The following is a 288,358-nucleotide window of genomic DNA, read 5'->3' as shown; positions in this document are numbered from 1 at the left end:
AATATAATAAAATAAATTAAAGGCTAAAATAAAATATAATAAAATAAATTAAAGGCTAAAATAAAACATAAAAAATAAATTAAAGGCTAAAATAAAATATAATAAAATAAATTAAAGGCTAAAATAAAACATAAAAAATAAATTAAAGGCTAAAATAAAATATAATAAAATAAATTAAAGGCTAAAATAAAACATAAAAAATAAATTAAAGGCTAAAATAAAATATAATAAAATAAATAAAAATAAATATAAATTTGAGTTTACATAATTGGTGGTCTGCTTGCCCAATGACTAATGACTAAGTTCTATCGATTGTTCAAATTGAGATGCCCTATTATTTATTTTTGGAATCTTGCATCATGGAGGAGTTCATATTTAAGGTGAATAGCAGAGTGGAACTGTCACGATTTGACACTTTATATGGTTCTAAAGGGCATAACATGAGTAATTGTCTCAGCCAGGTTACTTACTGAACTCTTCTGAGTCTCGTGCTTGTCGACTGGGCTCACGATGGAGTCAGAGTTACAGAAGTCCAGCAGGAATATCTTGTTCAGCTGTCTGCGTTCATCAGGCAACAGGGTACCGTCCTGCACAAAATCACAAAGGGAGAGAGAGATTCTTTTAGCCACGAGGGTTGTGTGAAGAGGACACTGTCTACAAGAAGAAGAACAATCATTGATACACTATTTGATATGTCCAAAGAAGATTCAAAAGCTGTCTTACAAAGTCATTGAACATTTTCTGAGCCAATAGGTGGAGATGTTGCACCCGACTGACCGCGATGTTGAAGAGCCGTTGGTTTTCTATCGCTGCCCCTTGACTCAGGAAACAACTGACCAGTAAGACTGGCATCAGCAGAAACACTAAAAGAGAGATTCAAATAAGAAATGTAGAAAACGAGTAAGTCGAATTATGGTGAGATACATTAGTAAGATTTTCTCAGCCATCGTACACCAATAGCCTAGCGGGTTAAGAGCGCTGGGTCAGTAACTGAAAGGTTACTGGTTTCAACCCCAGAGCTGACTAGGTGAGAAATCTGATGTGACCTTGAGCAAGGCACGTAACCCCAATTGCTCATGTAAGTCGCTCTGGATAAGAGTGCTGGCTAAATGACTAAAATGTAAATGTTATGGATCACATAGTTAGGTTGTTAAAGCAGGTGGTTCTGTGTCAATAGATTATAACCTCATAGCAGTAGTTAAATTGTACTAAATGGTACACTGACTTCCCACTGAAAAAAGAAATAGACAGAAAAAGCAGGCTTACCTTGTCCCATTTTTACTCTTAATTGCCAAGGATGGTTACTTAACTTGAAAGTGCGGTGGTCGGTTGAGTATGTTGTCGTTTGTTTGGGGCCACTGTTTTTATAGATGGGGAATCCATGTTTTAATGTATCAATGGGAGGGCACATGAGATTTTCATCCATTTACCACCTTTCATTGATAGGACCTGTTATGTGATTGTGGAACAATTACCATATTACGTCAAATCAATCATACATTTTTCCATGAGTTTGGGAAGAGGGGAGGTGTCCTAAAAAAACAACTTACTTGACTGAACGAATTAGGGTCAAAACACATACAACACAAACCTCTGTTGTCTAGGATGTAATGAATGGACACACACACACACACACACACACACACACACACACACACACACACACACACACACACACACACACACACACACACACACACACACACACACACACACACACACACACACACACACACAGGTTATTCTGCCATTCCGCTGTGGTACTGTAGATAACAGGCAGTATGACAAGACATTTATTATATTGCTTCTTTATTAACCCCAATATGTCATTGTTTAATGTCAAATTGAATGTCCTATGGCATTAACACTTAGTCAAAGTCCTCAAAGTAGACACACAGAGAAGGACTCGAGACGGCACATGTTAGAATGTATCGTTTTTTGTTTAAATTCAGACAGGGTCTTGTTATCATCAACACACACAACATAAAGAGTCACTTGATCAATACCAGTCTGTGAAATACCAGATTCTTTTTCTTTTTGTGTGAAAGCCTTTGTCATACCTGACGAAGATCCTTTCAGTAATCTCAACATTGTCAAGAAAGCCTAATAACGGTATCTATTGGAGCAAGTGTGTAGGCCCTACTTCATCCGTTGATTGATTGATTGATTTTGGGGGGAAAATGTATATGCTGTTAAAAAAAAAGTACACATCTCAGAGAATGCTTTCAGCCTAGCAGCATGTGTGCTTGACTACACAATGTTACCAGCCCAAAGCCTACACTCTGTTTGTGCTGCACCACCTTACTGTATTGTTTTTTACGATACACATGTAGGTGTCGGTGTAAGGTGTCATGGCACCTATAAAGGTTATCTGGTCAATAGTCATGACAGTAATGAGATCATGTCAGCGTGGCATACGGGGGAGTAGACTGTTCCGGTCTGAACCTGTTCAACCTAAGTTGTGTGAACATATTCAACCTAGATCCATATTCAGTGTTCAGGACACGGAGACGTGGTGAATGTCAGGCCCAGCGCTGTCCTAATCCTTTCCTGGCGAAAACAGAAATCGATCTGTTAACCCACATCACTTTGGAAGGGCGGCAGCAAGTGCATTTACTGACCTCATTACCTCGTTGAATATGTGGTAGCTGGCTTTCAAAAGAGCACTATACAATGGTTAGTTTCGGCCACACTATCTGATTGGATGTAGGGATGACTTGTTTTGAGAGTACAGCAAATCAAAAATACTGTATGTACAGCATATATCGATAAAGATTTTATTCCATCAACCAACCTCTCATCATCTTGCCCCATTGTAGGATATGTATTGTCTGTAGCAAAATGTCAGAAATCACTCAAAAAGTTCAGTTGTTGTTTATGTTTAGTCACATACTGCATCAGTGGTTCCTAAACTTCTCTTTCCTTTTGACCCTTATTGACCCTTGTGGAAAATCCACATGAATTTCACTTGTGAAGTGTTTCAAAAACACATTATTTCATGTGGTCACGTGATCTTATGTGAAGTTAATTTGATAACATGTGACAACATGTAAAGAAACCTGTGATAATGGCAGGGTAGCCTAGTGGTTAGAGTGGTGGACTAGTAACCAGAAGGTTGCAAGTTCAAACCCCCGAGCTGACAAGGTACAAGTCTGTTGTTCTGCCCCTGAACAGGCAGTTAACCCACTGTTCCTAGGCTGTCTTTGAAAATAAGAATTTGTTCTTAATTGACTTGCCTAGTTAAAAAAAAAAAAACATGAAACTGCACATGTTATCATATGTCAAGTGTTCCAAAAACATGTTATTTATTTTCCACATGTGAAATCAAGTGTTCTTTCTGTATGGGGAGTCTCACCAACACTCTCCGTATGTTATCTTACTCAATGTATGGCCTCATAACCTTTTTTATTTTAGCATGTTTCAACTGAACTGGATTAGCCAATTTACAAATTAACAGAAAATTATTCTTGAACATTATTATCACGCTACAGAACAAAGATCCTCTACATTACAGAACATTTCCTGCATGGGTGACACTGTTTTGAGCAATACACACATTAATATATGTAAGTCTATAACATAACATATATGGGGGTATTACACTCTACAGCTGCATCGGGCCTCCCTTGGCTTAACCTGCCAAATCCTTTGAACACGTGTATCATGACTGAGTGTGTGAGGTTCATGTTAAATGAGTGTGTGCCCCTTTAAGAGCCCACACGATTTATGGGAGAGGTAACTGGAGGAAGAAAGAGAACATCACATGTAAGAGTATAGGACAGAATGTAAATAAACGAGCCCAGAACAGCTACACAGAGTGGAGTATGTCTACGTACAGCTGCATGTGCTTATGGGGTTGCCACATATAACTGTTGTGATGTGGTTGTAACTCACTCCAACTCTGCCTGGACCTCTGTGCCACATCACACTGACCTTATAGGTAGGAGGTGAAATGGCGAACTATAATACCTCTCCGTGAAATGAAATTACGTTGAACCAACGTGGACAAGACATTGTTTTGGCTTCTGTGCTCAGTGGGTTGTCTTGTTACACTTACCTAGATATAGTGCTTGGATTTACATCAAGGGGATAGACGTGAGCTACCTCTACACTGTTATAAGGAATGAAACTGCAGCTAGGTGCCAGTGGGTGATTATATCACTCAGTTCAGCCTCAGCTGCTCAATTCCAGTGAAATGGCAAATGGCATCTCCCCAGGCGAGGTACACGACCCTCCACCACTCTGTGTCAAACAAGCCTGTGAGACCCTGACGCAATCGAAGATGATATGCACATCCAAAACTTGAACCTGAAACCCTGACAATGACTTGGAGCGGAAAAGTCCATGGCCCCCGTAGCAAACACCAACGCTCCCCCACTCTCCCATGCCCTGGCAAAGAGTGACCGTCCCTGGCCCCTGGAGTCTCGCAGTGTTTTTGTCTGTGCAGGCCAGTCAAGTTCTTCCACAACGATCTCGACAAACCATTTCTGTATGGACCTCGCTTTGCGCACAGGGGCATTGTCATGCTGAAACAGGAAAGGGCCTTCCACAAACTGTTGTCACACAGTTGGAAGCACAGAATCATCTAGAATGTCATTGTAGTGTTGATTTCCCTTCATTGGAACTAAGGGGCCTAGTTCGAACCATGAAAAACAGCCCCAGACCATTATTCCTCCTCCACCAAACGTTACAGATGGCACTAGGCATTGGGGCAGGTAGTATTCTCCAAACCCAGATTAGTCCGTTGGACTGCCAGATGGTGAAGCATGATTCATCATTCCATAGAACGTGTTTCCACCGTTCCAGAGGTCCAATGGCGGCTAGCTTTATACCACTCCAGCTAACACTTGGCATTGCTCATGGTGATTTCAGGCTTGTGTGTGGCTGCCCGGCCATGGAAATCCATTTCATGAAGCTCCCGACGAACAGTTATTGTGCTGACGTTGCTTTCAGAGGCAGTTTGGAACTGGGTAGTGAGTGTTACAATCGAGGACAGACGATATTTATGTGCTACGCGCCTCAGCACTCGGCGGTCCCGTTCTGTGAACTTGAGTGGCCAACCACTTCGCGGCTGATCTGTTGTTGCTCCTAGAGGTTTCCACTTCACAATAACAGCATGTAGAGTTGACTGGGGCAGCTCTAGCAGGGAAGAAATTTGACAAACTGACTTGTTGGAAAGGTGTCATCCTATGACCTAGTGCCACGTTGAAAGTCTGAACTCTTCAGTACATTCTACTGCCAATGTTTGTCTATGGAGATTGTATGGCTTTGTGCTCAATTTTATACACCTGCAACGGGTGGGGCTGTACTAGCCAAATCCACTCATTTGAAGGGGTATCCATATACTTTTGGCCATGTAGTGTATTAGCCTATCTCATGAGATTTGTTTTCCATCCTGATCAAACGCAGCCTACTGAACATTCTACTCTAAAGAGTGAATGTTAAAGACAATGTCCAACCCGAATTTTGATTCTTCACAACCACCAGGACATCCATCACCACTGTCCGTCTTGAACTTTGATTAAGATCTTTCAGCAGAATAGAATATGAGGATGTGATACTACAGAATCCCCTATCGACATCCAGACACAGAGCTGAGGAGCAGCAAGACAAGCAGTGGGTCATTTAAAATGACAAGATCTATATAGACATTCAGAGAATGTGCTTACGCTGCTCTGTACTCACTATCACCCTCGGCATCTTAAGAGAGGATACCGTTTAGGGGCGTATTTAAGTGTGGGAAGACTACCAGGCTTCGGTATTTAATGGCACATGTCCAATGTCTTCCAGAGTGTTCTGCAGGGTCCTGAAAACGTGCTGTGACACCCAGCGAGGTCTCCTGTCCCCATACTCTGTTAACCGATCAATCAACATATTGTTTGTGATTGGTTGGTTGATGGACGGGGACGTCATCACGACCGGGCTTGCGGGGCTTTAGCCCTGAATGATTTTGGGCTGCTGCTGCTGAAAACAAATATATACGCTGATTGAGTCGCTTAGTTCATAGAACCATGGTTACATGAAACTCCCAAAGTCATCCAACCGTTGTAATAAATGTAAAGCAATTGCCATGTGTGGTCAACTAGATGGTCATTTGTTAGCTAAGTTTAGTTGCGAATGTTAGCTAAGTTTAGTTGAGTGCTCATGATCATTCATCTAGCGAATTCAAAGCAATGCATATCTCTACACACACAATTAGGCCTATATTGCCTACCCGATGAGCTTCCCTAATGTTTTCCTGAACTTTCCAATACTTTTCTGATGCATTTTAGTCACACAGCCTACTGAGCACAATCCATTGAATTAATACTAAGTGTTGATTATTTTGCCTTGGGTAGAGCACAGAGCATGGAAGAAAACAATATCAGTGGGAAGTGCTGCTGGAAGTGCTGCAGATACATTTAAATAAATGTGCCTAATTATATAATTACTCCTGTCTGTACAGAAATAAATTAAATCATTGAAAAAACCACACCAGAGAGCATAATTTAGCCACAGATGATCAATAGCTTCTTCAATAAAAAATTGCTGTTGATTGTGTTTTGTCACATCATCAGCACATGTAAACCTATTGTCGGGAAGCCGGCAACTGGGCAGCCCACGGGAAATATCAAACAGCTGATTGTTGAGTCCTGGCTGTCAATATGACTGTCAATGAACAAAAGGCAGTAATTAAAAAGGCCTTCCGCAATATTTCAAAACACAATTGCCTGGAAAAAACTGTGTGGATGAGTGAGTGCCACTGGAAAGTTGGTGGACCATAATTGTAAGATCTGTGTCTCTATTCTTTTCAGTGGCCTATATGCTAATGGTTGCATTTAAGACATGGTCGTTCATTTTGTTGATCTCAGTATGACAGTGACAGAGTGGCCTGTCAGTTTGATCATTTGTGTGGTATTTAAAACAATCTTGTAATGTCTCCAGTCATGTAGAATTATGTAGAATAATTTAGAATTGCATGAAATTATTTGAGAAAATGCCATTTTTCTCGAACCCGCAAATACAATGATATGGCATGCAAGGGCTGTGCCCCGAATGTTATGAAACTCTGGTGACGCCCCTGTTAGTGGAGCTGGGAGTGAGTCAGTCACGTGGTAGAGTAGGTAGCTAGCTAATCACTCATGCATTTCCTTAGCAGCTAATGGGGAAAGGGAAAGGACAAAGGGTGAACAGCAAAGCAGCTGGCGGAGTTCAGTGTCATTCCATGTTAATGAATGGTTATGTTTCCCTCACCATGGCAAGGGGCGCGTTTTTTTCGAATGCATTCTATGAATAGGAAAAGGGGGGCGTGAAGAGGGGGCAGAGTTGAATGATCCCGATTCCAGATGTCTCTATTACATGCACCCTCACCCACCCATCTGCCCACCTTCTCCTGAAAGTGCAACGTGAATGTAGAGGGCTGTTTCGTGCCCCTTTTTAGATGTGACTCGAATAACTATTTTAGTCAACTTTCAAGTATCTCTCCTATTAACATTTGAGACTGTTACTTACGCTCCTGCTGCTCCTGATGCCTAAAAAAATATATAACATGACAATTTGTGGTTGATGTTGGAACGAGGAAAATGGCGGCTGGTGTTGGTTGTCTATCAACAAACAATTATTTTTTTGCCACCCAATGTCACTTCTGGAAGGGTTTCATCTCCAGGACAAGCCCTGCCAGTGCATCTCACTACATTCTGCAAAATCCACGCCACTCCAAGGCCATGCTATTTCCCTCCAATCACATACAGGTACACACAAGCATGTAGCACACACACACACACACACATGCATACACTTACACATCAGCATATCGCTGTGTTCCTACCCATCCAGATCTACTTAAAACAGTAGCATCATCAAGGAACCCACACACCCCAACCACAAGCTGTTCACTCCCTTATCCTCGGGCAGACGGTATCAGAGCATGAGGTCTGATATCAACAGGCTCAGAGACAGTTTTATCTTCAAGCCATCAGACTGCTGAACACTTGAACTGGACTGACCACCTGTACTCACTCTCCACACCTTAGCACACATGCAATCCCTCACACACTCACACACACATCACAATGGCTGCTACCACCCTCTTCTAATGCACAGACTCTGATTTAATACTGCCCAATTTAAACATTTGCCCCTTCTTTCTCTCATACATGTGTAAATATTGTACTTTAAATTGTGCATTCCTGTATTAAACTCATGCTAAAACATGTATTATATACTACTGAGCCATTTACTTTATGTTCATATTCTTGTCTTTTGTAATTTCTTATTCATGTCACATGCCCTTTTTATTCTGTACATACCACTAATATTTCTTGAAACTAAACCTTGTCCTAAGTGAGCTTAAGGAAAAGCCTCACAGCTCAGTGACTATGAAGGTAAAACTTACAGGCTACACAAACAAAACAGTTACACTGAAATAGCTTTCTCTAACATGCCATGGACATAGCATGGCTTTTATGCAATAGCCACTGCTGTGATACAGGAGCCGACTGTGTGTCGAATAAGAGTTACAACCAGTATGTGTGTGTGAAAAGAATAATAGTTGGAGTGAGTGAATAACCAGGACGTTCCCTTTAACGTGATGTAGAGCAGGCAATGGTGGAAACGTTGTCTGGCCAGCCGTGCTTCATTTAGAGTGCATCTTAACTTGCACATAGTGAGCGTGCACCCTTTATTAGGTTTGAACTTTTTGTTTTACAGAGTACTGCATGGATGATGGATGAGTGCATGCCACTTTATGATTCGGAAACTTCCAGTATAGTATAGATCCCACAAACTCAACTCTGGACTTCGAAGCCAGTTCCACAGCATTTTTTTGTTGTTCCCCTCAGAGAGAATAAAGTAGACGGCACGGGTCAAAATTGAGATTTATGGCCCTGTGTCCAGATGACGTGTACATGTCCAAATATGGGCCTCCGGCCAGGACATCCTGTTCCTGTTGTCACGTGTTAGAGGGTGTGTTATTTTATATCTATATTGTATCTATTCCTTTGAAGTTGTCATGCTGATTGATGTCTAGAGACCTTGTTGAACTGGGGGGATGTGTTTGAACTTTTGAAAGAGTATGGCCCCACACCCCCAGTTTTATTGCCCTTATGGTTGCTATCTAATGAAGCAGGAATGTCCGGGGTATTGGCTGTGGCAGACGCATTATAAATAAAAGTCCAGAACAAGGCATGCGACCCCAGAACAGTAAACAAGATTTTTTAAATTAACATGGATTTTGTGATCAGTGGCAAAGCTGTGATGACTGTAACAACGGAAGCAGGACCGGGGCTGAAACATAGAGAAAGGGCCAAGTATAATGCCACAATATACAATGCCCCAAAAAAGCGGTTTCTAAGTGTGTATAGAACACAGATACCGCCCGCAACTGCGCTGAAAGATCAAGTGCTGATGTCTAATGGACAGCAATGGGGGTATCTGTTTGATTACGTGGCCTGTAGAGTGAACCTCTATATGGTAGCCGAAGGAGAAGAATATACCGACCAGACATTAGGAGTGGACTATGGGGTTGAAGACTGGACGGTTTTTCGCAAGGTTTTGTGTCCCGAACTGAGACTTATCACCAAGGGGTATAGCTTGTTCACAGGCTACGAGACCCGTTGGGAAGGTACCCCTGACTCCTCAGGAAGAGTATTTCACAGGGTGAAAATACAAAGAAAGAATGGACTTCCATGTGGCTGCGTGGAGTTCTACATCAGCAACGAGGAAACCCGCAACCAAAACATTCATGATGGAGGCCTGACTGGGGATTTTAGGTTGCGCATGCTTATTCCTTTTAAAAGTTGGGATTTAATGGAATTGAAAATGTTGGAGTTGTTGGACGCTCTGTTTGTACAGAGCCAACAGTGACAGAGCATTGTTCATGTAAGGAAGTGTATAATATATACGAATCCCGAGGATTATGATTCAAAGGAGCCCCAAGAAGGTACATCGTCAGAAGAAAACTAAGTACGCGGCTGCGTTAACCACGCCCTGATACCCAGAGGACTGGTTCAACAATAAAAGTAGGTCCTTAAAACCTACAGTTCTTCACTTACGCATATACCATGGATATTCCTACCACATACCAGGAATCCGAAACGTCATGGGGGCCCGACCCTAAGGATTCTATGCCTCGCAGCCCAACATTCTACTCCCCCTGGCAAGACCCACGACATCCCCTACATGTACACAGCCTGAGGACGTGTTTGATGGGGTGGTCAGTACTATTTTTGTGGACACCATCAAGGCCTCTGTAGCCACGCTTTTAGACGTGGTGATTTGAGAGTATATACGAGAAAAATGCATCGGTTGTGAGATCAATCACCCCAGCCAGCTCAGGCATCCTTGCCTATACGATCCCCAAGATACTACTTCTTCAACCATTTTGAGGCGCTGGTGAAAAGACTTTGGTCCTGCAGGTTTATACCATCGCTGTTCAGAGCCCTGGAGTCTATGGGCCTTGTGCGTCTATTCCCAGAGTTTATGGGGTAACCGAGGCTTTCCTACATGAACTGAAGGAGGCGATCTACGTCCACGAGAAACTCAAAGAAATCCGACACACCCTGGTGGACGATAACAAATACAGGGAAGCTGTGGTGGCTAATGTGATGACTTTCTGGTTCAATAAACCCCAAGAGACCGAGTGACAATTTGTTATTTAGATGTAAAGCAATGGGTAACTATGTGTATACGATGTTAGAGAGAATAAATACATTTTTTCTTTTGCGAGAACTTACAAATGTTATGCATCAAATTATTGAAAATAAAGTGAACAATGTATCGTTCTACACAACCAACAATTCCTGGACTAATGTAGAGCGTGTGCTGAAAATGGAGCAAATCATGAATCATGTACGACATGCGGGCGAGAGTCTACAATGGACACAATTGGTATCCCGTCTTGTGGATGATTCTGAAGAACTAGAAACAACTTTGTCTAAGATTTTACTTTATTTGTTTGAAACACCATTTAATTGTAACATGTATCATATTTGTTGTTTATATACTTATATAGCGGATGTGTGTGTTTTAAAAATTCAGCGACACAAGCCTGTTAATCTAAACCAAATATACAGGGTGTTGCATGCTGTGATCATTGAAAAAACGGGGACATGTATCCTGCAACGAATTCTGAATTGTCTGTATCCGTAATACATAATGTTTTATTGAAAAAATAATCCAAAAAATGAAAATGAAATGTTGTCGTTATTTGAAAGTGGCTCATTAACGTTATTGTACCTCACAGAGAGGCAAGAAGGATGGCGGAGCAGATGTTGAAAAACATTTATTATAATCCCTCTAACCCTGGGTCTTATGGGGGTAAGGAACGTTTACAGAGAGCTATAACCGAAGAAACAGGTAGCCGGTTACGCGATGCTAAAGTGAATGAGTGGCTATCAGAGCAGGATGCGCACACTCTACATAATCCCGTAAGAAAACTATTTCCAAGAAATATAGTTTTTTCTACACAACCCTTGTCCCAATTTCAGGCGGATCTATGTGACATGCAGGCCCTTGCAGATAAAAATGATGGAAAATGCTACATGTTAACGGTTATAGATATTTTCTCTAAAATAGCTTTTGTCAGGGTCTTAAAAAATAAGAGCGGGGCAGAGGTGAGCCGGGCCTTTGACTCTATCTTGAAGGAAGGAGGATAATAATAATACTTTTCAGAAACTGATAAAGAAGCACAAGATAGTACGTTTTGCTACAGGCTCGGATTTGAAAACTTCAGTTGTTGAACGCTTTAACAGAATTCTGAAGGAGCGGATGTGGCGCTATTTTACAGCTCACAACATGCATAGATATATCAATATAGTTCAAGATTTAGTAATGGGGTACAACAACAGCTACCATAAGAGTATACGTATGAAACCCTCCGAGGTCTCTTCTGAAAACTCTTTTCAAGTCTTTAAAACTCTGTATGGTTTGTTCCCCCTTCGCCGTAAGAAAAAAATACATTTTAAATTCATTGTGGGAAACTTGGTGCGTATATCCAAGTTGAGGGTTTTTTTCGACCAAAAATATGAGCAAGGCTACAGCGATGAGTTGTTCACGGTTACCGAATGTCTGCCGCGCATACCCCAGGTCTACAAACTCAAAATTATGACGGGGAATTTATAGAGGGATTTTTTTATGAGAAGGAATTACAGAACGTACAGTTGGGTAAAGATAAAGTGTTTCACGTGGAGGAGATTATTGATCAAAAGAGAGAAAAGGGTAAAAAATGGGTGCTGGTCCGCTGGAAAAACTGGCCCCAAAAGTTAAACAGTTGGGTATTAGAGCACAATGTGGTGGAAGCATCGGTGGTTAACTTAAACCCTCATGCATGATAAAATACAACATCATTCGCGTGTACACAGGAGTGCATCATGGAACACAGCGGCTTCTACCAGACTCTCCCCAGTAATGCGTCTGCACATATATATCGTAATAATCAGAGTTCGAATTATACAACCAATTTTCCAAAGCCTATAGAGTTATCAGAGGCCTGGGAAGTAGGTCTCAGCGAGATTACATACCCCCATAGCTGGTATAATATCAAAGATAAGGACCGTGATTTTTATTGCAAAAAGTTATCGCATCCTGCGAAACTTATTAAGGTTAAAAAAGGGTTCTATAGAACCGTCGACAGGATCGTCTCCGAGTTGAATGAACTCCTAACACTGAACAATATGGAAATATTCCTGATGTACAACCCTATACATAAACATGTACAAATCTCAGGAGATGCTGACGGGGGTAGAAAGACCTGCGGTAATTGTTGGGGATGGGTCCCAATAAATGGACGTATGTGAAAGATAAATTATTCCCATTCACTGCGGATATACATGCAGGATTTTACAACATATTTGTGTATGCCGACATCATATCCTATCAAAGGGTCGGAGACAGCTGTGTGCCACTCTTGAGAACAGTTCATATAGACGGAAAGGATGGGGACATAGTCACTGTCACCTACGACAAGCCACACTACGTACCTGTAAGCAAGAAATATATTGAAAACATTCTTGTTGAGCTTAAAACGGATCAGAAAGAAAACATCGAATTTACTTATGGTAAAACGATTGTAAAAATCCACTTTAGACCCACCAAAACCTCTCTACATATATAATATTAGTATTATATATTTTATATACATAATACAAATAAATGAAAAAGGGTTATGGAACACCGACATCTCGACCCTAACCGTTATGTCTCATACTATGTTGATCAAGTGGGTAATGGGTTACCCGGCTATTATGGATCCCCAACCATGTACGGTTCGGGGATAGGAGGTATATTTCGTAACCTCTTTAGGGTGGTTTTACCGTTTATGAAGAGAGGCCTCAGCATAGCCAAACCGCTTTTAAAATCAGCAGCAAAAAATATAGTAAGTGAGGTTGTAGCCAATGCTATGACCAGAAGGGCGTCACCAGATGTCGAGCGTCAAAGAAGGCTTGGGGCGGATGATGTTGTCTCGAAGACCAAAAAAGAGCCCTCCGGGTATAAGGCGCAGGCTTGCGCCTAAAAAACGGAGGTTAACAGTTAAAAGAAACTAAGTAAGTCAAAGACGGGGTAAAGTGAGGAGGTCTGGAACAAAAACGGTAAAAAGCATACTCTGAAGTATTTTCTAAAAGAACAAGCATCATGGCTCTTTTACACCGCATGTCCTCTGAAGCTATAAAGACAGAGATCGATCTTTTCACGGCCCCTTAAACCCAACATTCAGTAGAGAGGTCCAGTTATGTGGAGATAGCCCCACTCTCTGCCATTACAGACAACGGTCCCATAGAGTTTTTCATGCCAGGCCACGGTGACAACTATCTGGACCTCAACAACACCTTGGTGCATTTGCGTCTAAAAGTGACCAAAAGAGATGGTACTAATATTGCAAACGATGCCAAAGTGAGTATCATTAATTACCCAGTGGCCACCATCTTCTCCCAAGTGGATGTGACTTTGGGTGAACGTCTAATCAGTCAAAGCAGTGCCACATACCCATATAGGGCCATCATGTTGTGCTTACTCAACTACTCTGAAGACACTCTCAAGGCACAATTCAGCGCCGGGCTGTTTAGCAAGGATACTGCAGGAGTCTCTATGGAATCGACAGACCCATTCACCAGTGCAAACAAAGGACTGGAGGCACGGGCTCGCTACTGTGCCGAATCTCGAGAGTTTCATTTGCTAGGCCCTATACACTCTGACATTTTCTTTCAATAACGTTTACTCTTAAATGCGGTTGATTTAAGACTAAAATTAACCAGAGCCAAGGATGAGTTTTGCCTAATGTCTGCCCAGGACGGGGACTTTAGTTTAAAAGTGTTGGGGGCCACGCTTTATATTAAAAAGTGTCTGTATCTCTGGCAGTTCGTCTGGGTCACTCACAGGCTTTGATGAAAGGAAATGCCCTTTACCCTCTCCAAAGAATTACCATGAAAACCTTTAGCATACCTGTGGGCAGTAGAATCTGCAGTCAAGAAAACCTATTTCTATGCCCTTTACCACGATACATGGTTATAGGTTTGGTTGATCACGCCTCTAATATGGGCAGCTTTAATAAAAACCTATTTAATTTTCAACACTTCAATGCAGAGTATGTAGCTCTGTGTCAGGATGGACGTCGGGTCCCTGCTAAGGCTTTCCAACCGCAATTAAATAACAACATATCTGTGCGAGAAATTTACAATCTATTCCTGGCTAACGGGAGGCATCTAAAAGATCTCTCTTTACCTATTGACAGAAATGATTTTGCAGAGGGTTACATATTGTATGCTTTCAATTTATCACCTGATGATGACACCTCAGGAAATCTTTCGGTGGTGTCCCAAGGTAACCTCAGGCTGGAAATGTGTTTCCTCCGTACACCTTTAGCCTGCACCGTTGGCATGATTGTTTATGCATGCTCTGAGTCAATCTTGGAAGTGAATAGCCGAAGACAGGTTTTAGTAGATTATTATTAAGAATCATTGAGCAAAGACATGAATACCCAAGAGTTGGAAGGGCTCATGAGCCGACTGATTGGAAAACAATCTAATGGAGTGTTGGCTTGTGATGAATTATCTATTGAGAAATGGCCGGAGCGGCCTGCCATGTTTATTGTCAATACCCATCCTAAACACATGCCGGGTGAACATTGGCTAGCTGTGACATTAGAAGAAGAAGGAGGAAGAAAAATCTCAACCTTTTTTGATTCCTATGGCTTTCCCCCTGGTTTTTCACATTTCCCCAAATCTATTAAAGAATTTTTGACCAAAAACAGCTCAAAGGTATACTACAGCATCAAACAAGTGCAAGATAACCTTGCAATTTACTCACCTTAAAATGTGAAAAACGGGGGGGGGGGAGCCATAGGAATAAAAAAAAGTAGAGATTTTTCTTCATCCATCCTCTTCTAATGTCACAGCTGTTTTCCAATCAGTCGGCTCATGAGCCCTTCCAGCTCTTGGGTATTCATGTCTTTGCTCAACGATTCTTAATAATAATCTACTAAAACCTGTCTTCGGCTATTCACTTCCAAGATTGAATCAGAGCATGCATAAACAATCATGCCAACGGTGCAGGCTAAAGGTGTACGGAGGAAACACATTTCCAGCCTGAGGTTACCTTGGGACACCACCGAAAGATTTCCTGAGGTGTCATCATCAGGTGATAAATTGAAAGCATACAATATGTAACCCTCTGCAAAATCATTTCTGTCAATAGGTAAAGAGAGATCTTTTAGATGCCTCCCGGTAGCCAGGAATAGATTGTAAAATTCTCGCACAGATATGTTGTTATTAAATTGCGGTTGGAAAGCCTTAGCAGGGACCTGACGTCCGTCCTGACACAGAGCTACATACTCCAAGTGTTGAAAATTAAATTGGTTTTTATTAAAGCTGCCCATATTAGAGGCGTGATCAACCAAACCTATAACCATGTATTGTGGTAAAGGGCCTAGAAATAGGTTTTCTTGACTGCAGATTCTACTGCCCACAGGTATGCTAAAGGTTTTCATGGTAATTCTTTGGAGAGGGTAAAGGGCATTTCCTTTCATCAAAGCCTGTGAGTGACCCAGACGAACTGCCAGAGATACAGACACTTTTTAATATAAAGCGGTGCCCCCAACACTTTTAAACTAAAGTCCCCGTCCTGGGCAGACATTAGGCAAAACTCATCCTTGGCCCTGGTTAATTTTAGTCTTAAATCAACCGCATTTAAGAGTAAACGTTATTGAAAGAAAATGTCAGAGTGTATAGGGCCTAGCAGATGAAACTCACGAGATTCGGCACAGTAGCGAGCCCGTGCCTCCAGTCCTTTGTTTGCACTGGTGAATGGGTCTGTCGATTCCATAGAGACTCCTGCAGTATCCTTGCTAAACAGCCCGGCGCTAAATTGTGTCTTGAGAGTGTCTTCGGAGTAGTTGAGTAAGCACAACATGATGGCCCTATATGGGTATGTGGCACTGCTTTGACTGATTAGACGTTCACCCAAAGTCACATCCACTTGGGAGAAGATGGTGGCCACTGGGTAATTAATGATACTCACTTTGGCATCGTTTGCAATATTAGTACCATCTCTTTTGGTCACTTTTAGACGCAAATGCACCAAGGTGTTGTTGAGGTCCAGATAGTTGTCACCGTGGCCTGGTATGAACAACTTTATGGGACCGTTGTCTGTAATGGCAGAGAGTGGGGCTATCTCCACATAACTGGACCTCTCTACTGAATGTTGGGTTAAGGGGGCCGTGAAAAGATCGAGCTCTGTCTTTATAGCTTCAGAGGACATGCGGTGTAAAAGAGCCATGGTGCTTGTTCTTTTAGAAAATACTTCAGAGTATTCTTTTAAGTCTCTTTTTTGGTCTTCGAGACAACAGCATCCGCCCCAAGACTTCTTGACGCTCGACATCTGGTGACGCCCTGCTGGTCATAGCATTGGCTACAACCTCACTTACTATATTTTTTGCTGCTGATTTTAAATGCGGTTTGGCTATGCTGATGCCTCTCTTCATAAACGGTAAAACCACCCTAAAGAGGTTATGAAATATACCTCCTATCCCCGAACCGTACATGGTTGGGGATCCATAATAGCCGGGTAACCCATTACCCACTTGATCAACATAGTCTGAGACATAACGGTTAGGGTCGAGATGTCGGTGATCCATAACCCTTTTGAATTTATTTGTATTATGTATATAAAATATATAATACTAATATTATATATGTAGAGAGGTTTTGGTGGGTCTAAAGTGGATTTTTACAATCGTTTTACCATAAGTAAATTCAATGTTTTCGTTCTGATCCTTTTAAGCTCAACAAGAATGTTTTCAATATATTTCTTGCTTACAGGTACGTAGTGTGGCTTGTCGTAGGTAACAGTGACTATGTCCCCATCCTTTCCGTCTATATGAACTGTTCTCAGGAGTGGCACACAGCTGTCTTCGACCCTTTGATAGGATATGATGTCGGCATACACAAATATGTTGTAAAATCCTGCATGTATATCCACAGGGAATGGGAATAATTTATCTTTCACATACGTCCATTTATTGGGACCCATCCCCAACATGTAGGCTAAATTACCGCAGGTCTTTCTACCCCCGTCAGCATCTCCTGAGATTTGTACATGTTTATGTATAGGGTTGTACATCAGGAATATTTCCATATTGTTCAGTGTTAGGAGTTCATTCAACTCGGAGACGATCCTGTCGACGGTTCTATAGAACCCTTTTTTAACCTTAATAAGTTTCGCAGGTTGCGATAACTTTTTGCAATAAAAATCACGGTCCTTATCTTTGATATTATACCAGCTATGGGGGTATGTAATCTCGCTGAGACCTACTTCCCAGGCCTCTGATAACTCTATAGGCTTTGGAAAATTGGTTGTATAATTCGAACTCTGATTATTACGATATATATGTGCAGACGCATTTACTGGGGAGAGTCTGGTAGAAGCCGCTGTGTTCCATGAAGCACTCCTGTGTACACGCGAATGATGTTGTATTTTATCATGCATGAGGGTTTAAGTTAACCACCGATGCTTCCACCACATTGTGCTCTAATACCCAACTGTTTAACTTTTGGGGCCAGTTTTTCCAGCGGACCAGCACCCATTTTTTACCCTTTTCTCTCTTTTGATCAAGAATCTCCTTCACGTGAAACACTTTATCTTTACCCAACTGTACGTTCTTTAATTCCTTCCCATAAAAAGATCCCTCTATAAATTCCCCGTCATAATCTTTTAGTTTGTAGACCTGGGGTATGCGCGGCAGACATTCGGTAACCGTGAACAACTCATCGCTGTAGCCTTGCTCATATTTTTGGTCGAAAACACCCCTCAACTTGGATATACGCACCAAGTCACCCACAATGAATTTAAAACGTTTTTTTTTTCTTACGGCGAAGGGGGAACAAACCATACAGATTTTTAAAGACTTGAAAAGAGTTTTCAGAAGAGACCTCGGAGGGTTTCATACGTATACTCTTATGGTAGCTGTTGTTGTACCCCATTACTAAATCTTGAACTATATCGATATATCTATGCATGTTGTGAGCTGTAAAATAGCGCCACATCCGCTCCTTCAGAATTCTGTTAAAGCGTTCAACAACTGAAGTTTTCAAATCCGAGCCTGTAGCAAAACGTACTATCTTGTGCTTCTTTATCAGTTTCTGAAAAGTATTATTAAAAAATAATTTTCCGCCATCAGTCTGCACTTTCTTGGGGGCTCCTCCTTCCTTCAAGATAGAGTCAAAGGCCCGGATCACCTCTGCCCCCCTCTTATTTTTTAAGACCCTGAGAAAAGCTATTTTAGAGAAAATATCTATAACCGTTAACATGTAGCATTTTCCATCATTTTTATCTGCAAGGGCCTGCATGTCACATAGATCCACCTGAAATTGGGACAAGGGTTGTGTAGAAAAAACTATATTTCTTGGAAATAGTTTTCTTACGGGTTTATGTAGAGTGTGCCCATCCTGCTCTGATAGCCACTCATTCACTTTAGCATCGCGTAACCGGCTACCTGTTTCTTTGGTTATAGCTCTCTGTAAACGTTCCTTACCCCCATAAGACCCAGGGTTAGAGGGATTATAATAAATGTTTTTCAACATCTGCTCCGCCATCCTTCTTGCCTCTCTGTGAGGTACAATAACGTTAATGAGCCACTTTCAAATAACGACAACATTTCATTTTCATTTTTTGGAATTTTTTTTTCAAGAAAACATTATGTATTACGGATACAGACAATTCAGAATTCGTTGCAGGATACATGTCCCTGTTTTCTCAATGATCACAGCATGCAACACCCTGTATATTTGGTTTAGATTAACAGGCTTGTGTCGCAGAATTTTTAAAACACACACATCCGCTATATAAGTATATAAACAACAAATATGATACATGTTACAATTAAATGGTGTTTCAAACAAATAAAGTAAAATCTTAGACAAAGTTGTTTCTAGTTCTTCAGAATCATCCACAAGACGGGATACCAATTGTGTCCATTGTAGACTCTCGCCCGCATGTCGTACATGATTCATGATTTGCTCCATTTTCAGCACACGCTCTACATTAGTCCCGGAATTGTGGGTTGTGTAGAACGATACATTGTTCACTTTATTTTCAATAATTTGATGCATAACATTTGTAAGTTCTCGCAAAAGAAAAAATGTATTTATTCTCTCTAACATCGTATACACATAGTTACCCATTGCTTTACATCTAAATAACAAATTGTCACTCGGTCTCTTGGGGTTTATTGAACCAGAAAGTCATCACATTAGCCACCACAGCTTCCCTGTATTTGTTATCGTCCACCAGGGTGTGTCGGATTTCTTTGAGTATCTCGTGGATGTAGATCGCCTCCTTCAGTTCATGTAGGAAAGCCTCGATTACCCCGTAAACTCTGGGAATAGACGCACAAGACCCATAGACTCCAGGGCTCTGACCAGCGATGGTATAAACCTGCAGGACCAAAGTCTTTTCACCAGCGCCTCAAAATGGTTGAAGAAGTAGTGTCTTGGGGGGTCGTATAGGCAAGGATGCCTGAGCTGGCTGGGGTGATTGATCTCACAACCGATGCATTTTTCTCGTATACACTCTCCAATCACCATGTCTAAAAGCGTGGCTACAGAGGCCTTGATGGTGTCCACAAATATAGTACTGACCACCCCATCAAACACGTCCTCAGGCTGTGTACATGTAGGGGGTGTCGTGGGTCTTGCCAGGGGGAGTAGAATGTTGGGCTGCGAGGCATAGAATCCTTAGGGTCGGGCCCCCATTACGTTTCGGATTCCTGGTATGTGGTAGGAATATCCATGGTATATGCGTAAGTGAAGAACTGTAGGTTTTAAGGACCCTCCTTTTATTGTTGAACCAGTCCTCTGGGTATCAGGGCGTGGTTAACGTAGCCGCGTACTTAGTTTTCTTCTGACGATGTACCTTCTTGGGGCTCCTTTGAATCATAATCCTCGGGATTCGTATATACTATGCACTTCCTTACATGAACAATGCTCTGTCGCTGTTGGCTCTGTACAAACAGAGCGTCCAACAACTCCAACATTTTCAATTCCATTAAATCCAACCTAAAATCCCTAGTCAGGCCTCCATCACGAATGTTTTGGTTGCGGGTTTCCTCGTTGCTGATATAGAACTCCACGCAGTCACATGGAAGTCCATTCTTTCTTTGTATTTTCACCCTGTGAAATACTCTTCCTGAGGAGTCAGGGGTACCTTCCCAACGGGTCTCGTAGCCTGTGAACAAGCTATACCCCTTGGTGATAAGTCTCAGTTTGGGACACAAAACCTTGTAAAAAAATCGTCCAGTCTTCAACCCCATAGTCCACTCCTAATGTTTGGTTGGTATATTCTTCTCCTTCGGCTACCATATAGAGGTTCACTCTACAGGCCAGGTAATCAAACAGATACCCCCATTTCTGTCCATTAGACATCAGCACTTGATCTTTCAGCGCAGTTGCGGGCGGTATCTGGGTTCTATACACACTTAGAAACTGCTTTTTTTGCGCATCGTATATTGTGGCATTATACTTGGCCCTTTCTCGATGTTTGCACAAGCATTTCGCTACACTCGCATTAACATCTGCTAACCATGTGTATGTGACAAATACAATTTGATTTGATTTGATTTGATGTTTCAGCCGCGGTCCTGCTTCCGTTGTTACAGTCATCACAGCTTTGCCACTGATCACAAAATCCATGTTAATTTAAAAAATCTTGTTTACTGTTCTGGGGTCGCATGCCTTGTTCTGGACTTTTAGTTATAATGCGTCTGCCACAGCCAATACCCCAGACATTCCTGCTTCATTAGATAGCAACCATAAGGGCAATAAAACTGGGGGTGTGGGGCCATACTCTTTCAAAAGTTCAAACACATCCCCCCAGTTCAACCAGGTCCCTAGACATCAATCAGCATGACAACTTCAAAGGAATAGATGCAATATAGATAGACAATAACACACCCTCTAACACGTGACAACAGGAACAGGAGGTCCTGGCCGGAGGCCCATATTTGGGCATGTACACGTCATCTGGACACAGGGCCATAAATCAAAAAATTTGACCCGTGCCGTCTACTTTATTCTCTCTCCCCTGGAGTCAGGGACTGATTTAGACCTGGGACACCAGCTGTGCGCAAATAATTATCAGGTAGAATGGAAAAATAGCAGGCTCCAGACCTCATAGGATAAAATGTGTATACCCCTGGTATAGATCATTAAAATGTATTTAAAATGCCTCCTTCCTTTTCAAACTCCTTTACTTGACTTCAATGACACCTCCCAAGCCGGAAGCCTCTATCAAAACAATCAAGGGCTTATCAAACTCACAGGTCAGGAGTCAAAGGACACCACATAAACCCAATTTGTCACATGCCCGTTTCTTTCTGCAATGTAAAAGACGGAAGCAGAAGCTGAACATTAAAACACAGTGTCTGTCATTTGAAGTTTAAAGCCTCATCCTATTGCAGTAGGCAGCGAGCTGGGCTTTATTTGTGTTCAGAAAGTCCATCAGATTTGTTACAATTTCAGACTGGTGGAGGAGACGTGTCCGCCTCTATGTGTGTGTGTCTGTCCGTCTGTCTGTGTGTCTGTCAGTCTGTTTGTGTGTGTTCTCAGATTTAAAGGTAGAGGAGCGCACTAAAAGCCCAGTACTGTACACTCAACAATCAAGTGAAACAGGTTTGAAGAGTTACAGGTGAAAGCTAAGTGTTTGGGGCTAGAGTCTCTGTGTGTGGTGTGTGTGTGTGTGTGAGTGTGTGTGCGCGCAAGCGTGTGTGTGTCTGTCTGACAGTTATTCAAAGATGAAAATACACAAAATGTCTGCGTGCGGTATGAGTGAGTATGACAGTGTCAGTAGATGGTATGGGTGAGTAAGATCTTCTCAGAAGTCTCTGGTGATTCGCAGGATGCCCCCACAAACAGGTACATGCGATGGAGAGGAGGAGGTTTTGCTATTAACTGTCAGCACTATCCCCTCTGTTGAAGTCACATTGCTGGTGGAGAGGCCTTGGTCCTTGTCCTATGGCCTTGACTCCCATGTTGTGCCATCTGCCTGTTCATCTTCCCTCGGGGGGACGATGTTGGCAAAAACACGTTGTTTCGTAATTTGGCTGCTGTTGTATGGTGGTCACTGGCGGAGACAAGAGGATCCTTTGTGAATTTATGTAGTTTTTGGTCAATTTGTAAGGGAAAACTATTTGGCACTTGTAGAGTCGAGTAGAGCCATCACACAAATAGAAATGGACAATGTTCTCAGTGTTAGAAGGGGGACATTTTGATCTCTGGTGAACGTGGGCCATGTGTAACATAGTTTCTTTCATATCGTCCTTTCCAGCATGGTTCCAGCAATTATGGTAGATATGTGACCAGGCTGGTGCACTACTACAGCTCGGTTTGGCTTGGTCTAGCTCAGCTCAGTAGTGGGTACAGGATGTGTCCCCTGAGTGGAGGATGAGGGTCAGAGGGTGTCATGGGAGAGGCAGGCAGGTGCCATGCAGAGTTGCAGACACCCCATGTACACTTAGACCCAGAGGGTGTGAGAGTTTGTTAGGGAATCAGTTCTCTCTTCTGGTCAGCTCCACAAAGAAAAAGGGGAAACTGAGAATTGTTTTACCAACTGAAGACGAGGTCTAAACCTCACACCTCCTGTACTGTGTACCTGTTTATGAATGGCTCTTCCTTCAATATCATCTGCACTCCACACACATCATGGCGCTACTTTGCGTACTCAACCACGTGCTATTCTCATTATTCTTTTTGAAATGTGTATGTTCTGTTCATGACTGTGATACCTGTTTGAGGTTTATGTTATTACACATTTTTACAGGCTTTAGATTTGCTGGAACCAGGCTGGAAAGGCAAATGTGAAAATATAATATCTGAGCCAGCACAGAGCAGTTCAGGTCATACAATACAGTACAGTACAGTACAACATCGTTGAAGAGGCCAGACGGAACTTAAAATCCCTGTTGAGCAAGCGTTTGAGAACGGTAGGCAGCTTCCTTCGTGTCCTCTGGAGCTGGTTGTTCAGCTACAGCTAGTCTATATGAACACATTCTGTTGGGTGAGGAGGCTGAGTGGGGTTGACTCAGAGACGGGCATCCCTATACGCTCACTACGCAAGTTGCATAGGGCCACACAAATTACGCAAGGGCCCTGCCTCCCCCTCGTGTCAAAGTGTCAATGTTTTCATTTTCATTTTTTGGAATTTTTTTTTCAAGAAAACATTATGTATTACGGATACAGACAATTCAGAATTCGTTGCAGGATACATGTCCCTGTTTTCTCAATGATCACAGCATGCAACACCCTGTATATTTGGTTTAGATTAACAGGCTTGTGTCGCTGAATTTTTAAAACACACACATCCGCTATATAAGTATATAAACAACAAATATGATACATGTTACAATTAAATGGTGTTTCAAACAAATAAAGTAAAATCTTAGACAAAGTTGTTTCTAGTTCTTCAGAATCATCCACAAGACGGGATACCAATTGTGTCCATTGTAGACTCTCGCCCGCATGTCGTACATGATTCATGATTTGCTCCATTTTCAGCACACGCTCTACATTAGTCCCGGAATTGTGGGTTGTGTAGAACGATACATTGTTCACTTTATTTTCAATAATTTGATGCATAACATTTGTAAGTTCTCGCAAAAGAAAAAATGTATTTATTCTCTCTAACATCGTATACACATAGTTACCCATTGCTTTACATCTAAATAACAAATTGTCACTCGGTCTCTTGGGGTTTATTGAACCAGAAAGTCATCACATTAGCCACCACAGCTTCCCTGTATTTGTTATCGTCCACCAGGGTGTGTCGGATTTCTTTGAGTATCTCGTGGATGTAGATCGCCTCCTTCAGTTCATGTAGGAAAGCCTCGATTACCCCGTAAACTCTGGGAATAGACGCACAAGACCCATAGACTCCAGGGCTCTGACCAGCGATGGTATAAACCTGCAGGACCAAAGTCTTTTCACCAGCGCCTCAAAATGGTTGAAGAAGTAGTGTCTTGGGGGGTCGTATAGGCAAGGATGCCTGAGCTGGCTGGGGTGATTGATCTCACAACCGATGCATTTTTCTCGTATACACTCTCCAATCACCATGTCTAAAAGCGTGGCTACAGAGGCCTTGATGGTGTCCACAAATATAGTACTGACCACCCCATCAAACACGTCCTCAGGCTGTGTACATGTAGGGGGTGTCGTGGGTCTTGCCAGGGGGAGTAGAATGTTGGGCTGCGAGGCATAGAATCCTTAGGGTCGGGCCCCCATTACGTTTCGGATTCCTGGTATGTGGTAGGAATATCCATGGTATATGCGTAAGTGAAGAACTGTAGGTTTTAAGGACCCTCCTTTTATTGTTGAACCAGTCCTCTGGGTATCAGGGCGTGGTTAACGTAGCCGCGTACTTAGTTTTCTTCTGACGATGTACCTTCTTGGGGCTCCTTTGAATCATAATCCTCGGGATTCGTATATACTATGCACTTCCTTACATGAACAATGCTCTGTCGCTGTTGGCTCTGTACAAACAGAGCGTCCAACAACTCCAACATTTTCAATTCCATTAAATCCAACCTAAAATCCCTAGTCAGGCCTCCATCACGAATGTTTTGGTTGCGGGTTTCCTCGTTGCTGATATAGAACTCCACGCAGTCACATGGAAGTCCATTCTTTCTTTGTATTTTCACCCTGTGAAATACTCTTCCTGAGGAGTCAGGGGTACCTTCCCAACGGGTCTCGTAGCCTGTGAACAAGCTATACCCCTTGGTGATAAGTCTCAGTTTGGGACACAAAACCTTGTAAAAAAATCGTCCAGTCTTCAACCCCATAGTCCACTCCTAATGTTTGGTTGGTATATTCTTCTCCTTCGGCTACCATATAGAGGTTCACTCTACAGGCCAGGTAATCAAACAGATACCCCCATTTCTGTCCATTAGACATCAGCACTTGATCTTTCAGCGCAGTTGCGGGCGGTATCTGGGTTCTATACACACTTAGAAACTGCTTTTTTTGCGCATCGTATATTGTGGCATTATACTTGGCCCTTTCTCGATGTTTGCACAAGCATTTCGCTACACTCGCATTAACATCTGCTAACCATGTGTATGTGACAAATACAATTTGATTTGATTTGATTTGATGTTTCAGCCGCGGTCCTGCTTCCGTTGTTACAGTCATCACAGCTTTGCCACTGATCACAAAATCCATGTTAATTTAAAAAATCTTGTTTACTGTTCTGGGGTCGCATGCCTTGTTCTGGACTTTTAGTTATAATGCGTCTGCCACAGCCAATACCCCAGACATTCCTGCTTCATTAGATAGCAACCATAAGGGCAATAAAACTGGGGGTGTGGGGCCATACTCTTTCAAAAGTTCAAACACATCCCCCCAGTTCAACCAGGTCCCTAGACATCAATCAGCATGACAACTTCAAAGGAATAGATGCAATATAGATAGACAATAACACACCCTCTAACACGTGACAACAGGAACAGGAGGTCCTGGCCGGAGGCCCATATTTGGGCATGTACACGTCATCTGGACACAGGGCCATAAATCAAAAAATTTGACCCGTGCCGTCTACTTTATTCTCTCTCCCCTGGAGTCAGGGACTGATTTAGACCTGGGACACCAGCTGTGCGCAAATAATTATCAGGTAGAATGGAAAAATAGCAGGCTCCAGACCTCATAGGATAAAATGTGTATACCCCTGGTATAGATCATTAAAATGTATTTAAAATGCCTCCTTCCTTTTCAAACTCCTTTACTTGACTTCAATGACACCTCCCAAGCCGGAAGCCTCTATCAAAACAATCAAGGGCTTATCAAACTCACAGGTCAGGAGTCAAAGGACACCACATAAACCCAATTTGTCACATGCCCGTTTCTTTCTGCAATGTAAAAGACGGAAGCAGAAGCTGAACATTAAAACACAGTGTCTGTCATTTGAAGTTTAAAGCCTCATCCTATTGCAGTAGGCAGCGAGCTGGGCTTTATTTGTGTTCAGAAAGTCCATCAGATTTGTTACAATTTCAGACTGGTGGAGGAGACGTGTCCGCCTCTATGTGTGTGTGTCTGTCCGTCTGTCTGTGTGTCTGTCAGTCTGTTTGTGTGTGTTCTCAGATTTAAAGGTAGAGGAGCGCACTAAAAGCCCAGTACTGTACACTCAACAATCAAGTGAAACAGGTTTGAAGAGTTACAGGTGAAAGCTAAGTGTTTGGGGCTAGAGTCTCTGTGTGTGGTGTGTGTGTGTGTGTGAGTGTGTGTGCGCGCAAGCGTGTGTGTGTCTGTCTGACAGTTATTCAAAGATGAAAATACACAAAATGTCTGCGTGCGGTATGAGTGAGTATGACAGTGTCAGTAGATGGTATGGGTGAGTAAGATCTTCTCAGAAGTCTCTGGTGATTCGCAGGATGCCCCCACAAACAGGTACATGCGATGGAGAGGAGGAGGTTTTGCTATTAACTGTCAGCACTATCCCCTCTGTTGAAGTCACATTGCTGGTGGAGAGGCCTTGGTCCTTGTCCTATGGCCTTGACTCCCATGTTGTGCCATCTGCCTGTTCATCTTCCCTCGGGGGGACGATGTTGGCAAAAACACGTTGTTTCGTAATTTGGCTGCTGTTGTATGGTGGTCACTGGCGGAGACAAGAGGATCCTTTGTGAATTTATGTAGTTTTTGGTCAATTTGTAAGGGAAAACTATTTGGCACTTGTAGAGTCGAGTAGAGCCATCACACAAATAGAAATGGACAATGTTCTCAGTGTTAGAAGGGGGACATTTTGATCTCTGGTGAACGTGGGCCATGTGTAACATAGTTTCTTTCATATCGTCCTTTCCAGCATGGTTCCAGCAATTATGGTAGATATGTGACCAGGCTGGTGCACTACTACAGCTCGGTTTGGCTTGGTCTAGCTCAGCTCAGTAGTGGGTACAGGATGTGTCCCCTGAGTGGAGGATGAGGGTCAGAGGGTGTCATGGGAGAGGCAGGCAGGTGCCATGCAGAGTTGCAGACACCCCATGTACACTTAGACCCAGAGGGTGTGAGAGTTTGTTAGGGAATCAGTTCTCTCTTCTGGTCAGCTCCACAAAGAAAAAGGGGAAACTGAGAATTGTTTTACCAACTGAAGACGAGGTCTAAACCTCACACCTCCTGTACTGTGTACCTGTTTATGAATGGCTCTTCCTTCAATATCATCTGCACTCCACACACATCATGGCGCTACTTTGCGTACTCAACCACGTGCTATTCTCATTATTCTTTTTGAAATGTGTATGTTCTGTTCATGACTGTGATACCTGTTTGAGGTTTATGTTATTACACATTTTTACAGGCTTTAGATTTGCTGGAACCAGGCTGGAAAGGCAAATGTGAAAATATAATATCTGAGCCAGCACAGAGCAGTTCAGGTCATACAATACAGTACAGTACAGTACAACATCGTTGAAGAGGCCAGACGGAACTTAAAATCCCTGTTGAGCAAGCGTTTGAGAACGGTAGGCAGCTTCCTTCGTGTCCTCTGGAGCTGGTTGTTCAGCTACAGCTAGTCTATATGAACACATTCTGTTGGGTGAGGAGGCTGAGTGGGGTTGACTCAGAGACGGGCATCCCTATACGCTCACTACGCAAGTTGCATAGGGCCACACAAATTACGCAAGGGCCCTGCCTCCCCCTCGTGTCAAAGTGTCAATGTTTTCATTTTCATTTTCATTCACTTCGATGAGAGGATGAAGCGGAACTGTCCTTCTGGTCACAAAAACAGAAAGAAAAACACCATGAGTGTCAATTGCGGGAACAGCAATCAGATAAACTTTTGTTCTCTCCTCTACAAGTTTGATGTCAGCAAATAACAGGAACGTTAAGTTGATGTGCTAGCTTGCAGTGCATCTCTCTCTAGTCTGTCTGTCTTGCTAACCTAGCTTGCAGTGCATCTCTCTCTAGTCTGTCTGTCTTGCTAACCTAGCTTGCAGTGCATCTCTCTCTAGTCTGTCTGTCTTGCTAACCTAGCTTGCAGTGCATCTCTCTCTAGTCTGTCTGTCTTGCTAACCTAGCTTGCAGTGCATCTCTCTCTAGTCTGTCTGTCTTGCTAACCTAGCTTGCAGTGCATCTCTCTCTAGTCTGTCTGTCTTGCTAACCTAGCTTGCAGTGCATCTCTCTCTAGTCTGTCTGTCTTGCTAACCTAGCTTGCAGTGCATCTCTCTCTAGTCTGTCTGTCTTGCTAACCTAGCTTGCAGTGCATCTCTCTCTAGTCTGTCTGTCTTGCTAACCTAGCTTGCAGTGCATCTCTCTCTAGTCTGTCTGTCTTGCTAACCTAGCTTGTAGTGCATCTCTCTCTAGTCTGTCTGTCTTGCTAACCTAGCTTGCAGTGCATCTCTCTCTAGTCTGTCTGTCTTGCTAACCTAGCTTGCAGTGCATCTCTCTCTAGTCTGTCTGTCTTGCTAACCTAGCTTGCAGTGCATCTCTCTCTAGTCTGTCTGTCTTGCTAACCTAGCTTGCAGTGCATCTCTCTCTAGTCTGTCTGTCTTGCTAACCTAGCTTGCAGTGCATCTCTCTCTAGTCTGTCTGTCTTGCTAACCTAGCTTGCAGTGCATCTCTCTCTAGTCTGTCTGTCTTGCTAACCTAGCTTGCAGTGCATCTCTCTCTAGTCTGTCTGTCTTGCTAACCTAGCTTGCAGTGCATCTCTCTCTAGTCTGTCTGTCTTGCTAACCTAGCTTGCAGTGCATCTCTCTCTAGTCTGTCTGTCTTGCTAACCTAGCTTGCAGTGCATCTCTCTCTAGTCTGTCTGTCTTGCTAACCTAGCTTGCAGTGCATCTCTCTCTAGTCTGTCTGTCTTGCTAACCTAGCTTGTAGTGCATCTCTCTCTAGTCTGTCTGTCTTGCTAACCTAGCTTGCAGTGCATCTCTCTCTAGTCTGTCTGTCTTGCTAACCTAGCTTGCAGTGCATCTCTCTCTAGTCTGTCTGTCTTGCTAACCTAGCTTGCAGTGCATCTCTCTCTAGTCTGTCTGTCTTGCTAACCTAGCTTGCAGTGCATCTCTCTCTAGTCTGTCTGTCTTGCTAACCTAGCTTGCAGTGCATCTCTCTCTAGTCTGTCTGTCTTGCTAACCTAGCTTGCAGTGCATCTCTCTCTAGTCTGTCTGTCTTGCTAACCTAGCTTGCAGTGCATCTCTCTCTAGTCTGTCTGTCTTGCTAACCTAGCTTGCAGTGCATCTCTCTCTAGTCTGTCTGTCTTGCTAACCTAGCTTGCAGTGCATCTCTCTAGTCTGTCTGTCTTGCTAACCTAGCTTGCAGTGCATCTCTCTCTAGTCTGTCTGTCTTGCTAACCTAGCTTGCAGTGCATCTCTCTCTAGTCTGTCTGTCTTGCTAACCTAGCTTGCAGTGCATCTCTCTCTAGTCTGTCTGTCTTGCTAACCTAGCTGGGCAGTGCATCTCTTGGTCTGTCTTGCTTGCTTTTGATTTCTTGCCAGCCACTTCCAGGGCTGTGTTCTGTGACTTTGTGTCTGACAAATGTGAGATTGAAATTCAACTATTTATTACGTTTGATAAACTGCAGCTCGGAAAAGATAACCGCGTCTCGCGTGAACATACGTTCATATGCGCTTGCACGAAATGAAACTCGCGCTTTCCAGCAACAACCTCTTTGGGGACCAGTCCAGAGAATATATGGGCGTTTTTGGCACGCCTCATAGGCGTACATAATTTAAAACAAGACAATGATTATCTAGTCTCTCAGTCAAGGTTTAGTTACAACTCTGGACTAATAAAGATGGAAAGCAATGGATTGACATTGACTATTGTTTTATATATTGAATTTAAAACATTGATTAGCTGGGCATACTGGGCAACATGGATGCACATCTCTCAGTAAATAATAACCATCAAGTGTTCAGTCAAGCCATAGTATAAATAGTATTTTATATTTGGAAATGTATAAAAGGAAATCTGGGGGAGCCAGTTTGAATGGGCTTGATGCAGATGATAAAATTAATAATAGTATTGTTATCTATAATTTACAGGTGCTATGCATAAGTTTGTCAGTAGAGGAGATGCTGGATCATTAGCCAGTACAAGCACAGACTCAGCTGATCCACATCCAGCCTCATCCAGTACTAACACAGACCCAGTACTGGCAGCTTCAGCAAGTACTAACACAGACCCAGTTGAAGTACAGGCAGCCTCAGCACGTACTAGCTCAACAAGAGTGTACAGCCAGCATCAGATACAAGTAGCTCAGACCCCAATAAAACAGTTTCTGCTCCACCAAATGACCCAGCAGATTGGCCCCCAGTCTTAAAATACTTCATGAGGACTGAGTTAGTGTGCAGAGGTCCATTCAAACCAGGACTGGATTTTTCTTAGCCTAAAGACAAGTCTAGAAGAGGTTTCCATTCAGGTTTATTACAGAGACAGCTGTCAAATGGGGAAAAGATTACCAGGACCTGGCTTTCATACTCAATCAAAAACAACACAGTTTATTGTTTTAGCTGTAAGCTCTTTTCTACAAAAGACTACAAAATAATAAAGGAAGGTGTGAATGACTGGTGAAATATCAACGCCATTCTGAAACACCACGAGGGTAGTCCTGAACACACAAACAATATGAATAAGTGGAGCGAACTTGATCTGTGCCTAAGTAGGGGACAGACTCTTGACCAGATACAAAAGGCAATTTTGGAGGCTGAAAGAAAGAGATGGCGGGATGTCCTTTCACGTTTAATAAGTATCACCCAGTCTCTGGCTGAAAGAAACCTAGCATTCAGGGGTTGATCAGACAAACTCTTCCAACCAGATAATGGAAACTTCTTAAAAGAGGTTGAATTACGGGCAAAATTTGACCCTGTTATGGAAAAACATCTCAGCAAAATGAAAGACGGAAAGACACATACAGTGGGGCAAAAAAGTATTTAGTCAGCCACCAATTGTGCAAGTTCTCCCACTTAAAAACACAATACTTATTTTCCACCATAATTTGCAAATACATTCATTAAAAATCCTACAATGTGATTTTCTGGATTTTTTTTCCTCATTTTGTCGGTCATAGTTGAAGTATAGTTGAAAATTACAGGCCTCTCTCATCTTTTTAAGTGGGAGAACTTGCACAATTGGTGGCTGACTAAATACTTTTTTGCCCCACTGTATATCACTCTCCCAGGTTCACTCACAAGTTGGTGCTATTCTTGTGTATCTGTCTTCAGCCTTATGTTAGTGTCGTGTTCTGGGTTTTGTGTTTTATTAAAACATTTTACCTACACCAGGTTCCAACCCTAATCTAGCATACCTGATTAATTAGCTGGTTGCTGTAATATATCCTAATCAGGTTTTTTCTTTCCACATGTGTTATAGTTGACTGGGTTATCAATAACACAAAATCAGGTCCTCTATATGCCAAATGACAAAGTTCAGAGGTTAGGATTTAGCCAAGCATTTCCATCAATAGCCTGTAATTGCTGGTTATTGCATAAACGAACCATCTTTCTCTGTCAGTTCCGTAGGTAATCCGTTATTTGAGATTCTGTTGCAGTTTCTCGCATTATACCAGTAAGACAAAGCTCCTCTTGGATGTAAACATACAACAACAAACACACTCATGGGGACGTCTTAACTTGGATCAAAGTATAGATACCATAACACAAGTACTGTACTGGCTGCTGTGAGATGTGATCTGGAGAAATGGCATGTTCAGCAGGCTAACCCTTTATAGAGCAGTTATACATGACATTTATTGTAATAGCGATGCCTTACATTAAATGATAACATGATAATTGCAACCTTTTTTGTATTTTGAAACACATTTATGACACTATCAGATAGTAAGTTATATTAGCTGACAATTGTCATGTGATACCATTTGAGTGAGCCTCTATTTTGCTTATTATGGTCACCACACCCAAGTCCCTTCCCTCTGTTCATCACAAGCATGTAGCTAACATCTGTGGCTAATCTCCTTGACTTCCTGGTCGGTCATAGGGCCAAGCTTGGCATGTGTAACAGGGATCGGTCAGTCAGTGTGAGAAGTGAATGGGTGTAACATTATAGTCGTGGTCCCACTCCTGGTCCTGCAAACTAAAGAGAGACACGTAGAACACACAGATCCTCGCTGTCTTAAGGTCCTTACACACCGATGACCCCTGACTTGTGCCGTATGCATGGAACTTGGAGAGGAATAGTCCGGCAAACACTTCCAGCCAGAGCCCCCCCCCCCCCGCGCTCTCCTAAAGGAAGGGTCTGGTTAGAGAGAGAGAGACCAAAAGAGAGAGTGTGTGTTTGTGCGCTCGTGAAGAGGGGAGGGATTGTGCTTGGTTATTGGAGGGCAACTGCTCCAATAACTTACAGTATGGCTGCTGCGGCAGTCATATGCCTGCTGGGTGAGATGTCCTGAAGGCACAGCTTGTTTTTTGTGTGAAGTGAACACAAAAAAAAGTGCAGCACCTGTAACACAGCACTCAGTTTTTTTTTCTCAGAAACGTAGTGCTGCATTGATGGTGTTGGCAGGAAACAAACTATATGTTTTACCATTGTTTAATTACAAATCCTGTTTTCTCTTGAGTGTAATTATACATAAATCATTGAACAAAGAAATTGTTTAGCTATTTACCATACGGTATTCAGGTCTTACCGACAGCAGCATGAGGGAATTTTACGACATTTAGTGCATGATATCCTGTATACTGTAGTATTTTACATCACAGATAAAGCTATGGTATGGCTGTGAGAACTATCTAATCGGTATCTTTGAGGCACGGTAATAAGGTGAGAGAGTATTTATGGACTGGGAACTAAGTCCTAACACTATAGAAGGTTTAAATAGATATCTGACTGCTGGTTAAGCACCGCCCACAAGAAATAGAAAGATGAACTAAATCTAAATCTCCGAATTCAGAAATGCGAAAGATATTGCGTATACTCTTGTACTCCAGGGGAAAAATGTCACATCTGGAAATTGTTATTGATCATAACTGGGGAACAAAGGTGCCGTGACTGGTAAAAGTGAGATACTTGAAAGCTACTCATGTTTGGCAGGAAAGTTGTGGCTTGTATAGTTCTCCAGCAGATGGCATATACAGCATGCTTGTGAACAAATACATCATAAAGATCAAATACTTTTTGTGAAACAATACAACTGGCAGAGCATCCAAACATATCTATCTTTTTTTATTAGAAATGTATTAGAATTGTTAGAAAGTAAAATTGTAAAGCATAATATGTACTTCTGTGTATTTGCCTTTATAGTCTATCATTACATGAATTAAACACTATTCAGATCAATAATACCAAGTAATAATCTCCAAACTCCTCCACAGTTGAGCAGTGAACATACGATGTTTACAGGCCACGCTGACAGCACACATTCAGCCTCAATAAAAAAAATGCAATATAACCGTCCTTCTCTATCACCGTCCTTCTCTAACACAGTATTCGTTTTGTAAACAATGGTGCATGACATCTATGTTATTTCCATTTCACAATTCCAAGGTCCTCCGCTTGAATGTTCACACAGTGCGCAGAACATGATTTACAGGCAAACCAGTCTCCCTTTGGATGAACTGCTGTTGTAGGTAACACTTACAAATAGGCACACTTGGTTTAACAAACATGGAAGCTCTTGTACAAAAGTATGACGTTGCTAGCTTAGTATTTGTCCTTAATTCAAATTAAGTAAAATGTGCCTCTCCAGACAAAGATTGTGTAAGATACTGTACACACATTTAGGTGAGATTGATATTAAAGTATAATTAAAAAGTAGTTAACATCACACTTATTAATGAATAAACTGCATTCCTAACAAGGCTTCAAAGTGCTTTCCTACCATATTCCCATGATTAAGACATTTCTGTGTTAAGACTTGTATGGCCATTTTAGCTGAAGCTTTTATCCGAAGTGACTCAGTTAACACATGTGGTATGTGCCCCTTGTGAAAACCAAAAACAACAACTCTGGTGTTACAAGCCCCATGTTCCAATAAACTGACCAGTACATTTTCAGCACATGATTTCTATCATCATACTGCTTAATAGCACAAATAATTGCAGATTAAAAACCGAACACTGTTAGTAATACTTGTATTACTACAGTACTTGTGTTACTACAGTAGGTTAGTTGTGTTACTACAATGAGAAAAACTCAAAAGGAAAGTTATTTTCCTTAAAAATATAATCAAAGGAAAATATACAGAAAATTAAGAAATTCGACAATAAAAGAAAACTGACAGTGTAAAAATGAGTTGTTATTCAGCAGAATTAGTTAACCTCTACGGGATAGGTGTGTGTGTGTGTGTGTGTGTGTGTCGTGGAACGGTTGATTGAGCTAATGTAGGCTAATGTGATTAGCATGAGGGTGTAAGTAACAAAAACATTTTCAAAATCTAAAATGCGCCTGGGCTGGTAAAATAGATCATGGCATTTCAAAGATGATAGTACAAAAAAGACAAAAATACAAAAAATACAAAAAAAAACGCATATTTTTTTCTTTGTTACATCTTTTACCAGATCTAATGTGTTATATTCTCCTACATTACTTTCACATTTCCACAAACTTCAAAGTGTTTCCTTTCAAATGGTATCAAGAATATGCATATCCTTGCTTCAGGTCCTGAGCTAGAAGCAGTTAGATTTGGGTATGTAATTTTAGGCGAAAATTGAGAAAAAGGGTCCGATCCTAATTTGCAAACGCAAATCCTTTCTCAATCTGTTTTCTAAACCTGTTTTTTCATTAAAGTGTTCTCATTTTCAGATGTTAAAGGCACAGGTCATATTTGTTACTAAATATTTTTGGGGTAAAAAAATATATAAAATACTTTGTATATACTCTAAATCCAAGTGTTAGTATTTGCTTTAATACCTTAAAAAATGAACACACAAAAGTGTTGGCCGAATACGTCAAACCAAACTCCAAACAAATAATAACTTCAAAATAGAATTGTATTCAATAAAAAATATTTTAAAAATTTCTTTTTGACGTTCTTGTACTGGTATTTGGAAAATTATAGGGAAGTCATACAAGTTTAGATTAAAATGACAAGTCAGATTCCATATGAAAAATCTATAATATTCCTGAGAATCCTGTTTTTGAAGTCATATTTCAACTTTGAAGATACAGATGAGATTATTGCTTGCCTTTTTCATTGCAATTAATACTGCAAGTGCAGTAGAATATGTTATATTTATTTAACTAGGCAAGTCAGTTAAGAACAAATTAAGAACAAATTCTTAATTACAATGACAGACTAGGAACAGTGGTTTAACTGCCTTGTTCAGGGGCAGAACAACATATTTTTAGCTTGTCAGCTCAGGGATTCAATCTAGCAACCTTTCAGTTACTGGTCCAACGCTCGAACCACTAGGCTTCCTGCCAACCCAACAAACAGTTGAATAAAAAAGGTATACAAAATACAAAAAGGAACATATTTATTAAAATACTTTCATGGGTCTGAAAGTATGTTTTTGTGTTAAGAGTAAAACCATAGGAGTGTTCTGGGGTCGCATGCCTTGTTCTGGACTTTTAGTTATAATGCGTCTGCCACAGCCAATACCCCGGACATTCCTGCTTCATTAGATAGCAACCATAAGGGCAATAAAACTGGGGGTGTGGGGCCATACTCTTTCAAAAGTTCAAACACATCCCCCCAGTTCAACCAGGTCCCTAGACATCAATCAGCATGACAACTTCAAAGGAATAGATGCAATATAGATAGACAATAACACACCCTCTAACACGTGACAACAGGAACAGGAGGTCCTGGCCGGAGGCCCATATTTGGGCATGTACACGTCATCTGGACACAGGGCCATAAATCAAAAAATTTGACCCGTGCCGTCTACTTTATTCTCTCTCCCCTGGAGTCAGGGACTGATTTAGACCTGGGACACCAGCTGTGCGCAAATAATTATCAGGTAGAATGGAAAAATAGCAGGCTCCAGACCTCATAGGATAAAATGTGTATACCCCTGGTATAGATCATTAAAATGTATTTAAAATGCCTCCTTCCTTTTCAAACTCCTTTACTTGACTTCAATGACACCTCCCAAGCCGGAAGCCTCTATCAAAACAATCAAGGGCTTATCAAACTCACAGGTCAGGAGTCAAAGGACACCACATAAACCCAATTTGTCACATGCCCGTTTCTTTCTGCAATGTAAAAGACGGAAGCAGAAGCTGAACATTAAAACACAGTGTCTGTCATTTGAAGTTTAAAGCCTCATCCTATTGCAGTAGGCAGCGAGCTGGGCTTTATTTGTGTTCAGAAAGTCCATCAGATTTGTTACAATTTCAGACTGGTGGAGGAGACGTGTCCGCCTCTATGTGTGTGTGTCTGTCCGTCTGTCTGTGTGTCTGTCAGTCTGTTTGTGTGTGTTCTCAGATTTAAAGGTAGAGGAGCGCACTAAAAGCCCAGTACTGTACACTCAACAATCAAGTGAAACAGGTTTGAAGAGTTACAGGTGAAAGCTAAGTGTTTGGGGCTAGAGTCTCTGTGTGTGGTGTGTGTGTGTGTGTGAGTGTGTGTGCGCGCAAGCGTGTGTGTGTCTGTCTGACAGTTATTCAAAGATGAAAATACACAAAATGTCTGCGTGCGGTATGAGTGAGTATGACAGTGTCAGTAGATGGTATGGGTGAGTAAGATCTTCTCAGAAGTCTCTGGTGATTCGCAGGATGCCCCCACAAACAGGTACATGCGATGGAGAGGAGGAGGTTTTGCTATTAACTGTCAGCACTATCCCCTCTGTTGAAGTCACATTGCTGGTGGAGAGGCCTTGGTCCTTGTCCTATGGCCTTGACTCCCATGTTGTGCCATCTGCCTGTTCATCTTCCCTCGGGGGGACGATGTTGGCAAAAACACGTTGTTTCGTAATTTGGCTGCTGTTGTATGGTGGTCACTGGCGGAGACAAGAGGATCCTTTGTGAATTTATGTAGTTTTTGGTCAATTTGTAAGGGAAAACTATTTGGCACTTGTAGAGTCGAGTAGAGCCATCACACAAATAGAAATGGACAATGTTCTCAGTGTTAGAAGGGGGACATTTTGATCTCTGGTGAACGTGGGCCATGTGTAACATAGTTTCTTTCATATCGTCCTTTCCAGCATGGTTCCAGCAATTATGGTAGATATGTGACCAGGCTGGTGCACTACTACAGCTCGGTTTGGCTTGGTCTAGCTCAGCTCAGTAGTGGGTACAGGATGTGTCCCCTGAGTGGAGGATGAGGGTCAGAGGGTGTCATGGGAGAGGCAGGCAGGTGCCATGCAGAGTTGCAGACACCCCATGTACACTTAGACCCAGAGGGTGTGAGAGTTTGTTAGGGAATCAGTTCTCTCTTCTGGTCAGCTCCACAAAGAAAAAGGGGAAACTGAGAATTGTTTTACCAACTGAAGACGAGGTCTAAACCTCACACCTCCTGTACTGTGTACCTGTTTATGAATGGCTCTTCCTTCAATATCATCTGCACTCCACACACATCATGGCGCTACTTTGCGTACTCAACCACGTGCTATTCTCATTATTCTTTTTGAAATGTGTATGTTCTGTTCATGACTGTGATACCTGTTTGAGGTTTATGTTATTACACATTTTTACAGGCTTTAGATTTGCTGGAACCAGGCTGGAAAGGCAAATGTGAAAATATAATATCTGAGCCAGCACAGAGCAGTTCAGGTCATACAATACAGTACAGTACAGTACAACATCGTTGAAGAGGCCAGACGGAACTTAAAATCCCTGTTGAGCAAGCGTTTGAGAACGGTAGGCAGCTTCCTTCGTGTCCTCTGGAGCTGGTTGTTCAGCTACAGCTAGTCTATATGAACACATTCTGTTGGGTGAGGAGGCTGAGTGGGGTTGACTCAGAGACGGGCATCCCTATACGCTCACTACGCAAGTTGCATAGGGCCACACAAATTACGCAAGGGCCCTGCCTCCCCCTCGTGTCAAAGTGTCAATGTTTTCATTTTCATTTTCATTCACTTCGATGAGAGGATGAAGCGGAACTGTCCTTCTGGTCACAAAAACAGAAAGAAAAACACCATGAGTGTCAATTGCGGGAACAGCAATCAGATAAACTTTTGTTCTCTCCTCTACAAGTTTGATGTCAGCAAATAACAGGAACGTTAAGTTGATGTGCTAGCTTGCAGTGCATCTCTCTCTAGTCTGTCTGTCTTGCTAACCTAGCTTGCAGTGCATCTCTCTCTAGTCTGTCTGTCTTGCTAACCTAGCTTGCAGTGCATCTCTCTCTAGTCTGTCTGTCTTGCTAACCTAGCTTGCAGTGCATCTCTCTCTAGTCTGTCTGTCTTGCTAACCTAGCTTGCAGTGCATCTCTCTCTAGTCTGTCTGTCTTGCTAACCTAGCTTGCAGTGCATCTCTCTCTAGTCTGTCTGTCTTGCTAACCTAGCTTGCAGTGCATCTCTCTCTAGTCTGTCTGTCTTGCTAACCTAGCTTGCAGTGCATCTCTCTCTAGTCTGTCTGTCTTGCTAACCTAGCTTGCAGTGCATCTCTCTCTAGTCTGTCTGTCTTGCTAACCTAGCTTGCAGTGCATCTCTCTCTAGTCTGTCTGTCTTGCTAACCTAGCTTGTAGTGCATCTCTCTCTAGTCTGTCTGTCTTGCTAACCTAGCTTGCAGTGCATCTCTCTCTAGTCTGTCTGTCTTGCTAACCTAGCTTGCAGTGCATCTCTCTCTAGTCTGTCTGTCTTGCTAACCTAGCTTGCAGTGCATCTCTCTCTAGTCTGTCTGTCTTGCTAACCTAGCTTGCAGTGCATCTCTCTCTAGTCTGTCTGTCTTGCTAACCTAGCTTGCAGTGCATCTCTCTCTAGTCTGTCTGTCTTGCTAACCTAGCTTGCAGTGCATCTCTCTCTAGTCTGTCTGTCTTGCTAACCTAGCTTGCAGTGCATCTCTCTCTAGTCTGTCTGTCTTGCTAACCTAGCTTGCAGTGCATCTCTCTCTAGTCTGTCTGTCTTGCTAACCTAGCTTGCAGTGCATCTCTCTCTAGTCTGTCTGTCTTGCTAACCTAGCTTGCAGTGCATCTCTCTCTAGTCTGTCTGTCTTGCTAACCTAGCTTGCAGTGCATCTCTCTCTAGTCTGTCTGTCTTGCTAACCTAGCTTGTAGTGCATCTCTCTCTAGTCTGTCTGTCTTGCTAACCTAGCTTGCAGTGCATCTCTCTAGTCTGTCTGTCTTGCTAACCTAGCTTGCAGTGCATCTCTCTCTAGTCTGTCTGTCTTGCTAACCTAGCTTGCAGTGCATCTCTCTCTAGTCTGTCTGTCTTGCTAACCTAGCTTGCAGTGCATCTCTCTCTAGTCTGTCTGTCTTGCTAACCTAGCTTGCAGTGCATCTCTCTCTAGTCTGTCTGTCTTGCTAACCTAGCTTGCAGTGCATCTCTCTCTAGTCTGTCTGTCTTGCTAACCTAGCTTGCAGTGCATCTCTCTCTAGTCTGTCTGTCTTGCTAACCTAGCTTGCAGTGCATCTCTCTAGTCTGTCTGTCTTGCTAACCTAGCTTGCAGTGCATCTCTCTCTAGTCTGTCTGTCTTGCTAACCTAGCTTGCAGTGCATCTCTCTCTAGTCTGTCTGTCTTGCTAACCTAGCTTGCAGTGCATCTCTCTCTAGTCTGTCTGTCTTGCTAACCTAGCTGGGCAGTGCATCTCTTGGTCTGTCTTGCTTGCTTTTGATTTCTTGCCAGCCACTTCCAGGGCTGTGTTCTGTGACTTTGTGTCTGACAAATGTGAGATTGAAATTCAACTATTTATTACGTTTGATAAACTGCAGCTCGGAAAAGATAACCGCGTCTCGCGTGAACATACGTTCATATGCGCTTGCACGAAATGAAACTCGCGCTTTCCAGCAACAACCTCTTTGGGGACCAGTCCAGAGAATATATGGGCGTTTTTGGCACGCCTCATAGGCGTACATAATTTAAAACAAGACAATGATTATCTAGTCTCTCAGTCAAGGTTTAGTTACAACTCTGGACTAATAAAGATGGAAAGCAATGGATTGACATTGACTATTGTTTTATATATTGAATTTAAAACATTGATTAGCTGGGCATACTGGGCAACATGGATGCACATCTCTCAGTAAATAATAACCATCAAGTGTTCAGTCAAGCCATAGTATAAATAGTATTTTATATTTGGAAATGTATAAAAGGAAATCTGGGGGAGCCAGTTTGAATGGGCTTGATGCAGATGATAAAATTAATAATAGTATTGTTATCTATAATTTACAGGTGCTATGCATAAGTTTGTCAGTAGAGGAGATGCTGGATCATTAGCCAGTACAAGCACAGACTCAGCTGATCCACATCCAGCCTCATCCAGTACTAACACAGACCCAGTACTGGCAGCTTCAGCAAGTACTAACACAGACCCAGTTGAAGTACAGGCAGCCTCAGCACGTACTAGCTCAACAAGAGTGTACAGCCAGCATCAGATACAAGTAGCTCAGACCCCAATAAAACAGTTTCTGCTCCACCAAATGACCCAGCAGATTGGCCCCCAGTCTTAAAATACTTCATGAGGACTGAGTTAGTGTGCAGAGGTCCATTCAAACCAGGACTGGATTTTTCTTAGCCTAAAGACAAGTCTAGAAGAGGTTTCCATTCAGGTTTATTACAGAGACAGCTGTCAAATGGGGAAACGATTACCAGGACCTGGCTTTCATACTCAATCAAAAACAACACAGTTTATTGTTTTAGCTGTAAGCTCTTTTCTACAAAAGACTACAAAATAATAAAGGAAGGTGTGAATGACTGGTGAAATATCAACGCCATTCTGAAACACCACGAGGGTAGTCCTGAACACACAAACAATATGAATAAGTGGAGCGAACTTGATCTGTGCCTAAGTAGGGGACAGACTCTTGACCAGATACAAAAGGCAATTTTGGAGGCTGAAAGAAAGAGATGGCGGGATGTCCTTTCACGTTTAATAAGTATCACCCAGTCTCTGGCTGAAAGAAACCTAGCATTCAGGGGTTGATCAGACAAACTCTTCCAACCAGATAATGGAAACTTCTTAAAAGAGGTTGAATTACGGGCCAAATTTGACCCTGTTATGGAAAAACATCTCAGCAAAATGAAAGACGGAAAGACACATACAGTGGGGCAAAAAAGTATTTAGTCAGCCACCAATTGTGCAAGTTCTCCCACTTAAAAACACAATACTTATTTTCCACCATAATTTGCAAATACATTCATTAAAAATCCTACAATGTGATTTTCTGGATTTTTTTTCCTCATTTTGTCGGTCATAGTTGAAGTATAGTTGAAAATTACAGGCCTCTCTCATCTTTTTAAGTGGGAGAACTTGCACAATTGGTGGCTGACTAAATACTTTTTTGCCCCACTGTATATCACTCTCCCAGGTTCACTCACAAGTTGGTGCTATTCTTGTGTATCTGTCTTCAGCCTTATGTTAGTGTCGTGTTCTGGGTTTTGTGTTTTATTAAAACATTTTACCTACACCAGGTTCCAACCCTAATCTAGCATACCTGATTACTTAGCTGGTTGCTGTAATATATCCTAATCAGGTTTTTTCTTTCCACATGCGTTATAGTTGACTGGGTTATCAATAACACAAAATCAGGTCCTCTATATGCCAAATGACAAAGTTCAGAGGTTAGGATTTAGCCAAGCATTTCCATCAATAGCCTGTAATTGCTGGTTATTGCATAAACGAACCATCTTTCTCTGTCAGTTCCGTAGGTAATCCGTTATTTGAGATTCTGTTGCAGTTTCTCGCATTATACCAGTAAGACAAAGCTCCTCTTGGATGTAAACATACAACAACAAACACACTCATGGGGACGTCTTAACTTGGATCAAAGTATAGATACCATAACACAAGTACTGTACTGGCTGCTGTGAGATGTGATCTGGAGAAATGGCATGTTCAGCAGGCTAACCCTTTATAGAGCAGTTATACATGACATTTATTGTAATAGCGATGCCTTACATTAAATGATAACATGATAATTGCAACCTTTTTTGTATTTTGAAACACATTTATGACACTATCAGATAGTAAGTTATATTAGCTGACAATTGTCATGTGATACCATTTGAGTGAGCCTCTATTTTGCTTATTATGGTCACCACACCCAAGTCCCTTCCCTCTGTTCATCACAAGCATGTAGCTAACATCTGTGGCTAATCTCCTTGACTTCCTGGTCGGTCATAGGGCCAAGCTTGGCATGTGTAACAGGGATCGGTCAGTCAGTGTGAGAAGTGAATGGGTGTAACATTATAGTCGTGGTCCCACTCCTAGTCCTGCAAACTAAAGAGAGACACGTAGAACACACAGATCCTCGCTGTCTTAAGGTCCTTACACACCGATGACCCCTGACTTGTGCCGTATGCATGGAACTTGGAGAGGAATAGTCCGGCAAACACTTCCAGCCAGAGCCCCCCCCCCCCCGCGCTCTCCTAAAGGAAGGGTCTGGTTAGAGAGAGAGAGACCAAAAGAGAGAGTGTGTGTTTGTGCGCTCGTGAAGAGGGGAGGGATTGTGCTTGGTTATTGGAGGGCAACTGCTCCAATAACTTACAGTATGGCTGCTGCGGCAGTCATATGCCTGCTGGGTGAGATGTCCTGAAGGCACAGCTTGTTTTTTGTGTGAAGTGAACACAAAAAAAAGTGCAGCACCTGTAACACAGCACTCAGTTTTTTTTTCTCAGAAACGTAGTGCTGCATTGATGGTGTTGGCAGGAAACAAACTATATGTTTTACCATTGTTTAATTACAAATCCTGTTTTCTCTTGAGTGTAATTATACATAAATCATTGAACAAAGAAATTGTTTAGCTATTTACCATACGGTATTCAGGTCTTACCGACAGCAGCATGAGGGAATTTTACGACATTTAGTGCATGATATCCTGTATACTGTAGTATTTTACATCACAGATAAAGCTATGGTATGGCTGTGAGAACTATCTAATCGGTATCTTTGAGGCACGGTAATAAGGTGAGAGAGTATTTATGGACTGGGAACTAAGTCCTAACACTATAGAAGGTTTAAATAGATATCTGACTGCTGGTTAAGCACCGCCCACAAGAAATAGAAAGATGAACTAAATCTAAATCTCCGAATTCAGAAATGCGAAAGATATTGCGTATACTCTTGTACTCCAGGGGAAAAATGTCACATCTGGAAATTGTTATTGATCATAACTGGGGAACAAAGGTGCCGTGACTGGTAAAAGTGAGATACTTGAAAGCTACTCATGTTTGGCAGGAAAGTTGTGGCTTGTATAGTTCTCCAGCAGATGGCATATACAGCATGCTTGTGAACAAATACATCATAAAGATCAAATACTTTTTGTGAAACAATACAACTGGCAGAGCATCCAAACATATCTATCTTTTTTTATTAGAAATGTATTAGAATTGTTAGAAAGTAAAATTGTAAAGCATAATATGTACTTCTGTGTATTTGCCTTTATAGTCTATCATTACATGAATTAAACACTATTCAGATCAATAATACCAAGTAATAATCTCCAAACTCCTCCACAGTTGAGCAGTGAACATACGATGTTTACAGGCCACGCTGACAGCACACATTCAGCCTCAATAAAAAAAATGCAATATAACCGTCCTTCTCTATCACCGTCCTTCTCTAACACAGTATTCGTTTTGTAAACAATGGTGCATGACATCTATGTTATTTCCATTTCACAATTCCAAGGTCCTCCGCTTGAATGTTCACACAGTGCGCAGAACATGATTTACAGTCAAACCAGTCTCCCTTTGGATGAACTGCTGTTGTAGGTAGCACTTACAAATAGGCACACTTGGTTTAACAAACATGGAAGCTCTTGTACAAAAGTATGACGTTGCTAGCTTAGTATTTGTCCTTAATTCAAATTAAGTAAAATGTGCCTCTCCAGACAAAGATTGTGTAAGATACTGTACACACATTTAGGTGAGATTGATATTAAAGTATAATTAAAAAGTAGTTAACATCACACTTATTAATGAATAAACTGCGTTCCTAACAAGGCTTCAAAGTGCTTTCCTACCATATTCCCATGATTAAGACATTTCTGTGTTAAGACTTGTATGGCCATTTTAGCTGAAGCTTTTATCCGAAGTGACTCAGTTAACACATGTGGTATGTGCCCCTTGTGAAAACCAAAAACAACAACTCTGGTGTTACAAGCCCCATGTTCCAATAAACTGACCAGTATATTTTCAGCACATGATTTCTATCATCATACTGCTTAATAGCACAAATAATTGCAGATTAAAAACCGAACACTGTTAGTAATACTTGTATTACTACAGTACTTGTGTTACTACAGTAGGTTAGTTGTGTTACTACAATGAGAAAAACTCAAAAGGAAAGTTATTTTCCTTAAAAATATAATCAAAGGAAAATATACAGAAAATTAAGAAATTCGACAATAAAAGAAAACTGACAGTGTAAAAATTAGTTGTTATTCAGCAGAATTAGTTAACCTCTACGGGATAGGTGTGTGTGTGTGTGTGTGTGTGTGTCGTGGAACGGTTGATTGAGCTAATGTAGGCTAATGTGATTAGCATGAGGGTGTAAGTAACAAAAACATTTTCAAAATCTAAAATGCGCCTGGGCTGGTAAAATAGATCATGGCATTTCAAAGATGATAGTACAAAAAAGACAAAAATACAAAAAATACAAAAAAAACGCATATTTTTTTCTTTGTTACATCTTTTACCAGATCTAATGTGTTATATTCTCCTACATTACTTTCACATTTCCACAAACTTCAAAGTGTTTCCTTTCAAATGGTATCAAGAATATGCATATCCTTGCTTCAGGTCCTGAGCTAGAAGCAGTTAGATTTGGGTATGTAATTTTAGGCGAAAATTGAGAAAAAGGGTCCGATCCTAATTTGCAAACGCAAATCCTTTCTCAATCTGTTTTCTAAACCTGTTTTTTCATTAAAATGTTCTCATTTTCAGATGTTAAAGGCACAGGTCATATTTGTTACTAAATATTTTTGGGGTAAAAAAATATATAAAATACTTTGTATATACTCTAAATCCAAGTGTTAGTATTTGCTTTAATACCTTAAAAAATGAACACACAAAAGTGTTGGCCGAATACGTCAAACCAAACTCCAAACAAATAATAACTTCAAAATAGAATTGTATTCAATAAAAAATATTTTAAAAATTTATTTTTGACGTTCTTGTACTGGTATTTGGAAAATTATAGGGAAGTCATACAAGTTTAGATTAAAATGACAAGTCAGATTCCATATGAAAAATCTATAATATTCCTGAGAATCCTGTTTTTGAAGTCATATTTCAACTTTGAAGATACAGATGAGATTATTGCTTGCCTTTTTCGTTGCAATTAATACTGCAAGTGCAGTAGAATATGTTATATTTATTTAACTAGGCAAGTCAGTTAAGAACAAATTAAGAACAAATTCTTAATTACAATGACAGACTAGGAACAGTGGTTTAACTGCCTTGTTCAGGGGCAGAACAACATATTTTTAGCTTGTCAGCTCAGGGATTCAATCTAGCAACCTTTCAGTTACTGGTCCAACGCTCGAACCACTAGGCTTCCTGCCAACCCAACAAACAGTTGAATAAAAAAGGTATACAAAATACAAAAAGGAACATATTTATTAAAATACTTTCATGGGTCTGAAAGTATGTTTTTGTGTTAAGAGTAAAACCATAGGAGTCAGGTCCCTACTCACTTGTAAGATGGAGTTTAATTAACTTATTATCTTATACATGGCTAACTATCTCTTAGGTTATTTAATTCTCAAATGATCTCAACTATATATTACAAGGGGTCTGCTACCACAACTGGGCTTGCATCCATAAATGGGCCCAAACGTTCAACTCAGGCTTTGGTGATTGTCTTGCCAACAATATCTATGATTTCTCAGTCAATACATTCCAGGTTATCATCAACATCAATTAACATTGACTGCTATATTCGTTCTACCATCATCTCTATGCAATCGCTTAGATTCAGTGGGGTGGGCTCAATGTGTCCCTCAAAGACTTAGTTAGCAAGAAACTCAGACTCTAACCCAAGCCAAACATACCAAAGTTGGACTTTGGAGATGAAGAAGCGGTCTCATCGTCAAAGGCAGATGACCATGATGATGAAGTGTTTATCCATTGGTTGCACTAGCTATTCAAACATGGGACTCTTTCAGCTGTGAGTTATGGGTTGAGGCCGGGATGACAAAGGGGGCAGAGTGCGAGATGATCTCGTTCTGAAGCTCCACATGCGGCGGCGTTTCAGTAGTCACCACAGGAGGTTGTGTCGCTGTCAGTTCTTTTCTCTCCAGTTTTACATAAGAATCCATATCTACAACGGTTTCATCCACCCCGAGTGATTGTTGGCTTTCATACAGTTTGCTCATTCTGATGGCAATCATTCCTTCCTGCTCTGGCGGCGCTTCGTCCTCCTTGGTTAACTCTTTCTTCTCATGGTACTTGTGGGAAGCGAGTTTCATCGAACTTCTCAGCAGATGCTTACAATAGGCTCTCTGAATAACAACAGCTGCTACCTCCTCCTGCTTTCGCCTCAGGGTGGTGGTGATTGGCTTGAATGACACTTTAAAGGGTTTTTTGGCCATGAACTTCTCCTCCATGCTCTCCTTCATGGCATCCATCTCCCCTGATTCTCCCAGCACCTCTGTGGTCAGAGCCAGCAGGATGTCCAGACAGTGGATCTTATCCCCAGGGACAATGGGAAGGTCCATGGTGATCAGCTTGATTGCGTTGGGTTTGGGGATCCTGAGCGGGTCTTTAAGCGTGTCACAGAACTCCGACAAAATGTTGTAGGCGATGAATTGTGACGCGTCAGGGTCGAACTTCTCCCAGGTCTCATAGAACATCTCAAAGTCTTCCTCACACAGCGGGTTGCCGCTCTCCTCGATGACAACATTGAAGTTCTCGAGAATAACGGCAATGTACATGTTGACCACAAGAAAGAAACACATGATGATGTAGCTGCAGATAAAAAGAATTCCCCAACCAGGGCTGCTGCAGTTGCCTCTTACATTTGTGCCTGGATTTTCAATGTACGGGTCACAGTTCGGAGGTGTACTACTCATCATGGGTGAGAGGACACTGTCCCAACCGGCTAAGGTTGTGATCATGAACAGACAAATGATACTGTTGCCAAAAGTTTCAAAATTGATCATATCGTCTATTCCGGACTCCTTTTTGACATACGCAAAGTTGGACATTCCAAAAATGGAGAAGATAAACATGATGAGGAAGAACAGGAGCCCAATGTTGAAGATAGCTGGAAGTGACATCCTCAGGGAAAACAACAGTGTCCGGATGCCTTGAGCTCCTCGGATGAGTCTCAGAACTCGACCAATCCTGGCCAGTCTTACGACACGGAAAAGGGTAGGTGAGACAAAATACTTCTCTATGAGGTCCGCCAGCAGTAAACCTGGAATGGAAAAAATAATAATTCAGTTTTCATTCTTATTACTATGTTCTTCAATCATGTTTCATTTCAGCAAAAATAAAGAATTCTGTAGCTACACGACTAATGTATACAGTCTTTTCTTCATATTCACCAAGGATGGAGAGAATGACGACGACAAAATCTAAAATATTCCATCCGACGGTAAAATAATATTGCCGCAATCCGATCAACTTGAGGATACACTCTGCGATGAAGATGAAGATAAACACCAGGTTGATGAAGAAGAGGATGCTATCCTTCTCCTCGCTCTGGTCATCCGTGTCCACCATCATCGTTACCATGCTGAGGCAGATCAGCACAATAATGAAGACCTCGAAGAATTGTTGGGTGATCAGGTCATAAATAATGCCTGCGAATTTGTTCTTCAACCGCCAATCAACAGAGACCAAGAGAAAGATAGGACAAAACAGAGTGAATCAGAGATATGTTAGGTCAATGACATGCACATGAAAATAACAGTATGTCTCTATACTTTGGAGGGAAAGTTATCTTCATAGGGGAGGAACAGAAGCGGAAAAGAGCAGATAGTGATCAAGCCTGGCCAATACCTTCTCATTGAGTGGTCCGTATTTAACTTAAAATGTTCTTCTTAAACGTTGGTGATGATACACTTCTATTTGAACTAAGAACACTGTCACTTAACTGATGTGTAAGGGCTGGTATAGCATCTAGAGTAGATGGTATGGCATACACACTCTTTTGTTCTACATCTTTAGGCAATTTGCCAGTAACTCAAGCAGGTGCTTACCTTGGGTCTAGGAATGGGTTTCTGTAGCTTCTTGGAACCAAGCTTTTTCATGGCATTGTAGTATTTATTCTGTTCCTCTGTCATGAAAATATTTTTCCCTCCAAAGTACAGAGACATACAGTTATTTTCATGTGCATGTCATCTAAAATACTTGTAATTTACATGTGTATAGTATTGTTGTGATAATGTTTTAGAAAGGCTTGCATGCTGTGTTTGCTATTTCGTGATATTATGCTGTAGGAAGGCTACTTATCTTCTTTTTTTGCTGGTTGAAGTTGTCGATAATGACACCAATGAAGAGATTCAGCATGACGAAGGTCCCAAAGATGATGAACATGACAAAGTAGATGGACATGTAAACATTATCCTCATACATGGGTTGCTCTCCCACCTTGTTGACAGAGAGGATCAAATCATAAGAAATTAGGTTGTTTTCATACTCATTTCAAAGTGTATAATTATTATTACAGTATTAAGGAATTGTCTTACCATACGTGAATCCACAGCGCCATACAATATACCCAGCCATCCTTTAAATGTTGCCTGAGAGAAAAAAAAAATGAAAAAAAAAAATGCTGTAAGAAACAGTAGGCTGTTTCAGTAGGCATACATTACAGTAGGCATACATTACCACTTTAAACAACTTCAACTATACAACAAAGCTTCAACACCTGCATTGCTTGCTGTTTGGTGTTTTGGCTGGGTTTCTGTACAGCACTTTGTGACATCAGCTGATGTAAGAAGGCTTTATAAATACATTTGATTGATTTGATTGAGTAGTAGGCTATATGATTAGTAAGCAACCTGTTTTGAAACTCACTACTTGCAGGAGGGAAAGGTAGCCTATGGCCACGTTGTCAAAGTTGATCTTTGAGTTCATCCAGCGTACGTCGGCATTACCCTCTATTAGTTGGACGCATTCGGACCTGTTGTTCACAATGTCAGCAGAGAACATCTCCTCAGACGTGGTATTGAAGCAGTAGTAGTACTTCCCAGCAAACAGGTTGACTCCAATGATGCTGAAGATGAGCCAGAAGGTGACGCACACTAGAAGCACATTGACAAGGGAAGGAATGGCCCCCACCAGAGCGTTCACCACCACCTGTGGAAAGGAAATGATGTGCCCAAATTTGAGAGAACCTGCCAATCAAATCTCTAGTAAAAGCAGAGCTTGTACAGGATGTAAAAAGGGATTCATGTAGAACTGCTGAGACTAATTGGAGTGAAATACTCTTTGCATTGTTGATCAGATCTCGAAAATGTATCAACAAATGCATTTAATTTCTAAGGCCACAGATTTACATGTTCGGGACTCATCAAATACACCACTTCTCTTATTTCAGTATTCTCGACTTGTAAAATACTTACCTTCATTCCCTCAAATCTGGACAGGGCACGGAGGGGCCGCAAAGCCCGTAACTTTCGAAGAGATTTGATTGACCCAAGTTCAGCGTAGCCCAGGATGTTAGCCGTTAAACCAATCATAGACACCTAGGAGATTTGGGATGTGATGACAACATGTGAAGATTAGCTTTCTCAAAGGAACTGAAATTTTGATCATTTATATTGATGAAATATTACTTATAATTGTTGAAAATATAAAATATGACTAGGATGCACTACCCAGATGGGCACGGGCTATTACTTTGCCTTACATTCACAATGAGGAAGTCCAGCCAGCACCATGCATTTGTGAAGTAGGCCTGGAATCCGTAAGCCACCCACTTCAAGAGCATCTCAATAATGAACACGTAGGTGAAGACTTGATCAGCATATTCCAGGATGACTTTTATAGTCCTGCGCTGTTCAATGTGTATGTCTTCAAAAGCCTGTGAAGAATTGAACCAAATATCATGGACGGCTGTTTCAAAACACCATATGTTGTTGTCCGCATTGCACTGAAAGAAGGCATCTCACCAAAGCTCCACTACTCATTAGGATCATGAAGATGATAAAGGACTGAAAGTAGTTGTGTTCCACAATGAGGAAGCATGTCTTCCTGAAGTTCCACCAAGTTTTTCCTTTCCCTGTGGTGATGTCACAATCAAGGCAAGGGCATCGTCCAATACATGCTATCAGAGATTTGAGGAAGGAGAACATATGAGTAAGATTAGGCAAAACATCCCTCGCACCCCATCTACCAGTACGGTCCACATTTGTCAAGTCAGGCATTTCAGAAGTACAATCAATGCAGGTGAAAAAAATAATGCTCATTCATGGAGATGAGAGGTGTGCTAATGAATTCATGTTCACTTAAAATGTATTCTACCATTTGAACCATACAGGGAACCTCCACCTAAATAGGCAGTATAGTCATTGTCTTATCAGCCAGGGAAATGCAACATGACTCAATCAAAACTACACTATGTAAGCGAGCCCTGCTCTCACTCCCACTCTCCCCCTGAACTACACTCTCCCCCTTAACTACAGTATTCTGTATTCTGAACCCAAAAAAATGCAACATGCAACAATTTCAAAGATTTTACTGAGTTATATTTGTGGGATCTTTTATTTCAGCTCATGAAACATGGGACCAACACATTACATGTTGCATTTATATTTTTGTTTCGTGTATATTGACTCCCATGGAGTTACAGCATCAAGCCTGTAAGAGGGAGATCCTCTTACTCGCAGTCCAGCAGTTCTCAGGGCTGGTGGGGTTTGCCTCTTCTTTCTCCACTTCCACACTTGTCCTGCAGATCAAAGAGGCATTGTCCTGTGCAATAGGTTTCCTTCGCTGTAGTGAGAGAGACATCTGTATTAGATCATCTGAGATATCCCATTTGTAGCTAATTTTATAGGTAAAAAAAACACACAAAAACAAAATGAGAACTATCCCTTTAATTAAATTGTATCTTGAACTCAGAGTTTAATCTGGGTTGGTTTGAGAGATATGAAATGTCATATCATCAATTTACTATGTCCTTTATTTAGTCACTGTTTTGAGCAGATATTCCTGGGAAACAGCACAACATTATATAGGTTAGTAAGAGGAAGAATGATTTAAGTTACCTATGTGCCAATAACTCTTTGCCCAGTCACATATTCATATGGTATCTCTTTCACATACAGTGCCGCTTGTCACAATATATTAAATAGTAAACACACTGTGGGAAAGAAGTAGGACATAGCAACTGTTGCCCTACAGTCTCTTTAAAGTTTGTAAACATGTCAGCTCCAAAATATTATTCAACCCCTGCACAGAAGAATGTAAATATAAATTGTAATTCAATAATGTTATATGTTAACTGCGAGTGGCCTGAAGTGTTTCCTTTAGGAGTTTGTGCAGCCGTTGCAGAGCAAGAGGAACAACTACTTCAAGGTCTCAGAGCGAGTGACGTCACTGATTGAAACGCTATTAGCGCGCACCCTGCTAACTAGCTAGCCATTTCACATCGGTTACACCTACACCGACTAAAGCCTGGTGACGCTGGGCCAAATGTACACTGCCCTATGGGACTCCCGAAAAAAGCCAGATGTGATACAGCCTGGATTTGAACCAGGGACTCTGACATCGCTTGCCCTGAGATGCAGTGCCTTAAACTGCTGCGCCACTCGAGAGCCCTGACTAAAGCCTGCAAAAACAATACATTAAATATAATAGTATTTACTGTAGTTATCTGTAGTTTAATTAATATAGTTAAAGAAAACTGTAGTGTATAGTAATTAATGTAGTGTTTTTGCAGATTGTATTATACTGTAGTATTTACTGTAGTGTTTTAGTTGCACTATCTTTGACATAGAATTGAAGGCTTTCTCCTTGAGGAAACCTACTGGAGAAATACTAAAAGTGCAAATTTTCAATAACATGTAAGTAGGTCGGTAGGACTGGGGTCTGAACGGATAGTTCAGAGGTCCTCCTCTTTTCTATAACTTATAGGGAACACAATATATGATCTATACTTGGCATGTAGATTTCTCACTTGGCACAAATTGGGATATGGGGGAGGGGAATGGGCCGGGTAATTGCAAATGAAATACTGTAGTATTTACAATAGTTTAAAAAATGTGGTGTTTTTGCAGACATTACTGTAGTATTTACTATAGTGCTTTTTGGTGGATAATATTGTAGTATTTACTATAGTATTCTACAGTATGCTAAACCATTATATAGTAAGTACTACACATGATCAAGGGATACTACAGTGTGTAGTATAGTATTCCACAGTATAATACATATTACTACAGAATTGTATACTAAGTACTGTAGTATTATATATTTTATGTGGGTAGTCTACCCTGCATGTCAGCAGCAGACAGATTTATTTTGATTGTCACTGCGGAATTAAAATACTGTAGTTTGCTTAAGTTATTTGGCCATGACTATAAGAAATCCCATAAAATGTACCAAAAGGAAAAGGTTATTTATCTTATCAGCATTACAATAACACTGATACTGAATAGAATAATACTAGTACTAATAATATTGCAAATGACAACAACATATGAAGTGCATGTATGTGCTTGTATATCGGTTATTTCTCTTGTCAGTATGAAGCCTTAGTCTTGATTACTCTATATTGTTTGTAATGAATGCTCAAAATATAACCCACTGGGCACGGACGTCAATTCAGAATCTATACCACGTTGGTTCACCGTAATTTCATTGAACTGACATGGAAACAATGACGATTCAACCAGTGTGTGCCTAGTGGGAACAGATTTCTGTGTCAAGTTTTACTCATCAATAATGCCAAAGTCTTACCTTAGCATCCTCATTTGTGCCTTTTCCTTTCACGTCAGAACTGTCATCCTCATCATCATCAGACTCCATTTTGGCAATAGGTACATTCAGGGTCAAATTCGCATTTGCAAGAAATCCACTTGGGTTAACATCGTCCAGCATTTTGAGCTCCAAATCAGCCTTTGGGTTGTCACTGGAATTTATATTTTTCAAAGCCAAGCTGTCCTTTGGGAGGCCGTCCACATCCCCATTACTACCCCCATTACCGTCAGCCCCATCTCCATCCTCCTTAGGCTGGTTGCCTATGATAATGCAGAACTGCTTGATGATGTATGCCTTGGCCCAGTCCATGCCCCTGGTAATCCTGCTGGTGGCGATCTGCAGGTTGTTCATCTCCCCGTCCTCCTCTGGAGCCGCCAGGTTGTAACGGCTGAACGAGCTCAGCAGAAAGGTCAAGAAGAGGTTCAACACCTGGATGGATAGTTAGAACAACTGGATTTTTTTAGCACATCGTATTTGTTATTGTTGTCCCCGATGTTCTTGAACCAGGGTAGTGAAATTATTATTTGTCAATTTCTTCTGGTTAATATTGTCAAAAGTATTCTAAAAGTCAGACAGTAAGCGTGTAACTTTACCTCTCAATAGTATCTAACAGTGGTATTGGACTTGCGTGACCTCAAACGCCTGCTACATCATCAGTAGACTTAAGGCTGCCCCCTCCATGATTCCTGTAAGCCCCCTGCTATTTTATCTATGCCACCTGCCCCAGAGGATCCCCAAACACCCCAAGGTCAGAACTGCTGGCCCATATCATGGAACTAATAATAGCCTCTCCATTGAGTGAATGGTGTGTGTCCTATTCAATGCTACTACTAGTCAATGAGATTCTCCCGGGAGTTCAGACAGAAAGCCATGCTTGTCTTTGGCACATTGTTTGTTGTCAGGTTTTTGGTAAACTGGCATAGCTATTTCCTCTCTTCATCCTATGAATAACCAAAGAGGAAACACAACCAGTTTTGTTTACAGTGAAGGACCGCCTGGTATCCATCAAAAGAATGTGGAGCTGGCATAATCTACTCATTATCTAACAGCAACATAAGAGCTGCATCTGTGGTATGTGCACTGTATGCATGGAGCGCTCCACCAAACACGCTCCCTGATCTTTCATGTTATGTGTATTACACCTTTTGAATAATCCATTAACTAATTAAACATCAAAATAGTTCAATGCCCACCCTCCAGTGCCCATCACTCACCACTAGTTTACCGATGACCATGACCATCATGAAGAAGACGAGACAAATGCCCTGTCCGGCCACCTCCATGCAATCCCACATGGTCTCGATCCACTCTCCGCACAGCGCCCGGAAGATGATGAGAAGAGCGTGGAAGAAGTCATCCATGTGCCAGCGAGGCAGCATGCAGTCCAAGGAGATCTTGCAGACACACTCTTTGTAGCTCTTGCCGAAGAGCTGCATGCCCCCCACGGCAAACATGAAGATGATGATGGCCAGAACCAGAGTGATGTTAACTAGGGTGCCCACTGAATTACCGATGATCTTGATTGTCATGCTGAGTGTGGGCCAGGATTTGGCCTGCTTGAAAACACGCATCTGCCCCCAAAACAATCAGAGACATTATAAGGTTACATAGGGCTGATTTCCCAGAAACTGCTTTAGAAAATGTAATCAAAACTTGATTTTCCATTGAGCTGTGTCCAGGACACTGGCCCAATAAATAGGTTTGCAGAGTTAGTATCACTTTACTTGATATTATCTTGCATAGGGTTGCAAAAGGAGGGTATATTATTGGTAACTTTTAAAGTTTACCAGTAAACTACCAATATTTTTGTAACTTTCTAGTTATTAAAAAAAAAAATCTAATGATATCTAATGTATCTAAGATCTAATGATCTTTTGGGGTACTTGAGATTATCACAGGTGTCTGGAATTGTATATGGCCCTCTGTATTTACTGAACAAAAGTATAAACGCAACATGTAGTGCTGGTTCCATGTTTCATGAGATTAAATAAGATCCCAGAAATATTCCATAAGGTACAAAAAGCAAATTTCGCTCAGATTTTATGCCCAGACTTGTTTACATCCCTTTTAGAAAGCATTACTCCTTTGCCAAGATAATCCATTCACCTGGCAGGTGTGGCATATCAAGAAGTTGATTAAACAGCATGATAATTACAGTGACCCTGGGGCTGGGTAAAATAAAAGGCCACTCTAAAATGTGCACTTTTGTCACACAACGTCACAGATGTCTCAAGTTTTCAAGGAGCATGCAATTGGCATGCTGACTGCAGGAATGTCCACCAGAGCTGTTGCCAGAGAAATTAATGTTCATTTCTCTACCATAAACCACTTCCGATGTCGTTTTAGAGAATTTGGCAGTATGTCCAACCATCCTCACAACCGCAGACTATGTGTAACCACGCAAGCCCCGGACCTCCACATGCTGCTTCTTGACCTGCGAGATGGTCAGAGGCCACCCGGAGTGTTGATGAAACTGAGGAGGAATTTATGTCTGTAATAAAGCCCTTTTGGGCCTAATTTATTTATTTAAATTGACTAATTTCCTTATATAAACTGTCCCTCAGTAAAGTCGTTGAAATTGTTGCATGTTGCATTTATATATTTTTGGGCATTTATAATATAATCTAATAAGGTGATTTAAAAAAAAACTTAGTGATGTTTAATATGAGGGTTTCAGCATGACATAGTTGAAGTTGGAAATTTACACACACTTAGCCAAATACATTTAAACTCAGCTTCTCACAATTCCTGACATTTAATCAGAGTATAAATTCCCTGTATTTTAAGAATGTGAAATGTCAGAATAATAGTAGAGAGAATTATTTATTTCAGCTTTAATTTCTTTCATTACATTCCCAGTGGGTCAGACGTTTACATACACTCAATTAGTATTTGGTAGCATTGCCTTTCAATTGTTTAACTTTGGTCAAATGTTTCAAGTAGCCTTCCACAAGCTTCCCCCAATAAGTTGGGTGAATTTTGGCCCATTGCTCCTGACAGAGCTGGTGAAACTGAGTCAGGTTTGTAGGCCTCCTTGCTCGCACACACTTTTTCAGTTCTGACCACAAATTTTATATAGGATTGAGGTCAGGACTTTGTGATGGCCACTCCAATACTTTGACTTTGTTGTCCTTAAGCCATTTTGCCACAACTTTGGAAGTATGCTTGGGGTCATTGTCCATTTGGAAGACCCATTTGCGACCAAGCTTTAACTGATGTCTTGATTGTTTCAATATATCCACATAATTGTCCTGCCTCATGATGCCATCTATTTTGTGACGTGCACCAGTCCCTCCTGCAGCAAGCACCACCACAACATGATGCTGCCACCCCCGTGCTTCACGGTTGGGATGGTGTTCTTCGGCTAGCAAGCCTCCCCCTTTTTCCTCCAAACATAACGATGGTCATTATGGCCAAACAGTTTTTTTGTTTCATCAGACCAGAGGACATTTCTACAAAAAAGTAAGATCTTTGTCTCCATGTGCAGTTGCAAACCATAGTCTGGATTTTTGATGGCGGTTTTGGAGCAGTGACTTCTTCCTTGCTGAGCGGCCTTTCAGGTTATGTCGATTATAGGACTTGTTTTACTGTGGATATAAATACTTTTGTACCTGTTTCCTCCAGCATCTTCACAAGGTCCTTTGCTGTTCTTCTGGGATTGATTTGCACTTTTCGCACCAAAGTACATCCAAAGTCTTCTCTAGGAGCATGAACGCGCCTCCTTCCTGAGCAGTATGATGGCTGTGTGATCCCATGGTGTTTATACTTGCGTACTATTGTTTGTACAGATGAACGTGGTACCTTCAGGCATTTGGAGGTCTTGGCTGGTTTCTTTTGATTTTCCCATGATGTCAAGCAAAGAGGCACTGAGTTTGAAGGTAGGCCTTGAAAAACATCCAAAGGTACACCTCCAATTGACTCAAATTATGTCAATTAGCCTGTCCGAAGCTTCTAAAGCCATGACATAATTTTCTCGAATTTTTCAATCGGTTTAAAGGCACAGTCAACATAGTGTATGTAAACTTCTGACCCACTGGAATTGTGATACAGTGAATTATAAGTTAAATCATCTGTAAACAATTGTTGGAAAAATTACTTGTGTCATGCACAAAGTAGATGAACTAACTGACTTGCCAAAACTATAGTTTGCTAACAAGACATTTGTGGAGTGGTTGAAAAACAAGTTAATGACTCCAACTTAAACTTCCTACTTCAAATGTATGTTTAAAAAATATTTTCACACCTATTTATTTGACCATGTCAATACATAGTGTTTTACAATGTCTTTATCAGAAATGTTGTAGAATCAAACTGATGGCAGATGTGAAAAATTGTCAATAGTTGGAAGAGTTGATGAAAAAATTATGCCATTGTCGATTAGATGCTTCTTTCATTAGGCTATTTTCTATTAAACCATATAGTCTATCCACTAGAAACTCAAGGACAGTATGGACACAGATATACAAAATGAATAATATGAATACAGAATATACTAGTTCTTCAAGTATAAATGACCGAAGTTACCACAGATTGCCATAGATGACCTGCTAATTACTCAAATTACAGAAGATACCGGTAATTTTGGTAAATAACCCAGTAGTTTTCAACCCTACTCTTGTAACTAGTTTATGAACATTTATTGATCGATCGTGATTGATTCTCACTGCACAGTTACACAGAGAGTATGATCTAAATTGTGGGTGGAGGGACCCTCACCAGACGGAAGGAGCGAAGCACGGAAAGACCCTCGACGTCGGCCAGCCACAGCTCCATCAGGCTGATTGCCACAATGATGCTGTCGAAGATGTTCCCCCCGACCTGGAAGTAGTAGTACGGATCCATGGCGATGAGCTTCAGCACCATCTCTGCTGTGAAGATTCCTATGAAGACCTGTACAAGAGATGAGAGAGGTGGGGCCTAGTGAATTCTATTGAAAACTGTGCCGTGTGTAGATATGTCGATTCTCATGGTTTCTGCTTGCACTGTAAACCTGCGTTTTTGAACATGATCATTTTGAGAGAGAGATTTTTTAACCTGTTATGGCTGCAATCCCGATACCGGGATCGATATGACAACTACCAGTGAAAATAGAGGGCGCCAATTTCAAACCACAGAAATCTCATAATTACAATTCCTAAAACACACGTGTCTTATATAATTGTAAAGATTTTCTCGTTGTTAATCCCACCAAAGTGTCCGATTTCAAATAGGCTTTTCAGCGAAAAGCACTACAAACGATTATGTTAGGTCTCCACCTAACCACAATAAGCACAGCGATTGTCCAGCAAAATATAGCATTCACAAAAAGCTGAAATAAAGATCAAATTAATCACAAACCTTGAATTATCTTCATCAGATGACACTCATAGGACTTCATGTTACACAATACATGCATGTTTTGTTTGATAAAGTTCATATAAAAAAAATCTGATCTTACATTGGCGCGTTAGATTCACTAGTTCCAAAAACATCAAGTGATTTTGCATAGCCAAATCATTCAACAGAAATACTCAACATAAATGTAGATGATAATATAGTTATACACATGGAATTATGGAAATACCTCTCCTTAATGCAACCGCTGTGTCAGATTTCAAAAGCTCCGTCTTTCAAAAAAGACGGAGCTCAATTTAAAAACACCACAGCTGCAAAGATGGCATCAACATAAACAAGAAATTACATGATAAATATTCCCTTACCTTTGATGATCTACATCAGAAAGTACTCCAGGAATCCCAGGTCCACAATAAATGTTTGTTTTGTTCGAAAATGTCCGTTATTTATGTCCAAATACCTTCTTTTGTTAGAGCGTTTGGTATACATATCCAAAAGCTAATTCTGGTCAGCGTTATATTGGACAAAAACTGAAAAAAGTGATATTATCGGTCGGAGAAACATTTCAAACTAAGTACAGAATCAATCATTAGGATGTTTTTAACATATAGCTTCAATAAAGTTCCAACCGGAGTATTCTTTATTGTCTTCGTGAGCAAGTAACTACCATGAGGACAAAGTGGGATCATAAAATGGCTGCTTGATGGACATCTGATATATTCTGCTCTCATTCACTCCCACAACAACATAGAAGCCTCATTATAATTTCTATTTGTGGTTGACATCTAGTGGAACCCCTAGGCAGTGCAAAATCATTCATATCTCAAGTGGATTTCATTGGGGACTCATTTTGGTGAATACATACAAGCTCAGATTTCTGACTTCCTGTTTTGATTTCAACTCAGGATTTTGCCTGCCAATATGAGTTCTCTTATACTCACAGACATCATTCAAACAGTTTTAGAAACTTCAGAGTGTTTTCTATCCAGTACTAATAATAATATGCAAATATTAGCAACTATGACTGAGGAGCAGACCATTTGATATGGGCACCTTTTCATCCAAGCTTTTCAATACTGCTCCTGCAGCCATAAAAAGCTAAGGTACCCCTATCATGGCAAGAGAAGAAGTAAAGTGGAAGAGCATCATTAAGGAAGTTAACTCACCAAGTTCCCCACACTCAGCACTTCTTCAAAACCTATTGACATGGGGTAGTGCTCCATGGCCAAGAACATGATGTTGAGTACAATGCAGATGGTGATGACCAAGTCCATGAATGGGTCCATCACTATGAAGTGCACCCACTTCTTGAAAGTCACCCAGGGCACACAGCAGTTCCATTTCAGGAAGACGTCTGAACACTTGTACCAGCAAGGAGGACAAGGCCTCAGTTCCTCCTCCAAATCTGTTGAAATGAGGGTAAAGGAGGAAGGTGTTAACGTCAGAGTACATTTTGTGAGTTTTTGTTATTTTGTACATGACCCTGATTTGTTTTCAACCTTTATTCATTGTTTGCAGCACTTAAAGTTCAAAAGTATTATTAAAGTCTATGTAGGTCTTGAAAAGTATTACTTGTCTTGAGCACCTAAAGTTCAAACGTGTAAGACTGTGGGTTGTTGGTCTTATTGCTGAAGCAGCTGAAACAGTACGTCATCAGTGCATTAGATGGGAAACTTTGATGATGAAACTGCATAACTCATAAAAGGATATAAAAGAAGCCCTTGCTCTAAAACAGGAGCCAATTAGAACACAGGTATGGGTGGATTTCGCAATAACAGTCCTATACATCACATTCCAGTCCCACACATGGATTCCTTAGGACATTTCATTTCTCGTATACAGATCCATTGCGATTTGTGACAGTTACCGTCCATGGCATCTTGGCTGTAGACACTGGGTGAACTGGGTGTCTTCTTCTGAAGGCCTGCTACTTCCAGCTGGTCCTTACTCCCCTTGGGTCTACTGGCCCTCTTCAACACAACAGCAGACAGTAGAACAAAGACAAACATCACCAGGCGCATAGCAACACACTTTAAAAAAATTGTTTTGTTTACCTCTCTAGGGTATGTGGCATCCCACCTGGCCAACATCCAGTGAGATTGCAGAGCCCCAAATTCAAATACAGAAATTCTCATTATAATAATTCAGAAAAGATACAACTATTTTACATAGGTTTAAAGATGACTTTCTTGTGAATCCAACAACGGTGTCAGATTTTAAAAATGCTTTACGGCGAAAGCATAACTTACGATTATTTGCCCACCAGACAAATCATTACAAACAGTAACCAGCCAAGTAGAAGAGTTACACAAGTCAGAAATAGGGATAAAATTAATCACTTACCTTTGATGATCTTCATATGTTTGCACTCAGAAGACATTCATTTATTCAATAACTGTTCCTTTTGTTCGACAAAGTCTCTTTATATCCAAAAACCTCACTTTTGTTTGCGCATTTTCTTCAGTACTCTACAGGCTCAAAGTCACAACAGGCAGACAAAAAAATCCAAATAGTATCCGTAAAGTTCATAGAAACATTTCAAACGATGTTCGCAATCAATCCTCAGGTTGTTTTTAGCCTAAATAATCGATTATATTTCAACCGAACAATAACGTCGTCAATATAAAAGGTAAACAAGAAAGGAACTCTCTCGGTCGCGCACATGTAAAAGCTCTGTGACACGGCAGGGTCCACTCATTCAGACTGCTCTTACTCCCTCATTTTCTGAAACAATTTCTAATGACTGTTGACATCTAGTGGAAGGCATAGGAACTGCAATTTGAGTCCTAAGTCAATGGACACTGTAATGGCATTGAATAGAAAACTACAACAAAACAAAAAAATCCTACTTCCTGAATGGATTTTTCTCAGGTTTTCGCCTGCCAAATCAGTTCTGTCACTGACACTATTTTAACAGTGTTGGAAACTTTAGAGTGTTTTCTATCTAAATCTACCAATTATATGCATATCCTATCTTCTGGGCCTGAGTAGAAGGCAGTTTAATTTGGGCATGCTTTTCATCCAAAATTCCAAAAGCTGCCCCGTACCCTACCTTATTTTCTCCACAATTTCAATCTTTTCTCATCGCTGCAACTCCCTAACGTGCTCGGGAGGCAAAGGTCAAGTCATGCGTCCTCTGAAACATGACCCGCCAAACCGCGCTTCTTAACACTCGACCGCTTAACCTGGAAGCCAGCCAGCCACACCAATATGTCGGAGGAAAGACTGTTTACCTGATGACTGAGATCAGCCTGCAGTCGCCCAGCCTGCCACAAGGAGTCACTAGAGCGCAATGAGCCAAGTAAAGCCCCCCTGGCCAAACCCTCCAGATGGAACTGGGCCGCCCTATGGGACATGGCCAGTTGTGATACAGCCCGGTATCGAACCCGGGTCTGTAGGGATGCCTCTCAGGAGGCCAGCAGCCCACTTTTTCAGAGACAAACCGAGCCTAACCAATCCAAGCTGTACTGAGTAGGTTATGCATTCATTCATTGGTTATGCATTCATCATAGTTGCTGAAACTATCCTGAAAAGGAATAAACAATATGAATAAACAATATCTGAGCCAGCACACTTTGTTTCAGGTAGGCACATTAGTGTGAAAAGGGTCATAACATCAAGAGCACAGCAACCCATCTGAGCCATGCGGCTCACCTCCTGGTCTGCCAGGACCTTATTGGCATTGGCTCTGACCATGATGCCTCCATTGGAGTCCTTTAAAGACTCGCCTACTTATCAAGGCTGGAGGAAGTACACACCTCATCATCAGCAACTTCTTGATCTGCCTTTCATCGTTCTCTTTCTTAGATGTTCTACTGGACGGTGACGTCTGACTGCAAGCAATTTCAGTGTGTTCATGGTGTTCATGATGCCTGTCAGTCAAATAATCAGTCCATCACTGACCAGAATCAAGCAAACTAAGGACGAGAATGACCAACATGAGAAGTAATCTGCAAATGAACACTTAGAATGATTACTAGGACCTTTTTGTATTTATCCAGTTCGTCAGACATTTTAATCTAGAGTTGAATCGACTATCTAAATCTTACTCTTTCAACCATCATCTGATCAAAGAGAGCAATTAATTGTTTCAAAGCACTTCACACACATAGTAAGTTGATCACACCTCTTTGACCTCCGCTTCTCTCCTTTCCTTCAGCTGCACCATGATCATGGCATACTCCTCCTCCTTCTCCTTGGCCTCGGCCCTGGTGGCCTCGTTCTGCTCAGCATGCGCTATGGCCACCACAGCTAGGATCAGGTTGATCAGGTAGAACGAGCACAGGAAGATCACCACCACAAAGAAAATCATGTAGGTTTTCCCTGCAGAGCGAAGAGTCTATGGGTAGAGGGGAAAAATGGCCAGTTAACTCACCAGTAAACCGACTGAGTACTCTTTCTGTATCAATATCCCTGAGGACATATAAGATTGCAATCTCTCAAATTCAAACTTGGTCTACCGGCTGATGTTACAGACGTAGATTTCAGGAAATATCAGGAGAAAATAAATCTCTATGTCATAGTCATGATGTATACGCACCAGCTGGAGTAGATTTTCCCAGAAGTCCTGTGTCATGAGCTGAATTAGGGCAAGGTAGGCCCATCCAAAATTGTCGTAGCTTGTGTATCCATAGTTGGGATTCCCTCCGGCCTTCATACACGTGTATCCTTCAGGACATATTCTGTCAAAATGCCAATGAATAGGCAAAACAAATGTAATAGGACATATGGTCTTCAGCATTCAAAGACATGTTGAATTTGAACTATGTTGAAATTCTTTGTACCATGTATTTATTGCATTATCAACAGAGAAAAGGTAAGATTATAAAGCTACCCATATGCTCAACTCTGATATCCCAAAAAACCTACCCAGCATCAGAAACGTTTCCACAAAGAAGAGGGTCTAACATTCCAGGAAGGAAGTAATGGTTTGCTGGAGGAAAACAGAGAAGGGACCTCCATTAGAGAGTGCATCAAGTTGATATACAGTGCATTCGAAAAATATTCAGCCTCTTTCACTTTTTCCACATTTTATTACTTTACAGCCTTATTCTAAAATGCATTGAATAGTGTTTTTCCCTCATCAATCTACACACACTACCCCATAATGACAAAGCAAAACAGGTTTTTAGATTCTTTTCTAATTTATATATTTTTTTAAACATAAATATGACATTTACATAAGTATTCAGACACTTGACTTTATTGAAGCCCCTTTAGCAGCAATTACAGCCTTGAGTCTACTTGGGTATGACGCTACAAGCTTGGTACACCTGTATTTGGGTAGTTTCTCCCATTCTTCTCTACAGATCTGCATCACATCCGGCAGTGATTGGGAGTCCCATAGGGCGGCACACAAATGGCCCGGCATCGTCCGGGTTTGGCCGTCATTGTAAATAAGAATTTGTTCTTAAACTGGCTTGCCTAGTTAAATAAAGGTTAAATAAATAAATACAATTAAAAAAGAAAGATCCTCTCAAGCTCTGTCAGGTTGGATGGGGAGCTACACCTCTATTTTCCTTGATGGCTGGGCTACTCAAGTACATTCAGAGACTTGTCCCAAACCCACTCCTGCGTTGCCTTAGCTGTGTGCTTAGGGTCATTGTCCTGTTGGAAGGTGAACCTTCGCCACAGTCTGGGGTTCTGAGTGCTCTGGAGCAGGTTTTCATCAAGGATCTCACCGTACTTTGCTCCGCTCATCTTTGCCTCAATCCTGACTAGTCTCCCAGTGCCTACCACTGATAAACACCCCCACAACATACTGCTGCCACCACCATGCTTCATCGTAGGGATGGTGCCAGGGATGGTGCTTGGCATTCAGGCCAAAGAGTTTAATCTTGGTTTCATCAGACCAGAAAATCTTGTTCCTCATGGTCTGAGAGATTTTAGGTGCCCTTTGGCAAACTCCAAGAGGGCTGTCATGTGCCTTCTACTGAGGAGTGGTTTCTATCTGGCCACTCTACCATAATAGCCTGATGCTGCAGAGATGGTTTTGCTTCTCTTGAAGGTTATCCCATCTCCACAGTGGAACTCTGGAGCTCTGTGTGAGTGATCATCAAATTCTTGATCACCTCCCTGACCAGGGCCCTTCTCCCCTGATTGCTCAGTTTGGCCAGGCAGCCAGCTCTAGGAAGAGTCTTGGTGATTCTAAACTTCTTCCATTTAAGAATGATGAAGGCCACTGTTCTTGGGGACCTTCAATGCTGCAGAAATGTGTTGGTACACTTCCCCAGATCTGTGCCTCGATACAATCCTGTCTCGGAAATCTAAGGACAACTCCTTCGACCTCATTGCTTGGTTTTTGCTCTGACATGCACTGTCAATTGTGGAACCTTACATAGACAGATGAGTGCCTTTCCAAATCACGTTCAATCAATTGAATTTACCACAGGTGGACTCCAATCAAGTTGAAAAACATCTCAAGGATGATCAATGGAAACAGGATACACCTGAGCTCAATTTCAAGTCTCATAGCAAAGGGTCTGATTACTTATGTAAATAAGGTATTTCTGTTTTTTCCAAAAAATGCCAAGAAACCTGTTTTCGCTTTGTCATTATGTGTCACGATTTCCACCGAGGTCGGTCCCTCTCTTTTATTCGGGGGGTGTTCGGCGGTCGACGTCACCGGTCTTCGAGCCATCGCCGCTCCACCTTTCATTTTCCATTTGTTTTGTCTTGTTTTTCCGCACACCTGGTTCACATTCCCTCATCAGACTGAATTACCCTCTGTTCCTCCCATGTCTGTGTGTGGAATTGTTTGTTGTTACGTGTATGTGCAGTTCAGACTGGTTTGCGCCTGGTTATGTCAACCAGTATTTGTTTAACTTTCTTAGTGCCGTGTGTTTGTTCGCCATATTAAAGGGCTCCGTTTGCTACCCAATTCTGCTCTCCTGCGCCTGACTTCCCTGCAGCCAGTTACTACATTATGGGGTATTGTGTGTTGATTTCTGAGGAATTTGTATTTATTTAATACATTTTAGAATAAGGCTGTAAGGTAACAAAATGTAGAAAAAGTCAAGGAGTCTGAATACTTTCCGAAGGCACTGTACTGTATGTTTTTTACATATTTATATAGTTATTATAGACAGTAATATCATATAGTACTGTGACAAAATCCCAATTAATAAATTTAAACATTCTGGCGTAGGCGTTCCGCTAGCGACCCACCTCAACAACATCCGGTGAAAATGCAGAGCGCCAAATTCAAAATACAGAAATAGTCATAATAAACATTCATAAAAATACAAGTGTTATACATCGGCTTAAAGATTAATTTCTTGTTAATCCAGGCGCTTTGTCAGATTTCCAAAAGGCTTTACGGCGAAAGCATACCATGTGTTTATCTGAGGACATGCTTACAAAAACATACAAACATTTTCCAACCAGGTCGAGGAGTCACGAAATTCAGAAATAGCGATAGAATTAATCACTTACCTTTGAAGATCTTTACTGGTTGCAGTCACAAGAGTCCCAGCTACACAATACATGTTTGTTTTATTCAATAAAGTCCCTCTTTATATCCCAAAAACTCAGTTTTGTTGCCGTGTTTTGTTCAGTAATCCACTGGCTCAAAGGCGGTCAAAACACGCAGACGAATACATCCTACTAGTACCGGTAAAGTTCATCAAAACATGTCAAACAATGTTTATAATTAATCCTCAGGTTGTCAATTGTCTAAGTAATCAATAATATTTAAACTGGACAATAGCATATTCAATAGAAAGGAAAAACAACGAAGGGCGCGCACTCGGTCACGTGCACAAACCAGCACTGCATGATTCTACAGTCCACTGATAGAAAGGTCTCATTCTTCTTCATTTTTCAGAAAACAAGCCTGAAACAATGTCTAAAGACTGTTGACATCTAGTGGAAGCCATAGGAACTGCAATATGTGTCCTAACCCATTAGATACTCTATAGGCATTCAATTGAAAACTACCCACATCAAAAAAATCCCACTTCCTGGATGGATTTTCCTCAGGTTTTTTGCCTACCATATCAGTTTTGTTATACTCACAGACATTATTCTAACAATTTTGGAAACTTTAGATAGTTTTCTATCCCAATCTACCAATGATTTACATATCCTAGCTTCTGGGCCTGAGTAACAGGCCGTTTACTTTGGGCACGCTTCTCATCCAGACGTTGAAATACTGCCCCCAAGCCATAAGAAATTGGTTCAGTAAGTCATTATCAATGCCCTGAATCAATGACCCATCAAAAGCCTGTCAGTACCTTAATCATTGATGTATGCGTTGAAGTCCCACTTGCTGTTGCCACCTTATGTGTCATTATAGCCAATAGCTTTACTGAAGCATGCATTTATAACATTTCTTATTCAAATGTGTATACTTCTCATAGAAATGTATATACTTATTTAAAACTATCATACTGTAAGTGCCATGATAAATTCCCAATTAATATAATATAATGGTTCATTAGGCCACTATCAACTCCCCTTCCACAAGTCAATGTGCCATCAAAAGCCTGTCAATACCTTTATCGTTGATGTATGCCTTGAAGTCCCATGTGCTGTTGCCGGTGTTCATGTCATTGTAGCCCATAACATCATTAAAACCATTAGCCATAGTGATGTTGCCCATGTAGGTGGAGTTGAAATGCCATTCACCAGGGGGCCAGTGAACACACTTCTGCTTCAGGATTCCCATGAACATTTGCAGGCCGATCATAGCGAACACAGCCAGGCAGAACACTGTTATGATCATCACATCAGCCAGCTTCTTCACTGACATGATCAGAGTGCCCACAATGGTTTTCAGACCTTTCAAATAAATAAAAATAAACATTAAAATAATATGTGACATGTAAACTATTTGTTGAAGAATGAATAACACAATGTTGAGAATATTTGATGTGCTTGATATCCTTGTTCTCTGTATGTTGTAATTAACAACCCTTTTTTTATTGTGTACATTGCAGGGCATTGTGCTTATAATATAATAACAGATGCCATTTACCAGATGCTTTTATCCAAGGTGACTTACAGTAGAGAGCTGTAATACAAACTAAAACAACCCTAGGGTTGCTTGCACCGCACACTTACCATCTGAGCTACACAGGACCCAAAGCAGGTGTTCAAAAGCAGGTGGTGCAGTAAACAAACACACCCCAGTGGGATTTGGACCTTCTTATGTGACACGTACCGGGAATTACAGTGATTAGTTTAAGGGCTCGGAGTACACGGAACATCCTGAAGACAGGCACGTTGCCCAGGTCAACAAACTCTGTGAGGTACCTGCCGAGCACAAAACATAACAACACAACCACACATTAGAATAGAGGAGTTGACAGTTGATGTGTCAGTTGAACAAAAATCTGTTCAGTTTCATGGACTTTTAATCTACACTTAATTCAATACCATTGGCTCAGTTGTTATTCTAACATGGAGGATCAGTTGCTATGGTAAAATATATGGTTTAGCGGAGGATATATTTAGCTCAGGGCAACTATCGACTTCTAGAGCCAAATGGCAGTGTTATTTGTAAACCGAGTGCAGAAGGCAAGAGTGTGACTGGACCAGTAAGACACCATATATGGAGATTTAGTTATGAAGTGGCATACGTCATGATGTGGATGTGACTCACACGCAAAACTTTCAATGTTTGAAGAAGGATGACACTTTACAAAAATACATTTGAAAGAAACTAGATCACATTAGGTTCCACGGAAACAATCTGTTTCATATTTTGATAGTAGGATCCTTAACCCACTTATATAAACAGCCTATCAGGAACAGTGGGTTAACTGCCTTGTTCAGGGGCAGAACAACTGATTTTTACCTTTTCAGCATGGGGATTAGATCCAGAAGCCTTGCGGTTACTGGCCCAACACTCTAACCGCTAGGCTACCTGCCGTACATGACTGAAATTAGCCGGATGAGCTTTAAGGTGTTACTTTTCATCGGGGCTCCAAGGCCATATACAGTACAGTATCTGCCCCTCAAAAATCATAGTGCAGCAATTTGGAGCACCACAGACCTTTAGTCACTTGGTACTGGGACAAAGAAAGACATGGAAGGAGGTAAACACCTAGAAATAGACCCGGAGTGTGGTGTGTGACCTTCCTTTGCAAGTGGACAAATATTTCTGACATTGGACGAAACACAGGGCAGGGAACATGCCCACAATCATGACAGGGAAGTGTCATGGTTGCAGAGAGTTCCATTTCAATCCAGTCAATTCAGGAAATGGATTGACATTCCATTCATTAATTCAACTTTTCCCAATATTTTGACATTGGTGAATACTGAATTTCAACTCATTTCCTGAATTGACTGATTTGAAATAGGACTCGACCTAAGGTGAGTGTACAGGTGTGAGGATCGGAGGAAGAGGGGACAAGTTCTTTCTAGGTAGTTTTCACTGGGTAAAGATGTATTCTAGGTGGATTTGACCAGGTCATGGACATGGATGAGGAAGTAATCATCGTATTTGATGTAGTAGACAGAGGGTTTTGAGCGAGAGTACATGGGGTGCTGGGGCCTGGGGGAAGGAGAGGTAAGGAGCAGACATGGCCAGGGTCAAACTCATTAAGCCATTGGAGATGTCCTTTGACCTTCCTAACCTTTGACCTTACTTCTTCACTCATGCACACAGACACACAAAGAAACACACAAATACACACACATTCTAATACCTGTCCCTGTGTCTAATGTTACTGGGCTGACAACTGACAGCAATTACTCTCCCAATACTCACGTCATGCTGATCAAAATGAAATCCAGCCAGTTCCATGGATCTCGAAGGTATGTGAAATCTCCAACACAGAAGCCACTGGACAACACTTTAATTGTTGCCTCAAAGGTATAGATACCAGTGAAAACATATCTGCAATACAAAAAGAGGAGGAGAGATATAGAAGCTGAATAAAATAGCTTTAGGTGAAACTTTGTAGTGGTCAAAATCACTCTCAATAATGTTATAGTTTTCACAAAGCATTAATGATCTCCTATGTAGGTTTGAAACTTACCCAACAGTTTTACTCCATGCCGGAGGGACACTCATCGTCATAAACGCACAGTTGGACAGGACTGTCAACATGATGAACATGCTAAACAATGTACCCACATTAAGGAAATAACATGGAGTTACAATGGTATTCAAATCTAATTCTATGGACCAATTTAATTAGTAAAATTTTTTAAAGAACATTTTATTTTATTTATATCTTCTGATTCATATGAATATAGTAATCAGTAGTGGCTAATGGGCGACATACTTGATAATAAAAATCTTTAATAATAATAAAATCGCGTTAAAAGAAATCATGACCATTTTCGATATGGATCGAACCCAGGACTCATCCATTGACATTGACGAATATACAACGTCAGTCACAGGCTTCATTAGGAAATGTGTTGATGATGTTGTACCCACAATAACGATCCGGAAATACCCAAACCAAAACCCTGGATGAATGGAGATATCCATACCTTGCTGAGTGCCCGTACTGCAGCATTCAATGTTAGCAGAACAAATCCAGATGACTCGGTGGCTTGCGACACGTACAAGGCAAGAAGGTACGAGCTCCGCAAATCCATTAGGTAAGCAAATAGACAATACAAAATTGAATTGATGTTCGACAACTCAGACTCGTCAAGCAGGTGTCAAGGACTAGACTATCCCGGGATACAAAGGCAAATCCAGCTGTGTGGTGCCCACCGAAACCTCCATCCTAGTTGAGCTTAACACATTCTATGCTCGCTTCGAGGCAGACAATACCGATCCATCCAGGAAGAGTCTAGCTGCTCCGGACAACCAGGTGCTTTCGCTCTCCGAGGCTGATGTGAGGAAAACTTTCAAAAGAGTGAATACTCTGGCCCAGATGGCATCCCTGGCCGCATCCTCAGAGTATGTCCTGACCAGCTGGCGGGTGTCTTCTCTGACATCTTCAACATGTCTCTGTCCCAGGCTGTAGTCCCCACCTGCTTCAAGGAGACTACCATACGTCCCAGTGCCCAAGAAAAAAGAGATGACATGTTCAAATGACTATCGCCCCATCACACTCAAGTGCTTCGAGAGGCTGGTCATGGCCCACATCAAGGCCAGCACACTGGACCCACTCCAATTTGCCTACCACTCCAGCAGATCCACAGAAGATGCCATTTCCATTGATATTCACACGGCCGTAACACATAGGAACAACAGGAACGCCTATGTGAAGATGCTGTTCAACACCTATTGTTTCTTCCAAGCTTGACACCAAGCTCAGAGCTCTGGGTCTGGACACCACTCTCTGCAACTGGATGCTGGACTTCCCAACAGGCAGACCACAGGCTGTGAGGATTGGCAACAACCCCTCCTCCACACTGACTCTTAACACAGGGGCCCCCCAGGGGTGTGTCCTCAGCCCTCTACAGTACTCCCTGTTCACCCACGACTGTGTGGCTTTGCACAACACCAATTCGCAATGCCACCCAGGTCCTCTTCAAATACTACTGCTGCACCATCGAGAGCATCCTGACCGGTTGCATCACAGCCTGATACAGGAATTGCACACTCCATGAGTGCAAGGCCCGACAGCGAATAGTGAGGATGGTCTAGTGCTCCCACCCATCCAGGACATCTACTTGAAACGGTAATGAGGAAGGCCAGCAGCATCATCAAGGACCCCGCACATCCCAGCCGCGAGCTGTTCACTCCCTTACTGTCGGGCACATGGTATCGGAGCATGAGGTCTGATACCAACACGCTCAGAGACCGTTTCTATCTACAGGCCATCAGACTGCTGAACACTTAAACTGGACTGACCACCTGCTCTGATTCTCTTTACCTTAGCACACATTTTATTTTATTTATTTTACCTTTATTTAACCAGGTAGGCAAGTTGAGAACAAGTTCTCATTTACAATTGCGACCTGGCCAAGATAAAGCAAAGCAGTTCGACAGATAAAACGACACAGAGTTACACATGGAGTAAAAACAAACATACAGTCAATAATGCAGTATAAACAAGTCTATATACAATGTGAGGTGAGAAGGGAGGTAAAGGCAAAAAAGGCCATGATGGCAAAGTAAATACAATATAGCAAGTAAAATACTGGAATGGTAGTTTTGCAATGGAAGAATGTGCAAAGTAGAAATAAAAAATAATGGGGTGCAAAGGAGCAAAATAAATAAATAAATTAAAATTAAATACAGTTGGGAAAGAGGTAGTTGTTTGGGCTAAATTATAGGTGGGCTATGTACAGGTGCAGTAATCTGTGAGCTGCTCTGACAGTTGGTGCTTAAAGCTAGTGAGGGAGATAAGTGTTTCCAGTTTCAGAGATTTTTGTAGTTCGTTCCAGTCATTGGCAGCAGAGAACTGGAAGGAGAGGCGGCCAAAGAAAGAATTGGTTTTGGGGGTGACTAGAGAGATATACCTGCTGGAGCGTGTGCTACAGGTGGGAGATGCTATGGTGACCAGCGAGCTGAGATAAGGGGGGACTTTACCTAGCAGGGTCTTGTAGATGACATGGAGCCAGTGGGTTTGGCGACGAGTATGAAGCGAGGGCCAGCCAACGAGAGCGTACAGGTCGCAATGGTGGGTAGTATATGGGGCTTTGGTGATAAAACGGATTGCACTGTGATAGACTGCATCCAATTTGTTGAGTAGGGTATTGGAGGCTATTTTGTAAATGACATCGCCAAAGTCGAGGATTGGTAGGATGGTCAGTTTTACAAGGGTATGTTTGGCAGCATGAGTGAAGGATGCTTTGTTGCGAAATAGGAAGCCAATTCTAGATTTAACTTTGGATTGGAGATGTTTGATATGGGTCTGGAAGGAGAGTTTACAGTCTAACCAGACACCTAAGTATTTGTAGTTGTCCACGTATTCTAAGTCAGAGCCGTCCAGAGTAGTGATGTTGGACAGGCGGGTAGGTGCAGGTAGCGATCGGTTGAAGAGCATGCATTTAGTTTTACTTGTATTTAAGAGCAATTGGAGGCCACGGAAGGAGAGTTGTATGGCATTGAAGCTTGCCTGGAGGGTTGTTAACACAGTGTCCAAAGAAGGGCCGGAAGTATACAGAATGGTGTCGTCTGCGTAGAGGTGGATCAGGGACTCACCAGCAGCAAGAGCGACCTCATTGATGTATACAGAGAAGAGAGTCGGTCCAAGAATTGAACCCTGTGGCACCCCCATAGAGACTGCCAGAGGTCCGGACAGCAGACCCTCCGATTTGACACACTGAACTCTATCAGAGAAGTAGTTGGTGAACCAGGCGAGGCAATCATTTGAGAAACCAAGGCTGTCGAGTCTGCCGATGAGGATATGGTGATTGACAGAGTCGAAAGCCTTGGCCAGATCAATGAATACGGCTGCACAGTAATGTTTCTTATCGATGGCGGTTAAGATATCGTTTAGGACCTTGAGCGTGGCTGAGGTGCACCCATGACCAGCTCTGAAACCGGATTGCATAGCAGAGAAGGTATGGTGAGATTCGAAATGGTCGGTAATCTGTTTGTTGACTTGGCTTTCGAAGACCTTAGAAAGGCACGGTAGGATAGATATAGGTCTGTAGCAGTTTGGGTCAAGAGTGTCCCCCCCTTTGAAGAGGGGGATGACCGCAGCTGCTTTCCAATCTTTGGGAATCTCAGACGACACGAAAGAGAGGTTGAACAGGCTAGTAATAGGGGTGGCAACAATTTCGGCAGATAATTTTAGGAAGAAAGGGTCCAGATTGTCTAGCCCGGCTGATTTGTAGGGGTCCAGATTTTGCAGCTCTTTCAGAACATCAGCTGAATGGATTTGGGAGAAGGAGAAATGGGGAAGGCTTGGGCGAGTTGCTGTTGGGGGTGCAGTGCTGTTGTCCGGGGTAGGAGTAGCCAGGTGGAAAGCATGGCCAGCCGTAGAAAAATGCTTATTGAAATTCTCAATTATGGTGGATTTATCAGTGGTGACAGTGTTTCCTATCTTCAGTGCAGTGGGCAGCTGGGAGGAGGTGTTCTTATTCTCCATGGACTTTACAGTGTCCCAGAACTTTTTTGAGTTAGTGTTGCAGGAAGCAAATTTCTGCTTGAAAAAGCTAGCCTTGGCTTTTCTAACTGCCTGTGTATAATGATTTCTAGCTTCCCTGAACAGCTGCATATCACGGGGGCTGTTCGATGCTAATGCAGAACGCCATAGGATGTTTTTGTGTTGGTTAAGGGCAGTCAGGTCTGGGGAGAACCAAGGGCTATATCTGTTCCTGGTTCTAAATTTCTTAAATGGGGCATGTTTATTTAAGATGGTTAGGAAGGCATTTTTAAAAAATATCCAGGCATCCTCTACTGACGGGATGAGATCAATATCCTTCCAGGATACCCCGGCCAGGTCGATTAGAAAGGCCTGCTCGCAGAAGTGTTTCAGGGAGCGTTTTACAGTGATGAGTGGAGGTCGTTTGACCGCTGACCCATTACGGATGCAGGCAATGAGGCAGTGATCGCTGAGATCTTGGTTGAAGACAGCAGAGGTGTATTTAGAGGGGAAGTTGGTTAGGATGATATCTATGAGGGTGCCTGTGTTTAAGGTTTTGGGGAGGTACCTGGTAGGTTCATTGATTATTTGTGTGAGATTGAGGGCATCAAGTTTAGATTGTAGGATGGCTGGGGTGTTAAGCATGTTCCAGTTTAGGTCGCCTAGCAGCACGAACTCTGAAGATAGATGGGGGGCAATCAGTTCACATATGGTGTCCAGAGCACAGCTGGGGGCAGAGGGTGGTCTATAGCAGGCGGCAACGGTGAGAGACTTGTTTTTAGAGAGGTGGATTTTTAAAAGTAGAAGTTCAAATTGTTTGGGTACAGACCTGGATAGTAGGACAGAACTCTGCAGGCTATCTTTGCAGTAGATTGCAACACCGCCCCCTTTGGCAGTTCTATCTTGTCTGAAAATGTTGTAGTTTGGAATTAAAATGTCTGAGTTTTTGGTGGTCTTCCTAAGCCAGGATTCAGACACAGCTAGAACATCCGGGTTGGCAGAGTGTGCTAAAGCAGTGAATAGAACAAACTTAGGGAGGAGGCTTCTAATGTTAACATGCATGAAACCAAGGCTATTACGGTTACAGAAGTCGTCAAAAGAGAGCGCCTGGGGAATAGGAGTGGAGCTAGGCACTGCAGGGCCTGGATTCACCTCTACATCGCCAGAGGAACATAGGAGGAGTAGAATAAGGGTACGGCTAAAAGCTATGAGAATTGGTCGTCTAGAACGTCTGGAACATAGAGTAAAAGGAGGTTTCTGGGGGCGATAAAATAGCATCAAGGTATAATGTACAGACAAATGTATGGTAGGATGTGAATACAGTGGAGGTAAACCTAGGTATTGAGTGATGAAGAGAGAGATATTGTCTCTAGAAACATCGTTGAAACCAGGAGATGTCATTGCATGTGTGGGTGGTGGAACTAATAGGTTGGATAAGGTATAGTGAGCAGGACTAGAGGCTCTACAGTGAAATAAGCCAATAAACACTAACCAGAACAGAAATGGACAAGACATATTGACATTAAGGAGAGGCATGCTTAGTCGAGTGATCAAAAGGGTCCGGTGAGTGGAGAGGTTGGTTGGTGATTTAGACAGCTAGCCAGGGCATCGGTAGCAAGCTAGCATAGGATGGAGGTCTGTTGTTAGCCACCTCCTGCGCTCCGTCAGTAGATTAGTGGGGTTCCGTGTGGTAGAGGGGATCAATCCAAATCACACAACAACAACAAAAATAAAAACAATAGATATAGTTATAGAGGCCCAAGAAGAAAACATAATAATAATAATAAATAAATAAATAAAAAATAAATAAATAAAAAAATTGTCCGATTGTCTATTCAGATAGCAGCCGGTAAGACAGCTAACGGTTAGCAGGCCGCAGATGGGCGTTCAGGTAACGTCGCGACGGAGGAGCCAGCCGAATAACCCCTTCGGGTAGATAACGTCGGCAGTCCAGTTGTGAAGGCCCGGTGGGGCTCCGCGAAGGCAGCAAAACGGGTCCGGATAGGCGACTGCAGCCCAGGTGCGATTGATGGAACTCAAGAGTGATTGACGGAGCTTGCTAGCTCCGGAACAATTGATGTTTGCTCCGGAATCGACGAAGGCCGATAGTCACACGGATAGCAGCTAGCTAGCTGTGAGATCCGGGCATGAATGTCCAGAGAGCAGTCGAAATCCAGGGACATGGAGAGAAAAATTGGTCCGGTATGCTCCGCTCCGAGCCGCGCTGCGCCGTACAGAACTGGCGATAGACTTTCGAGCCAAAGGATAGCCGATGACCACAAACCGTGGTTAGCTGAACACCAACGACTTACCAGTAAAGGAGCCAACTAGCTTCTGAACTAGCTTCTGGATTAGCTTCTGGCTAGTTTCAGGCCAGCCTCCTGGAGTTTCTGGCTAGCTTCTTGGAGGATTACAGATCTGAGGTAAATAATACTTTTTTATAAATATACATTGGTGAGGCGGGTTGCAGGAGAGTGTTTTGAAGATGAGTTGATGGAAAATAAAAATAAAATGTATGTGAAAAAGTTGTAAATATATATATATACAGGACACGACAAGACGAGGACAAAAGACGTCTGAACTGCTATGCCACCTTGGAGAAGAGCATGCACACACACACACTATACTATACACTACACACTATACTAGCACACTTCTTGGACTCTGAACATGCAGCAGGATGCTAAGTTATATTTATTTATCATGTTGATCAGTGAGATACTTGTATTGAAAAGATATGAATGCATGAGCATTTTGATGGATCCTCTCCTGAGAATACTGAAGGGAGTCAGAATGTAGCAGGCAGGCTCAGCATTGAATCTGAAGATTGTATTCCTTTTGGTGATGACAATAAAGGTCTGAAAAACAAGAAGTAAAGATTAGTGAAGAAGTTTTTGAAGTCCAATATTATCTTTACTTTAATTGAATGTATTCATGTTTGTCTCAAGGATATTAGCAAAATAGAGTTGGCATGAGTCATGTATCATGATACATCAGTTATTGTTGTAATCCGAGGGCATTTACCCTCTGAATAATAACCATATAATAATATTATTTGGAATGTGTAAGTCTGTCAAAATACACATCTAATTTGAGCTTATTGCAAAGGAAATGACTTTGTGATAATGTCTGGTTCTGTGGACACTCAGTCCTCAGGCTACTAAGGGACCGGGGCTGCAGTGCTCACTTTGTGTGATTTGTAGAAAGGATCCAGTTCCTCCAGGGGTGTGTTGAACAGCTCACATGGTGGGTCTCCGTAGATGAACGGCAGGATCTTGCCGGTCTCCAGGTCGACGGCTGGCTTTGGCAGGTCCTGCTTTGCCACCTCCGAAGAAGAAGGTACAAAAAATATGATTACTAACACGTTACCATTTCTTACTAGCACTGAATTTGCGGATAGCAGCTATTTTAAAAGACCGTTTTACTTTAAATGGCTTGACTGTGATATGTGGTCATTTGAACTGCCTTATTTGAATCCCCTGATTGTAAAGTCACTCTGGAATCTGGATAAGTGTCTGCTAAATTACTAAAATGTTAAATGTACCTCAAAGTTCAGGGTCTTTTGTCTCCCCTGCTCCTTTGCTTCCTCGGCCATCCGCCTATCAATCTCCACCAGCGACTCAAGGGTGAAGTGGCGGAACACATCGGTGCCTGTGGGAGGGAGCAGGGCGACCATCTTGGCATTCTGCTGGGTGAGGGATGCAACCACACTGGGGTCTCTCAGCAGTGGGCTGTGAGTTGGAGGGATGGATAAGGCAGATGAAAAGATTTAGACACAAAAATGTAAGTTAAAAAAAATACATCTTTAAAATGCATTATTTTAAACAACATGTTCTGGCATAAGGGAATTTTATGGAGAGGGACAATTACACAGAGAAATGATTGGGTGAGGACGCTGTGCTGCAGCTTCAGCTGAAATGTGAACTCAGACATGTGGGTCCTTTTCTGTGTTTTGAGCAGCCATTCCTTCATCTGCACTTTGAACAACAATCCGTAGCCATGAAACCACTTTACAGAATCCTCTTCCCCTTTTGTCAATGGAAACTCCTTTCCAATGACAATATGACTTCTAAATAATACTATTTTGACAAAAACCAAGGCACTGTGGCTGGGGATACTACGTCACCGCCAAAGTCTAAGGGTAGACCTAGAAAGTTCTAGCCCCTTGGGTGCTGCCATATAGTTACATTAGAAGTGCCCATCCCAAGAATGCTCAAGCTCATTGGCCACGGATAAAATTACTTCAAATAACATTATATGTACAGTAGCTAGGGTTGCAAAGGGTCGGAAACTTTCCGGTAAATTTCCATGGGATGTTAAGCCCGGGAATTTGGGGAATCTTGCTTAAATTCATCAAAAACGTTAGCATATAACAGTGAACCTTTTTTGTGGGATACACATAAGGTAATTCTAGGTATTGTTGCTATCCCCAATTCAATGGAATTGCAACCCTCTGCATGCACAGTGCATTGATTCATCACATGTGCAGTGCACTCTTCCATCACATGTACAGCTGATTCTCAAGATCTTGGATACTAAGGAGATGCTATTTAGCCCACACTAGTACACGGTCTGAGCCAAGGACTACATGCTTTCTGGTAAGTTTTGATTACAATACTGGGTGGGGTGAATATATTTTAAATGACATACATGATTTTTTTGTTAACTAGTAAATAGTAGCCTACAACAAAGTGTGTTTAAGTCATTTCCAACTTGTTAGCAATTTCTTCTAGTTAGTTTTTGCTACCATGTGGGTTTTACCTCGCTTGAGCCTGCTAACTGAGGAGTGTTAATTCAACTGTTTCCATACATGTTTCATTTGAAAACATATCTTACAAAGAAGTTGTTTAATCTAGCTGCATAACTACTTATCTTATTTAGTCCTCACCTTCTTCCACCACAGACGATCATTACAGAATCACCCACCAACGAAGGACCAAGCAGCGTGGTATCGGGCAGCAGCGATCTCCGGACTCATGGACAGGGGAGGAGATTCTGGACGGAAAGGGACCCTGGGCACATGCTGGGGTATATCGCCGCCCCAAGGCAGAGCTGGAGGCAGCGAAAGCTGAGCGGCGGCAATATGAGGAGGCAGCACGGCAGTGCGACAGGCACGAGAGGCAGCCCCCAATTCTTTTGGGGGGGGGCACACGGGGAGTGTGGCAGAGTCAGGTTGGAGACCTGAGCCCACTCCTCGTGCTTACCGGAAGAAGCGCAGTACTGGTCAGGCACCGTGTTATGCGGTCAAGCGCACAGTGTCGCCAGTACGTGCTCATAGCCCGGTGGGCTATAGGCTAGCCCCCCGCAAGTGCCAGGCGAGAGTGGGCATCCAGCCAGGGCGTGTTGTGCCAGCCCAGCGTGTTTGGTCTCCGGTATGCCGTTTTGTCCCAGGGTATCCTGCGCCGGCTCTGCGTGCTGTGTCTCCGAGGCACTGGGAGAGTGCAGTGCGTTCTATGCCTGCGCTCCACCCGTGCCGGGCGAATGTGGGTATTGAGCCTAAGGGAGAGGTGTGAGTGGTATGCACCAGATCTCCAGTGCTCACCCACAGCCCTGTTCAACCTGTGCCTGCACTCTGGATGGTCCGGGCTAAAATGGTGATCCAGCCGGGAGGAGGGGTGCCAAGGCTGCGCACCAGGGCTCCAGTGCCCCCCCACAGTCCGTTCCATCCGGTGTCTCCTCCAAGCACCAGGCCTCCTGCGGCAGCCCCACGCACCAGGCTGTCTCTCTGTCTCCTCCCTCCAGGTGCTCCCGCCTGTCCAGAGTCTTCTACCTGTCCAGTGCTGCCAGAGTCTTCCTCCTGTCCAGTGCTGCCAGAGTCTCCCTCCTGTCCAGCGCTGCCAGAGTCTCCCTTCTGTCCAGAGCTGACAGAGTCTTCCTCCTGTCCAGTGCTGCCAGAGTCTCCCTCCTGTCCAGCGCTGCCAGAGTCTCCCTTCTGTCCTGAGCTGCCAGAGCCACCTGTCAGTCAGGAGCTGCCAGAGCCGCCCGTCAGTCAGGAGCTGCCAGAGCCACCCGTCAGTCAGGAGCTGCCAGAGCCGCCAGTCAGTAAGGAGCTGCCAGAGCCGCCCGTCAGTCAGGAGCTGCCAGACCCGCCCGTCAGTCAGGAGCTGCCAGAGCCGTCCTTCTCTCCGGCGCTGCCGGAGTCTTCCGCCTGTCCGGTTCTGCCGGAGTCTCCCGTCCGTCCGGTGCTGCCGGAATCTCCCGTCCATTCGGGGCCCGCTGCTAGTGCTAGGGTACCCAGTCCGAGGTCAGCGGCGAGGGTCGCCGCTCTAAAGGCGCCACGGAGGCGGGTAAAGAAGTGGGCAAAGACTATGGTGGAGTGCGGTCCACGTCCCGCGCCAGAGCCGCTACCGTGGACAGACGCCCACCCAGATCCTCCCCTATAGGTTCAGGTTTTGCGGCCGGAGTCCGCACCTTTGGGGTGGGGGGGGGGGGGGGGGGGGGGGGGGGGGGGGGGTACTGTCATGTTCTGAACATAGTTCCTTTATTATGTCTTTGTTTTAGTTTGGTCAGGGCGTGAGTTTGGGTGGGTAGTCTATGTTCCTTTTTCTATTTTGTGTTTTTATGTTTGGCCTGGTATGGTTCTCAATCAGAGGTCATGCACAGGGGGTCCAAAAGGGTAACAGTACAGGCAGGGAAAAGGCTAGTAACGTAGTCCGGGAGATCAGGCAATAGGTAGATAATAGGAAATCCGGCTACAGTACAGGCAGGGAATAGGCAAAAGTCGTCGTTAGTAAGGCAGGCAAAAACGATCATATACGAGAGGAGTAAATCACGGGAAAAACAGAGTTCTGAAAGACATGTGTCACAAAACAAACAATACCTCACAGTGATGGGGTGCAAAGAACTAAACTAAATAGTGTGTGGTCATTTTTAATTTTTAATTTGACCTTTATTGACATACATGCAACTCATGACATACAGGTGTGTTAGAATTCAGGTGATTGGGATCTGGGGAGTGAGCTGCATTCAGGGGATCTAGGTGTTTGAGAGTGTGAGCTGGAAAGTGGGCTGTAAAGTGAGCTGCTTTCAGGGTATCTACGTGTTTGAGGGTGTGAGTTAGATGCAGATGTTACAATTTTCACATACAGTGCCAAATCGTATGTGAAGAATGCAACAAAGATGCAGAATTTTCTGGCCAAGTGCATAAAGTTCCCTCAGAGCTTACAACAAGCAACCTCTGACAAAAGTCAATCGAGGTGAAAATGATGAATCAGACACCTTATCGATAGCAACAGCTCATGGTCCTCCTGGAATCAGAAGTTCTTTGGACTCAATGGAGGTACGTAGTCAGAGAAATGCTGATGAATGTCTTGCTCGAGCTGTATATGCAACTGGTTCACCTCTGATGCTTACATGCAATGTGTATTAGAAGAGATTTCTTAATGTTCTTCGCCCAGCATACGACCCTCATGAAGGCTGCTTGGTCTAAAGTGGAGGAGTCCTACCGTCACATCACACCCATTGGCTGTGCTGCTCATGCATTGAATCTGCTCCTCAAGGACATAATGGCACGAAAAACAATGGATACACTCTACAAGAGAGCCAAGGAAATAGTTAGGTGTGTCAAGGATCGTCAAGTAATAGCAGCAATCTACCTCACCAAGCAAAGTGAGAAGAATAAGAGCGCCACATTGAAGCTGCCCAGCAACACCCATTGGGGTGGTCTTGTCATCATGTTTGACAGTCTCCTGGTGGGGAAGGAGTCTCTCCAAGAAATGGCCATATCACAGTCTGCCGATATGGACAGCCCCATCAAGAGGATCCTCCTGGGTGATGTATTTTGGGAGAGAGTGGTAAGCAGCCTGCAACTCCTGAAACCTACAGCAGTAGCCATTGCACAGATTGAGGGAGACAATGCCATCCATTCTGATGTTCAGACTCTGCTTGCAAATGTAAGAGAAGAAACCCATACTGCCCTGCCCACTTCACTGTGGCTCCAAGCAGAGGAAACTGCAGTTCTGAAATACATCAAAAAGTGTGAAGACTTCTGCCTGAAGCCCATACACGCCACAGCGTACATGTTGGATCCTAAGTATGCTGGCAAGAGCATCCTGTCTGATGCAGAGATCAACAAGGCCTATGGTCTCATCACTACCATGTCTCGCCACCTTGGCCTGGATGAGGGCAAGGTTCTTGACAGTCTGTCGAAGAACATTTCCAAGCAAGTGCTTTGGGATGGAGATGCAATATGGCAGTCATGCCAACATATATCATCAGCCATCTGGTGGAAGGGGCTTTGTGGATCTGAGGCTCTTTCCCCTGTTGCCTCCACCATCCTCCAAATCCCACCAACATCAGCCGCCTCAGAGCGCAACTGGTCCTTGTTTTGGAACACACCCCAAAGCACCCAACAGGCTGACCAATACAGGGGTTGAAAAATTTGTGGCCATCCTGGCAAATTTGAGGATATCTGAGGTTGACAACTAGCCATCCTCAACAGGGTTGGAAAGTGACAGTTGAGAGGCCTCAGATGTTCAAGAGGTGGACATCGAGGAGGTCCAGGGAGAAGACATGGAAATGTTTTTGGGAGATGCAATGGATCATTGGGGATCATTCCATTTCCCTTTCTTTTGTCGTTTAGTGAAATCATCCCATGTGAAGAGTCAACTCATTTAATTAAAGTTAAATTCGTAACTAAATTGTTTTCAAATATTTATTTTGGGAGGATTTAATAATTTGCCATTATGTCTACTTATGATAAGAAAAAGGTTTATGTTTCCATAGGTTTATGTCTCCATATGATATGGTAAATATATCCAATGCAAAACATGTACATTTAATTGGTATTAATATTAATCTGCATATATTACCATTAATCCACACGTAAAGTTTCCACCTCTGAATATTCCCCAAAATGTGCAACCCTAACAGTAGCTTTGACTGGACTGATCATGTCAACATCATACTTTCAAAATCTTGGCAAGCAGTCATCATCATGAATCAAGTCGACAATCTACTAGCAAATCCTTTTTAATCCTTGTCATATGAAGATAAATAATAAAGAGAAATTATAGATAAAATGTATCGGTGTTCATAGGCCATTGTCATAAACATTACACAACAAGTTGGAAATCGCAAATTCAACAGTGACTTGTTTGGAAGGGGTCAGTGACAGTAGCTAACTCTGCAAGTATTGCAAAGCAATCACTAGCCTGCTTTTCAGTGGAGTGGCTGTGTGGTCCTAAATCTGATATTAAGGGGCTCTTTTCCAAGTTTAAAATGATAAACATTTAACATTGGTCGTGCTGTCAATGAAGCATGATTTGTGCTCTCAAAACAACTGTTAACTCTGAAAACTTGACTTCAGTGAGTTCAAGACAAATAGAAAGTCAGGAATAAACAAGCTCCGACTGGGAAAATACGTTTTGAATGGTCATCCAACTCAGAATTGTAAATCCGGCATCTTTCTAGTGTCACGGCAGTTGTCGGAAGGAGACCAAGGTGAAGCGTGGTAAGCGTACATTTTCTTTTATTAGAATGTAAATGTCGTCAACAAAACAAGAAAACAAAGAAATGACCGTGACGCTTAACAGGGCATTAGTGCCACTAACAAAGACAACTTCCCGCAAAGAAAGGATGGAAAAGGGCTACCTAAGTATGGTTCCCAATCAGAGACAACGATAGACAGCTGTCCCTGATTGAGAACCATACCCGGCCAAAACATACAAATACAAAATCATAGAAAACAAAAACACAGAATGCCCACACAAATCACACCCTGACCAAACTAAAATAGAGACATAAAAAGCTCTTTAAGGTCAGGGCGTATCATCTAGATTCAAGTGAGCACAGCACTAAAAGGTGAGTCCAAAAATGTATTGTATGCTGCTGCATAAATTATGTACTGTAATATGCCAGAGAGATGCTGCTGCATAAATTATGTAATATGCCAGGAAGATATGTATACTGTAGTTAAGAAAGTAATACTAAGTGTATGTTGAGTAGTAAGATGTTAGTAGTCCATGTGCCTCACCCTAATAGTTTGATCTATTTACAATTCTTAATTTCTCCTACAGTTCTGCCGTGGTGCACATATAGCCTATAACCTGTTTAAGATAAATGTAATCATCAAATATTGTAAGAGCTTTCATTGTCTGCTTATATGCCCCCTTTATTTATCCTACAGTTCTGACTTGGTGGACAGGGAGAACACTGTAAGAACAGCCCATGTTCTGAATTCTGTCACTGTACATTTCAAATGTGCTAAACAAATAGTTATATTGACTATGTATGTCCTAGCTCGCTCATTAATGTCTTAATCGAAATTACGGATTGCCTCTTATCCGCTTGTCATCCACTTATGCCATAGTTTGTACATCTAAATTGTCATTAGAAGCTACAATTGGTTATTTAGCAAGTCAGCCATATCAGAGTTGTTTTTTTAAATGGCAGTAAATGAGGCTGAATGAACTGTTTCGCTGCCAGACAAGGCTCCGCTGATCGCCAAGTGTAGCAGTGGTAAGATGTTGGGACTGCTGTTAGGACAGCTTTATGTAGACCCTAACAGTTTTTGGGCACAGTTTGTTACTGCTATAGTGATGTGTTGTTTAGTGTTGTGTTGTGGCTTTGCTGGCATGCATCACAGTTTAGTTAATTATTTTTCCCCATTTACATGCACTGATGCACGCACACACACACAGATGTCACCCTGGGTTACTGAACAACAAATTTAAAAAACAATAACCTATGTTCCAGTTGATAATACCAGGAATACAATTTTGTATCATATAATTTCTCAAAACTTCCAGTTGCAATAGCCTGCTATTCAGTGGAGTGGCTGTGTGGTCCTAAATCTGATATTAAGGGGCTCTTTTCCAATAGTTGTAAAATAATGTGTTAAAGATAAGTATTGACCAAATCCTGGATAAAATCATCACGATAGTATCTATGTAGATAATATTTTACTTGGCACAACAAAACCTGCCGACTCTGGCTCAAACAATCAAACCCATTCCCTCTTGCATACAACCACCAATGTGGTCCATTCAATGTAGGATATTATGAGCAATTGAATTATGTTCCATTTTATTAAAGTTATTTTCAGAGCGTACCAACCATGTTGATAATTGAGCACAGACTACCATCACATCTATAAGGACAAACAGAGAACTTCTAACTCACAACTTAACAGTGAGACTGTGAACCCCAATCACCACCCTCCTGAAATGTGTATATCCACTTACAGTAGACGAGGACATATTTTCAGGTCTTTAGCTTTCTTCCTCCGAAAGGTCCTGTTTCTCTCCCAGGCTTCCAGCAGAGTTATCTTTCGGGTCGGCATGACAACAGAGTCCTTCCCTATTCTTTCACACTACGGTTGTGCCTTTCTTTACACATAGAGCAGTTCTGAAGGAACCCCTTTGCTGGCAGTCCCTTTTAAACTGCTGGATTAAGAGGAAAGTTCCACCTCCAGCCTCAGTCGGGTCGAACAAAGTTCCCATTTTTCTTGTTGCACGTCCGCCCCCATAGTCCAAGTTCTCTACCCGTTTTACCCATGGATGGGTCATAGCAGGGGCACAAGGACATTATTCTACTGAATGGAGGCACTTCATGATGGATTGTTCTTAGAGAAATGGATCACTGGGATACATTCGAGTCACTGAGCCGACACAGTCTAGAATGTAAATAGTGAATTGTTGCAGAAAGCTTCCTATGTTATGGCTAGTTAAGTTGTCTTTAATGTTTATTACTACAATTACTATTACTGTTAATTGCAGCTGCAAGACTTATTTGACATGGCAACAAAATGTGTATGAAATCTCAATATTATCTAGTTCAAGGATAACTACATGTTCATGACCGCAGCACTTCGAGATGTATGAAGCCTAAGTACAGAGCTGTCAGACTGTCCCATATTGTCCACAACTCGAGGACAGTGATTTTGTCCTGAGATGGACTGTCCCTAATACTCCCTATCGACTTCACAAGGATGTGATTTTATCCACACAAGGGCTGTGCTCAGTGTAAAAGCCTGCCCTGCGCCAGGCTCAGCTTTGGATCACAGGAGGATTAGAGATCGGAATTGCAACAATATTGGACATGAGGGATTGCCTCGACGAGTTAAGTCAGACAGCAAATTATTTTATGCAGTTTGCATAGCTATAATGGCTGAAGATGTACTTGTTCTACAACATATTTAGAATATTTAATTTGATGTATAATCTTTAGACTACAGACTGATCATTTGATTATCTCCCCAAATCTATTTACCAGTAAGCATGTTAGGAAGATAGCAATTGTGTGAGGTTATATCCAAAGCCCTGAGTCTTTGCAGAAAACCTCAATAATAAAATGATGTCCCTCTGCAACAGAACATCAATAGTGTCCTTTCTTTAGCGGCCTCTTTGTTGTGGCTTTCTGGGACAGATCCAAGCATTCCTTAATCCCCCAATGCCACCGGTCAAGTTCCTGACTCATTATGGATGCATGGACAGAGGGAAACAAGTCCAGAAATATTGAGAGGCCTGAGACTTCCCAGAATTGCCTGGACATTGCCTAATCAGTAAATCATTTAGAACATTCCTTATTCTCCTCAGCATGCTACTAGAAAGGGGAAGACTTGTTATCGAACACATTGTTGTTAGTTAAAAATGTAAGAATTAAAATGGGCTTCCTTTACAGGAATAGGGCATGCCTTTAAATAGCAGAAAACAAATAATTCAGTCAACATTCATTCCGGCTTCAGACTGTGGTGACATCGTTTATATGAAACCATTAGACACAGTTTATCATGGCTCACTAAGCTTTATTATGGGTTCAGTACACATCACCTCATTCTGTATCAGAAAGTCTGGCCCTCTCTTAAGTCTCGTAGATAAATGGACTGTTCTATTTTTGTTTATAAAGCCCTCTTGTGCAAACTTCTGCCATACCTGATTTCATTGTTAAATTACAGACATACGAGTCACCAGACCCGATCACTGGGATGGTTAACTCTGGAGATTCCTTCGGTCTTCACCGAATTAGGTACAGTAGATCTGTGTTTAGTTTCTTTGCAACTTACTTGTGTAATGATCTCCAGAAGTCTCTAAAGTTTGATGTTCTGGTACCTTTAGTGTCACGCCCTGATCTGTTTCACCTGTCCTTGTGATTGTCTCCACCCCATCCTCTTATTTTCCCTGGTGTATTTATCCCTGTGTTTCCTGTCTCTCTGTGCCAGTTCCTCTTGTCTTGTCAAATCAACCAGCGTGTTTTTCCCGTGCGCCTGCTTTTTCGTATCTCTCTTTTGCTATTCCTCACAGTTTTGTCCCTTGCCTGCCCTGACTCTGAACCTGCCTTCCTGATCATACTGCCTGCCCTGACCTCGAGCCTGTCTGCCACTCTGTACCTCCTGGACTCTGACCGCTTGATATTTTTGCCTGTCCATGACTATTCTCTTGCCTGCCCCTTGGATACTAATAAATATCAGGAGACTCAAACCATCTGCCTCCCATGTCTGCATCTGGGTCTCGCCCTGTGCCCTTATACTTTAGATCAGTTCAGATGGCTGGTTGATAACTTTTTACTGAGGATGTCATGATAATGTTTTTGTCACACCCTGATCTGTTTCACCTGTCTTTGTGATTGTCTCCACCCTGCGCTGTGTCGTTATAGTTTTGCTTGCAAATATTGTATGTTTTTATCGCATTGCAATTGTAAATATTGTGAATTTGTATGATTGTGTGCAGGGCTCCCTTGTAAAAGAGGCTTTTGTCTCAATGGGATTTCCCTGTTTAAATACATTTCAATATAATATTATTCCATCCATTGGTCAATGTACAATAAGAAGCATTATTATTACAAAATACAATTGTTATTGCTATCTACAGCCTAATTCATGTTTTTGCTTTCTCTCTCTCTTTCTCTTTCTGTTGCCTTTTTTTCACTCATTATGGCGAACATTTCATCTTAGAAGCTGTTTAATCAGATGTAGGCCATGTAACCTGTATCTTGGAGATATTCTGGCACGACAGTAGTAGTATCTCCAAGACACAGATTACAATGCCATTTAATGTCCTGACACTATAAATCTTGACAGCATATTGCAGGTGGTATTCATCTGAGATGAGTCATCTTCAGAGATGAGGGGGCTGGAGGCTGTGTGGATGGAAGACGTTGGCACTGCATCAGACAATGGTTCACACATGTTCACTGACCAAATGTTGTGAAACTCCAAGGAGGCCAGCATCACATCATGGACAGGATGGGTGTAATACAAATTTGGGCAAGATAGATCTCTTAAGGCCAAATCGTACCACAAGATCTGTGAATGTAACTTGAATTTTGGAGAAAGTCTATTTGACATCATTGCATGATTTACGCAGAAGTCTGAGTTACACACGGACTTTGTGCTAATTGAACTGTTATTATACAATTAATTTACAAGACCTTAAGAACACCTGCTCTTAGCATGACATAGACTGAATCCAGGAGAAAGCTATGATCCCTTATTGATGTCACGAATACATTTCAATCAGTGTAGATGAAGGGGAGGAGACAGGTGAAAGAAGTACTTTTAAATCTCGAGACATGGATTGTGTATATGTGCCATTCAGTGGGTGAGTGGGCAAGACAAAAGTTTTGAGTGCCTTTGAAAGGGGTATGGTAGTAGGTGCCAGGTGCACCGGTTTGTGTCAAGAACTGTAATGCTGCTGGGTTTTCACAGTCAAAAGTGTCCCGTGTGCATTAAGAATGGTCCACCACCCAAAGGACATCCAGCCAACTTGACACAACCGTGGGAAGCATTGGAGTCAGCATGGGCCAGCATCCCTGTGGAACGCTTTCAACACCTTTTTGGAGTCCATGCCCTGACAAATTGAGGCTGTTCTGGGGGCAAAAGGGGAGGGGAGGGTGTGCAACTCAATATTATGAAATGTTTTATTTTATTTTTTATTTCCCCTTAATTTAACCAGGTAGGCAAGTTGAGAACAAGTTCTCATTTACAACTGTGACCTGGCCAAGATAAAGCAAAGCAGTTCAACACACACAACAAGTCATTGGCAGCAGAGAACTGGAAGGAGAGGCGGCCAAAGAGGACATGGCTTTGGGGGTCACCAGTGAGATATACCTGCTGGAGCGCATTCTACTGGTGGGTGCTGCTATGGTGACAAGCGAACTGAGATAGGGCAAGACTTTACTTAGCAAGGTCTTGTAGATGACCTGGAGCCAGTGGGTTTGGCGACGAGTATGAAGCGAGGGCTAGCCAACGAGAGAATACAGGTCGCAGTGGTGGGTAGTATATGGGCCTTTGGTGGCAAAACGGATGGCACTGTGTTAGACTGCATCCAATTCGTTGAGTAGAGTGTTGAAGGCTTTTTTGAAAATAACATCGCCGAAGTCGAGGATCGGTAGGATGGTCAGTTTTACGAGGGTATGTTTGGCAACATGAGTGAAGGATGCTTTTTTGGATTGGAGATGTTGATGCGAGTCTGGAAGGAGAGCTTACCGTCTATCCAGACACCTAGATATTTGTAGGTGTTCACATATTCCAAGTCAGAACTGTACAGAGTAGTGATGCTGGACGGGCGGGCAGGTGTGGGCAGCGATCGGTTGAAGAGCATGCATTTAGTTATACTTGTATTTAAGAGCAGTTGGAGGCCACAGAAGGAGAGTTGTATGGCATTGAAGCTCGTCTGGAGGGTAGTTAACACAGTGTCCAAAGAAGGGCCAGAGGTATACAGAATGGTGTCGTCTGCGTAGAGGTGGATCAGAGACTCACCAGCAGCAAGACCGACATCATTGATGTATACAGAGAAGAGAGTCAGCCCAAGAATTGAACCCTGTGGCACCCCTATAGAGACTGACAGAGGCCCGGACAACAGGCCCTCCGATTTGACACACTGAACTCTATCGGAGAAGTAGTTGGTGAACCAGGCGAGGCAATCATTTGAGAAACCAAGGCTTTTGAGTCTGCCGATGAGGATGTGGTGATTGACAGAGTCGAAAGTCTTAGCCAGGTCGATGAAAACGGCTGCACAGTATTGTTTCTTATCGATGGCGGTTATGATATCATTTAGGATCTTGAGCGTGACTGAGGTGCACCCATGACCAGCTCTGAAACCAGATTGCATAGCGGAGAAGGTACGATGGGATTCTAAATGGTCGGTAATCTGTTTGTTAACTTGGCTTTTGAAGACCTTAGAAAGGCAGGGTAGGATAGATATAGGTCTGTAGCAGTTTGGGTCAAGAGTGTCCCCCCCTTTGAAGAGGGGCGAGTTGCTGTGGGTGGTGCAGGGCTGTTGACCAGGGTATGGGTAGCCAGGTGTAAAGCATGGCCAGCTGTAGAAAAATACTTATTGAAGTTCTCCATTAAAGTGGATCTTTCGGTGGTGACAGAGTTTCCAATCCTCAGTGCAGTGGGCAGCTGGGAGGAGGCGCTCTTATTCTCCATGGACTTTACAGTGTACCAGAACTTTTTAGAGTTTGTGTTGCAGGAAGCAAATTTCTGCTTGAAAAAGCTAGCCTTGGCTTTCCTAACTGCCTGTGTAAATGGGTTCCTAACTTCCCTGAAAAGTTGCATATCATGGGGGCTGTTCGATGCTAATGCAGAACGCCACAGGAGGTTTTTGTGCTGGTCAAGGGCAGTCAGGTCTGGAGAGAACCAAGGTCTATATCTGTTCCTGGTTCTAAATGTATTGAAAGATGGTGAGGAAGGCATTTTTAAAGAATAACCTTGGCATCCTCTTCTGACGGGATGAGGTCATAAGTTGGTTAAAATGATATCTATGCGGGTGCCCGTGTTTACGGCTTTGGGGTTGAACCTGGTATATTCACTGATCATTTCTGTGAGATTGAGGGCATCAAGCTTAGATTGTAGGATGGCCGGGGTGTTAAGCATGTCCCAGTTTAGGTCACCTAGCAGCACGAGCTCTGAAGATAGATGGGGGGGGCAATCAGTTCACACATGGTGTCCAGAGCACAGCTGGGGGCAGAGGGTGGTCTATAGCAAGCTGCAACGGTGAGAGACTTGTTTCTAGCAAGGTGGATTTTTAAAAGTAGGAGGTCAAACTGGATAATAGGACAGAACTCTGCAGGCTATCTCTGCAGTAGATTGCAACACAGCCCCCTTTGGCCGTTAAATCTTGTCTGAAAATGTTGTAGTTAGGGATGGAGATTTCAGGGGTTTTGGTGGTCTTCCAAAACCAGGATTCAGACACGGCTAGGTCAACCGGATTTGCAGAGTGTGCTAAAGCAGTGAATAAAACAAACTTAGGGATGAGGCTTCTAATGTTAACATGCATGAAACCAAGGCTTTTACGGTTAGAGAAGTCATCAAAATAGAGCGCCTGGGGAATAGGAGTGGAGCTAGGCACTGCAGGGCCTGGATTAACCTCTACATCGCAAAGAGGAACAGAGGAGGAGTAGGATAAGGGTACGGCTAAAATCTATAAGGACTGGTCGTCTAGGACATCCGGAACAGAGAGTAAAACGAGCAGGTTTCTGGGGGAGATAAAATAGATTCAAGACATAATGTATAGACAAAGGTATGGTAGGATGTGAATACAGTGGATGTAATCCTAGGCAATTGAGTGATGATGAGAGAGATATTGTCTCTAGAAACATAATTGAAACCAGGTGATGTCATCGCGTGGGTGGGGGAACTGAAGGGTTGGATAAGGTATATTGAGCAGGGCTAGAGTCTCTACAGTGAAATAAGACAATAAACACTAACCAGAACAGCAGTGGACAAGGCATATTGACATTAAGGAGAGGCAAGCTTAGCCGAGTGATCATAAGGGTCCAGTGAGTAGTGAGGTTGGTTGGGGACACGCTGATTCAGACAGCTAGCCGGGCCATGGGTAGCAAGCTAGCAGAAGACGGAGTAGGTCTGTTTATAGCCTCCTCGTGCGTTTCCGTCGGTAGATTAGTGAGGTTCCGTGTGGTAGAGGGCACCAATCCAATTGGCAAAATAGTTATAGCTATAGTGGCCCAAGAAGGTTGTACGATGGACCTATTCAGCTAGCAGCCAATATGCTCTAGACAGCTAACGATTAGCGGGCCGCAGTTAGCAGATGGGCATTCAGGTTACGTTGCGATGGAGGGGCCAGTTGAATAACCCCCTCGGGCAGATAACGTCGGTAGTCCAGTCGTGAAGGCCTGGTGGGGCTCCGCACCAGCAGTAAAACAGGTCTGGATAGGTGATTGTAGCCCAGGGGTGGCTGATGGAGCTCTTCAGCTAGCCGGAAGATGGGCCTAGCATGGGCTGGCTCCCGGCTAACTGGTGCTAGCTTCGGGGCAGAGACGTTAGCCAGGAGTAGACACTCGGATTGCAGCTAGCTAGCTGATCGAGGCGAAAAGGCACAGAGCTTGTGGTAGGAATAATCCGGGGATGTCGTGGTCCAGTCGTGAAGGATCGGCGGGGTTCCGTGCCCTGTACCAGCAGTAGACGGGGTCCAGGTATTGTAGCCCAGGAGTGGCTGATGGGCCTCTTTAGCTAGCCAGGAGAAAGGGCCTAGCATGGGCTAGCTCCAGCTAATTGGTGCTTGCTCCGGGACTGACGTTAGCCAATAGTCACTCGGATAGCAGCTAGCTAGATGCAAGATCCAGGTGAAAGTGTCCAAAGCTTGCGGTAGGAATTTGGGGATATGGAGAGAAAATAGGTCCGGTAAGCTCTGGTTTGAGTCGCGTTGTAGAAAACTGGCGAGAGCTTCCCGAGCTAAAGGATAGCTGATAACCGCTAGCCGTGGATTAGCTGAATACTAACGTCATCTAGTAGCTAGTCAGCTGGCTAACTTCTGTTGGTGATTTCGGATTCGAGGTGAATAATACTTCAGAAAAAACAGATCTGCACCACATTGGGTGAGGCGGGTTGCAGGAGAGTGTTTTGAAATTGAGTTTGTAGAAAAAAATATAAAAAACATATGCAAAGAAAAACATATAAAATATGTATACACGGGACACGACAAGACGAGGACAAAAGACGTCTGACTGCTACGCCATCTTGGATCTTCGAGGTGTTCCTAATGTTTGGTATACTCAGTCTAGTGTTTATCAAGAGGGTTGAAGATCCCAGCCCACAACTTTCTCACAGCTTGTCTGGTCTGCTAACTCTACTATGTCCCTCATGTCATGTTTCATGACCTCTGCAACCAAGACAACTGCATATTAAATACTGCATCTTACTCATACTCTATGTCTCCTACCATATCTAAGTATACCTATGTGTCGGCAACTTACGTTAAGCATATATAAGAAATCTTGAGAATCCTCTCACCATGCTGTGACATCTGGTAGAGGTTCAAAACACATTTATCGATGGCTACATCATTATAAATGTTGAACTCAGCTCTGCTCCAGACACTTATTACCACAGGGACTAACACTGAAAGTTAATACCGAACATAGAAATAGAAGGGTGGCCATGACGGTGCAGTCAAGTTGCCATGTTTTGGCAATTGTAGTTCTATGATTGCACGCGCATCTAGTAGGGGAGGAGTCTGATCATAGGTGTGAGGGTATTTGGGTGTGGGTTGGGATCAGTGGAGAATCCCCAGAGGAGGAAGGGGAGGACCATCCTGTCTAGTACTGAATGCATAAGATACAGCTAGCTAGCACTGGAGTGCAGTGCATAAAAGGTGGTGAGTAGTTGACTCAAAGAGAGATAAAGACAATAGTTGAACAGTTTTGAACAAATGAATTTCTTCCTAAATGAAGATGAAGCAAGAGAGAGAGAGAAAGAAATACAGTTGGAAGTTTCCATACACTTAGGTTAGAGTCATTACAACCCGTTTTTAACCACTCCACAAATTTCAAACTATAGTTTTGGCAAATTGGTTAGGACATCTACTTTGTGCATGACACAAGTAATTGTTCCAACAATTGTTTACAGACAGATTATTTCACTTATATTTCACTGTATCACAATTCCAGTGGGTCAGAAGTTTACATACTCTAAGTTGACTGTGCCTTTAAACAGCTTGGAAAATTGCAGAAAATGATTTCATGGCTTTAGAAGTTTCTGATGGGCTAATTGACATAATTTGAGTCAATTGGAGGTGTACCTGTGGATGTATTTCAAGGCCTACCTTCCAACTTAATCCCTCTTTGCTTGACATCATGGGAAAATCAAAAGAAATCAGCCAATACCTCATAAAAAAATTGTAGACCTCCTCAAGTATGGTTTATCCTTGGGAGCAATTTACGAACTGACCTAAGACAGGGAATTTTTACTAGGATGAAATGTCAGGAATTGTGAAAAACTGAGTTTAAATATATTTGGCCAATGTGTATGTAAACTTCCGACTTCAACTGTAAATACGTATATACACTACCGGCCAAAAGTTTTAGAACACCTACTCATTCAAGGATCTTTTACTTTTACTATTTTCTACATTGCGGAATAAAATTGAAGACATGAAATCTATGAAATAACACATATGGAATCACCAAATAATTTGTTAAAAGGATCGTACCCTTTTTTCAATTTTCACCTAAGATAACATATCCAAATCTAACTGCCTGTAGCTCAGGACCTGAAGCAAGGATATGCATATTATTGATACCATTTGAAAGGAAACACTTTGAAGTTTGTAGAAATGTGAAATTAATGTAGGAGAATATAACACATTAGATCTGGTAAAAGACAAAACAAACAAAAAACAGGCGTATGTTTTTTCCCCCCATCATCTTTGAAATGCAAAAGAAAGGCCATACAGTACTTTCAGATTGGAGTCTAGTTGTAATTTCGATGCTTGCCACCAGATGGCAGCAGTGTGTGTGCAAAGCTTCAGACTGATCCAGGGAATAATTATTACACATTACTGCACAATATTTTGTATCAAGTCTGCCAGGAGTTTGCCCAAATGTGCCGAATTCATCAAATTATACATTTTCAAGTACATAACTATAGAGAACATGCTATAGTAATGCTATGCTATGGTAATAAAAAATGTAAGTTTACACACCCCCAAGAATGTCATACATGATGGATCATTAGCTTATACACTAACTTTCACACATCTAGATGGCCGGGCGGGGTGTGTGTGGAGCCATAGACAGCAGTGGGGTAAAACTGTAGACCCCAGTTCCTACATTTGAACATAAAAATGGATTTTATCAAACAAAACTATGCTACATTTTATCTCTGGGACCCTCAGGATGACAAATCCGAGCAAGATTACTGAATGTAAGTACATTATTTACCTTCAGACGTGAATATATCAAACTAGTTGCCGTGATAAAAGTTTTTTGTTGTTGTGCACTCTGCTCAAACAGTAGCATGGTATTATTAACTATAATAGCTACTGTTAATTGGACACTGCAGTTGGATTAACAAGAATTTAAGCTTTCTGCCCATATAGGACATGTCTATGTCCTGGAAAGTTGGCTGTTGTATACAACGTCATTGTAGTCACATTAGCGCATGTAAGCAACAACCGTCCCGTAGAGGTTAAACAAATCTAAATCTATTTATATTTGAGATTCTTCAAATAGCCACCCTTTGCCTTGATGACAGCTTTGCACACTCTTGGCATTCTTTCAATCAGCTTCACCAGGAATGCTTTTCCAACAGTCTTGAAGGAGTTCCCACATATACTGAGCACTTGTTGGTTGCTTTTCCTTCACTCTGCAGTCCAACTCATCCCAAGCCATCTCAATTTCGGGGGATTGTGGAGGCCAGGTCATCTGATGCAGCACTCCATCACTCTCCTTCTTGGTAAAATAGCCCTTACACCACTTGGAGGTGTGTTGGGTCATTGTCCTGTTGAAAAACAAATGATAGTCCCACTAAGCCCAAACATGATGGGATGGCGGATCGCTGCAGAATGCTGTGGTAGCCATGCTGGTCACTCAGAAACGTATTCCAGTGTCTGCTTACAAGCTAAACATCTTTGGCAGTGTGTGTGATTGTGTAGGCTACCTGCCCCTCCCCTCCGAAGCATAGGCTACAGCAATCTACTGATATTCCAAGCGTGATTAAGATTTTTTTTATTGGAGAACTAACCTGTAGCTCATTCAAGGTATTTGGAGAATCCAGTGGTTTCTGGTAGTCTTTAATAGTCGATTCTAAGATTTGTATTTGATCATGTATATGTTTTTGCTCTTTGTTCTTTGTTATAGAGCCAAAAAGATTGGAGAAGTGGTTTACCCATCTCCATTTTGAGCTACTGTAACTGGTAGGGTGACTAAAATTCTTAGGGCTATCCAAAGGTTAGGATAGAGTTCCTCCAGGTTTTTCTCACAGAGAAAGGAAAGCAGCTCAAAGGCAGTCATCTTATCTGATGGCAGATCAGGTCAATTCTGAATCTTGTATGCCAAATCCATTCCACTGATGTCACAGTCATCTCTGAAGGTTAAAGTGTTTCAACTTCCATGCAGTGAGCCTTTAAAAATTCACTGGACATCTGAGAGGCAGCACTGACGTTCAGCTGCACTCCATATTTGGTTTTCACCTGGTTGAGTGTTTCAAACCTCTCATCCATGAATGTCACAGCAGAGTCGACCACAATGTTGAAGTAGTTGACTTCAAGGTTTTTCAGTGCATCAGTCACTGGTTCATCAGGAGCCTCATAGCTGAAATGCCTCTTGCCTCAGTCTCTTCTCTTTCAGAACAGCCTCCACATTCATTTCTTCACAAATGCTTTTGGCTCTTGTCTGGGCCTCAGAGAATCCAGTTTCCCGGTATGTAGTGAGGGAGGCCTTTGCATTTGAGATTAAATTCACTGCGATATCCAACTGCATTGAGTCGGATTGAAGGAGCTTGTTCACCTTGTTTGTCATTGTCAATATCTCACACCATACGACACAGCAAGTCAAGAAGTGTTAGGATCCAACTTCCTCTGTAATGCTTGTGCCTCCACTTTGGCCACAGGATCGTTGATCGTCTGTCTGGCTTCCAGTAATGCCTCCCGAACTCAGAAGCCTCATTCCTGATTCATGAACACTTTGGAGTCTACCCTCTCATCTTGTGTCACTCCATGACTTTACGGTTGTGTTCACGTGTTTCTTCAAAACACTCCATCTTTGTGTGCCAGCTGAAAGAAGGTGAAGAGCTTTTGCACATGTACAAAAATCTTTTGATTCGGCAGCATCTGCAATGACAAGGTTTGAAGTATGTGCTCCACATGGGATGAACACAGCTCTGGGATTTTATTGAGGAGTCTAGCTTGTACTCCTTGGTACTTGCCCTTCATGTTGGCCCCATTATCATAAGCTTGCCCTCTGCAATCTTCAAATGGAATCTTCAGCTCGTTCAGCTTATCTAAGATGACAGTCGACAGATTCAAGACTGTTGTAACCTCAACATTCACAAAGCTGAGGAAGTGCTCGTTGATCTCTGGCTTTCCCTTTAAAGCCACTCTTCTCAGAATAATGGACATTTGCTCCTGGTGACTAATGTCAGGTGTACAGTCCAAGATAATGGAGAAGTACTTTGAGTCTCTTACTTGAGTCACTATTGCTTCCACAATCTTGTCATTCACAATCTGTATCAGCTCATTCTGAGTGCACTTCCCAAGGTAATGAGCATGTACAGTGGGGCAAAAAAGCATTTAGTATTTACTAAATACTTTTTTGCCCCACTGTATGTGTCTTTCCGTCTTTCATTTTGCTGAGATGTTTTTCCATAACGGGGTCATATAATTCCACCTCTTTTAAGAAGTTTCCATTATCTGGTTGGAAGAATTTGTCTGATGAACCCCTGAATGCTAGGTTTCTTTCAGCCAGAGACTGGGTGATACTTATTAAACGTGAAAGGACATCCCGCAATCTCTTTCTTTCAGCCTCCAAAATTGCCTTTTGTATCTGGTCAAGAGTCTGTCCCCTACTTAGGCACAGATCAAGTTTTCTCCACTTAATCATATTGTTTGTGTGTTCAGGACTACCCTCGTGGTGTTTCAATAATGAGAATAGCACGTGGTTGAGTATGCAAGGTAACGCCATGATGTTTGTGGAGTGCAGATAATATTGAAGGAAGAGCCATTCATAAACAGGTACACAGTACAGGAGGTGTGAGATTTAGACCTCGTCTTCAGTTGGTAAAACAATTTTCAGATTCCTCTTTTTCTTTGTGGAGCTGACCAGAAGAGAGAACTGATTCCCTAACAAACTCTCACACCCTCTGGGTCCAAGTGTACATGGGGTGTCTGCCACTCTGCATGGCGCCTGCCTGCCTCTCCCATGACCCCATCTGAACCTCATCCTCCACCCAGGGAACACACCCTGTACCCACTACTGAGCTGAGCCAGACCAAGCCAAACCAAGCTGTAGTGCACCAGCCTGGTCACAGATCTACCATAATTGCTGGAACCATGCTGGAAAGGAAGATGTGAAAGAAGATAGAATCAATCCAGCACAGTATTGGTTTGTATTGGAATGAAAGCCTGAATTGCTTAAGTATCTTTTCTCCTTTACCCCACAACAGAGACCAACAGCTACAGGAACCTTAGAAACACCCCAGGCTATCCCCAAAACCCAAATATCCCTTCACAGCAAAAGTCAGATGGCCTTCTTTAAATGTCACACACGGCCCACGATCACCAGAGAACAAAATGTCCCCCTTCTAACACTGAAAACATTGTCCATTTCTATTTGTGTGTTGGCTCTCCTCGACGCTACAAGTGCCAAATAGTTTTCCCTTACAAATTGACCAAAAACTACATAAATTCACAAAGGATCCTCTTGTCTCCGCCAGTGACCACCATACAACAGCAGCCAAATTACGAAACAACGTGTTTTTGCCAACATCGTCCCCTCGAGGGAAGACGAACAGGCGGATGGCACAACATGGGAGTCAAGGCCATAGGACAAGGACCAAGGCCTCTCCACCAGCAATGTGACTTCAACGGAGGGGATAGTGCTGACAGTTAATAACACAGAGAAAAAGTTCAAACCTGATCTACATGTCTAATTAGGGCACTCGGGGAGCGGCGCAAGGCCCTCCGAGACATGCCTTTGTCTGTCTTGGATGCCAGCGGTTCCGATTTGCATGGTTTGGTATAGAGGGCTTGCGTAGCAGTTGTCCAAGCTTAAACACATGCATGCAGCATCTCTTAACCCCCCCTTGCGGCTGGAAATGAAGCCATCATCTCTGTAAATAAGACAACTGTGTCTAGAGGGGCAGGTGAGACAGGAGCCAAGCTGGGGGAGACAGGTGCAGGTGTCATCTAGCCCCCCCCCCCCCCCCCCCCCCGCAACACCTCCTCCTCTCCATCGCATGTACCTGTTTGTGGGGGCATCCTGCGAATCACCATCTTACTCACCCATACCATCTACTGACACTGTCATACTCACTCATACTACACGCAGACATTTTGTGTATTTTCATCTTTGAATAACTGTCAGACAGACACACACACGCTTGCACACGCGCACACACACACACACACACACACACACACACACACACACACACACACACACACACACACACACACACACACACACACACACACACACACACACACACACAGAGACTCTAGCCCCAAACACTTAACTTTCACCGGTAACTCTTCAAACCTGTTTCACTGGTGAAGAATAACTCTCAATTACACTTGCTGTTATCCCTCTAAGCCAGGTAATTCCCAAACAGGGGTACGCAATGCTGTCGGGGGTACGCTAAATAAAAATGTGATTCACATTTTCAAACAGTCCATTTATATTTTCTCACCTGAGTAGCCTCTTTTCAGTGCCAAAAATTAAATTAAACCATCTAGTGTTCAGCAAAATAACAACACAATGCCAAATACAGGTAGCCTAGTCAAATAATTAACATCCAATCACATTAACCGTTACTCTCTCACGGGAATTCCATCTGCACTGATGGTGCAAAAGCCATGACAGGTACACATAGTGGAGTGGTAACGCGCGTGCAAGAAGTTCCCCCCGACGCCATTTGGGTACACTGCAGCATCAACCGAGAGGCTCTTACTGCCAAGGGAATGCCTGACAGATTGAAAGACATTTTGGACACAACAGTGAAAATGGTTAACTTTGTTAAAGCGAGGCCCCTGAACTCTTGTGTATTTTCTGCACTATGCAATGATATGGGCAGTGACCATGTAACGCTGGTTATCAAAGGGCAAAGTATTGACACATTTTCTTTAATTGAGAGACAAGCTTAAATCTTCTTTACTGGCCATAATTTTCCCTTGTCTGACCATTTGCATGATGACGAATTTCTCACACGACTGGCCTATCTGGGTGGTGTTTTTTCTCGCCTGAATGATCTGAATCTAGGATTACAGGGACTCTCCGCAACTATATTGAATTTGCGGGACAAAATTGATGCTATGATTAAGAAGTTGGAGCTCTAATCCGTCTGCATTAAAAAGGACAACACACAGGTCTTTCCATCATTTTTGCGTGCAAATGAACTCAAGCTCCGGACAATGTCAAACGTGATATAGCGAAGCACCTGAGTGAGTTGGTTGTTGCGCAATTAAGCAGGAACTTTCCCAGAACAGATGACACAAACAACTGGTTTCGTTTTCCCTTTCATGCCCTGCCTCCAGTCCACTTACCGATATCTGAACAAGAGAGCCTCATCGGAATTGCAACAAGCGGTTCAAGTGAACATTTTATTTAATCAAAAGTCACTGCCAGATTTCTGGATTGGGCTGCGCTCAGAGTATCCTGCCTTGGCAAATCACACTGTTAAGACACTGATGCCCATTGCAACCACATACCTATGTGAGAGTGGATTCTCGGCCCTCACTAGCATGAAAACTAAATACAGTGTGTGAAAGATGGTTTAAGACTGAGACTCTCTCCAATACAACCCAACATTGCAGAGTTATGTGCATCCTTTCAAGCACACCCTTCTCATTAACCTGTGGTGAGTTATTCACAATTTTTGATGAACAAATAAGGTTTTATATGTAAGGTTATATAAAGAACAGAATGATTGAATATTATTATTATATTATTATTTGTGCCCATGTCCTATAAGAGCTCTTTGTCACAAAAACGCACACTCATTCTTATGTTTAATAAATGTATCGTAGAGTGTGTGTGTGGCAGGCTTACAATAATGGCAAAAAACGACATTTGAGAGTGCGCTGACCCTGGTGCTAGAGGGGGTATGCAGCTGGAGGTTGAATGTTTGAAGGGGTACGGGACTTTAAAAAGTTTGGGAACCACTGCTCTAAGCCATTGCTGTCAAAATCATTCAAACCACCACACACATCTTCTGCCTGTAACAGAAGTACTGCACAGCCCTCACACACAAACCCAGTATAATATGAGCCTCCATCTGACACCAACATGATACACCAGCACGTCAGCATGGTGGGCCCCGACACAAAACCATACCCCAGAATGCCTAGCAGCCAAAGCCAGCTGAGAGGCATTTCCCCTGATGCAAATAGCACTAGTAAGATGGAGATAGATATGAAACAGGTTGTCAGGATATAATGGTAACATCACCAAAGGGAATTCCCTTCCAATCACACAAACACACACAGTGAGATCCTCCATTGAGATGAGATGCAGTGTACAGTACTGTGCTTTTAGTGCGCTCCTCTCCCTGTAGATCTGAGAACACACACAGACAGACTGACAGACACACAGACAGACGGACAGACACACACACATAGGACAGACACACACACACAGAGGAGGACACGTCTCCTTCTCCTCCGGTCTGAAATTATAAGAAATCTGATGGATTTTCTATACAAATAAAGCCCAGCTAGCTGCCTACTGCAATAGGATGAGGCTTTTAAAACGACAGACAAATTGGGTTTATGTGGTGTCCTTTGACTCCTGACCTGTGAATTTGATAAGCCCTTGATTGTTTTGATAGAGGCTTCCGGCTTGGGAGGTGTCGTTGAATTCAAGTAAAGGAGTTTGAAAAGGAAGTAGACATTTTAAATACATTTTAATGATCGAGACCAGGGGTATACACATTTTATCCTATGAGGTCTGGAGCCTGCTAATTTTCCATTCTACCTGATAATTAGTCCCTGATTCGAAGGGAACAATGAAAAAACGCAGTGGAACTGGCTTCGAGGTCCAGAGTTGAGTTTGTGGGATCTATACTATACTGGAAGTTCCGAATCGCAAAGTGGCATGCACTCATCCATCATCCATGCAGTACTCTGTAAAACAAAAAGTTCAAACCTAATAAACACGCTCACTATGTGCAAGTTAGATGCACTCTAAATGAAGCACGGCTGGCCAGACAACGTTTCCACCATTGCCTGCTTTACATCACGTTAAAGGGAACGTTCTGGTCATTCACTCACTAGAACTATTTGGTTGTAAACTCCTAATTCGTTTTCTGTAAGGGACACAGTCGGCTCCTGTGTCACAGCAGTGGCTATTGCATAAAAGCCATGCTATGTCCATGGCATGTTAATGTAACAGTACTCGTCTGGCGTTGTGTACAATCAGTCATCGACACGGAACTCCAACATGTAGCACCAGTCATGTAGCTTTATTCTGATAAGAACGACACAAAATTGCACGTCATGCAATGCACGTCTCACCATCCAACTCTGCACTCACGCACGCTGGTTTGGTGCTTGTTCACTGGGAGTTACCAAAATAATACAATTACAATATAATATCGTTAACAATGTACCTGATAAGAATGACACAAAATTGCACGTCATGCAATGCACGTCTCACCATCCAACTCTGCACTCACGCACTGTACAAAATATATGAAACCCCCCCACCAGACACGGTAAGTTGCTAGCTAGTACTGGCGGGAATTCTCTACAACAAAATGCACAACAAATATTCTCCAAAAACCACTGCATCTTCTGTGTGATGTTCTAATAACATTTACAAACAATTTGATATAAATTGTACATTTAAATCATCACTTGAGAGTATAAAAATCACTTTTGATGTACAGTGCTTTGCAACCAACAACTTACCGCTGGTTTGGTGCTTGTTCACTGGGACGATTCTAACTGGAACATCCCCCCTCGTAAGCAAGCTACGCAAACCAGCCAATAAGATGCCATGTTGAGTAGGTGAAGGCAAGACAAACTCAAACCAAAAACCCATTGGCTTAACAATAAAGTGGCAAGGGGAATCACCAATATAACCCTGTTACATTAACCTGCTGAGCATGCCATTTCTCCAGATCACAGCAGCCAGTACAGTACATGTGTTATGGTATCTATACTTTGATCCAAGTTAAGACGTCCCCATGAGTGTGTGTTGTTGTATGTTTACATCCAAGAGGAGCTTTGTCTTACTGGTATAATGCGAGAAACTGCAACAGAATCTCAAATAACGGATTACCTACGGAACTGATGGAGAAAGATGGTTCGTTCATGCAATAAGCAGCAATTACAGGCTATTGATGGAAATGCTTGGCTAAATCCTAACCTCTGAACTTTGTCATTTGGCATATAGAGGACCTGATTTTGTGTTATTGATAACCCAGTCAACTATAACACATGTGGAAAGAAAAAACCTGATTAAGGATATATCCCACACTTAATCGTTGTTGATATCCAAGCAAGTGGGGTGAGACCATAAATGGCCATATATTAGGTGCACAAAACCGTGTTCAGAAGACCTACTCACGACAGGTGAAATCCCTTCTAACAATACTATAAAATACAGCACACATATTTAGACCAAACCTATAGTCAATAAAGTCCCTGCATGCTTATAAACTTGTGTTCAGTATATATTCCATAAGCGTTCAATGAACTAGTAAGTGAAGCATAATGGTTAGGCTATGACGCACTGGGAAATGAATGACCTATGAACGTCTTTAGGAAGCTTAATAATATACATATTCAATATACATCATTTAAACCATGACATCAGAGAACTGCATCACAAGACTAGTAAACGAATCGAATGTAGCCTACTTGGGTGAGACAGGTGTAGGCTAGGCTATGTATGAAACCGGCAATAGCCAATGCACTACACTTGTTTCTATAGATAGGCTATAAAAATTTACTTCAAGATGTCAGTGATTCAATTATTTACTTGGCAAGAATAAATTCAATCTTGTAAAGCCACTGGCCATGTTGTCATGATGGCACCAACACTGTAAACATAGCAAGAAGATTATGTGAAGTTCAAAGCCTCAACTGACAGGCTGCTTTCAAAAAAGTTAAACAACACTTTTCCTCCCAGCAAACGACCCGCTCAGTGGACCCTCAACAGAAGACCACCGCAGTGCTAAAAGATGACATACAACTCTTGTGTTTCTGTTTACCCAACCTGGTTTACCTTGTCCTGTAAAAAAAAAGGTATTTCCACAAAAGCCAAGTAACCCCGTGGCAAGTCCTCTCTCAAGCCTTCGCTGATAACCTTTCCTCCTTCTCAGAGACCGTCCACGCTGCAGGGCAGCTGTTGCCGACGTATGGGGGTCTTGAATGAAACCTGAGAGAGTTCTCTCAGGTAGGATCATCACTTGCAGTAGTCCAAACTTGACAGCGACATTTAATACAGGAATAATAACATAGTAACGCAGTCATTACTTGAGGAGTATTTTCGCGCACTGTTCCAAAACGTTGTGGGATGCAAGAGAACATTCAAGACTATATATTTATATGGCTATCGACCGGCTGTCATTTAAACATCCTTAAAAACAATACAGGTGTTGAATATGCTGCTGCCTACCACTCTCACTGGCCTGTTTTTCTCTAGAGTGGCCTAGATAGATTGTCTATGCCAATTTTCAAGTGGTAGTCTTTCTAAAGCTATTTTTATAACATTTAACATGTTGTTATATATATTTAATGGAAATTTGAGTACCTGGCACTTGAGTTAATATGCTCTTATACACTATACATGCATGCATATAGGCTACCTGCACTCCAACCTATATAAAATAGCACATGCAGTCAGTCACTGCATCGGGTCAGTTTGTTATATCTGGAGTACTTCTCCTGTCTTATACGGTGTCCTGTGTGAATTTAAGCATGCTCTCTCTAATTCTCTCTTTCTCTCTTTCTTTCTCTCTCTCGGAGGACCTGAGCCCTAGGACCATGCCTCAGGACTACCTAGCATGATGACACCTTGTCCACCTGGCCGTGCTGCTGCTCCAGTTTCAACTGTTCTGCCTGCGGCTATGGAATCCTGACCTGTTCACCGGACGTGCTACCTGTCCCAGACCTATTATCTGACCATGCTGGTCATTTATGAACATTTAATAATCTCCACCCGGCACAGCCAGAAGAGGACCACCCCTCATAGCCTGGTTCCTCTCTAGGTTTCTTCCTAGATTTTGGCCTTTCTATGGAGTTTTTCCTAGCCAACGTGCTTCAAAACCTGCATTGCTTGCTGTTTGGGGTTTTAGGCTGGGTTTCTGTACAGCACTTTGAGATATCAGCTTGATTTGATACACAGATCGGCTAGATTGCTAGCTACACATCCATAGGCATGCAGGTATTTTTATCCTCCACTGTACAATAAGCAAGAACATAGTTAGCTAGCTACGTTATTTCATCTATCTGCATTGCATATCAGCAAGGCAAGCTTACAAAATTGTACATTTAATTTACAGTAAATGGTTTAGCTAGCTAGATTCTTTACATACAGTGTGTCACAAGACAGCAGCCTGGTTTTCTGGTTGTTGAAGGAGTCCCTAAAACATTAAACAACCAGAATTACAATTTCATACTCATGTCACAACACCCATAAAGCTAACCAGCTAGCTAATGTTAGCTAGTCAGCTAGGTTGATAAATCGCGATTTTCGAAAATTAACTTCATGATAAAAAAAGATGCATAATCGTTTGTCTCTACATTAACTAACATATTCATGTCAACTGTACATTTTTCTTGCATGATTCGTTATGACGCTATAATCACTTACATTTGCTTCCATCATAGTATTTCTGTCAGCCATCTTCTTTAGTGTCAAATTCATCATGGGAACCACTCGATATGATTGGTCATCGCCCAGCTGTCGCCGCTGGTGATTTGCATAAAGTTGGGAAAAGTTTATATTTTTCACCGTTTCCCACGCCACCTTCACACCGCCCAAATGTCCCCGCCCTCTCCGCTTCTCACCGCAAGGTGTTGTTAATTGCTTAATTGATTAAAGTGCTTGGTTCGTTCTGACGGGAAGTGCCAAACTAGCTGCCAAACTAACCCTGATTCAGAAGACCACCACTACCCATGCTAGATTACTGAGGCATAATTTATAGAACGGCAGGTAAGGGTGCTCTCGAGCTGCTAGACGTTCTTCACCATTCAGCCATCAAATTTGCCACCAATACTCCTTAAAGGACACATCACTGCACTCTATACTCCTGTGTTAACTGTTCATCCCAGTAAACCCGTCGCAAGACCCACTGGTCGATGCTTACTTATAAAACCTGTTAGGCCTCACTCCCCCCTATCTGCGATATCTACTGCAGCCTTCATCCTCCACATACAACACCTGTTCTGCCAGTCACATTCTGTTAAAGATCCCCAAAGCACACACATGCCTGGGTTGATCCTCTATTCAGTTCTCTGCCGCTAGCGACTGGAACGAGCTGCAACAAACACTCAAACTGGACAGTTTTATCCCCAATCTCATCATTCAAAGACTCAATCATGGATACTCCTACTGACAGTTGTGGCTGCTATATGTGATGTGTTGTTGTCTCTACCTTCTTGACCTTTGTGCTGTTGACTGTGCCCAATAATGTTTGTACCATGTTTTGTGCTGCTACTATGTTGTGTTGCTAACATGTTGTTGTTCTGTTGTGTTGCTACCATGCTGTGTTGTCATGTGTTGCTGCCTTGCTATGTTGTTGTCTTATGTCTCTCTTTATGTAGTGGTGTGTTGTCTCTCATGTTGAGATGTGTGTTTGGTCCTGTATTGATATTGTATTTATTGATTTATTTTAATCCCAGGCCTCCTTCCCCGCAGGAGGCCTTTTGCCTTTTAGTGGGCTATCATTGTAAATAAGAATTTGTTCTTAACTGACTTGCCTAGTTAAATAAAGGTTAAATAAAAACGTTTTTTTTATGCACAGAAGTACTTTTGCACAGAAGTACTTTTGCGGCTCCGCCATCGTTTATTTGATAGAGGCTAGGTTTTTCAGTTTAGACTTCTGGAATACTCTACGTGACAGTCATCAAAGTCTTGATTAATTAAATAGGGCATTTTTTTGAGTATTGCACAGGCATTGTTTTTCAATATAGCTACAGGTGTCATGGTAAATGAGTAGTTTGAAGACGCAGTCTTTTTCTATCCATAGTATTTAATCTCACAACAAGACAAAGTCACATTGTAACATAGCAGTGTTCACCAAGCGATCCCAAAATTAGGACATAATCATCTTAAACCAGAAATCTAAACACAATATTTATTTGGAGAGAGTTGATTTATAAGGAGTCTATTTGGGGATCTGTTCTTTGGCATAAAAAAACATGATTCTAGAAAGTAGTCAACACACTCTAGTGTGTGTGACCATGGAACTGTAAGTCCATGGATCCTTCATAAATCCTTCTGGTTTGTCAATAACCAACAACTACTCCCTTGGTCAGTACAACTCCAGTAATATGATCTACCAACATTCAAGTGAGAACATACCCAGTTTCTCACCAAAGATCAAGACAGAACAAAGGACCTTATGAAAGAAAGCAGCCCAAATATATAAACGGCAATTACACATTTTTATTCCATTTAGTAATGGGTCATGACCGTTCATATTTACCCTAATCTGTACTGTGTCAGTACTGTGCCAGTATTCATCCCATTATCATTCTTCTTGTGGTGGATAAAAACAGAAATGAGGAAATAAGAATGAGAGAATAGTGTGCATTGTAAATGGACTGAATTAATTCCTTCACTTGGATAACACGTATAGCCCATTTATTACCCATGTATCATGCATATAATCAAAACAGGATGCCTCATCTTGTTTTCTCTTCCAAATGAAAGTCTTAGAAGGTCAAATATTCTCTGCATCTCATTGTCGTGTAATGTAATTGTCTGTTTCTCTCTCTATCTCTGTCTTTGTAACATATTGAGCACACATATTCTCAGAAGGCCTGGAGCATTCCTGCATTGACACTTGCTCCTGAAAAGACAGACTGCGTGGGTGTGTGGGTGGGTCTGGGTGGATGTGGGTGGGTGTGGGGGTCTGCTGACTCTCTGCCTCTCTCTGGTTGCACAAAGCTGCTGCAGGCATCATGTTTCGAAGAGTAACGTCTGGTGTCATGTTGGATACAGACCCATGAAAACTCAACAAAAAATGAAACGTCCTCTCACTGTCAACTGCGGTTTTTTTCAGCAAACTTAACATGCTTACATTTTTGTATGAACATAAGATTCAACAACTGAGACATAAACTGAACACTTTCCTCAGACATGTTATTACATAAATTGAATAATGTGCCCCTGAACAAAGGGGGGGTCAAAATCAAAAGTAACAGTCAGTATCTGGTGTGGCCACCAGGTGCATTAAGTACTGCAGTGCATCTCCTCCTCATGGACTGCACCAGATTTGCCCGTTCTTGCTGTGAGATGCTAACCCACTCTTCCACCAAGGCCCCTGCAAGTTCCTGGACATTTCGGGGGGGAAAGGCCCTATCCCTCACCCTCCGATCCAACAGGTCCCAGATGTGCTCAATGGGATTGAGATCCAGGCTCTTCGCTGGCCATGGCAGATCACTGACCTTCCTGTCTTGCAGGAAATCATGCACAGAGTGAGCAGTATGGCTGGTGACATTGTCATGCTGCAGGGTCATGTCAGGATGAGCCTGCAGGAAGGGTACCACATGAGGGAGGAGGATGTCTTCCCTGTAACGCACAGCGCTGAGATTGCCTGAAATTACAACAAGCTTACTCCGATAATGCTGTGACACACCGCTCCAGACCATGACGGACCCTCCACCTCCAAATCGATCCCGCTCCAGAGTACAGGCCTCGGTGTAATGCTTATTCCTTCGACGATAAACACAAATCCAACCATAACCCCGGTGAGACAAAACCGCGACTCGTCAGTGAAGAGCACTTTTTGCCAGTCCTGTCTGGTCCAGCGAAGGTGGGTTTGTTCCCATAGGCGACGTTTTTGCCGGTGATTTCTGGTGAGGACCTGCCGTACAACAGGCCTACAGTCTGAGCACTGATGGAGGGATTGTGTGTTCCTGGTGTAACTCGGGCAGTTGTTGTTGCCATCCTGTACCTGTCCTGCAGGTGTGATGTTCGGATGTACCGATCCTGTGCAGGTGTTGTTACACGTGGTCTGCCACTGCGAGGACGATCAGCTGTCCATCCTGTCTCCCTGTAGCGCTGTCTTAGGCGTCTCACAGTGCGGACATTGCAATTTATTGCCCTGGCCACATCTGCAGTCCTCATGCCTCCTTGCAGCATGCCTAAGGCACGATTATGCAGATGAGCAGGGACCCTGGACATCTTTCTTTTTGTGTTTTTCAGAGTCAGTAGAAAGGCTGTAATAAGGAAACTCATTCGAGTAGCTTCCTGCAGTGCACAGACAGAGCACACTCAAATAGCACAACTCACTGGTAACATTGTAAAGTGCCCTCAGAAAATATGCTAATCAAAGCAGAGAGAAGCTTTTTCTCCCTGATTCGAGATCCATTCGCTTAATCATAACGTTATTTCAGATTATTTCTAACTCAGTATTACAAGTAATAGATTTAAACCTTTACATTTAAACCTGATTTCGTACCTCCTGTTCGTAGCATGTATTTCTTTCTTGTTTAGAAAGTAATTTAAGTCATATAAAAGTCATCTTATACATCCCTTTCCTGCAGTCAATCGCCCTCTAGTGGTATCATGTGTGGAATGTTATTACTATTTTTCATAAACTATGTTGAATGGTTTTGTTATATTTCAGTCTTTTGTGATCTATATAGAGTGTAATATTGGGATGCAAACTCAAAATTGAATTCATGTCAACTCTATATCTGGCATGTTACAGGTGCCTTCTTTTTTAAAAAGTACATAACCATGTGTGTGAGATATTTTTGTTTCAAAGTAGATGTGTTTAAGACTACCAGGAAACACTCTGTGACCCTGACTTAGACCACTGCAGTATGGAACAAACATTTATCTCTGATGGAACAAACATGGGTTGAAGCATGGGGCTGGGCGCAATGGGAGGTTTTGGAAGTTTAAGGTGAATGACACTGCATGGTGTCTTCTGGGATGGCCCAACACGTTCACCCCGTTACTGGACTGTTACCTGGAGCCGATCCCAGAACCAGCTGGAGGTCTAAATCTGGCAAAGAGTCCACATTCCAGGAACCCATGAGCCAAACAGAGGCTGAGTCTCAAATAGCACCCTATTCCCTAGATAGTGCACCAAAAGTAATGCACTATATAAGGAATAGGGTGTCATTTGGGACACACAAAGAGAGCCTCAACTGGTGCACCCCGATCCTGCAAGCCGGATAAACAGACGGATGGATCTCTCACAATTTCCATCCCTGCGGGTCAAGTAGACACGCACACAACTTTAAAGAGAGCAAAGAGAGGAGATAGTTTGTGTCCCAGACATCATACATGGAGAGGAATCCATTTAAGAGTATTGGCAGGATGGTAGTCATAGTTTGTAATGATTGTGTGAGATATTTAGGAGCCATGAATGGAACAAATTACATATTGAGTGTAGTATACCTTACAGAAGAACCACATGAATTTCACGTGATCACGTGACAACATGTAAAAGCACATGTGGAAACATTGCAATTTCACACGTGAAAGTGCAAATTTGATTTTCACATGTGAAAATGCATATCCACGTGAGAGTTAGGTTTTCACATGTGAATGTGTTTTACGTGCGTTAAATGTAAATTAAATATTCACATGAACATTTTCACATGACACCGCAAATTCCACGTGAGTCTGCAATTCACGTGAGGTGAAAACATGTTATTCTCAAGACTTCTAGAAGTAGTGGGTGGAGGAGTCAGGCGCAGAGAGCAGGGTAGTTAGATACATGGATATATTTATTCCCAAAGCAACAGAGTTTTGGTCAACGCCACACACACAGGCGCTTAAAGACCCAGTCCAAAAAAAACAGGACAAAACGGTTCGGGAAATAAAATCCACAAATCCGCAGCTAGTAGGCCGGCGACGACGACTGCCGAGCGCCGCCCGAACAGGAAGAGGCACCATCTTTGGCGGGATTCATGACAGTTATTAACATCTAAAATGTTATTTTCAGATGTGAATATGCAAATTTCACATATTATTTGGTAAAGTAAGTTATGTAATGGTATGGGCTGACATGCTGACCACAACGCATGCGCCATCACGCACATGCTGGTTTGACACCAGACTCGATCAGGACACGCAGGTTGAAATATCAAAACGAACTTTGAACCAACTATATTAATTTAGGGACAGGTCGAAAATAATTCAACATTTATGGCAATTTAGCTAGCTAGCTTGCTAGTTGCTAGCTAATTTGTCCTGGGATATAAACATTGGGTTGTTATTTTACCTGAAATGCACAAGGTCCTCTACTCTGACAATTAATCCACAGATAAAAGGGTAAAACTGAGTTTGTTTCCAAAAGTCTCTCCTCCTTCAGGCTTCTTCTTCTTTGGATTTAGGTGCATTACTTAGGTGCATTAACACCACCAACTGGAATGGAGTGTGGACCTCAGTTCATCTTTCAATCACCCACGTGGGTATATGCTCCTAAAAACAAATGAGTAGATGGGAGAGGCGGGATTTGCAGTGCATCAAGCGTCACAAATAGAACAAAATTCTATTTTAGCGCCTGGCTATGCAGACTCTCGTTGACGTGCGCAAGCAGTGTGGGTGCAATGATTGAATAACATGTATGTGTACATTTATTTTGCAACGCTCACGCGACGCGGGTGGTGTGGTCAGCATGAGAGAGGATCAACTGTCAGAACCGGCTGCCTCTTACTGCCAAGTCCCAAACCCCAAACCGCTAACATTATAGCTAACGTACAACGGTCGTGAGTAGCCACTGGTTGGGGTAAAAAGAGAGGAGATAATAGGTCGAATGGTATGGAGAAAGCTACATTTCTATCAAAATGTTTAAAATATACAAGTAGTGAGTCACAAATAAAAGATGCGTTATGCGAATATAGAATGCAACTTTAAAATAAAACTCATAGTCTGTATATATGCCCATATAGTGTCACAAACATATACCATGATCCAAAAGCAAAGATGTCATCATTAATAGATGTTAAGTACTCTATATGGGGATCTTTGAGTGGTTCTGTCCCGATTCCGATTGACATTTTGGTGTACAAAGTGCTCTGGGAACCTGGTAGGGTCTCGTGCCTTATAGTGCCAGAAAGCCTCATCTGTCTGCTCTCCTTTTTGTTCTCCTTCAAACATTTCTCATATCTTTAGAGATTGAGGGACAGCATAAGAATAAAAGAAAATGGGATTAATACGTTTTTAAATGTACATACGCAAATACATTTGATGACATCACTATTACTATTCCCACGTCACTATTAATATTTACTGAATTGTTGGTTAACGGCTTGTAAGTAAGCATTTCACGGTAAGGTGTTGTTGTATTCTGTTGTATTCGGCACGTGACAAATAAAGTTTGATTGAACTATTATGAAAATGTATGCGCTCACTACTGTAAGTTGCTCTGCAAAATGACTGAAATGTAAAAGAAACTTCATGACGTCATCTAGCGGATTCTAGCGATAACTGGAACAACCAACAGCTACTTTCCTTGAAAAATCATTTGCAAAACTGCTCCAAAACACTACAAGATAGTAATGTTTGGTAACTAGCTAGCTTAAAGTTACATATATGTAACTTGCTCAGCAGTGTAAATAAATATGCTGAAAATGTAGTTGAGGATCCCTGATCACCGTAAGGACAGCGAGGGATTTGTTGCTGTCACGTTCTGACCTTTATTTCCTTTGTTTTGTATTTATTTAGTATGGTCAGGGCGTGAGTTGGGTGGGCAGTCTATGTTTGTTTTTCTATGATTTGGGTATTTCTATGTTTCGGCCTAGTATGGTTCTCAATCAGAGGCAGGTGTCATTAGTTGTCTCTGATTGAGAATCAGACTTAGGTAGCCTGGGTTGCACTGTTTGTTTGTGGGTGATTGTCTATGTTGTAGCTTCACGGTCGTCATTTGTTTATTGTTTTGTATACAGTGTCAGTACTTTCGGTATTAAAGATTTACCATGGACACTTACGACGCCGCATTTTGGTCCGATCCTTCTCGCCTCTCCTCTTCAGATGAAGAGGAGGACGACCGTGACAGTTGCTTGTAAGTTACTTTCTTGGACTGAGAGGATCAGCCGAGTCTCAACTGCAAACTTTATAGTTACAACGGTTCTGGTAGAGCAGATTAATAGTTTATATTAAAATTAATTAATATTAATATTAATATTAAAAGATAGAGCAGTTAATAGTTCAAATGTTTTTTTTTTTAAATAGGGAAGTCAATTAAGAACACATTTTTATTTACAATGACAGCCTAGGAACAGTTGGCTAACTGCCTTGTTCAGGAGCAGAATGACAGATTTTTACCTTGTTAGGTCAGCGATTCAATCTAGCAACCTTTCAGTTACTGGCCCAACGCTCTAACCACTAGGGTACCTGCCGGTATGGAGATAGATTTCAATCAAAATGTTTAACATACATAAGAGGTAGGTTACAAATAAAAGGTGTCATCATTCTCTATTATATGGGGTACTTTGAGCGGTTCTGGACCGGTTCCGACTAACATTTTGGCGAACAAAATGCTCTGTGAACGTCAAAGGGTGCCTTTTAGTGGAAGGAACCCTCATCTGTCTGCTCTCCGCTCTCTCAGCGAAGCTGACTTGAAGTGTCAGGTTTCAGACCCCACATTTGAATGGGAGTGACGTTTAAGATTTTCTGGCCTCGCCACCAAAGCCACGGCCTACTCCCCCCACTACCATCTAGAAAGCAGAGACTGTACAGGTGCATCAAAGCTGGGACAGAGAGACTGAAAAAACACTTCTATCTCCAGGCAATCTGACTATTAAATAGTCACCACAAGCCGGCCTCCGCCCAGTAACCTGACCTGAACGTTAGTCACTGTTTTCTAGTCGGCTACCACCTGGTACTCAACCCTGCACCTTAGAGAGTGCTGCCCTATGCACATAGTCATTGAAAACGGGTCACTTTAATAATGTTTACATACTGTTTTACCAACTTCATATGTATATACTGTATGCTAGTCAAGGCTCATCCTATATACAGCTGAAGTCAGAAGTTTACATACACTTAGGTTGGAGTAATTAAAACTTGTTTTTCCACCACTCCACAAATGTCTTTTTAGCAAACTAAGTCGGTTAGGACATGTACTTTGTGCATGACACAAGTAATTTTTTCCAACAATACAGACAGATTATTTCACTTATAATTCCCTGTATCACAATTCCAGTGGGTCAGAAGTTTACATAATACACTAAGTTGACTGTGCCTTTAAGCAGCTTGGAAAATTCCAGAAAATTATGTCATGGCTTTAGAAGCTTCTGATAGAATAATTGATATGATTTGAGTCAATTGGAGTTGTACCTGTATTTCAAGGCCTACCTTCATACTCCGTGCCTCTTTTGCTTGACAATATGGGAAAATCAAAATAAATCAGCCAAGACCACAGAAAAAAAATTGTAAACCTCCACAAGTCTGGTTCATCTGAAGCTACCACGTTCATCTGTACAAACAATAGTACGCAAGTATAAACACCATGGGACCACACAGCCATCAGACCGCTCAGGAAGGAGACGCTTTCTGTCTCCTAGAGATTAACGTACTTTGGTGTGAAAAGTACAAATCAATCCCAGAACACAGCAAAGGACCTTGTGAAGATACTGGAGGAAACAGGTACAAAAGTATCTATATCCGCAGTAAAACGAGTCCGATATCGACATAACTTGAAAGGCCTCTCAGCAAGGAAGAAGCCACTGCTGTAATGATGTTCTTCCGAGGAAGAAGGAGTAGACCAAAGCGCAGCGTGGTACATGTTCATATTGCCTTTAATTAACTGAACACTAAATACATAAGAAGAAGAGAATAAAATAAAAAATGAACCAAAACAGTCCCGTATGGTGCAAACACTGAAACTGAAAACACAGACCAACCCAAAACACAGGGTAGCAACGGTCCGGCGCACAATAACGCCTCTGAAACAAGACGTGAACAAAATACAATCCCGCACCCCATAGTGGAGAAACAGGCTGCCTAAGTATGGTTCTCAATCAGAGACAATGATTGACAGCTGCTTCTGATTGGGAACCATACCAGGCCAAACACCTAGAAATATAACACACAGAACCAAAACAGAATGCCCACCCCAACTCACGCCCTGACCAAACTAAAATAGAGACATAAAAAAGGAACTAAGGTCAGGGCGTGAAAACTGCTCCAAAACTGCATTAAAATGCCAGACCACGATTTGCAACTGCACATGGGGACAAAGATCGTACTTTTTGTAGAAATGTCCTCTGGTCTGATGAAACAAAATTAGAACTGTTTGGCCATAATGACCATCATTATGTTTGGAGGTAAAAGGGGGAGGCTGCAAGCCAAAAAAAACACCATCCCAATCGTGAAGCACGGGGGTGGCAGCATCATGTTGTTGAGATGCTTTGCTGCAGGAGGGACTGGTGCAATTCACAAAATAGAAGGCATCATGAGGTAGGACAATTATGTGGATATATTGAAGCATCATCTAAAGACATCAGTCAGGAAGTTAAAGCTTGCTCGCAAATGTGTCTTCCAAATGGACAATGACCCCAAGCATACTTCCAAAGTTGTGGAAAAATGGCTTAAGGACAACAAAGTCAAAGAATTGGAGTGGCCATCACAAAGCCCTGACCTCAATCCTGTAGAACATTTCTGGGCAGAACTGAAAAAGTGTATGCGAGCAAAGAGGCCTACAAACCTGACTTAGTCACACCAGCTCTGTCAAGAGGGATGGGCCAAAATTCACCCAACTTATTGTGGGAAGCTTGTGGAAGGCTACCTGAAACGTTTGACCCAAATTAAACAATTTAAAAGCAATGCTACCAAATACTAAATGAGTGTATGTAAACATCTGACCCACTGGGAATGTGATGAAAGAAATAAAAGCTGAAATAAATAATTCTCTCTACTATTATTCTGACCTTTCACATTCTTAAAATAAAGTGGTGATCCTAACTGACCTAAGACAGGGATATTTTTATTAGGATTAAATGTCAGGTATTGTGAAAAACGGAGTTTAAATGTATTTGGCTAAGGTGTATGTAAACTTCCGACTTCAACTGTAACTGCTGCTATACACACCTTTTATATTCATACACTGTTCATACATACACATCATCATATACAGTGAATTCGGAAAGTATTCAAACCCCTTGACTTCTAAACATTTTCTTACATTACAGCCTTGTTCTAAAATGGATTAAATAGTTATCTTCCCTCATCAACCTACACACAATACACCATAGTGACAAAACAATTAGTTTTTTCAATATTTTTTGCAAAATTACTACATGAAATATTACATTTACTCAGTACTTTGTTGAAGCACATTTGGCAGCTTAAAGCTTGGCACACCTGTATTTGGGGAGTTTCTCCTATTCTTCTCTTCAGATCCTCTCAAGCTCTGTCATGTTGGATGAGGAGCATCGCTGTACAGCTATTTTCAGGATTCTCCAGAGATGTTTGATCGGGTTCAAGTCCGGGCTCTGGCTGGGCCACTTAATGACATTCAGAGACTAGTCCCGAAGCCACTCCTGCTTTGTCTTGGCTGGGTGATTAGTGTCGTTGTCCTGTTGGAAGGTAAACCTTCGCCACTGTCTGAGGTCCTGAGCGCTCTGGAGCAGGTTTTCATCAAGAATCTCCCTGTACTTTTCTCCGTTCATCTTTCCCTCGTTCCTGACTAGTCTTCCAGTCACTGCATCATCAAAGGTGTTGATAATAATTGTTGATTTATAACATGTTTTTAATTTGTTTGTTTATTGAAACTGAATTGACACGCCTTGAGCTGAATAATAATGTATAACTTTACTTTAATCCATGCTTTTGTCACTTCTAGGTTAGACTACTGCAATGCTCTACTTTCCGGCTACCCGGATAAAGCAATAAATAAACTTCAGTTAGTGCTAAACACAGCTGCTAGAATTTTGACTAGAACCAAAACATTTGATCATATTACTCCAGTGCTAGCCTCTCTACACTGGCTTCCTGTTAAGGCAAGGGCTGACTTCAAGGTTTTACTGCTAACCTACAAAGCATTATATGGGCTTGCTCCTACCTATCGTTCCGATTTGGTCCTGCCATACATACCTACACGTACGCTACGGTCACAAAATTCAGGCCTTCTTATTGTCCCTAGAATTTCGAAGCAAACAGCAGGAGCCAGGGCTTTCTCCTATAGAGCTACATTTTTTTGGAATGGTCTGCCTATCCATGTGGGCGACGCAGACTTGGTCTCAACCTTTAAGTCTTTATTGAAGACTCATCTCTTCAGCAGGTCCTATGATTGAGTGTAGTCTGGCCCAGGAGTGTGAAGGTGAATGCAAAGGCACTGGAGCAACGAACCGCCCTTGCTGTCTCTGCCTGGCAGGTTCCCCTCTCTCCACTGGGATTCTCTGCCTCAAACCCTATTACAGGGGCTGAGTCACTGGCTTACTGGTGCTCTTCCATGCCATCCCTAGGAGGGTTACGTCACTTGAGTGGGTTGAGTCACTGACGTGATCTTCCTGTCTGGGTTGGCGCCCCCGCTTGGGTTGTGCTGTGGGGGAGATCTTTGTGGGCTATACTTGGCCGTATCTCAGGATGGTGAGTTGGTAGTTAGATATATCACTCTAGTGGTGTGTGGGCTGTGCTTTGGCAAAGTGGTTGGGATTATATCCTGCCTGTTTGGCTCTGTCCGGGGGTATCGTCGGACGGGGCCACAGTGTCTCTCGACCCCTCCTGTCTCAACCTCCAGTATTTATGCTGCAGTAGTTTATGTGTCGGGGGGCTAGGGTCAGTCTATTATATCTGGAGTATTTCTATCTTATCCGGTGTCCTGTGTGCATTTAAGTATGCCCCTTCTAATTCTCTATTTTTCTCTCTTTCTTTCTTTCTCTCTTTCATTCTTTCTTTCTCTCTCGGAGGACCTGAGCCCTAGGACCATGCCTCAGGACTACCTGGCCTGATGACTCCTTGCTGTCCCTTGCCCACCTGGTCATGCTGCTGCTCCAGTTTCAACTGGAACCCTGACCTGTTCACCGGACATGCTACCTGTCCCAGACCTGCTGTTTTCAACTCTCTAGGAACAGAAGGAGCGGTAGAGATACTCTGAATGATCGGCTATAAAAAGTGTAGAAAGAGTTTTTCCCTAGAAAAGCCACCGAGATTGCTTGCTGTTTGGGGTTTTAGGCTGGGTTTCTGTACAGCATTTTGGGACATCAGGTGATGTAAGAAGGGAATTCTAAATACATTTGATTGATTGAATTTTACTTTGCTTTCATACTTATTCTACAGTTAAAGGAACAGTTGGTTGTTATATATTTTTTCTTATATGTAGACCATATATTCATAAGGGTTATTTCCTACTAGGTGAAGCGTTGAGGCACTGCACCATTTTATTTATGGTTAGGCCTACACAGTCCACACACAATTCCATAGGCTGCCTATTTACAGAACACCTAGTCTAATTGTACTAGCCCCCCACACACCTAGATACTAGGTCCAAACTGAAATGAACTTAGGTCCCTCAGAAGAGAAGGCTAAATGAAGGACATGTTCTACAGAGTCCGTTTGTGTGGAGTAGGCTACTGCTGCATACATGAATTTTCAAAAGTGAGGGAGAGGTGTATGTGTTTTTGTATTTATGATGGGTCCCCATTAGCCAAAGCAGCAGCTACTCTTCCTGGGGTCCTGCAAAATGAAGGCAGTTTATCAAATGTTAAAAACATTACAATACATTCACAGACCATGTGCCATCAGGCTCCTACTCCACCACTACCACATATATACAGTACAAAATCCATGTGTACGTGTGTGTAAGGTGCGTATGCTATCGTGTGTGTGTGTGTGTATGCATATGTCTGTGCCTATGTTTGTGTTGCTTCACAGTCCCCGCTGTTCTGTGAGATGTTTTTTTAATCTGTTTTCCAAAACAGATTTTACTGCTTGCATGAGGTACTGGATGTGGAATAGAGTTACATGTAGTCATGGCTCTATTTAGTACTGTGCGCCTCCCATAATCTGTTCTGGACTTGGGGACTGTGAAGAGACCTCATGTCTTGTGGGGTATGCATGGGTGTCCGAGCTGTGCGCCAGTAGTTCAAACAGACAGCTCGGTGCATTCAACATGTCAATACCTCACATAAATACAAGCAGTGAGAAAGTTAATCTCTCCTCCACTTTAAGCCAGGTGTGATTGACATGCATATTATTAATGTATTGCTCTCTGTGTACATCCAAGGGCCAGCCGTGCTGCCCTGTCCTGAACTAATTGCAATTTTCCTAAGTCCTTTTTTTTGTGGCACCTGACCACAAGACTGAACAGTTGTCAAGGTGCGACAAAACTAGGGCCAGTAGGACCTGCCTTGTTGATAGTGTTGTTAAGAAGGCAGAGCAACGCTTTATTATGGACATACTTCTCCCCATCTTAGCTACTATTATATCACCATGACCATGACCATGACAGTTTACAATCCAGGGTAACTCCAAGCAGTAGAGTCACCTCAACTAGCTCAATTTCCACATTATTATTACAAGATTTGGTTGAGGTTTAGGTTTTAGTTAGTGTTTTGTGTCAAATAGAATGCTTTTAGTTAAAAAAATATTTAGGACTAACTTATTCCTTGCCACCCACTCTGAAACTATATGCAACTCTTTGTTAAGTGTTGCAGTCATTTCAGTCAATGTAGTAGCTGACATGTATAGTGTTGAATCATCCGCATACATAGACACTCTGGCTTTCCTCAAAGCCAGTGGCAATTCAGTAAAGAAAAAAGTAAAGAGCCTAGACAGCGGCCTTGGGGAATTCCTGATTCTACCTGTGTTAGAGAGGCTTCCATTAAAGAACACCCTCTGTGTTCTGTTAGACAGGTAACTCTTTATCCACAATATAGCAGGTGATGTAAAGCCATAACACATAAGATTTGCCAGCAGCAGACTATGATCGATAATGTCAAAGGCTGCACTGAAGTCTAACAAAACAGCCTCCACAATATTTTTTATTATAAGGTGGCCCCCAAAGTGACTCTACACTGTATGCAAGCATTCTCTGTGTGGCTCTTGCCAACCACCATTGTCACACCTCTGAGAAGCAGAGGTTATGTTGTATTTACAGGTCTGTAGGTCTGATATCAAACTGGAGGTTAACTTTACAGTAATACTATTTCTTGGTCTACTCAGATTTTGAGTCCAAACAAGATGTATTAAAGGGTCTTAATTTTATTGTCTCTTTCTCTTTTTTGTTCCCGGCCTGTGCTGGTGAGATACTTTCTCTCATTCTTTCTCTCTCCACCCCAGGGACTATCAGGGCATGGCCAATCAGGCTATGATTTCTATCTCTCCCTGTCTGATCATGCCTAGAATAATGCCTTGCAATGCTTTTTTTGGAACTTAAGCTTATCAATCAATGTATTTATAAAGCCCTTTTTACATCAGCAGATGTCACACAATGCTATACAGAAACCCAGCCTAAAACCCAAACAGCATGCAATGCAGATGTAGAAGCATGCTGGCTAGGAAAAACTCCCTAGAAATGCAGGAACCTAGGAAGGAACCTAGAGAGGAACCGGGATCTAAGGGGTGTCTTATAAGAGTACCTGGCCATTAAGGCCAGATTGTTCTTCAAGATGTTCAAACGTTCATAGATAACCAGCAGGGTCAAATAATAATCACAGTGGTTGTAGAGGGTGCAACAGATCAGTACCTCAGCAGTAAATGTCAGTTTGCTTTTCATATCCGAGCATTCAGAGCTTGAGACAGCAGGTGTGGTAGAGAGAGAGAGGGAGAGTTGAAATCAGCAGGTACGGGACAAGGTAGCACGTCCGGTGAACAGGTCAGGGTTCCATATCCACAGGCAGAACAGTTGAAACTGGAGCAGCAGCATGACCAGGTGGGCTGGGGACAGTCATCAAGCCAGGTAGTCCTGAAGCATGATCCTAGGGCTCAGGTCCTCCGGAAGGGGAGGGAGATAGAGATAATTAGAGGGAGCATACTTAAATTCACATAGGACACCAGATAAGACATGACAATTACACCAGATATAACAGACTGACCCTAGCCCCCCGGCACATAGACTATTGCAGCATTGATACTGGAGGCTGAGACGGGGGGTTGGGGGACACTGTGTCCCCGTCCGACGATACACCCGGACAGGGCCAAACAGGCAGGATATAACCCCATCTACTTTTCCAAAGCACAGCCCCCACACCTTTAGAGGCATATCAACAGACCAGCAACTTACTACCCTGAGATAAGGCTGAGTATAGCACACAACGATCTTCTCTACCGCACAAGCCCGAGGGAGGGCAAAACCGGACAGGAAAATCATGTCACTGACTCAACCCACTCAAGTGACACACCCCTCCTTGGCATGGCATAGAAATAGCACTGGTAAGCCAGTGACTCAGCCACCATAATAGGGTCAGAGGCAGAGAATCCCAGTGGAAAGAGGGGAGATGGCCAGGCAGACACAGCAAGGGTGGTTCGTCGCTCCAGTGCCTTGCCATTCACTTTCACACCCCTGGGCCAGACTACACTCAATCATAGAACCTACTGAAGAGATGAGTCTTCAGTAAAGACTTAAAACTTCTTATGGCTAGCGGAACCCCTCGACAACATTCCGCGCGAAATTCAAAAATATATTTTTTGAAATATTTAACTTTTATACATTTACAAGTGCAATACACCAAATGAAAGCTTAATTTCTTGTTAATCTACCCATCATGTCCAATTTCAAAAAGGCTTTACAGCGAAAGCACAACATATTATTATGTGAGATCAGAGTCACAAAAACACACACAGTCATTTTCCAGCCAAAGAGAGGAGTCACAAAAAGCAGAAATAGAGATAAAATTAATCAATAACTTCATCAGATGACACTCATAGGACTTCATTTACACAATACATGTCTGTTTTGCTAGATAAAGTGCATATTTATATCCCAAAATCTCAGTTTACATTGGCACGTTACGTTCAGTAATGTTTTGCTTCCATAACATCCGGTGATTTTGCAGAGAGCCACATCAATTTACAGAATATGTCATCATAAACTTTAATATAAGATACAAGTGTTATGCACAGAATTAGAGATATACTTCTCCTTAATTCAACCGCTGTGTCAGATTTCAAAAAAACTTTACGGGAAAGCAAACCATGCAATAATCTGAGTACAAAGCAAGCAATACAGATATCCACAATGTTGGAGTCAACTTAAGTCAGAAATAGCGTTATAAATATTCCTTGATGATCTTCATCAGAATGCACTCACAGGAATCCCAGTTCCACAATAAATGTTTGATTTGTTCGATAAAGCCCATCATTTATGTCCAAATACCTCCTTTTGTTAGCACGCTCAGTTCACAAATCCAAACTCACGACACGCGGGCAGGTCCAGGCGAAAGTTGAAGAGAAAAATCATATTAGAGTTCGTAGAAACATGTCAAACGATGTCTAGAATCAATCTTTAGGATGTTTTTTAATAAATCTTCAATAATGTTCCAACCAGAGAATTCCTTTGTCTTCAGAAATACAATGGAACGCAAGCTAACTCTCACGTGAACGTGCATGACCAGCTCATGCCACTCTGGCAGACCACTGAGTCATTCAGCTCCCATTCCCCCTTCCTTTACAGTAGAAGTATCAAACAAGGTTCTAAAGATTGTTGACATCTAGTGGAAGCCTTAGGAAGTGCAATTTGACCCCATAGACACTGTGTATTCGATAGGAAAAGAGTTGAAAAACTACAAACCTCAGATTTCCCACTTCCTGGTTGTTTTTTTCTCGGGTTTTCACCTGCCATATGAGTTCTGTTATCACAGACATCATTAAAACAGTTTTAGAAACTTCAGAGTGTTTCCTATCCAAATCTACTACTAATATGCATATTTTAGCAACTGGGCCTGAGTAGCAGGCAGTTTACTCTGGACACGCTTTTCATCCAAACGTGAAAATGCTGCCGCCTATCCCTAACAGGTTTAAGGTAGAGACCGAGTCTACAAATGGAGCTATAGGAGAAAGCCCTGACTCCAGGTGTTTGCTTAGAAATTATAGGGACAATAAGGAGGCCTGCGTCTTGTGACCGTAGCGTACATGTAGGTATGTACGGCAGGACCAAATCATAGTGATCGGTAGGAGCAAGCCAATGTAGTGCTTTTTAGGTTGACCGTGTAAGTGTAATCATTCATTTTTGCAAAATATGCTTGTATTTAGAATTCCATTCTCAGACCTTTCTTGAATGCCCATTACTGTAACTCAACTGTAGTCTCTTGCATATTTTTATTATCTTTATAGAGTCAGATAAACATGTTAATAGGCTAATTGCTTAGTCTTATTATAGGTCTCATGTACGGTATATATAATATCATATATGATAAATAATACCCCCCTACAGAGGAGTTACTCAAAGACTCTGTTTCGTTGCTCTAGTTTAGGGAATTAGATTGTAAGCATTCTCTATAACAGGGATAAACTGTAAGTAGCAGTACACAGTTTCCCAAATGCGGATGCAAAGTTGACCTACCCCATAATGCAGGGGTTCTTCAACTTTTTAGTGTATTGCTGCAGACTACTCCAAGGCAGTAAGTGCTGCCACCTCTTATTGGAGGCTTCTGGAAGGGATTAGTGGCCCTCCACAGCCTGAGGAAGGAAGCTATGATAGGGGCCACTGTAGCAGGTGGCCAGCCTGCTGCAGGCTCCTCTTGTTAAACTGTATTGGGTGTTTTAGGGTGTATTGGGTGTTTTAGGGTGTATTGGGTGTTTTAGGGTGTATTGGGTGTTTTAAACTGTAACACCTTGGGTGTTTTAGGGCTCCAGGCAGAGGTTAACAAAGCATCTAAGGGCAGTGGTTGGTTTTCATGGTATGTTTTGATAACGTTCTCGTAATCTTCACAGACCCCCCATATAGGCCTACAGCGCATTTTATTATTCAAAGACATGACATAACACAGTGAAATACAGTACGTTACAGGAGTCAAAATATTTACTGTGTATGTACAGTAACTAGAGTCTAGATCATTCACATTTTTATGCTGCAGTGCCTACCAGGCCAAGACCTCAGTAAGTTCATTCTAGTTCCATGAGCACACTAATGGCCAGACCACCCCTTCGCTCATCCTCAGTGTCTCCCTCCTCCTTCCTTAGTCAGCTGTTCAGACACTGCATCTGCCCTCCCACAATTCTTCCCCCTCTCCAACCCCAAATAGTCCCATCAGGACTCTCCCTCCCTGTCTCTCTCTCTCTCTCTTACTCTCTTGCTCTCTCTTTCTCTCCTTTGGGAGTTGTGGGCAACTAAGTTAAGAGAGGAAGATAGTTTAAACTCCCTTGAGTAATGTCCTGCTTCTCTAATTGTAGTTAAGCCACTGCCCCTCCATACCCACTAAGAGGAAATTAGACTTATCACTCACCTTAACCCTTTACTGGCGACATGTCACAACTGATGTGCTAAATAGTTAAGCGTCGACTGGGACCTGAATACTGATCATATTTGCCATTATGAGAGAGAGAACCCTGATGAGGTATTTGTAGCTGTCTTTTATATAACTAGGCAAGTCAGTTAAGAACAAATTCTTATTTACAATGACGGCCTACCCCGGCCAAACCCTAACAACACTGGGCCAATTGTGCGTCACCCTATGGGACTCCCAATCACAGCCGGTTGTGATACAGCCCGGAATCAAACCAGGGTCTGTAGTGACACCTCTAGCACTGAGATGCCATGCCGTAGACTGCTGCGCCACTCGGGAGCCCGTGTAGGTGACCGCATAGATGAAGTCTTGTGAAGTTCTATCCTTAAGACTGTCTTTTACCCTTATATAGAATGTGATCCTGGCTCCTGGGGGCTAAGCCAACCCCTCTGTCTCAGTGGGGACCCCCAAGCAGGGTATATAACTCTTCCAGAGATGGTCCTCTCTCAGCCTCCACCTCAACACACACGGTCTCACTCACACACTTTCCCATCCAGGACAATGGCCCCCAAGAAGCCTGAGCCGAAGAAGGAGGTGGAAAAATCGACCCTACCGGCTCCAGAGCCAGAGAAGCACAAGGAGCCCGAATTTGACCCCAAAAGCATTGCGGTGAGTGTCCAACTCGTAGCTCTAGAATGTATGTTGTAATTCTACAGTCTAACCTCTCTGAGTCTTTGCTGTCATCTCCTCTCATCCACCTGTGCTAGTAGTAGAACTTATGACAGTAAATATGAGAGAAGAGGATGCTATATCCTTAGTTGACGAGTTAGAGATGTGTTAGTTGTACAGGGAAGTCTGTCAAAAGTTGAGGAATATTCCTAGTGAAATTTTTTTTGTTGTTGTATTAGTTGGCAAAGTTCTATTGGCAAAATGTCTTGGCGTCGCAGTCCTCTGCAAATGGATGTGACATTTTCAATAATGTAATAACCTTTCAGGTTAGTTATGTTCAGATCATTAAACCGTCTCTGCTTGGTACAGTAATTGTTGAAGATAACATCTGAATGAGATTATGTTGGAGGTAAATCAAAGTGTATTATAAGCGTTCCTAATCAATGACATATTTTTTTTTCATTTTCTGTTCCTTTGGCCTTGGCAACTGGAATTCACCGTACGATCAAAGACTTGTTGGCGTAGTGGCACACATCTGACAAAACTTTCCAGCGACTGGATCAAGCAAACAGTTCCTAGAACTGTTTTATGTTCCCAACATGCTCTTTCAATGGAAAAATAACATTTCAACCCATAACTGTTCCTCGTCAGGTTGTTTTTCTCGGGGATGATAAAAAAAAACAAATTGGGCTGGTATTTGGTGCCAGAGAGGTTCTACACCCGGATTCATCTGCATTCTTCTGTCTCTCTGGGGTTCTAGAACAGCCTTTCTAGCGGGTCCCCAGTCGGAACTTTGCATTCCTATTGTTCTTATATTAGTCTGTGTTGGCCACGGGGACAGTGGAGGAGAATTAGGTTTCACACAAAGCCCACCATCTTCAAACTAGGGGGCCCTGTTACTCTTAGAGACACAAACGGGGTATCCACAGCTGACCTCGGGGGTTTTCAAATGAACTCCCCCCATGTCATATACATAGGATGCGCCTTGGATGCACCTCATCCTCCACAATACAATTGCTAAATGTGCTTACAATGATGAGCTGGGCAAAATCAGTAGCAATATTCCCACTATTGAAGTGTTCTTTTTTCTATTTCAGATGGAGTTCACTGCAGACCAAATTGACGGTAAACTGGTCTTCCTTTAAAAAATCCAACATCTTTTGACTATTTGTTATGGGGAAAGTTTATTGGATGACCTGACCTGTTGATGACTTACTAGTTTCCCCAGCTAACCCTGGTCATCTGTGTTCTTCCCCAGAGTTCAAAGAGGCCTTCATGCTTTTCGACAGGACCCCCAAAAGCGAGTTCAAGATCTCTTACGCCCAGTGTGGTGATGTGATGAGGGCGCTGGGCCAGAACCCCTCCAATGAAGAGGTCATGAGAGTCCTAGGGACACCCAAGCCACAGGGTCAGTGGGCACACCAGTATTCTAGACATTGTAAAGTAGTAGTGGTCACTGGTTACATGTTCACACAGACATAGACATCAATAATTTGCTCTGCAAGTGTATCCAACAGGAGCAACATTTTAACTGACGGCATCAGAGTTTGTAGACATATCTGCCTTTTGACAATGACTCCAGCCTTTGAACATGTGCATGGCCACACCATTGCTTAAGTCCCCATCTTTCTCCTACTTTACGTTCTCTTTATTCGCCTTGAGCTCTGTAGAGGCTTGTATGCTGATGGGTTGATTTGGTTTCATCGAAAGTAACTCCTTCCCTTGCTCACTGTGCCACTATAGAAATGAACACTAAGCTGATCGGCTTCGAGACCTTCCTACCAATGTTCCAGCACATCTCCAAGTCCAAGAACCGGGGTACCTTTGAGGACTTTGTGGAAGGACTGCGTGTCTTTGACAAGGAGGGCAACGGCACCGTCATGGGCGCCGAGCTGCGTCTTGCACTCGCAACTCTTGGTTAGTGCCCATGTTCTATGTAGCTATAATCTCATGTTTATGATGTGATTATAGATGTGTAATGTGTGCTCTATGAAGTTAATGTGAAAGCCCTAAGGGTATCTGAATAGAGGATTGGTTTGGGGTTTGGCTTCCGTTATGGAAAAACCACATGATTTCACATCTAGCATTTTATTTCACACGTGAAATTTCAAGTGATTTCCACGTGATCACGTAACCTCTCACATGTGGATAAAAAATGTCACATGTGAGTATTCTTCACGTGAGATTTCACTGGTGATGCCTTGCAAACAAAAATCTGTCGGAAAGTCACGCAGTCGGAGTGTTTTCAACTTACATATTTGGCACAATTTTGCATACATTATTATAACGCGTGTGTTTATTTATACAGTCATTTGTATTCAACGTGTTCTCACCTGGGATTTGGACACAAACTCTCTCACGGCATTCAGATCTTCTTGCTATGCCACCATGTCTGCGTCAATGACCGATTTCACCTGTATTCCTACACTTTGGACTTCAAAGTAAATCTCAGCTTTGTTAAAAATACACTCAAGAAAAACTATTCTATTCATCATAGTGATTGAGGAGTAGCATTAAAACAGAATAATATGGTGCACCAACATTAGACTATACAGAAAAACATCAAATTGCTGCACTTCTGAGCATGTTACAGACTTTGTGGCACAGGAGAAAGATCAGTGTAACCTAAATCCAGAAGTTGTGATTTCAAATCCCAGGTGGGGTCATACTGAAAAGTCAGTACAAAGTAATCATGTGAAAGGATTGTAATTGGTTAAAGACTTTTACACTACTTTTGCTGAACAGCATACCACTTACCTTAAGAACCCTACATTATTTAATTACATCCCTTTCAAAAAAACATGTGAAATCTGCAGTTTCACATGTCAAATAGCTGTTTTCACATGTGAAATAGCTGTTTTCACATGTGAAATAGCTGTTTTCACATGTTGAGCTGAAATGTCCACAAGTGAAAGCAAAAGAGACACATCTGAGGTCAGATGTTCACATGTGAAACCATATGTTCACATGTATTAAATGTGGAGTTTACATGTTAACACCACATTTTCACATGAGAGATTTTCACATTTGAAAACATTCACATTTGAAAATCTAATTTGCAGTTTGACATGTAGTTCCATGGTACCACATGTTGAAAATGGTACCACATGTTGAAGCCACATGTTGAACATGGTACTATTCTCATGTTGTCACATTTATTTCACATGAGATTATGTTTTCACATGTAGTTTTATCTTCACATAAGATCACGTGACATCATGTAATTACGTGAGATCACATGTGAAACACATTAGGATCAAATGTGTTTTTTTCCGTAAGGTTTGTGTCTATGGGGAGTCTTGAACATCATTTGAAAATGTCTCACACCCCTCCGTTACACCGGCAGGAGAGAAGATGACAGAGAAAGAGATAGAGGTAGTGATGGAAGGACAAGAGGACAGCAATGGCTGCATTAACTACCAAGGTGACTAATTCATGCAGTGTGCTGAGGAAACGTACTGGTTCCCACCTATAGTTAATACATTCTCTGTTTCTATCTCTCTATTTCAGCCTTTGTGAAACACATCATGACTGGGTGAATGATCAAGTGAGTACAGCATTTTAACTGTGGAGTACATGACCTTTTTGTCTGCACCCTGAGTCGCGCATCAAACTGATGCTGTATGTTCAAACTGATGATGTAATGAAAGTGAAATGACAGGTGTCTCTCTCTCTCTGTTGCAGAATTCAAGATGTCGCTGACCTGAATCTCTCTTTTATTCCTCTCTTCTTTTGTTCAAATCTTTGTCCTCAGTGTGTGTGACCAATTCTGTGTGTGTCAGTGCATGTGGGTGTGTGTCACAACGTTTCGATAATGGAAATAAAAGTTCAATCTCAAACATCTAGGTCCAAAGCAATGTTCCTCTTTATATCCATGGTGTGGTTGCGTGACTGTTTCAAAGTGACATTATTGAGGGATTGGTAACTATTTTCAAAATGGCGTGGACTTCATCTGAAATAGGAGCACTGTTGTAGCGCTCGTCATATGAAGTAGAAGAAGACCAAGGTGCAGCGTGGTAAGCGTTCATGATATTTAATCAAACGGAACACTGAAACAAAATAACAAGGTAGAACAAAACGAAACAGATCTGTCAGGTGCAATCACAAAACAGAAAACAACTACCCACAACAACCCTGTGGGGAAAAGCTACCTAAGTATGGTTCCCAATCAGAGACAACGATAGACAGTTGTCCCTGATTGAGAACCATACCCGGCCGAAACAAAGAATTGCAAAAACATAGAAAAAAGAACATAGAATGCCCACCCAAATCACACCCTGACCAAACCAAAATAGAGACATAAAAAGCTCTAAGGTCAGGGCGTGACAACTGTGTATTCCCTAAAGTGGGGGAGATCCTCTCCTTCTTTGGTGGTCCCATTGAAATCCATTACGGGTCTCTGGTGCATTCTTAGGTTTCACATGTCAAAAGCCTGCGTCTGTCACGTATGCATATTTAGACTCGCTAATGGAGCAATGCCATGTGATAACATTCCAAACAGGTGAGTGACAACTGTGCTTCTGTTTGTTAACTACATATCTGTGAGGGTTGAGGGATTAGAGGGAGGGGGAGCAAGTTGTGAAATGTGTATATTCTTGCATGTACAGCATATTATGTTGCTAAGTAGCTGTTTTCTACTGGTAGAACACTAAATAGAAACGGCCTTGTATCTGTATCAATTCAGTCACATCAGAATGCCCATGTATTAGCATCATATGTTCAGGGATCTAATTTAACCTAAGTACAATTCATAACACTGAAACCATAAACCAAAATTATTATTGCCTCAATGCTAATGCGAACTGGCACCAGAACAGTTGTATGCTGTAGCTACTGTAAGTCAATAATTGGAAAATCCCTAGCTTTGCTGGTGAGATGGACTGATTCAGAGGCTTGAGAGGATCTGACCCTATACACAGAGGATGAGACAACTGTTAAGAACTCTCCTATTTAGTGAGCGATGCCAGAGCCATTGGGTGCAGCTGCTGTTGACGTACGCTGGAGCTTATGGACTGTTGTACCAACCGACTTAACACTGAGGTTTGAGGACGCCCAGCCCTGCAGATGAGGAATCATAAAAGCTAACCCACCCGTCCTCTACCCCAATATGTACAAGTACACACACACACACACACACACACACACACACACACACACACACACACACACACACACACACACACACACACACACACACACACACACATTTTTCTTAAACAACAAATATGTTTGCATGATCTACTTCCTCATAAAACAACCTATATAGGCCTGTCTCTGTCTGTCTCCCTCCACCCATCACCTGTTGGTCGTGATGAGACACCATAAACATTGGCATCCCTTCTTTGCCTTTTTCACACATGACTGCAGCTAATCCATGTCAGCTGTTGTTTTCTCTTTGTACTTGTCGGGTTGGATGATATGTTACAGTGTGTGAGTGTTTGTCAGTGAGATGTGCGTACCAACAGCTCTAGTCTTTACCCAGTGTATAGAAGTATAGAAGAGGAGTCTAGAGAGGGAGGGGAGAGAAGGGGAGGGGTCTATGACAACACACAAGTCTGGAGGGAGGGTAGGAAGGTAACCTCCCTGTAAAAGTCTAACATTGGATGCCAGATAATCTACTGGACAATAGCCTTGGCCTGTAAACAGTCCAACAGCTGTACAATCTGCCCCCCCCCCTCCCCTCGAAATACACCCTTGACCTCTCCCTGAAGACTGGGCTTGGGCCAGAAAGGAGAAGATGGACACCTTCCAGACATGGCTGGTCAGTTGGTGTAGCACTTTCCGATTTTTTGTATTATAGCAGAAAAGACGGAATGATGTAAAGAGTTTGAGTCACTGACCAGTAGGACTTTAATGCAGTAATGTCAGTGCATTGTATTGAGTATCACTAATAGACTACGGTAAGTATGCGTCAATGCATGTGGTAAACGCATGCACACGGTAAAGCACACAGAATACAGAATACAAATACTCTAGTAGTGTATGTTGTTTAGTACATTAAACAGCATTGGATACACCCATAAAGAAATGATACAGAATACATGCATGTGTATCGCAAAATGTAGACCGGTAAGGAAGTAGCCGAAACTAGTGTATGACTGACAAAAAAAGTCTGACAACAGTACATTACGCCATGTTGTGCATAGTGCTGTGACCTCACAAAGACACAAGTTTTAGCGTGGGAGACATGAATACTTGTACCAATTCCTTAGAGCAGGGTCTATGATTGTACACTGAGTGTGCCAAACGTTGGGAACACCTTCCTAATATTGAGTTGCACCCACCTTTGCCCTCAGAACAGCCTCAATTCGTAGGGGCATGGACTCTAGAAAGTGCCGAAAGCGTTCCACAGAGATGCTGGCCCATGTTGACTGTAATGCTGCCCACAGTTGTGTCAAGTTGGCTGGATGTCCTTTGGGTGATGGACCATTCTTGATACACACAGGAAACTGTTGAGCATGTGTAAACCGGTGCACCTGGCACCTACTACCATATCCTGTTCAATGGCACTTAAATCTGTTGTCTTGCCCATTCACCCTCTGAATGGCACACATACACAACCCATGTCTCAATTGTCTCAAGGCTTAAAAATCATTCTTTAACCTGTCTCCTCCCCTTCATCTACACTGATTGAAGTGGATTTACCAAGTGACATCCATGAGGGATTATAGATTTCACCTGGATTAACCTGGTCAGATGTCATGGAAAGAGCATAATGTTTGGTACACTCAGTGTAAGTCTGTACTGGGGGACATTGTCCAGAGAAAGGATGCCACCTTGTGGCTAAGAAATCAAGGAGCTTTTTCTCAAATCAAATCTAATTGTATTGGTGCCATACACATGGTTAGCAGATGTTAATGCGAGTGTAGTGAAGTGCTTCTAGTTCTGACAGTACAGTAATATCTAACAAGTAATCTTACAATTCCCCAACAACTACCTAATACACACAACTCTAAAGGGATGGAATAAGAATATGTACATATAAATAGTGATGGCCGAGCGGCATAGGCAAGGTGCAATAAATGGTATAAGGTACAGTATATACAGTGGGGCAAAAAAGTACTTAGTCAGCCACCAATTGTGCAAGTTCTCCCACTTAAAAAGATGAGAGAGGTCTGTAATTTTCATCATAGGTACACTTCAACTATGACAGACAAAATGAGGAATAAAATCCAGAAAATCACATTGTAGGATTTGTAATGAATTTATTTGCAAATTATGGTGGAAAAAGTGGGAGAACTTGCACAATTGGTGTCTGACTAAATACTTTTTTGCCCCACTGTACGTACATATGAGATGAGTAAAGTAAGATATGTAACATTATTAAAGTGGCATTGTTTAAAGTGACTCATGATCCATTTATTAAAGTGGCCAGTGATATGAGTCTCTATGTAGGCAGCAGCATCTCTGAGTTAGTGATTGGTGTTTAGCAGTCTGATGCCCTTGAGATAGAAGCTGTTTTTCAGTCTCTCGGTCCCAGCTTTGTGGTACCTGTACTGACCTCTCCTTCTGGATGGTAGCGGGGTGAACAGGGAGTTGCTTGGGTGGTTCTTGTCCTTGATGATCTTTTTGGCCTTCCTGTGACATTGGGTGCTGTAGGTGTCCTGGGGGGCAAGAAGTTTGCCCCCGGTGATGTGTTGTGCAGACCGCACCACCCTCTGGAGAGCCTTGCGTTTGAGGGTGGTGCAGTTGCCGTACCAGGAAGTGATACAGCCCGACTGTAAAAGTTTGTCAGGGTTTTAGGTGACAAGCAACATTTCTTCAGCCTCTTGAGGTTGAAGAGGTGATGTTGCAACTTCCTGACCATACTGTTTGTGTGGTTGGACCATTTCAGTTTGTCTGGGATGTGTACACCGAAGAACTTAAAACTTTCCACCTTCTCCACTACTGTCCCTTCAATGTGGATATGGGGGTGCTCCCTCTGCTGTCTCCTGAAGTCCACGATCATCTCCTTTGTTTTGTTGACGTTGAGTGAGAGGTTGTTTTCCTGACACCACACTTCGAATGCCCTCACCTCCTCCCTGTAGACTGTCTCGTCGTTGTTGGAAATCAAGCCCACTACTGTTGTGTCGTCTGCAAACTTGATGATTGAGTTGGAGGCGTGCATTGCCACGCAGTCATGGGTGAACAGGGAGTACAGGAGGGGGCTGAGCACGCACCCTTGTGGGGCCCTAGTGTTGAGGGACAGCGAAGTGGAGATGTTGTTTCCTACCTTCACCACCTGGGGGCTGCCCGTCAGAAGGTCCAGGACCCAATTGCACAGGGCGGGGTTTAGACACAGGGCCTCCAGCTTAATGATGAGCTTGGAGGGTAGAATGCTGAGCTGCAGTCAATGAACACCATTCTTACATAGGTATTCCTCTTGTCCAGATGGGATAAGGCATTGTGCAGTGTGATGGTGATTGCATCGTCTGTGGACCTGTTGGGGCGGTATGCAAACTGAAGTGGGTCTAGGGTGGCATGTAAGGTGGAGGTGATATGATCCTTGACTAGTCTCTCAAAGCACTTAATGATGACAGAAGTGAGTGCTACACGGCAGTAGTCATAAAGTTCAAAGAAGGTGTTTAGTTTGTCTGGCTGAGAGACGTCGGTGTTCGTGACGTGGCTGGTTTTCTTTTTATAGTCCGTGATTTCCTGTAGACCCTGTCACATACATCTCGTGTCTGAGCCGTTGAATTGCGACTCCACTTTGTCCCTATACCGACATTTCACTTGTTTGATTGCCTTGCGGAGGGAATAACTACACTGTTTATATTCTGCCATATTCCCAGTCCTCTTTCCATGGTTAAACGCGGTGGATTGCATTTTCCGTTTTGGGCGAATGCCGCCATCCATCCACAGGTTCTGGTTAGGGTAGGTCTTAATAGTCACAGTGGGTACAACATCTCCAATGCACTTCCTTATAAACTCACTCACCGAGTCAGCATATAGATCAATGTTATTCTCTGAGGCTACCCGGGAACAATTCCCAGTCCGTGTGATCAAAACAATCTTGAAGCGTGGATTCCGATTGGTCAGAACCAGCGTTGAATGGTTCTAGTCCCGGGTACATCCTGTTTGAGTTTCTGACTATAAGACGGTAGGAGCAAGATGGAGTCGTGGTTGGGTTTGTCGAATGGAGGGCCTTGTATGCATCGCGGAAGTTAGAGTTGCAGTGATCGAGTGTATTGCCTTCACGAGTGCTGCAATCAGTAGGCTGATAGAATTTTGGTAGCCTTGTTCTCAAATTTGCTTTGTTAAAATCCCCAGCTACAATAAATGCAGCCTCAGGATATATGGTTTCCAGTTTACATAGAGTCCAGTGAAGTTCCTTGAGGGCCGTCATGGTGTCTGCTTGAGGGAGTATATACACAACTATAACAATAACTGATGAGAATTCTCTTGGGAGATAATATGGCTGGCATTTGATTGTAAGGTATTCTAGGTCGGGTGAGCAGAAGGACTTGAGTTCCTGTATGTTGTTATGATTACACCATGAGTGGTTAATCATGAAGAATACGCCCCCGCCCTTCTTCTTCCCAGAGAGGTGTTTATCTCTGTCGGGACGTCGCATGAAGATGTCCAGTGGCTGAACTGACTCCGACTATGTATTCCGAGAGAGCCATGTTTCCGTGAAACAGAGAATGTTACAGTCTCTGATGTCTCTCTGGAAGGCAACCCTTGCTCTAATTTTGTCTACCTTGTTGTCAAGAGACTGGGCATTGGCGAGTAGTATACTCAGAAGCGGTGGGCGGTGTGCACGCCTACAGAGCCTGACCAGGAGGCCGCTCCGTCTGCCTCTTCTGCGGCAACGTTGTTTTGGGTCGGCTTCTGGGATTAGATCCACTGTCCTGGGTGGTGGTCTGAACAAAGGATCCGCTTCGGGAAAGTCGTTTTCCTGGTCGTAATGTTGGTAAGTTGATGTCGCTCTTATATCCCAATAGTTCTTCCCGACTGTATGTAATAACACTTAAGATTTTCTGGGCTAACAATGTAAGAAATAATACATTAAAAAATGAAATACTGCATAGTTTCCTAAAGACTCGAAGCGAGGCGACCATCTTTGTCGGCGCCATCTTGATTCCTGTTCTGCCTCACATGCCTAAAACCAGACTAGAACAGAAAGACATATTCTGTCTTCTTACACTTACAGTGTATTGGCCCTGTGATAGACTAGTGTCCTGTCCAAGCGGTGTACTTGTACATTAAGCTGCCTCATGCTATATAAACAGCCAAGGCTCATGCAAGGCTACTTACTTACACTAATATGGCAATTAAATATTGCAATTAAATGAACAGTGCCATACCATAGCCCACACACTATTACGCAAAGCTGTAGTGAGTGTCAATATGGAATAGACAGAACAATTTCAAACCACAGAACTGCAGGTGGGATTAATCTTATTTTATTTGGCTTTGAACAACCTTAATAATCAGTAGTGAAACATTCATATTTATTTCACGGTATGTTAAGACCAATTGTTAGATATGGTTTACAAATTAAGCGAGGAATAATGTCAAATCACCTGAAATAAAATGCAGACCAACCACACCATAGTAATTTCAGACATGTACCATCTGCCTCTTTCTCCCCCTCTCCCTCCTTTGTCCCTAACTGGAGAAAAAAACGCATGCTTATTCTCAAGTGGTCTGGTTGCTAAGCAACTCCAGGAGCTAACCTCAACCCTGCCTTGTGGTTAAGACTTCCTTAACAAAATGTATGACACAATGCAATGCTTTCTGGCAACACTCTGTATGCAACATGTATTACACAAACCAAAATATCAGTATGTGTTTCTAGGTGGCTCGGTCTCCTAATAAATATACCAGACCTAGGGTGAAATTTGTCAAGTACTTTTATATAACACACTTGAGGTGTGCTTGATTTAGCTTGGAATTTGCACTTTGGGGACTATTCCATTGGTTACATAAGGAAACAAATGATATCCCACTCACTGTAAGTGTATGTGTAGTCTAGTTACACGTAATTACACAATTGTAACCAGTTACTGCCATCTATGGTTGGTTTAGTATGGAGGAGTGTTAGATCAGTCAGTCTGCCAGAGTAGAAGGCCAGACCTATAGATGTGTACAGGTCACTAACAGTGGCTAGCACAGTGCTTCCCTTGCTATACCCCACCCACAGGTTTTAGGGCAAGAAGGGTATTGCCATTCCAGATCCCTCTAAGCAGGTTTTCCAGTAATTCTTACATAATCATTGGTAAATTGACACTAAGCCAGGCCTAGAGGAATAGAAATTCAAATATATTAGATTAGATGAGACATTGTTTTAACGTGAGAAAATAACAAAAGGTCATTGGTAAAAATTGTGTCTGTCACCTATTACATAGGGCAGAAGGCTACTTAACAAAGTAGGTCTCCCATTGTGCCATTCGTTTGGGTTAGCATTGTAGCAGCCCTGCAATTTGTTAATATCAGCTAAACTAGTTTTAATATCATCATCTAACACCATTTTATCAACAGAGAAGGCTGGTCGGAGGAGCTGTAGGAGGACGGGCTCGTTGTAATGGTTGGAATTGAATAAATGGAAAGGGGTCAAACACATCAAACATATGGAAACCACATGTTTGACTCCGTTCCATGAATTCCATTCGATCCATTACAATGAGACCGTCCTCCTATAGGTCCTCCTACCAGCCTCCGCTGAGATCAGTGTAAGCCTACACACAAACCCCTTTAACTTCATGCATTCTAGTGCAGAACGCTCAGGAAGAAATTTCAGAACAATCGCTGTCTGTACTCTGGCGCCCTCCTCCCCTTCAGGCCGCCTAGCGACAACTACTCTTCTCTGTCGGGTGGCCACTGAGTGACTGCAGCTGGAGAGACAATAACTGTCTGCCACACAGGTAAGAGAGAAAGACGCCGTATCTATTTATAGCAAACCCAGTACATTCTGCAAGACATTTCTCCTAGGTGTCTTCGGATTGATTAAGAATTCGAGCAGTTTCCGTTTTTTTTCCGGGGCAAAACAAAAGCGCCATTCATGCTTGTCATTTAGCTTTGAGGCACCGAGCGAATCTTTTTTTCCGTTGCCTAGGTCTGGGTGTGAGGAGAAGTTGGGCCTGGGTACTGTCTTGCTTTCGCTAGCTGCTTCATCACAACAGGCACGAGCCCCAAACAAGCCATGTGGACAATTGGATCAAAAGTAGCTCAATTGATTTGTCCATAAATATGCACTTTGTAGTTTGTTTTATATTTAGACTTTTAACTTTAATTATTGAGATATGACAGCTGTCATGATGTGTGAACTGATGCTAAGCTAGCTAATGAATGTAGCCAAGGGGTGTAATTTAGTTAGCAAGCTACAAATGAGCTATCTAGCTATCAAAGTAATTAGCTTAGCGTTAACTATCTATTTAGCCAATCATTATGGCCACAGATTTTAGCTACGATTTTTAAGATAGTAGTGCCCTTCTATTTTGCCTACTTGAGGCCTGTCTTTACTTTGGATAGCGTGTCTTGCTTGAGATCTGAAAGAAGAAATCACAGTGTCCCTTACAGGATAGGTTTTTGCCTGATATAGTATTTCTGTTTTGATCCATGTACAGACCGTAGCAAACGTTTTATAGCTACATCAACACTTGTGTGTCAGTTCGATTTTTGTGCATCTGGATCCTATGAAATTGGATTTTCGCAGCGGTGCTTTCCGCGGACAATGGTGCTGATGTTGGCTGGTGACTACACCTTATCATCAGGCCACTTATTGTCAGTGGCTTGCCTGACTGTAGTTACTTGTTGTCCACTATAGACAACCAAAAGTTGACTGTCAAATTAATGTTATTTCACCTGCTTATTACCTAATTAGCTAACTGTTAATTATTCATATGTCAGGAATGCTTTGTAATGGTTTGGTCTGCCACACCTCCCTTTCCAGGGATGCATGCGATCCCAATTACTGTCATTTCAACTTTGTAATCAAGTAGTAGGCCGGGTATTTTTTTTAAAGCAATTTTGTTAGGAAATGTAAACGTCTTCATCTTGCCTCAAAGTCCAATCTAATTTGTGAGGAGATGCATTCCGCGAGCCCTTGCCATGTGGTGCTTTGTCTGAAACAAATCGATTCACGGTAGAATCGATTAACTATTGTTCATACTATTTCGATATTATTCAGCACCCTTGTAATTTTCATATTGAGGTCTATTCTTGTCAAATTGGGCCATAAGATGATGGCGTTTTTGTCGGTGCTTTTTCTGTTGCGGACACACCTCTTTCACGCTCTGCCCTCCGCAATTTGTCATAGCTCTTGTGCTGTGAGTTGCAGTGAGAGATGAGCATGCATGGTTTCGCTACTTGCCGGTAGGTCTGTACAATTTGTTAGATGAATCAACAATCTCCATTATCCCTCGACTATTTTTGCTCGAGGTCAAAAATCATAGACAAAGTCTATTGCAAAGGAATATCGAAGGAGGGACAAAGGCTTTTCTCTCTCCTATCCAATTCCTCCTCCACGCCCATCTTGTTAAATGTATCCCGGAGAATGCTGTAAGAATTGTTCTTCCCTGATCTCATACATTGGAAATCTGTAAACATGACTTATTGTCCTGTTTGAGGAGCTCTTCGAGAACTAGACCTAATTTCCATTGTCATTGTATTGGGATATAGCCTAATTTAAGAAAATTAGGAAAATGGCTTATTCCTAGCCATAATTTTAAGGTTTTTGTTGGTACAAAAATGGTGACAAATGGCCCTCTGCTATCTGACAAACGTTTAGTTTTCAAATATTCCATGCATCATTTGATTGGACTGCCCAATTAGGGAGCTCTGTAAAACATGTCTAAAGCCTAATTGGATGAGCTGGTCTGAAGTCTACATGCTACTGCAGTGTAGTATGATATTCATACAACATATTATGATTCAATTATGCCCCTAATTTATGGGGGTAATTTGTTGTTCTGTGTTCTTTGCAGGGAATTTACATCTGCACTCATCCGTTTTGACCTCACTGAATGGGATCAGAGGCAGGGACCATAATTCAGTTAAGACTAGTTCTACAACATAGCCCCAGTAACAGTGCTTTTAGGATTCATTTTCAAGTTAAGTTAAAGACTAAACTAAATTGGCAGTCACCTAACTCATTATAAACAAGATGCACAAAACTAGAGTGCCTCATTGTGATTGGATGACGAAAAAGAGATCCTAGCCAACACTAATTGCCATTGGTCCAATACTTAGCCAAAGCACTCCTTACTTTCTGCACTTCAGGGTTCACTATGAATCAAAGAGTTGTCTTGGAGACCCATGCTGAGTGCATTAGCGTAGCCTAGCGTACGCTGCTGCTGGAGCCCAGCTGTAGGGAATAGGGCGCCATTTGGGATCTCTGTCTGCCCTGCCACAAGCAGCTGTACACATGCCTCTGTGCGGTCATCAGCAGTCCATGCCAGCAGATGTCTCTCACACTCAACAGCTGGCCAGATGAACAGGACATGGCTTGTTAACGTAACATGATCATTCACACCCGTGAAATAAACCTCAAACACGCCCGTCCATTATTCTAAAAGAACATTGGATGACCAGTGTTACCAAGTATGTCATGGTTGACAACTCTTACTAGCGTAATCTCTGTTGGTTGCATTTGATTGCATGATAAAGCAGTCTGCGCCCTTGCGCTCTCTCTCTCTCTCTTGCACTCTGTTATATGATGTATAGGATTAGTATCCCACGTTGCTGCTATTTTTCCTCGGGGACATTCGCAGTACAGGATACAGGGTGAATGCCAGGCATTCTTTGAGGGCCACTCTCGCTGATTCTCCGCGCCGCGAGCCTCTGACAACTTGGCATATAAATACAGAATGACTTTAAGGTGCTCTGCTATAAACAAACTGGAAAAGCAGGTCCGCCCTTATTTATGCAGTCATTGGATTCACCTAATGTTTGAGAAAGAATAGACTACGTGCATTTTGGGCCCGCATTTAATGTGGAATATGAAAACCCATCAATGATATTGACTGGAATACTTGAGGATACCTTTTAGCCTAATTAATGAATTCTTCCGTCCAGAATTCCCTTATACCTCATGCAGGTAGGAGATCTCCAGAACAAATGCTAAGTCTGGTCCTGGCTCTCTGTCAGATCTCAAGGACACTTATACTCTACTGTTGCACAGGAGGTTGGTGGCACCTTCATTTGGGAGGACAGGCTCGTTGTAATGACCGCTGCGGAATAAGTGGAATGGTGTCAACCGCATTCCATTCGCTCCATTCCAGCCATTGTAATGAGCCGTCCTCCCCTCAGCAGCCTCCACTGTACTGTAGTGTGCTGTGGTGTAAGGGTGGTGCAGGTAGCAAGGTCACTGAGCCACAGCACTGCGGAGATGGACAGAGCCCAGATGAACTTCCTTTTGGTTTGGCTGACTCTCTACTAATCTGGGATTATCTTGGGCTCGTTGTCATGCTGATTCTTTGAGTGGTGGTTAGACTCTGCCTGTAGGGATGTTAGGCTGCCTAGTCTATTTCCTCTTAGTTGTTTTGAGTGAAAAATACTGAACTAGGCCTAATGTTACTCGACGGTATTCATTCTCCACCACCACTCGTCATATTTGTGTATTGAGGAGATGAACATCTTAACAGTAGGACCTAACACACCCATGGGTCCTGATTCAGCACTGGGCAGGAACACAGTCAATGTTTCTCATGTATTTTTTTAAACCTTGAGACTGGCTGGTTCTCAAGAGGAGTGGTAGCCTAATGCTGCACGCATGAGCGGTTTGTAGGTCCATTTGCACTGGTCCTCGGAGAGTGTCTTTGACATCTGTTTCCAACAGATACTGAGGTTTCCAGAGGAAGCCGGCAGCACCAGCTCTCTGTCTCTCACTTCCCTCTCTCTCTCTCTCACACTTCCCCCCCTTCTCTCTCTCTCTCACACTCTCTCTCTCGCTCTTTCTCGCTCATCTCGCGTCATGCTGCACAGAGCACCACGCTGTAGAGAGCTGCCTATAGATAGCTGCCTATAGATAGCCTGCTCTGCCCTGGCCAGGCCTCTGAGGCAACCGGTGCTTTCCCTGCTTCCACCGACACGCCTGCTGTGTGAGACCAATGTTCATGGTCCACATGGATGCCGTTAGAGACCGAGAGGGGGAGAAAAGGGAGCGAGAGCGTGGTGAAGCCCTGCCTTTATCCCATCCATTCCTAATAGCGGGGACCGACTGTGGAAATTAGGTCATATCCACTGACCGAGGGAGCCAACTGTGAGTGGAGTGGGCGGGCAGGACTCATGGAATGGGTGACCCTCTGTCAGTAAAGACGAACACCTACAGATCACACGCGCACACATCCCCATAACCCACTAGCCAAAACCTCAACTATAAACATAAACAACTCTATGATCTTACTCGTACGAGCTAATTTGAGCCGATTCATGGTTACTCTCAGCCTTAAGTCGGATGTATTAACAGCATCATGCAGCCCTGCTCTGTTTGCAGCACGGTAACAGTGTTTCTTACCAGCCCAAGACCCAGAGACATGTTGACTGTGTAACGGAGAGGCTACTTGTTCTATAAGTGATCTATCTGTAGCAGACTCCACACCTGTCGCAGACTGGCCAACTAATTATGATTTAGCCTGGGCTTAAACGTGCAGACATGTCACTGTGTGTTTATTGGTCAATATGCTGAGTAGAAGATTCAGACCCAGCGGGCAAAACTGGCTACAATGGTATCATTACAGTGATGTTATAATGCCGCAGTTGCAACCAGCTTTGCCCGCTGGGGAGTGGTTAGAGACTCTTGCATTGTGAGGGTGTCCTAGACCTGACGGTAGAGTGTGTCCAGGGCATCTTGGCTGCTATATTTTGGTGACAGGGGTGATGACTACCTTGAAATAGACGGTTCACTTTGAGTCTATGAATATCAATGGACTCGCTGGAGCCATCCGTTTATTTACAGTTGAAGTTTATATACACTTAGGTTGGCGTCACTAAGTGTAATTCACTGTATCACAATTCTAGTGGGAATTGAGTTGACTGTGCCTTTTTAAACAGCTTGGAAAATTCCTGAAAATGATGTCATGGCTTTAGAAGCTTCTGATTGACTCAAATTATATCAATTAGCCTATTGGAGGTGTACCTTTGGATGTATTTCAAGACATCAGTCAGGAAGTTAAAGCTTGGCCGCAAATGTGTCTTCCAAATGGGCAATGACACCAAGCATACTTCCAAAGTTGTGGCAAAATGGCTTAAGGACAACAAAGTTAAGGTATTGGAGTGGCCATGCCAAATCCCTGACCTTAATCCTATAGAAATTCTGTGGGCAGAACTGAAAAAGCGTGTGCGAGCAAGGAGGCCTACAAACCTGACTCAGGTACACCAGCTCTGTCAGGAGGAATGGGCCACAATTCACCCAACGTATTGTGGGAAGCTCGTGGAAGGCTACCCAAAACGTTTGACCCAAGTTAAACAATTTATAGGCAATGTTACCAAATACTAATTGAGTGTATGTAAACTTTTGACCCACTGGGAATGTGATGAAAGAAATAAAAGCTGAAAAAAATCATTCTCTCTACTATTAGTCTGACATTTCACATTCTTAAAATAAAGTGGTGATCCTAACTGACCTAAAACAGATCATTTTTACTGGGATTAAATGTCAGGAATTGTGAAAAACAGAGTTTCAATGTATTTGGCTAAGGCGTATGTGAACTTCTGACTTCAACTGTATATCTACAGTAAAAACGAGTCCTATATTGACAACCTGAAAGGCCGCTCCGCAAGGAAGAAGCCACTGCTCCAAAACCGCCATAAAAAAAAGCCAGACTATGGTTTGCAACTGCACATTGGGACAAAGATCATACTTTTTGGAGAAATGTCCTCTGGTCTGATGAAACAAAAATAGAACTGTTTGGCCATAATGACCATCGTCAACCGTGAAGCACGGGGGTGGCAGCATCATGTTGTGGGGGTGCTTTGCTGCAGGAAGGACTGGTGCACTTCACTGACCTGAACACTGGGAAGAAGAGCACTGCTTTACCCTCAATGTGGCATCAGAGGATGGTGCGTCTTTTTAATCTTGCAATGAAATTGCTGAGCCGGAATGAACTACGCCATTTGTACTTTCAACACTTGAGTGCCTCGGAAGATATCTTTGGAAGCTTTCCCACTTCCGTTGTTCACACTACCAGGATCTACTTCGTTTAGCTTGTTCCTGGCATGCGAGAGTGTTTGTAGTGAAGTCAACGTTGGGGCCCCGCTAGAGATCTGAAGTGAAGGGGGGGGGGGGTTATGAAGGTGTGTCCTAGAGGACACCGGTGATGACTGACAATGTCTTCTCCCTGACCCCCTGAGCTGAGGGAGTGTATAGAGCCAGGCCTAGTAGCAGGGATGAATGTTGAGAAACCATGTCAGTCAGTCAGCTGGTGGGGACGTGATCAGCATGACAGGAATGTCCTCTCCTCTCAGCACTGCTCATAAATAAATACCCTCTTTGGCTTCTGTCACCACAGTGAAGAACACGAGGGCTCACAGATTAAGACACTGTCCCTTGTTGAAGACACAAGACCTAACCTACTTTTGGGTTTGCATGTCATCGTCCCCTCCTGAATCTTTGAATATAATACTGTGACTAAATTAGTATTGTGATGGATGGTGGGCACTCTGTGTAGGGTCAGTAGCTCTGAGTTCATGGGGTATTTTTAGGCCTACCGACCCTACGCAGCAGGTCTGTTGCCTAGCCCTTAGTTAAAGGGGTAGTCCACCAAAAATTACACATTGGTTTCCTTACCATGTAAGCAGTCTATGGACAAGGTATAACAGCAAATCCATGCTTTGGTTTAGTTTCCCGAGCACGGTTTCCAAATGCTAACGTTTTAGCATATGTGGCACAAATCCCATTCAAGTCATGGTACCGATATTAGCATTTTTCGCGCATCTACAGCATGTTCCATAGACTGCTTACAGGGGTGTAGTGGGGTAATATTTGATAGATTCATATTATATTTACCTCACATGCGACTCATAATAAGACCAAGCAATTAGCCTATTAAAATGTTTATTTGACTCCATAAAATGTAGTTAAACCATGTGCAGTCAAGTATTATGTGTTTAGCTGACTAAGATCAAGGACTGGTCATGAGGAGCGAATATCAAAGCAAGTAATTTTTTTACAACTTTGTAAAAATGAATGGCTTCACATCTAAGGCTTAAGGTACAAGGCAATACTGACGTTAACAAAGCATCATTCTAGGCATGTACACTGAGTGTACAAAACATTAAGGACAGCTGCTCTTTCCATGAGACTGACCAGGTGAAAGCTATTATTCATGTCACTTGTTAAATCCACTTCAATCAGTGTAGATGAAGGGGAAGAGATGGATTAAAGGATTCTTAAGCCTTGACAATTGAGACATGGATTGTGTATGTGTGCCATGCAGAGGGTGAATGGGCAAGACAAAATTAGAGTGAGCAATGAGCTGTCGCCCACTCGTAGCTATGATGTGGGCGTGCCCCAAGGGTCAATACTGGGGCCCCTCCTGTTCAGCGTGTACATTAATGATCTGCCTTCTGTCTGTACTGGGTCTGAAGTTCAAATGTATGCAGATGATACAGTGATATATGTGCATGCAAAGAGCAAACAACAAGCTGCACAAGAACTCACTACTGTAATGGTCCAGGTTACAAAGTGGCTCAGTGACTCGTGTTTGCATCTCAATGTGAAAAAAACTGTTTGCATGTTCTTCACAAAGAGGGCAACAGATGCTACTGAGCCAGATGTCTATGTGTCAGGGGAGAAGCTCCAGGTGGTATCCGATTTTAAGTACCTTGGCATCATACTTGATTCCAACCTCTCTTTTAAAAAGCATGTGAAAAAGGTAATTCAAATAACCAAATTCAACCTAGCTAATTTCCGATTTATACTAAATTGTTTGACTACAGAGGTAGCAAAACTGTACTTCAAATCTATGATACTCCCCCACTTAACATACTGCTTGACTAGTTGGGCCCAAGCTTGCTGTACAACATTAAAACCTATTCAGTCTGTCTACAAACAGGCTCTCAAAGTGCTTGATAGGAAGCCCAATAGCCATCATCATTGTCACATCCTTAGAAAGCATGAGCTCTTGAGTTGGGAAAATCTTGTGCAATACACCGACGCATGTCTTGTATTCAAGATCCTCGATGGCCTGGCTCCCCCTCCACTCAATATTTTTGTTAAACAGAAAACCCAGACATATGGCAGCAGATCCACAAGGTCTGCCATGAGAGGTGACTGTATAGTTCCCCTAAGGAAAAGCACCTTTAGTAAATCTGCATTCTCTGTGAGAGCTTCCCATGTCTGGAATACACTGCCATCAGACACACATAACTGCACCACATATCACACTTTCACAAAAAGCATTGGAGTCAACATGGGCCAGCATCCCCGTGGAAGGCTTTCAACACCTTGTAGAGTCCATGCCCTGAAGTACTGAGACTGTTCTGAGGGCAAAATCCATGTCTCACTTGTCTCAAGGCTTAAAAATCCTTCTTTAACCTGTCTCTTCCCCTTCATCTACACTGATTTTGAAGTGGATTTAACAAGTGACATCAATGAGGGATCAAAGCTTTAACCATTACAGGCCGAAACGGGATGAAATTATTTCACTATGATGTCATTTCAACCAGTTTTGCCCAGTATTTCCCCGTTGGGTCTGGGTCCACCGTCCTCATTATCCCCAAACGATACCGGCTTCTCGTCGAGTCAGGATAATGCCTGCCAGAGTTGCACAAATGGCATCAACATTTTCAAATGGGCATCTGAAAATAGAGCCACGGTTGGGGGATTTTGGTCCGATCACCGGAAACCTTGTTTGAACTTGACCTTCTTTCTTGTAATTACAGAGAAGATTAGGCTATGGTTTCCTCTTTGGGGAGAAATCAATGCAAGGCTTTTTTGAACTAAACTGTAACGCTGTGGGGTAATTTCAGAACAGTCCTGTTTTACATGTAACCGGTCCTTTTTAACCTTAGCCTAGCAGCTTCACCCTCTCGACGATCCCAGGAGGGCAGTCTTCCAGTGCTGAGTCACGTCACAGCTACAGTACAAGATAGCCCTGTCTGGAGCCACAACAGTGACAATGTTAAGAGCGGACACTCCGAAGGAGGACCCCGGGAGAGGGCATGGTGGATGCGTTGGGCTGTAGCCTTTCTGGGATCTTGTTTCTGGTCTTTTCTGGGACAGTGAAAGCAGGAAACCTCCAGTTCACCACATCCGAAAGAAACACCCCACTGTTCCATATTGTAGCAGCTTGTCTTCCTGTTTCTTTCTGAAAGTCCGCCCCTGTCCCCACACGAGGCTCCACCCATTCTTCTGACTCTCCTGTCTTTCTCATAGGGATTAGAATGAACCGGCTGTTTTTGTCAAACGTTCCTTGTCATTCGGTGCGTCCCAAATGGCACCATATTCCCTACAGGCATGACTTTGGGCCCTGGTCAAGAATAGTGCACTATATAGGGAATAGGGTCCCATTTGAGACATTATGTGGATCTGCATGGATGGGCAGCGAACACTTCGGGCCGCAGACTACAACCGTTTCCCCTCTCTCCCGTTTCCTCTTTAAAATGTTGTCTGACTGTGTCCTGTGGTCCGGCTGCAGACATCGGATGACACCTCGGCCTACAGCTACACAACAGTCAGGTGGACTTCTCTTAGTCGACATGTTCTGCTTCACTCTGTTGTCACGCAGAGGAGAAAGGGACTGTTGAGGAAGTGGAAAGGACTCTACTTTCAACGCAGTCTGGCCTGGAGACGCTTATTTCAAGCGCTGTCTGTGGCAACAGTTCATGCAGTATTCGCTAATCGGGTTCAACAATAGTCTTGCAAGAGTGTAGTGGGTTGGGGTTACGTAAAGGGAGAAAACTTGTTTGTTTTGAAAGGGCTTAGCTTAATGAAACCCCAATCGGATCATTAAGATCATCTCATATGGACCCCCCCAGAAACAGCTAAATATTCTCATATATGGCATGTGTTATGCTCAAATCACCCACGTACTTGCCTCTAGCCTAATTTCACATGGATATACATGATATGCTGAAACCGATTCAAGTGGAAAACTGAAGACTGCGTCTAGCCTAATATGAGAGGAAAAGGTCTAGGCTATTGACATATAAAAAATATATATATTGGAAACGACACCAGAGGAGAAATGTCTCTATTTAATCTTTAAGATGTCTCTATTTTACCATTGTATCTGCCATCTGACATTGGGGATGTAGGCTAGAATGAGGCTGAGTATTAGAAGACTGAGGATGGTTCCTCCATTTCTTCAGTCTCCTTTGGATTCTGCTGTATCATGCCGCTGCACTGGGCTGGGCGTGTGTCCCCCTGTATGAGCATGCGCCAGCTCTCTTTCCGCAAGGACCAGAGGCTTTGCAGGCACGCCTGCCTTATCCTTCCCTCCCTTTCGCCTCTCCCCCTCTCTCTTTCGCTCTCCTCTCTCTTTCCCTCTCTCCTTTAACCTCTCCTCTCTCTTTCCCTCTCTCCTTTAACCTCTCCTCTCTCTTTTCCCTTTCCTTCTCCCAACAACAGTCTCCTTCCCCGTGTCCCTTCCCGCTCCAGCAGTCTCTCTCTCTCCTCCGTCAGTGTCGACCTCCCATTCCCACTCCATCTTTTTTTTTTTTCTCCCCTCGCCCTTTACCGCCCCCCTCCACCTCCCTCAGACGCTTTCCTTCTCTCCCAGTTCTCTTCTCTCCATCGTTGAGCTATGCTATATCCCACGCTGCGTACTTTGTCCTTGCTGTGTTCTATCTGCTGCTCTAATACTTTCTCCCTCTAGCCTTCTCATTCCTTTCTTACGACAAGGCAGTGGGGTAAGGGCTGGGTCGTCTCTGCCTCCCTCTTTCTTTCTCTCTCTCCCTCTCTCTCTCCCTTCTCTTCCTCTCCCTCAGACTCCCCCCCCCCCTCTCTCATTCTCTCTGCTTGCTGCAGCGACTGCTGATGAATATTAAAGAGGAGAGAAAGAGAGAGAGGCTTTCTTTGGACGCTGCCTTGCTTTCTCTGAGTGCAGCGCTGCTCTACCTCCACCCACCACCCCTTCCCTGGCTGTCGGCTGATATATAGTGGTGTGTGTTTTGTTAGAGAGAAGTGCTATTCAGTGAGTAGCTCTCCAGGCTGACAGAGCTCCAAATCAACTCAGCCCATTCTGACATTTTATTCCTCCCACTCCCGCCATTTAAAACTGCAATATGTAACTTTTTGGGCAACCTGACCAAATTCACAAAGAAATGTCAGTTATAGATCAGCAATTCTCATTGAAAGCAAGTCTAAGAGGCATAGATCCGTTCAATATGCACTATTTCTATGCTTCCCGTTCTTAAGTTCCATTTTTGCGTCTTTTACTTTTGATTTTGTACACCAGCTGAAAATACAATATTTTAGATTGTACAATAAATCAGAATATTTTTGGTCACATAAACAGAGATAAAACAGTGATACCATCGAGAGTGGTGTGCGGGTTTCTTCTATTTTCTTGTTTTATTCAACTGTTACCGTGCACCTGCAAAAAAAGAGCTCAGATGTGTGAGTGCCTTTTGAATTTTGTTACATAAAATGAAATTGGGCAAACTTTTTGGATTTTTTTGTTTTGTTTGAATTTGAGCAAACAGGCGATTTCTGCATATTGCACATTTTTAAGTGTTACACAAAGACGATCCACAGAGGAGATAACAGGGAGGGAGAAGACATGGGACGGGGTACTGGGGAAGTTTTAGGTGATAGTCGGTAACAAAAAGCTCTGACATTTAACCACTTTTAAGCTATGTCCTAGACAAATAGAGACATTGGTTAACATGCTCGGGGGGGAAAAAATGATCCGGACTAACAAATCAACAGTACATAAACTAGGCTAGGCTAATCGTGGAGAAGATTGATGACATGTTCCTTAAACGAAAATGGGGATGAATTGTTTCCCCCCCCCACAAATTTAAATCACAGTGCAGCTAATGTTGTGAGACAAGTGTGTGTGTTCATTCTGTTGCATGTAGAAAATCCTAGCCATTGATGATTGGCACTGCTTTACACAGTGTGTGTGTGTGTGTTGGCCTGGCATTATTTTATTTTTATTTAACTAGGCATGTCAGTTACGAACACATTTTTATTTACAATGACGGCCTAGGAACAGTAGGTTAACTGCCTTGTTCGGGGACAGAACGACAGATTTTTACCTTGTCAGCTCGGGGATTCGATCTAGCAACCTTTCGGGTTACTGGCCCAACGCTCTAACCACTAGTCTACCTGCCGCCCTGTTAGAGGGTGAGTACGGGACAAAGATTAGGTGTAAATGCCTTTGAGACGCTCAACAGAGGATTAACATCTGGCATTTCAGATCAAAAATCATATCACCAATTTGGTCTCCTCTCTCCCTCCCTTCTGCTTTTTGGATAATTTCCTCCTTTCTGAGTACCTCTCCAACAATCCGATAAGTGGGGCCCTGGGCCCTCCTCTTTAGTAGCTGAGTGAGCCTATTCGCATTTAGCATGTCTTTCCCTCTTACCTCTTTGTTCGAGCCCTAAGGTAGACTAACTGCAGTGGATTGACGGTGCATAAGGAGGTCTGTGGTTCTGGTACACGTCGGGCTGTGATGCTCTTTGTAAGTCTTCTTTGTCTCTCTCTCTCACACACGCGCTCTCTCTTTCTCTCTCTCTCTTTCTCTCTCTCCCCCTCCCTCCCTCCAGCAATCAGCCCACAAAGAGAATCAGAACACAGCTGCCAGACCGGTCGCAGGCCAATACAAATTACAGGGTGCGCTTTGCCAGAACATGGTTTCAGCCCTTCTCCCTCGCCCAGTACGCCCATCCCCCGACCTCTGTCGCTGGGAGAAATTATGTCTAAAGATCACTGCAGTCCGGTCATTGATTGTTAAATGCTGTGTGTTCAGAGGACTAGACCCTCCTGATTTTGTTTTTCCTACTAGGCATTGAGACTAACTTTGCCAATACTTTGAGACTAACTTTGCCAAGTGCTCAGATCTCACAGTGGCCAGATCTCAACCTGTCTATGTCTATTTAGAGTGAGGTCCTATAAAAAAAAATATATATATTTTTGTCAGAACAGTGGTGTTTCACTGCTGTAAATGAGTCTGTAGAGACGGCCAAATATAGAAAGCTATGCCCTTGACTGGCTGGCACGCCTTAGGAAGAACTGTTAGGCACCGAGTCCAAAGCAGGTGCTGATTTGTGTTGTCAGCAAACTAAAAAAACTGTCGTCTGTGCAGTATCGCTAAATGACGCAGTTCTACAGTCTTGTAAGTTAGTCCAGAAAATATACACACGCAAGATGACCCCGAGCACGACAGAAAGCAACCACCCGCTTAATAAGAAACACAACAACTCGTCCTCAATGACACCAGCCAAACCGCTGGACGTAAGGAAACAGAAACAGGATATGCCTGGCAGGTTGTCACGCACTGAGCTGCTGCCGTGTGTATTTTGAGAGGAACTCTCTCTTCCCCTTTGACAAGACAGGAGGAAATCCCCCAACCCCCCCCCCCCCCCCCCCCCCCCGCATTAATATGACCCTATGATTGGCGCATCTGATCTTGTCGTCTCTATGAGCTGCAGTGCACAGCTTGTTTCTGCAGGAGGAGGAGGAGGAGCCCATGTGTGTTGTGTCGTCTTTCAGCCGCTGTTTCTGCAAGAGCAGGAGTGGGAGCGCTCATGGTTGGCCAGTGTTTAACTTGGCCACTTCATCATCTCGCTTCATAACAAATAGAAGCATTCTCACATTACAGCACACCGTCCCTGACATGATGACATGCGTTACAGGGAAGTAGCTCATACTTGTAGCTCAATATCACGACGAATCGCGATTATCTAAGCTTAGTTGAGGAAGAGGAGGATTGCCTTGAGTCTGTAGAGTAGCTCAAAAGGTTCGAATAGCCTAGTTGTTGTCTCTCTACACTCACCATTGAGGTGACCGCTTTGCTCGGGGCCCTCGAAGTGGGGGAAGAACAGACTAGGTCAAGCTGCATTGAGACGTTAGGCCTACATTGCGTTGACATGTCCTTTGCTACCACGTTAGAAATGATGGATCTTTAGGGCCTACCTAGTAAAAGCCTCAAGAAACAAAGAAATCTAGCCTGTCCTTTCAAATCATGATCACTGAGAAAGGGACGTTAGAGTCTAGGCAAATGTTTCTGGAGTTTCATCTTCCCCCCCCTTAGCCCGTCAGTCTGTTGTTGCACCACGTCCGTCTGCGTTAGCAAAGTCCTTTTGATTACATAAAGCTTCTATAAGACAAAGAAAAAGTCCTGATTGTCCCTATCGGTCCCTATGAGGGGGCGACATGGAAATCGCAGCGTTGCAGCCCGTTGGTGTGACAATGGCCATAGGAGTTGGCAAGACTGCAGCACAAACAGATCCGGGATCAGGCTCGGGCTGCCTGGGATGAGTGGACAAATCCGTTGCTGTTCTTGTACGAAGGGTCTGGGTTGGTGACTAAGACCTTTTGGGGCGAAAAAACACTGCACAGTAAAACTGGGGGAGATTTCAACAGTGTGCTGGTATCTGTCTTTCTTTAGCTCAGCAGCCATATCCCTGTCTGTGGGGAACAAGCATGTGTGCTGGGTGTCGATTTGGAATCGTCGTCTTCTCTGACTTCTCTGTCACCTTCACCCTTTTCCATTGTAGCCTGTTACTGAGATCAAATCAACTGTGTTTGGTTCTTGCACACCTCTGCTCCTCTGACCCCCTTTTAAGTAAGCCAACAACAAAGCAATGCTTAGAATCCTCTCAGTTCAGTGCGGTCTGAAAAATGTGACGCATTATTCAAATTCAGTCCGTTATCTATTTCCACCTGCCAAAGTAGTCTCGTGAATAGCATCAAAACGAAGTAGAGCATTAACTCCATGTTTTTTCTTCTGTCTGTCTGTCTCCTCTCCTCCCAGCCTGAACTCGTTTCACCATGGATCAGCATCAGGACTTCAACTCGAGCCTGGACGGCCACGCCGCCGTGCAATTCAACTCCGGGGAGACCATGGCCTCGGCTGCCCTGGCCAACATGACACTGAAAGAACCCCAGAACCAGCAGGAGGTCAAGAAGCCTAACGGGATGCCAGACGCACACATGGGACCTGGGGGCATGGAAGGTCAGTGATGGACTAGGTCACCAGGACTGTAGATTCTGACAGCAGAGGGTGGTTATGGAAAAGAGGGCATCAGATACACGTTCTTGAGGAAACAGAGCCACGGTTTCTTAGAATCTGGTCAATCTGTTTGTTGTCGGCCTTAATAGTAAAAAGCAGACCGTGGCTCTGTTGCACCCAGACGGAAGTAAAGGATGTTATTGTTCTCTGCATTACCCTTCCTTAGATTGCATGGTTAAATAACCCTACGGACATCAGTGTGTGCGTGTGTTTACGGTAATCCAGGCGTTTTGGGTCGGTCCCCTCAGACAGACACTCTATAGTGTGTTATACAGACCCAACTCTCTCTTCCAGAGAACAGGATTGACGTTAATAATCCTGACAGGCCACAAGAGCAGGGAGACGGACGCATACGCTGGTAATGTAAACACGCTTTGGTTTTGAGTGTCGTCTACAGAGGCTCTTCAAGGGACACGACGAGAGTCTGGCAATTGTTCTACGTCCCCAGAGTCCGATGAACTCGTGGATGCCATTTGCGTGTCTCTGCCTGCTGTATGAAGGAAGTTAGAGGTAGCCAATGCTAGCTATTGTTAGCGCAATGACTGGAAGCCTGCAGGTACAGTAGAGTACACCTGAATCTCTCAATATCCCTATAACGTACAGAGCTTTGCCCAGTTCTATCGGATGACATGCCCCAGCTTTTTAGGTTGTGATTACTGTACTGTAGGTGACAGTATGACCATATGAGGCCTAAATATGACATGATATAGCCAGAGTGTATCTAGAAAAGAATGGAAGAGATATTCCATCAAGGATGTTGCTTTAAGTTCTCAAATCTGGTATTTTTCTCCTTAGTATTTTGTCTTCATGTAGAATACTTCCTCTTTAGGGAGCAGAAGAGCATTACTACCGCTCTTATTGTACAGCTTAAACTACACTACTGAAGAACAAAATGAACAACTTCTACAGCAAGGCAGCTTGTGTTTTGAGTTGGAAATGTAGGCCACACTGGGACTGGGGGCTGTTCTTTTTTCCCCAAAATATATTCCACTATACCTCTTAAACTCCCTCGCTGCATCCTCAATATGTTCACCAACCACCTACCTCCAAAATATAGGCTAGCCCGCACTTTTGTTCCCGCGAACCTGAGGTGATGCCTGTTTTTTATTCATTTTTTTCCCTCTCTCACAAACAAATAATCTTGCCTCTGTCTCTCGTAGAAGATTTGCTGGAGCTGTCATCGGAACTGAAATCACAGCCTCCAGCACCAGTGTCAGAGGTCTCTGTGTCTAAGAGCGCCCTCTCGGGTATGGCCGCTCCTGACCTCCGACCCCTTTATTTCTAATAGGGGGCTTTGTGAGCTGCAGGGTTGGGCTCAATTCCATTTTGATGAGTGTTCAGGAAATGTATTCAGGAAATGTTTCAGGAATTGATTCATGAATCTTGAGAGACTTCATAAATGAATCATAAATGAATCATAAATTGATCATGAATAGATTATTAGGACATGGAATTGAGTCCACCTCTGGTTGTGATTGTGCCTCTTGTTTGTGGCTTCAAAAGCAATTTGCTCATTGGTTCTTTTGGCCTCTGCCTCTTCAGCGAATCATCATCCAGCTTCTTGTCACAACTACCTCAACATGCATTTGTTTTCGCGTCTTGCTTCACAGCTGCCTGCTTCACTTTTCATATATACCCCTGAGTGCCTTTGTGTCCCCCTAAAATGATGTGCTTTTCCTCCGTTTTCCTCTCTTCTCTTCATCCAGTTTTCAGTTTACGTAATCACCATCTACATCAACCAATGCTTCTTTTAAAATAGTTGTCTCTCTCTCTCTCTCTCATTTCTACAGACAAAGGTCAGTTCTTCTGAGGGCGTCTGCCTTTCCTTCCTAATGCATTTTTAATGAAATCTCTTGTCAGGATTTAAGGATGATTCTGCTGCTCCCCTGCTGCTGGACTCTCAACAATCCATGATATTTCCTGCTTCTGTTCAGAAATGGCATGTTTTTATTATGAATCATTATACCAGAACAGAACTCAGAAGCATGGCACTATCATTCATAGTAAAAAACATGCAATTTCTGAACAGAAGGAGGATATATCATGGATTGCAGACGCCTTTCTTGTTGTTGAGGCTTTTCAGAACACTTTTTATTCAGGTCACACAGCCCCCCCCCCCCCCCCCCCCCCCCGCCCCCAGGTATCGGGCCTAGAGTTGTGGCTCTTGTGTTCATGATTGTCAGCATCCTTACTGTTAGCATGAAGTTTTAGGCTGTTGTCACGATAAAGACCGTGGACGTAAGCTTTCTGTATTTAGACAATTGCCCCGGCCGGCGGTCAGTAAGTTAAGAACCCTTGTGGTTTTGTATCCGATAACGCCGTTGTATAAGTGGCACTCTGCAGTAACATGCCCTCTCCCAGTCACGGCCAACAGGCCAACCTCAGAATAAGTGAAGGGGGGGGGGTTCTGGGCTAATGGGTCAATATGGTCACCACTTAACTGGTGCTGTGGCCTTGGTCAGCACGGTGGTGCCATGGCCACAGAAGGCTGAACCCCCCCACGTCCCTATAGAGCCATAGCTAGTCACCCCGGAGCATTTTAAACATGGCTCGTAGGATTGATGTCATGGACTTCATTCATCTTCACACTCGGTTCATTTACCATAGGGACGTGATGATCATGGGGTTCATAATGCTTCGTATAATTGCGTCCGTGGTGTTATAGCCCATTTTTAGCTACTTACTCACTCAGTGACTCCAGGTCTCTCAACTGTCAGTGGGCCTTTATTCAACAATGATTTATGGTAATTGCCAGAAGGACAAAAGGCACTTTTGGTGGTTGTGTTCTCAACGGTAGCCCACAGCTATAGATACCACAGTGTCTACTCTGCTGTGCACTACAGACGAGCTTTGGCTCTAACCTCTGTCCACGAAAACATGAAAGATTGAGCAATTTCCATGAATAGAACTATGTGCGTAATGTAATTAGTTCACTTCCTCCAAACCTTCCTTGAACCACATGGCATGAGCAATATACCGCAGGACAAGAGAACAAGGCTAGATATCTAGATTTAGGCCTACATTGTAGGGCCTCATGTTCCTTTCACTGAGTCTATTGTATGTCTGCTACCAGCAATAGTCCGTAAGTTACACTTGTCAATACAGGATAGCCAACTGTAATACAAGGACCATGGTGCATGTGTCTGGTGCTTTTAGTCCCTAACTGGGGTTCAGTGACTCTGACTGCCCTATTAGCTGTAGGCAAAATCATTTATAGCCACTTAGATGATGCTGAGCTTGCAGACTGAGAACTGTTAATGGTTGACATGGAGGAATCATCAGGCTTTCCTGAAATCGGAATTTGCGGATAAGCATTTCTTATTAACGTCTATGCTACCCCCCCCCCCCCCTGCCTTCAGAAAGTATTCTTACCCCTTGACTTATCACATGTTATGTTACAGCCTGCATTCACCCATCTCCACACAATAGCTCATAATGACAGTGAATATTTTTTTGTTGTTAAGTTAAGCACATTTTTTACTCCTGAATTTATTTTGGCTTGCCATTACAAAGTGGTTAAATACTTATTGACTCAAGACCAGTCAGCTTTATTTTGATTGAATTTGTAAACATTTCGAAAAAAAAACAGAATTTCACTTTGAGATTATGGGGTGTTGTGTGTAGGCTAGCGAGAGAAAAAAATCTCAAAGGAATCCATTTTAAATTAAGGCTGTAACACAACAAAATGTGAAATAAGTCAAGGGGTGTGAATTCTCTCTGAAGACACTGTAGATCGACAGATAGGTGGTGTAGGGCAGCCGTGACTGTCCCCGAAACTACACTTGAGCATGACCGAGAGTAACTTAGCGGTTTTAGCGAGCTTTAGAGGAGAGGAGTTATTTTGGCAGGCGGCTTGTGTGTGTGTGTGTGTGTGCTGTTCAGTTTGATCATACTTGTGTGAGTGTTGGCTGTATGTTGGAGATCAGCTGACCGGTGCCTGTAGAAATTCTAATGAAGACCCCCTTTTTCCCCCCCTTTGTCTTCTTCCTCTTCTTCCTCTTCCATCGAACCCTGGGCCACGCAGCTACCAGAGGGATGACCGCTACAGGTCAAGGTATGATCGCAATGCCCATCTGACCATCTCTCTTCCTCAGACCACATGTAGCCATGAGGAAGTGGAGTTTTTGAGACCGACTACCATCCATGCATATTCCGTATCAAATCATCATCAACGTTCAAATATTCATCCCAATAGCTCTCATACCAATTTGAAAAGCGAGATCGGGTTTAGCATGGAGATGTAATGGACACTCTCCCGTATTGATTTGAACCACAACTCATCTCAATCACCATTATAGTAGTACCACGGCGTGTGCATTGTAGAACAGAGGACACTGTGTCATTGGAATGTTTCACGATGTAGATTCCCAAATCTTATATTGATCCTTGAAATGTATTCATCTTAAGTGGGTAATGGAGTTTGATTTCAAGTGCAAGGTCGATCATTTAAGGATTTCAGAATGGTTCTTACGCTGAGTGATACCACACCATAGCTATAGTTTTAACCATGCTTTGTTTACATTTGAATTAGTTTAACATTACAAACAATTGGAGTTAAACAAGCTTATTTTGGGTTCTGATGGGATAATGACGCTTGAACTAAGATCGAGGCAAAAGTTATATTCTTCAAGAATCAATGGGTAGATATCATTTATAAGTCCAGAAAAAGATGGAGCAACTGCAGTTTCCCCCTTTTTTTTTTTTAAAGGAGGAAACCATGATTGTATTGTATGTGAGGCTAGCAGCCAGAAAACCCTCCCCCGCCGCAAGGCTCATTTGCAAATGGAACAATCTGGCAGCCAGACTAGCGTTTGATTCATCGCCATTGCAATTTCATATATCACAATGATCCAAGAGCGAGAGAAATTCAGAGCTGTTGGGTCATTGTGAGTACTGTGTTGAATGAGAGACTTTAAAAAAAGCTTTGCTTTGACCTCTGTTGTGCATTTTATTTTTTTAATTTTTTTTGAGTTTTATTTTTTCAGGCAGAAGTTGAAGGCTTAGTGTCTGAGCTGTTAGGTGCTTTTTATGAACCCACAGCTACATACATAGTTCATAGCGCTCATTGTGTAGTCTACCCATCCTTTCTGCTAGAAACATGGAAGCAAAACGTTTGCAACTGCATTGGATGTGATTTGCAAACGGAGCTTCTTATAAAAATACCTACAGCTCTCAAGATTTAGGTACCAAAACGATCCAGATAATTGCAGTTGATATATTTGATGTTTCATTGTTGTTCCTGTTGATGCCAGCAAAAAAAAAAGCTTCCTTTGCCCTTTGTTTTGTGTTCCTGCTCCTTCAGTGGTTGTTTTCTTTCTTTTCGATTCTTTCTTTCCCTTTATTTCTGTTCATTTTTGTTGGGTGTTGAATGTGTGTCTCTGAGGAGGAGGTAAGTGTCTCTAACACCACAGTCCTGCTGTGGATCTATCCCTCTGTCCCTTATCGTTCTGCTTCCCGGTTCCCACCACACCAGAGGAGCTCACTGCATCGCTCAGCCCCACGCCAGGAGGTGTCAGTCCTGCCACAGAGAGCGGTCGCAGTAGCAGGTCCGGCTTTGACGACGGCGGGAGCGAAGACGGGGAGCGGGCTGGGTCGGTAAGCCCCCAGGTGTCTCCTTCGGCCCCTGAAGCCCCAATCGAGAGGGACACTCCAAGGCTCTTCTCCCCAGACTCGCTGGGGTCTGAGATGAAGAGGAGCTCCTCAGACAAGGTCTCTGTGGGCCACAGCCTGAGCGACTCTGGGTCTGAGGACGAGGATGAGGAGGACGAATGTGAGAGCAAGGAGGCTCCTACCTCGGCCTATGAAGACAGGATCAGTCCTGGGAAGCCTCAGAGCCCTCTCTTCGTGGAAAAGGAGGGGACGAAAGAGCAGGTGGATGAAGAAAAAGAGGAGGATAGCGACGAGGATGAAGAGGAGGAGAGAACAGAGGTGTCAACGATCCGCAGGAGGCCACGGCGTGAGGTCAGCTCAGAAGAGGAAGAGCAGCAGAAAGATGAAGGTTGCGCCCCTGTCATTCCCGTTGCCATGACCCCGGAGGAAGCCAAGCAGCGCGTCCTATCCTTTGACTACACGGAGCCTGAGGGACACCCCCCTGGTCAGGGCATCCCTGCAGGGTTGCAGAACGGAGCAGACAAGACCCCCCCAGAGAGCAAGAGCCCTGACTCCAACAGGGCCGACCATGGATCTCCCTTCTCCCCTAGCACCGCAGCCAACCGGACCAAGGACCAGTCTCCTCTCATCGAGCACCAGCCAGACGCCCGCGATGCGGTGGAGCAGGAGACTGAGGAGAAGGTGCAGGAGGAAGAAGAGGTGCAGGAGAAGGTAGCTAGTCCCCTGCCCATGATTGCTGTGCCCCAGATGGAGGTTGAGCCTGTCCAGAAGGATGATGTGAAGACCTCAAAGGACACTCAAGGCCAATACCTGCAGTCGGCAAACGAGGACGTCATCGCAGCGGTGACGGCAGCTCAGTCGGTGACCAAAGCCAAACCTGCAGAAGTCAAACCTGCAGAAACTAAGCCTGGCAAGCCTGCTAGTGGCCCCAAAGGTGATGCCAAAGGAGGTGCTCCTACAGCAGCCAAAGGCCCGGTCAGGAAAGTGCCCGCTAACGCTGTTGCCCCTCCCCCCAAGACCACCGCCGCTAAAACTCTGAAAGCACCCCCAAAAGATGCCGCCCCACCTGGCAGAAAAGCAAATGCTCCAGGTGCCCAGCTGAAAGGTCTGTTTTCTGTTCTAGTTTATCAATCCCACCTCTCCACCTCCTCCTCCTTTCTTTTCTCTCAGATATTTTCTTCTTCTTACTAGAGCAACACAATAAAGCAGCACCCTTTCTGAAAAACATGCACAAAACGCAAAACGTGAACGTGTTCGGTTGATGAAACGGACTGCTTGTCGCCACCACCACCACCACCGGTTTCTTTCTAGTCTCTTCTTTGTTCAATTCGTTCTCTTTTGAGCTTTCTCTTTTCTCTGTGTTTGGTCTGTGTTCTGTCTGTGTTTCCAGCCCCTGTTTTAGGTCACTAACCCTCCTGTGCCCAAATTATTTTTGCTGGCAATGTTTTCCACCCGTCAGCCCCTTTTGCATGTCACTTGCATGTCTGTTGGGTGTGCAACATCACATCATCGTGACTGTGTATTTATGGGTCACCTTTCCTTCCACCTCCCGTCTTCTGAAACACACACACACACACACACACACATATGGTATGGTTCACACGTGTATGCACACACACACACACACACACCACACTCTGGCTACTGTTTCCTGTCTATTAAATGAGCAGAAAAGTGTAGGTCAGCACTGTTTGTCAGGTTTAATGTAAGCATCCATGCATACTATCTTCCCCTGCAGTGCAGGTGGTCTCTCAGAGTGTATTTGTTACACACTACTTATCATTAGATGGATCACTGGTTCTCTTTATGCTAATCATCTTTAAGGTTGCCTACATTGCTAATTGTCAGTAATGATCAGATAATGGCTGATAAGCACTTGCACTTGGCATGATAAGGAAATGATTCCCGTTTCAAATGTACATTTTCTGTAAAAGCTTTTCTAAATGATTACTGGAGTGTAAATAATGAATCAGTTTAATGGGAACCACCCACTCTTTCAATACAGCCATTGATAGGCAGGCAATAATGTTTATCTCCTAACTAACCATTTGAAAGCATCACGGTCACCACGGAGACTCAATTTCCTGCTTATCCAATAACATGCAGGCCTGACATTAAATAAAAAGGACGGTTTCTAAGCAGTTGTCTGTACCACAGTCATTGGCCCTAAAACGAATTTAGTCCCCCCCCCCCTCAAATTATTAGCCTAGTCCCAGACAGTGTATTATCTCTGATTCTCTGAGTGGACTGATTCGGGGGATCGAAATCAGGCCAAGAGGCTTGAAGTCATTTTTTGAAACTCTAGTTTTTAATAAAGATGACTTACTGTGCTTAAACGTCCCCATGCTGGGGCAAGTTTCAAATTAAAGTCCAATAAAAGTTTATGGCAAATGTACTTTCTGGCAATTCATTTCAGTGTGCTGACAATTACTATGAAATCCAAAAGCTACTTTAAAGCATCCGGATACAGCCACTAGAGTAGTTAACACGCATCGTCCGTTAGCATTTTCATGCCTGGGATGAATAGGCCATTTAGCTTCAGAAAGTTAGCCTAGCCTAGTGCAGCGAGGTCTCAAAGTTGCTGATGAGACAGGACTATGATATTAGCACTGACTCTCAGTCCCCTTCTTTGACCCTCTCTTGCAGCCAAGGCCGGTGCCGGGGCTGGGAAAGAAGCAGCTGAGAAAAAGGTAGGTGATAATTGATGTGTGGACCAGAGGTCTGACCTCTGGAGTGACCTTGAGATATATCGATGCCTGCTGTATCTCAGTGCTTCACTTTACAGCTGCAAAGGAGGTTCCAAACATGTTGGCTCAAATTTGACAGAAACTTTTGCATCAACCATCTTCCTTCAACTGAATGCCCTAAAAAACAAACGGTTTTGCTCTGCAATTGAAGTACAGCATATCTGCATGTAAAGCCATTCACCAATCACACACACTTTTTGACATATTGAATTTAAGATTTTACTGTTTACATATTTTTTAAATTGCTTATATTGGTTTTAATTGTTTGTCTATATCGCTTATAGGTTTTTGTTAAGTTCCACCATCATAATGCATTTCTTTAAATGTTGTTTGCTTTCACTTTTGTCTTTTCCTTTGTGTTTCATAACACTTTTTTACCACCTTTGGTCACAAGACACCCAACGCCACCACACCTGTCAAAGTATCCACCCCCAAACGACCCTCCTCGGTCCAAACCACCCCCAACAAAAAGCCTTGGTCCTCTTCCTCTGCCCCAGCCTGCAACACTAGCAGGCCCAGCTCAATATTTAAACCCAGTCCAGGCAGTGCAAGAGCCAGAGAACCCAGGCCAAGGGTAAGTAACATACATGGACAGGTCTCAACTTTGACCACGATCCCAGGCTCAGGCCAGCCTATCCATAGGCTCATAATGCTCAATGGCATTATGACATGAATACCTCAAAGTTCCATGGTGTTGAATGATCTTATGCAATGCCTCTCCTAAACCCCAAACACTCAGTCAGTTCTTTCCCAAATTAGTCCGGAGTCTTTTGTTTCAACACCGGTTCATCGCTTGTTGTGTAGTTTCTAGTTTTTCCCATTCTAGAAGTAACCGTGCTGTTTGGTTTCCAGGCTGGAGATGGGAAGACCGCCAGCACCAGGACACCAGGTGCCAAACCCCAGGGTGCTGGGACCAGGATGCAGACCAAGACCACTGCTGGAGGTCAGTCAGTACTCAGGACATGTTCAACAGATGGTCAACTCTCAATGTGTTCCTTTAAACTCGTACAGCAGTGCCTACAATGGGAGCACATGAAGCGCAATCACCATTAATCCATTGAGAGTTCCCCAATTCGAGAGAGGTTAACACATGGAGTGTGAGCAGAGATGAGGGAGCATGATAAGGATATGGTCAGACTCCATATCCCCATTGAAAAAGGTTCTAACTCTAACAACAGCTTGATACCTTTGCCATCTCTAACATGTGGCAGCTTGACAACTACATTTGCATCCCCAGCACGTTAGATGGTGTCACCACCATTTCCTGTGCTCTCTTTGGAATGGCGTGATGGAGAGAGAAAAATGTACCTAGAAGTGTCTGGGCATTTTGGCTTTAACTACAGGCTGAGCAAAACATCACCGGCGCCTAGTTTCAAAGAATTGAACTTTTGCAGGTCTTGTTCCAGAAAACAGGAGCACAAACATAGATTGGAATAACCTAATCCTAGATTATGTTTCTCCTAACCTTGTAGTTGATTCCCCCAAGACGCCCCAAGACCGTAGTGGCTACAGCAGCCCCAGCACACCCAAGTCCCCCGCCAGCCGGGAGGTGAAGAAGGTGGCGGTGGTGCGGACCCCTCCTAAATCCCCTGGGTCCATGAGGGGGCGCAGTCCGGTGCCCCTGGCCGCCCCCATGCCCGACCTGAAGAACGTCCGGTCAAAGATTGGCTCCACGGAGAACATCAAGCACTCGCCTGGTGGAGGACGGGTAAGAGCTTGAAACCGGTTTCTTTCGGTTTTTTTAATGATATTTAAGGGTTGAAGAATTTCAGAAACCTTCCCAAAGTTTGCAGGTTTTTCAGAAACCCATGGTAAGAGGAAGAGGAGGTGATGGGAATCTGCCAACAGGAAGTCCTCCAACTGGGATTTCTGAAAAACCCAGGAACTTCTGAAAAGTGGCCTGAAATGTACAACCTGGGTGCTGTTTTTCTTAGGCATCTTTCTTCCAAGCTTGAGTTGTTTATCACAGGCCGGAATCCACGTACCACTCCAGTAATTGGCATTTCAAAGCTTATGTTTGAGTTGTGATCACAAATGGCTTTACAGTATTTGTTGAATATGTCCAGAACACAAAAAAAAGGTTTGTTCCGTATTAGTTCCTTGGATGTTTTTAAGAACGCTTTCTCCCTCCTGACTCTTTCAGGTGCAAATAGTTGAGAAGAAGATGGATTTAAGTAACGTTCAGTCAAAGTGTGGCTCCAAAGCCAATCTCAAGTATACCCCAGGAGGTGGTAATGTGAGTAACACAGACGGCATGGCGGTCAAAAGACTGCAGACAGAGTCTTTACCCATTTTCGAACTCCTACAGTACAGAACCCACCCACTTCCATAAAGACTGGTCACTTGATCATTGATCTGTAACTATTTTGAGATCAGTGCATGTCAGATATCCCTGACCTGTGAAATAAGGACATTGCCTCATGCCTGTAACTTCTAAGGGTGATACATCTAGCTATTGAATTGGTATCTGCGGTGCAGACACCGACCTTGTACTTTGAGGCTATCTTGTAGATAATCTGGTTTAAGTAAATGTCTAAATAGCAGTCAGCAGCAAGATCCACATCGCAGCCTTGCAGCTGCTGCAGCAACCTGCCAGAAAGGTGATATTTTCGCCTCTCCTCTACCTCTTCCAGGTGCAAATTTTACATAAGAAGATCGACTTGTCTAGTGTTCAGTCTAGGTGTGGCTCCAAAGACAATCTCAAGCATGTCCCCCGAGGTGGTAACGTGAGTAACTTGAGGATGAACTCATGGTTTGGTCTTGAGTCTTCCCGCAGTTAGAACCAGATCATGGCCTTGGCCAGAACATAAAGGCTATTCCTTCTCCACTCTCTGCTCCTCCTAGACTTAAATTAAATGAGGACTTCACTAGTTTATAGCTAGATAGTTACTTAGGTTTGAGGAGTTTACAGGCTTTCTTCATTTTTGTTCAATTTACTCTCTGATATTCTCTTATTATGGTAGCACAAGCTATGTAAGTTTGTAAACAATATTTCAACTCGATTCCTTTTTAAATCAGTTAGGCTATCGCTTGATTTGATACAGGAACATTAAATAAATCAACAAAGTGAATGGAACAACATTTCAAATCAGATGAATGTGCTGAGGTAATTATAGTCTTGAAGTATATGATGCATGTGACCATATTCAACATAACAAATGAGAGCCCGCTCTACATAATGTTTTCAGTCTTAACATCTTACAGTTGCAGCACCTTATGAAACGTCCTTTTTATTTTTCCAAAAGCGAAAACAATCAAAATCACATGTAAAACTATACATGAACAGGTCTTATAGTTTTAAGACGTGTTCATGTGGAGGTTCAAGCTGGGATCAAGCCTAAATATCTTTGAGATACTGTATTAACTTCTGGTCACCGCCATTTGTCCCCTTAAAGCTTAATGTTTTCATAGTTTTCAAAGACACAACTTTCAAAGCAGATTCCTCATACAGTTGCCCTTTACAGATTCATTCCACACTGGCCTAGCGTAAATGCAAGCATTGTGATTTGATCTGCATTTCTACCCTATACAAATCAATTCCAACACAATACACTAAGTTTCCAACGTCTGTTTAAAACCTAGACTTTTCTAGAATATGAGAATTGCTGACCTTATCGCATCACAATCAACCCAGTCCCCCTCACCAATAAAGCCATTGTTTCTCTCAATGAGTCACGATTACAGACCACTCAGACCAGAGTGGCTGGTGCAGCGTAGTGTACTTGCTGTCAGCAGCACAGGTCTGTCAACCAGTGTCCTCTCATTGAGCTGACTAAATGCCTTACAGTAATGGAATGTGCACGTCAGACGTCATTAAATCTGGCTTTGGATTGATACAGTACAGCCTTAGTATACAGACCTGAAATGAGATGACCCAGAACGATGAGGGACTTACCATGATTAAATGTGTGCTCAATAGAGCTCTCCACAAAACGATTTGACAAAGTATGAGGAAAGATCCAGCAAAGTAAAATGAATGAATCTATTTGATTTCTATGGGCTGATGGGTATTTTCACCAGGTTCATCTACCAGGTTTATCTCTCGGGACTATTGTGTGCTTTGTCATTCCCTAAAAAGAGAATGATCTGTTAGATAAATTATGTGAGTTTATGTTGTGTACGGTATGTACAGTGGGCCCCAGGCACAGCTGGGATACAATAAGCCCAATTAGACCAATAGAAAAGAGTAGCAGACTAGAGTAGCATCTGAGACTAAATCTTACTGGCTTCAACTTTCTGCAGAGGGCAACACAACCACCCAGAAAGCCAAGATAAAGGCCTAATCAATCTCTTTAAAAACTTTGATTTCATTAAACTGCAATGGGACACTGGTTTAAGGTTAGGGCTTGTCAGGGACCGTTGTATAGCACCGTGGCCCCTTTTGAGTCCCTGAAAACAGCTGCATGGGTAAGGCATTACAGGGGGCAGGGCATCCTTGCCTGGAGATGCTGTTGCCAAGTTTGTGTTTTTGGTCTGTCTGCCCTAGATCTGTCTCCTCAAATGTGTCTCCAATAACCTGTATGATGCACCCCAATGGCTCTTGTAGTCTCAAACTCTCCAAGTCCAATACGCGGTTCAGTGTCTTGAGCTGAACACCTCGACATCCGTGCTGGTCGTTACCTTGCATGACATGGATGACGTGAATGCAGTAGTGATGAGACAAAGCAGAACATCATTGACTTATAATGGTGGCACGGTTCTCCTGGTTGGTGTATGACCGTGAGCATGCAGTCCCAGCGGGCAAACTTTGTGGTGGTAAATCCATAATGACGCCATTTTCTGGTTCTAAAAATGTCAGATTACAACCAGTTAAAATCCTCATCTCGTTTATGACAATACCAAGATGTCTGGGAAAGAGGTCATATTCTGGTCCGATAATTAGTTAAAGGCATCTTTTAGCTGACCAAGACATTGACAAACATTTATTATAATCAGAATACAACCTATGACGTCACAAAAGACAGAATTACAACCAGTTTTGCCCGCTGGACTCAACCTGAATCCTGTCAATTGTGATATTTACCTCCAACTCATTGTCCCCTCCGCCACCACCCATCAACCTCCTGTAAATCAATACTGTCTAAGTAGAGATGTAAGATTCAACACTTACAACAGAAATGATGAGGCCAGTTTATTTATACTGGTAGCGGTAAATGGATAGTGATTGGGCTGCACTGAGTTGGATGTGGCTGTAACGTTGCAGTCTTGCTGTAGTTGTGTCTATCTGCTCGGAGAAACAAGGGCTGGGCTTCTGTGCTGTGTGTCGAGAATAATGTGATGAAAGCCTGTATCTCTATGTAGCACTGACACCACCATGTGTCTGTACTGCGTAAATACATGTTCAAACTGCATACCAGCAAATCGCTGCATGTTTGGATGTGTATATGTTTGTGTGTATGTAAACAAGTGGGGGTATGTTTTTTTTTCTCCCCCAGCAATATTCATTTAAACACATAGGCCCACATAGGTTTTATTTTTTCAATTTATTCAAGAGAGTAAACCTATTTCGCTTAGGTTGCTTTGGGGATTTGATTTTGTCTAGATTGTAGTGGAGACTTGTTTTAAATCATGGATGGAGTGATTTTATGAGAGCTCTGGTCATTTGAATTTCATATTCATAAACTCAGCAAAAAAAAGAAACGTCCTCTCACTGTCGACTGCATTTATTTTCAGCAAACTTAACATGTGTAAATATTTGAATGAACATAAGATTCAACAACTGAGACAGAAACTGAACAAGTTCCACAGACATATGACTAACAGTAATGTAATAATGTGTCCCTGAACAGAGGGGGGGGGGGGGCGTCAAAATCAAAAGTAACAGTCAGTATCTGGTGTGGCCACCAGCTGCATTAAGTACTGCAGTGCATCTCCTCATGGACTGCACCAGATATGCCAGATCTGGCTGTGAGATGTTACCCCACTCTTATACCAAGGCACCTGCAAGTTCCCCGACATTTCTGGGGGGAATGGCCCTAGCCCTCACCCTCCGATCCAACAATGAGATTGAGACCTGGGATCTTCGCTGACCATGGCAGAACACTGACATTCCTGTCTTGCAGGAAATCATGCACAGAACGAGCAGTATGGCTGGTGGCATTGTCATGCTGGAGGGTCATGTCAGGATGAGCCTGCAGGAAGGGTACCACATGAGGGAGGAGGATGTCTTCCCTGTAACGCATAGTATTGAGATTGCCTGCTATTACAACAAGCTCAGTCCGATGATACTGTGACACACCGCCCCAGACCATGACGGACCCTCCACCTCCAAATCGATCCCGCTCCAGAGTACAGGCCTCGGTGTAATGCTCATTCCTTCGACGATAAACGCGAATCCGACCATCACCCCAGGTGAGGCAAAACCGCGACTCGTCAGTGAAGCGCACTTTTTGTCAGTCCTATCTGGTCCAGCGACGGTGGGTTTGTGCCCATAGGCAAAGTTGTTGCCTGTGATATCTGGTGAGGACCTGCCTTACAACAGGCCTACAAGCCCTCAGTCCAGCCTCTCTCAGGCTATTGCGGACAGCCTGAGCACTGATGGAGGGATTGTGCATTCCTGGTGTAACTCAGGCAGTTGTTGTTGCCATCCTGTACCTGTCCTGCAGGTGTGATGTTCGGATGTACCGATCCTGTGCAGGTGTTGTTACACGTGGTCTGCCACTGCGAGGATGATCAGTTGTCCGTCCTGTCTCCCTGTAGCGCTGTCTTAGGCATCTCACAGTACGGACATTGCAATTTATTGCCCTGGCCACATCTGCAGTCCTCATACCTCCTTGCAGCATGCCTGAGGAACGATCACGCAGATGAGCAGGGACCCTGGGCATCTTTATTTTGGTGTTTTTCAGAGTCAGTAGAAAGGCCTCTTTAATGTCCTAAGTTTTCATAACTGTGACCTTAATTGTAAGCTTTTAGTGTCTTAATGACCGTTCCACAGGTGCATGTTCATTAATAGTATATGATTCATTGAACAAGCAACAGTGTTTATATCCTTTACAATGAAGATCTGTGAAGTTATTTGGATTTTTACGAATTATCTTTAAAAGACAGGGTCCTGAAAAAGGGACGTATCTTTTTTTGTTGAGTTTATATATATTTTTGTATTATTTAGCAATTTACTTCGATAAACATTTGATCAGATATATAGATTATAAAAGTGCTGTTTTCATGAATGTCAGTCATTTTGTGATTAATTTCATCCTCCTGATCATCAGGTATCTTGTCTCGCTTCTCAGGAAAACAGACGTGGGGGAATGTGTAGTAGAGAATATTCCTGTAAAAACTTTGAACGAAAAGGTGAAAGGCTGGTAATCCAATCATCTAATCACATATGTGTCCTTACATACATGGCACGGATTAAACTGGGTTAGAAAACAGCATTGTATCGTCATAGTTTCTAGAGATGTAATGAAACATCTTTGCATTGTACCCAAGAGGGCCTTTGCATCCAAATTTGAGACCTAGTTGTCTCATTTAGATTCAAATTTCATCATTATGGCCTGATTTTATTTTGATAACGATGACTGAATTCCCTGAAATATTCTAGCTATCTTTTCATTTTTAAGGAAATTCTCATGTGTGGTGGGTGCAATAGAATAATCCCTTTCCCTTTTTCCAACCAATATCTATTAAGGACAATGCTAGAAGCAAGTCTATTCAGGAAGCCATTCATGGTGGTGTCCTTGTCCTTGCATGTGACTGATGCTGACTCATTCTAGATTGTCTCTCTGTATTCTGCCTCCTCGCATCGCCCAACAAGGACCAATCCTCTGGTCTGATTCTATCTATGCTCTGATGATCTCCTTTGTTTCTCCCCATTTGCCATATCCAGGTTCAAATTACTCACAAAAAGATTGACCTCAGCAACGTACAGTCAAAGTGTGGATCGAAGGCCAACATTCACCACAAACCAGGTAATTTATGTACAGAATAAAACCGTCTGGTGACTGAAATGAAACAACATGCAACAGAGAGACCCTGCTCTAACATGGACTACGGTTGAGGCTATTGGTGGTCGATGCTCAGCCATGTCAACAAATAGTTTTATGCTCCCTGACGAATGTGAAATAGGAAAATGTGTTGAATAACCTTTGCAGTGCTAAAGAATGCAGCTTGTCTTCATTAGGTGGAGGCAATGTGGAGATCAAATCGGAGAAGTTGGACTTCAAGGTTCAGTCTAAGATTGGGTCCATGGACAACGTTGGTCATGTGGCTGGAGGTGGCGGGAGGAAGGTAAACACTAATGTCCGAATTGACTCGCACATCTTTCAAAAACAATACTTTCATGTTTCAATCTTTCAAAAAAAAAAAAACTGTACAAACCTATTACAATCAATTACTCATTTCTATTCTGAAACACTGAATTATTCTGCCCGAATTCTGGAGTTAACAGTCTGCACACAATTCATTGCTAATATTCTCTCTGGCTTCAAATCTCTGAAATCTAAACTAAATTATCACTCTTCTTGCTTGGCAAACTCTTCCTTAGCAAACTGAGCATGCCATGAAACTTGCTTGTAAACATTTCTAAAATGTCACGCAAATGAGCAATTAACACAGGGTCACATTGATTACTAAGTAGGCCTCTCTCTCTGCATTGCCAATAGGCATACGCCTGAGTGTCATGTACTTACAAAAAGTTTTTTTTACAAACACTTTTTTACATCAATATTTCATATAAAGCCTAACAATAGATCATAAATACATTTTCTTGCAAATACAAACTTCCCTAAAGGTAACTGATCGCTGTTAAAAAAACCTCTTACCACACATTGTACACGGAGGCCAATTTTAAACTCAATACAGTAAAAAACTGAGGCAGTATTTTCCCTCATCTCGTCACCCAGAACCAAATCAGATACTCAATATTTTAATTCTTAAGCATATATCAAGAGGTTACATTTTCCCTTGCAATGGCAACTCTGGCGACCCACTCTCCTGCTCTCCTTCCTCTTCTCTTTGCCCAGCATGTTTGGGTGGCAGCAGCTCCTCTCATTTAGCCTGTGTACCCGTCTCTTTAGCTAATCCACTCCATGTCATGTGCCAAAGAGAGTGGCCTTTCTGTCATCTTCAAATATGATCATTCTATCATTAATGAGCTTGTGGAAAACGGAGGATTTGATCCTGATTCGATCACCCTTAGAGCTATCCTCCAATCACAACTATTATGCAAATATTGGAACTTTTTAGTCTCCACAGAACACGTGAGTAGGGTCTATCTGCAGACCGCGTACTACATGCCCGCGCCCACAACGCCCCACTTACTACATGCCGCGCCCACTGCCATTAAGGCTAGGACACCGGCAGTTGAGAGGAACGCACTTGTTTGAAATGGAAAAGCTCCTCAATAGCTACTGACAAAGAAGAACATCAAGACGAAGCAGCTGCTTCACAAGTGGGGTGCACTGTTGAGCACTACAACCCGAGGGGTTCGTGCTGATTGTATGGAGATTGTGACAGCCGGTTAACAAGGAAAGAACAAGATGTTTGTCAGGAGAAGTGCAGTATTATCATAAGGAGAGAGTTGTACTTGGAATATGGAGGGGAAAAGAGAGGCTGAGGAGGTCTAAGAGAGAGGGGGAGGAATGAAGAGGGTGAGCTTGAGTTGGTTAAAAATAGCTGGGGGGAAAGGGGATGGTTTGTTAACGGAGAACGGTAGAAAGTGTAGGCAGAGTGAGCTGAAGGGTGAAGTATCGGAGGTGGTAGGTGTGGTGATGTTCTCGGAGCCCGAGGCTTGCACCGAGGGTCAGGATAAAGATGAGTCTGTGACAGTAGGAGTGAAGTTTTTTTTGAAAAATTGGACCCTTTTAAAAAAAAATGTGCTGATTCATTTGAGGTTTCAGGGTGGGTGAAAACTGTGGTGGAATCGGGTAACCAGAAAGTGGTCTTGTGATAAGTGTATGTGCTTCTGCTGGTTAGAGGGAGCCGGCGCTCTGTGTTAAACGAATGGGGGGGGGGCAAGAGATATGAATTGTTTTGTTCTCGAGAAAAGTTGTGCCGTTGAGGAGTGAATACTGGGGTAGCGGTCAATGTGAACGCTGAGCAACTGGAGGGGAAGAATCCCGGTGTTTGATGCTTGTCGTTTGGTGCGACGTAGACAGGGCGGCGCGAGTGGAGAAACAGAAGAGTCATTGTCGTTTCTTTTGAGTTTTGATGTTGAGTCTTTACCCGACAAAGTGATGTTAGGATGTATAAGTTGTCCTGTACGAGCTTTGTGCCGACTACATTACATTACTACAGGTGTCAAGCTTATGGGCATGTGGCAACAGTGTGTAGGAGGAAGGTCCTAAGTGTGAGAAGTGTGCAGAAAGGCATGAGACGTGTAGTATTGGGGAAAGTAGTGGTATGTGTTAATTGTAGGGGTGACAATGGGGCGGGGGGATCAGAAATGTCCCGTGCGAGAGAGGCAGGTTGAGGTTTCCAGGGTTAGAGTAGTGCAGAAGTTGTCATATGCTGAGGCAGTGAAGAAAATAGAGGAAGATGGGTCAAGGGGGAGGGATCCTGAGAGGAGTGGCGTGAGTAGTAGATCAGCACCAGTACAGAAGGATAAACCAACAAGTGATATATGTTTCAGTAAGATTAGATTATGGGATGGAATGTAAATTGCAGAAAATAGAGGTGGCAGCAGCTGTAGAGAGGTATTTGGGTGTGCGAGACTTGACATCAGAAGAGTTACAGGATGTGTTAAGTGGTGGTGTCCCGTCCTTTCAGCCTGAAGTAGGACTAAATAGATTTAAATAGTGGAGTATGGTATTTATTATTATTTGTGAGTGTAGTGTTAGATGGTCGGGTATTTGTAATTTTTAAAAAAATGTAGAAAGGAAAAAATAATTAAGATAAGTATAAGGGAGTCCAGTCTAGTAGGTGCTGGTAATCCAACATTTATTGGATGCCAACCCCCGTTAAACCTCATCAAAGAAAACTCTGGCAGTTATTTTAACTTTACGGCAATGGTAATCACTACTCGGTAGTGCCACGCAAGAGTTGGGTTGGCTACACTAGCCGTAATGCTGTAACATTAACAGAACTGTGGGAAAGCAGTGCTTGGCAAGCGGGGGAGAATGACACTGTACCGGTGTTCTAGTTAGCTAGCTACTTCCCTCACCATATTGTTAACAAAACTGCAGGTAAACAGTACTCGGCAGGCAGAGTCGAAGGACACTGTGTACCGGCCCCCTTCTTATGTGGGGGTTTTCGGCGGTTGGCATCCAACTCTGGTGCATTACTGCCACCTACTGTGCTGGAGTGTGTGCCAGAGACAGCGCTAGCAGCTGCAATGGCAGTGGGCGTGGCATGTAGTAACCGCAGTCTGCAGATAGACGTTATTGTAACTTTGGTATCCGGTTGCTGAGCAACCGTTTTTGTTTGTCCAGAAGAAACTAGTCAGTCAAAATTTGCTAGCTCATGTCTAAATTCTCAAACTGCAATTCCAACCACAAAATTATTTTAAGTCTCAAAATACAACAACTTGCCTAGCTAACAGCTAAATATTTGTTTTTGACTTTGTTATTCATTATATTTTCGAGGATCCACATGTTCTCATGGAAAATGCTATTTCCAACAACCAATGAGCAACTCCAGATTGCTGAAAGGCCAGTCTCGTTGGCAATGACAAGGAGTGGAATATTAGCTCAAGACTGGTAACGTTACTCAGACTACCTTTCATTTTCACTCTGATTCCAAGCTGGCACTGCAGACCCATCTATTGCTTATTTTTGTTCTTTCTTTCAGTTTTTAAACAACTTTCATGTATTTAGTTTTTTTTGTACAGACTCTTTCTTTCATTCATTTATTTTATTTTTAAAATAATTTTTTCATTTGATTTATTTTGTTTGATTTGTTTGTTACGTTTCATTTGTTTTGTTTAACACCAACGCATGTTTTCCGTCCATACTGGGTGTGGTATCCATCCATAGAGAGAGAAGGGGAAGGAAGCCAAGGGGGTTTCTGGAGAAGGAGACACCTCCCTAAATAGGGAAGCTCCTATCCCCAGCCCTACTGGCCCCTCCACTGATCCCCCTCAGTCGCCCCGTTCTGAACACAGCCCAATCGAGGGGGCGTCCTGGTAAAGCTAGAAGTCTCCAGTAAGTACACAATGTCTTACTTCAGACCAAAACCCCAAAGTCGCCAAAATTGTCCAGTCAATTGGACGGATCAAGCCACAACAGAGATACTCAACCTTGAAATGAAGGCCTATATTCCCCCTTAAAAAACATGCAGGCACCCACACATGCATGCACATGTGCAGCCAAACACACACACACACCCAACCACACATGCATGCACATGTGCAGCCAAACACACACCCACCCACACAGCATGTCCATAGGACTCCGCACACTATCAAGAGGGAAATTGTATACATTTAACCACAAGAGGGCATTAACACAAAGTCAAGAGCCTTTCAAACTGCAGCATCACTGGTCTTTTGTGATATGCACAACCTCTGTTCACCATTCTACATTCTGATGTCATCACATAGAAAGTATAATACTGGATTTGCGCTGATTTGACTTCCACTCATCCCATGTCCAGATTAAGCCTAGTCCTAGACTAGAATACACGTATAATGGAAATTCTCCATTTAGAATTAATTTTAGTCCAGGACTAAGTTTAGCGGGAAACCTGATCCCGAAGTTTTACACAGACACAATTCATGAATGATGCATAATTACACATGAAAGATTTGTCTCATCACTGTAGGTGCCCTTGCTCGCCATTCACTAAATGTATCAATCTCCACTCCTGCAGATTGAAAGCCACAAACTGAGTTTCCGTGAGACGGCGAAAGCCCGCACCGACCACGGAGCGGAGATTGTCCCCGTGGAGATCATCGCAGGCGGCTCACCCGCCCGTCTTCTCAGCAACGTGTCGTCCCCTGGCAGCCAGAACATGACAGAGACGCCGCCGCTATCCATGCTTGCCGACCAGGTCTCCGCCTCCCTCGCCAAGCAAGGCCTGTGATTCGACCACGTCCCTCCCTGAAAAAAGCATTGTAGGTTACCAAGGGAACCAACCACGTGATAAAAAAAGAGAAACGAAGAGAAAAAGAAGCACCTCACTCACTCTCCCTTCCTCCTTGAAATTCAAAGTCGCTCGCAGGATTTTCCGACCGGGGATATCAGTCAGGGCAAAGTGGTCCGTTAATGGACAGCCGTTTATGGTCTTGATAGTTAGATAGACACAGGTAATGAAAACATATACGTGAAAGAAACGCAGCATTATTCTATACCCATAAAAACACAGACAGGCCTTGTTATAAAGACATTTACCATACTTTCCATTTACAGTGCAATTAATTTGGCTGCTCAATTTGAACGCAACTGCTCCGCATGAAAATATTGCACATTTCTTTGCTTATTGCCATGCAGTGGATGTTTGAATTTTCCCATTTTAAGCCTTAAAATGTGAAGTAGCCAAAGCCTCAAATCTTTTCTCCACTAGAAAAGATCAGCTAAATTAAAGTGACACTGTACTATACCATTCAAATGATACTAAGTGCCAAATAGACTGTTGCCCTTTCGTGCTTAAAAAACTCCGATATTCCCCAGTTGAGAAATCCGCAAAGATTTATTTACGGTATAATGAAATTCGAACGTTGTCGTAAACAGTTGCTGTGATGTAATTAATAGCGTGTAAGTAAGGCAAATTGACTCTGCCTTTGAGATGATTAAAATAGACATTGTTTGTGAAATTATCAAATAAAACATTTTCATGAGAAGGACAATTACAAGTCTATTAACCAGAATATTTAACTTAAGAGTTAAAGCCCATGGCCTGTTCAAAACATTTCAAGGAGGATCCCATTGCTGAGCAATTAAAATCAATTAAGTAAACAATTAATTATGGAGTAATGGAGCCACATTGTGCATATGTCAATCAATTGGATAAGATTGCTCATTTGAAGTTGAGAGGGGTTTTTGTGTGTATGGTATAGTCTACCTGCAGATATTCTGGTGGTATATCACCAATCCTCACCAAGTTTCTTCTCAGCAGTGAGTCTGGATCTGAGTACCTCCCCGTTGATTTCTAGAACGGATATCCATTCTAGGCCATCTGATTGGTCCAGAGCCAGAACACACGTGGGTATAGGGGCGTTATGAAATTTCATCATTGGCTTTGATACTCGATTGGTTAGAGATTATCCAATCGCTGATTACTTTGTTTTGTACAACACCCCTTATTTTGAAGTCAACAACAAACGACTTGAATGATGGCTGTCTCAGACTGCAGTATGTAGGAATGATTGCGCAGCGGAATAATTCAGTTTGAGTGGTCAGGCAATAGAAATGCCACTGCATACCCAACACACATGCCTAGAAAAGTCTCAATTTTACCCGCATGAAATTCAAAGCCTGATATAGGATGTGCTCCAAATCTCTACCCTACTCCCGAAGTGTGCACTTGCACACTTTCTTTGTCAATGATGATCAAATGTCCACCCCCTACCTACCCACAGCGCACTACTTACGACGCGAATTTTAACTAAAGTAAATATTTCTTCGCAACGATAGAGCACTCTTTTTTTTACGCTGTAGATCTAACCTTATGTTGCGCACTTTCTTTCCTACTTAGTAGCCCTATTCTGTGGATGTAAGACATATTCAACTGCTATTTACGAATGCTTGTAGATGTACCTGCTGACACCCTGCTATTATTTTTTTATACTCCCGACCCTCACGATGCATTCTTGTTTTTGAAGGTAGTTTTTACACACTGAAGTTCTCAAGTTGACCACCACTACATGTGTGTGAATGATAATTGTCTGGCTTTCCTCCTCATTCCTCATGGTCAACATGAACATTATGTAATGTGCTGAAAATATATGAAAAGGGGGTTAAGCGGATATTAATTGTTACGATTGAAGAAATCTATTCAAGGTAAGACATGTAAGCATATTAACTACCGAAAGCCCCCAAAATACTCAAATCAAATGCTATGTCACATGCTTCATAAACAGGTGTAGACTAACAGTGAAATGCTTACTTATGAGCCCTTCCCAACCAGGCAGAGAAAAATTAAGAATAAAAACACAATGATTAACGGTACCAGTACAGAGTCGACGTGCAGGGGTACATATAGGTAGGCATCCTAAGACTGATATTCACGTTAGACCGTTTGAGAAAAGGTACCATAAAACAACCCTATGCAACTTGGGGTGGTGAATGATGTCCCGCAAAAGTGTACGGCTGTTTTTTCCAAATTAGTATTTTATTTCGAAGCTGAAAATTGAAATGTCATGTCACTCTTCTAGTTTTTCCCATGTAACCACATACAGTAAATTCATCTGAGGGAGTGGTTTACTATTCCCGAAAGGACAGCATAACCGCATTGTATTCATTAAACCTTTTCTTAACTGACATTTTAAGCAAACTGTTAATTGTATTGTAATTAAATCTGTTGCGACAAGAGGGGAAGAAAGTTGGTGCAAATGATGTTTAGGACTTAATGTCATTAATTTAAGGGAAGGAAAAGGGTAATTTGGGGCTTTTCAGTGTGGTAAATATCTTTTCCCTTTTGCCTCAAAGGGAACAATGATACAAGTTAACTAGCTTCTCCAGCCAACCCATGTCCCGTTTTGTTTATCCTTCTCTGCAGAGTTTTTATTTTGACAGTCGTGATTGTCCTTGTGATGTGCATTTTATTAATATTTGGTTTACACTGATACTTGTTGCTGTAAACGTGGATTAGGAAATAAAGTCAGTATTGGAACAGCAATGTTAAAGGTTTCTTCTTTCCATTACATTTGTGATGTGTTTCAAAGAATGACAGGGGTATTTCCTGTCACACTGACCTTGTTTGTGAAATATGCAAGGGCTTTACACATGGAGAACTTACAAGCTCATAGGGAACACAAGGACACAGTTGATACAATATATTTCACTTTTATTTTGAGAAGAACACGCTGCCTGCCCGTCGGATTCGTCAATCCATAAACTTTTCTTTTTTTTTGCCTCTGCATAAAGAAAGTGTTCAATATAGTGTATTTGTCGTGGCTTCTCCCTATACAATCAGGTCAGCTACAGCCTGAACATCAAACACTGTTAAATTATTTACAAAATATACTCTTTTTGTACAAACTATTACATGCTAAAGGATATACCAGACTCACCCACCCCCATTCATCACGTTTGAAATTCTAAGTACGAAAATAGCCCAGACAATATATCGGCTTTTCAACGCTAGTCAAACCCTATTGTACATCGAAACAGTTTCTGCCTGGTGGGTCCTCCGATCCCCACTCAGACAAAAAACCGTAGTGGATAGGCGGGACTTCTGTGAGGAGAAAGGGATAGGCATCGATGGTCCCTAGAAATAGAGTCCGGTTTGTCTTTCGGTCGGTCTGGACAGACAGACTCCTGTGGGAGAATTATTCATCAGGGAAGGCCTCACATTACCTCCTCGAAATGAGACAGCAAAATCAAGGAAGGTAGAGACAAAAAGGCTCAACTGAACAGTGATGTGAATGATTTTTTTCCCCCAGCACAATTTTTTTCTTGTGAGGCTCAAGCAACTCATGACATGATTCCATACTAGCGGTAATTGGAAAGAGCAGGGCATTGGTTGGGGCAATCGTAGGTTTAGCTAACTAACATGTGGGTTTGACTGCTGGGGCAAAGCATGATTCAGACGCACAAAGTCACCAAGTAGAAACGGCCAGGCTCAAATTGACTCCAACTTAAAGCCCTACATAGCAGGTGGGTGGGTGATAGCCACAGCCTTCTGACGTAGTGACTCAAACATAAGCATCTTTAGAGGCTTTCTGTACAATACTCCACTTCATCTGCAGGGAGGGACAAAGCAGGGGGTGCTGGGAACTAGGGCAGCTGATGGCAGAGTTCAGTAGGTACCAAAGAAATATAACGGGCAGGATTTACCTGGACTTGTCCACCATTTCAGAACATTTTGTTTGCTCTAATGAACACAACCCATACTTTGTTTTGCATTGTTACATGAAAATCATTTGACTTAACCAACATGACATTTGAACCCCCAATAAGACTCAAGAGCTTGAGTGATTTTAATCCAATTGTGGAACTGCATTGACAATCCAACAGGTACATTGACATCTGCCTTGTGCAATTCCAAAAACAGATAGGGACACAGGACCGAGACAAATTAGGTACATTTACATATTTTTGTCTCATGTTTTCTTTTACTATACTGAGTGACATGAAATTGCATGGCAATTATGCATTACAAGCTGGAAACATTGCATCGGATGTGAACTACTGCAACCCGTGTCAATAGCTAGGGTACAGAAATGTAAAGTGGAGCGAATAATGAAGGGCCTTGATCCAAGATTAAGTCAAAATACTACATTCAAAAACAGAGGAGCTTTCTTTGTAATTGGAACCCGACTGCACGCTTTTAAGTGATTTCTTGCACATTATCCAAACCAAAATCAGAAAAGCGTGAACAGCACGCACACCACATCGAAAATGAAGACAGAAATTCAATATGCACAGTTGAACAAAGACACCGAAATCAACTCCATTTCTATGAGGTGATGCGTCTTTTTCGGACGTTATATTAGTGAACATACCCACATGATTATTTATTTGCTTCACTTTGGCTTGGCTGATTGAAGGATCTATTCAAACTAGTGTATGTGTAATCTCATATTGAGGGTGGTGTTACTTGCTGTGCTAATTTCACACCGCCCCAACAACCACGTGTGCCATCAGTCTATGTGACGGGGTTGAGAGGAAATATATTATTAAACCTATATGTAGAAAACAACTATACCAATGCAGACAGGGAGGAAAGAAAAGCAGACAAGACATCAAGGAAAATGGCAAACTGATTACTACTACAGCTCTGTGAAACAAGTGCATAAAGGAACATTTCCGATTCTCTGGGGCTCTTTATTAGGTTGATTCAAGGGGACAACATAACAAGCTATGACAACAAGGCATTGCTGTTTTGTGTTGTACTCACTCCATTTTACACTGACATAGGGTGGTGAGGAATAGAACGCTACAAAGGTACACACACTGCCTGAGTGGCTGCTTAGCGCTCAGCCCATTGGCCCAGAAACAGGAAGCGACTCTACGTCCTGCTCATCACAAATTCAGCTTTCAGTCTAATTTCTCTCCTTTTTCTCCCCATTCACTTTTATATATTTGTTCATTTCGGTGACCAAGAACAAAACTGATTTCTGACGGGGGTCTCTGTCTGTGTTCACTAAAAACTGTGAAAGAATTTGACTGATGTTTGAATATCAAACAACAGGAGTCCATTATTCCATTGTTGATGTGGTTCTTGTTTAGAGTCTTGTGAAAGAAAAAAAGTGACGAGTCCTTTATGCGGGGAGAGCCTTCATTCATCGGTGGGAGGGTCTGGTGAGAGTGGTGGAGGCAGAGGGGGCTTTCTGCTTGCTGCTGTCGTCAGGGGGAAGCGGCGAGGGGGGACCCCCGGTGTCAGACTCCGATCTGGACGAGCCCGTCTTGCAACAGGAGATGTGGCGCATGGTTCTGTAGGGGCGCTCCTCGGTGTTCCCTGGCTGCTCCTCGGGCTCTGGCGGCGGGTCGCTCTCCAGGGGGAAGCTCCTCCGGTCCCATGGGTGTACTGGGAGGGGAACCTGGAGAGGGAGAGAGGAAACTCACGTCAGAGACTGGACACTATCACTCACTTATCAAAGATTATCGGTCTGTGTATATTTATACCCAAAGAGCTGGTGCCTACTCATATGTCCTCTACAATCTGCCAAAGTATTCACAAAGACGGCATGCACACTGATTAAACACCTGACGTGTGTGAACATGTGTATAGTACGAAAGTGTATGTGCTATGATGAGCCTACCAGTTCTTCGTAGGTTCCGTCAGGCGTGGAGCAGCGCGTGTCTTCGTTGGAGAGCAGGCGGTAGGAGTCCCTGGATCCTATAGGGGTGTAGGAGTACCCTCCTGCTGTGTAACACCCTGGGGCGTAAGGGTAGGACTGCAGGTCGGGGCTGGCCGGGGAGCAGGGGGAGGCAGCGCTGCCGTAGTCCGGCAGGGCGTGGAAGTGGGCTGTGTCCGGGGAGGAGGGGTTGTTGCTGCCCAGCAGGGGAGTGGTGCGACCGTCCGACCGGCCACTGACATATGAACTGGAAGGGGGGGGGGGGGGGGGAGAGGGGAGTTAACTTGACATGAAGAACATAAATGAAGTCTTCAGCTAGACTTCAATTGAACAGAAAGGAGAACAATAGCCACAGAAACCTATCATCTAGATTCTAGAAGACCAAAGGTCAAATAGGAGCTGCTTATATTTTTCCTGTTTCACTGCATGTATAAGTGGGGGAACCTGTATGAGTGTGTGAATTGGATTTAAAAAAAATGTTTTATGCATATCCCAACTCCCCGAGACACCCTCGGAGTGTGGGGTCAAGACCAGCGATCACGGCGACGCTGGAGCAATTAGGGTTAACCTCTCTAGGGTAGGTGAGACGCTAACGTCCCACCAGGCCAACATCCGGTGAAACTGCAGAGAGCTAACATTCTAAATACACCATTTGTTATAGTAAACATTATTGTACATAGATGTATCTTACATCATTTAAAAGATGAACGTCTTATTAATCCAGCCGCTGTGTCAGATTTCAAAAGGCCGTTACTGCCAAAGCAAACATGCTATTTTCTGAGGACGGCGCCATGCACACACAAGTATTACTAGCATTTTCCAACCAAGCATTAGCGTCATGAAAGTCAGAAATAACAATAAAATAAATTGCTTACCATTGAAGATCTTCCTCTGGTGGCAATGCCAAGTGTCCTAACTACACAGCGAATGTTTGTATTGTTTGATAAAATCCATTTTTATAGCCTAACACGAAACATTTGTAAACCTCTTGCGTCGTGATTTTGGTCTCATTCGACTTTGGACGATGCGTTCGTGGTAATTACACAAACTAAACAAATGTTTATCCGGTCATGGTTGGTTTCATTGCAACTCTGGTTGTTACTAACACAACCATACTTGATGGTTCTTTTCCCGGAACGTATTGACCAAAACAAACCGATTTGAAGACACCAATCAATGACCTCATTGCGCACCAATGGTAGGACCGGTCTATCGTTGATTGACTGTATTTTGGCCCAATGACCACTGACCATCTTGAAATCTAGCCAATGAGCTGAGGTAAATGGCAATATGTAATGGTTATACGTTTGAAGACCAGCCTTTGTCGTAAACTCTGGCGTAAAAGAGGTTCATTCGCCATTGCAAATCCTACTTGACGGAGCCACGGGTGTTACGCATAGCAGTGCATTTTCAACAAGTTTATATATTTAAATTATGGCGAATAAATCAGGAAAAGCTAAAACAAAGTCTAGGTATACAGATTTAACCCAAATTATAGAGGAAATAGAGAGACAGCGAGACCGAGTTGCTTCAGGAAGATGAATCTTTCAGCGAAGCTAGTTTTGACTCCCAGGTGGAAGACATGTTTCTGCATGGCGAGGATGCCATGATGGATTGGTAAGTTCTAATGCTAATGTCATTGTTTGAAATTAATAATATCAAATATTATTCATTTGAGACTTTTTGTTGTTGATTTTCTTATTTTATTTGCAATATATAAAAAAATCTCATCTGTAATGAAATGGCTATACTGTGTGTGTGTGTGATATCTTTTACATTTATTTTACATAAACATGGAATGGAACAGGCCACCACTCCACATAGTGATTATGTTCCCTGTACTCTATATATATCTGTTTATTTTATGTGTTGATACAGGACTCATATGTGAAAGTATTGTTACTGATTCTTTAAAAAATATTTCAGTGGCAGTGATTCTGATTATGAGCCGCCAATGTCTAGGTGTCCATCTCCCTCTGAAGCTGGTTAATCCAGCCGAACCCCCCTTGTCTCCGGCTCCACACCTACCTGGCCATCTAGAGATGTGAAGTCAGTGACAAAGAAGCGGAGGTGGGGAAGAGAGAAACCACTCTGTGTTAGAAGATGATGTGGAACCAAATCCACCAGCTTTTAGACCAAAAAGGCAGCCAGGACCTCAACTAGACATGACTGCAAAGTACAGCCCCCTTCAACTTTTTCAACCGTTTTTCACCTCGTCAGTTGTTGATTCCCTGGTGGCGAACACCAATAAGTATGGGGCTAAGAAGCAGGCAGGAAAGAAAGAGGCATGGAAGACCATTTCCATGTCAGACCTTTTCTGCTACTTTTCAATGGTCATTTGCATGGGGCTGGTGAAGTTGAAAACTCTAAGGGACTACTGGAAAAGGTCAGCTCTCTATCAACCGCCTTTCCCCATGACTCTCATGTCTTGTAAAAGGCTTCTGACTATCTCACGGGCGCTTCACATCAGTAACCCAGAAGTTGATGGGGAGAATGACAAGAAGAGAGGCACACCAAGGTTTGATAGGCTGTGCAAAATCAAACCTCTCTACCCCAACATCGAGGCCTGCAAGACCTATTTTCAGCCCGCCCAGAACCTGTCCATCGATGAGAGGATGGTAGCCTCAAACAATACATGCGTCACAAACCAACAAAATGGGGTTACAAACTGTTTGTGTTGGCTGATTCTGTGTGTGTCTACACTTGCAATTCTTTTGTTTATGAGGAGGAAAACAGTTTTGCTACCGGTAATGGACCGAGTTATGATTCCGTTATGGAGTTATTGGATTTTCAACTGCTGGGGAAGGACTACAAACTGTTTGTGGACAACTTCTACACAAGCCCTACCCTGTTTACAGAGCTGAGGAAGCGGGATGTGTGGGCTTGTGGCACCATTCGGACCAACAGAGTGGGCTTTCCAAAGACAAAGGTGAACGACATGCCTAAGCGGGCTGAGCGGGGTACCATGCGATGGATCCGTGAAGATGGCCTGCTCTTTGTGAAGTGGATGGATACCAGAGAGGTGGTCATGTGCTCCAGTATCCACAAGTCCTTCAGTGGAGATCACGTTGTCAGGCGTGTGAAGGACGGTGCCAGGGCATGGACCACAAAAAATGTCCTCATTCCAGCTGCTGTGAAAGACTACAACAAGAGCATGGGGGAGGTGTGGACCTGTCAGATGCGCTGATAGGATACTACAATGTTCTCCACCATGAAATGGTACAAGACATTTTTCTATCATTTCATTGACATTGCTTTGGTGAATTCCTTCATCCTCCTGAAGGAAATGGTCATGAGCTGTAAATATGAAATATGTAAATAGTTACCCGGGGGGGGGGGGGGTATATGGTCATTTCCTTCAAAATGTATCACTGTACCAATTTGTCCACTTGGGTACATTTGTGTGGGACACCTGGGTGACTTCATGCTCAATGTCATCTGTCCAAAACTTTGCTCAGCTATTGTTGTCATCTTATGTTCTTCATTCAAATCATCCACAGCATCCTATCTGTATGTTTGGTTGTTCTTGGTGATGATGCAGCAACAATAAAAACAGAAAACGTATGTTTATTTCCTTGTATTTTCTTCTACCAGCTCTATTGTGTTATATTCTCCTACATTAAATTCACATTTCCACAAAATTCAGAGTGTTTCCTATGCATATCCTTGCCTCTGGGCCTTAGCAACAGGCAGTTAGATTAGGGTATGTCTTTAGGCGGAAATTGAGAAGAAGGGGGGGGGGGGGTACCCCAAAGAAGTTGTGCCTTGCTCAAGGGCACGGTCGGCAAATGTTTCACCTAATCCGCTTGTGGGATCTGAGAACCAGCGACCTGGCCCAACACTCTTAACCGCTAGGCTTTGCCAAGATGTTCCCTGTACTGGACCAGGCTATTTTAGGGAGAAACAGTGCAAAAAATGTCAAGGTTCTGAGATAAGAGAATCACAATCAATATGCAGTTTAGAACCTCATCTCTGCTAATAGACCACGCAAAAAAGACTGATTTCTGGATAAATAAATACATTTGAAAAACCCTCCACATACACTGCTTCTTGGAAAAACTATGGAGAGTGGGTGGATTAGGGCAGACCATGTGTGTGTGTGTGGGGGGGTGGGTGGTCTTGAATTGGGGCAGCTCATGTTGCGGGTAGGGGGTGTTTCGGCCTGTGTTACTGACCGGCTGCCTCTCCTCTTGGCGATGGCGCTGGCCGTCCAGCTCCAGCGGGAACGCTCCTGGTCCTCGCAGGATTGGTGTAGCTGGGAGAATGCAGTGTCTGTCAGGTCCTCAACCTGGGAGGGAGAGAGAGAGAGGGAAAGAAAGATCAGCCATCCAAGTTGGTGCTGTAACACTTGATGAACACAGCTTGCTGTCAAACATTGGTTTGGTTATTACCATTAAATGTATTACATTAGAGCGATACGGTGAAAACTAAGCAGTTATTTGGAGGTTGGTGGCGGCTCTATCTAGATGTTTGACATCTTTGGACAACTAAATCATACTCCTGGTCTGCATCAGTAAACTACACCAACTGAGATTCTGAAAAGGTCATACCAAGAAAAAAAATCATTTTTACCTCCTCAATGTCAGCCTCCTCAGCGATTGGCTTAGCACAAATGTCAACCTCCTTCCAACTGCAAAATGTAAGCCAGATAATTAATACATCAGTAATTCACCACCCAAGTGTGTGTGTGTGAGTATGCATGTTCAAGTGAGTGAATGTACAGCTGATGTGCATAGCTCTGGGCAGTCTCTCTTAGGCACAGATTTAGGATCAGCTTACAGTCTCCCAAATCATATCCTAACAATTGCTATTTGCCCTTCTGGACATATCTAGGGATCAGCATCACAGTCCCATATCCTAACCGTTATTAATCTATTAGATGGGGGAAATGCCAAAAACTGACTCTGGATCTGTAATTAATTGCCTGACTCTAGGCAACTTCCCCATGCAGAGGTAGACATGGCGGCCATTTTGTGTCTTGTGTACCTGGGGGTGAGGATCTCTTTGTACTGCAGTTTCTCCACGCGGGTGGTGGCAGCCACAGACATGGGGATGACGATGTTGTTGATGTCAAAGGAGCTCTCTCCCCTCCTCCTGCGGATGGGCTGATGCTGTACGGGGTAGAAGGGGAGCAGGGTCAGTCACCGTCAATCCAACTGCTAAAGTACTTCTACAAAGTACTTCACCATTAATCACATAGGACATGCATGCGCACAAGGCTGTACAGGCCGGCTGTGTGTGCGTGTCGTACCGGGGTGCTGTTGTCCCTCAGGCTGCTGTTGAAGGGGGTGAAGGGCATGGAGCAGGTCTCTGAGGAGGCTGACAGCTGTCGGAGCAGGGAGCTGTGGGCGGGGGTGTGGAGCCCAGCAGATAGAGACGGGCACAGACTGCCCCCATCCAGGTACAGCTTAGGGGTGTCTGAGGAGAGGTTGAGAGAGAGCGAGTATGGGGGAAGAAAAAGAGAGTAGAGAAAAAAAATCTCATGAAATACACTGGAATCCTCCCGATTGAGTGATATAAATCCATCTCTCAAATACTCAAGCCTTAAAAATTCAGTAACTGACACGGGATAAAATGGATACTGAATAAAGAATAAAAAGTTTAAACGATATGGAAAGGGTCAAACGTCGAGTGAAAAGCGGTGAAGGTGTCTGAGCGGTGCGACAACTACGCTTCAGAACTCATTTGAGCTGCTCAAGCTATGAGACAGGTTCTTAGGGAGAGGGAGGGAAAGATAAAGAGAGAAGGAGAGGACAATAAACAGACTGTAGGCAACTTACTGTCCATCCTGTCTAGTGACAGTGAGTGTTCTCGGGGCCTCTTGCGTGCGTGGCTCTTGTCGTAGGGCCCGTGGCCCCGCTCCCCTCGGTAGTGGGGGCGGCCCTCCAGCTTGGTGGACCCCAGCAGGCTGTCCAGCTGCTGCCTGTGTAGCTTCTCTGAACGCACCTTGTGGTGGGACAGGCCTGGTGAGGATGGAGCAAGGAGGGTTAGGCAGTGTGTATGTTTTGTACACACTGAATACATTTTTCTACTTTTGCCACGACCAGTCAATATATATTTCTGATTTTGTCTAACAGTGTTAATTGACTGTAAAAACATCCTGATGAAGTAGACTCCACCACAACACTAAAGCGGTCATATTTACAGCCAGGTCTGTGAGTGGGTCTGCGTGAGCGTACAAATGCAACCAAAACTGGCTTAGAAATGTACATTTTAACCTTGTGCTGCAGAGCTCTGGATGATGTAACATTGTAATGAAACGTTTATCAGGGTATCGTGCTCCATCCATCTGTGCTCTCTGAATAGGGTCCATGCATTTGAAGCAGAAAACTACCAAAGCTTCTTCAATCAATCACACAGAGGAAAGCGCTTTGTCATTTAGGCAGCCGAGTCACTGTATTTACCAGGAAATGCTGGGCCACACACACTCACACCTGAATACTACAGAGTAACAAACAAAATAAACGCTTGTTATGTAGGACTGTGAATTGTCAGGCTGGTGGGGCCTCGTACGTTTGGTGTTGTTACACAGGTATATGAACAGCCAATACCGATCATATTAAGAGATCCTTCCTATAAGTCGCCTTTCAGTATACATTTGGGTCTGCTGCGTTACACAACGTTTAAGGTGTAGAAGATTAACATGCTTAGGGACAAATGGCTATAAGAGCCTTCCACGCTGGGAGCAAAATATCCCTGTGCTTGGGGGGGGGGTGATGATGCTTTACTTACGGACTGTGGAGAGGAGGGAGTTGGTCATCTTGTGTTTGTCTTTGGGGGTGAAGGAGGCGGAGGGGTCGTGGGGCCGTCCCACGGAAAGCTTGTGTTTCAGGGAGAGCTTCTTCATGGGTTTGATCTTCTCCAGCGGCCGGCTGTTCCAGTGGGACTTGAGGACGCGCTGCAGGTGCAGACTCATCGCCACATCTGCACAAACACACAGAGGGAGACGGGGGTTTGTGGTTAGCAGCAGATGAATGTAAAAAAAAAAAAAAATCTATATAAGCTCTCGGCAAGAGCTCTTAAACTAGGTTGTTTATGACCTACTATGTATCGATAATTCACTGTCCATATAGTTTAGTTGATCATTACCTTTTACTTGTGTTTTACAGCAAATGGTACGTTTGTTTCTGCATATGTACCAAGATGTTCAAATACACCTAAACAGGGCACATTGGCCCGGCAAAATAGAAACAAACCACCAAACCGGTATCGACAACTGTATAGGCATAGATTCTAGGGGAACTACCGATCAAACCTGTAAAAACTACAAACCCCATCAACCGTGCACTATTAAAAAAGGCCAACACCATTGTGTGCGCCAGCTACAGCAGCCATATTGGACCCCTCGCTACCACCTACAGACAGACAGTAGCACTGCATGGTCATAGACTGCATTGCCTTTTCAACCACCTAGCACCCCCTCTTTCACCAGTTGACCTAGTTCTGACTGCGCCATCCGTCTCCAGCCAGTCCTTTATACCTCATTACACTGCAGACTTTTGACGCTTTCACATCTCTCAGGCCTAGCTAGCTAGCTCCTCATGTGGAAAAGGAACATCTGGGACTGAGAGCGCGAGGGTGGATGCAGTGAGCAGCAGCGCTTTGACAGAGCGTCAGAGTGGATTTCTCCCTCATTCCACCAGGGGGAGGACTTCAGCAGGTTCAGACTGGAAGCTCTAGAAGCCCCTCCACCCCCGCCAACCCCCTGAGGATTTGGCCTGCTTTCATCCTGCACTCTACTTCCCCCTGCCTTTAATCTAAGCACTGGCAGGCCCACATTACAGGCGCGGGCCACAGGCCTTTACTACAGCAGTAGAAAAGTGTGGGAGGGAGCTCACTAGTGGAAATCAGAATCAGAATGAAATACACACCACATGACATGGGTGGAACAAAGCCCCTTGATTGGATTGAAGCTGGTGGTGCTGCAAGTTCTCGATACATCAAAGCTCCAGCTCAAATTCTGCCTAGAATATAGTCTATATAATGCGGTGCGACTAAGTAGTCAATACTGGATCGTTATCACATATGAACCAACTATGCTGCTCCACTATCCAGCAAACACAAGATGGAACAGCAACCTCTGTCCCTTGTTAGCCAACCCCTGGCCCTTGTTAGCCAACCCCTGGCCCTTGTTAGCCAACCCCTGGCCCTTGTTAGCCAACCCCTGGCCCTTGACCCAGGGCATGACGAGGGCAGAGCTACTTACAACAGTGAGAGAGAAGATGTGGTGCACGTAGCTACAAGGCGTACATTGTCTCCGGCTGGAGCGGGTTTGGATGTATTTTTATGATCAAACAAATTCAATCAATCTGTCAGCCAACCGATCAATCTTACCGTCTGTGAGGGAGAGGATGGGGTGCACGCAGGGGTCGAACTGGGACAGCCTCTCCAGTAGAGGGCGCTCATACTGGACGTCAGAGGAGGAGAGGGTGCGGCCGCCACACGTCATACACTGGGGGTTGACCTCGCAGCCGCAGCGAGGACCCGGTACGCTCAGCCTCTGGCCCTGGAGAAGAGAGGGGGATGATTCTTTAAACCTATTTAACCAGGGAAACCATCTCTGAAGTAGTCATGATATTCCTGTTCCAGCAACAACATACTGTTGCACATCAACACTGCGTCTAAAGTCTCTAAAAAATTCAACATGGGTACTTTCTACAACGCCTGCCTTCTTGTAAGGCAATCAAAATCGGACCAGATTCAATTGTTTAAGAAATAAAAACAGATACATAGCACCACAAGCTTAGCTTTTCCTGACATTTACGTATAGGGTAAGCCTTCGAAACTGCGGCGGTGCTGGTTTAACAAGATAAGCCAGAGTTCCTGTTTAGTTTAACGCTTTAACAACGATCTGAAGCGCAAGGGGCTGAGAGGAGAGCTGGTTCACAGTCCGCTCCCATTATGGCAGCGTTTCCTTTTACTGAACAGAGTACGAGTGTTGATCTGGGATAAGCTCCCCCTGTCCAGTCAAACCTCTTTGAATTGTGTGCGTCTTGTCAGGCAGCTCCTCCTAGTCTGAGATATAACGCCGCTGCTTTAAACAGAACACGAGTCAGCGGCGTTCAGCCCTACCTGTGTCGTTGGAGACTAGCCACCTGTTCCAAGGCCACTTCACGTGAAGGAATAGACGTATTTGGAGAATGCAGAGGTAGAAGACATCTAGCCTACACACACACACACACACCGAGGGTGTGTTCTCTCACTATGAGAGTTCGAATGCAGATCCTTAAAATGTACTGGCGTGGAGGGCTGGTCATTCACCATTAATCCATATGCTGTAGTCAGTATTGACAAACACGTACACTCCCCACGTGTAATCACACTTAATGCTAGTACAAACACAGATGCTCGCATGTCCTTTCACACGTGTAACTCAAGACACACACAGACCGGCATACATTCACTTTTTTTTTTTGCCACTTGCCCTTTGGACAAGTAGGACTGACTTTGTACTCGTCCGAAAGCTCAAGTCACTTGTCCCCCGAATAATTATGGTCTGTAACACCATGGGCCAAAAGGGAGACTTAAAATCACTTTACAAAATACAATTATCATTATTACTACCATTCAGAGAACCGCAAAAATGTAAGCTACCCTCTGCCAATACGCTACTTTGCATATGCAAGCCTGTCTGAAAATACAACACTGCCCCTTTAAGGCTCTCCTGAAGGATGGTTGGCTGACAAAATATGGCAACATTACACTTACAACTAAACACCGTCTTTATAACATACTTTCCTAATTGAATGAATCATGGATCAAATGGCTACGGTTGGCTACCTCAAGCAAGGTAACTAACAAACACATGTTCATCTGCCTTGTAAGGCTAAAATATTGAGGTTTCAGTGGAGATTTACTGACCGCATTGGGAATCATTTCTCATTTGGGCTAGGTCAAATCACACACATATTTCAACGTTGTCAGAATGACATGGCCAATGCCTAATAGAACGTTCCAAATGAGTCTGATTTATTTCTCAACTCTTTCCAGTGCTTGAGAGGCCGTTTTAAAAACAGCAGTATTTAGTTTTGGTTTATTAACACACCCGTTCATCATTCACGACGAGTGCTGCTGGAACGTTTTTTTCTCTTCTTTAGGACATCGGACACGACAATGACATTAATACGATGCTTTAAGCTAAACAGTCAACTAGCCAGGCAACACCATATGTTTTGAATTGGCTCTTTAGTTCATCCGTTGCCCATGGTTATTTTATAGGCCTACCTGATGTAATGTCTCCCTCTCTCTCCTCGGACCCAATCACACGGGAACACACCAGGTGATGCCCGCGCCATGACTTTTCAAGGACTTTCATGACCATACGAACCATTTGCTGACCAAAAATATGCTATACCTGGGCAAATAACTCACTAACTAGCAAGGAATATGAACAAACGTGGCTACGTGTGGTTCTGCGCTTTGATCTCAAAAGTGATTGACATACCCCGCCTGTCAACGCAATATAATTCTATTCTGATGCGCTCTGCATACATTGGGAGAACAGAGCACAACAACGCATGTGGAGGATACTCTGGTCCAATTCTGACCTGAGTATTTGTTTGATAATGTGATTTGTTTTACTTGTCCATCCGGACAACAGTATTCTATATTCTGCTGGTCTGATATTTATTTTTTACGTGCACCGGACAAGAGGTAATGTCGAACCGTGAACAAATGTACACACACCAATGCGTAAAAGGACACACATTGCAGATGGCATATCCTTATAAACACACACATAATATATAGGCTATACACAGACAAAATATCAGCCAACCACTCTGTAGTTCAAGAACACTGACAGTCATACTAGCAAACAATACACCCATTCGCTACCCAGAAAAACAACAACTGAAAACACAATATGACAATGTAGCAGTGAAAGCCCACCAACAGAAAAACAATATTACACACACAGTAAAGCGCGCACACACCAACCTTGCGGTTGAGGTTGGTGACGGTGCTGGGCCTGACGAGGCGTCGTCTCTTGCAGCTGAGGAGGGGCCGTGTTCGGGCCGACACACACGTGTCATCCTGAGGGGAGCACAGTAGCTGGGGCAAGGGCTGGTTCTGCTGCTGCTTCCTCAGCTGCTCCTCCGGGTCAGAACCCTCGGGAGAGCCAGGCCGCAGGCTGGAGGGAGGGAGGAGGGACAGTCACTCATTAATACTACGCAACACAAAAGACGACAGAGAAACCCTGTGAATCTACATCCACGAGCTGCTGATAAATATTAGGGCTGAGTGATTAGTGCTTTTTGAGGTCGGTTCACTTTCGATTATTTGGGCTGAATGCTGTAACACAGAAAATAAAACAAATAAAAGTCCCATGATGGTAGTGACTGCCCATCATTACTGCCCATCATTACTGCCCATCATTACTGCCCATCATTACTGCCCATCATTACTGCCCATCATTACTGCCCATCATTACTGCTTATCACTTATTAAGCATCATTTATTCACAGCACTTTAATAAAATATTTCAGTTGTGTATATTATTTATTTTTCATTTGATGAATTTATTCTTCATTCCAAGTCATCTCATCTACACAGAGCTGCTGCCAATGCTTTCTGACAAAAATCACTATTTTGTAGTTCCTCAAGGTAAACAAGGCATACTTTTATGATTGCTGAATACCAACTATCAATCACATAGATCATGTATTTTCAGGTAGAGATACCTCGAAGCGACAGCTGCTCTCTATATCCCCTCACAATCACGCATTCTTCTGCAGCAGGCATAAAAGAAACAGAGACCGAACAAGTAGATGTACAATGGATTATGCTCTTTGTAGTTTACTACAATATTGGCCAGTTGGAAACTACAACTCCCTACTGCATCGCATAGTTCAGGCTGGATCTAATTTATTTCTAAAGAAACTGTGCAATGTGCACATTGAGCTCACAGAAAAACAGAACAAAATAGACTTCAAATAATTGAACTATCGATCAACTAGTTGTTTAAAAAACTAACAGAAATGTTGGTTATTTGCGCAGCACTAATACATATGGACATTGTAGATCTATAGACCAATGACATAAGCTGGAGGGAAGGGAGGGACAGTCACTCAACAACATTGCAATACATGAGTCCATATATTACTACTACTGATTATGTTCACTATGGATTTATTATGATTGTTCACTGAGTAGCTTATTTGGTAGGTCTCAGTGTAACCCTATGGGAGGAAACGATCATCCAATTTAGCACTATAATGAGTGTGAATACGTATTACTTGGTGACAGAATGATTATTTAAGTGTAACACAAAGAACTTCCATTCACAGTTATGCATTCCACTAGAGGGAAAACAACAGGCTGCAGCATGAACACATGTGCTGTGTGTCCAAACCCTGTAGTATGTTTGGGAAGGACAGCGAGCAGCTGCAATTCCCACATGGACCATGTCCCCATCCACCCACCCCCTTTGTTCAGACACAGTGGTTGGCATAGAATGGTTGGGATTCCTGCAGGACACACACCAACTGGACGGGTAAGAGGGCTCATTCGGTTGTGTCGTACCTGTTGATGATCCCGTTGACCTGTCTCCCGGACGCGCACCCTTTCCTCGGGCTCGTTTCCACGGATCCCGGACCCTCCGCCCCACCGTCTGAGCCGCACTCCTGGAACCAAAGACAAGGTTGGCACGGCTACCATGGAACTCCCCTTCTAAAAACTCTTCCAAACCCATCCTCAACTCCATTCCACTACAGCCGAGCCCAGAACAGTTGAACGACCCCCTAGTGAATTCCTCGGGCCACAACTGAATGGATAGAAAGGTCAACGCTACTTGGCATGACAAAACAAAGACCACCACTGTTTTGGGACCTCCCCCTCCTCACCCCTTCTCTTCCTGAGATAGTAGTCCCTCCTCCCTCCCAAGTCCCGGAGGCTGGTTAGGGTTCTGTGGGCGAGTCTTGTTCCCGTCTCTCTATTTTGGGCACAGTGCCAGGGTGCCATCTTGGGTGCTGTCCTCTCTCCCCCTCTCTCCCTGCTTTCTCCTCTGAACTGGTAGGGAGGGACCACGCTAAGTGGAAAAGTCGCATTTGCGCTCCCTTTCTCTTTGATACAGTACATCATACTACAATTACTTAAGAGGATGTAGTACTAACTGAACTGTGGACATATTCACCTAAAATTAGGGCATGAATAGGATACGCGAATTGATGTCTAAGAAATTAAGACACAGGCTTGTTGAGGATCTGATTGGACAGTTACATCGTCAGACTCATTTACCTGCATTACAGGGCAACCAACAGGCTCCGCCTTCACCTCCCCGTCCTCGGGTGACACGTCAAAGAGGGAGGTCTCTGCCAGCATTATGGAACCCTACGAGAGCGCAGATAGGCCAGGGTGAGCTCTTCAGTCCTTCTGATTCATAACACCAGAGGTAACAGTGGCTTTGCACCAAAGTAACTGGTTTCGGTGTAGCCACAGACAAGGGGCACCATGAACAAGCTGTTGAAGCAATTTGCTAGAAATGTAACCAGGAAGGCTAAGATATTCCACTGGGAAATCACTGATGGATGGATGAAGTGAGAGAAAGAAAAAGAGGGAGGAGCAAGAGGATAGGAGTGGGGAAGAGAATGAGGGATAAAAGCAGACAGACATGTCAGAGGTATCGAGGAGTGCAACATACTCTTGATACGAACAGAATAGAAACGCGTTCCCACTTTTCTCATCAGCCGATGAGGTGTGAGCTGAGTTACTTTGAGTGTGGGGTGCGAGAGACATGTTAGGTCACGAGACATGCTTTTACCCCCCCCCCCCCATGACATCATGACTTTCACCAGGTCCCCCCCCTCCACTCTTGGGCTTGTTGCCAGGGCAACCCAGGTGGCTGAGACTGAGGGTGCTGACCATAGAGAAACATTGAATCACTTACATTTAAAAAAAAAAAAGAATAAGAATCGTAATCAGAGTTAAGACCCGGGGTTGTGTTCGTCGACGTGGTGCTGACCTTGTTGGAGCGGAGCTGGCGGTAGATGTCCGTCTGCTGGCGGATGCGGTACTCCAGGTCAGACACGTGGGCCTGCAGCCAGTTCCAGTGGCTGACTATGGAGGCCCTATCCACCGCGTAGCGCCCCTCCGCACGTCTCCATCTGTCGGGCAGAGAGAGGAGGAGGACAGGGTCAGAGCAGAGGCGGGAGAGAAGGGGGTGTCCATGTCAGTGTGACAGCGAGTGAGAGAGAGATTGTGTGTGTGTGGGGAGTGTGATTGCTTGAATGGAGAAAGGTCAGTGAGGGTTCCGAGGTCAGTGACCAGGCCTTTCGGAATGAAGCAAAGGGGCGTCACACAAATAACACTAAATGGGGGGAAAAATGTCTCAAAAACATCCATCTACCTCCATTCACAACGCTAGCCACAGACTTTCCTTAAAGTCTAAGCCATCACACACATACAGGATGGGCACGGTTATTTGTTAGAATGGGTTAGTATTCGGTTACTTACAAGTTGATACATTTAAAAAAATATATATATAAAATAATAATGTTTGTTTAAAATTTTATTTCATTATCTATGTGACATTGCTACATTCCAGGGCAGACCATGCCATTTGACATTATAATAGAACAACAGCTATGAATGAGCCCCATTAAAAAGAGGCACTGGTAGCCTATAGGCACTTCACACGTCCAGCTTGCTATTGGTAGGTCAATCAAAGCAGCTTTACAGTCAGAGGCTCCATGTGAAGCAAGTGAAGTGGGAAATTTCTAAATCATTGGAAAATCCCCCCCCTCCAACAAGCAAAGTGCACCACCTTTCATGAGTCACGCAAACAAGTAAAACATTCTGGATATTATTTGAACAGTGAAATCAAATGCCCATGCCTAACACACATACTTCCAGTCCCCCAGTGACTGATGACATTTGGTCTAATTAAAATCGGCACTTTCTCTTGGCTCCCGAGCTGCTCGACTTAGTTTGTGTTTCTTACGTTTCAATAGCAGCAGCAGCAGGCCATGTACCTAGTTACAAAACTGTAGCTGGCACCTTTCCACTGAACCCCTTCCTATGTGTTCTACACCCAGGCCTGCCCGCCTAGTAGTAGCCTCCCCTACCCTGAATGTGCTGTGATCAAGCCAAGAGTTCCACATGATGGAGCTGTGCGCAAAGGACATTTTGGGAAGGAAGAGGTCTCTGAAATGAATCAAGATTACCCTCGATCACACTCTGTCCCAGGAGGGAGAGACAGAGAAACGAGGGTGGGAGGGGGCGACGGGGACAATTGAGGGCAAGAAATCAGTGCAATGGGGTAAGAGAGAGGGTAGGGAAAACAGATGAACAGAAATGGAAAAAGTGAAGGGGCATGTAGAGAGAGCGAGAGACAAAAAGAGAGGGCTGCTATGTTCTTTCTATAGAGCCAACGTTACATAACCCACTTTCCTATCAGTCTGGTGAGATGGCTAGAGACCAGTGAGGCCTCTGCTGCTACAGGCCCTCCTCCTCCACCCCCATTTTTCTCCCTCCTCCTTCTCCTCATCCACACTGACTGGAATTTAGAGGACAACCTCTCAACACACACTATGTGTACATCCCAAATGGCACCCTATTTCCCATTTAGTGCACTCATTTTGACCATGGCCCATAAGGGCTCTGGTGAAAAGCAGTGAACTACATAGGGGACAGGATGCAATTTGGGACAGGGCCGCTGGTTCAATACTCTCTCAAACACCCAAACCCCTGCGGCTTTCATTCTCACCCTCTTTACAGCTATCAATAATCAATACAGACCAACCAAACAAGGTCACTTTTTGTTTAGAAGGGGCTGTGTTCGGGCGCCCAGAATCTCTTATACAGACATAAAGAGGCTTAAGCCTAGGAGGAAGACGTAGGCCTGTTTTCAGAACGTGGCAATGTAAAATGTATTTCCAAGACTCAAATTTCATGTCATACATTCAGATGAACGCTCCAAAGCGTCACCTGTCTACACTTGCACACACACCTTTTCATGACGCCTGGATATAAATACACCCTTCTCTCTTCACAGTTCCGCCAGAAGAAAAAAAAAGACACAATAAAATGATGTGAGAACATGTATGTATACTCCCTCTCTTCATTAGCACACATACAGACTAAATTAGCACACCACACACACACCTGTAAGAAAGGGAAAGTAAGGCAGCCTCCCATTTCCAAGGTTAGTGTGATATAGGAAAATAAGGCTGGAGTGGACGTGGCCAGTACCACAAAGGTAGCCAGTGAGCAAAAACATATGGGAGGATTTCAGAAGACTGAATAATCACCTACTCAGAGATGCTGTATTTTATATTCTGATTAGCAATAAAGCACACATGGACCTATAAACAAGGCCAATGCGGGGGAGGGAGGTGATGGGGAACCAAAGAAAAGTTATGAGAGAAACAATTAACTCTTCCCTGTAAAACCAAACAAACAAATCTGAACCAGGACCCGAGTCCACAGTTTTCCTGTTCATTTTAAAGGAAGAGTGCTTTTTTTCTACCCCAAGCCTCTTCTTTTCAATTAAAAAAATTCCACATGGGGCTGTGGTGAGTGTGGGGGAGGGGCAGCATGCAGTACTACAGTCAACCACTAGGGGCAGTGAAGGGGTGAGAGAATGAACCATGCGCTGTAGGGCTATGGAGAGAGAGGGACAGAGGGAGAATGCTGGGTGTAGTAGGGCTGTGGAGAGGGAGGGACAGAGGGAGAATACTGTGTGCAGTAGGGCTGTGGAGAGAGAGAGAGGAAGGGACAGAGGGAGGAGTTTTGGCTGCTGCAGCGACACAATGAGTCCCCCGCTCCTGTCTGTGATCCACACAGGAACAGGAAGCAGGCATACAGGAAGTAGCCACAATCACATTCTCTCTCTCCATCACACAAGACACACACAGAGAGAGAGTGAGAACAAGAGCAAGCAAGTGGGGGGGGAGGGAGAGAGACCGTCTTGAATGATGCAGAGGTTGCTGGTTCCTCTCTCCCCAAGTCTTAGTGTCGCATTCCTGATGGAAACAATTACACTAGAGCTCACATGAACATAAAACACTGGCGACCTACTGGTGTAGGGGTTAGTCTCAGTGGAAAAGCACCAGTACAGGGACAACCAATAATACTGGCGTTCACAGAAACACCCACACAGGAAAACATACAAGTACAATCTGAAAAACAAACGCCCGGGACAGGAGCTCCAGCAAGAAGTCTCTCCCACATAAAACACAATGTGTGTGTAATAACAACACTCTCGCCGAGGGCATGTGAAGTGCCCCTGCAGACTTCCAGAAACCACGCCGAGGTTCTTAAGAAATAACAAGCCATTTAAATACATTTTACATTTGTCCCCGACTCGTTTCAATAAGCGCTCAGAGCTGGCGAGGGCGTCCGGCAAAACAGGCCTCTTCCCTGGACTTTCTGACAATATTGTAATACAATTCTCTGTGTGATGGCCATCAGGAAAACAAGTGCCAATCTCCATCTCTGATATTCACTAAACACACACCGTGGATTAGTAGCTACCAAACATACCACTGAGTCACTTTTCTCTTTCGACTTTTAGCTGACACTCGGTTGCGTGCACACGGTCTGGGACTCGTCTCCCCTCAGCCAGAGAGGAGAGATTAAGTGGCCATGTGCCATCCTCTCTGGTGAGGCTCCCTCTTATAGATCCATCCATCACACACTCTGCTGCTCATTATCTATCCTGTTGCCTGGTCACTTTATTCTTAGTTATTTGTCCATATCTACCTCAACTACATCGTACGCCTACACATCGACTCGGTACTGGCACCCTGGGTATATAGCAAAGTTATCGTTACTCATTGTGTATTTATTATTACGTGTAATTAATTTTCTATCATTACTTTGCATTGTTGGGAGAAGTAAGCATTTTCCTGTTAGTCTAGACCTGTTGTTTATGAAGCATGTGACAAAAAAAATATGGATTTGATTTGACACGCTTCCTGTGTCTCTGTGAGAGGCCTGACTTCAGAGACACATACAGAGGGGTCACAGAGCTCTGGGAGGCCGTGTCTGCGTGAAACAAGCCCTGGCGGAAAGATAAGGATACACTGCCTGGCATTGAGAAGAAATCCAGAGTAACGTCAGTAAGGAGTATGGCTGGCTTTGTGGTAGGAAAGTGTGTGTGCCCTTGAAGCGTGGGGTCCTGTCCTCTCACCTGGGGTGAGTCATTCACACCTGTCTCTACTCTGCTCTCACCTAGGAATGGGAGCTGTTTTGCAAGGCCGAGATGATACCAATATCACGATACTCGTTTTTATTTGCCAATATTTTTACATACAGCAGGTTTTTAAAGGACCAAATAGTTTGATTTGCGTCGCATTTGAATGTTTGGCTTGGATAATGGTAACGCCACAGCTCTACTGTTTCGTAGTGTGTGTGTGTGTGCACGTGCGCGTGGCTAGACAGTAGTAATGTCCATAGTAAAAGACCATCAGATGATGGCTAGCTGGTAAACCACAGAGAAACAAAACGGAATCTCATGCTCAATATAGCACTCAAACAAACCTAGCCCACCACTCCAACATTAAACCAAATGCCTTATGATTTATGTGAAAATCTAACACTTTGATGAATATTTCAGATATCAGCCAGAAGCTTACATCTGTCAGTCAGTAGTACACACACACACACACACACACACACAAACACACGAAACCCGCCGAACCAGGAAATGAACGCAGCGAGCAGTGAGGCAAAACAAAAACACAGGATATAAAAGGCGGGTGGTAATCGTCATGGTCGCTGAGGAAACAGGGACCGAACCGTCAAAGGAAATAACATCAGACTATTAAAGGGAACGGAGGGAGCGCATGGGGAGAAAAATCACCCACCCTTCTTTAAAATACATGAGCATATCTAAATGCCATTAGCAGTGTAGGATGAGCCAGGATCCACATGCTGCTTTTAGCAGCGACAAAAGAGCGAGAGGGAGGGTGGAGAGAGGAAGAGAAAGCACTTCTTCCAGTCAGCCTGTGTGTGTGTGTGTGTGTGTCTACGGGCAGGGTTTAGTGGAGAACAAAGGGTTTGATGTGCTGGGAGAGAGAGAGAGAGAGCGAGAAAAAAAAAAAAGATCCCGCCCACCTCCCCTGTCACATGACTAGCCTTCATGGCGCAGCATGAAGGCGGGAGTGAAAGAGCAAGGCGAGAGGCGGAGGGAGGGAGTGAGGAGGCGGAAAAAATTGAGGGAGAGGGGAGTAGTGGAGTGAGGAGCCGAGAGAAGAGAAGCTGGTGAAAGAGAACAGGGCAAGGAATGAAGAAGTCTGGGAAGGGCATTTACAAACCCATTCCATTCCAGCTGGAAAAATACAGGGAGCTAACCGGGGCTCTTCTGAATGGTCCGACTCCAACACCATCATTGAGTTTGCAGATGACGGCGGGGGTAGGCCTGATCACCGATGAGGTCAGAGACCTGGCAGTGTTGTGCCAGGACAAGAACCTCTCCCTCAATGTCAGCAAGACAAAAAGAGCTGATCATGGACTACAGGAAATGAAGGGTAAGAGCACGCCCCCATCCACAGGGCTGTAGTGGAGCAGGTCCAGAGCTTCCAAGTTCCTCGCTGTCCACATCACTAAGGAATTAATTATCATGGTCCACACACACACACCAATACAGTCGTGAAGAAGCCATTACAACACCTCTCCCGCTCAGGAGGCTGAATAAATTTGGCATGGGCCTTCAGATCCTCAAAAAGTAATACAGCTGCAATATTGAGAGTATCTTGACTGGCTGCATCACCGCTTGGTATGGCAACTGCTTGGCAGTACGGCCCAGTATATCACTGGGGCCGAGCTTCCTGCCACCCAGGACCTCTATACTAGGCGGTGTCAGAGGAAGACCCTTGCATAACGAAGTGGTACTGGTAACCCACATATATAGCCACGTTATCATTACTCATTTTGTATTTATTACTCTTTCTGCATTGTTGGGAAGGGCCCGTAACGAAGCACTTCACTGTTAGACTACACCGGTTGTTTACGAAGCGCGTGATATATACAATTCTATTTGACCAACATGCTAAAAGCACCGACAGGGAAACATGGCTTAAAAAAGGGCAATATGTGTGTATTAAATGAATGATATAGGCCTACAGCCATTGAAACAGTGGTGTGGTGACCTGCTTTGCTGTTTGAATCCCAGATTGCCCCTTCAAAACATGTTTTATAATGAGGTCAGATCAAGGGTGGGCCAATCCTCTACAATGACTTACAAGCCTCAGGCCCACATTTTCCTCTACTATATAAATGTATGTTTAGACCAAAGTGATGGAGGGTAGTGAGAGCCTTTGATAAAAATTATTATTAAAAATAAGATATTTAATAATACCCCATAGTATCAAAAGTGGAATTATGTATTTGGATAATTTTACAAATTCTTTCAAATTGAAATGCTGAAATGTCAGTGAGTATTCAACCTTTTTGTTTTGGCATGCCTAAGTAAGTTCAGGCGTAAAAATGTGAAACAAGTCAAAGTTGCAGTTGGAGTCAATGTGTGTGCAATAAGTGTTTAATTAGCATGATTTGAGTGACTACCTCATCTCAGTACCCCACACATACAGATAATTGTAAGGTCCCTCAGTCAAGCAGTGAATTTCAAAACACAGATTCAACCAAAGACCAGGGAAGTTTTCCAAAGCCTCGCAAAAGGCCACATATTGGTAGATAGGATCATCTTGATCGTAGGTCATCGATTTTATTTTCCAATGATGGTACGTTGGCCAATAGAACGGATGGCAGTTGGGGGTTTACTCGCTTGCCTACGAATTCTCAGAAGGCGGCCTGACCTCCGCACCCCCTTTTCACAGTCTTTTCTTCACGCAAATGGTGGGGATTTGGGCCTGTTCCCAAGAAAGCGGTATATCATTTGCTTCTAACTCGTTAAAAGGAAAAATGCTTCTTTTAGTTCGAGTTGCCGCGGTTCTGATGTCCAGAAGTTATTTTCGGTCAGACAGTAGCAGCAACATTATGTACAAAATAAGTTCAAAAATAAGTTACAAACAACGCAAAAAACTAACAAATAGCACATTTGGTTAGGAGCACGTAAAACGTCAGGCATCTTCTCCGGCGCCATTCTACAGTTCATGCAGAGTAGGAGAATGGATGATCTCGGCATGTGTGGTTCCCACGGTGAAGCATGGAGGTGGTGTGATGGTGCTTTGCTGGTGACACGATCAGTGATTTATTTAGAATTTAAGGCACACTTAATTGCCCACACAGCATTCTGCAGCGATATGCCATCCCATCTGGTGTGCACTTAGTGGGACTATCATTTGTTTTTCAACAGGATACTGAACCAAAACACACCTCCAGGCTGTGTACGGGCTATTTGACCAAGGAGAGTGATGGTGCTGCATCTGATGATCTGGCCTCCATAGTCCCCCGATCTCAACCCAATTGAGATGGTTTGGGATGAGTTGGACCGCAGAGTGAAGGAAAAACAGCCAACAAGTGCTCAGCATATGTGGGAGCTCCTTTAACCTCTTAAGCCTACGGGGGCGCCATTTCATTTTTGGATAAAAAGACGTTCCCGTTTTAAGCGCAATATATCGTCACAAAAAGATGCTCGACTATGCATGGAATTGGTAGCTTTGGAAAGAAGACACTGACGTTTCCAGAACTGCAAAGATTTTCACTGTGAGTGCCCCAGAACTCATGCTACAGGCGAAACCAAGATGTTTCTGCAACCAGGAAATGAACAGGATTTCTGAGGCACCGATTTGCATCATCTCCTTATATGGCTGTGAATGGGACAGGAATGAGCCTGCCCTTTCTATCGTTTCCCCAAGGGGTCTGGAGCATTGTGACGTATTTGCAGGCATATCATTGGAAGATTGACCATAAGAGACTACATTTTCCAAGTGTCCCGCACGGTGTCCTGCGTGGAAATTGATGCGCAAAACTCAGGTGCTGGTATTTTTCCATGGAATTCAGAGAAAAACCATGCTTCCACGAACAGCATATCAATGAAGAGATATGTGAAAAAACACCTTGAGGATTGATTCAAACAACGTTTGCCATGTTTCGGTCGATATTATGGAGTTAATTCGGAAAAAAGTTTGACGTTTTGGTGACTGAATTTTCGGTTAGTTTCGGTAGCCAAATGTGTAGTAACAAAATGGAGCGATTTGTCCTACACAAAGAATCTTTCAGGAAAAACTGGACATCTGCTATGTAACTGAGAGTCTCCTAATTGAAACATCTGAAGTTCTTTAAAGGTAAATTATTTTATTTTATTACTTTGCTGGTTTTTGTGAAAATGTTAAGTGCTAAATGCTACGCTAAATGCTACGGCAGCCATTATCACTCTTACACAAATGATTGATTTTCTATGGTTCAAAAGCATATTTTGAAAATCTGAGATGACAGTGTTGTTAAGAAAAGGCTAAGCTTGAGAGCAGGCATATTTATTTCATTTCATTTGCGATTTTGAGAAATCGTTAACGTTGCGTTATGGTAATGAGCCTGAGGGTGTAGTTACGCTACCAGATCCGGTATCGGTAGTTCAGAAAGGTTAAGACCGTTGGAAAAGCATTCTTCATGAAACTGGTTGAAAGAATGCCAAGAATGTGCAAAGCTGTCAAGGCAAAGGGTGGCTACTTTGAAGACTCTAAAATATATTTTGATTTGTTTAACAGTTTTTTTGGTTACTACATGACTCCATGTGGTACAAATAAAGAAAAACCATTGAAGGTGTCCAAACTTTTGACTGGTACAGTATAAACAAAATGTTTTGATGAAAATACATTTGCGGTTACTGATAATAGCCCATACAAATGCATAGAACAACAGATTGATGACATGGAACAACAAATCATCCACAAAAAAAAGTCTAAATACATTTCTCTGAAATATAAGAAAGGTCCCTTATTTTGGGGACTAAACACTACAATTCATTTTTTCAACCGGTAGCGGGGGACCTTCAGATGTCTCGTGAGGCCTGTGGACGTCCTAGAGCAAAACAACCTTCATGTTCGTGTCACCTTTGCACAGTGTGGACATTTGTTTGATTGGGCTACACACTAACTGTTCGGACGCTACAGACGGAAGTTGGCAGCTCGGCTGTACAGACTTCAGACAAGTCCCAAGACGCTTGTGGGGGGGGACACCACCATGTTCGTGAGAGTCTTATCTTTCCATAGAGGGGTCATAATATACTGAACAAATATATTAAAGCAACATGCAACAATTTCAAAGATTTTGTAGTTCATAAGGAAATTAGCCAATAAAAAAGAAATCATTAGGCCCTCCCTAATCTATGAATTTCACATCACTGGGAATAGATGGTGCAATTGTGTTTGTTGTCCATAGCTTATGCCTGCCCATACCATAACCTCACCAGCACCATGGGGCACTCTGTTCACAACGTTGACATCAGCACACCGCTTGCCCACACAACGCCATACACGTGGTCTGGACGTACTACAAAATCCTCTAAAGTGACGGGGGAGGCGACATATGGTAGAGAAATTAACATTACATTATCTGGCAACAGGTGGACATTCCTGCAGCCAGCATGCCAATTGAACACTCCCTAAAAACTTGAGACATCTGCGGCATTGTGCTGTGTGATAAAATTGCACATTTTAGAGTGGCCTTATATTGTCCCCAGCACAAAGTACACCTGTGTAATGATCACACTGTTTAATCAGCTTCTTGATATGTCACACCTGTCAGGGGGATGGATTATTTTGGCAAAGGAGAAATGCTCACTAACAGGGATGCAACCAAATTTGTACACAAAATCTGAGAAAAATCAACTCGGTCATCTTTCACTGCAGATGCGGTGGATTGAGACACATCCTATGCAAACAAACGTCTCTCTAGCTTACACTGAGAATTGTAATGGGCTTTTTGTTATTTATTATGCCAATTCGATTTCCACAGGGATGCGGACATCGACCGTAAGGGGTTAGTCCCACTTTGTAACAAAACGTGGAAAAAGTCAAGGTGAGTGAACACTTTCTGAAGGCACTGTATATTGTGCGATTAAGACCATCTGTGAATCAGAAGGGGTTTATGTGAGAATGGTAAGCTTTCATGTCCTGCATACCGCAGCTTCTTGCCATTTCAGCTTAGTCTTCTCTACAAGGACAACAATGTCCACAATCGAAATGCAATCCAACAGTGGCATTGTCTACATTTCAACAGAAAATTGTCTACATTTCAAAGCGAACAGTGACCATAGTACTAAATTATTTTGACTGGATGTTGATCCACCATGTATATAGTATATTAACTCTGTTACACAGCCAGACAGAAGCAACTTTAAAGTAGGCTGGCTTCACGTTCGCCTGGCTTGCCAATCTGACAGCACGCTCGATTTCTGAAGGGGGCCCTACACACACAAAAGTACCCTATCCATACACCTCTGCACTCACACACCCCCAGCCCCCACCATCCCCCTCCACATTTCTGCCTGTAGGCACATTTCCACAGTGTTGCTCCTTTTCATTGGGGAACACATGGTCGGATGCGCGCCGGAACAAGTGACCACTTCACCCCCTCCCCCATACTCAATACCCCCCCCCCCCCCCCCCCATACTCTCTATCCCCTCCCACAAAACGTCTCTCCCCTACCCCAGCCTCCATTGTCTCTTCCCCCCACTATTAGCCCACTGGTGTGGGAGATAAGGCAGTAGAACCCAGTAAATAACTCCGGTTGTATGACATTTGCGTATGGACCAGGCCGGCCAGGCTGATAGGCTCCTCTCTGGGTTCCCCGATAACAGACCTGACTCTATAGAAACAGTGAGAGACAAAACCACCAGCCAACCAAAAACCAGATCTGCGTCCCAAATGACACCCTTTTCTCTACATAATGTCAAAAGTAGTGCACTAATAGTAGTGCACTATATGGGGATAGGGTGGCATTTGGGACACAACCCTGGACCAGCATATTCCACAGGTTCTAAACTGGGCCGGATGGGAGAGGAGGAGAGAATGGTATCATTCTTGACCTCGCTGCAATGGGGGATTAATGTCTTGCAGAGAAGAGATAAGACGGGAAGAATAGCAGAGTACTGCGTTTGGAAGTCCTGTAAACCACAGACCCAGACAAAACAACAAGGCTTGTTTTTACAACCCTACCAAAAAGGTAGGACACATCTGGTTTACATATTTGCTAGGTTCATAACATATAATTTCTTGATTATTCAGACAATGGTTTTTGCATATGAATTCCTTTTTCTCACACTGTTTTGAGGGCTAAACTCCACCGGAAAATAAAATATTTGTTATAGAACAAGGTTGAGGATTCCTTCCTATCTGGGGAAGGAGACAGATCTAACCCCCGAAAGTCACATGGCTCCCTGTCTCATCTGCTGTAACCAGGCAGCTGAGGAATGCTGGAACACAGATTTAAAACTGTCATGGTTCTGGAATATGTTGTCAGGATTCTGTAATAAACTCAGCAAAAAAAGAAACGCCCTCCCACTGTCAACTGAATTTATTTTCAGCAAACTTAACACATGTAAATATTTGTATGAACATAACAGGATTCAACAACAGACAAACTGAACAAGTTCCACAGACATGTGACTAACAGAAATGGAATAATGTGTCCCTGAACAAAGGTGGAGTCAAAATCAAAAGTAACAGTCAGTATCTTGTGTGGCCACCAGCTGCATTAAGTACTGCAGTGCATCTCCTCCCCATGGACTGCACCACATTTGCCAGTTTTTACTGTGAGATGTTACCCCACTCTTCCACCAAGGCACCTGCAAGTTCCTGGGCATTTCTGGGGGGCAATGGCCCTAGGCCTCACCCTCCGATCCAACAGGTTCCAGACATACTCAATGGGATTGAGATCCGGGGCTCTTCGCTGGCCATGGCAGAACACTGACATTCCTGTCTTACAGGAAATCAGCCATACTGCTCGTTCTGTGCGTGGTGGCATTGTCATGCTGGAGAGTCATATCAGAATAAGCCTGCAGGAAGGGTACTACACAAGGGAAGAGGATGTCTTCCCTGTAACGCACAGCATTGAGATTGCCTGCAATGACAACAAGCTCAGTCTGATGACGCTGTGACACACCGTGATGTCTGGTGAGGACTAGCATCACTACTCTGGACGGTTCTGACTTAGAATGTGGACAACTACAAATACCTAGGTGTCTGGCTAGTCTGTAAACTCTCCTTCCAGACTCATATTAAACATCTCCAATCCAAAATTAAATCTAGAATCGGCCTCCAATTTCACAACAAAGCCTCCTTCACTCACGCCGCCAAACATACCCTAGTAAAACTGACCATCCTACCGATCCTCGAATTTGCCGATGTAATTTACAAAATAGCCTCCAACACTCTACTCAACAAACGGGATGCAGTCTATCACAGTGCCACCCGTTTCGTCACCAAAGCCCCATATACCACCCACCACTGCGACCTGCATGCTTTCGTCGGGTGTCCCTCGCTACATATTTGTCGCCAGACTCACTGGCTCCAGGTCATCTATAAGTCTTTGCTAGGTAAAGCTCCACCTTATCTCAGCTCACTGGTTACGATAACACCCACCCGTAGCACACACTCCAGCAGGTATATCTAACTAGTCATCCCCAAAGCAAACACCTGCTTTGGCCACCTTTCCTTCCAGTTCTCTGCTGCCAATGACTGGAACGAATTTCAAAAATAATTTAAGTTGAAGACATATCTCCCTCACTAACTTTAAACATCAGCTATCGGAGCAGCTAACCGGTCGCTGCATCTGTACACATCCCATCTGTAAATAGCCCATCCAATCTACCTACCGTATCCCCATATTGTTTTTATTTACTGTTTTGCACACTAGTATCTCTACTTGCACATCTGTACATCTAATTACAATTGCTAAATTGTAATTACTTCACTACTATTGCCTAACCTCACGCCATTTGCACACACTTTATATAGACTTTTCCCCCTATTGTGTTATTGAAAATACGTGTGTTTATTCCATGTGTAACTGTGTTGCGCTGCTTTGCTTTATCTTGGCCAGGTCTCAGTTGTAAATGAGAACTTGTTCTCAACTGGCCTACCTGGTTAAATAAAGGTGAAAAATAAATTCCCTCAGTCCAGCCTCTCAGCCTATTGCGGACAGTCTGAGCACTGATGGAGCGATTGCGCGTTCCTGGAGTAACTCGGGCAGCTGTTGTTGCCATCCTGTACCTGTCCCGCAGGTGTGATATTCGGATTTACCGATCCTGTGTTGTTAAACGTGGTCTGCCACTGGGATGACGATCAGCTGTCCGCCCTGTAGCACAGTCTTAGGCGTCTCACAGTACGGACATTGAATGCCTAAGGCACCTTCACGCAGATGAGCAGGGACCCTGGGCATCTTTCTTTTGGTGTTTTTCCAGAGTCAGTAGAAAGGCCTCTTTAGTGTCCTAAGTTTTCATAACTGTGAGCTTAATTACCTACCGTCTGTAAGCTGTTAGTGTCTTAAAGACCGTTCCACAGGTGCAGGTTCATTAATTGTTTATGGTTCATTGAACAAGCATGGGAAACAGTGTTTAAACCCTTTACAATGAAGATCTGAAGTTATTTGGATTATTACAAATTATCTTTGAAAGACAGGGTCCTGAAAAAGGGGCATTTCTTTATTTGCTGAGTTCATGTGTTCCCAGCGAGAGAAAGGAAGAGAAACTAAGATTCGGCATCAAGTCTTGTCAAACCCAATTTTTCATGTTTGTGTTTGTTTTTTAGCGCCTGGCTTCCTGGAAAGGACTTACCCATTTTCTCTGCTAATAAAAACACACATGGAAGCTTCGATCCATACAAGGAGAAGCACAGTTGCTTTCCAAGGAAAAAAGGGGGGACGACACTAAATACAGAACTCGATGCAATACCCGGGCAACACCCACAGCTTTCTTCGAAAGAGGTAGGACTAAACTGCAATACATTTGGGCCGCAGGTGATTGATTCAAAGCAAACGATTCAACGGGTGCAGACCAGACGGGGAAAGAAGACCTGTATTCCCGGGCCCTTCTCTGTGCTCTTATGAAATTGTTGTGGGGTGGTATTGGAAAGGAGACGTAGTGTTGGTTAACCCAGCCCAGATGTGAGAATGAGAAAATTATGTGTTAAAAATATTGCGTGTGATTGCATAACCCACAGGGGTTAGGCAGGAACTCCAATACCAGTTCGAGGCTCCATGTTCCAATTCCACACGTCCCTATTGGCCCAGGCTTGTCCATAGACAACACCATGCTGTCCAGAGATGGCCAGATAAGAGAGGTCAGGGGCATTTAAATTAAGTCTGGATGAAAATATTGCCCTAAATAATATATAATTTTTTACAAAAAAGACCAGAATAATCAGGATGAAAAAAAAATAAAAAATTACACTGGGCGTTACAGTCGTCATACAATAACTTCAGTCGCCTAAATAAAAGATTAGGCTAGGGATGTTAGCCGCAGATGCACCAGGGTTGAGGCAAATTCCAGTCAATTTGGAAAGTAAACCAAATTCCATTTAATAAATATATAGTTCATATTGCGATCACGTATTAATAATATGTCCGGTTGCCAAGTAACCAAGAGCATTTGGCCTTCAGTGGCAGTTGTATTGAGTTCATTAATCTAGCTTTCAATTTGAATATTCAAATGATCCTTTTTGTATTTTGCTTTCGTTGACACACACACACACACACACACACACACACACACACACACACACACACATATATATATATATATATATATATATATATATATATATATATGAAATTGGCTTTAGAGTTTTAGTGTACTTCCCAAATTGACCAGATTTTAAATGGAATTGCACCCAACTTAGTTGGGTACCGCTATTTTGTTGTCCTAACCCACAGCATATTTCGTCATAGGTTCCCAGAGGGAGGCAGGGCTGCTGCATGTTATGGTGAATCTTGCCTAGCAATGCCACACCTTAGTAAAGTGGTGCCAGCCAGCAATAGAGGAAGACATGTTGCCTTTGGCTGGTGATAGGAGGGGGAGGAAAGGAGTTTCAGGTTCGCAACCATGTAAACATATTTCAGTATTTCAGTGCCAATGGCTTCAAACTACTTGTCCTGACAGCACACCGCTCTCTTTCTCTCTCTGCATGGGCTTCAATAGGGCTGACAGCCTGGCAACTATAATTAGTCTGTTTTACATTTAGTTAATCTTCAACCTATCACATGTTGGAGCTACCGTCGGTGTTTGCCTGTCATCTCCTGTCAACAGACGTATTATCTCATTAATCAATTGTAACATTTCAGTTTTGTTGAATGCTGTAACATTTACAATCAAATTAACAGAGATAATTGATATACTGATGTGTACTACCGTTGATGGGTGGTAAATCAAGTAGGCTTTTACTATGACATGACGACAAGGCTGTCAATCTAAGTTGTGATGGGTGGAAAAGTGACCCTCTAGATTGCCGCACAGGGGAGGCTCCAAGCTAGTGTTGCATGCTCTCCCATTCACCTCGGGCCCATTTAGGTCAACGAAAGCAAAATACAAAAAGGATCATTTGAATATTCAAATTGAAAAGCTAGATTAATTAACTCAATACAACTACCACCGAAGGCCAAATGCTCTCGGTTACTTGGCAACAGGACATATTATTAATACTTGATCGCAATAACTTTGCTTGACAAAAATAAATCCCTCCTCCCAGACACTGTTCATAGCAAGGCACTGGACAACTGACAGCAGGGTCGTATTCAAAACTAGGTTACATGCTGCTTCATAAAAACATTAGGTGTAATTGGGGGGTGTTTACAGGCGGGAAAGGCTTAGTATAGCCCATCTACCTTCATAGAATACAACCTACACTGTACGATACTGTGTACGATACTCTTCACTGTTCACCTCCTGCCCGTATGCATGTCAGAGAATATAACAAAAACATGACAAACGTCCGGCACTCCGGTGAGTGGTATTTGTGTGCTACTAGCTCAATGAGCCCAGTGACAAGACATGGCCAGCGACAGGAAGATACAGGGAGACAGCAGAGGAGAACGGTGACTCTGTTGAACGGGAGGAGGAGGGGGGGGGGGGGGGGGGGGGCTGTGCATATTACAACAACAGATGGGAACAGCGATCAAAGCTAGCCACATCAAAGTAAGCCAAGCTCCTAGTCTACGCTTTGACAACAAACGCAGTACACAACAGTCTACATTGGCCATACAAGCAGGCAGAAGCAGGAACGTCGGCCCTGAAAACATACAACCTTGAAATATAGATGTTAACACCAGGAAATACACAGGCCTAGATTGGTCAAAAAGAGGAGTTGTACAAATAAATCCTATCAGCCATCCTTTATTTGTTGTATGATAAGGATGACAGCACTTACAGAACTGAATCTGTTATGGACATTAAAATGGTGGCTCACACAATAATCCATTATAGATTTTCAAAAGGACAAAACAACCTCGCGGCGGCGTAATATCAGAAATCAGTAATACAAATTGCCTCCATAGGTTGTGATATATGACTCGGCTAGCCAAGCCTTTGAACATATTTTGCCATGGAAACCAAGCACCCTTTCCAGTTCGTGGAAGGCCTACACATTACATAAATGCATTAAATAAAAGTGGGAGGTGGGAGAGCTGGGCTGCTGTGTCACAGCCAGGCGCTAGGCTCCACTCCTCTCCTCCTCCAGACTACCGCACCATCTGACCGGCAGCAGCTCTCCTCTGTGTATGATTGAACAGGCCAGGCAGGCAGGCTGCTGGGCTGCAGCTAGCCCACTGCAAGGCATGGGCTGGGCCCTCCCTCACTCTAGGCTTAGCACCAGGTCTGGGGGAGACCGTCTCAATGTAGTATCCTAGCCTGGTTTCCTCTTTGTGTCGTCTGGTTTTGTGTCCGATTTTGGTACAGGAGGAGACGTCCAATTGTTTGTTGCCTGGGCTTGTATCAGTTGCCAATGTGAAAGTGTGGACAAAGACTTAGCACATTACAATCACATAAAGGGAAAGAGTTGTGTACCGATGGAATAGAATTATCCAGATACACACACAGACCTATATTAGATATGTATGTATGTATATATATATACACATATATATATTTAACGGCAATTCATTTGCTGAAAGGACTGTGGTTGAAATAAGGATTGGGGATTACATGTAAATGAAACAGCCTGTTTGAAGCTACATGGGCAGCGTTTCAAATGGCACCCTAGTTCCTATATAGTGCACTACAGTAGCTGTGGACTTTTGCCATCGGTCCAACGAGGGAGGGAGTCTTAGTGTCCCTTATGACATCCTATTCTCTGCCACATACTCGGGTAAAAAGTAGTGCACTATATAGGGAATAGGGTGCCATTTGGTGAGAAGTCTTGGGGATGTTGCCTGGAAATATCAGTGAGTGCCGGAGAGTCTCAATTAGCTGATGGGGTCAGTTAGCCTAATGGACCATGTGACCTGCCAGTATTCTACTGGGCCAATATGGTTGGCTGTTGGTGCTGAAACAGGAAGAGGAAACATATGTCTGTGTGTGTGTGTGCGTGCCTGGTGAATGAGTCACAGGCCTTGGTAGAAGACCAGGAGTGGGCGTTGTGAATGAACAAATGAGTCTAACAATTAGAGAAAGTGTATGGGTGTCGATGTTCTCATATCTTGTTTTATGTGTGTGGGCAAGACTGGTGTGTGTTTTCATTTTGGCCTATCCATGCACCATGTCCAGTGCCCACGCGGACTAATATACTCATAATAAGTTGTCAGCAGTTCCAGTTGATTCGCATGAGTAGGCCTAGCCAATACCCCAATGAGGATCTAGTCCACTTTCTAGGCTGTTGAAGGAGAAGGGCCAAGGGGGCTGAGAAGGGAGGCGGAAGGCTGAGGAGCCCGAGTGTCCGAGCTTCTGGCAGGGCCAAATCTTTACCACGGCAGCGTCAGGGCAGGAATCCTCTTTGCAAACAAACCCTGAGCGGAGCCCAGTAGACTGCTCTCTCTGCCCCCATTCCCAGTGTCTGCCCTGCCTGCCAGAAAATAAAAACTCACCAAGAACCCAGTGGCTTCCTCCATGGCCCAGTCCACCGGTCCAGGAATTTGTATTGTTGTCAGAAAACAACAAGATTATCTCCAATGCATTGGTGCCTCCTCTGAATTAACACATACTCGGTGGAAAGTTTTAGGTACACCACCCCGTTCACAAAAATAGTTTGCTCCTACAGTGAGTCACGTGGCCATGGATTGCTATATAAAGCAGGCAGACAGGCATCGAGGCATTCAGCTACTGTTCGATTGAATTTTAGAAAGGGCAAAACAAGTGACCTCATTAACTTTTAGCGTGGTATTATCTCAGAAAGGGCGGCATCCTGGACTTTCACGCACGACAGTGTCTAGGGTTTACCAAGAACGGTGCGACAAACCAAGAACATCCAGTCATCGGGAGTCCTGTGGATGAAAACAGCTTATGATGAGATGGATCGAAGGAGAATGGCAAGAATCGTGCTAGCTAACAGGCAGGCCACAAATAACGGCGCAGTACAACACTGGTGGGTAGAACGGTGTCTCCGAACGCACAATTTGTCACGGATGGGCTGTTGCAGCAGACGACCTCCTCCCGGGTTCCACTTCTATCAGCTAAAAACAAGAGGTAGCTCCAGTAGGCACACAATCAACACTGCAAAATTGAGGAATGGAAAAACATTGCCTGGTCTGACAAATCCCGGTTCTTTTTGCGTCATGCTGATGGCAGAGTCAGAACTTGGTGTAAGCAGCATGAGTCCATGGCCCCATCCTGCCTGGTGTCAACGGTACAGGCTGATGGCAAGGGTATGGGGAACGTTTTCCTGGAACACATTAGTTCCCTTGATACCAACTGAGCGACGTTTCCACTCCCCAATGAATTCGGGCTGTTCTGGTGGCAAAGGGGGGTCCGACCCAGTACTAGATGGAGTACCTAATAAACTGGCCGCTGTGTGTACATCTAGGCCTATGCACACGGCAGGGGAAGGAGGCTCACGCAGGGAGCGACGGGGCATGTAGTCTTTTAAAGCGCGTTCAAAAGGTTTAGGATTACATGAGTAATTTAAGTAAAGCCTGACTCACAGACAGATTGATATACCCCCCACCACTGGGAAAATGTGCAAATATTGAGTTATGTGCGGCCCCATGACTGCTGATGTCATGCTAATATGCAACCCGGTTTCTGTTGACTGTTTCTCCATAAAATGACCTGCTATTTAAAATTTAGTCACAAGTTGTTGTTAAACATATAATGGTCTAAGAGAAACCATGTGAGGGTGTCAACTTGAGGAAAACATAATGAGACATCTTGAAGTCTGATGCCAAAATCCTGTCCAATTACCCTTTGCTTTCACATGTTCCCCTTTCTCGCATGTAACCTTTGAATTACACCACTTATAATTACATTTTAATAGTTATATTGTGTAGCAGTGTTTAGACCTTTAGTTTAGTGTGTTTATTTTAGTGCGTCAAATCTGCCAACCTCCAAGTTTGGAGGGCACCAGAAGTTGTTCTGTCCCAACAGATGTCTAGTGTGCAAAAATCAATTTGTTTACAGCCTGGTCTTTAAAAAAGGACTCAATAGCATCGTAATTCTTCAGTCACAGTGCCTGCCTGCCTCCATTTTGTAATAACCCCACTCCCAGCATTGAGGGACAATTACGGGGGTAGTAGTCTATAGCAAATGAAAATCCAACGCAATATAAGGATGTTGTGTTTCTAGGGGATTCAGGCCTGGGGTGGTACAGTATAGTGAACCACTGCGGTGCGGTCCCCAGTGATCTTGAGGCAGCAGACAGCCTGAGCCCCAACCAGCCTCTCTTCTTCTCTCTCTCTGCCCTGTAATCTCATTATCCATCTAGCAGACCTTTCTCCCACAGAGCGGCAGACACAGGACTCGTTTGGCCCAGGGATGAAGCATGCTCCTGGGGGACTGAGGACGCCACCCCCTCCCCCCTTTACTATAAATATACTGGAGACTAAGCGATATGGAGACCAAATGAATATCAGTACCATCTCTTTATTTTTAGATCCTTGTAACACTCAGGCCCTCAAACCCCACCATTTCCAACTGAAACTGAGTAAGTTATTGAAAGTCAGTGTTTACTGAAAAAATTTAAAGGAAGGAACAAGTACATTAGACATTCAAATGACATGACATAGGTCATGACCACCATGCACAGCAAAATAAAATGCACACACAAACCTTGCAAACTAAACCAACTCACAAGCAATCAGAAAAGTGCCGTATAGGCATGCAAGCAAACACTAGGCACATTAGCCATTCACACTGCCACACACACAGGTGCCCTTTCATTATGGGCCCGGCACTGCCAGATATAAGAGAGCGCGAGAGAGAGCGAGAGGAGGGTGGGCTAGACAGGACGAGAGGAGGGACTCTGCTGCAGGTACTGAGGCAGCAGAGACGGGCGAGAAGAGCTCTTCACACACACCAGAGCTCGGGCTAGGCCTATTGGGATAGGGGGGGAAGGAGGTGGGGTAGCAGCACTCTCCAAATCAGGAACTGATGAGCATACTAGTTTACACTGCCGCTGTGCCACCAAGCTCTTCACTACGGTAGGCAACTGTAGCCGCCGAAATGTTGACCACATCCAAGACAACCAGACAAACAAGCATGTGCTCCACTGGACATCTGTAGGCGGTCTCGAATAGGCCTCACTTTTCAACGTCTGGAATAAAATTGTCATATAGCTTGTTGAGCAGAAGCTCACTTTGAGGAACGCCATATAAAGGGTAGGAAGACAAAGCCCAAGGCTGCTAGGTTCCGAATGAATGACAAACGGCAACCTTGATAGAGCATCCAAATGTCATATTCCATCAACCCTTTGTCTCGCAAAAAGGTCAGCGGAGCTCTCGCCGATTAAGCGTCATCAGACTGATGTCCCAAAGTAATTTGGCCATTCGGAGGAGAAGGACCTGAAGAATCTGACAAACAGAGCAAGAGGGGATATGCTGCTTGGCCTGAAATAGAAAAGCCACACCCATAAAAATAAAAAGAGACACTGGTTGACAATTAAAAGGCTCCATTTTGTATTAGTTGGGAGCACTGTCCCTGGGTCGCATTTCTAAGATTTTTTTACCAGGGTGCATTGGGTATTCCAATAGGTATACGCTGTGAGTCACATAGGCCTGTATTAGCCTGGGGTGAAGAAATATCATAGATGATCATGTTACTATAAAATGCTTCCACTGGACTAGTAAGGCCTAATAAAAACAGAATATCCAAACACAGAAAGAACCAAAGCGAGCGTAGAACATCTAACCATATGGTTAATGACACACCACAGTTCACAATGGTGGCACGTGTTCCTTCACTCTGCTCTCCAGACACACAAACTGGTCTGTCAGCCACCTTAGCTTGACTGGAGGGTGATGCACAACAGGAAACACACTGCCACACACACACACACACACACACACACACACACAACCACTTCCTGTATCTGTTAAAGAGCGGGAGGAGAAACTGAAAGGAGGGTGATGTGACATCTGGTTTCTTGAACAAACAAAGTTTGCTCGCTAGGTCTATGCGCCTCAGACTCAAAACACACAACCCACATGTGCGCACAAACGCATACACGCGGAGGCACAAACAAAGACGGAGCAGTGCACAGAGGGAGCTGCCCTTTAAAACGAGTCAATATCCTCTCTCTGCTGCAGGCAACAGGATACCTGAGCAGCCAATCTATTCTATTTACACTGACTACCACAGCGACTTCACACAGGCTCTTCGATATTATGTAGCGTGAATGAGGGAGGCTCTACCTCACTAGGTTAGCACTTCTTAGCGCTCCCCATAACATGGTACTACAGCGCCACACGTCACCAGTTCATTCAAACCCGACAAGAAAACGCCTAACTTTTCATACACACAAAGAGAATATGAGCTGTGGTATTCGTGTTACAATAGCGCTGAGACCAGCTATGCTGTTTGTTATCTTGTTCTTGATACTCAAACTGTGACAGATGTTTTACATGTGTGACCTGCTCCCCTCTACCCGACCCCGCCTCTTCAGCAAGCACACACCACAGCAAAGGGTTCTTCAATTCCTTCTCGAGCAGCAGAGGAACTCATTTCACAACGACATGACCGGGTTTCATTGCCACTGCAGCCCCCCAGTAATCCCAACTGTAGAGCTAGGAGTTCCACTCATAAAAAGGGAGGTAGTGTAGTAACCACAGGTTAATATAAGTAGGTGGGGGTGGGGAAACCATCCAGTCCACACTTCCCTTTAAATTGTACAGTAGAGGGACATTTGGCCAATCAAATGGCTTAGGTCGTCATTTAAATGCAGAACGCAGATTCAGCCAAGGTGTTCTGTTGCAGCCACACACCAGTTTATCTTTAAAGGAAACACTGTCCACTAGAAACGTAATCCAGGTTATCACCTCTGAAGGAGAAAGGACCTGGTCAGGTTAGGATGACATTTCCAACACATGCATGTGTGGATGAGACACTGGCACACACACACAGTTCAGCTCTTTTTACAGACTGATCTTCTTCAACTTGTTCAATCAAAATAACTCATCTTTTGACTCATTTAGTTCATTTGAGTCAGTAATACCCAGAGCACGCAGGACCCCCTACCGGTGAACAGAAAACTCAAAATAGTCATGCTTCTACAAACCTTTTGTTCACAATAAGGGGATTATTGGAGCTGTAATTTGTAACAGACTTGTAAAAGCGTGCACTTTAACAAATGAACATGTGTTGATTGCTAGGCACACAAATACGATTATTTGTAGGTACATAGGAAACCAGGTCTAATTGTGGCCGCAACCAGACTAGATTGTGAACTGTTGGCAGATTGCAGTGCTTGACTGAAAGGTGATAAGCACAATGTCGTTCGCAAACTGCAGCACCTCAAACAATCCATTCGAGTTTGTTGAGCAGAGGTGGTGTATGTTTAGTTTCCACAAAGCTGTGTCCATCATAACATTTAAGAACTAACTCATTGTATTAATTCTTACACCATGCAACCAACCATCAGCTCTAAACATGAATTTTCCATCGTCTATGCTGCCTGCAGCGTTAGACATTGCCTCTGCGCATATGGGTCTTTCTAGAAACTAGGGCACCAGTGAGGATTTCATACGATGGACAACATGTTACAGTGGTTGATAAGTCATTGATAATAAAAATCTGCCATTTTTTTTAAATATTAGAGGAACATAGCTATATTCAATACAATTCACGAGCTGATTTGAAACCAGTGTAACCCTTCCTCATGGTTGGTGTCTTGACGGAGTTGTCCAAAATCGTGTGACATCAAACATTACTTCTCTATCCTTCCATTTCTTGCCGTGTAAGTTGTCGTTATATATATATATATTTATTAAGTCGTTAAATTAGACATTGAACGTGAACCCCGTACGAATCCTGGATATAGCTGTCGGACAGTTTTTTTTTTTATATATAGAGTTCCCAGAAATGCTGTGTAACCACGAAACATTTCATGTCTCCATATGTTACGGTATGAAAACAGTTTATGGGCATACAAATCCAAAACAATTTATACGATTGAGAGAAGAAAAGAAAAAATGCTCCTAAGAAAGAAAAAAGTCACCTTGAAAGACATACTTGAAACCTAAATAGATACGGTCATCAACGTGTTTCTTCAATATTTATGGATAACACTGTGTTGATGTGCATTTTCAGACTGATAGTCTAGTGACAAAGAGCTGTTGAGACAGCGCATGCGATGCAACAGCCCAAGTGATGAAAAAAAAGGTGTTCGAGTAATGTCTAGAATATGTGTCTCTCATCCACTATGCAGGTGAAAACCGTTGTGCCTGGATCTAATATCTCTAGCGAATTGATGTTGATCGTCTGTTTTCTGCTTGATTTACAGCAGGGTCTCGTTAGATTTAACAGAGAAAGCATCACGTTAACGAGTTCATGTTTTCGTGCCTCGGATTGGACACGGGGGTCTACTAGACTCAATTGTGTAGGATGGGCTTTTGCGCAACATCCAACACTATTCCTATAAATTATTCTGGATATAATGACAACATATTACATAGCCTAGTGGGCCTCTTCACAATATGATCGGGTAATGAAATAACGTGCCAAATAGATTTTGGTAACCATGTCACACCTGCAATTTTAAACAATACAAGGGGCTTGAAATAGCCTTCTTGGAAGTTCAATTTGGAGCTCAGAAATTCAAGTGGTCTACTGGAATAGGCCTACCTTGAAAAATCAGACATTTCCTAAAAATTTGGTCCTTGAACTGTCCTTGTAATTATTGTAGCCAATGTATACGTTCTCCTGCTTCGCTTATAATTAACCGGGATTTCATTTTTGATTTGTTTTTGTGAGAGGTGGCCACTTTCATTTGTTTACCGCAGCTTCAATTGAAGAGGTGTTGTGCTACACTGTTGCAGTAAAACCATGTGGTTATTATGAGGAAGACAACATATAAATGCTGACTTCAACTTGTCTTTCCAGACAAAATCATTCCATTACAAAATAAGTAGTTATTGGTCACTTTCTCATTATAAAAACTGTGTGTCAGTGGTGAAAAAGTACCCAATTGCAAACATAGATTATTATTATTAAACGCTGGCCATACCGTGGATCATTTAACTATTTGAGTTTTAGGACCCTTTACATATATCTAAAAAAAGATTCAACAAAATTAATTATACACACAATTATTTTTTAATTAAATATTGAACTTGGCATTCACTAAACTAAACATAAATAAACGCAACATGCAATAATTTCAACAATTTTACTGAGGTAGACTTAATACAACGAGATAATGTGCCCATATCTATAGATTTCATGACTGAGCAGGGATGCAGCCATGGGTGGACCTGGGAGGGCATAGGCCCACCCACTGAGGTGCCAGGCCCAACCAATCAGAATGAGTTTCTCCCCCACAAAAGGGCTTTAAGTATAAAAAAAATTAACAACACATGCTCTTTCCATGATAGACTGACCAGGTGAAATATATGATCCCTTATTGAGGTAAATTGCTAAATCCACTTCAATCAGTTTAGATGAGGGGAAGGAGACAGGTTAAAGAAGGATTTTTAAGCCTTGGGACAATTGAGACATTGATTGCGTATGTGTACCATTCAGAGGGTGAATGGGCAAGAAAAAAATTTAAGTGCCTTTGAACGGGGTATGGTAGAAGATGCCAGGCGCACCAGTTTGTGTCAAAACTGCAACGCAGCTGGGTTTTTCACGCTCAACGGTTTCCTATGTGTATCAAGAATGGTCCACCACCCAAAGGACATCCAGCCAATTTGACACAACTGTGGGAATCATTGGAGTCAACATGGGTCAGCATCCCTGTGGAAGGCTTTCAACACCTTGTAGAGCCCATGCCCCGACGAAGTGAGACTGTTCTGCGGGCAAAAGAGGGTACTCATTATTAGGAAGGTGTTCCTAATGTTTGGCATACTCAGTGTATTTAACCCCTTATTGTTGTTGCCACAGCATGTGTTTGGTGAGTGCGCCAGATCAGAGGCAGTACGGATGACCAGGGATGTTCTCTTGAGAAGTGTGTGAATTGGACCATTTTCAGTCCTACTAAGCATTCAAAATGTAACAAGTACTTTTGGGTGTCAGGGAAAATGGAGTAAAAGTAAATGATTTTCTTTAGGAACGTAGTGAATTAAAAGTTATCAAATATAAATTACAGATACGCCAAACAACTACTTTAGTAGTAATTAAGTATTTTTTACACCACTGTCAATTGTCGGGATGTCATGGTCTGAAACACAGCTGTAACTCTGCCACCTTCTCATGGGTTTCGAAAGAGCGCACCAAAATGTAGGCCTACTGTCTACTGCACAAACAATTCAATCAGACAAAAAATATATATAATATAAAAAGGCGCCTCTTGTTGACATGTTTTTCAGTCCCCCTGGAATGTAAAATAAGACTGATGTTATATCATCAGCCTATATAACGATATTATGGAGATGTTGAACATTATGGAAAACGAGACTCCTCCGACCTTCCCCATTCATCTGAGAATACGATCTAAGCCTAGTCACCTACCATCCCCTGAAACCACTAATGAACATGACTGTCTGCACCCCATCTGTCTTTCAATGGTATTGGTCCTAGGATTTAAGATAGAAAACCAGCCTAAGAGAACCTCGGTGATCTTTAGAGGGGAAGCTCTGAGCCAGAGTGGTTCTCTTGACTCCATTCGCGAAGAGCAAACACAGTGGTGTGAGTGAGGGAGAGAGAATTGGCATTGAATTCAATAATTGCAGTCATACCACCACAGTCAGAGAGGTTTGGGGTGGTGGTGAACTAGTATTTGTATGGTATGTCCTGCTTTCACAGAGTGAGAATGACTCTGGACAGCACTACTGCAGACACTGTGTCAGAGTGACTGCAAACACACCGAATGGAGGACTTGACCCCCATACCAACAAACTTTGTGACAACTGCAGATGTAAAAAGGGCTTTAAGCATAAATGTGATTGCATTTGAGTAAGAAGGAGTCCTAAGACCACCATTTCACTCTGTAGCTATTGCTTCCCATTGTCATTGTGTTGTGCAGCCATGATGTGGGTGTGTCACATAGCAGCTTCCATCTCAATGAATCATAGGAAACATTAACGAGCCAAGAACAAGACATTTCAATGCCACTTCAGGCTTGTCTTGTACCTGTAGAAGGGACGAGGCCCTCTGACCCAATTAAACTAAACCGTTTTTGTGGTGGTTTCCCTAGCGAAATATTCAGTCAATGTGCTTGCGATTGTTTTAGTAGAGCCCAATATAAAATTCCCATACCAGTTATAATGCTCTACCTGGTAGCAATGGAGGGCACCAGCATCCTGTCCCCTGGATATGCCTAAACTTGATCAGATTCATTGGCACAGCCTTGCAGTAACATCAGTTGAACCCTTCAGCTGGGTTGTGTCCTTTCGGCACTAAATGGAAGAAGTAAAAGTGCAAAACATGTTCTTACGTTGTGCTCTAATCAACACAACCCTGATGAGAAAACTACCATTCAACCTTCAGGGCGTTCGTTACGGGGGGGTGAACCATATCCTACTTCTACCATAAGCTCCAGAAAGCCATCCTGAGAAGGCAGGCGTGTTGTCGTTTCAATCCACAACCCATTAATCTAGTCGTGGTGCTGGTGGTAGCTGTCTGCTAATCCAAGCGTGCTAGTAATCTCCAGACTGATTAAACAGACATCTAAATGCACCATGTGCTGCCCCAACACTGCCTTTTTAAATCAATACTGTTGTTGGAAACCTTCTGGTTAGATAAGAATGATGAACAATAAGAATGATTATCTATAATGAAAAAAAATATGCAGACGAAAGTATTACTTATAACAAGGGAAAAAATGAAAATAAATAAATAATAATTTGGTTCTGGACACTTGCTTTGGGGGTGAGATAAAGTGGTCATTACAGATATTACAGCTGGACCTGTAGTGTGTGAGAGGAGCAGATGAGGGCCATTTGAGACACGACATTACTGTTGAGCACTGAGCAGCTAGGGTCAGTCCGGGCATTTTTTTCCCATTCACTGCCCAGGGGTGCAGCTGAACAGGACCCAGGATATGGCGACATGTGGTGCAGACTGCGGAGAGGACACGTTGCAGAAAACGGGCTAACAAAAGAGCCTGGCGTCAGGCTGAGAGACTGATGAACAGGCACACCAGGTGAACGTATGAACACAAGCCAGGGAAAGAAGAGACAAAAGGAAGGCAGAAAGGAGAGAAAAGACGAACGGATATAAAGATGAAAACCACCCACGCAAAGAAAAGCTAACCAACCAGCTTGCTTCGAGGATCCTGCGAGCTAACTGGCTAAACTGGAAAGCCAACCCGAAAGGTCAGCAAGCAGGAAGGAACAAGGACGTAGTGGATCCATTTGTAAATGAGTAACTTGGGTCCTTAAATCACATTGACAAGGACTCTTGGCACGGCCCTGTGAAGCACACAGAATAATTGAAGGACAGGGCACAAAAAGTCTGTTTTTCCATAGTTTGGCTAAGAGCTTAGTTCCTCTCATGCTAACTAGCCTAATGTGGGCCAAGGCTACAGGTTTATGTGCCAAACGGCCATGCAAAAAAGGAAGCTGCGCTAACATGACAGGAAACTCACTGTTGCAATTATGGCAATAAAACAGACTGAGAACCAATCAGGGCTAAACTGTCACACACCAATAACTGCAAGAAGAGGTCGGTAACTGCTTGAGCGCTTTACTTATTTAAAACCTTGACACACCTCACAAACTAATCTTTCTCCCAATTTCCTTGCCATTGTTTTGGGGCAGAAGAATATAGAATACGGTTTTGCACTTTAAAAACAATTGGGATGCCAAAAGTATTGGTACAAACGCATCTTACACTCAATTTGCATGAGGTCGCATTCACATGCCCACCATCACTAAATATATTTCACAAGTTTAGCATCAGTGGGAGGAAGGATAAGGACCTAGTTCTCCATATTGAATTTGAAGGGATTGAAGGAAGGAAAGTATTGCACCGAGACCATGTGAGAATGAGTTGCTGCTGACACGTCGACAGTACTATAATAAACGAGGCTTTGTGGAGAGTCCCCATAAGATGAAGAGGAGCCTGTGAGATGTGAGTACAGATGAAGAATGAAAAAAAAAAAAACACCACAAAAAAAGAAACATCCTGTTATCAAAGGCAGTGGGTTTGCATAATGGGGGCTTGGCTAGGTTCAGGCTTTTGAGACAGAGCTGCCACTTGGGCTGACAGGGAGGCGCTGGTCCCCGGAAGAGGCCAAAATGGAGCAGACAGTGGAATGCACCAGAAAAAGGCCTTTCATCATCCTGAGTCAGTGCACTGCAGCACTAAGGCTGAAGGAGCAGAACATCAGAGAGCCCGTATCAATAAAACATCTTAGAGTAGGAGTGCTGATCAAATATCAATTTTGGATCCTAATGAAAAAGATCATGTGGACAGATCCTAGATCAGCCCTGCTACTCAAGGCGCTTTGTGGATAAGGGCCCAGAGCCTACTAGGCCAGTATTTATGCTGCTGTAGTTTATGTGTTGGGGGGCTAGGGTCAGTTTGTTATATCTGGAGTATTTCTCCTGTCCTATTCGGTGTCCTGTGTGAATTTAAGCGTGCCCTCTCTAATTCTCTCTTTCGGAAGACCTGAGCCCTAGGACCATGCCTCAGGACTACCTGACATGATGACGCCTTGCTGTCCCCAGTCCACCTGGCCGTGCTGCTGCTCCAGTTTCAACTGTTCTGTTTATGAACATTTGAACATCTTGGCCATGTTCTGTTATAATCTCCACCCGGCACAGCCAGAAGAGGACTGGCCACCCCACAGCCTGGTTCCTCTCTAGGTTTCTTCCTAGGTTTTGGCCTACCTAGGGAGTTTTTCATAGCCACCGTGCTTCTACACCTGCATTGCTTGCTGTTTGGGGTTTTAGGCTGGGTTTCTGTACAGCACTGAGATATCAGCTGATGTACGAAGGGCTATATACATACATTTGATTTGATTTGATGTTTAAAATCGGACACTTACCTGCACAGGTGAACTGTCCTGCATTTCCAACATGTTCCTGTTGTTCCCCCCCAAAAATTAGTAGATATGGATGAGTAGATATGAATCCAAAAACAACCCCAATTAGGTAGAACCGAAAGCAACAGTTCATAGAACAGTTTTATTCATGAATGCATAATATTTAGGCCTAGTGGGTTATGGGAAGGAGTGAAACAGTTGGCCTACAGGGCGCTACAAGACCTTGCCTGGAAGACAGCCAAAGGTTAATGATTACAAATGGAGGATATTAGGCCAACCAACAGGGCCTAAAATGAACACTGGCTACCTGCCAAATGCAGGTAGATTTAGGCTTTGCCGGGAAATCCACGTTGGCGCATGGTAACACGTCGGACTCAAAATTGTGAGCGCTTCATAAAAAGAGTCAAGTATGGGCACAAGTGCGAGTTGTGCTTTGTAGCAAAATAAATGTTGGGTCTAATTTACTTGAATGACTTCGAAAGTGAGACTTTGTCCTCGTGTTACTTATCCATTTACGTAACTTTGTTCACAAGATCGGTTGCTTTTCAATGTTTGAGTTTGCTCCCACAGCTAACAAAAAGAGACATCGTTGGCCTCTACTACTGACATTGTAGCAGGCACAAGTGATGACTCGAGTGGCCCTGTTACCAAGGTAACCTTAAAGGGGGAGCAAAACATTTGATAAAATACTCAGAATATTCACACAGGATATTTAATTAAATTGAGCAACATACCACGTTACTTGTTTTAGAAACATTACACGCATGCTCATCCGATTTTTTCTTTGTGTAACTATGGCAAAACAGATATTTTGTCTGACAAAAAAAAAAAAGTAGATTAAATAGATAGATGAAAATGTAGATTAATATATATACATACATACATACATATCAATCTACATACATACATATTAATCTACATACATACACACTAATCTACATACATACACACTAATCTACATACACACACATACATATACACTGCTCAAAAAAATAAAGGGAACACTAAAATAACACATCCTAGATCTGAATGAATGAAATATTCTTATTCAATACTTTTCTTTACATAGTTGAATGTGCTGACAACAAAATCAAACCAAAATTATCAAAGGAAATCCAATGTATCAACCCATGGAGGTCTGGAATTGGAGTCACACTCAAAATTAAAGTGGAAAACCACACTACAGGCTGATCCAACTTTGATGTAATGTCCTTAAAACAAGTCCAAATTAGGCTCAGTAGTGTGTTTGGCCTCCACGTGCCTGTATGACCTCCCTACAACACCTGGGTATGCTCCTGATGACTCCTGGACAGTCTGTGGTGTAACGTGGCGTTGGTGGATGGAGCGAGACATGATGCCCCAGATGTGCTAAATTGGATTCAGGTCTGGGGAACGGGCGGGCCAGTCCATAGCATCAATGCCTTCCTCTTGCAGGACCTGATGACATACTCCAGCCACATGAGGTCTAGCATCGTCTTGCATTAGGAGGAACCCAGGGCCAACCACACCAGCATATGGTCTCACAAGGGGTCTGAGGATCTCATCTCAGTACCTAATGGAAGTCAGGCTACCTCTGGCGAGCATATGGAGGGCTGTGCGGCCCCCCAAAGAAATGCCACCAAACACCATGACTGACCCACCGCCAAACCGGTCATGCTGGAGGATGTTGCAGGCAGCAGAACGTTCTCCACGGCGTCTCCAGACTCTGTCACGTCTGTCACATGTGCTCAGTATGAACCTGCTTTCATCTGTGAAGAGCACAGGGCGCCAGTGGCGAATTTGCCAATCTTGGTGTTCTCTGGCAAATGCCAAACGGCCTGCACGGTGTTGGGCTGTAAGCACAACCCCCATCTGTGGACGTCGGGCCTTCATACCACCCTCATGGAGTCTTTCTGACCGTTTGAGCAGACACATGCACATTTGTGGCCTGCTGGAGGTCATTTTGCAGGGCTCTGGCAGTGCTCCTCCTGCTCCTCCTTGCAAAAAGGCGGAGGTAGCGGTCCTGCTGCTGGGTTGTTGCCCTCCTAAGGCCTCCACGTCTCCTGATGTACTGGCCTGTCTCCTGGTAGCGCCTCCATGCTCTGGACACTACGCTGACAGACACAGCAAACCTTCTTGCCACATCTCGCATTGATGTGCCAACCTGGATGAGCTGCACTACCTGAGCCACTTGTGTGGGTTGTAGACTCCGTCTCATGCTACCACTAGAGTGAAAGCACCGCCAGCATCCAAAAGTGACCAAAACATCAGCCAGGAAGCATAGGAACTGAGAAGTGGTCTGTGGTCACCACCTGTAGAACCACTCCTTTATTGGGGGTGTCTTGCTAATTGCCTATAATTTCCACCTGTTGTCTATTCCATTTGCACAACAGCATGTGAAATGTATTGTCAATCAGTGTTGCTTCCTAAGTGGACAGTTTGATTTCACAGAAGTGTGATTGACTTGGAGTTACATTGTGTTGTTTAAGTGTTCCCTTTATTTTTTTGAGCAGTGTATATATACATTTTTTAAAATCTACCTTCCACAGTGGCTGGTATGCAAAAAGAAAAAAACATGTTTAGGCTCTTCCAACCAAGCATCAAGTCCTCCAGTAAAACCCTCAATGATGCTAATCTTCACATAAGCTTTGTTGTGTCACTATGACATGGACAAAAAGGCCACACACAAACAAGCAGACTCGTACACAGAGACCCTACTCATCACGTGACACGCAGACATCAAAAGCAGACCGGTCATTTTGTGTCAAAGAGAACTATTGGGTTGTATAATGAGACCAAATCAAAACAAGACAATTGCTCTGCTTTTAGATTAAGACTCTGGGGGGGGGGGTTAACCATCACCGCTTAGCTTCAGACAGCGCTTTATATTGTGTGTGTGCGCATGTAGCGTTGCACGGTATACCTGAGACGGCAGGAGCTTTTTGATACTAGAACATGAAAAACTGTCTGGAACTAGAATTGTTACTTTCGGTACTTTGTCAAATGTGTCTCGTGTCATCTACTGATTGAGAGAGAACCAAGTCTGTCTATCAGCGCAGCCGATGTCCCCTTATAGTGCGAGATCACCGTGCCTGCTCCACATACTCATGGCTAGCTCTAGGAACCACTGCACTTCCTTGAGAGCCTGGGCTGCACCACCACATATGCTGCAAAGAAGTTAACACAATTGAATAATGCAACACAGTATGTAGACATTTTGAAACCGTTAATTACTCTTCACCAATATATAACCATTACAACACTTTACAATGCAAGATGATACCGGTAGCTTCCAGCTTTGTAGGCTAGCTTTCCTTGGTAGCTTACAGCTGAAGCTAACATCAATTCACTGCCCTAGTACCTTGTTTTTGATAATATACAAACCATAAAGCAAAAATATTGCTGATTTCAACACGGATTGTCACCAAAAACAATTAATTTTCTTCCTCCTATGGGCCCCGCCTCAAGTCTCTCAATATCATCTTTGCTTGAGCCTCGAAAATGACTGTGAATAACATCATGGGTCTTAAAAGACACAGCACACTTTTATATCATATTGGATGATATATAGCCTAGCTATGACAGGCTAGAAGTTAGTTGGCTTTTTATGGTTGGTTGCTGCCTCGGTCTCTCACACACGCAAGGCCCGTCCTCCACCGTCTCTCCCCGCTGTATAAGCTCTGGTTAACAAAGTAGCTTACAAATGGACTTCACTGCTGCTCCCCTAACTCGGATCCGACCATGTCTATACGCAACTAGTGGTCCTCGGGTTGGTTCGGGTTTCTATATTGAAAAACGGATTTATGCATTTTTTGTCCGGGTGGGAATGCCCCAGGTCCATTTCAGAACAGGTCCAACTTTTTAGACCTCTACTTGAGAGGCCCAACATAACAACCACTGTCACAACAGACAATACCAGGAACATTTTAAATGATGTCACAGAAACTGGACTTGGGCAACAAATAGGGTGCTTTTAAATGTTTCGTATTTAGCCAAATAAACAAAATATAACTATTAACTGTTGGCATTTCATTTTCCTGCTGTACCTTAACCACAAAACGTACCGAACTGTGGGTTTGTTTCACCGCTACACCCCTGGTGTATTTACATGTGTTTCAGGACAAACACGGTGTGCAGACAGACAGACAACACAAATCAAACCTCAGGGGGTTGCTCAGAGCCAAATGTTAAAATAACCTTATAGTGGCTGCATCAACGCCACAATAGCGACTTCAACTGGTCTGGAAATAATAAGCTTTTCCTACACAAGACAACAGACATCCAGACACACACAAACAACAAGGTGGTACCATCAACAAACTGCCAACCTAAACTATGAAAAGCAGGAATAATTCTGTGTGGTGAGTTGAAGTGTTTGCAAATATGTTCTCTGTTCATCATATAGAATGTTATGGAAGTGGATGAGTCATGTACAAGAAAAAAAAAGTCCCCCCCCCTCCCCCCGCAAGAGAAGGGCCTTGTCACTTCTTAAAGGTGCAGGTGCCACAATTTTCTTCTCCCACACGGACAGTCAGACAGAGACTGTAAAAAACAGCAGCTGTGTCATCATGCTCTCTCACTATAATCTGGCTGGAAGTAAGCCTATTTGGTCTTACGCAATTTGCCATGTGACCGACCAACTGCTTTCATCATGCCCGAATGTAGGTTATCCCTCATACCGTCGGTCCGTCTTCAGCTTTAGTTCACAACATTCAAACAAGGCCTCGGTGACTCTGACCCACAGTCAGGCTCACGTGGAGTCCCAAATAGCTCCTTATCCGCTACATAGTGCACTACTTTTGATCCCAGCCCTTTGGGCCCTGGTCCAAAGTAGTGTACTATATAGATTGGTTAGTGCCCATGGGCCACGCACTACACACAATAACCAATGGGCATGGTGGAGCTAGAATCAGAGGAAAGCCACAGGGCTGACTATAAAAAGAGCCAAAACATTGTGCCCACATGTTACTCAACCGAGGATCATAAAGAAAAAGGCCAATCCAACTGAATAGGAACATCTAGCGTAACCAGCAACAGCTAGCCAACGCTATTCAAAAGTTAAGGTAACATGAAACAACGTAGGACCAATACTGAATAATTCAGGTTGGATTGTCCATCTACTCCCCCATTATTTCATCTGCCTGTCAAAAGAGATGAAAACACCAACTCTGGGTTAAAATTGACTCCTGCGATGATCACATTTAGTGCCTCCTCCAATGGTCAACTAGCAAAAGATCAGCAATATCGGACATAGGATAACAACCGCACTGGAATTAACCTAACCTGGGGCCAAGATATATCCGGAAGAAGCTCTCTGCCTTCACTTCTTTGAAAACGGTGGCTTCTTAGACCCAGGCTTATCCCCGAAGACATGAAAGTGTGTTTGAAGCAGAGGACGGCACTGCACCATCAGAAAAGAGCAGCCTTTTATTAAAACAGGGGTTTTTAATTCACTTTCATTACCCATCAGCCATCACTTCATCAGGGTCACCTTCCACATGAAGGAGGGTGCAAGCCACATCCTCATGAACACAGGACCAGGAAGACGTAGCGAGCGGACACACGCTTGTATGTAACATAAGTGGGCCTGGATTAGGCTTCCTTTCAGCAGCAGAGAGTGGTAACCGGAGATGAACCCTGAAACTGGCAGTGTTTCTCTGCTAAAACGAGACTACAGATCCCCAGTGGCTACCAACCCAACAAGCCAAGCCAGGATGGAGCCCCCCCCCCCCCCCCCCCCCTTCACTCACTCTAGCATCTTTGTATTTTCCACTACTTCAGTCTCCGAGTCCCTCTCTGCTTTCTCCCCATCCTAAATGCCAATTTAGTCAACATTACTTCATTCCAAAAGGACCACTCTTTCTTTATCCAATTAAATTGTCTGTTAAGTGGGAAAAAAATATGTTTTTCCTGTTGTCCAGGTACTTACAGAGAGATGTGTCGCTGCTCGATGTCCACCCTGGCGAGCTCGTCCTCTTCCACGTCAGTCTCTCCTCCAGAGCTGCTCTCCGTGGCGTCCGAGTCGAAGGCACTCTCCGTGGACCTCAGGTTGGTGGTTCCACTGAGAGACAAGCGCTCCAGCTCCGCCGGTACAGAGCCGTCCTTCAGGAATCGCCCAAGCCCCTCCTTCTCCTGCGGGGTGAGGGGGGCGTCCTGGCCTCCTCGTCTCCCGCCAGGTCGGAGGGCATCCAGTGGCCCCAGGGTGCTCTCCAGGAGCCCCCCCAGCTGCTGCTGGACATGGTGCTCCACCTGCTTGGCCTGAACCACCTGGAGGCGCTTCCTCAGGCGCCGCAGACGCCCCTCGATCTCGCCCTGCCGGCTCTGGCTCTGCTGAGTCCTCTCCTTAACGTCCACTCCAAGGCTGCCCAGGCCCAGAGAGGTCTGTCGGTCCGTTGGGGAAAGGGATGATGTGTCCGTGGCCAGCGATGGTGGCCGTTCTGTGGGTTTGCTGTCGGGGCAGTCCATGGGGGTGTTGGTGGAGGCTGCGGGGGGTGCTGGCTGTTCAGTGTTTCCAGCAGGGTTGTAGGACAGTCCTGTGGGCTGCTGGTGCTGCCCTCCCCCGTTAAGAGGAGAGTTTCCTCTAGAGGCAGCTGTGTGGGGTTGGGGCTGGGGCTGGTGCACTGGGGAGTCCAGTCCATGTCCAGCAGGAGGCCTGTTATTACCTCCATTGACTGTTGTCATATTGTCCCGGTCGCGGTCCGCCCCATTTTTGGCCAACTTCTTGGCCACGCCGTTGACCGGTGGCGGCGAGCTTGACAGGGCAGGGGGACCACCTCCTCTGCTGTTACTCATGATGGTCTTCAGCTGCTCCTCTGACAGCTCCAGTGTCTTGTGTTTCCTGGGCAGGAAGCTGGGCAGAAGGCCGTGTTTCTGCAGCAGGACGCCTTGCAGCTTCAGTGACTCCTTTGTAGAGGGAACGGACGTCACGTCCGAGCACAGGTACGACGCCACCAGCGGCTGTAATTTCCCAAGAGGTGTGGAAGGAGCCTCGTTGCCTCGCGGCGAGTCCTCCCTCCCCTTACCTGTGATGGACCCCCCGTGGGGACCGCGCTCTTCAGGGGCCTTGCGCTTGACGGTGCCGTTGCTGGAGACGAGGATGTGACTGGTGCCTCCGCTGCTCTCCACGCCGCTCGGGGAGAGATTGGAGGAGGGCGGAGCCAGTTTGAAGCGGATGCGGTGAGCTTCGGCCGGCGCGTCGGTTAGAGCGGGCGCCATCGCAGCCATGCAGCACAGGGAGGGGGCGGGCGAGGGGGCCTCTCCCGGTGCCGAGGCCAGCTCCACACCACCCACCTACCGCCTCGCCAGAGGACAGCCTAGGAGAGAGGGGGAGTCAGAGATCTACATTAAAAACACAGCACAACATCCATGAGCCATTTCCAACGTTCATACTTGATAAATCATCATTCACTGTCATCCAAACCAAGAGCATTCTATGTAACGCTTCAAATTTGCCTATAGTAGTCATAATGATCTGGCCCTAATGCCACATTACTACTCTGCAAGAAATCTGGTTTCTGACAGACAGTGAAGCTTTTATACATATGAACTCAGACATCAATTACATGTTTCTGGAGCAGAGGAGCAGGTGCGTAGATGAAACCATAGCTGGAAGATAGAGAGTGAAGAGGGGGGGGGGGGGGTTAATTTACCAGCAGTACTACATTGAGAGGAGCTATGCAGCTTAATTTATGTCTGCGTGGGACACAGGAGGGAACAGCTGATCTCACCAAATGTAGGTCAGAGCCCTAGCTGGAGCAAAGGCCTACCAAAACGCATCCAGACAAGGGGGATTTCAGCAGCCGATCGGAAGGTTAACAAGGTAAAAAGAAAAGGGAAGGAGCAGAGTGATGGGAAAAGTACCCTACCAGTGGTAATTTCGGTATTTTCAAAGTATTTTCCTGAAGCTCAGATGGGCTTTTAAGACCCCATAGCCAAACTAAGCTCACCATTTCAATGTGTAATTTGGTTAGATGTTGGCAGGCTGCCTGGCTAATGAAATTCAAGAACAAGGGAGAGTACAGATTGAGGAGAAGACAGGTAAATCATAATGGTGGAAGGAAAAATATGCAGGTGGCTGGCTTCGCAAGTGCAAATTATGCTAGCACGATACTAACATAACTGCTCAATAGAAAAATCTGTGAGTAATATTTCTAAGAAATGTTCAGTCATGAATACAAACAGGTCAGGCTGACACGACATGAAATCACTATTCATTTCCTGAGAGAGAGAGAGACAGAGAGAGAGACAGAGAGAGAGACAGAAGACTGGTGTGTTACATTCTGAAAGGGTGCCGTGCTGTAACACTGCAGATCCAAAGGGTGTGGTGACGGATGGCACAGGTGTTAGGTTACACTGTGCAGCTGCGTAAAAGGATAGGCTACATGCTACATCCTAGGTGTAAAAATCACCCCAAAAAAAGGCAGTGTTCAGCTTTATAACATTTGTTTACAAAGAATGCAATAATGTAAAGAATCACATAGGCTTCTCTTAAGCAAACATGTAGCCTACGACTTTATTAGAATGCAAAAACAATGTTCATGTTTCATCAAGACCAATGCAAAGCATTTACTGGGCTATCTGACCCAGTAAATCAGGCATTCAAACTATTCCCACTTCCTAGATGTAAAATTCCTTTTTCAACTTGACTCAGAAAGATGTTGCAATACTGAATGTTTCTCAACGGGGAGGGTTTTATTAACTTCTTATGGCTGGGGGCAGTATTGAGTAGCTTGGATGAATAAGGTGCCCAGAGTAAACTGCCTGCTCCTCAATCCCAGTTGCTAATATATGCATATTATTAGTATATTTGGGTAGAAAACACTCTGAAGTTTCTAAAACTGTTTGAATGATGTCTGTGAGTATAACAGAACTCATATGGCAGGCAAAAACCTGAGAAAGAATCCAACCAGGAAGTGGGAAATCTGAGGTTGGTCGATTTTCAACTCAGCCCCTATTGAAGATACAGTGGGATATTGGTTTTTGCACTTCCTAAGGCTTCCACTAGATGTCAACCGTCTTTAGAAACTTGTCTGAGGCTTCTACTATGAAGGGGGGCTGAATGAGAGGGGAATGATTCAGAGGTCTGCCAGCAGTCACGCGCATTCACATGAGAGGTAGCTCCCGTTACGTTTGCTTTTCTGAAGACAAAGGAATTCTCCGGTTGGAATATTATTGAAGTTGTTAAAAACATCCTAAAGATTGATTCTATACATCGTTTGACATGTTTCTACTGTAACGGAACTTTTTGACATTTCGCCTGCAACTAGTGAACGCGCTTCTTGAGTTTTGATTTGTTTATCAAAAGTGCTAACAAAAGTAGCCATTTGGACATATCTATAATGTATCGAACAAATCAAACATTTATTGTGGAACTGTGATTCCTGGGAGTGCATTCTGATGAAGATCATCAAAGGTAAGTGAATGTTTTTAAATGTTATTTCTGATCTCTGTTGACTGCACAATATAGCGATATATTTTTGGCTTGTTGGTTCTCTGAGCGCCGTACTCAGATGATTGCATGGTTTGCTTTTTCCATAAAGCTTTTTTGATATCTGACACAGCAGTTGCATTAAGGAGAAGTTTATCTATATTTCCATGTCTAACAATTGTATTTTCATCAACATTTATAATGAGTATTTCTGTAAATTGATGTGGCTCTCTGCAAAATCACCGGATGTTTTTGGAACTAATGAACATAACGCGCCAAAGTATACTGAGATTTTTTAAAATATAAATGTGAATTTTATCGAACAAAACATACATGTATTGTGTAACATGAAGTCCTATGAGTGTCATCTGATGAAGATCAAAGGTTAGTGACTAATTCTCTCTCCATTTCTGATTTTTGTGACTCCACTCTTTGGCTGGAAAAAAAGCTGTGTTTTTCTGTGATATGGCTCTGACCTAACAATCGTTTGTGGTGCTTTAGCTGTAAAGCCTATTTGAAAATCGGATACTGTGGTGGGATTAACAACAAGATGGTATAAAAATACTTGTATATTTGAGGAATTTTAATTATGAGATTGTCTGTTTTGAATTTGGCGCCCTGCACTTTCAGTGATCCCACTGGCTGGGATCTCAGCCCTAAGAAGATGTTGCAATACTGAATGTTTCTCAATGGGGAGGGTGTTTTATTAACAGTACCAAGTAAATTGTGACCTGTGTCCCTGAATGACATTACATTCAATATTACAGCTGCACTATTTTAAGCAACAGCGCTAGCAAGCAGAAAGGCAAGAAGCTCCTAAAAAGAAACTGAAAATGCAAATAGAAACACCTTAAAAATAAGGGCAGCTGCTACGAACTGACGAGGGGAGGAGGCATATGTTATAATCGTCCTAATCTTGTGATAATGTTTTACTCAAAATGCCTTGTGTGTGAAGGCCATGGATGGGCTGGGACGTGGAGCTGCTGCAGTAGGGGGGAGGGGAGAGGTGTGAGGAAACAAGTTGTCCCCCATCTGGTCAACCGCATCTTAGAGGACAGGACAACACTGACAACCAGTCGAAGCTGAATGACAGTCAGGGCAACAAATTGGATGGCTCTGCATGATTGGTAGGTGGGGAATGTTGAACAGCAATGCAGATTAGGGCACATCTCCTCACAACATTGAGGGAAAATGTAAGGGAGAGAAAGGGTAAAAGAGGGGGACGGGAAGGCCTAAGTCATTTGATTTTCTCTCAAGCCATTTCTGGAAGCACTTATCAGAAATTCTCTTTTGTGAGTTGTTTTCCTAAGGCTGCTCCCCCATGTTGCTGGTTGAGTGGGGAGAAGGCTTACGTCGTGAATAGATTCTAGAACATTCTGGAGGGGTATGTTAATTTGACATGCACGAGCGGGTCAACTTCCACTGTGCTAATCTGAACCCATCATCTGTACTGCTGCTACCATATGATGAGTGGTCAGGTGGGGGTGGAAGGCCCCACTTTAAAAAGAAGGGATGGAGTCTCTCCAGTTGTGGACAGGGTTCCAGGACACACACGTGGTGTGTCATTTGTTCACCCTCACCAGCCGGCAATTGCTAACCCATCTGCAACCGCCGACTATATGTGATAAAGTGAAAGAGGTCTGCACCCGACCCTAACCCGCAGTCCGAGACGGCAGATTGTTCTTTTTGCTCACCAGAATATCATAAATCAATAAGAGTGAATGCTTCAATCTAGTTGACGTCGGTAAAGTTCTCGGTCATCTCTGATTCTTTCGCAGAGCAAAACCTTTTAGGGACCGGGGAGAAAAAGCTAAATTTCCAAATGACACCAGTTTGACTGATTGTAAGGAAACAGAAAGCTGCTAAAAACAACCTAACAATGTTTCTGACAAGATTTCAGTTCCTTCTGGATGCATATTTGATGTGGCTGAAATACTAATCAGCTTTTATGATGCTGATGAAGATAGATACCGTCTGTAGAGGTGCTAACAGTGCATTTGCATTCTCTCAAGATGCTGAACAAAATAAATCATATTTCTCCACTACTGTTCCCCAGTCAAAATGTAGCCTACATTCGGTGCTTTATTTTACAGCAAGAAATTCCTTACTCTGCAGGACTTAATAAAGCTATGTGAGGTTATAGACCTAGTCAGTGTCCAGATTTCAGTTTCCATTTAACCCATCTGAACAGTAGGCTACAGTTCCCTTGACGTGCCATAGGCCTATTTGAAGTCCCCGTCTTGTGACTGTCGAATTTGTATAGTGCCTCTCAATCACCATACATAACCAAATCGTTCCCAGACTTTATTTTTCTGCACCCCCCCCCCTTACTTTCAACTCTCCATTTCGCATCTTCAATGTAGCCTAAAAATAGCAGAATAATTATACATCGATGGACTTTGTCCGGGTATCGTTTTCTCTTTATTCAACCCGTATGTATGTAGTTCTGTCCTTGAGCTGTTCTTGTCTAATAATGTTCTGTATTATGTTTTGTGTGGACCCCAGGAAGAGTAGCTGTTGCAACAGCTAATGGGGATCCTAATATAATATCAAATACACGCATGACTATCCAACACACACACTACTCTAGGGATGGGCACGGTTAATCAAATATCCGGATATCCGAACCGACGGTTTCTTTTCAAACACTTAAGTATTAATTTTGAGATTCTTTTTTAGGCTTATTTTAACGATGAAAAAAGCTTCATGTAAATGATATTGTTTGTTTTCAGGAAAGAGTGGTCTGTGCACAGGCAAGCAGGCTGCGCGGCTGCGCGCAGGCAGCTCAAGATTTGATTGACAGTTCTGGTTGTCTAGCGATAGACATTAATCCCGCTTCAGAAAAAGCATTACTTCAGACAAGTAAAATGCCGTAGTGCACCCTTACAAACAAACATGATGTATCTGATGCCCTGTCAAGGGTATGTATAGTATGCATGTATAAAAACTGTGGTAGATATGTAACTTCATTGCCCGACCCTAGCGGTCACACATATGCACTGCTTGACTTGGACTGGAATAGATGCCGGTACTGTTCATATTTTTGTGCAGGAGCTCCACAATACTTTTGAGCTAATATTCTATAAGAGGTGCAGGAGCTCAAGCAGTAGAAAATGTGAGCTGCCGGTACTCCGCTCCGGTTGAGCTCCTGCCCAAGTCAAGCACTGTACATATGTAATAGGACCATTATTCTGCATTGTGAATTGATGTGGAATATTATTTTTTAATAAAAATTTTGTGGAGCTCCTGCACAGTTCAATTTGTCACATCGCTAGCCAGGTCCTTGCTCTGTAGAGTGTAGCCTTTTTTGTCAAACTGGTATTTGGTTCCTTCAGAATATGTCCAGATACACAAACTCAAGCAGAGAAATTGACAGTCCCACTCTCATGATATGCACCGACTGGCACCCTATTCCCTAATGGGGCCTGGTCAAAAGCAGTGCACTGTATAGGGAGTAGGGTACTGTTTGGGACGCACAATAGCCTGCCTGCCTAAAGCAGAATCTATGTGGAAGAGAAGAGCTAACCCAGGCGCCTGCTAGTAGCACATTACTAATACAGCAGCCAGGTTCAAACTCAGTTCACCAAACCTCAATCAAATAATCCTTTCGCCATTCTCCGGACTTCAGTATAAAACAAGTAGGCTACGGTACAACCCCTCCATGCTCAAATGTATGTGTTCACAATTCCCTGGTGAATGGACAGGGGTGTGAATGACAGTTTGATTCAAGTAGGGTTACATAAATTGAATGTACTTAGTAAAATTATTATACAAATATGGCCCGAGTTACATAGAAGGACAAACAAGATTCATCTAATAACCCAAAACTGTCTGTGTGACAAGAACAGCTTGGTGCGTAGTCTACCAGAGCTGCCAGTTACCTCTTGTATCAGCTACTGCAGGCCCAGGGTTTCTTAATGGGTGCTTTCCCAAGTGTCTCTACATAGAAACACATTTAATCAACTTAAGCCTTTGAGAGGCAGCAGGGAGGGACAGATATGAGGGAGTTATGCTGTCTGGGGAAGTCCCGTCCTACACTCTCCAAACGATGTTACAGTTTGAATGGAATCAAGAAAGAGAACTGTTTTCCCATTCGAGGGGGGAAATAATTGTATGTTGACCAAACTTGACACGCGCATGTGCTCACAGATATATGCGCGCGCACACACACACACACACACACGAGTAGGCTGAAACAACTTGGGCTGTCGCTCAGCGTAACTCATAATAACCCAGCAGAGTAAAGATCCAGTGAGGGTTTGGAATGTAAGGTGACCTCCCTTGGGCTGTTGTGTCAGAAAGTGAGATCAGACTGTGGGAATGACTCAGCAATACCTCACTCTACACCAGGCACCAACTAGACTACAGAGAACATTCTGGGTGATGTTTTATGAAACCAGGGTCAAAACTAATACACTACGGCCTATAGGGACTTAGGGTTCGGTTCCAGTTCAGACGTAGATCAGGGATAGGGAGGAGGAACAGAGCAGCCACACACCACTCATTCAAGACACCTCTAGCATGTTTATTCACAAGGTGATGTCAGAGACTGGGAGAGAGAGAGAAAAACGATTAAACATTCACAGCACACATTTACGTGACTTAGGCTACTTCCTTTGCATACAGTATAGTCCGTTTTTAACCTCTGGTCATTTCCATGTAAACGCACCCATGAGCACCAGCATGTGAAGTTCATGTCAAATCTGGTTCCAAGTCTATATTTTTGACAACCAATTTTTTTTATTTTTTTTTGACCATTTTCCATCCTCAAAATTAGGAATAAGCAAAGGCTGTGATTTCTGGTCAAACAGATGGAAAAATCTTAATAAAAGAAATTTGAAATATATAAAAAAACACAATAATGAATTAGTAAAGACCCCTGCCAACTAATATCAACACTTACATTTAGTTTAAGAAACATTGGCATGTGCCTTTATTCCGTTACCAAAAACCCACATATCTTTAAGATATTTTCTAATTTATCTCACTCATTAGGGAGGATAACGTTCACGGAAGGTAGAAACCATATCTATTTGGTTTCTTAATTATTAAGTGATTAAAACTTGAAATTAACCAAATTAATAACAGAATTTCCTTAAAATCAGTAAAGGAATTACTGCAATTGAATTGGCTACAATGGGAAATCATAGTAGTCAAACCAGTCTTCCCTTCCATTGGCATATTATTATATTCAACTCAACCATCATTGCTGGTTTGTGGTCAAAGTTCTCTCGGTCTCTCAAACACAAACAAAAGTGAACGAAACAATTAAAAATGTAAACTCAAAAGTTTCAAAGGAACAGAGACATTTCAAATGTCATATGGCTACGTACAGTGTTAAAACAATGTGCAAATTGTTCATGTAAAAATAAAATAAATGATTGTATTTACAATGGCGTTTGTTCTTCACTGGTTGCCCTTTTCTTGTAGTAACAGGTGATAAATATTGCTGCTGTGATGGCACACTGCGGTATTTCACCCAAAATATATGGGAGTTAATTAAAATTGGATTGGTTTTCAAATTCTTCATGAGTCTGTAATCCGAGGGAAATTTGTGCCTCTTTCCATAATTTTGGGTCAGAGTGGTCAGGTATTCTGCCACTGTGTACTCTCTTTTTAGTGCCAAATAGCATAATAGTTTGCTCTGTTTTTTGGTAAATTCTTTCCAATGTGTCAAGTAATGACCTTTTTGTTTTCTCGTGATTTGGTTGGGTCTAATTGTGTTGCTGTGGCTGAAATGGAGCTCTGTGGGGTCTGTTTGTGAACAGAGCCCCAGGACCAGCTTGCTTAAGGGACTCTACTCTGGGTTCATCTCGCCGACGGTGATGGCTTTGTTATGGAAGGCTTGGGAATAGCTTCCTTTTAGGTTGTTGTAGAAGTTTGACTCTTTTCTGGATTTTGATAATTGGCTGGTATTGGCCTACTTCTGCTCTGCATGCATTATTTTCCGTTTAACGTTGTACACCGAGGATGTTTTTGCAGAACTCTGCATGCAGAGTGAATTTGGTGTTTGTCCCATTTTGTGAATTCTTGGTTGGTGAGCGGACCCCAGACCTCACAAACACGAAGGGCAATGGGTTCTATAACTAATTCAAGTATTTCTTAGACAGGTTCTAATTGGGATGTCGTATTTTATGTTCCTTCTGATGGCATAGAAGGCCCTTCGCCCATTCTCTCTCAGATCGTTCACAGCTTTGTGGAAGTTATCTGTGGTGCTGATGTTTAGGCCTAGATAGGTGTAGTTTGAGTGCTCAGGTGCAACGTTGTCTCGATGGAATGTGTATTTGTGGTCCTGGCAACTGGACCTTTTTTGAAACAATCATTGTTGTCTTACTGTCAGGACCCAGGTGTGCTAGAAGATCTAGGTACTGCTGTAGGCCCTCCTTGGCGTCTCTCTCACACACACACGCCACACTTTCTATTTACTGTAATCCGCATCTGAGCACCGACCAACACCGATGTCAATGGAAGTTGAAAAGTAGTTGAAATTGCTGCCTTGCTTTCAACGTCCACAGAAGACATTCTTGGAACGGTCTGGATAGGTTTAATTTCAACGTACGCAGATATTTATTTTTGTTGCGGTCCAGCCTTGATTTGGCCCATCCATAGAGATCCATGATTGGATGTGCCGTCCAAATCTGAACCAACCATAGACGTTTATGTTTGAAGTGTGAAGAGCATCGCACAAGATACTTATACAGTTGAAGTCGGAGGTTTACATACACATTAGCCAAATGCATTTAAATTCGTCTTTCAATCACACACGTGGGTATAACCAATGAGGAGCTGGCACATTGATACCTGCTTCTATAAACCAATGAGGAGATGGGAGAGGCAGGACTTTCAGCACGATCTGCATCAGAAATAGAAAGGAGTTCTATTTTAGCCCTTGGCGTTGCAGACGCCGGTTGGCGCACGCGAGCAGTGTCGGTGCAATAATTGAATAACATGGATTTCTACATTTATTTTGCGACGCACGCAACATGCCTGGTCAGCATGTTAGTGTACGTCATCTTCTGACTCACTGGATATGTGACACAGTGAATTACAAGTGAAATAATTGGCCTGTAAACAATTGTTGGAAAAATGGCTTGTGTCATGGAAAGTAGATGTCCCAACCGACATGCCAAACCTATAGTTTGTGAACAAGAAAGTGTATGTAAACTTCCGACTTCAACGGTATATATATTTTTTAGTAGAGTATCGTTCAGTACTTTACGGTACAGTATAATTTACCTTATTGTACTATACTCTGTACTTTGATGTCCAAACCTGTGAAACATAGACGTCTATGATTGGTTCGGATTTGGTCCAGTCCAACCCAATTCGGTCTTCTTTGGGGGAGGATATCATTACAATGTGTAGAATAATAACCAAATATTCAAAGGCGGGTATTACATAGTTATACCTTTGAATAGGCCAAGTACCCATTTAGGATACATCACCATGAAGAGAATGACATTTATATCCATTTCTGTGTAGTACAGATTAGGGATCCATGACAGAATTCTGTAACCGGGTGTAAATCCACTTAATTTACTGTAGTTGAATAACCAAAATAGATTTATCATGTTATTGCAGAAACCCCATTCTTGCTGTAGATACCTTTAACTTCTTATGGCTGGGAGGCGCTATTTCCACAGATCGGATGAAAAGCGTGCCCAGAGTAAACGGCCTGCTACTCAGGCCCAGAAGCTAATATATGCATATTAGTAGATTTGGATAGAAAACACTGAAGTTTCTAAAACTGTTTGAATGATGTTTGTGAGTATAACAGAAGTCATATGGCAGGCAAAAACCCAAGAAATAAATTCAACCAGGAAGTAGGAAATCTGAGGTTTGTTGGTTTTCAACTCATTGCCTATTAAAGATAGGAAGTGCAATCAGACCAAATGTACACTAAGGCTTCCACTAGATGTCAACAGTCTTCAGAACGTTGTTTCAGGCTTCTATTGTGAAAGGGGAGCGAATAAGAGCTGTTTGAATCAGGGGTCTGGCAGAAAGCATTGAGTTTAGTCACGCGCACGACCGTGAGCTCTGTTCCTTTTCATTTCTAAAGACAAAGGAATTGTCCAGTTGAAACATTATTGAAGATTTATGATAAAAACATTCTAAATATTGATTCTATACATCGTTTGACATGTTTCTACGAACTGTAAAATAACTTATTTGACTTTTCATCTGGACTTAGTGCTCGCGCTTTGTCCATTTGGATTACTGGACTAAACACGCAAACAAAAAGGAGGTATTTGAACAAATGGACTTTAACAAAACAAACATTTATTGTGGAACTGGGATTCCTGGGAGTGCATTCCGATGAAGATCAAAGGTAAGTGAATATTTATAATGCCATTTCTGACTTTTGTTGACTCCACAACATGGCGGGTATCTGTATAGTGGCTGAGCGCTGTACTCAGATTATCGCATGATGTGCTTTTGCCATAAAGCTTTTTTGAAATCTGACACAGCGGTTGCATTAAGGAGAAGTATATCTTTAATTCTATGCATAACACTTGTATCGTTCATCGAAGTTTATGATGAGTATTCCTGTAAATTTATGTGACTCTGGAAAAATCACCGGATGTTTTGGAGGCAAAACATTACTGAACATAACGCGGCAATGTAAACTGAGATTTTTGGATACAAATATGAATTTTATCGAACAAAACATACATGTACTGTGTAACATGAAGTCCTATGAGTGCCATCTGATGAAGATCAAAGGTTAGTGATTAATTTCATCTCCATTTCTGCTTTTTGTGACTCCTCTCTTTGGCTGGAAAATGGCAGAGTTTTTTTTGTGACTGGGCGCTGACCTAACATAATCGCATGGTATGCTTTCATCGTAAAGCCTTTTTGAAATTGGACACTGTGGTGGGATTAACAACAAGTTGATCTTTAAAATGGTGTATAATACTTGTATGTTCGAAGAATTGTAATTATGAGATTTGTTGATTGAATATGGCGCCCTGCACTTTCACTGGCTGTTGTCAAATCGATCCCATTAACGGGATTTCAGCCGGAAGAAGTTACATTTTAATTCAGACCAGATATTTAACAGAGTTTTTGGAAATCGTGGTAACATAACAGAAAATCTCCCTCAGTTTTCAAACTTTGCATCTGCACAGTTCTTCTAGTAAAATGTGTTTTGTAGAATGTTTAGTGTAACATTATACAGTAGTCCTTGTGCGGAGTCTCATTACTGTGGAATTGCCACTGTGTACGTTTGGTAGACGAGCATGCTGACATTGAAAGGATGAAAGGGGTGCAAGAAACAGGGCATAAAACTAACACCCGCCAAATGTGGGTAGATTTTGGCATTGGTGGGTAAGATGTCTGTTTCACCAGCAAAGTAGGTGGATGGTCAGGGCTCCACAGTGCAAGCATGTCACTCACATTTGTGAATATAAATAGAAGTATGAGCACATGTATAGCAAAATAAATGCTGCAGTAGCCATTTTCAAAGTGTTTGTTGTTTGGATTCATAGCTGGTAGCTAATCACCCAAAGAACTAAGTATCCTATAATATATACAGTTGAAGTCGGAAGTTTACATGCACTTAGGTTGAAGTCATTAAAACTCGTTTTTTTCAACCACTCCACAAATGTCTTGTTAACAAACTACAGTTTTGGCAAGTCAGCTAGGACATCCACTTTGTGCATGACAAGTAATTTTTCCAACAATTGTTTACAGAGAGATTATTTCACTGTATCACAATTCCAGTGGGTCAGAAGTTCACATACACTAAGTTGACTATGCCTTTAAACAGCATGGAAAATTCCAGAAAATTATGTCAGAAGCTTCTGATTAGCTAATTTACATCATTTGAGGTGTACCTGTGGATGTATTTCAAGGCCTACCTTCAAACAATAGTGCCTCTTACATCATGGGGAAAAAAATCTAAAGAAATCAGCCAAGACCTCAAAAATCTGGTTCATCCTTGGAAATTGCTCCCAAACACCTGAAGGTACCACATTCATATGTACAAACAATAGTACGCAAGTATAAACACCATGGGACCACGCAGCCGTCATACCGCTCAGGAAGTTACAGCTTAGTCGCAAATGGGTCTTCCAAATGGACAATGACCCCAAGCATACTTCCAAAGTTGTGGCAAAATGGCTTAAGGACAACAAAGTCAAGGTACTGGAGTGGCCAACACAAAGCCCCGACCTCAATCCTATAGAAAATGTGTGGACAGAACTGAAAAAGTGCGTGCGTGCAAGGAGGCCTACAATCCTGACTCAATTACACCAGCACTGTCAGGAGGAATGGGCCAAAATACACCCAACTTATTGTGGGAAGCTTGTGGAAGGTTACCCAAAACGTTTGACCCAAGTGAAACAATTTAAAGGCAATGCTACTAAATAGTAATTGAGTGTAAACTTCTGACCCACTGGTAATGTGATGAAAGAAATAAAAGCTGAAATGAATCACTCTATTATTCTGACATTTCACATTTTTTTTATAAAGTGGTGATCCTAACATACCTAAAACAGGGAGTTTTTACTAGGATTAAATGTCAGGAATTGTGAAACTGAGTTTAAATGTATTTGGCTAAGGTGTATGTCAACTTCAGACTTCAACTGTATCCTATATTATAAACTGGGTGGTTTAAGACCTGAATGCTGATTGGCTGACAGCCCTGGTGTGTCAGACCGTATACCACAGGTATGACAAAACACTTATTTTTACTGCTCTAATTCCATTGGTAAACAGTTCATAATAGCAATAAGGCACCTCGGGGGTTTGTGACACATGGCCAATATACCATGGCTAAGGGTTGTGCCCAGGCACAATGCGTTGCATCGTGACTAAGAACAGCCCTTAGCCGTGGTATATTGGCGATATACCACACCCCCCCGGGCCTTACTGCTTAAATATATATCCCACCTTGTGTGACAAGCAGGTCCCCGCAGGGATCAGGTCAAAAGTAGTGCACAATATAGGGCACCATTTGGGATGCAACCATTGTTTTGGCCTCCATGGCCTGCTTCAGATAAAAATATCAAACATTTCAAAACAATGGACAGCATTGTCTATTGAAAAAGATAAGTCTAGTGGTTAATACTAACTTGTAATCCATTTATTTTTTTTGCTTGGAGATTTCATAACATGCGTCAGAAGAGAACTATGCAAGAACGGGGGGGGGGGGGGGGGGGGGGGCAGATATGTGCCTGATATAATGGTCAAAGGTACTGGCACATATCCAGGAAGCGCCAATAAAGGCTAGCTTAAAGATCTATCAAAGCTGGTCACACACACACACACAATACCATTTTTGTATTGGTGTGAAATTACATCTGTTGTCTTAACGCCCTACTACGACATTCATAAGCATAAAAAGTTTTGAACAATATCAGGAAGTCTTGAAATAGCCATGTTGAAAAGCTGAGTCGTTTTTTTGTACTGTAGTTTAGTGATTGAGCTATTAAATGCTGGGGCGACAAAGAGTTGTCACAGCCGTGACCTTAGAGGCCTCCTGCAGGGGACCAATCAGACTTTTAATCACAGACTGAAGAGAAGGTGGGAAAGAGGACAGCTCACATCTCAATGAACTGACAAAGACCGTCATTTCGACTCAAAAACACATGTTAGGCTGTCAAACATGTCCTCCACTCTCCAGCCTCCTCCAGTTATTCTGAGGGCATAAACTAACAAGAGGAAAGATGGAAACTGTCTCCCGTCATATGATGACCTCACTCCAATAGGGCCTTGTTCGGGCATATAATTAACTGAAGCCTACAGGAGTTAAACGAGAGAGCGGTCTAGTCCCTAAATAATGATCCTGAAGAAAAACAACGCTGGATGTTTTGATGAAGGCAATCAAAAGCCTAAAAAACATTATGTTTTTAAAGTAAACACTGCAACGGCCAGCCTTCAAAACTAGATCACGGGGTTGCGTCATCTCATTTATTTTTGTTGTGGTTGTCACATCCCATTAACACTGAAAAAAAGAACCATTGAATTTGACACATTTATTCCACCTACACAACCAGGCAAGCAAGAGTGGCTCTATAGCACACATGTTGTTACGAAGAAATCAATATTCTCATGGACAACCCTGGGCCATATTGCTCGCCAGGCATGGTGATGTGCGGAGCCAAGCGTTGGAAACAGGACTCCTGTTACAGATCCCTTTAAGACAAACCCTCCCAGTCTAACCAGTTGCAGGCGTATAAGAAGCACCACCCACCCAGCGACACCCTGTCCAACCAAACGCAGGCTTTGTTTAGGACATGCCCCACAATGATGCGTATTTCACACGATCACCTTATTCGGATGAGGCACCTCCCACCAAGTCATGATGCGTATTCTACACCCGTTGACCTACTCTGAACACAATGCAAGGAGGTAATTAAAATGTGGCTCTTCTTAGGTGGAGGCAGCCATCGCAGAGGCAGCACCAGTAAAACCTTAAATGGATCAACTTCCAGTACAGAGGAAAGAATGTAGGTTGTGCTAAAAAAGGTTTAAATTAGGAAAACAGGCTAGTAATTTTGTCATAACACAATATACTATATTTACCATTGATGATGGTTAAGCATAAAGGTCTAATGTTGGTCGAATACATTACCAATCATAATCAAAATGCTAAATAGGGCCTAATGGTAAGAAATATTTATTTATATATATATTTTACAACAAAACAACATTCTACCTATTGACAGAAGCATCAAATGGTTCTCCCTCACCTGGTCCAGTACCAGGTAAATCCAGCACTCTCCAGCTACTCGTATTGCAGCTGAAGGTCGTAACCTTTATCTCTGCCATCCGTGGGAACTATCCACCAACTCACGTTAAACCCAGTTCTTGAATGCGATAAGGATTTCTCCTACATGCTGCAGTTAGTGTTTCCGGATCAAAGTTCCCATAATGACTGCGTGTGTGTCCATGCATAGGCCTGTGTGTGATGTTTGTGTGTGTGTGTGTGTGTGTGTATGTGTGTGTGTGTCAGAGCATGTGAGAGTAGTTCAGCTGTTGGAAGCTCATGGAGTGGTGCGCAACGCTTCATGTCCTTTCCTACAGCTCTGCTAAAAGAAAAGGTCCACGCTAACGAAAAAAAAAAAAAAAAAACTCCGCTCCATTCATTAAAATCACAATTTAACCAGCACGCATCTATTTTTTTTCTTCTGGATCTACAAATTGGTTTGTAAGTATTGAAACCGAACCATATGGATTTGAATGAAAAGTATTTGAATAAACATGAAAAGGTGAATGTAAGAAGCGAAAATCATTTAAAATAGGCTACATGTTGTATTAAAACAGCATATAAAACAGTAAATAGGTCAGGACCCAGACAGGAAAACTAAGGAATGAAAATGAATTATTTTGGCTATATTATTTCAATTATTTCAAGGCTATAGCCTACAAAGACATACACTGTGAAGCATTTGCGAGTGTGACACAACAGGCTGGTAGGGACATAAAGCTCTCAGCATTTAAACATTGCGCTGTATTAAATCATTATAGTCTATAAATTGCACATATAGGCTGTGATTACTTAGAATTAAATACAAATGTATTCATTTTTTGAAACACAAGTTTGGCCAGTCTGTGGCATCAGGCTCATGTGATGATGCCTGGAGAACTGGCCAGCAGTGGAGAACACCCTCTACACTTAGAGCCACTGGGGATGCTAAACACCCTTTTGGCCACTCTTACCAGGTTGGGCAGAGATGCAGAGTTGTTGATTTTATTTTTCTATTATGAGGAGGCCTAAAGGTTTTTAGGCACAATAACACAATCAAAACAGAAAGCTCATTGAATGTGGGAATATGCCAGGCCTATGGGGCCAAAATCTATTATGGCCTATTGTAAAGATAACAAAAATTTATGAAACTTTTAATAGGTCTGATTTTTTGTTTAGAAATAATTTGCTACAATGACACACTTCGTTATCTACCCACCGCATTCCTTTGTTATAGCATGTGCACATAGTAAGTACACACTCATACTTTTGGGATAAGTGCATTTTCAGATTCCACAATGATTATTTAGTTGGACATTCCCTTTCTTGGCCCTCATCTTTATAAGTCACCTTGATTTAGCCCCCATGTTTTATTAGTTTATTTATGAAAATATTTAGCAGCACACAAGTAGACTACAAATGCAAGCTGGGGTGGGGTGCTATTGGAGCGGGCGAGAAGGCCGAATCTCGCCCCACGCTCCAGTCAAATTGGAAACGCTCAGCTCCTCGTGTCTACACACGCCTGTGTGTGTGTAGGTAAAACACTTTCCATCCATATTTGCCAAATGGTAGGAATGGTTAATTGTTTTATATTGAAAGACGATTAGCCTAACTGCGATTTCCCCCTACCATTTTTTCTTACGTTGTAGCCTCAAAACTTATTTTAAAATCAAATAAAATGTTATTGGTCACATACACATATTATTGTGGGTGTAGCAAAATGCTTGTCTTCCTAGCCCCAACAGTGCAGTAGTATCTAACAATTCATCATCTGAGATGTTAATGTCGTGCCCACCATCAGTTGAGACACAGCATACTCTTGAATACAGGGTGGGTCTAAACAACCAAATATGCTCAAATTAAATCAAATCTGAGTTTACGCGGTTTTAGGTAATTGATGTTAAATGTTTGTTTTTTAAATGCAAATTTAATGAAAACACTTAAATTAAGCTCAACCATTGGATGTCTTATGGTAGGGTGGGGTATGCAAAATGGGTCAACTTTGAGCACCTCTATCTCCTGAGTGTTTTACCAAATGTACTTTCTGACCACTTCTGCCTAGGGCTTGGCAGTATACTGTATTTTACGATATACCGTTATTGATGCACAGACTGGTTTGGTATTTTACTTTACCTTCTATAAATGGTATTTGAATGTTTGGTTTGTTAAATGCGATGATTTTTATTGTTAACTTCGCTACTTCACTAATCTCTCTCAGCTCTCTTTCAATGCTGCTTTCCACACAGGCCTAGCCCCACCCTCTGTCACTCAAGGAGCACATTTGTTGCTCCTCAACATCGAGACACTAGCGTTCAGTCTGCATGGCCAAAAATCACACACGGGAAAAAAAGGGGGAAAAAGGCTGATTAATCGGTATCGAAAACTCATAATCGGTTGACCTCTAATTCCAAGTGCCCACTACTATTAGAATTTCCACAATTCCAACAGTTCACCCAAGTGTTTTTCTCTAAGTCACAAGTCAAATCACAATTGTAACATTGGGTTAAAAATAAAGCCTAAATTGTTTGTGCAGCACTATGTGGCAGTGTGGAAACGATCTCAAATGAGTGCAGGATATGCATAAAAAAAAAATTGGTTTAATTGAACAGTATAAAACAATAATATCACTTTGAACATATGTGTTGCTATCCTTGGGCCACACAATACTCAGAAAGCAAATTTAGAACTTGTATTATTCAAAAATATAAAATACTGTCATTACCATCCAATTTCTTTCATACCATGGATCTTTTGGCCATATTTACCATGGGCAAATACCTAGGCCTATATACATTTTCGTTCAAATCAAAAGGGGTGTAGTCAAAAAGTGATTGAAATCATACGGAATGACCCAGAGAGGAAGAGAAGCATGTGCGTCTCTGCACTTTTAATTGGGCCATTAGGCCATCAGGCCATCAGGGAGCACAGGCCACAGCACACTGAACTTTAGACTATAGGTCGGGTTCAACCCGTGGGTATACTCACTCCTCTCCTCATACACGGTACAGCGCACCTGGTTTTGTAAACACTATGCCAGTGGTTTCTGCCTTTGAAGTCTCTTAATCGTTCAGGTTCCTCCATGAGAAGGGAAAAAAAGCTTAAATACACCATAGTAAACGGGGGAAAACAATTGGGTCTGAAAATAATTCAGAGTTTCCTCTGTTCCTCTTATCTCAAAGGTTGAGATTTCAGCCAGCTGTCCCAGGTACTCCCAGCTGGGGCAATTAGTTGACTGTAGGGTTTTAAAAACACACAAAAACAAAAGCCAGTGTCTGAATAGGCTAGAGAGAAGTAAAACACTGAGGAACCAGCAAACCTATGGTGTGTTTCTGTGCTCCCCAATTCACCCAATGATACATGATTGCATATGGTTCCACTTCCAGACTGGTTTGGTGGCTTCAGAACAGGAGTGAATTGGGGGGGGGGGGGGGGGGGGGTCTGGTAAATTAGCCCATAGCCCATCTTTTTTCCCCTCCCCTTTTAAAATCAATGTTTATTTGTGGATTTAAGTAATTTTCACCTATGGTTTCTCTTCAGGTCATATACATTGTTTGCCTTTATCCTCCCTTGTTGAGTGGGGTTGATATATTTTTCCTGCTTCTCCCACCTGGCTGACTAGTCCATGTGTCTCTTATGTGAGGCGGAGGGGAAAAAATAAAACATTTGGTAAAAGATTTTCAGGAATGGAGCATTCTGGGCAAGAGTTTGAACAAAGGGATTGTTTCAGGTGTGTTCTGAGCTAGGTTAAGTTCAGAGGGAGGCACAGCCCCTTGGTTTGAGATGGGGGAAGAGATGGATTGAGGTGGAGGGAGGGGGATGTTGGCTTGAGGGCATGAAACTGGAGGGTGCGTGCATCGGAGTGTACTTGGCCTCGGCAGACTAGGCTTGAACTATCAAAAACAACCAGCGAAGACGGCGTTTTAGTGAGCCAAATGTCACCCTTCAGCTCTTTCTCCAGTCAGTATTCCAGGAAAGAGACTAGTGTTTCCATATAAGCAGCAGCTCAAGTATATGCCAAAGAAAGGTGTACAATGCCTGCTACCCAAAACACACGTGAAAACAACTGCTTCTACAGAAACCCAAAAGAGCAAATCATTTAGATGTATGAATAAAGCTGTGATTGCTCAGACTGATTTCAAGTGTGCCTGACTGGAACAGATTATTCATCATGAGCTGAAATCTTCAGCTCAGAAGCCAGACCCGTCTGAGGGGGTCTGAACAATACCAAGTAATAACATCAGTAATACCAATAGGCTCTGCTTTCATCTCTCCAAGTCAATCGTCTGACAGGATAAAATCCCAAACCCAGTGCACCTATGAAAACACGCTGTAGATCTGTACATATAGATTTGCATAATCATCAGAAATAGGCCTGCATTTTGGCCTAACCGGAGAAACAGATGTTGCTTTATGCACATTATGGTCTGTAGCCTACAGCAGTAACCAACCATACCTCTATTGGTTGTTTCCTGGTAACTCTGCTTCTATATTGATTGGTTAGATGCAAAATTAGGACAGAAGGATCTAGAATATAGGCTGAGGAAATTGCTATATGCTCTAAGTGGCTAGGATAGCCTAAATCGAGGCCAAAAATGTATACACATACCTTTTTAATAACTTACAATAGGACTATTTCTGTCCACAATAGGGTGTTACGTAACGCAACATTTCCTGCTTAAAATGCAACCAGCAAACCACAATATTTTCATACTTTCGGTTGGCACTGGCAGTATTTAACATTTGCAACAATGAGCCGATTTTATTGTAGTGGAATGCCCTGGAAAACTGATTAAAGTGTGGAACCGTTATCATTTCTGGGAAGGACAAAAGCTGAGTAAGTGGCTTGAATCAATGCTGTTTTCCATTCAGGTTATTGAGTACCCTCCCCTGAGGGCTTCCAAATTCATAAACTAGATACTTGTTGTGTTAGCCTCCTCCTACGGTTGCTCCAATACCACACACACCTCTCAAAGACAGCTGATAGGATTCCACCCAGATCTAAAGGGTCAATGGAGGGGGGGGGGGGGGGGGGGGGGTTCTTTGTCAATTGTGTGGCTTATAAAAACAAATAAGAGGAGTGAAAACAGGCAGTGAAAGCACTCACACTTTAAGCAGCATATTCTCCCAGTCCTACACCATATCAAACAGGCTAGGGAGGGGCCATGTAATCCGAGAGAATAGCTCTCCATTAAATTGGCTATAACATGGAGCCAGGCCCGAGCTAGCAGTGCCATCGGTCCAATGCAGCAGCAGGCGAGGTGCTCATCACCCTCTATTCATAAAACCTCTCTGACTCCAACACATGGGCTGCAATGGGGACAGGGTCGTGGGGGAGGTCACCCTGTCTGGCCAATATGTGCAATCAGTAGGCTTTTCTCCCTCTACGCTAGTCCTGTTTATGTGTATTTAACCCCCTGAAACCATTTCCCAAAAAGCACATGTCAGCCAGACCCTGATCTCTCTTTAAAATCAGTCAATGGATTTGCAAACTGCAGAGGCCCCAGTACAGCAGCAGAGCACAACAGTCAAGGCCTCACTTGCTCAGCTACACCAAGAGTGTACTGTAGTGTACCCACCCATAATGACAGCAAACAACCAGGAAGATAAACTTCCCCCGCCCCACAAGATGAACATTAGTGAGATTATTAGATCTTGAAGGAAGTTCACACATCAGAAAATGACAGCATTGTAGTGCTGAGATCACATATGATGCAAGGATATGCAACTTAACACATTATATAACAGAAACCTACAGATGTGTAACACACTAACCAGGGGTTGAGCAGGTTAGTGTGCAATTAAAGGGATTCGCATGAACACGGTTCCTGGTTGATATTTGGATGGGACAAAATTACAATATCTGCACTGACGTTAGACAGTGTACAAGCACATAGGAGACGGTTGAGATCATGGCATGGCAAAACCTTGATGTGTTGATATTGAATACAATGATATTGTTCCTTGTTTTTTTTCTAGCGGCCATGTGTATATCGCTAAGTCACAATTGAGGCTAAATTGACATGTTACAATTATTTAGCAAACTAACTTGGTTGGTTTCTGCTAAAGGAAATTATTTTTATGAAACAATTAGTGGAAAACGTGGCGCCTGCAACTGCCAGTGGCTGCGCCATTATGTAAACCTCGCCATAAATTACTCAATTGGAAATGTATCCAAAATTATAATGTGATCTATGCGACAATGCATTTTCTAGGTTAACGTTTAAGGGTTGCGAAAATGGTTCCCCTCTCGCACGATTGCGATCATTCGATAGAATTGCTCGGGTGTGTATATTATGCACGATTAAGTTTAGAATGCGGTGGCGCAGAGATGCATTAGACCGTGGGAAATACAGCAAGCTTGCAAACTACGTTTTTAAACGGCCTAAATACATTTATACAAGTATGTTAGTGGACTGACTAGGGGTAATTTGGATACTCAAATCATGCGCTTCGGCGAATAAGGCTTGACATTGACACAATTGTAGCTGGTAACGTTACAGTTAAATGTTGATATCAATGTTTTACGATTATGTCTGGTCAACTGTATTTCCCCCGCACTCTCCCATAATTTAAGAATGTCATGGCTCATGTTCACTGGCTAGCTGAAGATTACTATAATGGTGTACCCTTGGCAGCAGATCGTTCAGCTACAGCGAATGCAGTAAGAGTAACAAACCTAACGTTACCTATACTGTCTGTAGCTAGAACTTGGATTTGAAAGGAAGGTAGGTAGACCCAGCTATGCAACATTAAAAATAATAATAATAATGGTTGAGCATTACTATAAATGCGAGATGGCCGGCATGCAGGTTACCAAACAAGTTAAACGCTAAATGATGTTGCAACATTTCAAAGTTATTTTTTACTACGGAGTTAAAAGTAACAAAGAAAAAGGAGGAACCTACCACGTGACGAGGAGCCGATCCGGTTAAATTTTTAGAAACAAATCCCGCACTTTGATAGTAATTTCATCAAGGAAACAAAATATGTTGAAAAACAAATAATTCGAGAATGCCTCTTCACAAAATCCGTCTCGTGCGATCCAAATTGGGTAACCCCGTGTTACTCCCGAAATCACGAAATGGGCGAAACAACGAGTACTTGAGGAACCGAGTCAGCTTGCTCTCTTCTCTCTCCCTCTGCAATTATTAATGTTCAATCGAGTTTATTTCAAATGCGGTTGAATTGGTCTTGTTTCCCAACGCCATTTATCGACGATTTGTTATGTATTTTCCACGGCAATCCGTTTTTATTGTTGCCGTTTTAGGGAGAGCGTCACACAGAAAATGGCGGCTCGCTCCTCTCCCTCGGATTTCAAGTCTGACAAACAGAACCCGAGAGCAAAGCCGCGGCGGGAGACATTCCTCATACTCGCCACTAGTGGAACTTCAGCCTGTCTCCGCTAGAGGGAGCCAAAGTCAAGCGTTCCATTTTCTAAATGACTGAAACTGGGTTGCTGTGTCTTCCATCATGGCTCAATTAAATCGTGACTTGCAGTTATTACTTGTCACGCAAGAGCCGGAATGGATCCAGTTTCATTATAACCCTAAATCAAAACGTGGTTCTTAAGGATTGGAGAAAGTGAATGGTTATGGGTTCATAACCAGGACAAGGACACATGGTTAGTTATAAATATCTATGATACTACCCTGCAATGTTATGATAGCATTCCCCAATGGCAAACACTCTTTTCACACCAATTAGATACCGAAGTTACCTTTTCATAGCAGGTTAGGATAATTAATGTAGCAGGTTAGGAGACTGAGGTTAAGGTTAGGAAAAGAGTTAGAGAAAATGGTGTCCTAATCTTCTACAAAAATCACTTGGTATCTAAGTGTTCTGAAAAGAGTGTGTCCCATTCACCCCATAGAGGAAATATATGGGTGTTGCATAGAATTCTAATGTAGGGCCAGGGGGAACCAAAGAACACAACACTATTTCCATTTCTTCAATGCAACAGATGGGCAACACAGCCGATTCTGTTGTAAAAGTTTTGTATTTTGCAACAGAAATGGTTAATTCCAAATGAGAAAAAAAAAAACTGTTAGATCCGTTTCGTTCTGTTGGGTTCTAAAACAGTAAACTGCTTCTGTTGCAAGACACAATGAATACACCCCTGAACTGTGTCCCTGCCTTCTCAACAAAAAACAATATAACATTTTAAAAAACACTTCCCCTGGCCCTGTACCATTTTTATGTGCAGATCTGAAGGTAACAGATAGGCAATGCGTGTAACTGTAACCAATAGAGCAATAGTAATGGCGTCTTTTTGTAAGCACTAACTCTGCCATGGTTCATTGGACAAAGCCTATGAGTTTTGTAGGGTGTTTGGATAAATGCAGAAATGGGGTATGTGGTTAACACAGGCTTAGATCTTATACGTTTTGTTCTGTGAGAATCTTTATCAGCCAACGTCACTTTTTGTGAATTTTTTTGTTTTTTAAAAAACACGAAACGCTTCCTAATTCATAAAGGTCATGTTAACTGACTGGTATTATCTCATAGAACAAATCTTATAAGATCTCCTAAGCCGGTGTTAACCTCAGACCTTATTTTCAGCGTTTATCCCAAAACTTTGTTCTTTCCAAATAGGAATGGCTGAATGAACCAGAGGTTACTCATTTATGTTTTTTTGGACTTCAAGCTGGCGAGCTCTATATAGGCAAAGGATGGTCCTGTAATCCAATTGCAATCCTTCACTATATTACTTACAAATCCAGTTCCTTTCATTAGGCAAACATAAAACTGCTTACAGTTTCAAATGACAATAAACATCAATATGGATGTCATATCCCCTGCCTTATGATCCCCGCCTTTGATATTCCACCTGTTCTGTATTCTGCAACTGTCCACTCTACTAATGTACTATTCCGCCATCTAGTGGTATTTAGTAGAGTTAACGCTATATTGAATTAACCACTCCTCCACTTGTGTCAGCATATGACTCCCGCACAGTATTTCTGTAACAGTCTTTAGGTTGCTATGCCAGTGACACAATATTGTAGTGAAATATAATTTCAAATTATAGTTAAATGTCAACAATAGTCATTTAAGGAACAATGCACTTTGGCAATCTGTCCAAAATGACTTTAAAAAGCACTGTGCATGTAATAACTCTATGGATGATGATGACACATGATCAATACTGTATCATGTAACACATGTGTTGTGTATACATACCTTGCAATAGCAAAGCTCATCTCCAACCAAATCCATCCTTAGGGTAAAAATATCCACTGTATCTTCCAGGTACAGTTCATTCAGAAAGTATTCAGATTCCTTCACTTTTTCCTCATTTTGTTGCGTTACAGCCTTATTCTAAAATTGATTAAAATGTTTTTTCACCCTCAATCTACACACAATAATCCATAATGACAAAGCAAAAGGTTTTTAGAAACCCAATTATTTTTTAATACATTTTAAAACATTTCTAAAAACCTGTTTTCACTTATTTTTTTGTGGGGGGGGGGGGGGATTATTTAATACATTTTATAACAGGGCTGTAACGTAACAAAAGGTGAAAAAGGTGAAGGGGTCTGAATACTTTTCGAATGCACTGTAACTTCCACAAGGTAATTCCTCCACTTCTTTGTCCAAGGTACCTGTACATACAAAGAAACTGCATTATAAATCAATAATATATAATAATCCATAAATCATGACTGACATAGGCCTACTTGGCATGGCCACTACAAAGAATGTCGAAAAACACTATTTGTACAGAACATTATGTGATTGATTTTTGTTGTTCTGAGTTTGTATGACATTCATATTATATTTATAGAATGACCTGGCATTGTGCCATATTCAAAAATTATTCTGCAAGTTATTTTGTTGAATTTTGGTGAATATTTACGTGCAGCTACAGTAACACTAGACTATGACATAATCTTCCACAGTCTTCTAAATTAAGAATAAAAAGTGTATTCATTTGAGACTCAATACTCTTTTCGCTTGACTGATTTTGTGGAAACGGGCTGTAGCCCATAATCAAATATGTTGGCTAGCTAATAGCTAGCGAACTCCACGGCCCTTGTCTAAGTAAGTTAGCTAGCTGGCGCATCTAGCATAGCTTGCTAGCAATCCCTGCGCTAAAATCTATTACTAACTTATAAACGTAGCTAAACATACACAATATCATGCACTTTGACTTACTGTGCAAAATGCTACTGTAAATATCAGTATTATCACAATTATTATTTACTATATAGTGTATATAATTTTGCAAGTGTGTGTGCCTACTGTACGACACCCGAAGAACGATAGCTAGCTAACGTTATATACACTATTTGGCCTGTTGACTGCAACCCCACAGTAACGTTAGCAGTTTTACCTTAGCATTTCAAACTTGATCATCAAATAAATCAATAACATATAAAATAAAACACTTAAATCCCATATCTATTCATTTTATCTTCTAACATAATCCGTTTTGTAAAATTACGTGAGATAAACTCAGTTTTAACATGACAGAGTGAAGAATTCATGTTCACTTACCTGCACAAGTCAACCAGTCTTGAACCGGAATTACCCGCCTGCCTAGCACTGTGATTCGTCAACTTGGTTATGCAGTGATGGCGATTGGCTTATATCTTCTAGTCTGCACGGATGGGTGTTCAGTTGAAAGTAAATAATATGGAAGTTTACCAGTTGTTGTCATTAATATACAAGCTCAATAACAGTGCAATACTTTAAAATAAAATAATTTGGTTAAACTAAATAGTTAGCCAATTACTCTTCAACGTCAATTTCACCAAATTATCCCGGTCTCCACCAAATCATTTGCCACAAATTACTTTGTATTTAGTCTCCACATTTCAACCCTTAATTGGCTAAACGGAGCATAATTTGTACCTAGTAATAGCCACTGAGAACAGTCGAAGCTGTTAATGTGCTTTTTCAAGCAACCTAATACGGTGTTAGATGTGTTGACAAGATGATGCTGGGTCACAACAATTGGATCACTGTCATTTGAAGGGGATTTTCTTCAGGCTGCTGTAGTGTGTAATATTACATTGCTGGACTAAAGTTGCATTATACAGCGATAATGGTGCTAGCCTAGGTGGTTGTATGTAGAGTGGCTCAGTTGTTGAGGACCTGAAACCGACTAGTTGTATTGTCAGTTAATGTCATGCCCCACTTGCAGTGGTCTTTCTGTCCTTCTACATGATAAGACTAACCTTAAAATAACCTTCCTAACCTCCATATACTGGCTCCAAGTTCCTGCTTGCATCAGATGCAATGTCCTGCTATGGAAGTGAGGGCAAGGATACGTCAGATGCAATGTCCTGGTATGCCAGTGAGGGCAAGGATACAGCAGATGCTCATCCCAGTTCTTCTCTGATCCAGGTCCTCAATTGTGAAAATATCTTCCCACTGCTGTCAGAACCACTGAGTTATCTTCATCTCCTATCCCGAAACAATACTGTTTTCCCCCCACTTAGAAATCATGAACTAATCAGTGTTCTCAATGCAATTAATTGAGACTTGTGATATAAATCCATACTTAATTTAAACTAGGCTATAAACTGTTGTTCAGTTCCCCAATCATTGTCCAATTGACTCTGATCAGCATCTACTAAGATAGATTGTCTTATCAGGTGTTTGTAAAGGCATACGCAGCCAACAAGTCTTACATTTACTGTCTTATCGGGTGTTTGTCGGCAGACGCAGCCAACAAGTCTTACATTTATTGACATCACATTTTTGGGGAGTACAAGGCAGTCAAATAGAGGACATGTTTAAAGTAGTTTATTCTATAATCTCAAATATCCTTAAAATGAATAGCACATATATACATGAACAGACATTATCCCCAAAGACAGAACACATTTTAAATTAATACCCCAAAGCACTTGCAAAATGAGAACATAATATTTTATCCTGGCTGTGCTGAGGACAAATTAAGTTGTTTGCCTTAGGAAAAAAAAAGGACCAAAACTTTAGGAAAGGCATTTTACTCCTTGATATGGGGCAATATTTCTGAATGTGGCACTGAGATTGCCTTTCCCAACTGTACGTTAAGAAGCACATCAAGAAACATTGTATACATACACATAGAATCAATGCGGAATTCCCCAAACACACACTTGGATGTTTGGTTGATTAATTCTAGACCAGATGCATCCAAATATTGAAACTGGGCATTTAATCCCCGTCATCATACCTTGTATTAATGTGGTCAGTGAGGACCAACCCGTGGTAGCCTTGTGCCAGATCAGTTTGTGGTCTTTCCAACTCCATTAATGTAATTGTCAAGCCAAATGTTTGGTACGGCAAATGACAAGTAGTTGGCATGATAGTTCAAACAGACTGACACTCAGGCTAAACCTGTGGATGATTATCATATTTTAGCACATTTGTTTTGAGAAGTATTTCATGATGAATCACCTCAAAAGAACTGCACATCAAATCTTGTTGAAAGGTTGATGAACCACTGGCTTCTCATATCGTTGTCAATAAGAGGCACTTCTAAAACAAACATGGTTAAATGTCACTTTTATTTATTCATCTGTGATCGAGACATCTGTCATTGCTAGATCTCAAGTAGGAGATATTATCTGTCTGCTTTAGCTGAAACTTGCCGGGCCATAACCATGGTTGGAACACCTTGGACATCCCAACGCCCCAGAGAAAAGGCGAGAAATGTGCTTGTCCTCATTTCTCTCCCATACATTTAATCACAGACCAACCAGGAGAGAGGAACCAAAGAGTTACAGGCTATAACACAAGTGTTTATTCAGAGTAAAGCTGATAAAAATAACATAAAAAAACCCTAAACATTAAGACAGGAACTTCCATGAATGTTTGTTGTTTATTTTTCTTCCGTGGGCATGAGTGCAGCGCTCCAAACCTAAAAGAAGCGAAAGTGATGTCTTTCAATGATGAGGGACAGGAGTTTCAAAATCAGCACTGATGGGGCGATGTGGTGCTGATGAGGTATTCTAGGAAAAACAAACCAGAAAATAAAAAAAACGTCCACACATGGCTGCATGGGAGCCGACGAGAATGATAAGCCAGTGAGGACTAAGGCATGACAGGAAAAGGACGAGGATGGTGGTGGTAGTGGTGTGTGTAGGGGTAGAAGAAAACGAAACCAAGAAATAGCAGATGATGAAAATAAATCGGAGGTACTGTATTAGCAGCAGTTTGTTTTCCTTTTTTTCCTCTTCCTCTTTAATACTAGAGTCCAGCGGTTGGCTCCAGGTTGGCATGGTTTTTAAGTCCAAAAGAGGGGTCGGGGTGGAGGGATAGGGTCAGGTGAGTTACAGGACCTCGTCGCTCTCGGCAGTGTGGAGCTGTGTGTCATCTGCGTCGGTCATACTGCTCTCCTGCGACTCCTCCACCTCAGCTGCTGGGGACAAGGTGGAGGTTAGAGGTCAAAGCATGGCTCTGACAGTGACATTTTTCAGCTTCCTTCTTGAAGTAACAAATACAGAGACAGAAACCTGACCATATTGGCATTCTCGCCCTAAGATATGTACTTTAGTGGTAGGCCACTTGGCTACACCTTTTTGGAGTGTTTCACATATACTATTCAAATTCGGATGTATATTGACTCAACTATTTACTAATTAACGTTTAATTTGAAGGCTGTCAAATATTTTGCATTCATAAATTATGCAACTCATAACAAATGTACAGGTCATTGCCATCATTAACAGGAAACTAAATGGTCAAAGCCATGTGTCAGTTGGTCATGGCAGTCACAGTGGTTGTACCTGAGTCATAGGGGTAGTCCTCAGTGACAGGCTCCTCGTCGTCAGGGAGGTACCTCTTGTCTATGGCCTCTTTGATCTGATTGTTGGCTCCTTTGGGATCCAGGTCCATTGCCCAGGAGAAATTCATCAATGCCAAGTGGGTCTGGCCCAACTTCTTATACACCTGAGGGGAGCAATAGGGAAGAAAGCATATGATTAGAGCAGGACACACCATCCATATGAATACATTCGTAAACTAGGAAATATGTCACTAAATCCCCACAATTACCTCAACTTACCTGTACCCCTGCACTTTGACTCGGTACCAGTACATTTTGTATATAGTCTCATTGTTATTTTATTGGGTTACTATTTCTCCTTTAGTTTATTTAGCAAATGTTTCTTACTTTTTAAAAACTCTGCATTGTTGGTTAAGGGCTCGTAAGTAAGCATTTCACGGTAAAGTCTACACTACACCTGTTATATTCGGCGCATGTGACAAATAAAATTTGATGTCAAACATCTCATAGCTATTTAGTCTATTGCACAAAGTCAGACTATATGAGATTTGAGAGGTGAGTGTAAAGTGGTCTATTATTGAGTATGAATATCAAAGTGACTGTAAATTCTTCACTTATGGTCAGCTCCTTTCCTTGTAATCCCCACAAAGAAAATAAGTTTACATTTGCTTACCTTTCCTATTAAAAAGTAAACAAGGGACTCTTTGGGCACTATTTGTTTCAGCTCTTCCAACTCTTGAAGAGCCGCCTGAATAGGGATCACAAAAAACTGTTTGCTTAGACTTAACCAATAGAAAATACAGTGAACAATGATAATATTAATACAGAAGAAGAGGAATTGTGCTGAAAAGTAGGTTAGTCAGTGTTCGCTTGTGAAATGCCATATGGACCTACCTTGTACTTTTCATTAGCGAAGAGGATGGAGGCCCTGTGGAATTTGCATAGAGGGTTCTTGGGGTCTATGTTGATCGCTCTATTCAGGGTTTCTAAAGCATGGTCAGACTTCTTCAGTGCATGCTGAACCTGTGTGGAAACAACAGGAAACATGGAGCACGTTAGTTAGTGCCATAAAGAACATTGGAGAAATATGACTCAAGGACCAAATGTAAAATACTACAGGCTTTGAAAATAGTAACAATAAAACATGTGATTTATAAAGTAGTTTTTTAAAACATAAAGATGGTTAAAAAAAAAATCCGCATGCAATGTCTTGAAGTGCCCTGACAGACTGAGTGAGCTGAAAGAGACTGAGTGTAGCGGGCCACTCACCACTCCGATGTGGCAGAGGAGCACAGAACTCTGAGGGTTGATGCTAAGTGCCTTCTTGAAGTGAATCTCTGCCAGGTTGAATTTCTCCTGCTTATAGTAGATCATCCCCAAGCCATACCTGGAGATGGAGGGATAGAAAGAGAGATGAGAACAAGTTTCTCCCATAATCGTGAATTATTCACCAACATCAAAACACAACATTTTAGCTTTAATTCCTTACTGAGACTTCAGATTATTAATCTGCATTAAGGTAATACAGTGCTGTGTTACGCGAGACCGAGTCGAGACTGGGAGGGGGACAAAGGGACCGAGACATAGTCAAGACCAGAGTCCAATTCAAGACCATGACTGTAATTTTGTCAAATCCCCACCATAAGAGTTCAAAATGTCCAGTATTTATGTGTTCATATTTCAGAACATATGGATTCTTTAGATATTCAGAATAGTGAAAAAAAATGCATACTGGGGAAAAAGAGCCAATCTAAAAAATAATTACTAACACAAACACAGTGGGGAACAATGGGCCTTCTACAGGCGAAGGATTTATACAATTATGATTATAATAATGCTAATTCTATTATTTTCAATGGAGTTTGATTTAATCTCTTCAGTTTTTGTTGGAAAGAAAACAGGTTAACGCTGCAGAGGAAAAAATTATCCAAATCAGGATTTCTTTGCTGGTCTCTGGGGAAATAAATCTACCTAGCTAAGTCAGCCATTGGCTAGACCATCAGAAGTTAGAAAAAGGCTTCTGCTATTCAACTGTAATAGGGAAAAAAATTGTAGTGACAATGAAATCAACCAATCACATTGACTTAATGAGTGGGACCGTTTTTTTACAAAAACATACGGAAACGTCTGCACTTCTGCGCAATAGCGAGCAGTAGTATTCCCACGGTCTAGCTAGCTAGCTTTTTTCGGCGGCTAGTTTGCTGCGGCTGCAGTAGGTGTTATCATAGAGGATGTTGTTGCTAATTTGGTAGCGCGCTTGCTGTTAGCCAACTCTTTGAAAATAATTTGTGTGAGAAACAGTGTTGCATTTAAAGTGGAATTGACAGCAATTGAGCGACATAAAATCGTATACAAATCTGTTCATATACACACTAGGAAGAATGACACTTAAATTCTGACAAGCAACCACTGGTCATTTTCACGTTTCATAAATTCTTAGAATGTTAGGGAATTACGTATACTAAGGCATTTGTGTAAATTCTATAGCAATATAAAGTGGGAAAGCGGCCATGCATTTGGACAATTAATAGTCCCTGCAGTTAATAGAATTGAATAAAAACATGTCTTGTCCAGGACCGGAATCTACAGACTGGTGAACTATAGCCAATCAGAGCTACAGTAGACCTTTCTATAAACATGCCATTTGCTACATGGGCCTGCAATCATTCACTTTGAACTGGACTGTGTTTACAGGCAGTTGTAACAGTGCAACTTTAGATCATTAGAACGCATTCGCCAAAAGCCACAAAATACATCCGAATGGATTTCTGCAAATATGTAAACGACACGGGAGTCCTCTTACATTTGGGAACTTTATTTCTATTGATCAAACAACCATGAAAAGGTAGGCTCTCTCCCTCAGTTATGCACATCAACAAGACCAACAACTAATGCTAGCCAGAGCAAGAGGAGATCAAATCTAACTAAGGAACATTAGATAAACTCTCAAACTTTTTCAGCTAAACAATGGGGAATTATAGCCTTGTCCTTCTGCAGCTTGCCTGCCAATGCATGGTTGTCCCAACCAAGCACCTAAGCTAACTGGCTAAAGTTGGCTAGTTTGCTAACTAGCTACTTCCAGACACAAATGTGAGAACGCCTCACTCTGACCATTTTACTTGCCATAGAAGAGCTGGTTACATGTTATCTAGAGCATTCTTGACTAACTTTTACTTTTTTTTTTGCCTATGTTTACTGACACCGGTCATATTCAGGAGGTGTTGTGCGTTTGTAAATTCATCAGTTGTTCTGCGCTCTGGCATACTGAGACGAGAGTACTCTGAAATGAGAGTAGATAGCATATCTCTTGCATTCGCAAATTCACTCTGGCTAACTGTATAACAGTCATTCAAGTTCTTGCTCGCTAACCAAATGACACCTGCATCGCTAGCTTTGTATAGCCACCCGAAAAACGATATGAGGGGAGGGGGGGGGTCACTTACTCACTCCTCCAATGGCATGACATCCTAGCTAGCTAACATTAGGCTCCATGTTTTTAGCTTGCTACATAAATAGATATGCTAGCCTATTAGCCACGTTATGATGGACTTGTGATCATTCCCTTGCTAGTTTGATTGTATTGACATTCCAAATCTTAGTTACATTCATCCGTTTTTATATTGAGTCATTGAAACTGAAACGATGCATCCCGAATGGAGGCAGCAAACAATGTAACAGGCCAGCTGTGATTTTAAAACCTGATATTTTTGGGATTACCAATTATATGGATGCACCGATATGACATTTTTTGGCCGATAGATATCCAATATTTTCCGTGCCAAAAAAACAGATACTGACATTTACAATTTTAGCGGCCTTTTAAGCATTTTAGTACAGTTAGTTGAAACACACACATGAAAACCAAAAAGTTATTTTGTTGGTATTTACGCATGTCCCCAATTACCAGTAAAACAATCAAAACCTATTTCTTTCAATTACTTGCTGTGCTGTTTCATTGTTCATTTGTTCAGTCGTTTCATTCTCAACCATAATAGAGCATTTTCACATCTATTACGATTGTAATTCAGATTTTGTCACATCCACTATCACTCCAAGGTTGTGCACTAACTTACCAGGCATTGTAGTGGCGTGTGTTGACTCTGATGGCGTTACGGAAGCAGGCCAGAGCCTTCTCCAGCTCCTCTGTGAGGACAAACTCATGGCCTAGCAACGTGTAGGCGTAGGCAAAGCCCGGGTTCACCTGGATGGCACGCTGGAAGAACTTAATGGCAATGTCATGCTCCCTCTGCAGACTGAAACAGTTACCAGCCACACACCATGCCTAAGGGGACAAAGAGAGAGAGAGAGAGAGAGAGAGAGAGAGAGAGTTGGGAAGGAATAGAAGAGGAGCAGAAGGAGCAAAAATATGGATCTTTTAAATTAAGGCAACCATAATCCAAGACAGAATCACTTGTAAGCATTTCCCAATGGAAAATTCTAATTTGAACATACTTTTTAGTCCAGGACATGTGGATACGGTACATGCAACTGTTTGTCCCAGTGTGTTAGTTAACTACGTACCTCTGGTGAATTCTTGTCCATGTCAGTGAGGTCTTTGGACAGGGCCGACAGGGCCACGTCCTTCTGCAAGTGCCAAAGGGTGGTGGAGTAAATCTCCATGCCCTCCACCCGGTAGCTCTCGATGCGCCGCACCTCTGAGAAGATCCTCTCCGCCTGCAGGGAGGGGACAGGAGGTGAATAGTGAGAAAAGTTTCTAATCGAGCCATTGAGAAGTAACAAAAGCCACCATGCACAGCCCTCGACCACTCTTTGCATCCATTTGACAGTCTTAATCCTATGGAATTGTAGTAAGGACAGGAGCATATCTAGCTTCAGATGCCCACAATCCCTATTTTATGTATGAAAGATGAACCTAGCAAAAGAAGGCTCTCCCTTACCTGCATGTATTCGGCCAGCTCAAAGTGGGCCCTGCCGATCTGTCCCAGGACCCACCCTGTATTGTAGTGATGGGAGGGCAGCTGGCTCAGGATGCTGATAGCCTCCTTACAATTGTAAGAGCAGAGGGCCAGGTACCCCCGGCCGATGTCTCGCATCAGCGACATCAGGCCATCTGGAACACAGAGGGAAAAGAGGGGTTTGGAGATAAGGACTTGTGATGGCATCTTTGTAAGGATATCGTATGACAAGGTGGCTAATAAGACTATAGAAATGTAGTACAATTATAACAGCAACTTAATAAAAAAAAGTCAGAGAACTACTGCATTACTTTGACATAATTTGTTTTTAATGGCAGTGTATCCCTACATCTTGATATGGTCAGGCAAAGAAGACTGAAAGTCAAAGTGTGAGAGTTGATTCTAACAGTGTCCCAGCTCACCTGCAGCAGCCTTCTGCAGACTGAAGGCCTGGAACTGAGGAGAGCCCATACTGACTTTCCCGTCTGTCATGGACGAGTCCAGCTTGAGGATCTCAATGCTCTCGTTCAGGTTGGATGGGGTGATGCCTCCCTTGCCCATTTTTGACTTGGTCTTCCGGTTGGGGATTTTGGTGGGGAACTTCATTTTCAGCTTCTTGCTATTCTCCTGTTGAGGAATGTTTGTTTGTGTTTAGCATTTCAAAGACCTCTGCTAACATCAGAACCATGTCTGCCCCCCCCCCCCCTTTTGATATTTGGTAATAGGAAAAATAACATATTTGCCAAGAATCTCAGCAGCACAGCCCAGTGCCAACCTCTATTCTATATAGAACAAAATAATACATATAAAATCCAATCTCTGCTCATAAATATCATAACACTACTTAAAATGCTAAACTTGAGAGCAAACTGATGTTTTTGTTTTTCTGGTTCAAAAGATGCACCACAAATCCTACTGTCCATCTCAATTCCAGTATTTGGTTATATGTTTAAAGGAAAAATCCACTCAAACACCGAGTCTCTTCTATGTTACCTTGGCAGTAGAGCTGGCACTGGTGAAGAGTCTGGAGCTCCGTCTGGGCTGCACGTTGGGGGGAGCAGCGATTGTGGGGCTCAGCACTTGAGGTGTAGTACTACAGTAGGCACAGACAAACAGAGCACAACAATGGTCATCAGGTCTTCATACTTAGACAACCACTAGCACAGAGAACACCAATGCCATGAGTGACATTTTGACCATGCAAAAATGCTGCAGTGTTTCAAGTTTAAAGCACAACACTTGACTCAAAGCAAGTATGGATCACAATTTCATAACATTACATAATTTCACCCTGCATGAATTCTCACTGAAAATAAACAAGTATTGTGAGGACAGCTGTCTTTTTTGGCAATATCTCTGTATTTCCATACTATAAACATGGGTCCATATGGGCCTTGTAAAGAGCACATACCTGGTCTGTGGGGGGGCAGTAGTCTGAGTCTGGTTGAAGGAGATAGGGATGATCTCCCTGCTGTTGCCACTCTGTGCAAACACCGACTTCGTCCCCGGCTGGCTGATTCTCGCTACAGACTGAAGAGGGAAAAGTGGGAACAAAGCTATTTAAAAATACATTTTTAAAAATTCTAACAAAACATCTTTGACCTCCATTGTTCAATCCATCAATGAAATTAAAGGAATCTCCTCTGAAGTTGAAATGTTTTCTATTCAGCATGCATAGAACAATTTTTACACACAGTGTGTTGCTCTTCGATCAACGCTCCAAATAGGAGAGCCACATAGCGGTTGGCGTGTTGTCTTCAATATAGCAATGACGTGTGCGTACCTTCTTTGGTGGGACTCCGGGAGGGGGTGGCTCCATCCCCGAGCCACTGTGAGAGTAGTTCTGCAGATACAAGGGGTCCCCTGGGCTGGGCTCCAGGGGCAAGATTCCAAAACTGGGAATAAGATCATTCAAATGTATTCTCAGTATATCTCATCTACATTGTTGACTTATTCAGCTCTGTATAATTTAACCTATCATCCAGAAGTCCCCATGGAGGCCATTTACATCCAGTTGCAGTACCAGATAAGCCTTTAACGCAAGTAGAAAAGCCCTCACAGAACAAAACCGTCGTAGAGGACAGAGGAAAAGCAGTAATCAAGACGTCCTCTGAAGCCAGTTATCATTACAGTCTCCCTAATACAGGCTAGTGGACAATGGAGTTGGAGGATGAATGAATTAATGAATTAATGAAGAGACCAGTATGTACTGCAGCCAGGTGCACAGTATTAAATTATAACCTAGATAATGTTACTTGACTACAATTTTCAACGCAATGGACAAATTACTAGCGGAGTGATCGCTGCTAATGCATATGCCTCTATAATGTAGGGTGTCCAATTAAAAATGCATATTTTGACCAATGGGTAAAATAACATTAAATTGGGCAGATACTCCTCTAAGAAAACTAATGCTCAAAATCTCATGTCTCTATCATAATCCATTCAAATGTTAGAGTTTTCACCCTTGTATGATGACTAAATCAATGGAGGCTAGAGAAGAAGTGGTCAAAATACAGGAAAATAGCATTGCGTCTGCTAGGCTAGATGCTGTGCGAGAATGAATAAGGTAAACTGACAGGCTCACCGTTTAACTCATCATCTTTCTTATAAAATCCGCAGGACATAAAACAATAGAGGTAAGATAGATATCGACATATGTAATGCTTCCATATTTTAGTATGAACTTTTTGTATTAATGTGAAATTCCTGCTCTACTTCAAAGATTTCTCACAAAAACAAACGTATCTCTGTGAATTGTCAATGGAGCATTGAGTGTGTTCCAAGCTTTTACCTTCAAAGCCTTTTACATTCAATTCAGCTTGTGTCATGCTAATTTAGCTTTTTGCGACCCACGGAAACAACTTTGAAGACAACAACCACAAAATGCTAAATCCTTAAGTTATGAGGAACCTTCACCGCTATGTCAACAAAACTTAGTGCTTATTAACAGATGTAAGGTTACAAAATGTGACTTTTTTGATATGTTAAAAGACCCCAACTGAAAGATTTAGAACATGAATAATCATATTTGTCTTGGTAAAATGTATTTTATAAACATAAGGAAGTGAAATTGAATCACCAAAGTGCATTTTTGGACACCCTACATAATGACACTGAAAAAGTAGTCAGAGGGAGTGCCTCAACACACATAGAATCATGCCACACTCAAAATACAGTTGCACAAGACACTTATGAGCAGATAAATAATGCGTGCCTGTGTCAATCCACTTATGATAAAACAGCCCAACACATGTAATAGAGCCTCTACTGAGAAAAAACATCTTGTGTGTGTACGGGGTGAGACCACCAGTACCTGGGCGTTAGGGGGCTGAGTGCTGCCGGTCCCCCCAGTAGACTGCGCCCACTCTTGGGTTTGTTCTGCACTTGTTTGGATAGCAGGGAGCTGCCTGTACCCAGAGGCCCTACGGTGTCCGGGGAGATGACAGACGAGTCGATGTAGGACATGGTGGAGTCTGTGTTCAGAGACGAGTACTTTGAGTTGGAAGACTCCAGGTTCAGTCTGTTTAATTCCTACAGGGGAGGGAAAGGGAACAAGACAGCAGTTGTCAGTTCTTCATTGCATATTTGGATAGGCAGGTTATTAGAAAGAACTGTGGTCATTGCTTGTGAAGTGCCATCATTAGGGGTGTAACGGTTCACCAAACCCCCAGTTCAGTACATATTGCGGTTTTTGGGTCACGGTTCGGTACAGCGGAAAATTAAATGCCAAACGTTACTGTAGATCATTTTAGTGTTGGCAAAAGATGTCAAACTAACCCAGGAACAGATGAGCCATATAATGTAGGGCCCTATAAAATCTGTTTCATTTTTTTTTTTACCTGGTTTCATTGAGTTTTTTCTAGGTTTCAGATTTTTCAGGTTAACTAAAAAATTAGAGGTCCTGGGGCCTCCCGAGTGGCGCAGCGGTCTAAGGCACTACATTGAAAAATCTCAAATATATTTAGATTTGTTTAATTACTACTTTATTACACGTGTTATTTCAAAGTTTGTCATCACTGTTATTCTACAATGTAGAAAATAGTAAAAAATAAATTAAAACCATTGAATGAGTAGGTGTCCAAATTTGGCTGGTGCTGTGTGTATATACACACTACGGGTAAAAATTTGGGGGTCACTTAGAAATGTCCTTGTTTTTGAAAGAAAAGCACATTTTTCCCCCATTAAAATAACATAAAATTGATCAGCAATATAGTGTCCATCTCAACTAGACACTCCAATGTACTTGTCCTCTTGCTCAGTTGTGCACCAGGGCCTCCCACTCTTTCTATTCTGGTTAGAGCCTGTTTGCGCTGTTCTGTGAAGGGAGTAGTACACAGCATTGTACGCAATCTTCAGTTTCTTGCCAATTTCTCGCATAGAATATCCTTCATTTCTCAGAACATGAATAGACTGACGAGTTTCAGAAGAAAGTTATTTGTTTCTACCCATTTTGAGCCTGTAATCGAACCCACAAATGCTGATGCTCCAGATACTCAACTAGTCTAAGGCCAGTTTTACTGCTTCATTAATCAGAACAACAGTCTTCAGCTGTGCTAAAAGAATTGCAAAAGGGTTTTCTAATGATCAATTAGCCTTTTAAAATGATAAACATGGATTGGCTAACAACGTGACATCGAAACACAGGAGTCATGGTTGCTGATAATGGGCCTCTGTACACCTATGTAGATAATCCATATATATATATTTTTAAATCATTCGTTTCCAGCTACAAAAGTCATTTACAACATTAACAATGGCTACACTGCATTTCCTATCAATTTATGTTATTTTAAATGGACAAAAAAAAAAAGTGCTTTTCTTTCAAAAACAAGGATATTTCTATGTGACCCAAAGCTTTTGAACGGTAGTGTGTGTGTGTGTACACACACACACACACACACATATATATATATATAAAAACAAATATATACATTTGGGTTCACATTGCAGACCGAACCGAGGTCCCCGTACCAAACAGTTCAGTAAGAATAAGTTTACTGTTACACCCCTAGTGTTCACAGATCACCTTCTTCCACAGTCCTAACCAAACACCAGGTCAAACACTCATCTTGGCACCAATGCAATGCAAGCCATCATTGTAAAGAGAGCCAAACCTGGCCTTAGAAAAATATGAACAGGAATACTGGGTTTAAAAGGACAGGGGGAGGGAGAGTCGAAGGGACGTACTAAGGTGTCCTGGGGTGTCTCCATGAGCACCGTGTCCACCTGGCGGTGGGGCATGTTGTGGCTTGGTGTGTGGGCAGGGCTGATAGGGAACAGGGGAGGGGCTCCACTCCCACCGCTAAAGAACTGCAGGGACGTCAGTCTGAAGATCTGCTCTGGGTCCGGCCGATCGCCTGACAACAAAGATACAGGTTAATACAATCAGCTTAAGAACAGGGGGAGGGAATAGAGTGGATTTGAGCCTGAGCACTGGTCAGGGAATTAGATTTGGATCCACCATCATGCATGGGATGAGGACCAGTGTAAATTTCAAATTTTTGTCTTACAATGACGAGTGAATCAAACTATTTTTAATGCAAATACATATTGTACTCTATCATCTTAACATGCATTATATAACCAACTACCCTACCACCCACCCATCCCAGCTGATTGACTGACTCACCGATCTGACAGAGGGACTCAAAGGGAGACCACAGGAAAGGATTCATACTCAGGCTCTTCTGATAACATTCAGAACCTTTGGCCAGACGATCCGTTTTGCTGCACAGACAGAAGGAAGAAGATAATTCTCTTCTCGATATTGAGTGACGCATGTGGGTGACAGGCACGAACGTGCAATCAGACAACAAAACACATAGCGCCTGGTTACGTTAATCTAATTCAGAACATTCCAGCTAATATCTTTGTCAGGATTAGCTTGTTCCTGTACCTCAAATCTAATTTATAAGAGGAAGCAACCACTCGCTGTGCATTTATGGTTGTATTACGGTCACACATGTTAGATACCAGACCAATTACCTTTGCTTAACCGCTACATTGGTTTTCCTGACATCACACAGTAATAATGCAACAGCACTGTGAAATATACCAGCATACCACGTTGTTGTTTAGAGTCTGATTTCTGATATGGTTAAACCTTAGAAATTGAGACAACAGCTTTTTGATTGTGGTTCATGCATGTCTAAATTGTAACATGACGTTCATGACTAAGTGATAATTAAATGCTCGGAGATTCTAGCCCACTGGCTGAGCTTACATCATGTTCTAAATACAGTATCTCTGTAGAAAAGGACATCCTCTGCTTAGGAGGCTGCTGCAGCCCCTTCCTGCATTCAAATAGTCCATTTGAATTGACCATGGTAACATCCAAATGTCATTCACAGACATGCCTCCTCTCCAATTCTCAATTTCTGCTCCCTTTAATTCATTAGCAACACCACGGGAAGATGAATCAACAAGGTTTCCTTCAGGATACAATAAACGAGTCCATCGCGACAAACAAACATCAAGGCACTGCTACGCCCAACCCTCTTCACTAGGGTGCAACGTCTATCACTCAGTTGCATAGTAAAACATTAGCTATTGCTATGTGATAGCTAGCACACAAGCAATCAACAATCAATTGAAAATGTTACCCGAACATGCTTTAGATTGGTCAACAATGAAGTAATGAACATGGTTATCCTACCAATAGATTTGCCCCAATAGGGACAATGTGAAACAGGCAGAGTCTCCAAACTCTGTGACGATGTCCTCCTGGCTCTTCTGTTTGTTCAGGACCCCCCCTGTCAGGATCTGCTCTCCCTCTGCAAGCCTGGAAAGAGAAGAGGACCGGACCACTGATGTGAGCATACAGGGGTCAGAGGAAGGGAGCTATCCAGACATTCTGCATTCAAAGCATGCACAATGTCATAGCTATGAGACCTAAAACACCAGAAACAAAATAACATCCTTACTTGCTCAGTTCCACACAGCACTTGGCGAGGAGGTATTTGCATTGTGGCGTTGTGCAGCTGTGCCCCTTGAGAAGGCGGTATGCCTTGTAGGCCTTTCCCGAACGATAGTAGCATGTGGCTAACAGAAAGAGGGCCTCCTCCGAATGCACTGTGAGGAGGATAAGAGATGCATCCAAATAATATGCATTTGCATAATTTGCGCTTAAATTAACATACAGATACATACCCTTACACAAACACCAAAAGCACAATCCCAGATGACTATGAGTTATAAATATACATTTAATTAATTTGGCGCCGACATTTTCATACTTGCACTGACATCATTAGATTCCTTTTGGCATGTGACCAATTTTCATACTTGACATGTTATTTTGATTGACACGTCTACGCTATAGCCTAATAGCCCACTGCAGTGTTTTGCGTTCCACATTAAAACAACAGCAGCCTACAGGCTATTCTATAAGAAATTATTCTATAAGAAATTACAATGTGTTCCAAAACCTGTTTTGCATGTGTCAGGCCCCACAAGCCACCATCATGTCAAAACCTTTCAGGGGTATATGTGTGGATTAAAGGTGGAACTGTACAGTTGTCTGCACAGTAATGTTAAGCTGAAAGAGGAGGAGCTCAGCTGTGCTGCAGCATGGACAGGATCTTCTTAAGACATGAGGGGTAGATTTCATTACCTTCAGCATATAGTCTCTCGGCCAGGAACACGGCATCTCTGTAGGCATAGTGGTTTAGTGCATGCCAAACAGCAGCCTAGACACAGGGAGACAAACACATCTGCATCTCTACATATTGTCACACAGCCTACTATGATTGTCTGATCTGGTGGTGGCTCTGACAGCAAGCTTTACAACTCACTAATAATCAATGACCTAATCAGTCAATACACATGCGTTGATAATACATTCTTTGAATAGAAAGCTTGCAGCTTATTATAGCGAACTATTCAATCTTATTGAATGGCTGGCTGTTAGCTAGATGGCTATGAAATGTTGACACAGCAAACAACCATTAGCCAGTTACATTCGACGGGCAGACAATGCTATCTTACATTTTGGGGGGGCTTTCACTGGTCTAGCTAGGGCTTAGGCGAATTTCAGTTTTTCGTGGTAAGTGTCAAACATTTAGCTAACGTTATTTCGTCGTTCGATATCAATACCAACATCTGTGGCCATAGGATAACGTAGCAATGTAACGTCTAGCTAAGTACCTCAACTCAAATTGAGGTACTTGGCTGTTTAGTTGAGGTAACGTTACTTGGCTATGTCAGATCTGATGATGTTTAAGGTTACGGTAAATGGCAAGTAGCTAGCTGCATCAAATGTTCAAACGCTATGTCAATGCAGGCAGCAGTTATCCAAGTAGCTAGCTAGCACTGAGTAGTTAGCTAGCACTGAGTAGTTAGCTAACTAGCCAATGGTTTTCAATATGTTCAATTCAGCTGTCAAAATGCCCATTTTACAATACAATCTGAAATAACTTAAACCTTGGTCGACATACCAGCTAACTTAGATGCTAGCTTAACGACTTTGGCGTTAGCTAATGTTATTTTACAGGGAGAATGACATCGAAATAATGTCAACCATCATCAATCTGATCAGCTGTAATGTTTAGCTAACTAACTAACTTTAGTTAATTTAGATAACGTTATCTGAAAAACTCACTTTACTGTCAGTCTAAGTTAGTAACGTTAATTAGCAAGTTATGTTAGTCTAGTTTTCCAGTAGCTAACTAGATTACTAACATTAACCAGATAATTTAAAAACAAACGTTGAGGCTTCATAACTAGTAGCGAGTTAATGTCGCTAGCTAAATATGGCTAATGACTGAGCACCTAGTTAGCTGGCACCTACCGCTATCTAATGTCGTATACCTGGCTGACAGTGGCCGTTCTAAAGAGTACCCATGTCTGGTATATATTGAATAACAGGCACTAGTTTACCGATTTTAACAACGAAGCAACTATTCGGAGAATGCTAGCTGGCTAGGCCAAACCATTTCTTCTCAGGCCTCGGTGTAGCAGTAGTGGACCTTTCTGGTAGGGAGGTAACCATGCAGGCCACAATACATTCCTCGTCCTGCATGTGACAGTTCTCTTCTTGGTATAGCAAACTACTTCTTTACCTGAACAGGTTCCTGCAGCACCGTCATTCCGTTGTCAGGCTCCTTCTCTCGTCCACTGTTTTTTGTTTCCCTCTTTCTTCAGTTCCTTTCTTATTTCAGTATCCAGGCCAGAAGTAGCTCTGAAGATTTGAACACAACGACCGTTACCGACCATGTCGAAAGCTCCCGAACATATCCGAAACAGATGCAAACGTATCAGTTTACGAATAGAATCGAAGACCAGCGGAAATAACCGAAACTGTTGTTAGCTGAAATATAAACTTGTGTATCAACCATAGAGATCGATATAACTAATTTGTATATCTGTGTAATTAAATCCGAGACACTATGTTTAGTTTGATATGTTACGTTTCATATGGTATGTATCAATTTCTGGATGTCCATCATCCATTTCATATGATATGTTACGAAATGCAATTCCTACAATATGTCACGAATTTCAAAAACGTATGATATTTTACGCTTCCAATTTGTTGTTACCACCGTTAGCTAGGCTAAGGGTTGGGATTAAAGTTAGGAGTTAGTGTTAGCTAACATGCTAAGTAGTTGCAAAGTTGCTAATTAGCTCAAATTGTCCATGATGAGAATCGAAGACGTTCACGTTACCAACCACTCTCCTTTCATTTTTACCTTAACAGGGCTTGACATAAAAAAATTTTGACACTTGTAAGTAGGACAGATTTTTTACTTGTCTGAAACCTCAATTCAAAAAAGGTCTGTAATACCATGGGCCAAAAGATGCCTGAAAATTGTGTTGTATGATACAAGGAACCACTTCACAAAATATCCTTCATTATTATCACTGGTATTGACAATGGAAGGCTGCTGGTCTCTGATACTATGTATTATATCTCCTGCCGATGTGGCGTTGAGCAAGGCACTTAATTAACCCCCTACAAAGTAAAATAACGCACTGATAGGCTACTGAATAAAACACGTGGTCCTTCAACCCTCCATCTAGAGAGCTACTTGATGTGCAGGATTTTTATCCAACCCTGCTCAAACACACCAGATTTAGCTGATCAAGGTCCTGTTTTTTTGTGTGTTTTTTTACAATGTGGTGTGTTCGAGCAGGGCTGGAGCAAAAGCCTGCACGCACAGTAGCTCTCATGGACTCTCCAGAATGAGAGTTGACCACCTTACAACATTACAATTACAGACAAATACGTTTGATGTCTTTATAAAAAAAATCCCTCATTCAATGAACCAGGGATCAAATTGCTAGTGGGTGACGTAGCTAACTAAGATGTTTATCTATTTGTAAGGTTAAAATATTCAGTGTTCAGGGGAGATCTTGACAGCTTAGGAGTTACTTGTCAATTAGACTATTCTAATAATACTTTTTTACTTTGTCAGAATTACATGGCCAGGATTGAATAGAGGATAATCCTAGCCAGTTTTGAGCACTTGAGAGTTGGTTTTACAATCGGAGTATGCTGCATTGGTTTCATCAACTGTGTGTTGGCTGGCCATTTGTGGTTATACACGAGTGCCAGTGCAAAGTTATTTTAGGAATCGGACAATTACATTAATGAATGGTAATAGCTAAATAGTTACACTAGCGAGATAACTAGCCAAATTACACACATTTTTTAATTGGCTATCTATTTAGTCTGTTATATATATCATTATTTTACCTGCTGCGAAATTGTCTCTCTCTCATCTGGCAATAGCCCCCTGGCACATACGCAGGTACCAGGATTTTCATAGCTTGCCAAAAATGGGATATAACTGGTCAAATAAATCACTAGCAATTATTATGTCACGACTTCTGACAAAGTTGGCTCCCCTGCCTGTTCGGGCGGTGCTTGGTGGTCGTCGTCACCGGCCTACTAGGCGCCACCGATCCCTTTTCACTTTTCTGTTTGTCCTATTATGTTTTCCTGATGGGCGTCCTTATTTAAGGCTAGTAGACCCGCCCTTGTTTTGTGCGGGATTATTCTAGTGTTACATGTTGTGGGGTGTGTTCGTGCTCCGGACTGGGTACCCTGTGCTTTGGGTTGGTCCGTAATTTGGGTTGGTCCGTAATTTTCACACCCTGTGTTTTGGGCATTGTATTTTGGTGCCACATTAAAGTGCACTTCTCCCTTGGAACTCTCTGCTCTCTGCGCCTGATTCTTACCTCACACACCTAGTCCCGCGTGACAGAATCGCGCACCTTTTTAAATGGAATCATCAGGAGCAGCCGCACCTCCTCTCCCGTCGATGGAGGAGAGGGTCCTCCATCACACCACCGTTCTCCACCGAATAGGATCGGCAATGGATCTGATGATGGAGAGGATGGACCGATGGGAGAGGAGTGGCCTTCACACCTCATCTCCAGCACCCCCTCTACCAGCACCTCCTACCCCTGTTTCAGCATCCGGCTCCGGGGCCCTGCGTCTGGCGCTCCCTAGGGAGTATGATGGGACGGCGGCTGGGTGTCAGGGGTTCCTCCTCCAACTGGAACTATACCTGGCGACCGTCCGTCCTACTCCCTCAGGGGAGGAGAGCGTGAGCGTACTCGTCTCCTGTCTGACGGGACGAGCCCTGGAGTGGGCTAAAGCAGTGGGGAATGGCCCAGACTCGGCGAGGGATCACTACCCCGAGTTCACCCGCCGATTCCGAGCTGTGTTCGATCACCCACCAGAGGGTCGGGCGGCTACATCTGGCCATTATGAGTACCTCGTCATGCCATATGGGTTGAAGAATGCTCCAGACGTCTTCCAGTCCTTCGTAGACGAGATTCGCCGAGATCTGCTCGGGCAGGGAGTGGTAGTATACATCGATGACATCCTGATCTATTCTGCCACACGCGCGGCGCACGTGTCTCTGGTGCGTAAGGTACTTGGGTGACTGCTGGAGCATGACCTGTATGTCAAGGCCGAGAAATGTGTGTTCTTCAAATAGGCCGTTTCCTTCCTGGGTTATCGTATTTCCAACCCCGGGGTGGTGATTGAGTGTGACCGCATTACAGCCGTGCGTAATTGGCCGACTCCGACCACGGTGAAAGAGGTGCAGCGGTTTTTAGGTTTTGCCAATTACTACCGGAGGTTTATCCATGGTTTTGGTCAGGTAGCTGCTCCCATTACCTCACTGCTGAAGGGAGGACCGGTGTGCTTGCGTTGATCAGCAGAGGCGGGCAGAGCTTTCAGTCGTCTGAAGGAGCTGTTCACCAATGCGCCCGTGTTGGCGCATCCGGACCCCTCTTTAGCGTTCATAGTGGAGGTGGACGCGTCCAAGGCTGGGGTAGGGGCCGTGCTGTCCCAGCGCTCGGGCGCGCCACCAAAGCTCCGCCCTTCTCCTTTTTTTTCGAGGAAGCTTGGTTCGGCGGAGCGAAACTATGACGTGGGGGACTGGGAGTTGTTAGCTGTAGTCAAGGCACTGAAGGTGTGGAGACATTGGCTTGAGGGGGCTAAGCACCCTTTTCTCATCTGGACTGACCATCGTAATCTCGAGTATATCAGGGCAGCGAGGAGACTGAATCCGCGTCAGGCTAGATGGGCCATGTTCTTTACCCGGTTTCGCTTCACCATCTCGTACCGGCCAGGCTCCCAAAACACTAAAGCCGATGCGCTGTCCCGCCTCTATGATACCGAGGAGTGGTCCATCGAGCCGACTCCCATCCTTCCACCTTCATGGCACCGGTAGTATGGGAGGTGGACGCGGAGATAGAGAGGGCATCACGGTTAGAGCTGGCCCCCCCTCAGTGTCCAGCAGGGGCTCAGTACGTGCCGAGGAATTGCTGAGACTGGCGGGGGGACGGCAGAAGAAGAGCGCTGACCACCACTGCAGTGAGGCCCCCGTGTTCGCACCGGGGGACCGAGTCTGGCTCTCGACCCGAAACCTGCCCCTCCACCTGCCCTGCCGGAAGCTGGGGCCGCAGTGTGTGGGGCCATTTAAAGTCCTGAGGAGGATAAACGAGGTGTGTTACAGGTCACAACTTCCTACTTATTATCGTATTAACCCCTCGTTTCATGTGTCTCTCCTCAGGCCAGTGGTGGCTGGTACCCTTCAAGAAGGTGAGGTGCCTGAGGTCCCTCTGCCCCCTCTGGACATCGAGGGGTCCCGGGTGGGGGGCCTACAGTACCTCGTGGACTGGGAGCGGTACGGTCCGGAGGAGAGGTGCTGGGTACCGGTGAAGGACATTTTGGACTCTTCACTCCTGAGAGACTTCCACCGCCTCCACCCGGATCGCCCAGCGCCTCGCCCTCGAGGCCGGTGGCGGCGCGCTGCGGGATCCGGCCTACTAGCCGCAACCGATCCCTTTTCTGTTTGTTTTGTCTTATTAGTTGCACCTGTGTCCTATTATGTTTTCCTGATGGGCGTCCTTATTTAAGGCTAGTAGACCCGCCCTTGTTTTGTGCAGGATTATTCCAGTGTTACGTGTTGTGTTGTTGGGTGTGTTCGTGCTCCGGACTGGGTACCCTGTGTTTTGGGTTGGTCCGTAATTTTCGCACCCTTGTGTTATGGGCATTGTATTTTGGTGCCACATTGGTGCCACATTACACCTAGTCCCGCGTGACATATTATCAACAAATGTGGAAACGCGGCTCGCTTTGATCTCAAAAATTCATCTTGCGACTGCATGATTTAAAGAGTGCTCATGCCTATCAAATCAAAGGTTATTTGTCACGTGTGCCAAATACAACATGTGAAATGCTTACTTACAGGCTCTAACCAACTGTGCAATTTCTAAGTAAAATTTTAGCGAGGCTATATACAGGCACCAGTTAGTCGGGCTGATTGAGGTAGTATGTAGATATGGTTAAAGTGACTATGCATATATGATAAACAGAGAGTAGCAGTAGTGTAAAAGAGGGGTTGGCGAGTGGCGGGACACAATGCAGATAGCCCGGGTAGCCAATGTGCGGGGGCACTGGTTGGTCGGGCTAATTGAGGTAGTATGTACATGAATGTATAGTTAAAGTGACTATGCATATATGATAAACAAAGAGTAGCAGCAGCGTAAAAGAGGGGTTGGGGGGTGGCGGTACACAATGCAAATAGTCCGGGTACCCATTTGATTACCTGTTCAGGAGTCTTATGGCTTGGGGGTAAAAAGTGTTGAGAAGCCTTTTTGTCCTAGATTTGGCACTCCGGTACCGCTTGCCATGCGCTAGTAGAGAGAACACTCTGTGGCCTTTGACAATTTTTAGGGACTTCCTCTGACACCGCCTGGTGTAGAGGTCTTGGATGGCAGGCAGCTTAGCCCCAGTGATGTACTGGGCCGTACGCACTACCCTCTATAGTGCCTTTCGATCAGAGACCGAGCAGTTGCCGTACCACAGGATGCTCTCGATGTTGCAGCTGTAGAACCTTTTGAGGATCTGAAGACCCATGCCAAATCCTTTTAGTTTCCTGAGGGGGAATAGGCTTTGTCGTGCCCTCTTCACGACTGTCTTGGTGGGTTTGGACCATTCTAGTTTGTTGGCGATGTGGACACCAAGGAACTTGAAGCTCTCAACCTGCTCCACTACAGCCCCGTCAACGAGAATGGGTGCGTGCTCGTCCTCCTTTTCCTGTAGTCCACAATCATCTCCTTTGTCTTGGTTACGTTGAGGGGTAGGTTGTTATTTTGGCACCACCCAGCCAGGTCTCTGACCTCCTCCCTATAGGCTGTCTCGTCGTTGTCAGTGATCAGGCCTACCACTGTTGTGTGGTCTGCAAACCTAATGATGGTGTTGGAGTTTGGCCTGGCCACGCAGTCATGGGTGAACAGAGAGTACAGGAGGAGACTGAGCATGCACCCCTGAGGGGCTCCAATGTTGAGGATCAGTGTGGCAGATGTGTTGCTTCATACCCTCACCACCTGGGGGCGGCCCGCCAGGATGTCCAGGATCCAGTTGCAGAGGGAGGTGTTTATTCCCAGGATCCTTAGCTTAGTGATGAGCTTTGAGGGTATTATGGTGTTGAACACAGAGCTGTAGTCATTGAATAGCATTCTCACGTAGGTGTTCCTTTTGTCCAGGTGGGAAAAGGCAGTCTGGTGCGCAATAGAGATTGCATCATCTGTGGATCTGTTTGGGCGGTATGCAAATTGGAGTGGGTCTAGGGTTTCTGGGATAATGGTGTTGATATGAACCATTACCAGCCTTTCAATGCAGGCATACAATAATTATACTACAATGAGCTCTGCAGATATTGGGAGGACAGTGCGCAAAACATTGTATCCGGAGGACACTTTGATCCATTTCTCATGCAATTCTGATTGGAGTAGCCTAATTGTTTGATATTGTGATTTTTACGTGGTTTTGTTTTATTGTTCCTTTGGATAACTTAAACCAATAATCTGCTTGTCCAACATTTTTTTTACTTGCCCAGAGGAAGAGCACAAGTGTTAATGTCGAGCCCTGCTTAAGTAACCTGCTGTTTTATGTAGCCATACCAAATGTAACATGTACTAATTTGAGTGTCCCAGATTTAAATGTACTTTGTTACGTCTAGTCTATGAGACCAGGCTGGCCATTATAGTGTCTGTGACAGAATGGGCAGTGCCATTGAGGCTATAACCCATAGGAATCTTCACTCAGTTGACTACTTTAAAATGTCTGAAGCATGGTGGAAGCCTTCAATGGATCTACCCATGCTAAAAACGGCCTTTTGGCCAATAGAGGCCGTTATCATTCTATAATGGTACCAGTGTTTCATATAGTCCAGCACAGTAGACGCGTCATAATATCCATAAAACCTAGCGGCAAAACCAGGTAATGGTTCCAATTGTTGTTTCCCCAATTCATTTTTACATCTGGGATATTAGAAGTACTTCATATAAGGTCTGTGTTTTGTGTAGACTTACCCTGGCGTGATATTTTGATAGCAATGTAATTCTCTCTCGGACAAGTTTTATCAATATATTTGCCTCAATTTACTCTCCAAAATGTGAAATGCTAATTAGCAACAGAGAAACCCTCAGCAAGACTGTACAACTCCTGCAGGAAGCTCCTACACATCTCTAGCCCACATTGTTAAAATACCGTTCAGCGAGATCAGAGTCCCGTTCCCTTTCGTGGTTTCAGCTTGCCACTGACTATTTGGTTAGCAGAGCAGTATAGATAGATATATTTTAAATACATGGTTTTACTTAGCCTAGATAATTATTTGCGCAGTATGTCGACATTGGTGTCTATTTCAGACCTTAAAGCATTTTTCAAGGGTGAGTATAAGAGCATTAAAAGGGAAGTCTGGCCATGTTGAGAAGTGCAGCTATAGTGAGAGGCAATTTACTGGTTTGGTCAGGGCCAGCATGAGAGATTAAGTTTATCCTGTGTCAGTGAGTGTAGCTATTAAGTTCAATTTGAGTATCGTAGCAATACAATGTTTTCTATACTGCTGTCAACATTCTACAAGGAAAGAGCCACTTAATCGATTATATAATCACTAACTAGATTACCCCGGATACCAGATGTAGATGAGTGATAACTCAGCTCTAGGATGTAGTCATTGAGGAGAATGAATCTATACATCTATTGACGTTCAGAATTGACTTTGTTTAGGCATCCAGCTTTTATTGTAGTTTCATGACCAGAGACAAGTCTTCAAAGGCACAGTATTTATTTATTCAGGGTGGTATATGCATTCACCCAGTCTTGATTTATATGATCCTTCCCACTATATGATTGATATGTCAAGTTATAAAATCCCAACTTATCAATTCAAAGTTTATGGAAAAGCTGCACTTGTCCTCATGTGAAAATTACTGTTTATTAAATATTCTACAGCTGTAATATCATCAATCAAATCAAACTTTATATATATACAGCACATTTCTTACAAACAAATGCATTGCAAGGTGTTCAAAGTCATGCATTGAAAGGAATGTGGCACTTAACATCCTTCCTCTTGGCATGTCTCTGTAGGTGACCAGGGGATTCTCTCTACCACATGTGAATGCCCCCCATGCGGCTGCATTGGCTATTTTTGCAGTTCACAATATCGGTTGTATGGATGTGGAGGAAGCCAGCCATGCCCAGCCAGGTGCAGTCAGTGGAGGACCTGTACCCGGCCGAAGACTACAACCCTCTGTCCCGAGAGCCCACGGAGGAAAATCTTCAGTGGCTAAGGAATCTCCAAGGCAGGTTCAGTGTGATATGGCTCCTTGAACCTGAGCAAGAACAACCGCTGGGGCATGCAAGCATCCTGGCTGGCATGGCGCTGTCGTTGGCGCAGCATGAGGCTATTCTGCAGGCAACAGTCGGACAGCGCACCAACTCCAACTGGCACACCATGAGGAGAGGGAGGTTGACGGCCAGCAATTTAGGAGTAGTGGTTAGGGCCAAGCGCATTACTCCGTCGCTGCTAATAAAGGTCCTCAGATCACAGTCATTGGTTGGAGTGTTGTATGTAAAGTGGAGCACAGAAGAGGAGGGCAATCAGATGATGTCGTCAGCACCACAGCAATGGTGGAAGTCAAGTCCCTATAGTGCAAGGGACCTTACCATTGAGAAGGCAGTGAAGTCAAAGGATTTCTATATCCAGGAAGAGTGAGGGTCTTACCGCCTCTGTGAAGACCATTCTTACTAGCACCAGGTCCAAGGGCAGCTCCACATCACTGGAAGGGACACTTGTTTCTTCGTTGTGTGGACGACCTCAGGGCAGACACATATTGCTAGACTAGAGGAGTTTAAGGACCACATGCTCCCAAAGTTCACATTGCAGCAGTGAACATCTGTAAATATTTTGTAAATAGTATTTGCACACAAATCCATTTTGTTCATTTTCTAACTAGGTGGCTAATGTTAGCTAGCTTGCTCATTTTAGCTAGGCTAGGGGTTAGGTTAGGATTAAGTTTAAAATGTAGGTTAAAGGGTTGAAGAAGCAGACAAATAGGAGAAATGTTAAATTACACATTTCTTGATGTAGGTATATTGCAAAAATATGATCAATGGCTCATTCAACAGAAGACAACCTCCCACATTATGACAGTGGCCAGTTTTGAAATCTGACATGTACGAAAGACGTTTTTGCAATCTAAAAGTCGTATCCCTATTAACTTTCAGTGTAGCGAGTGCGGCTTTATCACAGTACTGCGCCATATGAGCCAAATGTCTGCCTGCTTGAAAGGCAATAGCTCAGATACACATGAAAGCATGAAATGACGCTGGGAATCAATAGAACATCTCTCACGGATGCACAAAAACAATATAACATTCAAAATGGGTGAATCTTTCCATTAAGTACTTTACACCACTTAATTTTTGGGCATCTCTTCTAATATCAATTAATACATCCCAAAGAGCATCTCTACCAAATTGTCTATCTGCTGTGTAACAGTTTCATCCCTTTTTGATGCTAAGGCCCTGGATAGATGTTTAGTTAAAGGGGTTAAGTAACCATACCAAACAGAGTGTCTCGGATTTACGTACAGAATAATGCGAAATGCTCTGAGACCAGGTTGGCTAACTAGCTACTTCACATGCTGATATTGACTTTGCTATTATTGTGTGTAGCTATATTTGCTAGCTAGCCAGCAAGGCCATTTTTATTTTATTTCACCTTTATTTAACCAGGTAGGCCAGTTGAGGACAAGTTCTCATTTGCAACTGCGACCTGGCCAAGATAAAACAGCAATTCGACACAATACAACAACACAGAGTTACACATGGAATAAACAAAACATACAGTCAATAATACAGTAGAACAAAGAAAACAAAAAGTATCAACAAATGTGGAAGCCCTCAATGAAAGACGACCAAAGGAGGAATTGGCTTTGGGGGTGACGAGTGAGATACACCTGCTGGAGCGCATGCTACAAGTGGGTGCTGCTATGGTGACCAGTGAGCTGAGATAAGGCAGGGCTTTACCTAGCAGAGACTTGTAGATAACCTGTAGCCAGTGGGTTTGGCGACGAGTATGAAGCGAGGGCCAACCAACGAGAGAGTACAGGTCGCAATGGTGGGTAGTGTATGGGGCTTTGGTGACAAAACATATGGCACTGTGATAGACTGCATCCAGTTTGTTGAGTAGAGTGTTGGAGGCTAATTTATATATGTCATCGGCGAAGTCGAGGATCCGTAGGATGGTCATTTTTACGAGGGTATGTTTGGCAGCATGAATGAAGGATGCTTTGTTGTGATATAGGAAGCCGATTCTAGATCTAATTTTGAATTTGAGATGCTTAATGTCAGTCTGGAAGGAGAGTTTACAATCTAACCAGACACCTAGGTATTTGTAGTTGTCCACATATTCTAAGTCAGGGCCGTCCATAGTGATGCTTGACGGGCGAGCAGGTGCGGGCAGTGATCGGTTGAATAGCATGCATTTAGTTTTACTTGCGTTTAAGAGCAGTTGGAGGCCACGGAAGGAGAGTTGTATGGCATTGAAGCTCGTCTGGAGGTTTGTAAACAAAGTGTCCAAAGAAGGGCTAGAGGTATACAGAATGGTGTTGTCTGTGTAGAGGTGTATCAGAGAATCACCAGCAGCAAGAGCCACATCATTGATGTATATAGAGAAGAGAGTCTGCCCGAGGATTGAACCCTGTGGCAACCCCATAGAGACTGCCAGAGGTCCGGACAACAGGCCCTCTGATTTGACACACTGAACTCTATCAGAGAAGTAGTTGGTGAACCAGGCGAGGCAATCATTTGCGGAACCAATGCTGTCGAGTCTGCCAATAAGAATGTGGTGATTGACAGAGTCAAAAGCCTTGGCCAGGTCGATGAATACGACTGCACAGTAATGTCTCTTATCGATGGCGGTTATGATGTCGTTTAAGACCTTGAGCGGGGCTGAGGTGCACCCATGACCAGCTCTGAAACCAGATTGCATAGCGGAGAAGTGCGGTGGGATTCGAAATGGTAAGTAATCTATTTGTTAACTTGGCTTTCGAAGACCTTTGAAAGACAGGGTAGGATAGATATAGGTCTGTAGCAGTTTGGGTCTAGAGTGTCACCCCCTTTGAAGAGGGGGATGACCGCGGCAGCTTTCCAATCTTTGGGAATCTCAGACGATACGAAAGAGAGGTTGAACAGGCTAGTAATCGGGGTTGCAACCATTTCGGCAGATACTTTTAGAAAGAGAGGGACCAGATTGTCTCGCCTGGCTGATTTGTATGGGTCCAGATTTTGCAGCTCTTTCAGAACATCAGCTATGTGAATTTGGGTGAAGGAGAAATGGTGGGGGCTTTGGCGGGTTGCTGTGGAGGGTGCCGGGCAGTTGACCGGGGTAGGGGTAGCCAGGTGGAAAGCATGGTCAGCCATAGAGAAATGCTTATTGAAATTCTCAATTATAGTGGATTTATCGGTGGTGACAGTGTTTCCTACCCTCAGAGCAGTGGGAAGCTGGGAGGAGGTGCTCTTATTCTCCATGGACTTTAGTGTCCCAGAACGTTTTTGAGTTAGTACTACAGGATGCAAATTTCTGTTTGAAAAGCTAGCCTTAGCTTTTCTAACTGCCTGTGTATATTTGTTCCTAACTTCCCTGAAAAGTTGCATATCACGGGGGCTATTCGATGCTAATGCAGAATTCCACAGGATGTTTTTGTGCTGGTCAAGGGCAGACAGGTCTGGAGTGAACCAAGGGCCATATCTATTCCTAGTTCTAAAATTTTTGAATGGGGCATTTTTATTTAAGATAGTGAGGAAGGCACTTTTAAAGAATAGCCAGGCATCATCTACTGACGGGATGAGGTCAATGTCATTCCAGGATACCCCGGCCAGGTCAATTAGAAAGGCCTGCTCACAGAAGTGTGTTAGGGAGCGTTTGACAGTGATGAGGGGTGGTCGTTTGGTCGTAGACCCAGGGCATTGCGGGTTTTGCATGTTGACTTGAGCTGCAACAGATTTGTCATCCTTATTGCCTCCGATCTGGCAGACTCACTAAACACAATTTCTGTGTTTGTAAATTATGTCTGTCTAAAAAGAATGAAAGAAATTGTATCATCTAGTTTGTTTAATACAAGGAATTTGATGTATGGCATTTACTCTTCCTCAAGTATGACAATTAAGTACCTTTTCCACCACTGTACTTAAGTACATTTAAAATCAAATACTTTTACTCAAGTAGTAATTTACTGGGTGACTTTTACCTAAGTTATTTTCTATTAAGGTATCTTTACTTTTACTCAAGTATGACAATTGAGTACTTCTCCACCACTGCAAAAATTGGGGCATGGCACCTCTATTTTTTTTTAAACATAATCCAATATGGCCACCATAGCTCATTTATTGAGAACATGGGTAATTTACTCTGAATATGACCTTAAACTGGAGATGGTGGTTCTTGCATAGGCTGTCACATTATGATACAATTTATGTAATATCACCTTGATATGAAACTTATGCAGCGGATTAAAGCGTCACATTTGGTAGAGATGATCTTTCGGGATATATTAATTCATATTTTAAAGGGGGCACTTCTATGCATTAACAAGTTGTTATACAACCTCAAGGTTTCACGGAAAGGGCAAAAAGACAGCATGGAAGTAATCTCCAGAGGTGACTAATGCCTTTGTTTCAATGGCAGCTGAACCATTTCATACCTTGATCTGAATTTGTCCACTTTCACTTTGCTTGAGAGATACAAGACAACAGCCTAGATTGTGTCACTGATCTGAAGAAGGATCTCTTCTCCAAGAGGTCATTTTCAATGGAGAACATACCGCTGCACTGGTGCACCATGCAAACCAAGCAGTGTATCAGCATTTGGTCAACAAGTCTAAAAACCATTCAATCTTGGATGGGCTAAAACAGTTGATTCCTGGACACCTTTGAGGAAACTCTTACCAGAGACTGACGAAGTTTGCAGAGAACTCCTGTGGTGTAGCTGTAAAAGTGACCCCTTCTGTTTCCAAAAGTGTCAATGCCAGGATTTTGTATTGTCATACACTGCATTATGCCGTTATGCTGGCACGTGAACCAGGGCCCTAAGTCCTTATTCTTTTTCTTCACTAATCAGAACTTAAGAATACATTTGATGTATTATTACTTGTTTTTTGTTATTGAAAATTTGACTATGGATTTATTATCGTCTCCATTGGTGGCCATTTTGAATTCCGCTTCCTGGTTAATTTTTGAAATGAGCACCCCTTCTGAGATGTTTTCATATAACCTGAGGATTTTTTGTACAAAATGTAATGTTTTTATCCGCTTTGTAACAGGTTTTTTTTTTCTCGCTAAGGCCCCGGACTTATCAATATTTGTATCCATTGTTACTGACCATTGACCTAAATAATTGATCATGGAAAGCATGGACTATTTATACCATTTTTGTATGGCAATGATGTTTTAATGTAAACATCTAAACAATATAAGCATAGAAAACCAGGATGTACAGGTGAGTTGTTTTCTAGAGGATAGTGAAGAAATCCATAAAGATGCCATTCATTTCATCCACGAGGTAGTGTAGCAGTAATGAAACACTAGATGGTGCCAAAAGACTGTTGAGATTAGAACAATGACTACTACTACTGCACCTCTCCACTCTCCACTCAACATCTGCAACTTGTATTTCCATGCAGCATTCAATATGCGTTGTCCTACAGACCTGATTCCCCCCCCCCCCCCCCCCCCCTTCTGATATACGCTCTTTTCATATCCGGATAACCACACCGTTGCTCTACATGTACAAACATAATATCCACATACAGCCACATACATATTATTCTTGACGTCGTAACTTCTTAATTAATGTGCTTTCAAACTAGATGAGTGATCAGGCCAGAAGACCATGATCCGCTGTTTTCTCTTCGCCATCTTGCAGTTATCCCCCAGATATAGCACAGCACAAAGGTCACGACATGTAGCATGCATCTAGTCTGTCATGTCCTGGCAACATATACTTCCTTCACAGCTGCTCTGGAGAATATGATGCTATAGGGGAATGAGGAATGTTGTTAAATTATTGTCCAGTGTCACAGAGTGAAAAGGGTAGCCTAATAATAATCACACTAAGCGTGAGAGGCACATACCACATACCGCTGCTGGACATGTTTCGCTGAAATATATTCTACTGTCCTGGTAGAGGATAGCTCTCGCTGTTCAGTTTGAAAATCCATGTCTGAATTTATTCATGAGTGTATGAAGAGTCACAAATTACATTATTGTTCACTCATATTAATGTATCAATCCATTTGTACTTTTTTTTATGTCACATTGTAGGGAAAACACAGCACTAAACTAGGATGACTAACATGCCCCAGGTTCATGTTTATTCTGCCAAGAGACATTTCAACAACAACACTTACATCTATGAATAATGGATTATGAATAGATTGACCGGCTGTCAACTAACCTGCTGTTAAAGAAAAGTGCTGTAACCAAATCCTATCAAATGAAATCACTAGAATAGATTCAAATGTCCTAGCTTACACCACATCTAAATAAAAGTGTTGTTCCCCAACTAAAAATGGGGTCATGGGTTGTGTGTGTGCGTGTGGATATTATTTATTTTACCAGTAATACCGTAAAATCGACAGACAACCCTTACATGGGAATGAGCTTGTCTTTTAATTACAAATCCACATGCTGTTAGCACAGGGCAGGCTATTTCTGAGGTTCATAAAACTATCCGCAGTCTTCCCACGGTGTGGCTAAAGCACTGTAATACCAGCATCAGCAGAGCCACATGGCCTAAGCCAAAGGCACATTAGCCTCTGTCAGTCTCAGACCAGTTAAGGTTCCACATTGTGACATAACCTTCTGGCCCATTGAGGAAGTATTGCTGAATGAGTGAAATGATGGAGGGTACAATTTCATGACACAGGCCGTAACAGTATGTTTGACAGTGTACAGTATCTGGTGCTGTCTGGACCAAAATAGTATGGCATGTCATACTATTTCTGTCCAGACAGCAGATACATGGGTGACATATAGAGGGGCGCTGTTTCGCTCGCTCGGGTGCTTTCTGCGGTGATATAGTTTCAGCAGAGAGGAAGAGGTGAAGCGAGAGGGCTCACTCTCGCCAACATCTGTCCAGTATAAGCCCAATGCATTTCCATGGGAATAATATGCAGACCTAAGCTTGTCACCTGCCTTCCCACCTTTGGGACAAAGACTCCTATTGTTATAGGGTGGAGACATGAACATCTCGTCATTATATACAGATCTCTGGTTTCAGCCTCTTGGGAATTGGAAAGGAAAGTTGGCAGGTGCACAGACCACTGTAAGGATGCTGGATTTCCCGAAAGTAAATTGAAGTTTTGCCAAAATTATATAATTACTGCTGTCTAAATAAAACCATTCAAAATACTTCCCCAGGGAGCATGACTTAGCCACAGAGGATCGTTAGACCCTTTCTTCTTTAAGGTTGCAGCCCCTATCATCGTCAAGCCTATTTCTCACCTTTTTAACCTGTCTCTCCTGTCTGGGGAGGTTCCCATTGCTTGGAAGGCAGTCACGGTGTGTCCTTTATTTAAAGGGAGAGATCAAGCTGATCTTAACTGTTATAGGCAAATTTCTATTTTGCGAATTTATCAGAAGTGTTGGGGAAAACTTGTCAACAATCAACTGACTGGCTTTCTTGATGTCTAAAATATTCTCTCTGGTATGCAATCTAGTTTCCGCTCTGGTTATGGATGTGTCACTGCAACCTTAAAGGTCCCAAATGATGTCACCATTGCCCTTGATTTTAAGCAATGGTGTGCTGCTATTTTTATTTTTGATATGGTAGACCATTTCATTCTTGTGGGCCGGCTAAGAAGTATTGGTGTCTCAGAGGGGTCTTTGGCCTGGTGTGCTAACTACCACTACCTTGAGAAAGCTTGTTGGACAAAATAAGAATGCTTTGTTGTAAAGCGTTTAACACAAAATCCGTGGAGGGACCAACTGAGTATAAGACTGTATCATCTGCATATACAGTGCCTTGCGAAAGTATTCGGCCCCCTTGAACTTTGCAACCTTTTGCCACATTTCAGGCTTCAAACATAAAGATATAAAACTGTATTTTTTTGTGAAGAATCAACAACAAGTGGGACACAATCATGAAGTGGAACGACATTTATTGGATATTTCTAACTTTTTTAACAAATCAAAAACTGAAAAATTGGGCGTGCAAAATTATTCAGCCCCTTTACTTTCAGTGTCGGCTAACCTAGCAAGCAAGTCTCTGTCCACTGTTTTTTTCCACGTGCAAAAGGAGGTCATTAGCTAGCTATATCTCTTCAGTTTCTGAGATTGGTCCTTTACGATATCAAAACAAAGTTGTCCTGTGGC

The 288,358-nt window shown here is 43.0% G+C and overlaps 6 protein-coding genes and 1 non-coding gene across 20 annotated transcripts in view; 2 read left to right on the top strand and 5 right to left on the bottom strand.

The window, feature by feature from the left end:
- The window catches only part of gh1 (growth hormone 1), a 4,146-nt gene extending 2,789 nt beyond the window's left edge, over positions 1–1,357 (bottom strand). Inside the window, exons 1-3 of the mRNA XM_020486328.1 lie at positions 1,267–1,357; positions 724–863; positions 471–587 (exon numbers count right to left, since the gene is read on the bottom strand). Of these exons, the coding sequence (XP_020341917.1) occupies positions 471–587; positions 724–863; positions 1,267–1,276 (267 nt within the window). The 5' untranslated portion in view covers positions 1,277–1,357. The remainder of the gene's footprint in view (positions 1–470; positions 588–723; positions 864–1,266) is intronic.
- A 42,423-nt stretch (positions 1,358–43,780) lies between these two features.
- On the bottom strand, positions 43,781–85,005 carry scn4ab (sodium channel, voltage-gated, type IV, alpha, b). The gene is made up of 26 exons (XM_020486326.2): positions 84,837–85,005; positions 77,198–77,384; positions 76,841–76,978; positions 76,393–76,511; positions 69,688–69,777; positions 69,417–69,545; positions 67,863–67,954; positions 67,196–67,480; positions 63,569–63,632; positions 63,240–63,381; positions 62,826–63,038; positions 60,567–60,669; positions 59,866–60,104; positions 58,082–58,255; positions 54,580–54,936; positions 53,345–53,794; positions 51,268–51,376; positions 50,557–50,711; positions 50,295–50,468; positions 50,008–50,130; positions 49,460–49,741; positions 49,129–49,182; positions 48,893–49,030; positions 48,640–48,744; positions 47,983–48,253; positions 43,781–47,852 (listed from the first exon to the last, which is right to left on the bottom strand). The coding sequence occupies exons 1-26, from the start codon at positions 84,932–84,934 to the stop codon at positions 46,579–46,581; spliced, it is 5,565 nt and encodes a 1,854-aa protein (XP_020341915.1). The 5' UTR covers positions 84,935–85,005; the 3' UTR covers positions 43,781–46,578.
- On the bottom strand, positions 52,387–52,441 carry LOC116374511 (U7 small nuclear RNA). Its single transcript, XR_004210479.1, has one exon. It is a non-coding gene; the product is annotated as a U7 small nuclear RNA (small nuclear RNA).
- A 39,554-nt stretch (positions 85,006–124,559) lies between the features above and the next one.
- Positions 124,560–128,582, top strand: LOC109892214 (myosin light chain 4-like). Of its 2 annotated transcripts, XM_020484649.2 has the most exons (7): positions 124,561–124,736; positions 125,834–125,861; positions 125,995–126,144; positions 126,480–126,653; positions 128,083–128,160; positions 128,247–128,283; positions 128,421–128,582. In XM_020484649.2, the coding sequence occupies exons 1-6, from the start codon at positions 124,563–124,565 to the stop codon at positions 128,273–128,275; spliced, it is 633 nt and encodes a 210-aa protein (XP_020340238.2). In that variant the 5' UTR covers positions 124,561–124,562; the 3' UTR covers positions 128,276–128,283; positions 128,421–128,582. The 2 variants fall into 2 exon arrangements, with proteins under 2 accessions (XP_031681781.1, XP_020340238.2); XM_031825921.1 differs by lacking the exons at positions 128,247–128,283; positions 128,421–128,582 and having other exon boundaries at positions 124,560–124,736; positions 128,016–128,127.
- A 7,846-nt stretch (positions 128,583–136,428) lies between these two features.
- On the top strand, positions 136,429–175,911 carry maptb (microtubule-associated protein tau b). Of its 9 annotated transcripts, XM_031827188.1 has the most exons (15): positions 136,429–136,582; positions 151,583–151,783; positions 153,001–153,087; positions 155,865–155,894; positions 157,314–158,555; positions 160,097–160,140; positions 160,592–160,771; positions 161,050–161,140; positions 161,670–161,905; positions 162,341–162,433; positions 162,831–162,923; positions 168,026–168,107; positions 168,320–168,426; positions 172,110–172,277; positions 172,945–175,911. In XM_031827188.1, exons 2-14 carry the CDS (start codon positions 151,600–151,602, stop codon positions 172,260–172,262), a joined length of 2,622 nt encoding a protein of 873 aa, XP_031683048.1. In that variant the 5' UTR covers positions 136,429–136,582; positions 151,583–151,599; the 3' UTR covers positions 172,263–172,277; positions 172,945–175,911. The 9 variants fall into 9 exon arrangements, with proteins under 9 accessions (XP_031683048.1, XP_031683051.1, XP_031683052.1 ...); XM_031827187.1 differs by lacking the exon at positions 172,110–172,277 and having other exon boundaries at positions 136,430–136,582; XM_031827191.1 differs by lacking the exons at positions 160,592–160,771; positions 172,110–172,277.
- Positions 175,912–176,062: 151 nt separating this feature from the next.
- Positions 176,063–255,095, bottom strand: kansl1b (KAT8 regulatory NSL complex subunit 1b). 4 transcript variants are annotated; one of them, XM_031827186.1, is made up of 15 exons: positions 255,031–255,095; positions 253,714–254,135; positions 228,345–229,728; positions 192,996–193,137; positions 191,558–191,658; positions 189,974–190,166; positions 187,370–187,541; positions 185,768–185,959; positions 184,816–184,998; positions 184,287–184,453; positions 184,022–184,146; positions 183,608–183,665; positions 183,211–183,323; positions 179,000–179,282; positions 176,063–178,777 (listed from the first exon to the last, which is right to left on the bottom strand). In XM_031827186.1, the coding sequence occupies exons 3-15, from the start codon at positions 229,637–229,639 to the stop codon at positions 178,520–178,522; spliced, it is 3,282 nt and encodes a 1,093-aa protein (XP_031683046.1). In that variant the 5' UTR covers positions 229,640–229,728; positions 253,714–254,135; positions 255,031–255,095; the 3' UTR covers positions 176,063–178,519. The 4 variants fall into 4 exon arrangements, with proteins under 4 accessions (XP_031683046.1, XP_020341909.1, XP_020341908.1 ...); XM_020486320.2 differs by lacking the exon at positions 255,031–255,095 and adding an exon at positions 192,272–192,364 and having other exon boundaries at positions 253,714–254,137; XM_020486319.2 differs by lacking the exons at positions 253,714–254,135; positions 255,031–255,095 and adding exons at positions 192,272–192,364; positions 251,439–251,870.
- A 1,174-nt stretch (positions 255,096–256,269) lies between these two features.
- On the bottom strand, positions 256,270–272,975 carry cdc27 (cell division cycle 27). Of its 2 annotated transcripts, XM_031827185.1 has the most exons (20): positions 272,957–272,975; positions 272,232–272,350; positions 270,785–270,860; positions 270,096–270,243; positions 269,828–269,953; positions 268,802–268,899; positions 268,360–268,529; positions 266,486–266,703; positions 264,953–265,064; positions 264,581–264,699; positions 264,163–264,262; positions 263,592–263,796; positions 263,152–263,324; positions 262,775–262,927; positions 262,327–262,535; positions 259,523–259,640; positions 259,148–259,276; positions 258,927–259,001; positions 258,255–258,417; positions 256,270–257,887 (listed from the first exon to the last, which is right to left on the bottom strand). In XM_031827185.1, the coding sequence occupies exons 2-20, from the start codon at positions 272,256–272,258 to the stop codon at positions 257,799–257,801; spliced, it is 2,508 nt and encodes an 835-aa protein (XP_031683045.1). In that variant the 5' UTR covers positions 272,259–272,350; positions 272,957–272,975; the 3' UTR covers positions 256,270–257,798. The 2 variants fall into 2 exon arrangements, with proteins under 2 accessions (XP_031683045.1, XP_020341907.1); XM_020486318.2 differs by lacking the exon at positions 272,957–272,975 and having other exon boundaries at positions 256,270–257,884; positions 272,232–272,443.
- Positions 272,976–288,358: the final 15,383 nt, after the last annotated feature.

Source organism: Oncorhynchus kisutch, linkage group LG6 (genome assembly GCF_002021735.2).
Source record: "Oncorhynchus kisutch isolate 150728-3 linkage group LG6, Okis_V2, whole genome shotgun sequence".
Lineage (NCBI taxonomy): Eukaryota > Metazoa > Chordata > Actinopteri > Salmoniformes > Salmonidae > Oncorhynchus > Oncorhynchus kisutch.
The sequence above is the reverse complement of the archived record's forward strand: the minus strand, read 5'-3'. Positions and strand labels throughout refer to the sequence as shown.

What these genes read in the sequence shown, in the direction of transcription:
- LOC109892214 (XM_020484649.2), top strand. Translation starts at nt 124,563, where the DNA reads ATGGTCCTCTCTCAGCCTCCACCTCAACACACACGGTCTCACTCACAC. An exon ending in TTGACCCCAAAAGCATTGCG is followed by an intron (nt 124,737 to 125,833) that starts GTGAGTGTCCAA and finishes TTTCTATTTCAG; the next exon opens with ATGGAGTTCACTGCAGACCA. An exon ending in CACTGCAGACCAAATTGACG is followed by an intron (nt 125,862 to 125,994) that starts GTAAACTGGTCT and finishes GTTCTTCCCCAG; the next exon opens with AGTTCAAAGAGGCCTTCATG.
- maptb (XM_031827187.1), top strand. Translation starts at nt 151,600, where the DNA reads ATGGATCAGCATCAGGACTTCAACTCGAGCCTGGACGGCCACGCCGCC. An exon ending in GACCAAGACCACTGCTGGAG is followed by an intron (nt 161,141 to 161,669) that starts GTCAGTCAGTAC and finishes CTAACCTTGTAG; the next exon opens with TTGATTCCCCCAAGACGCCC. An exon ending in CTGGAGGTGGCGGGAGGAAG is followed by an intron (nt 168,427 to 172,944) that starts GTAAACACTAAT and finishes CCACTCCTGCAG; the next exon opens with ATTGAAAGCCACAAACTGAG.
- cdc27 (XM_031827185.1), bottom strand. Translation starts at nt 272,258, where the DNA reads ATGACGGTGCTGCAGGAACCTGTTCAG. An exon ending in CTATTGGGGCAAATCTATTG is followed by an intron (nt 268,900 to 269,827) that starts GTAGGATAACCA and finishes CTGTCTGTGCAG; the next exon opens with CAAAACGGATCGTCTGGCCA. An exon ending in TGAGTCCCTCTGTCAGATCG is followed by an intron (nt 268,530 to 268,801) that starts GTGAGTCAGTCA and finishes CTTTGTTGTCAG; the next exon opens with GCGATCGGCCGGACCCAGAG.
- scn4ab (XM_020486326.2), bottom strand. Translation starts at nt 84,934, where the DNA reads ATGCCGACCCGAAAGATAACTCTGCTGGAAGCCTGGGAGAGAAACAGG. An exon ending in AAAAGACCCTGAACTTTGAG is followed by an intron (nt 76,979 to 77,197) that starts GTACATTTAACA and finishes TCTTCTTCGGAG; the next exon opens with GTGGCAAAGCAGGACCTGCC. An exon ending in TGGACTTCCTCATTGTGAAT is followed by an intron (nt 50,131 to 50,294) that starts GTAAGGCAAAGT and finishes CAAATCTCCTAG; the next exon opens with GTGTCTATGATTGGTTTAAC.
- kansl1b (XM_020486320.2), bottom strand. Translation starts at nt 229,639, where the DNA reads ATGGCTGCGATGGCGCCCGCTCTAACCGACGCGCCGGCCGAAGCTCAC. An exon ending in TTGGTTGCCCTGTAATGCAG is followed by an intron (nt 191,659 to 192,271) that starts GTAAATGAGTCT and finishes CTTTGGTTCCAG; the next exon opens with GAGTGCGGCTCAGACGGTGG. An exon ending in TCACCAACCTCAACCGCAAG is followed by an intron (nt 187,542 to 189,973) that starts GTTGGTGTGTGC and finishes TCTCTTCTCCAG; the next exon opens with GGCCAGAGGCTGAGCGTACC.